A 288,358-nucleotide genomic window follows, 5' to 3' on the forward strand; every position below is an offset into this window, starting at 1 on the left:
ATTTCTTTTCAATTTTGGTGTTAGTTAATTGCTCAGTTTTGAATCAAAAAATGTTTTTGCAATAAAGATTTGCATGCCATGATGTACCGTCTGTGTATTTGGAAAGTTTGATAAATTTAGTTCCGGTGACAAACTTTTTCCCATACCAGACGGTTATTTTTGAATTCTGCCCGACTCCAACACGATCATCGGCCTAGCCCTAGGCCTAGCCTAGGCCTAGCGCCTCGAGCTGGGCGAAGGCGAATTGGCGAAATCAAATTCATGACAGTGACACACCCCGAAATGCCTATTTCACTTTTGCGAGCCTAGTTCATCACTTTCCTTTCTGGCTATGGCCAATTTTCACGACAAAAGAATACGGCGCCAAGAATACTTAAGAAAGCAAATATTGCAAAATACCAGAAGTTAATACAGATTAGATCTAGAGGTAAACAAAATAAATAATCTTACAATTCTCATTCGCGTCGCGTCGCGTCGGTCTGCTGCAGATACGACTGAAATTGCGGAGAGAATTAGAAAAGCATGATTTGGACTACTATGGTATCATGGAGTAAAAAAAAAAGGAAATAAACCCCTGGTGAAGACGCTTTTAAAATCGAGGAGTTACCCCTCGTATTGCCTCATCAAATTGTGTGCCCTCCGGAGGAACTATGTAGGCGCGGATCCGGGATTTCTTAGGGGTAGGGGCGCAAATTTGAAAATAATTTGAAATTTAGTGTGCTGAAATATGAAAATCGTGCCGGCCAATATTTCGTTTTTTTTTTGTTTTTTTTTGCTCCCAAAATTTTGAAAATTGCGTCGGCCGAAAATTCGCTCAAGGGGGGGGGGGGGGGGGGGCATCTCCAAAAAAGTTAAAATTCACGTTAAAAAATGTTTAAATAAACATTTTTCCCAGGGGGGGGGGGCGGGGCCTCCGACCCCCCCCCCCTGGATCCGCCACTGTTCAACTATGTACGTGATTTTCTATACTCAGGCAGTGGCAGATCCATGGTGGGGGTATTGGGGGGGGGGGGCCAGGCCAAGGCCCCATCCCAGGCAAAACCAAAGTTTTAAAAAAAGATGGTTACGACAATTTTACCTCTAAAAAAAGACAAAAAAAGACAGGCCCCCACCCCTTGAAAAAAAAGAAGTAAAAATAATGGTATTTAACATTTTTTTTGTTTGTTTTGCTCAAGAGGGGGGGGGGGGGGGGGTTGAGTAAATTTTCCTGGATTGAGAGTGGATTTAACTTGAAGGAGAACAGGCTGTCCCTAAGGACTCCATTTTTAATGGTGGTGAGGGGGGGGGGGGACGATAATGAGGGCCGCGAGCCACAATTCAATATGATATTCACACCAAAAGGTGTACAAATTTGTGCGCGCTCGCTTGCAACTTACCCGTGGTATGAAGTTGAAGAGTTGAACATTTGGGCAAATAGAGGCGTCAGCCCCCCCCCCCCCCCCCCGCCATCGCCAACAGCCAACATGTACCCGGACGCCTATGCATGCATGACACCTCTGATTTCCACTGGGTAAGGGATGAGATTTTCAAACGTTTCGGTTCCTTTCACCCTTTTGAATGAAATCCTATAGGCCCACGCAGTAGCGTACGCAGGATTTTTTTCAAGGGGGGGGGGGGGGGGGGGGGGGGGGGGGGGAGAGGACAAATATATATTTTTTGGGGTCCTAAAATTTGAAAATTTGCCGGGGGGGGGGGTTCCTCCAACCCCCCCCCCCCCCCCCCCCCCCCCCCCCCCCCCCCCCCCCTGCGTACGCGCCTGGGCCCACGGTTATCTAGACTCACCAAACTGAGAAATAGCTTTTGGGGGAGGAGATCATGCAGGCCCTACTTTCAAAGTCTGAAAGAAATCATAAAACATTTAACGAACGTTATACCAGGCAAATCTTCATAGACCCATGTTGGATTATGCCTAATTCCAACAACTTTTGGTTACAGATATCGGATGCAACCCTATGCATAAGCACCTCTCCCCTGAGCTCTCTCTCTCTCTCTCATCATCATCATCATCATCATGATACGAGGAGAGGTAGATCCTCAGTAATCCTCGGTCACTTCTTCAGGGTTGGTTATGTTCTAGAGCTAGGTTAACTCATTGCACATGCGCAGGTTTAGGACGGTTTTGATCATATCAAATTAACTTAATTCAAATCGCTCAGACCACCAGTGCTTATCCAGTCTCATCTTGAAGATATCAATGGAGTTTGAGTCAATTATTTCTTGAGGGAGACTAGTAGTTGGACACCACTCTGTTGCTAAAAAATCATTTCCTTATGTTTAGACGAGACCTTTCCTTGAAAATCTTTAGAGAGTGTCCTCGGCCCGGGTTCGAGTATTCAGTGATAAGGTGAAGAAGTGACTTGGGTCCAGCTTTACTAAGCCCTTTAGTATTTTGAAGACTGTAATAGCTCTTTCTCTCTCTCTCTTGGCATTCGATTTATTACAGAAAATAACTCACATTTCCCCAAAAATACTTACACACCCTCGGCGCTACGCCATTGTTTGTGGCTAAAAATGATGTGACAAATTAAATTTACACTTATATCAGTCTTTTAAGGATACCGTGGATGTTTTCGTTAAATTACGCAGATAGCTAGTTGGCTGTAAACTTCAGTTTCATCTATTACGCAATATTAACATTGACTTTTGTCTGCAGTACTAGTAGTAGACCGAAAGCTTCAGTCTCTATAATCGTCGGTTGTTCCACTGAGACTACGTCTGGCTCCACTAGACCTCCGGTTATAGAGACTGAACGACTGCCTATGCCAGCCTGTGTTGAACTTATTCCGCTAGATTTTAGCCGCTAGGCCCCTCCCACAAACTTGCCACGGCCGTATTGTTATGCCCCCAAAATCCCCCAAAATGTCATTTTACCTCGTTCATTTCCAATTTTAAATTAGGCCTAGGCTATAATACATCGGTTCCACTTACTAACTTGATTGATATAATCCGTTTAATGGTCCCTTTTAAGGAAATTATCGGTCAAAATCGACATCCTGAAGATTGGAGACAAGCCAATGTCACGGCAGTCTTCAAAAAAGGCGATAGAAGCAAGCCATCTAACTATCGGCCGGTATCCCTAACTTGTATAGTATGCAAGATGCTAGAACACATCCTCTCAAGTACCATCCGAGGTCATCTTGATCTGCACAACATCCTGACTGACTGCCAGCACGGCTTTAGGAAACATCATAGCTGTGAAACTCAGCTGTTGGCAACCTTGGAGGATCTCAACAGTGGCATCGATGAGAAGAAACAACTCGACTGCTTGATTCTTGACTTCTCGAAAGCCTTCGATGTTGTAGCCCACAGGAGGCTACTGTACAAACTGGATCATTATGGCATCCAGGGATCTACTCACAACTGGATCCAGAACTGGCTAACCAATCGTACACAGGCTGTTGTGGTAGATGGCGAGAGATCATCCGACGTGTCTGTGGACTCCGGTGTTCCCCAGGGTACCGTGTTAGGCCCACTCCTCTTCATACTGTACATTAATGACATCGCTACTAATATCTCGTCCTCCATCAGACTGTTCGCAGATGACTGCCTCATCTACAGAGAAATCCAGTCTGAACAGGATGCTGCACTTCTTCAAGAGGATCTTGACACCCTATCAAAATGGTCCCTTGATTGGCAGATGAGATTCAACCCTGCAAAGTGCTCCCTACTCCGTATCACCAAGAAACGTCGCAGTATTGAGACAACATACAGCATGAGAGGGGCTGATCTGCAGCAAGTTGACAATCACCCATACCTTGGCGTGGAATTCTCTTCCAAGATGGACTGGGGTGTACATATCAACAATGTCACAAGCAAAGCCCGGAAATCGCTCAACTTCCTTCAACGGAATCTTTACAAGTGTCCTGAGAAGATCAAGCAGCAGGCTTATACTTCCCTGGTACGGCCAATCTTGGAGTATTCGTGTACAGCATGGGATCCCTACTTCCAGAAGCACATTTCAGCCCTTGAATCAGTGCAAAGGAAAGCTGCCCGTTTTGTGAAAGGGAACTATCAGCGTACAGCTAGCGTCAGCCAGATGCTGCAGGAGCTGAAGTGGCCTTCACTTCAAGATAGGAGGACAGTTGCACGTCTTACCATGCTGTTCAAGATCAACTCTCATGAACTCCCGATTACCATCCCAGAGAAGTTTATTCCAGTCGCCAACAACCCCAAAAGACCAGTCACCCGTAGTCAAAGACCAAGCCAGTACATCAACTACTCTGCCAGGACCGAAGCATACAAGAACAGCTTCTATCCACGTACCATTCAGCAATGGAATCGACTACCAGCCACCATCATCAAAGAGTCAACATCGGCTAAGTCCTTCAATACCAAAGTTTGGAGCTACATGCAGAATGACCACTCAGCCCAGCTGTGCACAGGCGGGATAGAGCGTCGATGTGGCTCTACTTCATCTATAAATTAGATGATGTCTACAACCCACTCTATTTTATGAGCACCTTATTATTTTTGTTTTTGAACTTTGCATCAGTTGTGATGTTTGTTGACAGTTTGCGATGCCACGGAAATCTGGACGTATATACCAATTGGTCCTGTCCAGTACCACCTTAGATGTAGATCCATGTTGAAAATCTTGCAAGCCGTGTTAAACTCTCGCTGCCGTCAATCTCATCCCTTCTAGTCTACGCCGAAGGCAAAATGATTATGAAGGAAAAACTGTGATAACGCCATTACGAACGTGTAGATGGCGCACAGTCTTTCCTTCATAATCATTTTGCCTTCGGCGTAGACTAGAAGGGATGAGATTGACGGCAGCGAGAGTTTAACACGGCTTGCAAGATTTTCAACATGGATGTCGATTTTGACCGATAATTTCCTTAAAAGGGACCATTAAACGGATTATATCAATCAAGTTAGTAAGTGGAACCGATGTATTATAGCCTAGGCCTAATTTAAAATTGGAAATGAACGAGGTAAAATGACATTTTGGGGGATTTTGGGGGCATAACAATACGGCCGTGGCAAGTTTGTGGGAGGGGCCTAGCGGCTAAAATCTAGCGGAATAAGTTCAACACAGGCTGGCATAGGCAGTCGTTCAGTGTACCTCGTTCAGTCTCTATAACCGGAGGTCTAGTGGAGCCAGACGTAGTCTCAGTGGAACAACCGACGATTATAGAGACTGAAGCTTTCGGTCTATACTAGTAGTAGAGACCGCGGTGAGGCAGAATCCTCGAAAAACCAGCAAAATTTGATGAGCAGTGACCGAGTTCACAATTGAATAATCAAAATGGTAACTATAACTCCCTGACTGTATTTAAAGTTTGCTGATGAAATTATGGCCGAAATTATTAGATTACGCGTTTTGGCTTAAATGTTGTGAATTGTGCAGAGTTGAGCTTGAAAAGTGGCCGTGTATAATTCTGCACCGTGATGCTCGCTAGCTACTGCCAGGCCGGTTGGCGCGGCCGGTTTGGGCTGGGCAGATATCAGATCAGGGTCCCGTGCCTAGAAACCGTCATAAGTCTAACTTCTTGACTATCCCATTGAAACGTGTGTTATAGAATTAACACGCATTTCAATGGGATAGTCAAGAAGTTAGACTTATGACGGTTTCTAGGAACGGGTCCCTGAGTCGTATAATTTGGCAATGATGGTCTGGCTGGCTGGTAGATGATCCTCTCTCACCAGTCCAGGCCAGATGAAAATCTGAAATAGGATATTGATATTACTTAACCTTAACCAAAGCTTCAAAGACAAAGCTAACACAAAAAAAGATCATCATCTGACTATTGGACAACTACACTTCAGTGGCAATGCCATTCATCGAAACCAATCCAGTAAATCAATGAAATGCTGGAGGTAAAGTTTGATGGCGATCTTTGCTCAAGTTTAATTTCTTACAATTGTCCTGTCTTTATATTTCCAGAAGGATGAAGGACCACAGACAATGCTGCATGAGTTCTATTCTCTGCAGGAGGAGAGAGTCAAAGTCTACAAATTATTAGATGAGTAAGTGAAGAAGAGAGTGAAGAGTTGATTGGCAACTAGTCTACCATTACTCAAGCAATGCTTAAAGTGACTCAGTAACATTGTCTCAGATTCTGTAACAACACCCTGGATTTAACTCATGCTGCAGTCATAATTATAATCATTTAGGTCAGTCAGGAACCCCATGACTTTTACAAGCCGATCGCCTGTCTGATTATCAAGATAGTTATGATTGGAAATCAAAATTAAATTTTCCATTTTCCTAATGGTTTTTATAACACCACATTCTATTGGGGGAAATGAGTATTGTAAAACCGGTCACTCAAAGATTTTTACTTTTTTTGAGGCACTTCATGATCATTTTGAAGCACAATTTTGTTAGGGCTTCAATATTACACCATCACACAGACACTGATTACACGTAGGGCCATGCATCTCAGATTTAACGTTGTTAAACAATGCCTTTAACCACTGAAATCGAAAAGACAATTACATTTACAGTATGCGCCTCACTTGAATATCATTAACTTGTATGTCTCTCTGTTTAATGTTTTATTATCATTTCTTTGATGTTTTTCCAATTACAAGATACAAGATATTTTATTTGGTCTTTGCAAACAAGTTACATAGAAAATTGTTTTCCACTGGCGTTACAGTCATACAGTCATAATTGTTTGTTTGCATTGGTCTCCAGGTAGAAATACTTTGCTTCTTTAAATCAGATGGAATTAAGAATCTGCATGTTTCTTAATGAATAATTCTTGGTAGTATGTTATCAGTTACATTTTGTTTTAATGTCAACATTTCTATTATTATTGTATTTGGGTACACATTCAACAAAATTGTTATATTTTGTATTATGTTTGTAATCAATAATCACTAAAATGTAATTTGATAATTTGATTAGTATGTTGCAGATAAAAATAAATTCAATTCAATGATAATTATACTTCAAATGTTTGCAATGTAATGTAACCGTTTGTTACATTTGTAAATGTTTATTTGAATTTTGAAATGTACATTACTGTAAAACATCGTGTATATTTTGACAAGGAATTTCCAAGCTTTATGAATGGTATTGAATAATTGTGGAAATTAGTTGATTCAGTTGCAAGAAATCTTGAATTTGCCAAGCAAAGCAATAGCAGATTATGTCTTCTGGTATTAAATTGTAATTATTCTATATCCTTGCCTTAATTCCCAACAGAGGGCATAAAGCATACTTGAATACATCACCAGACTATGACTTTGAAGCATACCGTCAGGTAGTACATGACAGAACAGAGGATTTCAAGCGTATCTCCCAGAGAATCATCAGCATTGAGGCGGAGTTTCGAGAAGAGTACCAGAAAGTTGCCGTTGCTGATTGCTTGAAGAAGATACAGGAAGCAGAACAGGACAAACTTGAAAAGGTTTGGGGAATATTTCGTGTTTTTCACTTTAAAAACCCAACCCCTCATTTGACCATGGATAGACAAACTAACTCTTCCTGGTCAGCTTTTTGAGACTGAAAACAGGATTTACTCTCCATTGGCTTACATCTTTACCAAGAACATGATATGTCTAGCTCTGGTAATCTAAGCTTGACCTGAATTCTTAAATGGCTAGATCAATTAGATAAGTTGATGACATTACCTAAATGAGTCTTTAGTCTGTTAACCGTTAATTAATTATTAATCAATTGAATTATTTTATCTCAGATTGACTAATGCATTGCACTATTATTGTCAATTGTATTACTTTATGTGTGTGTTTCCATTATTATAATTATTATTGTTTTTTTTAGACTGCAGCCTTTCAACTGACAAAACAGAAATTGCAGGATGAGCCTGGTTGTGACGAGTTCAAGAGGGAGGTTTCTGATCTGAAAAACGGGTAAGTTACATCGCCAGATCTGAAAGGGTTTGTGCAAATGGTTCTGCCCCCCTCCCCGACCTCTCTCTCTTTGAATGAAGAATAATTATGTTGTTCTTGCTACGTATAGATCTCTTACTGTCACGTTTCCGTTATTTGATTAAAAGTGTTTCCAGCAATTTGATTTCAGTTTCATATGTTATGGATTGTGGTGGTTTTATATATATATATATATATATATATATATCTCCAATACCAATCAAGTTCATACACTTGGCGTGTAAACTGAAATAAATATAGATGGATAGGAATGTTAGGTAGGCTCCTTCTTGTTCTCCTGCTCCCTTCTCTTTATCCTCCATCTCCTTTTCATTCTTTTTTCCCACCTCCTTCTTCTATTTCTCTTTTCCAAAGAAGGCTTTTGGACAGATACTTTTCACTCCTTGGTGATCTGTATTCCTACAAAACCTCTATGTACTATTAAAATAAATTTTGCTATGTACAGTTTCATAATTTTATTTATATTTTATAATGCATCAAAGTTAAAGAATGTTAAGTATTTAGCTTTCGTTTGATCCGTCTAACTTCTGGGTGTGCTGAGAATTTTATCCTTTTCATAATTTTTTATTTCATTTGTCAGATTGGCACAGGTAATGGAGAAGATAACGGATGCAATGGAAGATATGAAGTATGAAACTGAAGGCTTATGACAGCATCTCCTAGACAATGAACAGTCAAATCTACTACAGTAACGACCTCTGCAGGAAAGACTGATCAGATTCCTTTGAGAAGTGATTCAGGGGGTCATCCTGCTTCTCTGGTGCAGGGTCTAGGCCAGGGGGTTCCCCCATTTGCTTCTCTTCAACTAATATGTAAATCCAATATTGGATTGAAGTTTCATCAAAACTAACTTTGAGTTGAACAAAAGAAGTTGGACCGTGGTCTAAGTCTTCTCGTTGTTTAAAAATGACTGGTTCCTATACTAGCACCGGTTCAAATTGATAGAATACGATTATGGACCATTCAGATCATCAGGAGAACAGGGCTTTTGCAGGTGCAAACGGAGTTGGTGTTCCAGTATCGTTTCCACCTCGATGGGGACAGGGGTTGTTCAAATCTGTTGCAATTTCTTCTTTTAGTTCGAGCCTGCAGAAATAAAACAATGTCAGTTTTCTGATTTCTGGAGGTTAAAGGGATAGTTGAGTTCTGTTTTCAGAGTGCAAATGCCTTCAAAGTGCATGGTTATTGCTCTTATTCTTATCTATGACATTTCTAGTGCCCTTTTAGGACCTTAAATTGCTATGAAGGTAATTTTAGACCCCAAAATGTGTGAAATTTATCCAATACGATCATACCAACTCAGCTCCACTTAAAAAAAAAAATATGGTGACCATTAATTAATTAAAAATAACAATACATGGGCCGGCTGGTTGTGCGTAATATAACCGACACGAAAAAGCCAACAGAAAAGCCAACATCGGCATTGGCTGAAACGTAACGTAAAAGGCGCCATTTCGTTTTTTCAACGGCTTTCAAATTATTGAATATTTGTGGTGGTAAACAAGTATTAGATATCATTATATTTATGGATATTTCAGCCGTCCCTGAACCGATTTTGATCAAAGAAAGATGATTTTGTCATTTAAATTGTATGTTCTTTCAAATTTGACACTCAGTTTTTCATTATCTCACAACAAAATTATTTTGTGTAGCGCCCTATGCAACAGAACTCAACTATCCCTTTAAAGGGGAAATCTAATGTACCCCGATTTCAAGTTGGTTTTAATAAAAGCAGAAAACTAGTGAAAGTTTGAGCAATATCCGATTCAAAATCATTTATTGTTCAATAAAATGAAGCTTGTAAAAAAATCGATCCAATGACAATTCATTTTCTTCGAGATGTGAATCACACTCGGATGTGCAGTGGGCATAATTTGAGTGTTTAGAAAGGGGGAAATTCAGGTAGATTGAGCAGGACCTCTTGAGATAGACGCGTTTTGTTTTCCATTGGGATTTGTTTGACACTCCTATCGCAATCCATAAAGTACTTCAACTGTTTTACCTTTTGTATGAGAATGTGCATATATTCTGTACAAAATAATTTGTTTATGTTATTGTTATGTGTATTTGTTGTGGGAGCAGGGGGGTGTTTCACAAAGATCCTAAGTTGAACTTATCTCTAAGTTGGACTTAACAATTATGGAAAGCCGTTAGCATCTTTGAAAATATTTTGTTAAAGTTATTTTAAAGGCATGACAATGTTGATTCAAATCATTCATATTTTCTATTATCATGCAAGGTTTCATTTTCTTGATGTGGAATTTATGAAAAGTCTAAAATACTTGAGTTTTTGCCTTTGAATATATTTTATTTAAGGCGACAAATGGCTCTCCATAATTTATAAGTCCAACTTAGAGTTAAGTTTGACTTAAAATCTTTGTGAAACACCCCCAGGACTCCCAACTTCTATGGACCAAAGTCTCGAACTACAAACCTAACCCTTGCCCTTAATCGAACTTAAAGGTAAAGACCAGTTATGGTCATGCGATTGCATTGTGAAAGAAACGTTGTGGAATCGATCAGAAAAGGTTAATCATCTAGCATCTAGCATCTAGCATCTGCAAGGTTCTGGAATCATCAAAATGATAAGAAATTTGGCCCATTCTTCGTAAAGTTACAAGCACTATACACAGAAAGATGTATATGGGACTACCCTATATCTCTCACAGACCATGAGAGAAACAAATTCACCAAATATATGAATTAGTAGGTGGTTTCCCGGCATATTTTTTATCATCATGTATTAGTCAAAACATATTCTTTCACATGATTGGTAATGAGAGCTTCCATTTCATTTTTTGAAATTGGGGCGTTTCCAATACTGGTCTTTACCTTTAAAATAAATCCCAAACCTAATCTTTGGTGTGATTTTGTTGTCAGCTAGCTCACCGTATTAAGTCTATTCTGATGGAAAGATGGTACATGTACAGAAAACCGTGTATTCATGTGTAACTAAAGAAGGAGGAATCCACTCGGCATGATATTGTAAGCTGAAAGTAGGACATGAATTTCTTCAAATAATAATTTAGGCAGCGTTGTTTAGGCCATGTTTAAAAAAATTTCTGGCCACAAAGATCTACACGACATACAAGTACAAAAGGAAAAGAGAAAGAGAAAAGTTGTGTTTACAATGTACAGTGTACAACTGTTTTGTACTTTTTATTGTACTGTTACTCACCAAAAAATGACTTAAATGCATGCTACATGTACATGTTTTTAGAAAAAATGTCTATTATACAATTTGATGAATAAATCATGAATCTTAGATCCATATGCATATTTATCGTCTTTTTTATGTAAATCAGAGCAAACTTATTTCTCCCCGCATCTCATAGTCATTTGATAAATTACACTGCGACTGTCCCATTGGTTAGTAAAGAAAAATACCTTCAAAGCTCCCTTAGCAATGGTCGTATCCAAGATGAATCGAATTTGAAAGCATGCTTTTTGATGCATTAACAAGTCCTTTTAAAAAGAACATAGCTTCTCATGTGCAAGGTATGAAAAATTGTAATAAATAATCATTTTTAATATTCAATAATCTAGTTGTCATCACCAATTGTGCATTTCCCCCCTCTGCATCGGGTTATTCATTAGCCATTATCTTTACAGAAAGTAGAAGCTCCAATGAACTTTCTCAATACAAACATTGGCCAGCTTCAGAAAGATTAAATAGACCAGCCTAAAATCAGAAACTTGACCATGCAAGGGATTTTCACACACTTCAAGAACGGTTCAGATTCGCAAGTCTCTTGCGAGTTTCTTTAAGTGAAAGTGGCCATCCTTAATTTGCAAAAGTTTCTGGTTTTATGGTAATGTAATCAAATAACATTCATACCCATACAGGACTGAATGCATGCCATGGAATCAACAATACACACAGTATTAATTATTAAAAATGCTCCTGATTTTCACCACCAATTCTGTTTAAAGATTTTGAATCATGTATACAATTCAAATTTGTAAACTTGTTAAACTAGTACTTATTGAAGCTGCGATTAGTCTCAATTTGCATCAATCCTTGCCAACATCGGAAGGAAATTAACTCAATTGCAGAGTTAAGACAAATATGTGTGCAACGCTTTCTACCAAGCACAACCAAGTGGGTATGAATTTGAGATGCCATCAAGACAGTTAGTGTGCAAGCCATACTGCTATGTTGATACGAAGCAATTAAACGTTCAATTACATTAATAAATTGCATACAAAATTCTCAATGATCTCCTGCAAGTACAAGCTAGCTTCTTGTCGCAATGTTCCAACACAGTCTGTTTACACATAACTTTTGATGTATGAGCAATGTTTAGAGGATGTATGAGCAATGTTTAGAGTAAATATCTTGCACAAATCTGGTAGGCAAATCATAACCATCCTCAATGAACACAAAAAAGGAAGTTATTTACATTGGATAAATGATGAAAGTGATCACTGGCTGGAGAGTTTGGTTTGAGAAGAACCCCTGGTACCAAAAGAATTGGGAGAAAAAAAAGTCAACCTCCAAATATGTATATAGTAGGAGACGAGCCTGTAGGTCCCGTGACCAGACTCGGGGAACAAAGGTTTGAAAGTGTTTTTGTGTTCCCTGATGAATACCGAACAATTTTGACTTGGGCTGCCCCCTTGAAAATCCCAGGCATTTTCGTGAGGGGTCAACAAAGGTTACACAGGGATAGAAATTAAAATAGTTCCAATCGTATCAATATGCATATCAAATTACTCGTCTGGTCATGAGGATTCCAAAAATGTATAGTTTGCTATACCTCCGACCTTAAATAAGGGCGCTATGGTCAAAAACGTTGAAAGGTCAACACACTTTTGAATGGTGGTCAAATTCACCAACACAGTAAACCTTATCAAGTTGCATATCAAATTACTCGTCTGGTCATAAGGATTCCAAAAATGTATAGTTTGTTATACCTCCGACCTTAAATGAGGGCGCTATGGTCAAACCTTTGTTCCAAGAGATTGGTCACGGGACCTACAGGCTGGTCTTCTACTAATATCCCATTACACTCTAACATCTTGACAATCACATGTAAAGAAAACATAGTGATATCATGCAATCATCTAATACCTACTCTCAAGTACAAAATATAATTAAAATAGAGGTGCCTCTTGAGGAAATTCTTAAAAAATTAAATACAAAAAGAGACATTTTCAGTTTAATACAAAAAATTTTGCACACCCTTTTTTGCTTTCTGCACCATTCTGAAGGAACCTAAAGCTACGGTCACAAAGGTTTGTGCGATCGATGCACTCGTACGAATCTCTGTTTTCCATGATCTTACCGAATTTCTTTTGTCTGAAAATTGTTTGTACGAAGTTCGTAGCAGTTCGTAATGGCATTTGTGACCGAGGCTTTAAAAGGCAACCATCAAACTTGAATAAATTTAAACCCAAGGGCCTATATTTAACCAATTTGCCAATAGGCCTGGCGCTGGGCCTCAGTCACGTTTAAAATCATTTGCAACATTCAGCTTTTGATCAAGTATAACCGCAGCAATGAAATCAATTATACATGTAGTCGAATGTGGACTACAGAATTTCAACTACTAATTCCCATCAGTGAACTATGACCAACGAACTGCCCAGGACAGTGGAATTTCATGGGGGGGATGGTGATGGGTTTGCTTCAATGATAATTTTTCATAAGCTCCAAAAGAAGAGACCAATTTAACAAGTTCATAAAAACAGGTATTGGTGCTGATCTGGCAATAAAATTGCCTCACAAACTTATTTTTTGAGCAATGAACTACCTCCAGTCCTTAACACCAAGACATTACACATACATGTAAATGGGAAAATTAGAATACAAACTAAATACCAAGGATTGGATGTAACATATTAAATACAATGTATTCTTAACTACAACTGAAACTAAACAAATCTTTGCATTGGAATTTATGGATTGTAATGCCAACTTCTTGAATTATTCACGATTTCAAGAACGTTATGAATCCACCTGATATTGCAAATGATACTAGATATAGGGGTTCGCACCAACCAATTGAAGACATGGCCTGTGAGGAGTGTTTCTTTTGAAATACATTCTTTGTAGTGGAGCGAATCCGAGGTATTTTCTCTCGTGAACAATTAAATTATATGCGTTAATGTATCCGATAACTGTATGAAGTTGATAACACTATCATGGCTTGTATCGGCCCAATATGAGAAAACTTATACTTCTCATTTTAATTATTAATGTTTTATATTCCATGAACTTCTAGGGAAAAAATACCATGTACTTGCGAAGAACATGAACAAAATCTTGTATTGAGAGAAAAATATTCCATGGACGGAAATTCCATGGAGGCCGTCTACATAGAAAGAATGACGAGGTATCTCTCCCTCGACTAAGGGGGTCAAAAAAGAGCTCAAAACTTTGCTCCTCTTGATAAATGGGATGAAAACAAATGTCAGTTCTGTGCCTGACAGAAGTCCAAACTGGCCCAGGCTCTGGGCAACAGTAAGAAAGTCCGGTAATAGATCAAATTCTTGAGAATGTTTCCACGCTTGGCTGGTCTCACCGCAAAGCTGGTCTTGTTAAGAGTAGTCCCGTGTTTTAGGGACTCTCTTAGGACTCCTGCTTGGACAGGGCATCAAAGTCTCCAACCAATTCTAAGGGTTAAAAAAAAGATGAAAATGGAAATCAAATTTGAATATATTTTTTTAAAACAAGATTTTGCAGGATTCTAAAAATATCATGCAAGATATTGTCACAGTGTAATGTACCGGCATGTACACAAAGCTGATTGATGCAAAGACTGGATTGTTTCACAACAATTTCACGACTCATTGAATATTCCAGTTGGTAAAGAAACATTCACACCAAAAATGTACGCTAACTTTTGTTGAAGACCTTTAACTCTCAAGATAAAGAAATAAGTTTTACAAGTTTTACAAGTCTCTCCACTCCCCTGCATTCATCTTACTAAGAACAGAACCAAGTCTTGTCATTACAGCACAAAATTGCACATTTGTAATACAAAACAAAACACAGAAACATTTAAAAATTCCAGTGGGTGTAAAGAAGCAAAATAGATTATTTTTTAAGAACTTACCCGGTACATCCTCTTCCTCCTCATCAATAGTGTCTGGTTTAACTACGGTTCCCTTGCCTCCTGTCTCTTCTACGGGCATGCTATCTGGCATTTTACTTCCAAAAGTTGTACCATCCATGCCCTGTAAGGTAAGCATGTATAAAACAACAGAGATATTACTAATTTGAGCATATTTAGAGAGATTAGTCACAAAAACAAAAAAATTGTCAAATTACATTACAGGAGGAGTCCTCTTTTCTTTGACTGCATATTGCTGTATCATCATTCTTCCACACATCCTCATAAGTGGAAATCGATGCAAAATAACAAACACCGTGAATACATAGAATCTTCATATTACGGGCCAAATGCTTTTGGAGCTGCACCTTAGAACAAACCTTGCCAAAGTCTGATTTGCTTCAAACTGAGCTTTCCATAACCGACCAGGACTTTGCAAAATGATACTTTTGTAAGTGGTTCATAGTAAGGACATTGCGAAAATCAAGGGGTTATATTTCACTCTTCTGCTCACATCTCAAAGAGCAATTCTTGGACACTGTTTGTTAGTTTTTGTTATTGCTGACACAATACCTACCCTCGGACCCCGCCCAGGCCCGCCCACTCCGTGAACGGAGGGACACCATGCATGTTCCCAAAATGTCCGGTAAAGGGGTAATTTTCACGCACCAAAGTCTGGCTCGTAGTACACAAAAATCCAGCCCGTATTGACTTTACACACCGGACTTAGGGGGGTGTTTACAAAAGGAGGGAACATGCATATGCGTACCCCAAATAACACTGAGTGGGGGGCCGGGCCTCAGACCAATCAGTGCAAGAAATGAGAGCAAAGTTGGTACTTCCTCAACTTACCAATTGGTTGATGATGCTAGGGAGCATCTCTGCTAGCTGCTTGTTCTCAGCATGCCCACTGATTGCAAACGTGTTGGCTGCTAATGATGCCTGAACTTTAGGGTTGTTGAAGTGAATCACAGTACCATCATCTTTGATCATATTTACCTGTTGGTATAAAATAAGAACATTTTCTTGATGTTACAGATGCAATATACCGTAAATCTCTGTGTATAAGACGCACTTTTTTTCCGTCGGAAAAAATCAAAAGTCAGGGGGTGCGCCGTATACACAGGTACAGGATATTTCGAGTTCTCAAAATGCTACTTTTTAATGGTTTCCGAAAAATCTCTGTGTCTCAACATGAATTACATAATGCAAATAAAGAATATGATCTACTTAAGTTAAACTACGTAAATATATGGATATATTTTTTTTGAGGGGGGAGGGGGGGGGGGGGCATCTATTCTATTTACAACCAACCCCATCCATCAGCAAAGTGAGAGAAAACATGAAAAAAAAACTAAAATTCACTGGATCTATGGAATGTCTCCATCATGGCCAATTACATATATCAGGGGTGATAGTGAGCACTTAAAAAAAAATAGGTTTTTTGTTTTCCCCTCAACCACGCCCCCTTGAGTAAAAACAAAAAAAAGAGGATTCGCGGGAAAAATGGCATCTAACAACATTCCCCCCTTTCGAGTAAGAAAATTGGGGAAAAAATAGGGCAAAATAGGGCAAAATAGGGAAGAATAGAGAAAATAAGAGGGAAATCGGAAAAATCAGGATAAAATAGGGAAGAAAAAACAAATTGGAAAAAAATTGAGGAAAAATAAAAACAAGGGAAATGCTCTCAGTGGTCTCGCCTGCATAACGCAATTCAATATGATAACCAGAACGTCAATGACGTAGCGCTCATCCGCATCTTGCAACAGCATATATCGTAAATTTTATGTGGTACACTTTTGAACTGGTCAAAAATAAAAATTTGATGCCCTGGAAGGGACATAATTTCATTTTATTTGCATTAAGTACCATAAATAATCAATGGACCAAAATCTCACAATTCTGTGTAGAAGTTAAGTGTTCCAAATTTAGCTCTACCAGATAAGGCAAACCAAATCAAAATCAGTCAAGAAATGAGGGAAAAGAAGCAATTTTTGTTATTTTTGGAATAAATTTGCATAAATTACCATAATTAATTAATGGAGAACAATTTCAAAATTCTGTGGAGAAGTTTAGTGTACCAAAGTTAGCTCTACCATATAAAGCAAACCAAATCAAAATCGGTCGAGAAATGAAGGAGAAGAAGCTTTTTTTGTGATTTCGAATAAATTTGCATAAATTAGCATAGATAATGAATTTCATGATTCTGAGTAGAAATTTTAAATCCCCCTCCTAGCCCTATCATATGAAACAATCAGAATCAAAATTGGTTGAAAAATAACGAAGAAGCATTTTGAAAATCTTGATGTTGACGCCACAACAAAGTCTAAGTTTGTTGACCTTAAATGACCTTTGACCTTAACTTAGTGACCTGAAATTCTACTCACATGATTGGGGAGACTTGATAACCCTAAAGTCCAAGTTTCATTGACTAAGAACTTATACTTTCAAAATTATATCAAAAATTCAAAAACTAAACCTTAGGTTAAGTTTTTGATGTTGACGCCGCTGCCGCCGCCGCCATCACCGGAAAAGCGGCGCATATGTCTCGCTTTATGCTACGAAGGCGAGACAAAAATCGGGAAACCGATTTAAATCAGGTTTTCATCAGGTCTGATATATCCAAGGAACACGTTTCAAACTACAAATAAAATGTCAAACAGTTTGCATACCAAGTCACAGAATTACTTCTCATGAAGAGAAAAAAAAAACTTTGCAGAGTACGTTCTTCCTAAAAGATAAATCACTTGCTCATCTTTTAATTATGAAGTCGGAAAAGAAGACACCGCTTACCTCTTCAATACCTGGTATATTATTTACAGCTAATTTTTTTAACGATGTCTGTAATTTCTTGTCGTCTGTGGTTGCGGTTTTGTGGAGGACCTTCCTTTTTCTCCTGATAGTACCTTTACCACCTATTCTGACCTGCTTCTGGAGCTTTTGTAACTTATCGGGATTCATCTTGGCTAATGTGATGAGGTGCTAACAGCTGACTCCTATTATCTGACCTGTACAATACATTGGAGGACAGAAATATGAAAATCCTGGTAATAATTTGGAGGAATACAAATAATATTTAGCGGGATAACAGTAACAGTAATTACAAATCACTCAGAAAACAAGTACATGTATAAGTTGGTACATGTGCATATAATGGGGAGGGAGGGGGAAGGGGGGGGGGAGGGGGGAGGGAGGGGGAGGGGTGGTGGGTATAATTATGACACTGTCTCAGGATTGAAGCCATCTTCAGAAAATATTTATTTAACCAGGTAAACTCTGGATTTAAAAAAAATTTCACCATGGTTTTGATAGAAATGGTGTTCTCTTTCAGTTTCCCTCTCACTTTGACTGTAGCTATCAGGCTCAAACCAAATTAAGATTGACACAAAAATTGTCTTCTATCATATCTATATTTTAATGTCCATTTCGTAAAAATCTGTATTTAAAAAGACACCTTTTTTGTTTATATTTTCTAGTGGCATTTTTTGTTAATCACTATCAAAAAGTTCTTTGACTGAAGTTAGATCCCATATTTCTAAGATCTACCTCTTTCGAATGAGAAGGATTTTAGTGACTCAGGTTTTATCGTCGTCGGTCTTGTCACTCACTTGTGTGGGCGTCATATTCCTTCTGCTACAACAATTATTGCAAACCGCTGCACATTTACAATACAATACAATTGCATACTGTAATAACGAAGGTGTGCTGGTCCGAGAATAAGGATCGTCTTCATTTAAACGCGGACTGATGCGTCTTAAAAAAAAATGATCGTCTGCATTTTCGCAGGCGTTTCAAACATTTTTGATTGGCACATTGGCGATGCAAAAAATGGATTTCGCAATGATTTTCTTGATGCATTTTACATTGTTTTTGTACAGAGATCTTCACATTTTGAGCAATAAATCCTTGGAAGTTGGGAAGACTGACAACCCATGAAAGTAGAAGGAGAAATAGGGTTATTTTCCCCCGGGGAATCCATTTTTGGCATCGCCAGCGGGCGGTTATGCAAAGCTACCAAGTATCACGCATTATGCGTGACATCACGCATTTCGAGGGCCTGAAAATGCTCTTATGCACGACGCGCGCGCTAGATTTTGAAAAACGCTATACCTCATACGTGTGTTATACCCTCGCACGCCAAATCATGAAAATGTCACGCATTGCCGATCTTTGAACTTGGCGTCTCTGGGTTATGTAACCCGAAACCTGCAGAGCGCCGATAAAAAAAGACGTCTGCAAAAATGCAGACAATCCTTAAATAATTGGAGGACGCATTTTGTCCACGTTTATGAGGACCAGCGCCCCTAATAGTAATGGCAAGTGTGCGTGAAGTTATGGTTGCTGTGACCTGTGAGAAAGTGCATTTTAAAATGTCTTCGTTTAGACTATTCAAGGAAAAACAACTTTAATCATGGCCAAGGCATAATCTGAACTAGACCTATTCAATTGATCATGGAGATTAATTTGATTTTTAGATATATCTCCATGCCGGAGTTACGGGTAAAAATGGATACGAAAGTACACTAGCCAGAATCATGGGCATCCGCTATCATGCGCATGCTGATATGGCATGGCGCGACGGCGCGGCACGACTACCAAGTACCATAACTGATATTGGCCCTGCTATCTACGCACTGAGAACATGCCGGGAGCTACGGCGGACCACCACGGTCACAAACCCACTCGAGTGTAGCTTCACGTGCACACAAATGCACACTTATTCACATACACACCCAGGTAAAGTAGTAAGTTTCAGTACTTTAGATTTGCTCAATTAAAACTTTGAAATAACGTAGAAGTTGCACTCAAGATAAATATTAAAATATGATAATGTTAGTGTTAGCAAAATAACAACAAAGATTGAAAACTAGACATTAACAAAAATATACCACTTACCGGTATGTGACCACGAGGCTTCGTGCAAATCCAAAATGGTAGAATGTGACGTCACGAGACTTTAACTATTTATCAATCTAAATTCTACATCTTTACAAATAATTTACTTAAATACTTACAGTTAAAAATAAAATTTGAAGTAAATTAATATTTTTGCATATTAAATATATTTATTTAATAAAATTTGTACGTTATTGAATTAAAAAAGAAATAAAATTCTTCCTTTGAATTTAAGGTTCTAGAAAGAGTCTATGAATATTTATCAGATGAATATTCATATAATATTCAGACTTTGTGATATTCCTTCCCGGAAGTAGAAATTCATATAGTAAAGAGAAAGTCATTTAATTACTTCTACAGCTCAGTAAAATATCACTGAGCAGTGAAAATTCCCAATGAAAATCTTTTTTTCAACATAGCTGACAGTTTTCCGTCACATTGTAGGAGTATAAGTGTTCATGGGTGACTTGAAAGCTGTAAGTTTTCTTAATGGAAGAGCTGGCGCGCCACAAATACAAAGTAACGCGCGAAATATATAAGCAGCTGATCCCGAGATCCCGTCTGTCAAAATCACCAACTACGCGACTCGCCCGAATAGCAGAATCCAGACAGAATCGTTCCCTTCCATCGAGTTAATATTACCGCTTTTCTCTGCATCTATATTTAGATATTATATCGGAATAACTTCATCATTCTTCCTTAGCAATTGGTATTAATGAGATATTTTGTTTTTCTTAAATCAACAAAAAGATAGTTGGGTATCCAGGCGCGTACGCAGGGGGTTAGGGGTTGGGGGTTGGGGTTAAACCCCCCCTTTAACTTTTTTATGTGTGTGTTTTGTGGGAACCCCCCCCTTTTTTATATAAAAAAAAAAAAAAATGGGTGCCCTAAAAAATCAGACCTTACCCCCCCCCCCCCCCCCCAACGAAACGAAATATGGATCGGCCAAATTTTCAGATTTTGGGACACACAAATAAAAAAATGTTACTGGCTGAGTTGTTGCGTAATTTTCAGAGTGATTTTCAAATTTTAAAACCCCTCCCCCCCCCCCCGAAAAAATCCTGCGCACTTGTCGGGGGGTATCCATAAATAGCCCTGTCTCTTTAACAACAAAAAATTGATAAAAATAGTAGATGGGATCGAGCGAAGTATTTTTTCCCAATGCATCATGCATGTTATATTCTTGCCGGAATTTGGCTGATTCTCCGAGCCCTCGATGGGGGTGGGAGCAAGAGCAAGCTTTCCCATCATTGTTTAACAGATTTTTTCCAGGAATTTTGCAAGTTCTGGTCAGGATCTTCATGGGCCACCTTTTTCAAAAGTTGGGTCTGCAGCCGCTGGCAAATATGAGACATTATGTCATTAATAAGTTAATTTAGTCATCAAAACCACACTATTATGAGTGGAGGGTCAAGCCGGTCTGCTCCCCCCCCCCCCCCCACCACGCACACACACTCAATGTGGGCTCTGTGGAACTAGAAGCCGAAGAAATCAATCTCACTATTGAGGTACGAGTTTTTGATCTTTTGCAGAGTTATCTGGGGGCGAATCCTTTGTTATACATCTAGACGATTCAAACGTGTACAATTAGTGTGCATAACATTCAAATTTTCTCGTGATACGTGAGGCTTCATTGAATTTATTCTTGCATTGATACCTCTCCTCTCCATTTAAGCCGGGGTTACCATTGACATTGTACTGAATACTGAGGTCGGAATGTTATCTCTTTTCACAATTTTTTGATTAGAAGTAAATAGAAAAGGAACACTCTACTCGATATTGAGGATTAAAACGGGGTGAGACACTAGACACAGGGTCAGAGACCGGCTTCAGCTTCAGCTTCCCTCATTCAATTCATGAATTGGATTGAGTTTTATTTCAGCTGAACTTCACTGTCCTCATTGATTCAGCTCAGAATCGTCGTTGACTTCCACAAGTGCGAGTGAAAGCATCAAGAGTCATTACACGTACGATTTTAGGCTTTAAAATACATCCAAGTCTCATTTAGACAGGTTCATCCTGCTCATTTCATTCACACGCAGCCTTTAGTTTACGAAAACATGTTCGGAACGGAAGAAGACAAACCCGGATCGAGTTCAGCCGCCGACATGGCAGATTTAGAAGAAGACAGCGGGTAAGCAATTTTGATTTCTTGCTCCAAGTCTCTATAATCTAGTCAATTGATGAGGAAGCACTAAACTTTCTTAACACCAGCAGTGAAAAATAAGCAGGTTTACACTTTACAGCCCAGGATTAGGAAAGTGAAAACGATGTTGATTAAAAAAAAAGAATAAAATTAAGAACTGATTGGTTGCTTCTTCTTCTTCTTCTTCTTCTTCTTCTTCTTCTTCTTCTTTTTCTGGGATACTCCTCAACGTTCCGTAAGGAACCAAGCGAGGAGGATGAGGGGGTGCGCACTGTGCTTGTTTAGTTCTTATTGCTTGCTGTCTCGGCTCATGTCCATTTCTTTTTGTTGATTACAATTTATACAAAGTCTAAACTTTGACAACTAGACTACACACACTAATGCTCCAGGTCCAGGACAAAAAAAAAAAGGGATGCCTTTGAAAGTTTGATGGTAACTTTGAAATATATTTCAAGTGAGATTTCTCTCAACAAAAAATTTTGTTAATAATCCAGTGACTTTAGTTTTGCTCTTTGACACTTTTTCTCTTTTATTACAGGCCAGAAGAAGACGTTGATGCCGAAGCTTTGGAATTGATGGGTCAGGGCAAGAGGAATCTAGTGGTCGGTGACCCTCCAGCTGCAGTCCAGTGTTTTCAAGAAGCCTGTGAATTGCTGTACGATCACATTTTCAGTAGACTTTTTTTTTTTACTACCGACAGGTCCTTGTCCCTTGACAAATTCTGAATAATGTCTAAAGTTGAACAATCTTCCATAGAACATATAGGCCTATATTAAATTAATGTCATTAAAATAAGACTTTTCGGAAAAAGAAGGAAAATTGAGAAATGAGTAGATTGACCTAAATACAGATTAATTTTGGTCTAATATGAAAATGTAGGAGAAGTAAATTGATTTAATTGAATCCCCTAGATAAACATGCATTTATTATGACAGGTCTTTAAAAAAAACTTATTTGGAATATCCCAAAATCAAGAAATTTATGAAAGTGAAGTTCACCAGTTTTATAAGCACCATGATGATTGCAGTAGATCACTAATCAGGTACATTCAACATTGTACCCTTACAACCTTGTACATTGCAGAGCCTCCAAATATGGTGAGACTGCTGAGGAGTGTGGTGATGCTTACTACCAGTACGGATGCTCGCTTCTTGAGCTGGCTAGCATGGAGAATGGTGTCCTTGGCAACGCCCTGCAGGGGGTCCCGGACGAGTCCGCAGACTCCGCTGACTCGGACGACGAAGAGGGAGAACAGAAACCCAGTGGAAGCAATGTGGAAAGTGCAGACAAGTTAGAAGGTAAAGTTAACCCTTTAACATGGAACTTCTGCGAGAGAGGGAAACTCCCAATTCGGGGCTATAAAGATGGATGTGATTTTTCTAAGGGGATGAGTTAAAGTGGGTGCCACCATCAGCTTTTTTGTGAAGTAGCCAACGGTTTATTTAAACGAATATGGAACTGATTTTGTCATTTTACCTAAAGGAAAAGCTGTGATCAAACTATAAAGATAAGAATAAAGAAAAACGTGAGAGAAAGAAAGTCAACACATTTATCTGAGTCAAGGATGTGTAGAATTAATGGGAGGTTGGTTTTTTAGAATTCCCTGGTAATTGATGGTTGTGATTATTAGCTGTATCAGGTAATTGAATTTCTTTTGTCAAGATAAAATAGCTTTGTGTTGCCAGTACCAAATTGTCTACTGTGAAAGATTGCAAAGCATTAACTATCAGTTGCTTACAATGCTTTTTGGGTGTGTCATTAACTTGGATGTGACATTAACAGTAAAAACCCTGTAGTTTCTTTGAACATTTGGGACAAGCATTCATTTGCTCCCTCTTTCTTATTCAGATTGAACCAATCAAGATCCTTTGTATGAGGCTTACTAATACTATTGCAGTGAACATAAGCTTGAGAATGTAATCACATGTTTGGCATACTTTTGTGTGAATTGAATGCCGGAATACAACATAGCCATGTGTTCTTTAATAACAATGAGATTGTGTGACCCGTATCCTTTCTTTGAAGTGATACTAGAGTCTTGCCAACTAACTATGGGAATGTATGCTTAGGCTTCTTGTTGTTATTTTCTTCCGTGGAACATTCCTTTTGATTGTTGGAATGCATTGCAACAATCTTTTATCTAATATCTAGGTCTAGTCACATTGTTTTCTGAGCATGATGAATGAATTGTTCTTTTTCCAAGACTTAAGTTCTGAATGTAATTTATTGATGTTTTCTCCTGTAGAACATACCATTAGTAATACTTCTGATTTACTCATTGTTTTGTAGAAATCCGATATTACTTTTTATTTTGTATATTTGCATGTGGGTCAAATCTCTTCTTTCCTCAGTTTTTTTTTTCTCCACTCCTAGAGAGTTTGTATTGGCAAGATAACATTATTTCTGTATACATGTACTGAATTCATTGATCATTACCATAGCTCAAAGTTGATCATAGACTACCATACTTGCATATAGACCTACGGGCAGCATAAGTGATTGCATTGAGCAAAGAGTAAGACACAATTGCTCAATTGTCAGTTATCCATGATGTTGACACTGGATTTTGCAATACCATCAAACTCAGATTTCTGCATATAGCCACATGTTATTATTTAATCTGCTTTTATATGAGAAGGTTTGATTTAATATCAACTAAAATATTATGAGAACTGCCTTGAGCACAAGATTGTAGAGGCTCTTTTCACTATAACAACTTCTCTGTTTTGTCCTTCCAAATTTACTATTCTCTCTCTCTTTCAGCCAAAGAGAGAGAAGAGGTGGCCCAGCAAGTAAAGGATGCCCTTGAGGCTAACTGCGAAAGTGAAGAATCCGAAAAGGAAGATAAGGGAAAAGAAGGGGAAGGGGGAGAAGATGAGGAAGAAGATGAGAAAGAAGATGAGAAGATGGAGGAGGGTGGGGATAATAAAGATGCAGAAGCTGCAAAGAAGGGAGAAGATGAAAAGAAGGATGTGAAGAAAGAAGAGATAAAGGAAGAGGAGAAGAAAGATGAAGAGAAGGTGGTTGAAGAAAAGGATGCAAAGAAGGAAAAAGAAAAATCTAATGAAAAGGAGGCCGACAAGAAAGACACTGAGAAAGTAGATAAAGATGATACTGTGAAGACTGATAAGAAAGAAGAGGAAGGCAAAACTGAAAAGAAAGGTATCAATGCACTTTTATTAGATAATGAAATATCGATGTGCCAAATTTCTGTAATGCACCTATATTTTTAACCTCAAGAGCAATGCAATTAATTCATGAAATCTATTGATCCTTGTCACAATTGTATTTTATATGTTTGATGTCTGTTTTTAATTGTGTAAGCTGTGAACTTGTGAATTGACTTAATTTGCATGAAATTGTCTGCCTGTGAAGTATAGTGTAGGGTCACACTCGAAAATCATAGCTTGACCTTGACCCATCGACCCCTTGCTACCATACAGTTTCCAAATTTGTTGCTACTTTGCATAATTTAGACCCCAAAGAATGAGTTATGTAATATTTCACCATGATAAACAAGTTAACAAAATTAATTTAATCAAGTTTAAAAAAGAATTCTTTGAATCTTCTGTCGAGAATGCTTGTGAAAAATAAATTAAATGAAATAGGTTAGGGATAGGGAATTAATTAATTAGCAATACAATAGTGATTCAGAAGAATGCAGATTCCACATTATTGTTACTATGTCAAGCAAACTATGTGACTATGAGCAACCTTCAAAGATTATGTGTGTGAATCTGTGAATTGCTTGTGGACATTGAGATATCCTTCTAGCTTATAATTCACATACTTATCTTATCTGGTGATTTTGTGTTATTATTTGAGCGTTTGTAATAATTTTTTTGTTCAACACTAGTGACTACCCAACAGTGATGTGTTACAGTACAGTTAAGAAGTTACTTGTTATAATTTCATTTTATATTTTGTTCAATTTCTCAAATGTGCATGTTTGTACATATATATATTTTTCTGGTTGTATTTTTGTTGTCATGACATACCCCACCACCTGCCTGAAAAAGTTCTGCTTTTTGCTCTTGTTGATATGATCAATATTGATTGAAGTTTATTTGTTTAAACTGTTCTCATTTAATTGCCAGTGTTTCAAATGTTGTTTTTTTCTTCATAATTCTTAAAGAATAACAATTACTCATTACTAACTACGGTAGTGTATGTACAAACTAACACACTTTCATTTGAAATATGATATTAAATTTAAATTTACATGGGTGTTGTGAAGATTAATTTATATAGGATTGATGCCAATCATGCCATGCATCTACATGTACTATCCTCTTTGCTCTATGCACTACCCCACCCCCTGAAAAATGAGGGAATAACCAAAATCATATTGATTGAGCAGCATGAAGTCACATTAGGTTTTTTCAGTATGACACTGAAGATGGTGTGGGTTTTTCACACCCCCTCCTGTGTTCAAAGTCATCCATGAATTTGTATGTTAGTATTTTTACCCCCAAAATATAGATATTAGTAATCAGTGATAATATGGTCTCAAACTAAATGAAATGTAATTTTTTTTTAATTGCTGCTTTGTTTTCAAATATTGCAATTTATGAACCAGTTGTTTTTTGTGAAGTCTGTGCCATGTTGATGTTTAATTTCCTCTTTAATATTTGACTACCTTTATAGCTCTTTTTCGTTGATCTGTTTGACATCCATACTTTTATTTTTGTAGAATTTAGGTGGTTAAAAATATGCTACCATTAAGTGTTTGAATTTAAATAGTTTGATTTTTTAAAGAATATTGTTTAATAGAACAGACATTGTGTTATTTTTCATTATACATCGATAACTACAAAATGGCATTTCAAAGATTGTAGCAAGCCATGCTCTCAAAGCTACTTCTTCACTTGGGGTAATGGTTGAATTTATAAGTTTTTAGAGCTTGTCAGAGCTTTCCACTGCTTATGTGCTTACCATTTTATGTATTTCATGCATTGCCTGTTAGGACAGATTTTAACTACATACATATAAGTATTTTCTAATGGAATTGACTATTTTTATTACTCATTGTACAGACGACGATGATGATGATGATGATGAAGCTGGGCCGTCCGCAGAAGGTGACCAGGTGAGTATTTTCTGCTTTCTGTATTTTTATCCCTTCAGTAAATCTGTGGAATCATATAGAAACTCAATGCAGGTTACCTCAATGTACATGTACAGTACTATAAGGCCATTAGCTGCTTCTGGTGGACCCCTAGTTCTCATAATGTGTTTTTGTCTAATTGCATTGTATTGTTTTCTATTGATACTCTGTTGTGTAAATATTTTTATGTATGTTTTCTTTTATTGAGAGTGAAAATAAAGACTGAACTGAGATAGAGACTAAACAAAATTTGAAACTACTACACTCTTTCATGTCTAACATAAATAATATCAATGTGACAATATGCTTCTTCTTCATCTAGTAATCTTCAAAGGGCTATGCAGCCTACTATCAGGGAGATGAGAGTTTAATCTCCCTGCTATTATGAAGATAATTGCAATAGTAAAGTTTGTCACAGTTACACTTATATGCAAGGACTGCATTATCACCTTGCATAACACATCCATTTAATACTGCTTCTCGTAGAGCAAAGGTATTTTATAAATGAAAGTTTTTCCCCCAACAGTTGGAAATTATGTTTTCATTTTTGAATATTATTCTTTGTTCGTTTGTTTTCTAGAAAGAAGATGGGGATGACATCTCAAACTTCCAGCTGGCCTGGGAGATGTTGGAGCTTTCCAGAGTAATCATCAGCAAGTAGGTTCTTTCTATCTTTAGAAATTAAACAACTGGATCTTTCTATTCATTACCTCTTTTGTATTACATTCCAAGTAGAGCATATTTTTGTGTGAAATTTGAGTCTATCACAGGGAATGTGAATTTTCTAAAAAAAATTAAGAATCTGAACTGTATCCATCTTTAAGTAAAATCTGTGCAAAATATGAATATACCTAGGTGTTTTACAAAAGCAATCCAGATCAAGCCCCTTGTCGCCATTGGTGACTGAATTATATTGAACTTAATTTTTTGTTGTTGTAGGGGCCCTATTTATAAGCAATTTGCTTCTTTGTGGTCCCGATCATATATTTGTTTTGTATTTTGTATGTTTTATGTATTTCATTTTCTATTGTATGTTTTGCTTTTATATGCATATATATGGTCAATAAATTCAATTCAATTCAATTGGTAGAGAATTCATGTTTTTTTAAACATTTTTGAGCAAACGGACATTTGCAGTGTAGAAGTGTCTTTATCCATATTTTATTTTAAACATGGTATACTATTACCCAGTGCACCTAGACATGATACATTAAGGAGAAATTAAATTGTAGTTTTTGTTTGATTATCTCCAGGAAAGAGGATGAGGAGAGTCAGATGAAAGTATCTCAGATCCATCTCAAGCTAGGAGAGCTAGGACTAGAAACGGAACAGTACACACAGAGTATTGTAGACTTCAAGGCTTGCCTCGAGATCCAGAAGAAGTACCTGGACCCAGAGAGCAGACTCATCGCAGGAACGTATCCTTTGAAACATGACTTTAGATTCTTTTTAAATGTTTCTAAGGATTTTATATACCTCATACATAGATTGACATTCACTGATTGGTCAAAACCATATCACATGACAAGGAGCATTTCGATCTATCATGCGTCAGAGGGTTTGATAGTACTAGAACTCCTAACCCCTCTGTGACTTTTGCACACGCACAGCGTACAAGATTTCAAATGCGTGCTCAAGCCATGCAATTTGCGCTGGGCCGCACTAACTGCATTACCTTACAGCAGTACCTGTTAACATATACAGTATAGATTGGATTTCCGTATGTTGGATTTCTTTTAGCGTTGGATATTTGAAACTGTTTTGAGCTTCAAAATACTGTAAATATATTACTGTAATGAGCATATAGACTCTTGACATTAGATTTATTTTCTAGACCTATTCGTGAATCAATCACCTCAGGGATGATAGAAGGGCCGGTATGCCACCTTGGGAGTGATAATTCCCACCATCTTCCTCATGAGCAGTCAATATTTGTATACTAGTGATCGGATCCTCCGTGGAAGAGCATTCCAAAGAGATGGCGCAGCAGAAATAAACCTTTTCTCCAAGAGTAGACATAGTTCTTTGGACTGTTAACTGTTTAGTACCAGAAGAGTGGAGATGTCTGCCTGGGACATATTCCGTGATGAGATTTCGCAAGTACTGTGGAGCCAGACCATACATTACTTCCATGTGTGGAGTAAGATTTTGAGCTCTATTCTTTTGGATAATGGCAGCCAGTGAAGACTTTTCAGAACTGGGGAAATGTGGGAAAAGCGAGATGTTCCACTGAGCATGTATATAGCATGTATTCGCTTCCAAATAGAGCTTTCCTTGTGCAAATGAAGAGCTTCCTAAAATGATTTTTGTAGTCTCCTCCTTGTGACTACCTAAACTATGGCTTAAAATGTGGGTATTGTGTTCCTTATCAATATTCTGATAGTTCCCACGTCCAGAAGTGGAGCACCGGAAAAAATGGCGCCCAAAACAAAAGATGTAAAAAACAAGCATTCCTTCTTAAAAGGACTGCATCCGGTGCAAGTGATTTTCACTAATACAGGTGGTAATTGGTTTTAATCAGTGAATGTGATACCGCTGTGGTCGTCTAACTTCATATTTATTGTACAAAATATCTATAGGGAAGATGTAATATTACACAAAACACTGTATAGTTGATAAAATTTGCATGAAAATGACATTTTAAGCCAAAATACGTAAGTTTGACATTTTTCTGCAACAAAGCCTGTATAAACTAAAATCCCAGTCTGTTGTTTTATGTGAAATAAATCTATATGTTATATTATGAATGCCTTGGCTATCGAAAGAGTAGTATAAATAATACATTTCACAAGGGACTTATATATACGCCTGTCAGACCTTTCAAATTGCTAGGGTGATTATTATGTATTGCCTAGGTTGTTAGTTTTGCTATGAATAAAAGGTGAACATTTTCATCTCTATCCATAACATAAATATCTCTCAGCAATAAAATGAATGAATATTGAATGAATAAATAAATAGATGAATGGATGAATTTAACATGTAGCATTATGTAGAAGATGTGTGGGGGAGGGGGATAGTGCCAAATTTAGAGAAGGACAGGATTACTTTTGTTTTCAATCCACAACCTTTACGTATATGCCTATAGTTGTTCTCGGTATTGTCAACAAAATAAAGACAAGCTTTCAACCCTATTTGGTTGTTGAAGTGGCAAAAACGTGAAGATGATGCCCCCGACCCCATCAGCCTCTTTTGCGGCTACATTCATTGCAAAAACTGACTTGCCATGGAAGTGAATCGATGACTTCGTTTTCAAGATCGTTTCGGAAAGTTTTGTCTTTGAAGTTGGACTATATTATTAAATGCATAATACTGCATAATTTAGAACACATAGAAAAAAGAAAAAACACAACATTTTGAAGTCTTGAACAAAATAATGATCATTAACAGGAAACCACATTTGCGTCACATGTAGGCCTACCCTAAAATTGTAATTATGAAGATTACGATGATGTCGGCAATGATGATAATTATAATGACGATAATGCTAGATGACCAATATTGTGCCTAAAAATATAGGCCAATTTATTTTGTAATCAAGATTAAGAAATGTCGAGAATATAGTTTGCAGTTTAAAACTAAAATGAAGTGCTATTACTTTCTTTTCCAAAGAGTTCACTTTAATAGTGGCTATTGTTTTCCCAGATCAGAAAGAGGTGAATAACAGTGAACTGGCATTATTAGTAGGCCTACAGAGGCAAAAGAAGAAATAAAGAAAGAAATATTAACTATCAAAAGAACATGTAGATCGAATTCTACTGGGAAGCAATTTATTTGGCCTAACGTGTACCCGAGATGTTTCCCTTTTCTATACTTTTGATGCGCGCCCAGTATAGGGCGGAATTAGGGCAGGTCTAGGCGGAAATAGGCAAGGAAAATGCCTCACGCAGACGGCGCACTGCGGACAAACGCTTAAGATTTCAGGCTTAAGAATGGCATGGTTGGATTCGCTATAATTTCGGCTACAAATTGATATACATTAGCGCCTGTATAATTCATTTTCAGAGAAGTTAGCTGAGAAAAACTGCGTATCGGGCGGATACTGGGCAGGGTACGGTACTATTGGTAAGCTTACTACAGCAGTATCGACCAGTGCATCAGGTCCAACTTCGCGTAAAAAGGCTCTCGCTATATCAGCCTGATACCCCACTAAATCTTTCCAAATATTCACACTGCTTACAAATGTGTTTCACCGTGTGGTCGTGAAAGGTTTGAGATCTTCGGAAACACTAGAGCAATGAGCAAAACATCTATTTTTTGACGAATTTCGATAAGATTTTGCATCGACAGACATGATTACGGCAAACAAAGCGCCTGTATGTACACGTGACTCGCAAAAACGCAGTACCAAAGCCGGTTAATACAACTTTTCTGATTGGCGGACTAGCGATAATCTGTCATTTTGTCGATCTGATGGGCCAATCAGATGAGTTTATAATCTTAGCAACGTAAGTGGATTAATTACGCGATTTGATTGGACGATTTTATTGCAATAATATTAACCCTTTTTCATCAAATTATTAAATAATGCCCCAATTCCCAGTGTGGGAAAAAACAAATTTATTTCCTAAAAATATAATGCTTATTACTTAGATAAGTTTCAGGTAGTCACAACATGCGGAGTACAAGACAAGCGTTAAAATCGGCTCGCCCTATGGTCTATGGCTTGGCTGAAGTATAACAGCAATCGGAACAAATCTGAGTGTAACAGTTTTTTTATTTTGTTTTATCAAACTCCAGATAATGTAATAATATTCCACTAATGCTTATCCGAGGTAGTAAAAAGCAACAAATTTGGGATGGCTTCCATCCGCAGAGATGCTCTCGTACAAATACCATGAATTCAAAAAGTTGTTACTAAGGGCTTTTGGCAGAATAACGCTTGAATTGTAATCATAAACTTGTCTTGTTTCAAATTTAACAAACAAATATTCCTTGACCAAGTGTGACAGACATTACAACCTGGGCCTTGCTTGCACCTTTGACCAGAAGTTTGATGAATCTATTGAGGTGAGCTAATTTCTTTTTTATTATTCCAATAAAGATTTTAAAGATTAAGATTAGTTATGGTCATGCGATTGCATTGTAAAAGAAACGTTGTGGAATCGATCTTAAAAGGTTGATCATCTAGCATATTAGTATTGGTGTGTACTGCAAGGTTCTGGAGTCATCAAAATGATAAGAAATTTGGCCCAGTCTTGGTAAAGTTACAAGCACTGTACACAGAATGATGTATATGGGACTATGCGACACGTGCACAATATCTATCAGGTCCAAATCGATATAATAATTTACCAAATATATCAATTGGTGATGCTGCCGGCAAAATTTGTGTTCAATGGGTACCGGTAGGAAGGAATTTATTAAATGCTGTGTGCACCAAATTGGGTAGCTTAGCAGAGCTGGGGTAATACTGGAGCGCCTTGAGCACCTTGCATGGTTGATATATTTGCTATAAAAATATCCAATATTGTTATTAGCGCTATAATTCAAACGTGACTTATCTTTATTATTAGATTGGGGGGGGGGGATTAGTAACCCTCCAAAGATTGTTGTGCTAAATTTCTTTCCTCTTCACTTCCTTTTTTTTTGTACAGCATTACCGAGAATCCAAACAGCTCATTGAAAAGAGACTAGCTAGCCTGGAAAAGAAAGTTTCTGAAACAGAAGGGAAAGGAAAAGGTATGAATATCTAATTATGTTTTTTCTTTGTACCCCTTTTATGATACTGATTCTGCAAATAATTATCATAAATCCAAACTTGAAGCAAGGAGGGAAAAAAGGAGAAGAAAAAGCAGTGGTAGTGAGGTCAAGGTCAAAGATCAAGGTCAAGGTCAAGCATGCTTACTGTACTAATGTTTGGTTTCAGAGTGAGGAAAAGAAAGATAGAAGTATCATTTTAGTTGTCTTTTTAACTTTCTCACAAACATCATTACAAAAAGAGGGGAAACTTTTGATTTGTATCCTTGTGAAATCCTACAGTTTATTTGGAAAGACATTTTGTATTTGATTAGAATTGCTATTGACTCAAGCATTCATGCTTATGATAGTTGGCCTCTGCATTTTCTTGATTATTTGACCTCCATACTTTCATGTTTTCAATTATATATATATATATATATATATGCATTTTTGTGTGTGTGTATTGCAGTTGTCACTCTTTATGTAAAACAAGTATATTATATATAATTATTGTTATTTGAATTTTTTGTATTTGATTATTCAATAAATGCAGAAACATCTGCTTAAAAAAAAGGAGCGAAATACTTACATTCATTTATTCTATTTTCACAGAAAAAGCTGATGAGAAAGACCCCATAGTCTGTGCCCAGAAGGAGATTGATGACCTCACAGATCTTCTTCCAGACATTGTTAGCAAAGTAAGTCATTCATACAAGAAATTCTGTAATTATAAAAGATATGATGATACTTAGGTTCCTATTGCTTTACGCGACTGCTCTTCATGTTGGTGTGTGTGTTTGTATTGGGTCTTTACGGATGTGTATCAATCAGATATGATTATTTACGTCTGGGGACCGACCTTTAAACGTCACCTTCCGAAAGATGTGACTCAGTTTCGAACCTGCATCCTCTGCTGAATCAGTTTGTAACTTCCATTGTTAGCTGGATTATAGGCGCACCCCACAACGCCTAGTTGGTTATCATTCCTTATTCTTTTAAAATCAAATGTAGATGTTGTAGACAGGAAATGCAAAGGTTGTGGGTTCAATCCCTGACACGGCACTAATGTCCGTTGTCAAGACACCAATCTACTTTTGCCACTCCATACCCAGGAGAGAAATGGGGACCTGGTAGGATGACGAAAGCCTTTGTGTTAGTCATTGCCATATGCCCTTATGGTGACCATATGGTAGGAATACTCCCCAGGAAGTGGAGATGGTGCACACTGTGCATGAATGAATCCGATAACCTGCGTGATAATAATATCTGTAAAGTGTTTAGAGACAGTATTCCATATTAAGGGCTATATAAAATCAGATTTATTATTATTATTATTATTTTTGTTAATAGCTCGAGGATGCCAAGGAGATGAAGCTTCAGGCCGTACCATCAGACGGAGCAGGACCTAGCTCATCGTCGTCATCCTCTGCCTTCGCCCCATCATCATCTGGTTTCGATTCACCGTCTTCTGCCTTTGCCCCATCATCATCAACAGAACCAATCCAGCAGGTAGGTTCAGGCCTGATAATTACCCGATTTCAATCTGTTTCCCAATTATTTTTTTTCCCCTTTTTTTTTTAAAAACGTTTTTCTTTTGCCAATTTTTTTTTTCTTCCCGATTTTACCACCATTTTCCTGATTTTTCAGATTTTCCCCTTATATTCCACAAAATGTTTCCACATTTTAAGGGGAAAAAACACCTACCTCTGTAGGTTACATGATGAAGACCATTTTCTATGGGTAGTGGAGTGTGTTGGAAGGGTTTTAGGGCACCCTAAGCAAATTCTGAACTTCGATACTTCAAACACTATATCTAACCCTAAGCTAAAACCCAATAGTAAAAAAAAAACTCGGATTCTAGTTTATCTCTCATGTAATTAACCTATAGCAAATGTCGCAGGAACAAATGCCATGTCACTGAACAAAGATTTGTTCCTTTTGTGTAGGCCATTACGATTCTTAAATTTTTTAAAGATTGTCATCCCATAGTGATGAAAATATTATTTCAGATTAAACAGACCTCCAATTTCAAGTTCTGATATTTTAATTTCCTATTGGAAAGCTTGTAGAAGTAATTTTGATGCAACCTAAACAAAAATTCATATGCAAGTCCTGTTTCCAAGCTTCTTAGGGCAACTGGGCTGAAGCCAGGGTGATTGAAGCACGGTACTTTTGTACAAAGTCCCCTTGGATTAATATGTCCTGGGGGGTGAAGATTGACTTTAAGTTGGACTTAACTATGACAGGCCATTCATGCCACTGGTTGCTCTCACTATTCGTCTCTCAATTATGATCTTTAGAAAATATTTTTTCCTTCAATAATGAACTATCAAAAAATGAAAAATACTGTAGATTTTTGGCCATGATCTGTACGTCCCTTGAGAAACTAATGCCAGGAATGGTTAGATAAACTAGTGGCATTAACAGCCTGCCATATATTAGTCCCAACCTAAATTCAATCTTAGTCTTTGTGAAACACCCCCTGGATATTTAAACGTGTTGTGCTCTGCTGGATGGGTCATGAAGGAGTTTGAATTCCTGCCATGGCAGTCTTGTGTCCTTTGGCAAGACATCAATTTTTATTTTTCACGCATGAGGTGAATGTGCACCCGTTATTGAATTTTTGTTATGCATTAGTGCTGGAGGTAATTATAAAATATGATACTTTGTATTAAGTGCAGTAGTTTCACTAGTAATGCAAGTATTATGATAAATTTTAAAGCTACGTAATTTCTATCCTTTCAGATCGCAGTCAAGAAAGCCGACGGTGCACAAGTCTTGGACATCTCACATCTGGTCAGGAAAAAGGTTAGTATACATATAGATGGACAACCCTAATGACTGGGCAGAAATTTGTGATCCTTAGAAGGGATAATCATAGTCATAAACATAGCTGCCAAGCATTCCTATTTTGGAGGAATGATTCCTATTTTTTTGGCCCTCAAGCGATTGTTTTGAACCCTAGATTCCTCTTTTAAAAAATAATATTCTGTGTGAAAAGTATACAAAATACAAAATTTGATATATTGCGAATTTTTGCTGAAAGGTTGGCAGGTATGGATAAATCGTTGAACCATTTAACAATAGGATACCAGACATACGGGTCAAATGCATAGGAAGAGTGGGGAAATAGTTTGATATAGCTAGCCTGAATATGGGCATTACATATCAAGGTGCAAAATGGAAAAACTGAGCTGGGCAGCCAATACCTAACACACAGATTCAAGCCTTTTATTAACCGGGCGCCGGGCGATTTTTACCCTACGGTCCCTGACTTTTGGCGCCCGGTAAGACGGGGAAAATGAGTACCGGGCGCCGGTCATTTTTTATTTCTGGCGCCCGGTCTGGGAGAATTAACATTTTCTGTTTCATAAACTTCCACATGTCTAGCACTAAATGTTCACAAATGTGACAAAAACTTACTTGATACAAGTTAAACGTGGACTGAATGAACCCTAACAAATCATTATAATGAGAATCCTAATTAAAATCGCCCAGAAACAATTGCAGCACGAATACGAGCGGCCGCTATTTCCTACTCCTAGCGGAGAACGGAGCACACAATACAGGGGATGTACACCACTCAAAGACGAGCGCATTTCCCCAGCCCAGGCCATGCATACACACACAAATGACATCAGTGCTGTACTGCAGTACACACACAGTGTCAGTACAAGAAAGTCTCGATGTAACTTCCAAAAATCCATCCCAAAAGCCAAATTTTGCTGTCAAAAATGCGGAATCGGAGCCATATTTCCAAAGCTCACGGGGATTAAGCCCAGTTTTAAGAAACAGTTTCATCAAAATAGCGCTAAAAATCAAGAAATCAGCGATTTTATTACCAGTTTTTTTACCTATCGCATGCCCCTCGAATGTAATGGTATCTTCAAAAAGGCAAATGAAAATCAAAACACCGGATCTGCTGATGCATTGACTTTATGTACAAAGTTGATTGCAACTCCAGACTTGCCTTGATTCAGCGGCCCTCGTACTCATTGACTAAAATAATAAAATAATGGACTTTTCTGATAAAATAGGTAAATATATTTAACAAATCTTTTTTTTAAATTTTCGAATTATTGTTATTATTATTATTATTATTATTTTTTTTTTTTTTTTTTTTTTTTTTTTTTTTTTAAGTGACAGGTCGGCCGTTCTCAATGATTGAATGCGTTTTTATCCAAAGAAACATGAATGCAATAGCATTTTATAGGGAAAATAACAAAAACGTAAAACAGGCATAATCTTTTTTTTCACCTAAAATATGTTTTTTCAAGCTGAATAATATGTTTTTTTGAAAGCGACAGGTTGGAAGCTCTGCATTGTCATTATAGATCTGGTTTTTCTTAAATATTTTTGTATAGAAATAATTTAATTCCCCCCTTCCCAACATTTTTAACATTTAACGGCATGAAAATAGTATTAAACATGAACTACAACAACTACAAATGACAGATTTATCTAAGGTATGAGTGATTTAATATTAGAGTGCTCAAAATTTAAACTAGAAATTCAACTACCGTATGTATAAATAAAAGGTAACGTTTAACAAATAATTTAAAAGAATACGGTACATATTTTCATCAATTTTGGAAACGGCTCCTGGTCCTGGAAAACGGCTCCCGGTTCCCCAAAAAAAATAAGGACCGGGAGCCGCTTTTTCAGATATTTGGCTCCCGGTCTGCTTTGACTTAATAAAAGGCTTGCACAGATTGTTCAAGGAATTTGTTCAGGGAGCAATTTACCTATGTTTTAGTCAAGAGAGTGTTCAAAGGGCACAGGTGTTGGGCATAGATCTGAACAAAGCAGTCAAGGCTAGAAGTCGTTGTAGAGTGTACCTCACCATATACTTCTATATAATCTTTTTAACTACAGTCAAACCTGCTTTAGTGACCACCTGTCTACAAAGACCATCTGTCTACCGGGACCACATTTTTTGTTTCCCTTGAAAATTGTTTCTCATTGAAACATGTACTAAAGGAACCTGTCTACAAAGACCTTTTTTGTGTTTCCCTTGGGTGGTTGCTATAGACAGGTTTGACTGTATTTGTTTATGCATGCTCTAAAGATTTGTGTCATATATTCATATTATGATGTGTTAATTGCTTTTGGCATGTTGTTTGCGTATTTTTGGCATTGCTTTGTTTGAAACGAGTTTGGCTGAGCTAGAGTTATGTTTCTGTTTAGTTCTGAACCAGAATGTGCATGATAGCCTTGTTTTGAGCTTGAGTGCAAGAAATGGCCTGTTCCTTCTATCCATAATTCATTGTGTTATCCCATCTATATAATCATTATATTATTCAGTTCATTCATGATATCAATATTCTAAACCATTCATTCTTCCCATTTAGTTAATCTATCATATCATTTATGTTATTTATTTACAACTAATTGGTTCATCTATCATTTGCATCATTAATTCTGACGACTGATAGTCAACCTGTCCTACCACCCATCCTCTCCAACCAGCGCTATAGTACTCCTTAGAACTATAAGCTTATATAGATAACACACTCAAGAAAGAAAGATTACAGAGTCAGGACTCCCCAATCCTCCCCCCCCCCCTCTCTCACATGGTGCACCCACAAGCCTACTGTGTATCATTAATCTAGTTAGTCTATCCATACCATCTGAAACACTTCTGGTAATATAATTTTTGTGATTTTTTTTTTTTTTAAACTGCCACTTATATGATTTATGCTAATCATTTTGCTATTCATTTATTTAATCCATCCTTACTCTTCTTACTAATGCATGGTATGTTATGTGTTTGTTCCGCTATCTTGTCTCGTTCTTTGTTATGTTAATCCACGATAAACCTGACAGAATTGTCCCAAACCACCACCATCACAGAGAAAACCAGAAGAGTCCGATGCCGCCGCAGCCGATTCCAAGAGAAGTCGCCAGGAGGAAAACGGTGAGAAGCCTGCTGTCAATGGCTCTGGAGATTCCAAGGTTGTCAATGGCAACGGTCACATGGCCAACGGCGTGATGAATGGGGATACGAACGGAGACAGCAAGCACTCGCCAGAGAAACCATCGGTGAGTATTAGCAATGGAAAATAAGGGATGACTGGCTAACTAACATGACTTACAATGGATGGGACTACAATATTGAAAGATTGAATACTGGATAATAAGCAGCTCTGTAAATTTTTGTGTGATGCTGTTCATTGAACTACCAGTATTGTTATACTAAATTTCCCCATTATGGAAGTAACTCATATAGAGACTAGTTCATCTCTGTATGTTCCATTAGAATCCTTAAGTGACCAAGGATTTTTTTTCCTTTTTTTTTTTGTTGATTTGGCTGTTGGGTCAGTGGGTAAGAAAGTTCAACCTTTAGACACTTAGTCAGGTCAAATCTATGCTCAGACTGTCTACCCCCTCCCCCTCCCTCCCCACTTCATGACATACATGATGTACATCATTGTTAATTCATCCAAATAAAAAACAAAAACAAACATGAATTTACTATTTCCCTTGTAATGACTGTAATGTCTTTAAATTTTCCTTAATTTTATGATAATTTCTATCGGCCAAATCTCCAAATCTTATACATTTTTGTCAATTTTCTCCAGGAGATCAAAACCAAGAAGTTAGTATCAGATGGAGCAGCCCCTGCTGCTATGGAAACAGCTTGAGGATGTGGGAAGACCAAGAGATTTCCTGTCATGAGTTGAACATCAAACATTCCTCAATTTTTTTTTGTTTCAGAGAAAAACTTAAACAACAATCATGAATACATGACTTAATTTTCTTAATGCATGGGCAGCGGATTTTGTTTTTACGCACAGCGTAAAATCTTCAATATTTGATGCTAAGTTTAATGTTTCAAATACAGAATCAATGTGATTATTGGTTTGATATCAGTTACAGAAAAAAGGCGCAAGTTATCAATTCTTCTCTGATTAATCTTGAATTTTGTAAGAAGGATAGGAAGGAGAATCCTTTAATATTTTGAAAGAAGTAAAATGTATCGGAGAGCGGAAGTAGTCTACACACACAAAGAGTGTGTACAATGAAATTGTTTCTGTTGCACAGTTCTAATGCTGGAAGTGGCAAAGAACTAAATTAGCCGAGTGGAGAAACCATTTATTTTTTTTGCTTTTGGGACATGCATACTACTCTTTTCTTGACATATCTTTAATTTGCAAAGCCACATTTTGTAGCTGCAGATAGTAGGTTAAGAGAAGAAGAAAACAAATCCTGTAAATTATTTTGTACATTTTGTATAGTTTTATGTTCTTGTATACGTCTTTGTTCATTGCGTTTCCATATCTATAAATATGCCAAGTCACTGAAAGCAGCATTTTCACCTTTACATTTAAAAAAAATGATAATGCATAAAATTGAGGCACATTTCAAATGTCAAGTTTAAATGTTTTGAAATAGGTACACAAGATCTTGTATACAAAAGAAAATTTTGAACTAATTTAGTCTGATTGGTTGACAGATTTTAGGCATTTGAAGATTAATGCCATAAAATGCTTTACAAAAACAAAGAATGAAAAAAATTATCAATAATATTTTGCTAAATGATGTTTGTGGCATCTATTCATTTTCAAGTGGAAAAATTATGTATTCAGGAGAAATGTTTCATGATGATTTTGTCACAGTGACATGTGATTTTTGTTGTGCAAGCCAAGGAGGCTAGAAAATATGTCTTGATGCGGTCTTTGTGAATGTCATTTTCTATGTTGGAAATAAAATGATAATGTACAGCAAATTTTTCCCATTCTTTTTGTTTGTTAAATTCCTCCTTTGTGTGTAAGTTTTCATACTGTCTGTGATTTGAAAAATTTTGCAGCGTAGTTTAATCTATGGATGTGGTGCTGGCTGCGACCATTTCTTGAGAGAAGTGCATTGTGGGTGAGAACTCGTTGAATAGTTTTTAATTCTAGGTGGTGATGTGAAGTTATTGTAGGAAGGGTAGCAAGACATAGTGGCGTTAAAAGGCACATCTGGAATGTAAAAATTGTGGTATTGGTGACTCGGATCTTATGTTTGAAGTTGGTAAATCTGAATGACAGTTTTTGTAATTTAGTCTGGTCATTGTTGTAGAGGTATTTTACCAGCACTCTTCTTTAAAGACATGGTTACATTTCTATACCATCAAACAATAATTTTAACAATTATAGTATTATGGTAAACATTTTGCATGCCACAACATTTCAATCAGCTACCTTTAAAAGTCGAGTGGTATTTTGAGTGTTGATGAGCTGCTCAGGGTTGGTAAAAGTTGGTAAATTCAATAAATGAATGGGAACAAGTAAAGACTGAAAAGGTAAAGAGGGCAGATGTTTGTTGATGTTGAATGAGAAAATGATAGCTAGTTACAAGATCTTTCTTATAAACCCTTATTTCACGCTCTTCCGTCCTTTCACACCCCACCCCACACCTGTGGTCACTTTCTCCTCGTCTTATCTCCCATTTCTTACCCTTGCCTCGATCTCACTCCCTTTATTCCATTCTCTCTCCCTCCCCCTTCTCTTCCTCTTCTTCTCTTCCTCTCTCTCTCTAATAAAATAAGATCCATTTGTTTCATCTCGAACAATTTTTCTCCACAATCATGACTCGTCTTTCATCCTTCCAACCCTTGTCCTTTTTCTTTCTTTCTCTCTCTTTAATTCCCCCTCTCTCTCTCTCTCTCTACCTACCTACCTATATGTCCCTCCCCTTCTGTCCCTTTATTTCTCTTCTACTACTAACAAATTACGCCTAACTTGTACAATTTGGACTTTGACTATGTTCAGAGGGAACAAATTTCATGTCATGATTAAAAAAATGACACATGTACAGCTTTATATAATGAATAAGTTTATATGAATAAATTTAATACAAATGCTGCTCGTCAAATATAGTTGAATCCAATTCATATTTACCATCAGTATGGAAAATATAAGAAGACGTATTTATTTTTTGTAGTTTCATGTACAACAGATACAGAACTAGCACAAAATGAAATAAAAACTTGTTTATTCCTATATTTTGCTTCAAATAAAATCGGAATTTCTTATCTTCAACATTAAACTTTGAAAATAAATCACAGTCAAGTTTGTAGCTCTACATTCTCATCATTCAGAAGTGGAATGTAATACATTTGTATATCATCAATGTAAATATTACCAAGGAGACCAGCACCAGACCCCCCCCCCCCCCCAAAAAAAAAAGTATATTACCCCAAATGATTTAAGGCGAAGTCCAGCCTGACATTAAATTTGTTTTAAATAAAAGAAGAAAAATGAGAGAACAGATCAGTAAAAGTTTGAGTGAAATCCGATTTGAATAATAAGAGAGTTATGAATTTTTGTAATGGTATTCTATGAAATACAAATTGGCAACAATGGGACAAACCTTGCGAGGCCCTCTCAAAAATGCTCTGTACAGAAAATTTGTAAACTTTCATTTTCTTAGTTATTGATGATGGAATATATTTGTTTTAATACAGGGGTTGTATAAATGTACAGAAGACATATTTGCAATAATTATACGTAGGGGGCATGTATGACTTAACCTTACTTTAGGGAAAAAAGATTTTTCTAAACTTTTTTAAATACGGAGCGAATTGGAAGGATCTCACAAGATATGTCACAATATGTGTTTGATTGATCAAAATTATGATCTAAGACAATAGACTATTATTTGCTATCCCAAACTGACATCACAACAGTATTTTCTTCAGGCTTAACTCCTGAATATTAAGTAAAAAAAAACTTGGGCTAGAGTCTACAGGAAATCATGTTACACTGAAAAAAAAATCATATCCAATGGTTTAATCAATAGAAGTTAACCTGGTAAATTGTGAAGATGTAAAATATGATTTTGGTGAACATATCTTTGATTGACCCTAGCCAAAATACCTAAAACAAACTGGTTGTCCTTTCACACACAAAAAACATGTTAAAACACATGAATACTGTAAGACTCATTATTCAGTGTTTATAACTACATGGTCCAGCTCCTTCAGGTTAGGCCCAAACGTATATTTTAATAGCTTGGATAAAAAAAAAATTCAGGCTAGAGGTAGTAATACTATAATGGGTCCATTTATATAGCACAGCTACTTCATTGTATATGAATATACTCTACTGCGCATCATATATATCATTACCCTGGTTGTAGCTGAGCTGCCATAATAAGGCGCTAAAGCATTCAAGGAATTCTTTCCTATTGGGTACCCATTTACTTCACCTGGGTGTAGAGTGGCAAATGTCGATTAATGTCTTGCCAAAGGACATTGGTGCTGCGGCAGGACTCAAACTGCGAACTATGTGATCCACAGTCCGGTGATGTATATATCCACTAGAGTAGACCACGACACTTCTACTTTGTAGGTAATTCCTGTCTGGTCACCCATCTATATCCTCAACTCGCCATCAACTTAATAATCATATCCATCTTGTCCTTATGCAGCGTGGAAGTCTTGGTGAAGGAACTCTTGGCCACAGCTAAAGGATAGTCCTTCCCGCTCAGGTAAAGCTTATTGGTCAAATGACCGATGCCGTGTCGCTCCATGCAAGACTCTGCCTGGTCCAGCTGTCCTACCCGACTGGTAAGCTGTCCACCTTGCTTCTGTCTAGTTGTTGAATTTTGCAGTTGAATGGCGCCCTCTGGTGTATCTGTTGACCCGAATCTTGCGATGAAGGCTGCCGTAGCAAAGCCAGTCATGAAGGCATCAAACCCGGCCCGATGACTCCCGCTTTTCTTTGGTACAATACCCTTTGGCTCTGTCCTCTTAGGCCCATCGGCACCGTTTGGTAGAGGACCCGACTCAGTTGCACCTTCAGTATCATTTGCCTCGGTAAAATCAGAAGGTTTATCACCATCCACCACTGGAACACTTTCTTCACTAACTGCTTCGTTTCCTTCAGGTGCAGCGCCACCTCCGTTCATGTTCCCCTCTTTTTGCTTTTCTTCTCCCTCTCCCTCTCTCTCTTTCATCTTTTTTTTATCAGTCTCTCCATCCACGACATCCACTTCTTGGTTTCTGTTCTTGCGATTTCTCCTTCTCCTCTTACGCTTACGCTTGTCCTCGACGATGATCTCTTCAGCGTCTAGGATTGCGTTAGGGTCATGCGACTTTGGACAGTGGATTCCTTTGCCACAGCATCCATGGGCCTGATTGATCATATAAGAATGAAACAAGATACATGAAGTATAATCTGAACTGTTAATAGAACAGTGTACAGGTTTAAACAATGAGAAAGTTTTCCCATTTGGTGATATTTTAAAGATATAATTTGACATAATTACAAATCTCAGATCTGATCTTGAAAAAAGAGAGAAAACTTTGAGAAACTGTTCAGTAAATTTGAGAAAAGATATAACAGTGATTACACTTTTCAAGTAATACAGCATTCAATGGGAGACCCTTTGGCAACTTTGCCAAGATTTCCATAATGATCATAATTTTTTTAAACTTATTACTTTTATGAAAAGAAGGAGACAGAAAAGGTTTGAACGATTCTGAAGCCACATGTCATACAACAGTGAACCTCTATTCAATGCCCATAATGTCCTTATCAAATGACAAAACTTAGACCATTTTGGTCTGGATTTTCTGCCCTGCTCAGTGCTCAAAATCTGCTTTGCACTTAACCTTGATACAACAGATACTAATACTGACAATCAACCACATACCGCATAAATTTCACAAATCTCTGTAGACTTGTTTCCAGGAGTTCCTCCGTTTTGCCTCTCTTCAAAGTCAGGAGGGAGCAGGTAGCTCTGGTATTCTACAGCATTCATCTCAGGAGAGTACTGGCAGAAGACTACTGATGCATGGTGGAGCCCTTTAGTCTTTCTTATGGCATTGTCTCTTTGACTGAAATAAGAAGATGCAAAGAAATTAATCTACTCTGTACAAATGTCAAAAAAAATTGGACAGGGCATATAAAAAGCACTCTCAAGGATTTCATCTTAAATTTCAATCACTAGTTTATAAAGTCTTTAACATTACCTCCCTAAGTCTCAGCTTGATGATTATCAAGTTATCAATTAAATCAATATTCTTTTTTTTTTTTTTTTTTTTGAAAAGGGGAGGGAGGGGAGGAGCTATTGATCACGATTGGAGGGATTGCATATGAAGCAAAAATGTGATGTATTCTATAAAATTGTTTATAAATCATGTGAAAATAACAACGATATTATCACACTAGCAAATAAAAAGGCCCTACGATATCAAGACTATAAATTCCTAGATCTTGATCCAATCGATCCATAGCAAGCAGGTTTGGGCCAAGTCTTACAAAGAGTTGCGATTGATCCAAATCAATCACAAGTTTGCAGTCTCCTATCTCTTATATACATAGTTGCGATTAGATGCTTTATGGTTTATAAATTGGATAGATTGGTATTGATGCCTAGTACCAAACAGCAATGCTTTTCCTGAAAGTTAAACCCTGGCATTGTGCTACTATATTGTTTTACCAAAGTGTATTGCTCACTAATATCTAAGGGATCATACCTTTTCCTAAAGACATATTCCAGGTAAGACGAAGGCATCCTAGCTTCATACTCTGCCACATACTTGGTGTCTATGATCCCGCCAGAGTACATCTCGTAAAGATCTGCAATGAACTGGGCACTAGAGGGCGGAAGGTCTGTATAAAAATTCTGGTACAGGAACACAAGGTCTACGAGACCATTGTGGAGGGTCAGTGGCTTCTTTGAAGCCAATATGTTGTTAAAAAGAAGTCGCAGTGTAGGCCATGATTTGTCCTCTTTCTGGTAATCATATATGAAAGAAAGCGAGAGAAAGAGAAAAAAGGTTTGATATCATCACTTTTTTATTTCAAGGAAACTACATTACATCTCAACAGTGTACAGCAAGAAAACTTGTAATGAAAAGCCTCATATCAATGGGTAAGCTTTTTACAGCACCCTCGTATCACCTACTATTTTTAATTTTAATTGATAAGATAATATTGTAAAGGTTATCATTTAAAAGGCACACCTCTAATCCCTATCCCGTACCTCTCTACCTGAAAAGAGTATAATACAACAAAAGATCTGTCTCTCTCTCTCTCTAAGTGCCATATCGATTGACTTTGGCGATCATGCTGTTCCACAACCCTCGGTTCCTAGCCTTCTCTATTAGCACCACTCCCAGATCTTTCACTCCTCTCTCTTCCAACAATTTCTGCAGAAGATCATCCCAAGAAATAAGTCAAATCCATGGAGATGACTTACCCTGTCTGGTCCCCTGCAGTATGGCACACCGCAGGAATACTGCTTGTTGAAGTCAAAGCCATGTCCCACCAAGAACTGCAGAGCTCCTGGTTCTACCATATAGTCCTCGTTACACAGGGTCAGGATGTTGAAGGTCTGGGCCAGGAACTTCTGACTGGTAGGGCCTGGCCCTGGTGTCTCCCCTGCTGGACCGGTGTGGTGGTCCTCCTCCTCCTGGATCTTGAAACAGGATAGTCCTAGAGAAAGGATGGACCTAGTCTTGGCAACCTCGGCAATGGACTTGTATCTATCCTCAATGGATCTGTGGAAAGGAAACAGCAAACAAAACATTCAAATAGTAGTTACACAATTTTTTATAAAAAACATAACATTAACAAAAAAAGATAGAATCATCATGACAAGAATATTAGGCAATACTAGACCTCTAAATGAATTTACTTTTAATGCAAATTTAAGAAGCTATCTAATTGAAATTCCTTACTTGACAAAATTGCAGAAATGGTTTGAGATAAAGATAACAATCATTGTGTAATTGTAATAATTTCTTAATGATTTGCCCCTCATCGAATATTGCTATAAAACTCAACTGACAAAAAAAGAAACAAGAAATAGGTCTACGAGTATGAAATATAGACTATGTTGTTCATGAAACCAAGCAAACCAATCTTCGCATATTTAATACAGGTTGCAATTTGATTAATGAATTATGAATATATTCTACAACCTCAAACCCCATCAATCATCATCAAAAATAATGTATTACGGAAATATAAACGTGTCTTTATTATTATTATTAATTTAATAAATGAATTCATTAAACTGAAAAGGAACACGAACTTAAACAGGTGGGATCAAGCAAATAAATAATCATACTTTGCCATAAGTTTTCGCCTATTTCCTAGACCACTGAGCTCTGTGTCAATAGCAATATATGATGCCGTCTGGATCGCTAAATTGATGGCTGGCCAGAAATCTTTGAAATTCTCCCGATGAACATCGATAATGGGTACATTTAATGACATCTTGATGTGAATTCGGATCGCATGCCCAGTTAACTTTACTTGCCAACGTTACTTTTAGAAACGCAACCAGATTCAAGGGTAGACCTTCTTCATGTCAATTGAGATACAAAAAAGAATATAAATCAAAATCAAAATCGACGTATCATATATCAATAAGGTAGTTATTATTAATTATATTACACATGAAACAGGCTTAAAGTCAAATGAATAGAGAGAAGAAACAAAGAATTGTTGTAAATTCTCAATAGCCATAACAATGGGACCCTCTTGATAAAATGGAATCTGCCGGGATTTTCCCTTTCAACAAAGCGCGCGTCGACTCGAATGTTGTTTCATAACGAAAAATATCTCGCAGGAGTTACACGTTGGACAGGTGCATGCACATGCACTGACTTTTTGAGGAGACCTTAATCGAGTATTATGTTGCTTGGACTGGTGTGAGACCAGGAGACAGAATTTGGAAATACCTGAGGATTCATCACCCATCAACAATAGCAACCTTCAGGTTACATCCCCGACTTCTTTCCATGATGAAGAAGGCATCGAAAAACAACAATAATATAATTGGTAGGTTTTCTAGATTTGCATTGCATGATGCTGAATATTATATACACTGAGCTGAGCTATTTAAATTTTAGTACTCGACAGTATTAAATTCTAAATCGCTCAGCTCAGCTCAGCTCAGCTCAGCTCAGTATATACTGGAAAATTAAATATTTTTTTTCTCTTTCATCATTTTTCCATTCAGATACACAAATACGGGGTGCTATACACAGCTTCTCACAGACTGAAATTGAGTCATTGCGGAGGAAGTTATTACAGTGGTATGATGTTAACAAGAGGGATCTACCATGGAGAAATGTAAGTTATTAATAAATTTATACGCCACACCTGAAATGCCAAATAGTAGGACAGATCAATCCATCGTGGATTGTACTTTTTGAGAAGGAGGAGGAGAAGAAGAAGATCTCAAGCAGAAGGAGCTGAAGAAGAAAATATCAAGAAAAAGAAGAACAAGAAGAAGGAGGAGGAGGAGAAGAAGAACAGGAAGAGTAAGGAGGAAGGAGGAAAAAGAAAAGAAGAAAAAGGAGGAGGAGGAGGAGGAGGAATGATTATAATTTTGATTACCAGTAGAACTGGCTGTAGTCGATCTAAATGTAGTTATTTCACATCCTAAACTGCAAACTGATAGACATGTTTGTCAAATCATTCTATATTTCACATTACATTAATTATTTTATTATTTTTGTTTTCTTTCATTTCAGATAAAAGGAGAAGATACAAATCATAAAGCCTACGCTGTCTGGGTTTCAGAGATTATGTGTCAACAAACACAGGTTGCCACGGTTATAGATTATTACAACAAATGGATGAAAGTAAGTACATTTTTCTCTCCCCCCTCCCCCCTCCCACCTCCTGAAATAATTATGAAAGACATTGAATTAAATGATACTTGTAAATTGTGATAGTGTATTGGTCTATGTAGGCCTACAGATCTAGACTGTTTGTCGATGAAGATTGAACATATATACTTTCTTAATTCATAGATGATATATGGATGAATCTGTGGTCTTCTTAAAATAATTGTCTGTTCAAGGAATGGAATGAAAAGAGTGAAATATCATAGAAAATACATATATAAATAGCAATGCATCCTATGATCAAGATACATGATATTCCAAATGATGCCATTTCTATTGAATTCACTTTTTTTTCTTCAGAAATGGCCAACTCTTGAATCTCTTTCAAAAGCATCTCTAGAGGTGAGACCAGTTTTATTACAAACAGTTTAACATGGGTAAAGAAAGGGCATAGCCGGGACTCAAACCAAATTTTTTGCGAGTATATTTGTGTTGAAATGGTATTATTGTTGTCACTAATAGTGATATTTTATGTAGTCTATGTTTAGATGATAACCTGATAATATTTGCAATAATTGTCACTATCCAGCACAAAAGATGATTGATAAGTCTGGACAAATAAAAGACAAAAGAATAATGTAAGATTGACTGGGGCCTTTGGCATGCAGTGTCATGTTAACAGTATTAAGTGCTTTAGTGCTTGCTGTATGAACGCAGATAATACCACTGGGGTGGAGAGTTGTATACATTTCTAGTTTGATAGAATATTCAACTGGGTGTTTTGTTTTTGTTGTGTACTGACTTACTGCAAACAACTTTTTTATTTGTTATTATTATTTCTTTATTGCAACCAAAACTTCAGGTTGGATTTCAAATAAAAATAAAAATACAAACAGATACATATAACAATGGTAGAAATAATGTACAAAAAGTCAAAGAAACTGTCAAGTCTCATACTTAACTATATGAATAACCATGTGCTACAATCAAATTAATACAAATCATAAAGTAAATTTAAGTAATCTCATGAGTACAATATTTCATAATGAGTGTATACAGCATCAGAATTACTTAGGGTATGTGTGTCTATAAATAAAGCAGTATATTATGAAATTGATGATAATAAACTTGGATATAATATGTGTTTGGACTTTGGACATGTATTTTGATTGATAGGAAGTACGAGAGGTCTGGGCAGGTCTTGGGTATTACTCTAGAGGGCAGCGTCTCTTTGAGGGAGCCTGTAAGGTTCAGAATGAACTAGACGGTCAGATTCCAGGAACAGCAGAACAACTGCGGAAGGAGCTACCAGGTGTCGGCCGTTACACTGCAGGTGCGATAGCTTCAATATCCTTCAGCGAGGTTTGTGAACAGACTCTTTTCCACATTTGTTAAAGTCTTTATAAATTGTTAATGTATTTATGCTAGTGGACGATGAACTTTTTGCTACTGTTCCTGAATGAAATGTTTTTTTTATGCAAGTGGAAAGAAAATAAATAAAGCTTGAATCTTGAATCTTGAAACATACAAAGTCAAAATGTGCCTTATCTAAAGATGTGAACATTAAAACTGCCATTTGTTCCCTGTTAAAATGTAGATCTAATGTTTATGAGCCAGTGGACTGCATCAGATCTATGTATCAAGTTGTTGTTTGTTATATTGACACAATGCTAGAAATTACTTATTACCAGCCAACATAATTTACTTGACTGATCTCTGAGAAGTGTCTAACTTTTGTTTTTAAGCGGCCCAAAAATTTTGGAGAGGTGTGCAGTGCTTTGTAACTGCAAGGAAATGGCGCTATATCAAATATCGTTTGGATTGGATTGGAGATGTTGCAATTAATAGTTTGGAAAAATACATTTCATTCTATGACTATTCTCTACTTTTCCTACAAAATGGAATACATGTTTATATTTTATCACAGAGCTAAGACAGCATGCTTTTGTCAAATTCATGTAGGCACTTTGTGTCATAAACTACAATTCACATCACAATGAAAGTAATGAAAAATGAATAGCAAGTCGAAGCACTAGTAAATTTCATAATTAATGATGTGACTCTAACATAAGCAGACAATCTGTCTTTCTGATTTCTCACAAGGCTACTGGCGTTGTTGATGGCAATGTGATCCGAGTTCTCTCTCGATTGAGGATGATTGGGGCTGATTCAACCACTCAGAATGTCATGACAGCAATATGGTAATGCTGTAATGGTGATTTGTATAAATCTGTAATATGGATGCATATTTCAATATTGATCTGCATATTGTAAACCTAGTCCTTCAGTTTATCAAAATATTGAAAATACATACACTTGTGTTGTTTTTTGTTTTTCTATGTACTATGGTTATTGATAACTAATGTTTTAATGAGACAGCCCCTCCTGTTGACTAACTTGACATTTATCAAAGATGTTGCAGTTTGCGTCTTGTATCTAAATTACCTTTTGATTACCGTAGTACTCTTTAAGAAATGCCAATTTTTAGATTTGACTAGGACCTTCACATATTGATGGTAAATAGAGCTATCATCAAGCTTTAATATACCCTCTCTTTAAACATCTAGTAAGCTCTTGATGTTAGTGACTATCGATAGTTTGAAGTTAATAAATAATACTGATGATATTAACAGGCACATTACTTAAGGTGATAAAATTATCTTTGATATTATGATATGTTTCGTATAGTCACTGTTAGATTCTAATTCCAATTCCCCGCCTCCACCCAGGGACCTTGCCAATACCATCGTCGATCCAGACCGACCCGGAGACTTCAACCAGTCCATGATGGAGCTAGGAGCAACAGTCTGCCACCCTAAGAGCCCCCAGTGTCCCTCCTGTCCCGTCCAATCCCACTGCAGGGCTATACAGCAGATGGACCAGCTGACCAGAGACTTGGCCACCAAACTGACCAAGAGCAATGGTCAGTCCTTACCAGAAGAGAAGGGTGTCGTAGATATTGAATGTGGTAAGGAAATGAGAGATCTGTATCCTCTTCTTTTTATCATTTTATTTTTATATTACAGTGCTTGCTGAACAGCCCTCTATTTCAGAAACTAGATTTAAATTGCAAAATTACCGAATGAAATCTACTGTATTAAACAAGTTTAATTTTATAATCTGCAAATTTAATTTTTGGATGGGTTTCAAGTGAATTTGGTCAATGATGTACGTTGTTTCAAAATTGCATTGGTAGTGGTGTTGTGGCCTACACAACCTATATAACTGGTATAATATCATTTCTGGAAAATACATTTATCTGTTTGAATGTACATGGTGTATTATTTTTAGTTTTCTTCTTCTTTTTCCCTTCAGATAATTGTGTATATAGCTGCTGATGGTTGTTCATTTTTGGAATATATGCATTTTTATGAATGTACATGATGTATTATTTCTAGTTTTCTTTTTTTTTCCCCCACATTATTGTATACATAGCTGCTGATGGTTGTTCACTATGCATGGATGGACCACTGGATGCTAATTTAGGTGTGATGAATTACCCTAGGAAACCAAAGAAAAAGCCATTGAAACAGCAAGTTGTAAGTTTGTTGTCAGTTATATGCATTTGCTTCATATTTTATCTAGGCAATGAAGTTTATCCTTAACACATATACAGAGCTACCAAGTATCACGCATTTCGAGGGTCTGAAAATGCTCTTACGCACGACGCGCATGCTAGATTTTGAAAAAACACTATACCTTATACATGTGTTATACCCTCGCACGCGCGCTCGCGTGCCGAATCATGAAAATGTCACGCATTGCCGTTCTTTGAACTTGGCGTCTCTGCATACAGCAGTTGCACAGATAGTTCCAAGTAATATTAACAGTGTATGTTGAAAATTTAATTTGCCCCAAAGTTTGAGGACTGTATGAAATGACATGTGTGTCAGATTACTTAAACGTTTATTATTATGCTTACTTTTCTATATGTGTGTGTGTGTCTCTTGCTCTCTCGATAATAATAATAATAGTCACATTTGTATAGCGCTTAATACAATGTTTCTAAGCGCTTTTAATACATTGTAATTATAACTACCCCGGTCATTGCATTCAATTGCTAATGATAGTGCGTACGCTCACTCCCTTAGGAGTATTCCGGCCACGCGCCATTTTACAAGCACACACATGCAAATGCAAGCACCCTGCCAGGTACCCATTTAACACCTGGGTGGAGAGTGGCAAATGTTGATTAATGTCTTGCCAAAGGACTCTATATAGTGCCGTGGTGGGACTCGAACCGTGGACCTTGTGATCCACAGTCCGGTGACATATCAACTTAACCACGACACCTCAAATTACTCTGTTTTTTTCTCTCAAAACTTGATCTTTGCTGTGATGTATAAGCGCTCTTCATTTGTTTCAATTAATTCTCCTCTATGTGATTGGTTAACAATGCTGAAACTAAAAAGTGGACTAAAATCCTTGTAATTTCATTTTGCATTTATTTGATTGTTACAGATTGCTGTATGCATTGTGGAGAGAGAGACTAACGATGAAGAGGAATATCTCATAGTACAACGACCAGACACAGGTACTTTTTCTTTTTCACCTCACTCCATTTTCCTGTTTTCTATCCATCTCCATAAACATTAATATTTTCTCTTTCTATGTACTAGTACTTTATCTATCAATATTTTTGTGAATCCAGATCACACTAGGTGCTGACCCTGTCTGACTATCATGCAACTATTCAGTTAACTGTAATACTTAGAACCAAGCAGCATGGTGGTGAAATACATCTGGTATTCCATCGTAGGACTTGACAAGTCATAAGTTATCGTCTGTGCAAAACTTGTTGTGTGCACCTTTAGTTAATGGAGACAGATGTGCAAACACCAATAAGAGAAGTGTTAGATCAGTCCAACTTCAGATTGTAATCATTAACATGATTTTTCCTTATCCTAAAATATAACATAGTGTAACGATCCACTCCGCGGTCGTGACGTAACAAAGAGGCCTAACTTAAATGATTGTTGTTTTCAAGCGCGTCATCATACACCGACGCACAATGTTTACGTTAATAATTTGCATACGAGCGCTTGACATTTGAATCCATTATTGAGATGCTTTAAGATGTTAAACTGTAATTGTTTATCAATATATTACATGAATTTGGAAGGAAAGTTGTTTAGACAATGTGACTTGTTAATATTTACTGCAAATGATATGTCATTCAGAGTGTTGTATTTAAATAATGGTAAAATAAGAGACTTACTTAGATATTTTGCTCTGAACTAGCACAGTCTTTATGTTAAGTCCATTTTCGCTGCGCGCGTACTTTCCAAGATCGCTTAGCGCATCGATTTCCCCCACGTCCGCATTATGCCTTTATAACCCGTAACATTTCTAAAACGCGGAGAGTTGGAATTGGACGCTCGTCGGAATCAGAACTATTTAGTCTCTCCCTGGAAATCCCCCCCCCCCCCACCTAAGGACTTGTCTTGGAATTGGGCGCTCGTCGGAACTGGTACCACACATAAGATCTCTCTCCCTCCCTGGAATATAAAGGTACACAAGGAAGTCTACGCTGGAATTAAGATGCTGGAATTAATGAACCACTATTATTAAGATGCAGGAATATTCTAAGTCCACCTCTCCCCCTATGATGCTATGGAATTAAACTAAGACGGAAAACTCCCAAGTCCCATAAAATCCCAATGAATCATTGTCCTTCACTTTATTACATGTAGGCCCTATTCGAATATAATAACGACAATCGTATAAATTTATTAAGTATAACTATAAGCACAAGGTATTTGTGACAGTGGTGATATAAAGATGTAAATATTTGAAGTACATGCATTAATAAAAGCTGACCATTTTCTTTTGTCTTGAAACTGAAATTATGAGTCTATAAACACTTTGTCTTTCTTCTTGACTGGTGCTCCCTCATAGTCGTATATTTCGACGAAACGAACGTAAATAAGTATTGTAGCTTCCCCCGTCTTTCCTCAAATAAAAGATAAGATCTAATTACTCTAACCGCTTGGACATTATAAATAATGTCGGCTGACGAATATCCTGACAGATATAAAGAATCAGTTTCCCCAGCTGGGAATGAGAATAATCCCGACGTAGAGGTCGAGGTTGGAGACGGAGGCGGGGGCGGCCGCCACAATAGTTTTCAGAACATTGCTCTAGCTCTAATTGATTGCATTTTGTTTTCTTTTTCTATTGTAAACAATTATCAATTACTAACCATTATTTCTTAACAAAAAATGATGGGTTCTGTGCAGGTCTCCTGGCTGGAATGTGGGAGTTTCCAAGTATTGAGATTGCAGAAGAAACCTCTCGGCAGAAGAGCAGAAACAAGATTGATTCCTACCTTAAGGACACCTTGAATATGACCTTGAAGACTGTCAAGGACAGGAAACACATTATTCAGGTATGCCATGATCAGAGGGGTGTTCGCAAAGATCCTAAGTCGATCTTAACGCCAAGTTGGACTTTGAAACTATTTTGTAAAAGGCATAAAATGTTGATTCAAATCATTTATATTTTCTATTATCAAGGAGATTTCATGTTCTTGATGTGGAATTTATGAAAAGGCTAAAATACTTAAAAGTTTTGCTTTTGACTTTATTTTATTTTAAGGCTACAAATGGCTCTCCATAATGTTTAAGTCCAACTTAGAGTTAAGTTTTACTTAAGATCTTTGTGAAACACCCCTTGTGTAATAAACATTTTAGGATTGATTTTCCATTCACTTTTGGTTTGGATCCACACTCCATTATTTTTCTCACCTTTTTTTGGTCTTAATTCGTCTATAAATATTCTTAAAATAGACATCATTGTTGAAACATACCATATCCCTATTTATAATTCCCTATTTCAACTTAAAATGGCATTCTTATTCTTTGACTATGTCAAAATTATGCTTAAAATAAAATTGCAACTAGCTTTGGATACAGGGATAGTATTTAAGTAACCATAGCTATGTCCATTCTAAAAATAACATCAAACATGTGTTTGAACACCTTGTTCAAAAGGATTTGGTATAACCATTCTTAAAATACAGCTTTCATGATGTAATTTAAGCAGCCATCCTGTTAAAAGATGATAAGACACACACCCTCACTTTATGATCTTCAGCATTTCATCCCCAAATTGTCCCATCAGTGGCTGTAACAAGTTAAAACAACTGTTATAAGCTACTGAAATCGTGGAATTTGATTGTCTAAGAGCAAATTTGTCATAGAAATTTAACGTTTGTTATCGATAACAAGTTCTATGAAACGGGGCCCAGGTTACACCGCTGGAGATAACCACACATAGCCTTTGATCGCATGCCCCATGATCTTCTCCTCAATAAATTAGCTAAGAAATATAACATTCAAAGTAATGTTTGGGAATGGGTTAGTTCTTTTGTTTGTGGGAGGGAACAAACTGTCCAGTTCCGAGGATCACGGTCTGATTGGTCAATAGTGACCTCGGGAATACCTCAGGGAAGTGTATTAGGACCACGGCTATTCAATTTGTTTGTTAATGATATCACCCATGTAGTCCAATCGAAATGTGTGCTTTTTGCTGACGACACGCTTCTGTACCGCATAATTAGAAATGAGACTGATATGCAAATGCTCCAAGCAGACATTACTCATGTCATAAACTGGTGCAGCATTAACAAAATGCAACTTAATGCTAAGAAAACCAAAGTTCTCAGAATTGCCCCTCGTAAGAGAAATGTCGAAAAGACAAAGTACACCATTGATGATAACACCCAGGCCCAGGTTACACCGCTGGAGATAACCACACATAGCTGCATTACTATCCTGGCTGTATTACTATCCTGGCTGTGTATTAAAAGCTGTGCTATTGATTCTCAATATTTCAAACACCACTGTACACAACTCAACTGATTTCACTCAAAATCAGTACTTCAGTGACAATTGATGACACCTAAATAGCAGTAAAATACAATTTTTCAACTTACCGATGTTAGAAAGAATAATTCAAAAGTTCAAATTGTAAGTCTACTGTCATACTTGCCGATCAGCCACATCGGCATGATTGTGTGCATTTGTGTATAATGAGTGTATTGACTATCCAGTGCTAGAGGTCAATACGCATTAGCTTTGCTGGAGTGGAGATAACCATTTCCCTTTCCTCTCTCCCATTCTTAGTTTGTTCACATGTTCTCCCACATCCACCAAACCTATGAGCTAGAAACGATGAAGGTGGAGGAAGAGGACGAGGAGGAAGAGGAGGAGGAGGAGAAGGAGAAGGAGGAGGAGGAGGATGTATCTGAGAAGTCTCAAAAATCAGAAGACGTTCCCCATCATCAGTGGGTTTCACGAAGTGCTTTCGAGGGTCAGGCAGTGTCTGCTGGTATGAGGAAAGCTTTTGATGCGTATAATGGCAAGACAATTAAAAAGGTAACGATATATCTTGAAGGTACAAATCTAATTGTTAAAGTTCAAGTTGACATTTGTTCCATTCATTTATATAAAAAACAAATTTTTCCTTAAAAATACTGATTTATAAACCATAAAATTCTGAAATTCTGTCATATGAAGGTATTAGATTTGGCTTTATACCATCCATGTCATAGTCTAGCAAGATTACCAAGCCAAGCAAATATTGTGAAATATATTTAATTATCACAGCCATTATATAAAATGGTTATCATTATTTCAAAGACCAAAATTTATCAGTTTTATTCTATTTTCTAATCCTCTATACTTTGTACGATTTCTTTCTTCTTTGTCTTTTTTTATCAACAGAAGTCTGGAAAGAAATCTAAGAAATCGGAAATTGAAGATGGGAATGCCCCCAAGCAAAGGAAACTAGACACTTATTTTACAAAGAAAGAAGAAAAGACATCAAGGTATTTTAAGAAAGAAAAAGAAGACTCTTGACTTTTCCCTTATGGCAGTCCAAAAAATCTTCTCAAGGTCAACCCTATTAGTCAGAGGCATGGGTGGGGGGGGGGGGGGGGGCAGGGGAAGGCTAGACCGAAAGCTTCAGTCTCTGATATTGACGGTGTTCCGCTGAGACTACATCTGGCTCCGGCCTCCTCGATAAAGAGACTGAAGTACCTGGTACGGGGTAGTCAGTGGAAGGAATGGGTTAGTTCGGCTGGACCAAGAGGAATCAGGGGCTACAATTTTTTCTCACTCTTTACGTCTTCATATATCCACTTTGGCTGCAATATTACACTCTATGTTATTGTGAAAAATAGCAAAAAATGAAATATTCAGTTTGACCTAATTAGATAGCTTGCTCATTTAGCTCCTAAATTAATTTTTAACTCGAAAAAATTGCTGTCCACATGAATTGTTGTCCATCTAGATTTTAGTACAATAAATATTCCAAAAAAAAAGTTTTCGGACATCAAATAGCTACGTACAAGAACAGCCTGGCTGACCTATTGATAATTTAATATTCATCAACCTAATATTGAAGGAATGATCTGATTGGCAATCGGCTTTGTTTTGGTACATTGACCCGGGAATATATCAACCGGGTCATGTCATAGATTACAGTTTGAATACATTGAACGGTACAACTCACTAGTTCTGAAATGAAACTGGATAGTTGGCAAGTTGACCATGAGATGGCGCTGTGCAATAAATAGTATGCTAGGGCAGAAAGTTCACCAGTTCAGTATCACTTCAATTGATGTAAATAAAATTTTAACAGATAGGTAATGTTATAGCTGCACTAGGAAGACAATCAATTTCCAACCATTTTAATCAATTTTATATGTACATTGTGTAACATTTACATTCGTGTGTGAGTTAAGCCACTCTAAAGTGTCCGGATGGCCGGGAGCCCCAAAAGTTTGATGGCAATATTTCACTTAAATTGTATCATAATGTGAAAAAAGATGTCATTTAAGACACATTTCTGCAAGGATTTTCAAAACTAGTGTGTTTGAAGTCAAAAATTGATGACAGAATACAAAATTTAAGTTTTCTGCGTACATCAGAACCCAAATTATGTATTCTTTCATCAATATTTGTCTTCAAACACTTTTTTTCAGGGGAAATCTTTGCAGAAGTGACATGATCCTCTTCCACACTATGATACAATTTAAGTGAAATTTTGCCATCAAATGTTTTACGAATCTGGGGCTCCCAACATTTTAGAGGGGCTTCAAGTGGATAAAATTGTTAACCAAGTTATATGTTGTTTTGTTGTTATATTTTTTGTATTTTGTTGTATTTCGTTGTATTTTGTTGTACTTTTGTTGTTGTATTTATTGTATTGTTGTTTTATTAATTGTAGTTTTGTTGCATTTTTGTTGTACTTGTTGTATTTTGTTGTATTTTTGTTGTATTTGTTGTATTTCTGTTGTATTTTTAAAAACCATGATTCGTTTACCTGGGCATCACACTGCAAATTATTAGACTACTTACTACTAACTCATTGTTATAGGGAGTAGTAGTTCGATGGCACCTTATATGTATCTCCTTGGATGGATATATGACAGTTTCTTTTAACTCAAATTTTTATTGTTGTTATTAATTGTAAAGAAAATGTGATACTTAAAAGTGTTATTGCCTACACAGTATTTTTCCTATCGTGTATATTATTCATTTGTCTCTGCCAAACAGACTGAGGATACAATTATTTTTAATGTAATAATGAATGTAATTTAATTTCCTCATGCGGGCCTAGTTTTATTTAAGTACAAGGTTATTAAGTATGAATCATGATTCCATGATGTATATGTTTTACCCTAAGGCCTAACAAAAAAGATGTTGTATTGTCCTTTGCGACCGACCCAAAAAACTTGAAATCCACAGTTGGCTTTTAAAAAAAGGTTTTGTTTTTTGACCGTTTTTTTTAGAAAAAAATTGTATTACCGGTAAAGCATTCAAAACTGAAAAATATTAGCCCAAAGAGGGGGAAAAAAGAAGAAAAAAAAGTTAGAAAAAAAAAAAGATTTCCGACCGACCGACCCATGTTTTAGCACCTAAAGGGCAACACAACATCTTTTTTTTTTGTTCGGCCTAGTGGTGCTTGTTGAAACTTTTTTGAATTCATGTTAAAAGAATGATTTTTTTTGTTTTTTTTATATTTATTTTTGTATAGATGTAAATAAAGTTTAAGCAAGAAGACACTGGAAGAAGATATAAGAGCATCTGGCACCATCCAGATGGATGCTAAAGACCGGAAGACTTGAAGAAGGGCCAAAAACAAAATGAAATGTCCAACTCAAAAAAAGTGTGGGAAAAGCAGATGCTGAACAATTTATGATGATGGTGGTGGTGATGATGGTGATGATGATGATGATGATGATGATGATGATGGAGATGTTGATGATGATGATGATGATGATGATGATGATGGTGCTGGTGGTGGTGATGATGATGGTGGTGGTGGTGGTGATGATGATGATGATGATGGTGATGATGATGATGATGATAGTGATGGTGATGATGATGGTGGTGGTGGTGATGACGACGATGATGATGATGACGACGATGATGATGATGATGATGGTGATGATGATGATGATGAATTGGCGATGATGATGATTATGATGATGGTGGTGATGACGATGAAGACGATGATGATGGTGATGGTGATGAGTACAATGTCCCTGTTCTTCATCAGGACTTGTAGGAAGCACACAGACAGATGTACATACATGTAGTTGAAAAAGTTGTAACTCAAATATTACGTGCAAAAGTTGTGTGTGAATGTAATTCAGCCATTATACTTAGAGATTAAAGAATAGCCTGTATTTTCCTGTTATTACTAAGACTTGTAGCATTTGTGTTATGAATTGTAAGAATTTTGGACTGTTGTATCATGTATGTGCTATGAAATCAACATCTTTTCATTCATGAATAAATTATTAACAAGTGAATAGAGATTTGCTGTATTGGGGGGGGGGGGGGGGGGGGGGAGATTATGTGAGAACATGGTTGAAAATAATTTCTTTCATTTTATTCAGAAATGAATTGTGATAATGTAATTAACATTTGAAGTGTGAGAATGTTTTGGGGGCACATGCTTGGACAATATTTTTTAGGTACTGATCATTGAAATCCAATCATGAACTTTATTCTTGATTAAGAAAATCTTCACCGATTGGCATCTTCCCAATATTACAGATTTCAGTCATTCAGTCATACAGACATTGATATGATAACAAGGATCTATTTGACCTGTCCAAAATTCCTCATCACTTTCACTCAGGAAAGGTAGAAATGTCAACTTAACCCTTTGCCTACAGGAACAGGGTAGTCCCTGTGTAAAGTCAATGGGAATGCAAGAATTCAGCATTCAACAAGTTAATACCGTGTATTTCAAATGTATTTGCATTTGTGTACCAAAGTACAAATGTATTTGTATTTTTTATTTCAACATTTGTAGAAAATATTGTCACTCAGGTTATCTGCACATTTCTATATACATGTATTTTTCTTAACCATTTTTTTAAATGAAAATAAATATGCAACAATCACGATGAAACAAATTAAACATTATTTGATTGTGTACTCCTTTCCCTTGTTCTTTAGATTGTAGATACATTGAGTCAAAGTGTAGGCCCCCGTGGAGCTGTGTAAGCTATTAAAGAAATGTAGATCGTGCTTTGTCTGACAAGGCTTTGTCAATAGACCATTTTCGTAACAGTAACCAAATTTAATACATGTTGTTGAGGTAGAGGCTACTAGAGGGTAAACCATATCTGGCAAAAACTTATGTATGCCGTTTGCATTCTGACTATTGAAATTCAATTACATGTATTTGTATCAGATTAATTAAATAATTTGTGGCAAGGCACTTCACAAAGTCATATGCATTAGATTTGGTTATATAATGAAAATGGTATATTGCCATGATTGACGTGATCCATTGTGCAATCAAAGTTTATGATACTTTCATGTACTACATCTCACCTCTATCTCCTTTCTCTCAATTCTCTCTCTTTTCGTATTTCTCTCGCTCCCTCTATCTCTCTCTCTCTCTCTCTTTCTCTCTACACACACACACGTACACACATCCCTCTCTCTTTTTCCCCTCTCTCTCTCTCTCTCTCTCTCAATTAAATGGAAAGTACAATTTGAAAGCGAATGTCTGTCTCAAACACTCTACTAGTATTATACTTCATATGATTACATAGAGTATAAAAGACGCAGAAAGTTGAAAGTCGTGTGTGTGTGTTGAGGGGGGGGGGGGACTGGGACATAACGGGCTCGGCATAAATTTATAGTAGAAAGAAACGGTTTAACACAATCATCTATTTGCATGCTGTTTGTTCTTAGTCTATATTTTGAAGAACATGGGAAATACTTTTACTTTCTTGATTATTTGATCAACTTACGGACGTGACGTAGTCAATCCTTCGTTCAAACATCTTTTACATCATGTGTATTTTGAGACCTATAGTTGTCTGTATATTTGCTTTTATTATCACTGAGCTTAAAAACAAGTCCTTTAGATCATGTTATAAAAGTACCGGATTGGAATGAGCATCATGCAAGAGACATATGATGAAGATGAAAGAGAGAGAGGGGGAGAGAGATACTTTTACGTTCTTGATAATTTTCGATCGACTTACTTGAAAAGATGAATCCAGGGGGGTGCGGACGTCAATCCTTCGTTCAAACAACTTTTACATCATGTCTATTTTGAGACCTATAGTTGTCTGTATATTTGCTTTATCATGATCACAGCTTGAAAACAAGATCTAGGGGGTGTTTCGGCGGTTTACCCCCCCCCCCCCCCCCCCCCCCCCTGGGCGGCCAAGTGAAAACAAAAAAGTAAAACAGTAAAACGGCGCGATTTTTGGAAAATCCTGGATCCGCCACTGGGTCAACCCCCCCCCCCCCCGGCAAAAAGCTAGATCCGCCCCTGATTAAGATGAAAGAGAAGGAGAGAGAAAATTGAGGGAGATACTTTTACTTTCTTGATAATTTGATCGACTTACTTTAATTCGGGAAAGAATGAAATCAGGAGCGCGCGGACGTGACGTAGTAAATCCTTCGTTCAAATTACAACTTTTACATCATGTGTATTTTGAGACCTGCCTGTCTGTATATTTGCTTTAATTGTTATCACTGAACTTAAAAACAAGTCCTTTAGAATCTTGTGATAAAAGTATTGGATTTGATGATGAAGATGAAAGAGAGAGAGTGAGGGAGAGAGATACTTTTACTTTCTTGATAATTTGATCGACTTACTTTAATTCCGGAAAGATGAAACCAACGGCGCGCAGACGTGACGTATATTAGTCAATCCTTCGTTTTAACAACTTTTGCATCATGTGTATTTAGAGACCTGCCTGTCTTTTTGCTTTTATTATCAATTAAGTCCTTTAGATCATGTGACAAAATTATCGGATTGGAATGAGCATGCAAGAGACACAATATGACGAAGATGAAAGAGAGAGAGATGGGGAGGGAGAGAGAGAAGGTGGAGGAGGAGGATAGAGGGGAGAGGACGTACAAGGATCACGGAGTAGAGAGGAAAGAGTCCCGAACTCAGAGGGGAAGAAGAAAGAGAGAGAGAGAGAGAGAGAGAGAGAGAGAGCCATGGAAGGATGGGCAAGAATAAGGAGAGAGGGGTGATGAGATCGATATAGGGGAATGGAGGAGGGAAACGAAAGTGAAGATTGAGAGCAAGAGAGGGAGAGAGAGGTGGGAATTGAGGAGGGATCGAGAAGAAAGTGAGGTTGGAGGGGAAGAGGAAGAGAGAGAGAGAGAGAGAGAGAGAGAGAGAGAGAGAGAGAGAGAGAGAGAGAGAGAGAGAGAGAGAGAGAGAGAGAGAGAGAGAGAAGAGCTGGTTGTTTGTGTTAGTAAACTTCATCGCGTTGCCCATAGTTACATCGTGAATTGGCACTCTACAGTTTTGTCAATTTTGCATGGCCTCAAAACAGCAGTTACCATTACGTAGTCTCAAATTCTTTTGGTACACTAAAAACCAAGTTGTTTTAAGAAAGCTAAAGCACTTCGATTTGCAACGTGTGTTCATTTTGGAACGCCATAAAGAATGAAAATCAAAACATTTGTTATCTCTGCAAGCGGTTTACAAGATATTTATCAATCCTTTACCATATAGATCCAGAACCAGATATAATTATTTACAGTCATCATCATGTTTACAGTCATCATCATGTAAATCGTATAGGTCATTTATAAAGTTTATATATATCTATTTTAAAAAAATTCACGTCAGTACAATTCCGCTACAAATACCTTTTGTTTTTTATTCTTGTACTTGTTGTTTCAGTGTGATGTAAAATGGTTTAATAACGTCAAATCATTCAAACACTCAGCGTGCACGTATACCATTATGAAGATAACAAATATACTTACAATTTTCTAAAATCAAAATGACGACTAATCGCCTACTGCCAAAATTCATGGTGAAGAAACGTTATCATAAATGGCATCATTCAAACACTATATTTTAATGAAAAGTGTTCCAGTCATATCAGATAAATAGAAGGGAAGTGTAGAATTGTCCTTGTGTAGAGGCATCATATAGGAAACATTTTTTACGGGAATGGCCGGGGTTCAGACTAAAAAGATCGGTATATCACGCAAAACAAATTATGAAAAAATAATTTTACTTTTGTTTGTCTTACTGCCCACAGTGAGGATTTTGATTGCTTTATAATAGGACTACCGAATGACAGTCAGGGGCGGTGGAGCGTATTGCAAAGTTTGGGGGGGGGGGGTAGGCCGGGTAGCAAAAAAAAAGGGCACTTTTTGGAGAAAACAAAAAAAGTGCGTAAGGCGCTAAGGTTGTTTGTTTAAAACAGCACGAAACGATAGTACCCCTAATTAAAAGAGTGCATTTCCACTCCTCTGTATTCTAAGCATCATGATAAAGAGAGTGAATTCCTTATCATTATTGAATATTTTGGATAGATTAGTCAAATTTGTTATTTATTGTCAGCCATCACACATTTTTGAAAACACATAGCAGGTCACATGGCATAGTGCCTCATTAACATGTCGCAGAAGGGTGATCATCGTAAGTTTTGAAAACTATGTGTAGGCCTATGTGGCATAAAATACCATTCGTACCCTCCCGGGATCTGATCCTTTGCTTATAAAATGGTTACCGACCTTTGTAGCTCGGTAAATCTTGTAACACTGAACAGAAGAAGAATCAAAAGATTCATTTTGTTACTATGGATCACCAATGTTGATCTGTGCAGGGGGTGAGACAAACTAGTCTCATCACCCTGATCTAGCTCGGTGTCATGCACAGCTCATTCATTAACGATGAATAAAATACTTTTTCTAGTCATCTATCTCTCTTTCTCTATGATCTCTTTCTAATCATTCTCTCTCTCTTTCTCTCTCTCCCTCTCTCTCTCTCTCTCTTTCTCTTTCTGTTTCCCTTTCCATTTTGCTCTCAATGATATAGTTTGGTCCTATACCTAACCTTAGTGTACAACGTGATAAATATATTATTTCGAAGATGATATTCTCTGCATCGAAATAAAGAGCAAGGGTGGCCTAGCTCTCTAAGTATTTCTGCTCACCTTGTGACTGTGTTATAGTTATTTTCGGTTTTATTATCATTATTCTTAATATTATCATTATTATCCTTATTATTATTATTATAATTATTATTATTATTATTATTATTATTATTATTATTATTATTATTATTATTATTATTATTATTATTATTATTATAATTGTTATTATTATTATTATCATTATCATTGTTGTGATAATTATTATTATTATTATTGTTGTTATTATTGTTAATTGTAGTTTAATAGTCCGAATGAGAACGACATACATAAGTTTTTGCCAGATATGGGTTAGTCGTAGCGAAATTTTTGGGATAAGAAAAAAATAAAAAAATATGTCCTCTTACCCAAAAATCGTGGTTCTAGATAGGGTGAAAGGGAGTAATGCCCAGTAATGGAGAAATAAAGAAAAGGGGGAGGGGGACAGACCCTGGAGAGAGAGAGAGAGAGAGAGAGAGAGAGAGAGAGAGAGAGAGAGAGAGAGGGGGAGGGAGAGAGAGCAACTGAAAAGCAGAAACAGAGAGCGGTTCTGCTCGGGGCCATTCCAGTAGGCAGACATGGCATAAGAGCATGGAAATATAAATGAGAAGAGTGTTCCAAGCTCCACTTCATCGACGGCCCTCGAGACCGACAGTCTACCAGATTGGCAGCCCATGAGACCGGCAGAGCTAATAAATATAAGGGGAAGGTAGAAATGTGTCAGTCTCGTTGCCTGTCGGTCTATAGAAATATTTTAAATGTAGCAAACTCTTGGGAAATGCACAAAGATGTGCCCTTCCAGGCTTCCACGCCACCACATTTCGATGCTTCTGTTATAAATTTTAAAGACAAGGGCTCCGTTGCATAATACTTGATGGTATCTTTGCCATCCAAATGGTAACTACCATGGAAACCTTGATTTTGATTGGCTGTTGAGCCCTGTTACCATGGTAGTTGCCGTTGATGGCAAAGTTACCATCAATGGTAAGTTTAATGCAAAGGGGCCCAGATGTAGTATCAAACTTTTTAACATTCAGCCATAAAGTATATAAAATTAATTAATTTTGTTCAGAATGTAAGAATTTAATTCGTTTATTTGACCAGTCATTGTTGGTATACACATAAAAGGTTGTCTATATTATCTCGTATATTTTGTTGCCGGGGCTACATAATGAATGTGACATCACAAACCTTTTCTGGAATGCTAAATCTTTTTTCTTACGTCATAGCGGAAAGAAAGAAGACTTAAAAAAACCCATAGAATTGGCCCCCCTTAAAGACGTTGTTACGCTTGTAGACATACTGCAAACAAATCTATAATTCTTTTTATTGAAAAGACCGTCACGTTATTTGCTCGAGACAAACTATGCTCATCACGACATGAACGAGTGATACACCTCTTTCATGACATCATAGTACCCCTGAGATCATGCCACGCCCATACATCTTCGGAATACCCCATGGATGTAGCCTTTCATCTAAGCTTGGGTACTTTTATTTCCGACCTATAAATGAACACGGTTTTATTTATAGTCTGAATCAAAGAGTGAGAAGAGTTCTTTAAAACAAGAGAGATGTGAGATGATGGTTAAGATTAAGATGTTAAGAGAGATCAGTAAAATATTGAGCAGACAAGATGATAGTATTTCGAGGAAGGGTTCGTTTAGATGTATTTAGGTATTACAAGTTATATTTCTGTAGTGAAAATGCATATTGTATTTATCAGGCGTTACAAGGTCAGGCAAGGTATCCAACCATGCCAGTTTGTATTCTGTTAATGAAACTGGTGAATGAAATGATTCATAATTTTTTATTAGCATTATTAAAGAAGTCATTTCCCAAAATCAGCCTTAGACAGTCAACCGGTTCACTGTCATATTCATATTTTTAATGCACAGTTTTTGCCCGAGGCTTGCCTGGCGTTGCAACAAATAATGTATGCATACTGGTTTCCAATAAATGTAGTTCATTTATTCATTGATAACAGGTAATGGAATACCTCGTAATTAGGTCCCCACGAAAGAAACATCCATGAAATAGTTCATTTTTGGAACAGTTTGAGCGCTGCGATAATTCAATCACCCTCGCTGTATTCATTCAAACGTAAACTCAAACTTCCTCTTGGAATCATACGCATAAGGCACATTATCGTTATTTTTTTAATTTATCTATGTCTGTTTTCTTTCTTTTTTCACCTGTATGAATTGTGTATAAATAATATATGTCCCGGATTCGTCTCTCTTCATTGCGTTGGAATTGTTGATACAATCATTAGTATATGGGAACCTATATTATACAAGCATTGATTTTTAATAGGATCCTCATATTTCACGTTACATATTATAATTTACTGCCATCATTGTTTTTTTGTCATTATGCTTTATCTTGCTGACTATTGATAATTATGGAGACTGTTATTTTGTGGAATGTGAAACAATACAAATTAAAAAAATATATATATTACCGGTCTATTACAAGCCTTTTCCATCACCCTTTGAAATTTGTGAACATTACAAAATAATGACGTAATCCGGACATTATTTTTCTTTGAGATCCAGAACGATATGGTATTGGATTTGAGCTAGACAATTGAAATTGACCTTGAGTTGATTTTTAAAAGTCTTTGCGAGTCGTGTTTAGAATAAGACGTCTTCGCCTTGACATCAGACTAACTCTCGAGACAAGATTCACTCTACCGTGAAGAAGTTTGCTGAGAAGTTCATTACATAACCCTAAGAAAATTCGTTTCACGCATCATCCCACTCTTGACTGTCTCTTCGTCAATTCGTGGCAGTCTGTGGCAGTCTCCCCGTGCCGGTCGATCATCCACTGGAACCGGTCTTCTTCAAGTTCTTCTCCAATCCCGTTTTGAGCGTTCTCCATCTCATTGCGTCCTTGATCCGTGGTCATTGACGATGTCGACCAAGACCATGACTACCCTCGATGTCTCGTACATTTTGAACGGGAGACAACCAGGGATGGGACAGTCCTCATCCATGGCATCCCGAGGAATCACTCGTCAAAGTAAGTTAACTATAGTTAACGCTAGCAGTCGTTTTGCTTCATCATTCATTCCTATTACATTACCCCTTATTCCAATTAAATTTAACATTCTCCAACTTACAATCTGAAAATTTGATTAGGATACGAGTTATAAATTTTAGTTGGTGCAAACGCTAGCAGTCGTTTTGCTTCATAATTCATTCCTTACATTATTTTGTTTAATTTACCCCTCCAGGAAGAAAAAGAAGTAGAAATTTGACACTTTTGATCGTTGATAAAAAAAATTGCTTCAATCTTAGGTTTCCAAACTGTAGAGTTGAAGGATGTTATATTTATTTGAAGTAAGATCTTAAAACAATGCTCTGAATATCTAATTAGATTTTCCCTTTTTGGTTTTGGACGATAATTAATGTCACATGAATATAATTACTACTTAATTCTTATATGGCATGCATCCACAGTACTGCAATTCTTGTAAGAAGTTTTCTTTCCAAGAAAGAATTCCAAAACACTGTTTAGGACTACTTTTTGGTGTAACCGTGAAACCTTTCTTCTTAAAGTTTTGTTTATGAATAGATATATGAATAATATTTAAATTGTTCTTGTATTCTCACATATTTTCTTTCTTCTTTCCAAGAAAGAATTCCAAGAAAGAATTCCAAAACACTTTTCTTAAGGACTACTTTTTGGTGTAACCGTAAAACGTTTCTTCTTATAGTTTTGTTAATGAATAAATACATGAATAATAAATTGTTCTTGTATTCTGTCATATTTTGTTTCTTCTTTCCAAGAAAGAATTCCAAGAAAGAATTCCAAAAAACTTTTCTTAAGGACTACTTGTTGGTGTAACCGTAAAACTTTTCTTCTTTAAGTTTTGTTTATGAATAAATACATGAATAATAAATTGTTCTTGTATTCTTTCATATTGTGTTTCTTGCTATATTACATGTTCTATATTCAGTCAATCAAATCTCTTGTAATTTGCCATGTTAATGTTTTCGTTAGCGCTTTGCAGCTGCTCTGTGAAAAGGCGCTATACAAATGTTTCGTATTGTTATTATTATCATTATTATTGTTCAATTTTGTTGGGCATTATTGATTCATTGACGATGTTGATGATGATGATGATGATGATGATGACGTATAGAAAGTGATCGAATATAATGACGGGCTTCCCGAAGGTTCTTGCGTATCCGAGGCCTTTTCGTATAATATATCCTTCGCATATTATGTCCATGATTTAAACAAGAAATAATCACAGAGATATTTTATTATTGTTATTTTACATACCCTCTTTTTACTTCCGCAAGAATCGACAGAATGTTTAAATGGACGCTAATATTACTTTTTGAATATTTCTATCATTTATAATAACACGAAATAATGTGCACTTGCGTTGCCCATCGCCTATTAAGGGAGTTTACAGATAGCACATGGTACAAACGCCCCCAAATATCCACAGATCTTTTACACATAAAGAATTTCCACTTTGAGCATCTTAGAATAATAACTGCCAAAGTCCTAGATGTGCTTCATGAATACCTTTTGTTTGCCCTCTTGAAAAGAATACTTCCACCTGCGTATCTTAGAATGTACCGTTGGTGCATAAATGAATAATGCTACATAACTTTCATGAGCGCATAACCAGTGTGCATCTCTGTGGGTTTTACCTTTTTGGTATTATAAATTGAAACGTCCCATCGAACATTACAATGGATGACGCACGGTATATGTTACGTAATCCGAAATGAATTTCTATGGATGCACAACGGGTGTTTTCCCCTGGAGTTAATGCAATTGAGATTAGAATATTCCTTTTTTTTGGTGGACAGTTGCTAAAATCGATTTTGATTGATCATTATTGATTTACCAATAGAAGCCATTGGTTTCTAACAAATATAGACCGGTTTACTAGTATATTCAAATTCATAGACAAAATGGCCCGCAAAACTTGTGGACACCTATGTGCTCTATACGTAGATAATATTTTGCCCCAAAACGATCACCTTTGGTTTTAACAAACATTGTCCATGTTGGATTTGTAATTGCCTGAAACTTGGTATTATAATAACTGATGTTTTGTTGAGTTTTTTAAAATATTGTTTACAATGAACGATTTTGGCCTTAGCTAGGTACGAATCTTCTTCTTCTTCTTCTTGGTTTCCTCCAGGTTTGGAGAACTGCGGAGTGTATCCTTTCGCAGATCGAGTAAATAGATAATAGACAGACAATACAAAACTGGGTATAATATCAAAGATCACAAGATGTGCAGATGACAACTTATGCAGGAGCTGCTTTGTTCACAACAGAATGTTTCAAGTGCATATCTAAGATGAATGTTAGGGATGCAGCATGGTAATCCAGGGCCTGGGCAGTTATGGGTGGGTCATCGGTTGACTCCAAGGAGGATGAGATTTGTGGTGACGACGGCCACGAGATGAGGAGGAACTAATTGTAATAGGTGTTGAGTGAAAGTTGATAGGCTCATGATGAAGTTTTCCCTTTCATCATTATATAGGGGATATGCCCCTATTAGATGATTGACTGTTTCATCCGCAGTCAGGCAGGGACATGCTGGACTCTGTGAGCCATTTGACAAGGTAGCCAATCGTTGGTTGGTTCGGTACATGCCGCAAAGTAATTGGCATTTGATGGGATGGCTTGTCTAAGGTGTGGAAACGGGGTTTTCCTGGGAAGTAGGTGTGGTGTCTCTGAAGGGTGTAGGCTGGCCATAATGTTGAGAGTCGATTTGGTGGATGTAGCAGATGCTGTCTTTTCATGTCTATGCTCTGTGACGGTGGATTTGACCGTCTTCTTCCAGGAGAAATACGGGATCGGCGAGTTCAGAAGCTCCTGTTTGGGAGTTCGGGAGTTATGATATCACACATCGGATCTGATTAGACCATTTTCGTTATGTTTCCAAATTCAGTGCATAATTTTGTATACGTCATTTTGAAGTGCCCAAATTTCATTCACCTGTTACGAATAAAATATGTACCTCATTAGTCAGAAATTAAATTGCATACATAACTTTTTGCTAGGTAGGGCAAAAACATTATAGCTTGCCCTACCTAACATCACGTAATAAATGCAATTAATATTCTGACTATTGAAATGAAATTAATATTCGTTACAGGTGAATGAAATCATTTGTTACGAAGCACCTAACAAAGATTTGTGCATCATATTAAAGTGAATTCGGTTACATTACGAAAATGGCCTATTGCAAATGAACGGTTCCCCACAGCCGCAGGTTCTTCCAACTTTCATTATTTCGTAACGTTCTTATTAATGGCTGGTTTATCTCAAAACGATTTTATTTCCTCCCCCCCCCCCCCATTAAATGTTATAAAAAAGAAAAAAGAAGAAGAAAAAAGAAAGGGAGAAGAAGAAAGACAAAAAGGATTAAGGAGAAAAAGAAGAAAAGGAAATAGGACAGCTAGAAGAGAAATGGACTTAATTCACTCCTATTGGTTGGTTTCTCAGATGTCCACGTGATAGCCAATGTGCCGCCTCAAAACGTGCATGCACGTAGAGTGTGATATATACAGATCGAAGTTTTTTTTTGTTTTCAAAGTTTGCGGAAAGGATCAGCCCAAATTGACGTCATATCCGACCCTGCACCACCAGAGTGTACAACCGGTGTGCGCATATGCTCACAATAACCAGACTTCACTAGAGTGTCCATTATATTGTGCTTGATTCTATTTTAAGCGATGATGATGATGACGATGGTGGTGATGAATTGGAGCTGCATTAACTGCACCCTTGAACAGTTAAAAGACGGCGAACCATTACATAATAATAGCCCACGGCGCTAGTTTGTCGTTCCATTGTGGTAGAATGAGTCTGCAAAATTAAGTCGTGTTCCACTTTCTCCTGTTAAACATTTCGATTAACATGATTGCCCCATGTTTGGTCACAAGTCGTGCAGTTTCCATTCGAAGTGATTTTAATTTGATTACGGGAAGCAGTACGGAGCGTTTTAATATATATATTCAGTAATGTAATACAAATAAAGAAATTCTCTAAACACAAATTGGAGGAATACTGATGTAAATAAACCTGTTTGGTTATTGAAATACTTCCAATTATAATACTCTACTATTTCGATCCTGACGACGGATAGTAAACCTTTTCGAAACGTCGAACCACGTATAGCAGTACTACCCATCCTCTCCAACCGGCGCTATAGTTCTCCCTAGAAATTACTATAAGTTAAGAAAGATTACATATAGTCCTTTCCCGGTCTCCCCAATCCCCTCCTTCTTCACATCGAAATTGGTAGCGATATACTTCTTTGTTGCTTGCAGCGAGGATGATGAAACCGCAAGCCTACTGTATATTTCGATCCTGTTTTGAACTAACAACATCATACATCATATTAATCGTACAGATATACCGACTTGTAAGTTGACTTAATTTCCCCTCTCCTCTTTACCGAAAGACACACCATTCAGGATGCATTATTATATGGTTTCTAGTTTCTACATTACCTGCGCTCTGTTCACTCCCACCTGGTAGAGTGTGGGAAGGGGGTTGGCTAGGACAAAAATGTAAGACGTTAAACAAACATTTCTAACTGCATCTCTTTTGTAAATTATAGTGTCGAAGAGATCGCGCTAGATCGCTAACGTATATAAAGAATGTTTGCGCAAGGTGTTTTGTTTTCCTTTAAGTTTTACATTTCTAGTTAAGCCAGGGTCACCGCAGCTATGTACATTGCGAAGTTGCTTAGTCATCATGGTTTCAACTTTAATTTGATATTATCATCTTACAATCTTAGACAATCAACCAACATTAGGGAATATTCTTTAATAAGAGCGTCAGCACTGAGTATGATGAGCATAGATAGAGCCGCACTTTAATCGAAATGTCAAAAGATTTGTCCTTAAATGTATAGGGGCCGTGTACCTACAGGAAAGGCCAATTAAGACATCTTAAATTATGATCATGAACAGAAGTATTGCCAGCTGTATCTGCATTACATTAATACATTGACGTCTTATACCATGAACCTACTACACGCCAATTTTAGTTTTCGACCGTGGATCAAACCAGATCTACCTGCAGTAGGTCCATGCACATGCTTAATTCGACTGCCCCCGGGTCTTCTTTCAGGTAAAGTCCCCCCCCCCCGGCTTCAAGCGTTCGAAAAGCAAATTCTTTACGACTTCCCCACGTTACTGCCCCCCATGTCCATTAGATTCATTTCCCAGAAGGTATGATCACATCTATTTGATAGGTTGACTTAAAGGGCCCATGACATCGAAATACAAGTGTATTCATGTTGGTGTGCAGTCCTGCATACATCTCATATTTTGAAATGTAAACTTCTGAATTTGTTTCATAGATTTTAATATTTTTGAAATATTTGTTTTTCAAACTTGCTAAGCTCCACCTCAAAAACCTCCAGATCTCATTCCCCTTGTGACATCATCTGTCAGTCATCAATGAGCTAACTTGAGAAAGTGGTATATATGTATCTTTGTCGAAGTCCGACCTGCTACAATACATAATAGCAACATACAATTTGCTATGTCAGACATGCTGTAGCATCACCAAGAAGACAAAGGCAATGATGATGTATTGTACATGAAGCATGCAACTCTATTATGAACGTGTGCTAAGCTGGGGCAAATTACATATTGTCCATTCTAGAATATTAGTTTTGTCTGACATATCTGACATAGCAACTTATAACATGTTGCTATTGTTTGTGGTATTGTAACAGGTGGTCAACTTTGGCAAAGTAACATGCCACTTTCTCAAGTTAGCTCATTGATGACTGACAGATGATGTCACAAGTAGAATGAGATCTGGAGGTTTTTGGGGTGGAGCTTAGCAAGTTTGAAAAGTAAATATTTCAAAAAATATTTAAAAATCTATCAAACAAAGTATATCAGAATATGAGATGTATGCAGGACTGTACACCAACAGGAATACACTTGTATTTCGATTTGTCATGGGCCCTGTGACTGCAAACAGTTGGATGCAAAGAATCCTTTGTGGCGATGAATCGTCTTTAAAAAAAAAAGTCTGTAAACGAAAGCTGCCAAGGCCCCGGGACAAAAGTTGGCCCGGTTTCCTATTATTGTACCCTTTGTGAGGGGGGCAATGGAGGTACATCTAGACATTACGTAACCCTTTAGGAGTTTACGTGGGAATATATCTTTGCTTTTAATTACCTTATCTCGCGATGAGACAAAATACGGATAAGCCCAATGTATTACCAATAAGTTACCAACTATAAAGGCCCATTATTTAATTGTATCATGGGATTATGAACACAGATTGGCATAAATTATCGATCAGCTTGATAGATTTATCATATTGATGTATACTGAAATGTTAAAATCTTATTTAACGTATAACAATCATACACCACTGGTTTACATTTTTTCTTCTCAAATGAACATTCCATATACCCTTTATGGCAATGAATGTGCAATTATATTTGGCCAACATAATTTAGTAATATCGAGGCGTGCTCGACTCATCAATAATGAATATCCCATTCTACAGTCAAGTGGCCACCTCTCTATAAAGACCACCTGTATATAGTATCCACGTATCTTGTCTCCCTCCAGAAAGAAAGATGTGTTGTAGAAACTGTCTTGGGAGGTCACCCCTTGGATAACCTTAATATACAGGTTTGAATGTACATTACTAATATCGAACATGATCGCAAAGATTTGTGAAAAATCAACCTACCGCAATTTCAATACCCTTTTATATTTTACCATAATAATCACATTTGGAATAGTTATGTAATATGCCATTGTAATATTCGCACATCAATAAGGGATGGACATGGATATTGAAATTGTCTCAGATTGATATTCAAAAGTCTTTTTGAAGGTTGCAATGAAAACCCGTATATTAATAGTTATATTGACTGACCATTCGTACGTCAACCAATTTACACCATTTTCGCTGTGATTAATTTTTTCGTATCTCAAATTTCCCTTTCAGATTTGATGAAATGGCGACTGTCCGAAAAGAACAAAGTTCAGTTGTTTGGAGTGACATGTCTTGGGATCTTCACCTATCTAGCATGGCAGCTCTTGTTTGGAATCACACCAACATATCTATTATACTTCTGCCGAGGTAAGACTTTGATTGTTATATAAAATCCCATTAAATTAAACATTATACACTGTTGGTCATAATGGTTGAATAATTAGTTTTACCCCAATTTATGGAATGATTTTGACAATAAATTACTCCTAATAGATCTAGATAATAGTATACATTCTCAGATTTTATTGAATAATAATTTGTGAGTGTTTGTTTTGCGTGACTGCTAAAGCACGTGTGTGCTACTATGCTAATCAACTAGGGGACCTACGTCCTTAAGTCATAACGGACAGTAATGAAGATTAATGCCTCACAAAAGGGCTCTAATCTAGCACATCATGTTTTGATCATTGGAGCTCGCACAGTAACGAGGCCACTGCTTAAGCTACAGTCCCATATACGTCCCGGACCGTCCCGGACCATCCCGGACCCCATCCGGGGTGATCCGGGATTCGGTCCGTGTTGACACCGTGTTGGCACCGGGGTGGTCCTGGATGGTCCTGGATGGTCCTGGATGGTCCTGGGCGGTCCGGGAGTCGACCCCGGATGTTTTTGACGGTCAAAAACTGCCGGGGTGGTCCGGGACGGTCCGGGACAATAGTTTGATCCGGGGTGATCCGTGTAGCCACCGTGCTGGGTCCGGGGTCATCCGTAGTGGCGCCGGGGCGGTCCGTGTTGATCCGTGGCAGTCCGGGAGTGAGTTATTGACCGCCCAGGACCATCCAGGACCATCCAGGACCACCCCGGTGCCAACACGGTGTCAACACGGACCGAATCCCGGATCACCCCGGATGGGGTCCGGGATGGTCCGGGACGGTCCGGGACGTATATGGGACTGTAGCTTTTAAAGCATCACACTTTTTTGAACAAAACATCCCGGACCATCCCGGATCACCCCAGACCATGGTCCGGGATGGTCCGGAGTGGTCCGTGCTCGTCCGTGCTGGTCCGGCTTTATATGGGACTGGGGCTTTAGCCACTGCTTAGCCACTTAGCTAGAATACGGGGCCGCCCCACAAATACAAAATAACAAAGAAAATGCAATAAATTATCAATAATTCATTGTCAAAATCATTCCATAAATTGGGGTAAAAATAATTATTCCACCTTTATGACCAACAGTGTATAGTATACTATTATGGAGTTGGGGGGGGGGGGGGGAGGGGCGAGGGAGGCAAACATGCAGTGTCTTTATTATGAAGGATAAATTGTGTATGATCTCAAATAAATTCATGTTTTTTTTTATTATCTTGAATATTGATGGGAAAGGGTACAATGGCTCCAACCCAATACTCCACAGGAGAACATGATCAATTTGATAATTCATGACAATTTTTGGAGGGTGTAAAAACCTTAGGAAAAATCCCTTCTAAGTTCCCAAAGTTTCATATTATGGCATCAGCAAGTAGAAGGATGATTTATTGAGAAATATATAGTAGCCATTGGTTCCGACCTCTGTTCCATACTGATAACATTGTGTTGCTGTAATTTTCTCGGTCGCAATTGCTCTTTGTGGACCTTGCATGTCATCTTATGGCATCTCCAGCCCTACTCTATTTTGTTGTTATTGACATTATTTTGACGTATTTTCACACTAACAGTTTCAGTCCTGATCGGTGCGGCTCTCGGAGTAGCCATTTCAACTCACATCTCACTCTATCTGGCGCCACACTGCACTCCCGCACACATCATGATCATCCAGTACATCTTCTTCCAGATACAAACTCTCATCGGGACCTACTTCCTTAGGAAACTGGGACGCGACAGCGCTAGATGTCAGCAAAGCCAGGAGAACTTCCTCATGAACCAGTTGAGGATTCGATCCCATTCTCAGTACGGGAGGGACTTCGACTTCGGAACAATCAAATCAGTGGCAGAGTTCAGAGAGAGGCATCCTTTGACAAGATACTCGCATTACGCCAAGTACATGGACCGGGTTGCTGCAGGGGAATCCGACATTGTCATACCTGGTTTCCCATCAAGGTTAGGTATTACTTCCGGTACGACTGGAAAACCTAAACTGATAGCCATTTCAAAGGAAAGGAACGTTGCTTTTCTCTTCAAGATCATGCCCATGGTCTTTCATTTCGTTAAAGTGCAATATACGCCAGCGTTGACACCGTTACAGAAGAAATGCTTGCTCTATGTCCATACTGACCCTCTAAAATCTCCCGGAGGACTTTCTATCTGCCCAACATCTATGCTTTCCCTTCCTGACATTCTTCATCGGATTCAGTTCAGTACTCCACCGGCAGGGATGCGACTGACGAACGAACGATGCGCGCTCTACATCCATGCCCTCTTTGGACTCAGGGACCGTTGCCTTGGTAACCTCGGCACCATATTTTGCTCCACAATGTTCACGTTCTTCCAGCTACTCGAAAACGATTGGCCCAGCCTGGTCAATGACCTCAGACACGGACAAATTGCCAAGCACATTCAATTGGTGGACGGTGTCCGAGCTGCGTTAGAAGCAGAGCTCCAGCCCGAGCCGGAGAGGGCGGATGAGGTGGAGAAGGAGTTCTTGAAAGGTTTCGATTGTATTGCCCGTCGCCTTTGGCCACATCTTCAAGCGATATTTGCTGTCTCATCTGGAGCAATGGTAGTCTATGCTCGAAGACTCAAAGACAAGTACACCAAAGGTAAGATTGATTCACTAACTTTCCATTGTCTTCAAAGCATAAAATCGTGTACAAATAATGTTTATGTAAATGTTATCGTTTCAATATCGCCAAGAGCGTCACCAGAATAATATTTGCAATGATCAATGGAAATACTCAAACAAAATAGGAACACGGTTTTAATGATAATGATGGGGGAACTGAACCGAAGCCCTGGTTTAGCCATGGCGTTTGTCATCTTCATCGTCATTGGCAACGATTTTCAATCTTCGCGTTATCAAGATTAACGTTTTCTTTTATTGTGTGCCTTTTTTGTTGTTGTTGCAAACTTTGCATGTAGAATCATTTTGAGGAATAACGAATATTTTTAGTTTATATCAGTCATGATTAATGCGATTCTCGGTCTCAATTCTTAAGTTCAAGTTTAGCTGTCACTTATATACTGAAAAGTTTGACAAGCTTATACTAACGTTAATGAATATCGTATATACCATGGCTTCCTAAAGTCCGGACCGTTGTTTATTTATATTATATATATATATATATATATATTTAATATATTTCAACACGTTTCAATCACATTTGTTTTCAAACAGGTCTACCGATTATATCAAGTGTATACAGCTCAACTGAAGGCACAGTGGCTATGCTACATGATGTCAAGGGACTAGACTCGAAATACATCATGCTACCATCGGAAGTATTCTGTGAATTCATCCCCATAGAAAATAGGTAAATCTATCTCTCCATAATTTTATTGTTATTCTCTAAGGCATTTCCCCCTCAATAATGACGTCGATTGTTATATTACGCGTAAAATTTTTCTGTCTTATAACACATAGGTCAGTGAATTTGAAGGGAGTAAAAGAGAGTAGACTTTGCTTGAAAAACCATATTAAAAACATGGAGTCAAATGCCTACCTCTATAACACACCCCTTTCCACAACCGTATGATAAAAGCAGCGTAACAATGACCGTGTATATAGATTCTTGCAACCATCTTTATCAGGAAAAACATTTTCGGAACCTATGTTTGAAGAAAAAAAAAACACCGGTACATCTTCACCTGATGGGCATTGCATAATAGTCTCACTATTTAAACAAAGGAGTACTCAATATTTCGACCCAATGTTTAGATCTCCTCTCCGTTGTGTTGGCTTTTCACTGTGCCCAATTCTTCTTGCGTGTTTGCTGTCAATCAAATACCATTTGTTTGAGACATACAACAGTGTGGTCAAAATCAAACATTGTATTACCATGTTAAGATCTAAAGGTCTTCTAAAAAGAAAACCCATACTCCCCTTATCAGATACAATTGTGTCTGGTGGGTTGATATTACAGATGACTTTGTAACTGATCAACTGATCAAAGCTGACCCAATTTGATAAGATTTAAAATGACCTGATGTTTGTTGTCATAGCGGTTGTTGATGTTTATTTCCCCTAAGTAATAAGCTAACTAAGCGAACAATAACCTCTTTTTTGTTATCCACTTTTTTGTGACCCAAGCTCAAAAGAGGTTATAGAAGGGGTTTGTGGACTCGAGCCCTACCCCCCCCCCCGGAATTCTTGTTTATTAATGAATTCGAGAGAGGCACAAGTAGAAAAACAAGAATACCTAAAACACCCCGCCTCCAGTAAAAAAAAAGAAAATTATTCTTTTAGAACCTCTCCTACCCAAACTCACCCCCTGGCAGGGGCGTCGCCAAAGGGGGGGTGTGGGGGGGGGGGGTGCGACACCCCCCCCCACCTGTCAGGATATTGTCGGTAAAATTGCGCTGCCGTCGGGAAAAAGAGAAAAGGGGGAGGGGAAAAAAGAGAGGGAAAAAAAGAGAGGGAAAAAAAGAGAGGGAAAAAAAGAGAGGGAAAGGGAAAGAAAAGAAAAAAAGAAAAGGAAAAGAAAAGAAAGAAAGGAAAGAAAGGAAAAGAAAGGAAAGAAAAGAGCAGAGCAGAAAGAAAGAGAAAAAAGAAGAAGAGGGAGGAGAGGAAAGAAAGGAAAAGAAAGAAAAGGAAGAAAAGGAAAAAAGAAGAAAAAAGAGTGAGAGGGAAACAAAAGAAACGGGGGATGAAAGAGAGGAGAGAGAGGGGAGGTAAGAGTCTGAGAGAGGAGGAGTGGGAGTAAAAGAGAAAAGGGGGTTGTTAGGTGGAGTCGTCTCGTCGAGGGAGCAAGAAAGACACAGGTAAATATGTTGTTGTGTCGGGTCAGCTGTGTCGGTATTCTTGCTCGATCCTCGTGTACTATATCAATGCAGAAGTTTGAAGTCGGTGAGATGTATATTGTCGGTCGGCCGACAAGTTTTTTTCCCTACGAACTGTGACTTCTTATCCGCTGTGAAGACTTCGAGAGTGACTACAATACTTGTATTTTCTCGAAGTTTCACTTTCCTATAATATCAGCTAAAGAAATCAGAGGCCTAAAATTTTCGGGGAAACTAAATTCAAACAAGGTTTAAGAGTCAACAACGGTACGACGAATCGTCTCCCTTTCTTTATATTGTGATGAAACGCCAAAAATTCCGCGCTTCGCGCGGAAGGGGAAACTTCATTTAGACGAGTCGAAAACGGTACAACGAATCGTCTTCTTTCTCTAATAATTTAAGGAAACATCAAAGCTTCCGCGCTTCGCGCGAGAGGGGGAAACTGAATTCAGACAAAATTAATAGGGCTTATTTAGAGTCGAAAACGGTACAACGAATCGTGTTCTTTCTCTAATAATTTGGGGAAACGTCAAAGCTTTCGCGCTTCGCGCAAGCTGGGGAAACTGAATTCAGATGAATAGGGCTTAATAAGAGTCGAAAACGGTACGATGAATCGTCTTCCTTTCTCTATATTGTGATGAAACGCCAAAAATTCCGCGCTTCGCGCGGAAGGGGAAAACTTCATTTAGACGAGTCGAAAACGGTACAACGAATCGTGTTCTTTCTCTACTAATTTGAGGAAACGTCAAAGCTTTCGCGCTTTGCGCGAGATGGGGAAACTGAATTCAGATGAATAAGATTAATAAGAGTCGAAAACGGTACGATGAATCGTCTTCCTTTCTTTATATTGTGTTGAAACGCCAAAAATTCCGCGCTTCGCGCGGAAGGGGAAACTTCATTTAGACGAGTCGAAAACGGTACAACGAATCGTCTTCTTTCTCTAATAATTTAAGGAAACATCAAAGCTTCCGCGCTTCGCGCGAGAGGGGGAAACTGAATTCAGACAAAATTAATAGGGCTTATTTAGAGTCGAAAACGGTACAACGAATCGTGTTCTTTCTCTAATAATTTGAGGAAACGTCAAAGCTTTCGCGCTTCGCGCAAGCTGGGGAAACTGAATTCAGATGAATAGGGCTTAATAAGAGTCAAAAACGGTACGATGAATCGTCTTCCTTTCTCTATATTGTGATGAAACGCCAAAAATTCCGCGCTTCGCGCGGAAGGGGAAAACTTCATTTAGACGAGTCGAAAACGGTACAACGAATCGTGTTCTTTCTCTAATAATTTGAGGAAACGTCAAAGCTTTCGCGCTTTGCGCGAGATGGGGAAACTGAATTCAGATGAATAGGGCTTAATAAGAGTCGAAAATGGTACGATGAATCGTCTTCCTTTCTCTATATTGTGATGAAACGCCAAAAATTCCGCGCTTCGCGCGGAAGGGGAAAACTTCATTTAGACGAGTCGAGAACGGTACAACGAATCGTCTTCTTTCTCTAATAATTTAAGGAAACGTCAAAGCTTCTGCGCTTCGCGCGAGAGGGGGGAAACTGAATTCAGACAAAATTAATAGGGCTTATTTAGAGTCGAAAACGGTACGACGAATCGTGTTCTTTCTCTAATAATATGAGGAAACGTCAAAACTTCCGCGCTTCGCGCGGGAGGGGGAAGCTTCATTCAGATAAGGATTAAGAGTCGAGAACAGTACTCCGAATTGTCTGCTTTTAATTCTCATAATTTAATGAAACGTCAAAGCTTCCGCGCTTCGCGCGGGTGGGGGAGAAACTGAATTCAGACAAGGATTAAGAGTCGAGAACAGTACACCGAATCGTCTGCTTTTTCTCATAATTTAATGAAACGTCAAAGCTTCCGCGCTTCGCGCGGGTGGGGGAGAAACTGAATTCAGACAAGGATTAAGAGTCGAAAACAGTACACCGAATCGTCTGCTTTTTCTCATAATTTAATGAAACGTCAAAGCTTCCGCGCTTCGCGCGGGTGGGGGAGAAACTGAATTCAGACAAGGATTAAGAGTCGAGAACAGTACACCGAATCGTCTGCTTTTTCTCATAATTTAATGAAACGTCAAAGCTTCCGCGCTTCGCGCGGGTGGGGGAGAAACTGAATTCAGAAAAGGATAAACAGTCGAGAACAGTACAGCAAATCGTCTTCTTTTTTATAATAATTTAATGAAACGTCAAAGCTTCCGCGCTTTGCGCGGGAGGAGGGGAAAACTTCATTCAGCCAAGGATTACCAATCGAAAACGGTACAATTAATCGTCTTCTTTTCCTAATAATTTAAGGAAACGTCTAAGCTTTCGCGCTTCGCGCGGGAGGCCCATCACTCACACCCCCCTAATGAGCGCGCTTTTAAGTGATTCTCTTGCTCACTACCGCCCCTCCCTAAAATAAGATCCTAGCTCCGCGCCTGCATTAAAATATATAGCTATGATGCTGACTAAATTGGAGAAATAATTCGTATATTTATGTCGTCGAGGAAAATGACCATTTTGCGCATATGCAAGTACTATATGTAGTATCTTGAACAACTGCACAATTAGCATTCCATACTTTCTGGTTGTCATTGGTTACTCGTACAAGAACAATGTATAGTGTATTGTAATATGGAAGTTGAACAGAGAATACACACACGTTATCAACCATGTGATTGAAGGCTGTTGTGTCGTTCTTTCGGCTGTCTAAATAAGGACCAAAACATTACATTTGGCGACGAAGATGTGTGATTTCGTCATGAACCTGAACTTTCATGGACACAGTCCCTCGAGTCACTGCGTAAGTTACTTTGAGAACATTTCAACATGAATTTACCCCAGTTTGAGCGTTTTGAGTGCCATGATGATCTCGCGACCGTGGGTGTGAGATGGGGAAAATACGTGAAACGGCTAGAGAACTTTTTCACTGCATTTGCTGTAACAGACGATGCCCAGAAGCGAGCGTTGCTCCTGCACTATTCCGGTCCTGATGTGCAGGAAATCTTTGAAACACTTCCAGACACAGCCACATCTTACTCTGCTGCCATTAAAGCGCTAGAGAAACATTTTGTTCCGTCTGTTAATGTGGAATATGAACGTTATCTGTTTCGTCAGTGTAAACAATTGAACAATGAAACTGTTGCTCAGTATCATCTCCGTTTGCAGAAGTTAGCTTCATCATGTCAATTCTCGGACAAAACTGCGGAAATCAAATCCCAAATCGTGTTTGGGTGTACATCGCAACATTTGAGGAGGTACGCACTTCGTGAAACTGTTACACTCGAAAAACTTCTTCATACTGCCCGCACGCTCGAGCAATCTGATCAGTATGCAGCCGAGATGGAGAGTGCTACATCTCGAGAATCAACTGTCGCTGCTACGCGTCATGACAAGCCCTCAAATCCGAACTCTGTCCAACGCCAATTTCGCACTCGTGGAAAACAGCAAGCGACCAGACAGAAAGTCACATGCAGGAATTGTGGTGGTCGGTTCCCACATCCCGCAGATAAACCCTGTCCGGCAAAAGGGGTTACGTGCCATTCTTGTGGAAAATTGAATCATTTCCAGAAGTACTGTTTATCTAGACCATTAAAGTCCAATTCTATCGCAATTCATACTGAGAACATACAGCAGCATGTCAATGCAGCTGTACTAGCTCTCCGCAGCCTGAGCCTCAGCGTGATCACCAACCTGCTCAGCATAGTAAGGAAGAGCAAGCTGAAACAAAGGACTATGTTTTCAATGTTAATTCTTCTTCAGCCAACGGACCGTTTGTTCAGATTGAGGTCAACGGGATCTCAATTTCAGCTTTAATCGATTCTGGTTCCTCAGTAACGATTGTGAGTCAGAACACGTATCGTTCGATTACACCAAGGCCTCATCTTGACGCGCCCTCCGTTCCTGTGTATGCGTATGGAAGCACAGTCCCGCTTGATGTTGTTGGAACATTCACCGCATATGTCTCGTATAAATCGAAAACAGTGGAAACAAAGATATTTGTTGTCACGCACAGTGGTGATACACTGCTGGGTTGTAGCACTGCCACTGCACTTGGTCTCCTTCATATCACGTACAATCTTCAGCTAGAGCAGTCGTATAAGGATCGTTTCCTTGGTATTGGCAAACTGAAAGATCACCAATGCCATATTCATGTTGATGGATCCGTTCCTCCTGTAGCAGTTCCCTACCGAAGGATTCCCTTCCACATGAGAAAGCGAGTGGAGCAGGAACTTGACAGATTGCAGGAACTTGATATCATAGAACCGGTACATGATACACCTACTCCGTGGGTTTCTCCGATCACTGTTGTCCCGAAGCGTAACAGTGATAACATCCGCATTTGTGTTGACATGCGTCACGTCAACAAAGCTGTGAAGCGCGAACGTCACATCACGCCAACCGTTGATGATCTTGTGTCTGCTTTGAATGGTGCCACAACATTTAGCACTTTGGATCTCAACTCGGGCTACCACCAGCTAGAGCTTGATGAAGAGTCTCGTCCGTACACAGTGTTCTCAACTCATGTCGGACTTTTTCGGTACAAACGACTCAACTTCGGGCTCGCATCTGCATCTGAGATCTTTCAGCACACCATTCAAGCTGTTCTTCAAGACCTACCGGGTGTCTTGAATATAAGTGATGATATTCTTGTGTTCGCGAACAACAAAGCGGACCATGACATTCGCCTCAAAGCTGTACTCGAACGCCTTCGTGAGGTGAACCTGACCTTGAACAAGGACAAATGTGTCTTTGCTGCTGACTGTGTCACATATTTTGGTCACGTTTTCTCATCCAACGGCATTAGCGCTGATCCGAGAAAGATCGAAGCTATCCGAGCGGTACCTGAACCTCGCACCGTGTCCGAAGTCCGCAGTTTCTTAGGCATGGTTAATTACTGTGCCAGGTTCATCCCTGGTCTGGCCTCGATTTCAGCACCTCTTCGCCATCTCACTAAGTCGGATAGTGAATGGGAATGGGGTCTTGCCCAAGCCGACGCCTTCGCTCAGATCAAGCAAAGAGTTTCGCAACAATGCACCATGGCATACTTCAATACGGCCAGCACCACTGAACTTATCGTTGATGCCAGTCCTCATGGTCTGGGAGCACTTCTTGTTCAGCATAACAAGGAGAACACGGTTCCTGTCGCGTTGGCAAGCAGAGCCCTCACAGACGTTGAATCTCGATATTCGCAAACAGAGCGTGAAGCCCTAGCCATCACATGGGCTATTGTCCATTTTCATGTGTATTTGTATGGTGGATCGTTTGTAGTCACAACTGACCATAAGCCGCTAGTATCGCTCTTCAACAACTGTCATGCTAAGCCACCGCTCCGTCTTGAAAGATGGATCCTGAAGCTGCAAGCGTATGACTACACCGTCCAGTATCGTCCTGGTCAGCATAACCCCGCTGACTACCTCTCGCGACATCCTCAGCTATCGGTGATGAGCGTATCCGATGATCAATCCATGGCGGAAGCTCATGTTAGTTTTGTGGCATATCATGCAGTTCCGAAGTCAGTATCAATGTCCGAAATCGCTGAAGCCACAAAACAGGACCCAGTCCTACAGCACGTCATTCGCACCATCAAGAACAACAACTGGCATGACCTTCTTGCGACCTCTACTGAACACCAATCAGAACTCCAGAGCTTGTTCATTATTCGAGAGGAATTGACAGTGGATGACAATTCTCTTCTCCTCCGCGGACATCGCATAGTAGTCCCGCAGTCTCTTCGTAAACGCATCATTGATATTGCACATGAGGGACATCAAGGCATCACAAAGACAAAGAGTCTTATCCGTGAAAAAGTGTGGTTTCCCTCTATTGACAAGATGACAGAGAAAATTGTTCGTGATTGTATCACATGCCAGTCTAACACAATCGAGCATGTCAAAGAGCCTCTGCGCATGTCCCCTCTACCCCAAAAAGCGTGGTCAGAACTTAGCATTGATTTCGCTGATCTCCCGTCAGGTGACCACCTGCTTGTTGTTATGGATGACTATTCTTGTTTCCCCGAGGTTGAAATTGTCTCATCTACTTCAGCTCAGCAAGTCATCCCCAAGCTAGACCGAATTTTCTCAAGTTTCGGCGTTCCTGATATCGTCCGTACGGATAATGGGCCTCCATTCAACAGTCGTGAATTCGCTGACTTTGCCGACTACCTGGGTTTCAAGCACAGAAGGGTAACCCCCAGGTGGCCCCAAGCGAACGGTGAAGTTGAAAGATTTATGAGAACACTGAAGAAAGCCTATCGCTCTGCCATCGCTCAAAACAAATCGTGGAAGCAAGAGCTCTACAGATTTCTTCGCAATTACCGCGCCACGCCGCATACCACGACTGGTGTCCCCCCTGCCACACTCCTGTTTGGCAGACCTGTCCGTACTCGCCTCCCTGAGCCTATAGTTCCCGTCTCCGACATTCAAGAACGAAATTCGGATAATCAACTCCGCTCTCGCGATCGTGGCAAGAAAGCGAAAATGAAAGCGTACGCGGATAGTCACGGTACAACACGCGAGAAGGATATCGATGTAGGAGACACAGTTCTTGTCCGCCGTGATGGTATAGTGTGCAAACATCAGTCCCCGTACCTTTCCACACCATACAAAGTAGTTAGGAAGAAAGGTTCACGAATCACTGTACGTCATGGTAATCACTACATCACGCGAAACGCATCACGTTTCAAGCGTTACACTGGTCCTATTCCCTGTGACCAATCTGCTAACAATGATCAAATTGAAATTGACCTTAGTGATGATAATGCACAAGGACAACAACTTGTTGTGCAACCGCGACGTAATCCTAGACGCAATCGACGACAACCAGCACGGTTGCGCGATTATGTTTAGTTCACAGTCTATTCATTACTCATAAACTAGTCAAAGACAAAGAAAACTGGAGAAATGCACAATATGACTAAATGATGAGACATTGACTCTTAATCTTGCATTTCTTTAAAAAAAAAATTAAAAAAAAAAAAAAACTTTTGATGACAAACTTTTTATTCAGGTTACTGTATGCATTTATGTGTATTTAAACAAATTATTGTTCTAACCTGTCACAATGGAAGTTTGCATAATGTTCATGTGAGTTTGCATTTCTGATCAAGATTCGATCTCAAGGGTGGATTTCATATTATCTTTTTATTCTTTGCTGTTAGTTTAATTATTGCATGTAACTTGATTAATGGCTCAGAGTGTCGTAACTATTGGTTTGAAATTATTTTCCGTGTATAACAGATTTGCATTTACTCAGTATGCTTTGTAAACACTTATAGCTTAATTGTTAAAAAAGAAAAAAAAAAAAACCAATCAAACAAACAAACACAAACTAGAGCCTCCAGAAATCTGGTTCAGTTTTATAAATATCGCTCTTCAATATTACGGAGTTGGAAGTAATTTATAAGGTTTTATAAAGAGCGAATTCCAATTGAATCAGTTTAATTTTCTACGTTCATGCAAAGAAAATATTTTGTACACTTGGCTATTTTTTCAAAAGGGAAAGAAGAAAGGAAAATGTAAAAAGGTGTTATTTGTTGCCATTATATTGTGTTTATGAATGAATATCAGTTTTGCACAGTTTGAAGGTTTGTACATGTGTATTTGCTGATTGCTATGTTTTATAATCTATTATATTTGATATTTGAGTTCATATTGTTCGATGCTATTGCCTCATGCCTACAATGTATGACAGAACAGTTAATTGCATTTTTTATGCTTTATTATACTGAAACATACTTGAGTGCTAAGAACAAGATTTTTATGCTAGCAAACAGTTATTGACATCTGCAGGTCATAGGTAATTTTGATCTGTTGATATGAAAATATATCACTACATAATCAGCTTATTTCAACCATGAATACTTCCTAAAAGCCTAATTTACAACTTTTAGAGTTCACATTTTATTAGATGGTATATGGCTATATGCATAAGCTCTGCATGATCTCACAAAGTGAATTATTTCTTGTTTGAAGTGTATATCTGTAATACTGGCTATCCGTAGCAAGTTTTGTCTTATGCAAGTTAGTTATTTAACCATTACATGTGTACATGAGTTCTATACATGGCTTTGTGCAAATTAGCTGAGTTTGGTTAATGTTCAAGTTTGGTTTTATACTCTAAATGAGTTACAACTTGTTTTGATGTTTTTTCCAAAGTTTGTTCTTACATGGTCTAAAACACATTGATGAATGATTGTTACAGTTTGATGATGTCAAACAAGCCATAGAAATAACAACAGCTACACTGTGATTGACTTATCTCATTATAGAAAGGTTTTAATCCAGGTAGGGAGGATTGTAGTATCTTGAACAACTGCACAATTAGCATTCCATACTTTCTGGTTGTCATTGGTTACTCGTACAAGAACAATGTATAGTGTATTGTAATATGACCTGTACAGAAGTTGAACAGAGAATACACACACGTTATCAACCATGTGATTGAAGGCTGTTGTGTCGTTCTTTCGGCTGTCTAAATAAGGACCAAAACATTACACTATAGATAGTCCATAGGCCCCAGGTTTATAGGGTTGAATTTGTAGATATTGGACATTTAATTTTGTCGGTAATTGGTGGCTGGTTTTGTCGGTAATCGTTGGCCTCTACACCCCCCCACTGAAAAAGGTCTAGCGACGCCCCTGCCCCCTGGTCATTTCCCCGTAGACCCAAATTGCTCAATTTGCAAAGATATCATATTGAAAATAACTAACATTTTATCCCAAAACATCAATTCAAAGGATTTTCGTTGTTTTTAATTATTCTATTTAGTTTTTATGTCTGTTCCTGCTTCTTAATGGTGAACTTAATTCAATTTAATTATATTCAATTTTCTTTTCAGGGCAGCCGTCCCCTTTCACATAATAATGTTGTACATATTAAATACTTGCATGTTTTATGCCATTCTTTAGATTGTCCAATGCATTAAGTTTGCGTGACCTACCTTCGTATTGTGCGTTTGAAATAAATTGAAAAAGACATTCCAATGTCAAATGTCTTAATCGTAAGGGGCACTGAAACGATGTTGTATGGTGGAGGGGCACCAGTCAGTCTAACTCAAAAAACGACAAACGCATTTACATGGCTATACTGATTAGGGAAGGGTACGAGAAGTCGTCCAGGAGTCTACTTTTCTCGTCACTTTAAATTCCCCGTATTCTCTCCTTTTTCACTTTTCCCCTCATTTTTTCACCACTCGACAGGGGGGGGGGGGGGGGGGGGGAGCACGTTCCCCCGTGTCCCCTTAAGCTACGCCACTATTCTTAACATTTCAAAATAAAACAAGTTTCCTCTAATTCCTATACAGTCACGAAGACCAGCCACAAACCTTGTTAGCCGAGGAGGTGGAAGCCGGACAGTGCTACGAACTCGCCCTCACAACCGTCGACGCGCTCTACCGATATCGAATGGGCGACGTCGTGAAGATCGCTGGCTTCCACAATAAGACGCCGCTGTTCGAGTTCCAATACAGGTTGGTAGTGTTGTAGAAACAAACAGACACCAAAAGTCCGAGGATTTGTTTAATAAAACTTTCTTATTACCAACAAGCGCTTAATTATATACCACGTTCACGATTAACAAATTATGTTTACATCCAATCAAACACAGGATTTCAGAAGCTGGACCTAAGCTGAGTGGGGTTTAAGACGTGGGGTAGGGGTATTCTTGAATCTCTGTCACAAAAATCATGGAATCATGGCGCAACAAAGGGGTGTCGCTAGAAATTTAAGGATTTCCTGATTTCTGTCGGCTTTAATTTAAACGCTTGTTTTAAATACAATCACCTTTTAACTAAAAGCCTCGAGTCTTCACTCCCAATCCAAAGCGATCTTGCGACGTCCCTTGTATTGATGCTGGTTTTGAAGATCTCATACACTGCAGTATATACTTTTACTTTGGGCTGTTGTGGGAGTCCGATATGACTACCATCCTAAAAGCAGTATGTGAAAATTACTACTAATTACCAATAATTGCCGTCTAATCAATGATTTACATGAAAAGGTTGTGATGATAAATAATGAAACTTGGAACATAATACGGCATCGCAAAACTATTTTATATCCTATTTTGATATTTAGGACGGGAGAGGTATTGAATGTGAGATCAGAAAAGACACCGGAAGCCTCGGTAGCCGACGCCATCACGGCTACCATGGAGGAATGGAAAGGATTGACGCTCAGCCTGGTGGATTTCACGGCTACAGAAAGCCCTCTCTACGAAGAAGCAATGGGTAGGTTTTTCGTTTGTTTGCCAATTTGAGGTTTGAATCTCAGAAGGTATATAGTTAATGATTTAGTGAGTTGCTCAAGTGTTCAGAGTTTGCATGCACTTGAAATACTAATCTGTCGCAACTATCATCTAAAAAATAAACAATGTTGAACTGTGCCTGTTTATATACCTACAATTACAAATATATTTGTTTAGTTCCCAATTCTTGTTATAACAATTGACTCAAATCGAGAACCGTATGAGCTACTAGTTTATCACTTAACTATAAAAATGAATATAGAAACACACTATTCCTCCACAACACTTTTTTTCTTCTTCGATTTCCGTAATACTTATTACTATTTCGACATCTTCTTTAGATCTCTACTCAGCTGTATAAAGTGCACTAATCTCCCACAAATTCATGTTCAGTCAAATTCATAAAGAATTGCCTAAAACGGTATTCAGTTCTATATGTCTCTCATAATCATCAAGATTCAATTTGGTATATCTATTTCATCATATTTTACATTGAACTTGTGATCATCAGATATCAAAGACTGGAGCCCTTGTGGATACTACTTGATTTTCATTGAACTCGTAGAGCCATTCGCGATGTTCGGGAAAGACCTCAAACAAAGAGAAAAGGTAAGCGATTTTGCGCCCTAAATATATTCGCTTTAAAGGCCCACGGTGCTACTTGTAGCTACTTGCTCCCTCTATATAGAAAACAATGCCTAATCGGTGACCACTGATCCCCCATGATCCTCTTTTTATTATGTTATTTGAGAGCTGAGTTGATGAGATAGCCACCTGTCAGTGACCTTCCTGGGCGGTCTAATCCCTCCTGGCCAAACTAGTTATGTTCATATTTTGTGAACTGACAATCAAAGATAAGCAAGATCCCAGTAGGCCCCTACTGTAGAAAACTAGAAATCGAACATTTTTTTTTTTGGGGGGGGGGGGAGGGGAGGAGGCATGCAAGTCATAAATTTATCTATGAAATGTAGTACACGAACATGAATATATTCATGAGGAAAAAAAGGACGAGTAGATGAACGTTACGATGGTGACGAAAGAACGCAGTGCCGGTGGTGTCTGTGGAAATGGTAAAGGTTTCTTAAGGGTTAAGGAAGGTCTCAAACAAACGAACTACGTGTATAATCAGTGGCAGGAGTTCGATATTGTAGAAGTCTGTCTCTATAGGAATTATGCATTTCGATTTGATGATGATTAAGCAATTCCATGATTTATAGCTGGAGGAAAAAATATAATGAACAAGCTACATAAAACTAGTTTGTAATTTCCTTATTCTTTCGGAGTATCATATTATCATCTTGTTGTGGGCCTTTAATAACTCTTTTTCTCAACAAACACGATCGCAAACATCGCCTCAATGTTAATTTAAATACCCTTTGAATATTCCATATAGACATGCTCGGGTTTATTACGTAATGCATCACTGTATAGGGGCAGACCGAAAGTTCCCACCTTTTTAGTTGGCTAATGAGACGGCTAGTGCAGATTTTTCGAGAGTCTGCGATCGTGTCAACGTTATCCTGCAGAGTTATGAACATTATCATTCATCCATTTCTTTTCTCGTGATTTTCTCGCATCCGCAGTTCGCGGCCGCCTTGGAAGCCAACCTCTGTCTCAAGGCCCATCGCTACAACCACTACCGTAACATCAACGCTATCGCTCCCCTACGACTCGTCTTCCTGGAGTCGGGCGCCATCGACGAGCTCCGTCATTACATCCTGGATCATTCATCGGCTACGAGTCAACAGCTCAAGCTCCCGCACAAACTGCGCAAGACAGAGTGGATCCGTTTGTTATGTAATCGCGAACTTTAACCATGGATATGAGAAATAGTTTATCTGCAGGGCCAGGGCCAGGGGCGGACTGAGCTGAGCTGGGACTGACATTTGATCCTTAATTCCGGTCCACTTGAGTATAAGCTTTTGATCAGCCGGCAGTCAAGCCCAAATATCGAGCCTTCTGTGGGGATAGCTCCCCTAGCTCCCTAAGGCCAGTCCCCCCTGCCTATTTTATCAAAATATTTTTTAAAGGTTACATTCAATCATCGACTGACTAAAAAATTGTAAATAATAATGATAATAATAATCTGTGTTTATATAGCGCTCAACACAGAATACCTTCTCTAAACAAGGCACCGTGACGTAAATGGCGAATGTACAGATCTACACAGTGTAACGAACTTTTCTCCTCTCATCAATGATGGGCAAACTTTCATCACGTGATTTACTTTTGACCAATCGTAGAGCAAGATTCTTAGTACGTGGAATATAATCTCTCTACTGAATAAGTGCCTTACATTTTGGTGCTAGCTCTGCACAAATTTGACGCCAGGCAATATTACATTTCCGAAGAGCTGATCGATATGTCTTCCATTAATTTATTTCCTAACCATCAAAAAGAGTAAATATAACATCATAGTACATGTATTTGATTTTTTAGAAGTTACAACTCTTTCCACATTAATATAAAGTAAATTTCACATTTATGGAAATATATTGGCATGTGTCAAGTATATCATTCATTTCTAAAATTAATATTATTACATTAACACAGATATTTAATAAATGAATATCTGTTTTTTTAATAAATAAAATAGGGGGTTGTTTTTTTAACGTAACCAAAGATAGGAATCAATCCTTCAATATAGGAACATTTGGCAGGTATGATACAGTAATCATGTCAAAGTGAAATTTCCATTTGAAAGTATGAATTATTATTATTAAGTGATTGATTCTGTTTTTGTTGCTTTTGTTAGAAGGTGCACTTCAGTTCGATTACATCAAATTTTTTTTCATAAGATTGCCATAATGAAAGTAACTAATTAATATGTTTGGGGTCAGAAAGAGGAAGGCATTAACTCATCTCACCCATAGTTAACACCCTTCTGGCACTAAAGTGATATGACCATACTTTTGATAAAAAAGTAGTATTCAACAGTTCACCTTGATATCATCAAATACTTCAACACAGCTGTTTATTTGTTATATTTCTTTCTGTAAAATATTCTTTCTCTACTGCATGCTACCCTGTATTATGTGAAACATTATTATATTTGCATGTCATTAGGATTGAGAAGAATATATTTGTTCTTCCCATGAATCAAATATAGTGTCTGACAAAATGTGTATCTAATATCCATATTAAAATCAGATTATGGAAAATGTAATTATCTGTTAAAAAGAAATGATTAAGTGTCATGATTGCCATCTAAAGAAAAATCTCATATTTTATCAACTACAACGATTTTTGTCAACATTAAATGCATGTTTTAACCTATATATATATGTCTATTTATGTACTGGTGTCTTTTTCTATGTCTAGCTGTAACTATCTTTTTATTATTAATCTATATCATGATTTTTAGTAATTATGTTACGTAAGATAAGCAAACTCAATTACACAATAGTATATAAAAGAAAAATAAAGAAAACTAGAAAACAATTTTCTCTCTCTATGAGCTTTATTAATTATGTCGTCATTATGAGTATGTATGATATGTATTTTAAACAACAATTTTATAACATTTCCATCATGTTAAAAAACCTCTAATATTCATGGTAACAAAATGACATGGGATTTCTAAATGGCACTCATGACAATTTGAGTAAAAAGAAAAAAAAGAAAGACAAAAAAAAACACCATTCATTCCTTATGAAAATCGCCAGTCAAACATTTGGGGAAACGGTTTTGGAAGTCTGAAAAAGTTAGTCTTTTACACAGATGTATTTAGTTTTCCTTTAGGTCACAACACTAGTGAAATAAAAGGTTGACAGATTTGCGAATTCGCAGAGAAAAAGTTATCATCAACATGCCTTCTTTAAAAAGGCCCCCACATACAGAAAATACTTCAACTTTTCTTCTTGGTATTTTTAACATTCCTCTTACAGTAGATCATTTAATATTGATCACTAGTGCAAAATTTCACTTTATTTGGTCCTTTAGTTGATATTAATATTTCCTTTCTTTGTAATCCTTAGCAGAAAAAAGTAATGCAACTAATTCACAATGTATTCAACATATTTCTTATATGTTCTCTGTAGTAGACAAGATTATGATACTGCATATTATGAGAGAGAAAAAAAAATAAGAATGATAGCACTGAATATTTGTTTAATTTAGGGAAAAAAAGGGAACTGGAGATTGGTACAGTACATTACTTAGATATTTACGTCACAGAAGTGTTATTATGATCAGTCACACAAAGTCAGATTTTAGCAATTGTCATACAGGAACAGCCCTCAAACTTTCTTTTATATTTTGAGAAATGTTACTCCAAAAAGATTAGTACCCTCATTTAATTTTCGATAAATCGAGTAAATATACATGTAAACACCTCATCTGAACGTTAAAATGTTGCCAAGATCATTGAGTAATAAAACTGTTCCACAAATTTGGAATAAAAAAGTATGATTCCAAGGAATCCCAGTTTAATATCAGGATTTCATTCATAATCTAACATTTGGACATATATTGGCAATAAAATACATGTAGTCTGATTATCAAAAGCACAAGAAGCAATCTGGGCAATCAACGAAAAAAATAAGAATGATAGCACTGAATATTTTACTACCACGACCATCATCATCATCATCATTTGATTTGGGCGCTGCTCTGTGGCGACCGTCACTGGTTATTTTGTTTGTCTTATATTTGTGTAAATTTGTCAATTTTGTGGATCATCTTCTTGTAATTTGTGGCTGTCTGAAAGCACAATGGCGTTTGCACATTCAAGGATAATCATAGTTGTTTTCATTGCGGTTCTGGTGATATCTGTGGAAATACGACCAGGACAAGCAATCGAGACCCGACCACACCCTACCAGTCTTGTGTACTCACGGGATGAGCTGCTAAAGTTACGGGACACTTCAGCGGAAACTCGACCGACCGGCTTTGACGACTTCCCGAAGGAATGTAAACCACGGAAGAGAGGTAGGAAAGGGGGTGTCAGGTCACGTATCAGAAGAAGGGGCAACAAACCACCACTTCCTACAATCATCCTTGGTAATGTTCGCTCCTTACCGAATAAAATGACTGAACTCGAAACCTTATCTAAATACATGCACGAATACAGAGAGGCTTGTTTGATGTGTTTTACCGAAACCTGGCTTAATGAAAATGTACCAGACAGTGCTGTTGAATTGCCTAACTTTTCGTTAATAAGAAGTGATAGAACGACTGCATCGGGAAAATCACGAGGTGGGGGACTGTGTATGTATGTCAATAAGAGATGGTGCACAAACTGGTCAATTAAACATTCAGTGTGTCAGCCAGATATTGAATTACTAGCCGTCGGTCTTCGGCCATTTTACCTTCCCAGAGAATTTCCGCAAATTTTTGTAATCACTACATACATACATCCAAGAGCAGACGTGGCCGTTGCTAGTGACGCTATTGCTGAGAAAGTAAACAATCTTCAGGCATTGTCACCAGACGCGCCAATCTTTATCGCAGGTGACTTCAATCAATGTCGACTAGATAACGTTATGCCTAATTTCGAACAATATATTAACATTCCTTCCAGAAACGACGCTTTTCTTGATCTTTGTTATGGAAACATCCCTCATGCATACACAAGTAAAGCATGTCATCAACTCGGGAATTCCGATCATCTGAATTTTCACCTTGTACCTACCTACAGACAGAAACTAAAGAAAGCGTCCCCAGTTTCTAGGCAACGATACGACTGGTCGGATGACGCATCAGAACGACTGCGAGCTTGTTTAGATTGCACTGACTGGGATGTCCTATTCAATTCCACGGACACGCTTGATGAGGCAACGGAGGTGATCAGCGCATACATCAACTTTTGTGTGGACTTGAACATTCCGCGTAAAACGTCGAAGGTTTTTCAGAATAATAAACCATGGGTTTCAAAAGAACTGAGGGACTTGTTGAAAGCAAAAAACCGGGCACTTGTTGCCGGTGATAATTCAGAAGTAAGAAATCTACAGAAACAAATTAAACGACAGGTTATAGCATCAAAACAGTTGTATAAACGCATACACTCAGTAATAAATCCAACAGGCTAAACCTACTATAGAAGCAGTGACCGGGAATTACAGGCCAACGCCTTCTACCCGTACTTGATGATGATGATAAAGAGAAGATTGAAAGAGGCTTTCAGGAAAACAATCCTAAAGCTGCATGGAAGACCTTACAAGATGTTACAGGTTATAAAAGGAAGTCATCTGTTAATGAGTCTGTAGTGAATCAAACATTTGTTGATAGCCTAAATGATTTTTATTGTCGATTTGACCATAGTGATTTTGCAACGAAGAATGTTGAAACCATGCAAAACCTTAGAGAGAGCCTCACCCGGGATTTTGAAGTAATTACGGTATCTGAACACGAAGTTAGAATGGTGCTAGGTGATGTTAATGTGAATAAAACCCCGGGCCCTGATCGTATTTGCAATAAGCTATTAAAAACGTGCAAGGATCAATTGGCCAGTGTTTTTCAAAAGCTTTTCCAGCTTTCTATCGATCGAGGAACAATTCCTAAATTGTGGAAAATGTCAACTGTTGTACCACTTCCTAAAGTGAAAAACCCATCAGAAATGAATGACTATCGTCCTATAGCTCTAACATGTAGTATTATGAAATGTCTTGAGAAAATTGTACTGAAACGTTTGCTGAATCAAGTCTCCCCCTTCTTAGATCCCATGCAATTTGCTTACAGGAAAAATAGGGGCGTAGAAGATGCAGTTTTGATACTCTTGCACAAACTGTATTCCCACTTAGACACAATGAAAACGTACACGAGATCAGTTTTCATAGATTTCTCTAGCGCATTTAATACCTTGATACCACACCTGCTTACTAGGAAGTTGAGTAATTTAAATGTACACCCACAACTTATAATGACAATACAAGACTTTCTGTTGTGTAGATGTCAGCAGGTGAAAATAGGAAAGCTAATCTCATGTGTTCGTTCTATCAGTACTGGTGTACCTCAGGGATGCGTACTATCCCCGGTGCTCTTTTCCATTTACACCAATGATTTCGTGAGCACTGACGACAATTGTTCTATGATTAAATATGCCGATGATACGGTGATTACAGGGTATATTTCAGATGATAATACTGAACGTTATTTTTCATTGATCAAACAGTTTGTTGAATGGTGTGACAGGCACCACTTACAACTAAATGTAGCAAAAACGAAGGAGATCGTAATAGATTTTCGTAAGAGAACTGTAGTGGATCATGCACCCCTTTGTATTCACGATTCCGTAGTCGAGCAGGTTAGCGAGTACAAATATCTTGGCACTACTATATCATGTAAATTGGATTGGTCAAAAAATGTCAACATTATCCAGAAGAAAGCAAATCAAAGGCTTTATTTCCTTAGACAACTTAAGAAACTCCACATAGATAATACACTTCTTGTTCTGTTCTATAAATCAATCATTCAGTCTATCTTGACATTCAATCTCATTTGTTACTTTCGTAATGGAACACGTGCTAGCAAAAGGAAAACAGAAAGAATAAGGAAAATTGCTCAGCGCATCACCGGTTTGGAATTGCCCAGTTTAGAAAGTATATATGTTGATCGTACATTGCTGAAGATTACTCGTATTATGAAAGACCCGTCACATCCTTTGTTCCATAATTATAATTTCAACCGTTCAGGAATTCGCCTCTGCGTTCCCCGCACTAGGCGGGAACGCTTTAGACGCTCATTTGTACCAGATTCAACTCACATGTTCAACAGTATGGTAAAACGAGGGCAATCAATGTAGACACTGTACCCTTTTTATTTTATTGCTTTCCTCCATTCCTATACAAGTAGTCAGATCTTATTTTTAGATGAAACGCCATTGATGTTATGTTGTTATTATGTTTCATAATCTGTTTAATTTTGTACATTTCCTTGTAACACACAATTGTACCAGTGAACAATGAATTTCCATATTATGGACAATAAATCAATTCAATTCAATTCAATTCAATTCAATTCTATCGCTTCATCTCTAGTTCAGAACATAACTAGATTTCGGGTTTAGAGTAGGACCGAAGGCGTGGGATGAGATCCTAGAAGTATTTTTGAAGCGGTTCTCCCAAAGTCTTCTCAAGCTCAGAGACCACATCCTGGCAATGCTGTTCTACTTCCTCCGACTCATCTGTAAAAAAAAAAAGATAGATAGAAAAGATCGCATCAATTACCAGGAAATACCAAGGTGGGTTTGTACTGCTACAAAAAGTCCCCCATACCACTGTTTTTCATTATCTAACTGTCCTTTTCCCATTCTTAAAGATAAAGTTGAGTTCTGGTCATGCGATTGCATTGTGAAAGAAACGGTGTGAAATCGACCAGAAAAGGTTGATCATCAAGCATATAAGTATTGGTGTGTACTGCAAGGTTCTGGAATTATCAAAATGATAACAAATTTGGCCCAGTCTTGGTGAAGTTACAAGCACTGTACACAGAAAGATGTGTATGGGACTACATGAACATGTGGCATAAAAATCTGTCCCGATTATTATGCTGTTACATGCCATATTTAGAATATTGAGGCATTTGAAGAGCCTTGCTTTTCAGAGAACATTTGTTATCTGATGTTCTTCCACACTTGCATAATGCAATGATAATGCTCACAAATTATTTTTCACCTCTTCCCAGAACTCAACGTATCTATCTATCCTCAATCTATCCTTTCTTTTATAATATTTGTTAATAAATTTATTGCTGTAATCAATATTTCTACTTCACTTACCCTCCATGAGTTCAGCTAAGAATGGAATAGTTTCAGGAAGTAGAGATAGGTAGTCTTCACCCAGCTGAGAATGAACGGCCTGCAGGACTGTGAGGGCAGCATAGCGAACCTGTAAAAGGGATAACATTCTTCAAAGTCATCAATGATTCAATGCAGAGTACAACATTCAGGATAACAAAATTCTCTAATTTTACAATGATTTTTTTTCTCTTCTTCTGATGGATCATTTAATGAGGCATTTCACACACAAAAGAGCTATTTTATCCAATCTTCATGTAAAGCTGATTGTACACAAGACAAAATATACCAGACTAGCTAATTTCTTTTTATAACAATGAAATTCCTTTAATTTTCCATGAACTGAACTAAAATGGACTTTCCAAGCCTTCCCAGATTTCAAAGACAGTTGGAAACCTATCATAATGATGATACAGCCAAACCTGCTTTAGTGACCACCTATCTACAAATACCTCCTGTCTACAACAAGCACTTTTTTTGTTTCCCTTGAAAATGGTTTCTCATTGAAACATGCACTAAAGGAACCCGTCTACAAAGACCACTTTTTGTGTTTCCCTTGGGCGGTCACTGTAGACAGGTTTGACTGTACATGTAGATGGTTGAGAAGCCTCAACGATGGATGCCACCCACCTTTGGAGAGGAGTTTCTGGTCTTGAGAAGGATCTGGTAGTTGAGTGGTTGCCAAGTGGAGGGGTCTTTAGCAGCAACCATGAACTGAACGATGCACGGTGTCAGGTGACTTGTGATGCGGGCCTCGTATATATCATCCCCTCCTTGTGTATTCTCAATCTACAGAATAAAATAGTTGCATGAAATGTGAAAGCAGGGGGGGGGGGGTGTTTCACAAAGATCCCAAGTCGAACTCAACTGTAAATTGTACTTAAACATTTACGCCTCTCTGATCATTATGTAACCTACACAGAGAGAAATATACCTGTACAATGTATATTTATTCATATGTCAAAAGAAATCATCTCCTTCTACTTCATATGCAAATTTTTTGTTTACTGCATGACGCAAACTGAACCTTATCTTCAATACTGATAAGGCTACTCTGGGTAAATAAGACCACATTTAATCATCATTTATTATTTTTTTCATCAAACACACAGAAACAGTTTAATACCTAAATTTTTCATATCCTTACTAAGTTTTGTAATGTATTAAGTATGTGAAAAATTGATTTGTTTCAATTTTTGTTTCTTGAGAATGTGATGTATTAAAGCTTACATCTAAAGTATTTCAACCAGTCCACCTTTTACTCTTGAGTTCAGAAAAACACAACAAGCATCGAATTTACAAGGGGTACAAATAATTTAGTTTTTTACTGTAATTGTGTAAATACCTGATCAACAAGAGGCTGCATAAGCTTCTCAAATCTCTCCTTGCTCACAAAGTCTCCCTTGTCATAATGAAAGCACTTGTGCAGACAATCCAGTGCATACCCCAGCAGACTGGCTGACTTCTCTTTACTCTGGGTGTCCTCCTCAAAGAATGGCTTGTCTGAAAGGAGGAAAAGTGTGGAAGAAAAAGGAATATTCAGGGAACATCCTCTTCGAAGAACACTAAGTCATTATAAGAAATACCTCATCAATTTACTTTGGAGCCAATAAAAAAAAAAACACACACCATCTGACATCCGAAAAGACATTTTCCTTATTTGAGGAGTATAAAGAATATATTAAGGAGGGGGAGGGGGGGGGGGGTATCAATTGAGTATTTCCAAGCAACACTTAATACAAATTGTTCTTTTCAAATAATTCCTTTCCGTTTTTTAAAACATGTATCAGTAACTGTGTCTATAAAATTAAGCAAAGTTGGCTATATTCACAGGACTTTACCTCTTTTCTTTTAAATATTTACATTGAAATACCTTGTATTTCAGAAATCATGATTCCTTTTAATAAAAATAAGCAGCTAATAAAACTTCAAAGATATTTGCGCAATGTTGTCTCTTCTAAATATCTATACCTTAAAGACCGTCAATACTACTGGGCCAGAAGGGATTAGACCACATAGCGAGGTCACTGAGTGGCTATCTCATTAACTCAGCTCTCAACTAACATAAGAAAAAGAGGATCATGGGGGACCAACAGGCACCGATTGACGAAGTTTTCTATATAGAGGGAGCAAGTACCTACAAGTAGGACAGTGGGGCTTTAAACCATACCTACATACTGAATATATTCCATGTAACTCTTTGTAAGACGGGGCGTCTTACAAAGAGTTACGATCGATCCAAATCAATCGTAAGTCTTCCTATCAATCGCAAGTTTGCAGTCCCCTATCTCTTATGTACATAGTTTCGCAAATAAGCTCTTTGTATAAAGCCGGGCCCAGGATTACAGAATTTCTGAGTTCTCCCTTGGAACAAACCTGTTTTAATGACGTTGTTTGCATTCAGGATCCCTGCAATGTTAGCTACAAGGTGACCTGCGAAGAGACAGAAGAGACTCTTAAGCTTCTCAGCGATGCCATCGGAGAGACGGTAGAAGGTCAGCTGTCTGTCAGGGTTGCTGCCTCGCGTAGCCCATTCGTATACCTGCAGAAATAAGAGTAAATGTAGAAGTACTGGTAATGACTAAATTCCAATTCAACACAATTTTAGTCTACCAACCGATCAGATTTTCTTATCTTGAACATTTCTGACAATTAAAAATGCCTCTGAAGTCGTAGCAGCCTGCTGATGCCCCCTGGAAATAATTTCCTCTTACTGAAGTTTTGCCATTTTCCTTTAAAGGACTACTTCGTTTTTTTGACCTGCTTTAAAATGGGTAGTCAGACATAACCAGACATATCCATATATGATGATGAAAGTTATTCTTGATGTACTGTGTAGCAAATGGAAACCTGGTAGGAAGAAGTTTCTTGAATGATCTGAGAGATGTAATGGTGGGACAGTATGATTGCACCATGCGGTTATTAGCAGAATGCAAGAAGCAAATATTATTATCAATAATACTGTTATTTGTGAACATCCCAAAAACACAAATATAAAATTATACGAAAAATGATGTTTTTTTTTCTTCTTTCTATTCTCACCTTGAGAAACATAGGTCTGAATGTAGCCTCTGAGAGTTTCATCACCATGGTATTGACGGCATCAATCACATGCCCTTCAATGGCCGATACCTCGTCCAGAGTACTCTGAAATAAATAAGATAAATCAGATGAACAACAGATTGTGAGTTGATAGAAATCTTTAAAAAATAAATCATGATTTGGTAAACCTGGGTCAGAAAGAACTTGCAAGGAAGAGAAGAATAACGATCGAGTGACCACTGATGTAAGCTGACCTTATCCACTTCTGATCCTGCCTCAATATCTTGGTCCGACCATCAACATGCAACATGTATAGATCTGGGGTCGGTTTCATAAAGCTTTTTGATTTATAACAAATGCTAAATTTCTATGACAAATTTGCTCTCAGCCAATCAGATGCCATGACTTCAGTAGCTTATAACAGTAGCTTGCAACGTGTCATTGATATCAAGTTTTATGAACCAGGGCCTTGTTCATTCTGGGAAATTAAAGCCATCTCAGCAGCAACCAATAGGGATAGAAGTGTTTTGTTTTCAAACAGACTTGCTTGTAGTCCCTCGCAACTGAACAACCCTACAGCGACCAGGCATTTAGAAATATGGCACCAGTTATGAGGAACAGACTTCTCAGTGACATTAGAACTATCAATTGTCTTACTTTAGTTCAAAGGTGAATCAAGCAGTTACTAGGAAACTTAATAATACATGTCTGATCTTTTTTCTGTGTTTTTTGTTAAGATAACACTGAAGTACTGTTATCATATTAAATTGTAGCACCTTGAATGATATTATATCAGAAATTGCACGACAGAAATTCTTGTTATATGTTATTATGATGTTTAACTATCCCTTTCAGTGAAAGTACTGTAACAAGTAAGGCTGATCTTTCAAAAGTAATACAGTTTTAACAACACCAGGTTCAATCACATGAGCCTTTGTCGGCAGTGTGACTCGGTTAAGGATCAGAAGATAAGGCTCAAGAGCACCTCTGGCAATACTTACCTCTGTGTGGCTTGACCGATAGTCCAGTGCTTGTAGGAAGAGACTGACCATAGCATGATGGTGGCTCAAGAGATCCTCCTTGGGTAGCTGGTCAAGATGGTCACTTAAGATGGACATCAGAGGACCGATGCTGGTCTGAAATCAATCAAAAGCAACAATTTTAATTTTTTTAAGAGGCGATTTAAAACTCAAATGTGGTGGTGGTGATGGTGGTGGTTATTTTACCTGGCTACTAAGAAAGCATAAATGCTTGTAAGTAAGCAACCAGACGGCCGACGGCTTTAGGTCCTGTCTGAGGGACCTGGTAATGAGGATTAATGCCTTACCAAAGGGCACTAGTGCATCGACTTGGTTTCAAACCCGGGTCACTGGATTACGAGACCACTGCTCTACCAACTGAGCTATCGCGCCAACCTTAAGTTGTTGATGTGTAAATATGTGTAGGCTTACAGTCTGTTGATATTCTTGTAATATAGGATGTGTTTACAGTTTGATCGCACCAAGCCATACCATATCAAAGAATAATTGGTACTACCATTAGAAACAGAGTATTGTGGAAATTTAGCCCTCAATAATCTCAAATATTCCGGGGAATGAAATGTTAGCTTCTTAAGTGACAAACTGCTTGAAATCATGTTGAATATTTACCCATGATCTTCAAGCGCCTCAGGTATTTTGTGTAAAAGATACGGTGCTTCATACACACCAAGTATTAATACATGTAGGACTGGAACTCTACGTTTTCTTTGACTTTTATTATAAGAACCAATCACATCAGGTTTAAACATTCATACAAGAATTCACCAGACTTACACCTATATTTCAAAATTAATCATTTATGATTGCACCTGTATGCAAGGCTCAATACCAATGAGGAGACTGGCCTTCTAGTGCAGTGCAGCTCTTATCTTACCACATCCCATCAAGAGACGTGATAGCTCAGTGGTAGAGCAGTGGTCCCGTAACCACAAAGTCCTGGGTTCGAAATTAAGTAGAAGCGCTAGTGCCCTTTGGTAAGACATTAATGCTCATTAATCAGGACTTAAAAACATCGGTCCCCTGGTTGCTTATTTACAATCGTGCACAGAATTTATTAGCTGTCAGGTTAAACAAACAAAAAGTAATATAAGATGATGACGAGGATCCTCATCAAATGATTAGTTGAAAGCTTACACGTGACCAGGCATTTATTTTGCCCAATGCGTAATTTGGATAATGACCAGTCATTAGTAAAATCATGTTATAAAACATCATTTTATTTAAAAAAAAAACATAATCTTATAAAACAAATAATACACATAATTTTGTTCGGGCATTGGTAAAATTACCCACACTCGGTGCCTTCAAAACAGTTCAAACACCCTCGGGCGTGCTAGACTGATATAAAGGTACCTTATGTGGGTAATTCTTACTAATGCCCTCCCTGCTGTGTATTATTTATATATTAATGAACCACGAGTGCTTCATCCAATCATGTCTCCCTTATAAGGAAGTCACTTCAGTCCTACCTTGCTAGTTGACACATTGGTCTTGTAGCATTCACTGACGGCAGGAATGAGAACCCTAGGGGGCAGTGCTGAGGAGAGCTGGTGACGACATGCCTTGAGACGGAGCGTGAGCTGAGACTTCTCTTCATCCTGACGGTAACCAGACAGACGACACACCTGGGAAAAAAATAGGGATTGAAAAAGGGAATGACAGCTTTCATTACATGTGAATAATTGGGGTAACCCGAGGACAATTCTATGCTAGGTTCTTATTGCCTTCCACAGGATCAATCTTTATCATGGTTGGCCCCAATACAAAGTCTGCTGTGAAAATTGTTGAGTGTATTTCTCACACAAAATAAATCACAACACTATTTGTGTAGCTTCAACAGTAAAAAAGAACTTTATTAATGAAAAGTGGCAGAGAAAACCTAAAATAAAAAGTATGAGCCTCAGTTTGTGACTCGCCGGAATGCTACGTAGTTAGTGTAAGGTATGTAACTGTGGCACTAATGGGCAACGTATGCATCTTCTTCACTCAACATCATGATTAAACAGAAGTTTAGATTAGATTATTTCAACCCCAGTACAAAGCACCGTGCCTTAGTATATTATACAATTTCATACAAAGGGTTTACAAGACATAATAAACACAACATATAATCTATCATCTCACAAATTACATCATCAAAACACACTATGATTAGGAGCTGCAAAAGAGCTTTACACTCATTCATTACCTGTTGGAGCAATTGACCAAGGTAAGGACTGAGGAAGTGAGGGAGGGTCTCCAAGATCTTCTGAATGGCTGTCACTGTGCTCAGGAGATGAAGGTCAGAACTGAACAAGAGAAATAATAAAATCTAAATTTATTTCTGAATCTAACTTACACCCAATTGCAGCGATCCACACTAACATAATTTGCTTGGTGGTACAGTGCGTAATATAAGGCATCCCTGTGCACAACGCCCCTTGTCTACTTTGTGAAGGCCCTGTCTAATGATCCAAAACGCAATCAGTTGTCTATATGGTGACAGTTTTGAACACAAACATACTTCAATTGCTACATATATATATATATTTCAGAACAGTATGATATGAGGTCCTTTTGTGCAGATAGCAGTAGCTAACCATTTATGTAATTACAAAGTCATTAACTTCAGCTTGATATGAAAAGCTAAAAAGCAACTTTAAAAAATATATACAAAATATTAATTTAGTAATTTTGTGATTGATGTTGATCTGCCACAACTCTTCAAGATATTAAACATGATTTGAATTTGGTATAACAAAAATTTGCCACAAGTAACATATACTTATGACTTGGTGCCCAAGTGGTTATAAGAAAGGCAAATTATTGTATAGTTATGTTTTGATGAGGGACATGTCATGAATCAATAACTGAGAAGGTATTCTGCAGTCAAACAAACCTTGTGACATGGGTCTTGCTTGCCAAGGTATCAAGTAGAGGTGGCATGAATCGACTCAGGTACGGGATAGCATGGGCCTTGAGACTACTCACTGCTTCAGCTAGGCAGAGCAAACCACTTGCTATCACCTGTCATAAAGAAGATGGGGGGGGGGGGGGGATGAAAATCATTTTCATAGATTATCAATGTCTGTAAAGCTAAACATTTTGGCAAAAAAGATATTTACATAAGAAGGAATAGGGTATAATTTTTCACTTCCTTCAAAAACCGATGTTAGAGATTACAGATTCATATTCATATTTGATTGTGTTATGAAGAACTTATTCCACATCCATGATGTAATTCTGTAAGCTACATTGATTTTAATTTTTCCACAGGCAAGAGAAGATCATTCTTTCATCTTCAAATGATAGCTGCTTCAAATCATACGAGGATAACTTGGTTGGGTTATGAAAATAAGTGTTATACCAAAAGCAAATCATATTGAGCTAGTAACAAAGAACTGCTACATTGAACAAGCTACCACATTTCTTATTTGCTGTCTGAAGACTGTATTTGTACATTTCAACAGGAATGAAATAAATGGATGAAACCATCTCACAAAATGACTGATGCATTTCTACCTGGTTATTGCCATGCGTTTCCATGATGATGCCAAGAGCAACATCCATCACCTTGGTGAACTCCTTACGATGTTCACTGCCAAACAGCTTGCAGAGTAACTTCAGACTGTAGAGGGCGGTCTGCCGATTAATGTCGAGCTCATCTGCTTCGGCCTGGTTCTCCCGGGATGATTTGGCTATGGCCACCAGGGTATCCAGCATACCAAGGAGCATAGCAGTCTGTTGGGATGAACAACATATACAATTCACACAGGAAAAAAAAAAAAAAAATTCGGACAAAAGAGGTCAGATACTGGATAATACTTCATTATGACATATACATTTAATGCCTTGATATAAAGTAAAGAAGCCATGGTAATTATTATAATCAGCACTTCTTTATTCTTAGGATTAATGATGCTTGATAAATCTATCCAATATGTACAGTTAAACTACATTACTCATTCCTCATATCAAATTTTGTCAATTTTTTTTTTTCTTTTTCTTCCCAATTTACGTTTCTTGAGGATGTGTCATATTAGCAAACATCTAAAAGTATTAAACAAAAGGCCTTGATTCAACCAGTCCACCTTTCATTAAAAAAACATCAAATTTACAAGGGGCATGAATTTAACCATATTACTTATAGTTTTATATCTCTCATATAAAAAGTAAGTAATAAAAGTGAGTTATTGTAACAAATAATGGATGGTACAATACAACTTAAAAATATAGTATGAAAATATTAATGGTATAATAACGCAAATAACGATATTAGTGGTTGAAATTGAATACCTCTTCCTCTTCAAAGCCATCCTTGTTTTGGATGAGCTTGTTATTGAGCAGCTCCATGGCTTTCCTCCTGACGGTAGGGAGACGGTTGCCTATGAGACCAGACACCACCCCAATGAACACCTTGGCAGGTAGCAGGTAGTTGACCTGGTTATACAAACATTAAAAATAGTTAATTCTATGATCAATATTGATGTGATCTATTACAAGAAGTAAGACAAACGGCAACAGTAGAACTATACACATGTATATATCTACATCACATCATCATACAATTCTATAACAGACACACAGTTGCGAAAAAAAGGTTTTTGAAGATTATCCAAATCATTTTTTTTTTAAATCAAGACTTTGGAATGATCTATCATCTGCAGAGTATATGAGACAGCACTCTTATGGCTTTAGACAGAGGATATCCCCTTTTCTCTTTTCACAATTAAACTGTATCCCATAACCATACCCGCCAACCTTCATAGCAAAAGATATGAATGTCTTAAGGCAAAATTAGGAATACAGTCTATTTTTTATACTTTTCACACACAATATTTCAGAAAAGAGAGGAATCTAGGGTTCAAATAATAGCTTAAAGGCCCCAAAATAGGAATGGTGTGCAGCTATGCATAACTGATCCCCTCCAAACACACATGTTGTCTGCTGAGAGCTAGAAGGGTGTTACATCTTTAAACTCAATTCCTTTCTGGCTCTTGGCATACCGTATTTGCCGGCGTAAAGGCCGCACCGCCGTATAGGCCGCACCCCCAACTTTGACATTTCGTAGAGGAAAAAAAAAAACTACAAAAAAAAAACTACAAAAAAAAAAAAAAAAAACGGACCAAACAAAATGATTGTAATTTTCTTGTAGAACACTCTTTTTTTTTTACAAACTATACCAAATTCATCAATATTCTTATAAATCAACAAGAAGTTAACCTCAAAAATGATCATAATTTAGCAGATCTTCATCGACTTTTAAGCTAGTACTGTATCGTACGCAGATTTGGTATCCTACAATACCCCTTCCTCGATGTGCGGTGTAATCCGAAATAGCATTTTTCGACCTGCGCAGTTGCGTTGCGCGGCAGCTAGCTCCGTAAGTAACGGCCTGTCCCTTTGTTTACTTTTTGACGATGCAATGGTATGGACTTAAATCTAGATCTATCGGCAGATTTTATTAGAAAAATAAGTTTTTCGTCTTCATGTCAACTATGCAACATAAACTTGTCGGTAAGTTGTGTGGAGTTATTCTAGAATTGTCCTGTACCGTTGTCTAGTCATGCTACCGTTCCTATAGTCCCATACGTGCAAATGGACGTGATGTTTTGACCGCTGAATTTTGTTGTTGTTGCGTATACGCTGCACCCCGACTTTTTGATTTTCTCTCACCCGAAAATTCTGCGGCCTTTACGCCGGAAAATACGGTACATGTTCAATTTTGCAATTTCTTTTGTTATGATAATTAACCTTTCCATATCAAACTCTTTGATACATTGTAAAGATGATGCCCTGTTCTTGATGCACCAAAATATGTATGTATGTATCATATGTATGATTGTAATCCATGTCAAATTCAGTCATATTCACACAACTGCGCCAGGAGTGAAATTTTTGACAGACATGGCGCATTATAAACGTTCACTCTTATTATTATTATATGGCTTTGATTATGGACGTTTCTCGATAAAACCTCTCAACAACAACCATTACAACAACAAAAAATTAGAATGGACTGACAAATGTCAAATGTACCTTGTCTAGGACATCATAGGCCTTGTGCAGGAGTGCCCTCCAGAACTTGGCTGTGTTTGGATCAGCGTTGTCCTGGATACAGTGAGCTACATGGGTGATGTAACACAATGTCTGCTCCAGAAGCCTGTTGGGAACATGAACAGAGATCCGACCTTGGTGATGACAGGTGTCAAATGCAGTATCTAAGACTGCTGTTCCTAAAAATCCTGGTTAATCTCCAAATGGCTGCGTTATGTTTTTGTTTTTCTTTGCTTGTAGTGTGTTTTCTTGACTACATCATTTTATACCCCAGTTATAAAATGTTAATTACTGGTCATAAGACCGATGTTCCTAAAACACATGGTTAATCTCCAAAGGGCTGTGATATGTTTTTGTTTTTCGTTGGTTGTAGTGTATTATCTTGACAACTTCGTTTTATACCACAGATATAAAATTTTAATCATTGGTCATAAGACTGCTGTTCCTAGAACTCCATGGTCGTGATATGTTTTTGTTTTTTGTTGCTTGTAGTGTGTTTTCTTGTCTTCACAGCCTTTGGTCTGGTGTATCATGTTATACCACAGTTGTAACATTTCAATCATTGGTTACTACGCACCACCAAAACTTGCCTAGCTTCGTATAGCCTAAGCAGACCTTTTTCTAATATGTTATGAACACAATGCATTCATTAGTGACATTAAAACAGTAGTTCAAAAATCATTTGTGATATTGAAACTTGACAGGCTTAGTCATTAAAAGTGGTTGTATATGTAAGCAAAGTTTCATAACTTTCTTTGACTTAACATCACATATAAATATAGACAAAATACATGACCTCTCTACTCACTTCTGATAAAGGGCTTGCATTGAAGCAGATTTCTCCTCAGAGAGATTGACAAGCTGTAAACATACAAAAAGTAAAACTTGATTTTCTTATAAATAAATCAAATCAATAAATAAATAAGTGAATCATAGTGAGTAATAATTAAGCAGGCAAAGAAATGAAATATGTGCCTGTCATAAACATATAAACTCTATATGCAATAACCGTTAGGAATACAATCCAAAATTATAATAGCAAGAAAGCCATTTATATTTGTTAGCACTTTAATTTTTTTTTCCACCAAAAAAAATCAACTTTTATATTTATAGCTTCAGCAGGTGGATTTGGAAAGATATTGAGAGGAAATAATAAATGTATAATTTCATGGCGGTATGTGGAACATGGTCCTGCGACAATTGCTCCACTGCATTAAATCTCCCACACCAAATAAACTCATAAATGATTTCAACCCTGGATCCAATACTTTACCTAACCCTAAAGTAAAATCAAATTGTGACCCTCTCCCTAACCCTATAGTCTCCCTCCTCCTTTATCTCTGTCCCTTCTCTTACTATGCCATTCATTCTATCTTTCTTCCTTCCTCTCCTAATTTGTATGCCAGGGGTGATAAGACCTCACTACAAGGTCACTGACAGGTGGTTATCTCATCAAATCAGCTCTCAATTAACATACGAAAAAGGGGACCATGGGGGATCAACAGGTACCACTTAGGCATTGTTGGCTATATAGAGGGCGCAAGTATATATAAGTAGTACAGTGGAGGTTTAAATGTTAATAATAAAGTTACCTGAGCAATGAATGGATCACTGGTAAGGAGCTGGGACAAGAACCCTACGGAAGTGAACTTGAAATGTCTCAGCTGCCTAGGACTGTGAGACTCTTGATCAAAGATGAGGTCTTGTGTCTTGCCCTTTGACCCTGGAGTCAATCCTGCTGAACGTGATGACCGGGAATAATGAGATGGCGTCTTGGCGACACCTAGATGGAAAAAGAGTTGAGGCATAGACTTTAAGTCTGTAGCTTTTCATTTTATTTTAAATAAGAAATTTTTTTAAAGTCAATTTCTCTGTGTTTTTTTGTTAGTGTGAGCCTAATGGATACCCACTATGTTTACAGAAATCATCAACATTATCACTGTCTAAACATAATGATCCATTGTTCAACAAATTGTTCTTGTCGCACTTATATTTTGGACAATTATCATCAGCACAGCTGTAAAATCTCTGTGCAAAATGAATATCTGCACCAAAGTCTCAGCTGCGAACATCTTTATCAAAAATACTTTATCACCACCAACAGCATTCTCGCCCTCATCATTGCCATGATGAACAACTATCACCCTCTAAATATAAACACATAAACCTTTACCCAATAGCCATCCTTTCCCCTTTATTCTTCTGTACAAGATTACCTTCTTTCTTCCCTTTGAGCGTTGCTAGGTATCCCAGCATCTTCGTAAGACTGATCACTTGGGTATCAGGATCAAAATGATGACAGAGCGTCAACCAGAACTCAAGATTCCTGCCAGGACCCTGAATTGAGACGAGAATAGGTGAAAAATGCACTTTGAATGTCAAACCTATAAATATTGTAAATATATATATATTTACAGTACTGGACCCTGTCTTACAAAGAGTTACAATTGATCCAAATCAATCGCAAGTCCTCCAATCAATCGCAAGTTTGCAGTCTCCTATATCTTTTGTACATAGTTACGATTGATAGCAATCGTAAATAAGTTGCGATTAATATCAACTCTTTGTAAGACAGGGCCCTGATCTATCAAAAAGAAAGGGGCTTATATGTTCGATTTTAGAATCTAAATGACGATAAGCTTCATCACACCTTTGAGTAAACCCTGTTCAAATTTTAGACAGTCATCATCACTGAACCTTGAATATTCTGGTTTGAACAAATTTGAAAAACAATTCTTCAATGGCCTGAACACTGTAGGTTTCATACTTCCTTGTTCCTTCTTTATCTATCATTATGTGAAATATGAGGTGAGCTAAAAAAAATTCTGTGATTCTAATGAAGCCACCTTGAAAGAATCCCAAAGACAAAGAAGCACCATTTGTTTGACATTGACCAGGGCCCGTTTCATAAAACTGGTATCAATTCCAAATGCTAAACTTGCTCTCGGCCAATCAAATGCAACAATTTCAGTAGCTTACATCAGTTATCGTAACTTGTTTTTGATAACAAGTTTTATGAAAGAGGGCCCAGCAGTCTTTGTATTTCAGGGGAGATCTGCTGGTTTCACATAGGCAGCAAGAAAAGAATCGATAAGCAGAAAGAAATAGAAATTTAAACGAACATTTCAGGAAAACTGGCATGCCAAACCAGACTGTGAATAAACATCTCAATCATACCTTAGTCTCTGTCTCCTCGGGGAGCATGGCCGTAGCTCCTTTGGTCGCATATCCTCCAATCAGCAGCAGGATGACCCTCCAGAGATACTCCATCCCGCCCACAGACTGCACCAGATGGGTAAACAGGGGCAGACGACGGTGCTCCGGGATGTGAGGGAACGCATCCACAAAGGTCTGCATCACCATGGTTACAACATCCTCCAGGTTGCCTGCCAGGGAGGATGGGAGAGACTGGTCCTTGCTTGCCTGTATTAGTTTATGAGAGAATGTGGGATGAAGAAAAACATAGTAAGGTGTTACATGTACATCTCAATGTAATGATTTTGTTTTTATCAATAAGTTTCAATAATTGAGATGCTCTCCTGACATCATTGGTAATTTGGGGCTTCATTGTGTGGTGTGGTGATCACAATGATACATCATAACATTTTAAATTTCCTATGTTAATGGTGATTTCAGCAATATGATCCAATTTGCTCATCAGATTTTGTTTTAATTTTATTGTATCTAGAAAGAAAATCCCTATCTCTTAAATACTAATGTACTCATCCTCACTATCACTATGATATTATCAGTTCAATCATATTCACATGATTGCGATCACCATCTTCACCTCAACATCAATAATACCCTACATTTTCTATTACAGATATCTACCAAAAGTTTGTGGCAAATCTGCACTGGATCATCATCAGAGTTGAGTCTCTTACTCTAATTTTAAGCGATTATAATTTTCTTGATTTATTGTCTCTCACTGTATGGGTTTCCGAAAAGCCCGCTTTCCCATGACCATTTCTGGTCATGCGATTGCATTGTGAAAGAAACTTTGTGGGATCGATCAGAAAAGGTTGATCATCTAGCATATAAGTATTGGTGTGTACTGCAAGAATCTGGAATCAGCAAAATGATAAGAAATTTGGCCCAGTCTTAGTAAAGTTACAAGCAACTGTACACAGAAAGATGTTTATGGGACTATGCGATATCTATCCAGTCCTGATAGATATGATAATTTACCAAATATATCAATTAGTAGGAGGGTTCACGGCAAAATTTGTGTCATCACGTATTAGTCAAAACATATTCTTTCACATGATTGGTAATAAGAGCTTCCATTTCATTTTTTGAGAGGGGGGCATTTCCAAAACTGGTCTATACCTTTAAAATGAGTTGATATCACAAGAAAGATAGTGTGTCTATGCTTACCTTGACCAGAGCAGGTATAACGGTCTGCACTGTCTTGTGGATGATCTGGAAGCTATGACTGTCATCTTGACGCAGTAGGCTCGCTCCCATGAACGTGAAGATTGCCATGATGTTATGCAACACATGCTCCTAAAAAAAAATCAGGAATAGAAATCAAATGAGTTACATATATACTGTTTTGTGTCTCATTAGGTATATATCAGGTAATTAAAATCTCCTCTGAATACACGGTTTATCACTCAATACTGCAATGTTAAAAAAGATGGCCAGTTAAGAAGCAATATGATCATACTGGGTTTCCAATTTAACATATTTGGTGTCTTGTATATTCACTGATTGTAAATACCTCAATGATAGATCAGGGCCATGTTTCATAGAACTTGTAATCAATAATAAATGATAAATTTCTATGACAAATTTTCTCTCATCCAATCAAATGCCAAAATTTCAGCAGCTTGTAACAGTTATTGTAACTTTTTATTTTATGAAACAGGGCCCAATAGTTGTAATATCATCCTATATTCACAATACCACTAGTTGATATGACTTAACCTCTCAGTGAGCAGAACTTTAAATTTCTGAACAATATATCAAACTCAAGTGGAATAGCATGATCTTTATCAAATATACAGTTTTACAAGGTTAACTCTTACAAAGGTAGCCTCTTTAATGCAGATTTTGAGTCCAGCATGTAATGGTTTTTGAGAAAAGGGAAACAATGATGTTAAATAAACTTACAGGGAAGAGTTTGGCAGCAGTAGCCAGTAGAAGCAAAGCATGGTTGTGTGTTTGAGGATTGTCTGAGGTACGAATACACTGCACCACCAACTCAACGCTGAACTGCTCTTCTGTTATAAGCGGCCCTGAAAAATTGCAAAGGATTGAAAAAAGGGGGTATTTCATATTCAATTAAATTAGTACAAGCAGTATGATTACAGGTGAAATTTTCCATGGAATATTAATTTTTTTTTTTTTAAAGTGCAGCCCCAAAACATGTCCACTATTGTTGAAACACAGGATGCATAAAAATGATTAGATCACTGCCTTTATTTTTCCAAATAAGAATTGAGATTATACATCGCACTAATTTGGCCGAAACAGCCACACATGGCAAACAAGTAAAGACTGAGCATGAAATGTACTATACAATCAGAAAATTGCACAAGAGCTAGTAACATCTGGCTCAAGATTAAAATTGTTTCCACGGAGCCAGACAAGCACACAGTAATCTTAGTTTGCATGGCATCGACAGGTCCTGTAGCCCTCAGCAGACAACAAATGTGGAATGTACATTTAAGACTTGTTGATTGATGCCTGAGCTTGTCTTCAAATATACATGAAGACAGCTAAATTATGAAATTGAGGGAAACTAAACAAGCCATAACCAAACAAAAATCAATATTATGTATGATTATTATTTTTTAATTATTTAAACCTACATGTATTTGTGGCTTAAACCCAGTAAATAAGATCGATTAATCGATCTGTTTTGAAAAAAAAGTCAGAACAAATCTTTCTGACTTTTTTTCAGATTATTTCAGACTTGTTTTTCAATACAGATCGATCAATCGATCTTATTTACTGAGTGTTAGCCACAAATATGTTTAAATAATTGAAATTTCTCCCAGGAAGCATTACATTTATAAAAGATTATTATTTTGTCATCACCAAAATGTATCCATATATTGTATCCTATTGATGTTCTTTGTAAACTACTGTATGTCTAAGCCTTTATTTTACATGTGAGTGAAACATATGTCCATATTAAACTTAGTTTGGACAAATAAATACATTTTATGAATTAAATGGTAGTTGCTTTGGTTTGTAATCTTAAAATTTACAATTTCAGACATGAACAAAATACAGTGTAGAGATCATACAGTCAAACCTGCTTTAGTGACCATCTGTCCACAAAGACCGCCTGCCTACAAGGACCACATTTTTTGTTTCCCTTGAAAATAGTTTCTCAATGAAACATGTACTAAAGGAACCTGTCTACAAAGACCACTTTTTGTGTTTCCCTTGGTCGGTCGCTATAGACAGGTTTGACTGTACAGTGAAGAGATCATACCTGCTTCTTCTTCTGCGTCTGTATCGCCCAGATGATCACAGATGTTGAGGATGGTGGTGAGAAGGAGTTGCTTGATGTATTCAGTAGATCCCTGATCAGTGGCGGGTAGCTCAAGGCACCTACAAGCAGCAATGTTAAAAAGAAGAGTATAAATGTAAGAAATGCATGAGAGGTCTTATGCACTTTATTTCCATGACTCTCCATGTCTTTGGAAGATTTGTTGTCATCTTTCCATGACTTTCCAGGGCCCCATTTCACAAGTGACATATGACAGTTTTTGTTATAAGCTAGTGAAATCTTTGCTTCTGATTGGTTATCAGCAGATTTGTCACTGTATTTTGTTATTTGTCATCAGCAGCTACTCTCTCTCTCTCTCTCTCATTCGCAATAATGGCCCCTATAGATAAATTCTGAATGTACAGTCAAACCTGTCTTAGCGGTAAAAGCCACCTGTATGTAGGGGTCACCTCTATTGCTTCTCAAAAGGAAGAAATGTGCGTTGTTGGACCTGTCTAGAAAGGCTACATGTCTGCATAAGCAAGTTTTTCCTGTTTCCCTTGGGTGGTCTTTATAGACAGGTTAGAGGAGGCGCGGTAGCTCAGTTGGTAGAGCAGTCTTATAATCCAGCAACCCGGGTTCGAAACCAAGGCAATGCGCTTGTGCCCTTTTGTAAAGCATTAATCCTCATTACTAGGTCCCTCGGAGAGGACCTAAAGCCGTCGGTCCTCTGGTTGCTTACTACCAAGCATTTATGCTTTCTTAGCAGTCAGGTAAAATAATCACCACTACTACTACTGAATGAATATGCAATAATAACTTACAGGCTGAGGATGGTGAAGAGCGTGGGTACGATAGTATGCCTGCCCTCCATCTTCCCTAGTTTCCTCTGCTGTAGATTCTCCAAGATAGTCATGACCCTCTGCCACACCCGGCCCTCGCTTGTTGCGGCCTGCGACGACGGATCGTCCACATTGGTCGTCTTCTGCTTTTGCCTGAAAATCAAATCAAAGAATGGGGGTTTCGAGAATCATTAACTGTTGACTAATTGCTAACCAGTCTAACCACTTTCATGTGAGAGTTGCAAATCACATCCAAGGATTTGAATGTTGTACCACATGTTAACCCACTACCTACGGGAACCGCAGACCTGCCAACCTGTGGAGTTCAAAAACTGTATTCTTTATTCCCAAAAGTTGTATTTTACTGACAAAAGTTGTATTTTTAAAAATAAACACGGACTCTTACGCGGATGCCTCTTACAGTTCCTACATACAGGAAGAATTTTTGTATGGATCATTGGTTGAATATGCCTGATTTTGTCACGACTGTTGAGTTCGATGAACCAATGAACATCCCCAAATTGCTGATGTGAGATGCTTGTAGGATACTTTACAGGACAGAATGGGCATTTTGCCATTGAAAATGGCACACACACTGATATATATATATATATATATTTTTTTTTTTGAAAATCATATTTTATTAAGGAAAATCGTACTGTCGTATTTGCTTCTAAAAATCATACAAAATATGACTAAATCGTACAGGTTGGCAGGTCTGGAACCGAGTAGTCCCTGTATTAAGCCTATAAGAATTTGAGAATTTAGTAGTCTACGAGTTAAGATTTAAATTAGAGTTAATTTCTTGCTGTTTCAACATTTCATACACAACTTTTATGAACTTCACAATGAAACAGAGAATTAAAATGCTGAATAAAAAATGTTTGTAATATTCAATAATAATTTTGTAAACTAAGTGGAATAGTAGGGGTTGCATAATAGAGTTTAACTTTTTGAATGTGTTTACAAGCTTTTGAAGAATCATACTCTGCATTTATGAATGTTTTCTGTAAAAACTGTCCTACATTTACAAACAAATGGTAACTATGAAATTGACAAATATGAACTATGGGGCAGAAAGATACAGCAAAGTAGGATATAAATTTCATTATACTTGTACCAAAATAAAATGATTGATTTACCTCACTCTTCTGGCATCCTTGACACTCTTCGGTTTCTGACCTGCCGTTATCTGCGTGAGCTCTTTCACAACCTGTGCTGCAGTCAGTGGAAGCTGAATGCCAAACAAAAGTATGCATTTAATTCTTATCACGTGTTTATGTTGCTCAAATTTACTTTGTCTGATTAAACTGAATCAGTATTGCATCATCAGTCTCTTACAAATGAAACAATTTCCTTTTACTACAATACATCTTAAAGCCCCACTGCACTACTTATAGCTACCTGCGCCCTCTAACAAACAAACAATACCTAATCAGTGCCTGTTGGTCCCCCATGATCCTCTTTTTCTTGTGTTGATTGAGAGCTGATTTGATGAGATAACCATCTGTCAGTGACCTTGCAGGGAGGTCTAATCCCCCTGGCCAATCTAGTACAGACAGGCTTTAATACAAGTTTTTCATGTAACACACTCTCTCTCTTAACTTCTAATTCTCTCTTGAATTCTAATTCTTTCTTACTGACCTTCTTAAAAACCTTAGCCAGATGATTAGCTGTAGCTGAATTGTGTGTGTCCACCTGCAGGTCAATCAGTCTGGCCAGTACTGACTGCTGGACATCGGCTGTAGGAAGGGCTGTGAAGAATGCTCCAGTCATCTGCAAAGAAAATGTTGATATTATTCAATGATTTGCAAAAGAGCAATTCTCACTCAAGGTGATTTAGGCAGGCATATTGTCTGACCTTGTACCAAAGGATAATAAGACAATATTAACAACTGATGGAAGATAATTTTGACATGTTATTGCTACAGTACACTGCCCATCTATCCCTGTCAAAGTTCATAATAGTTTAAGATGTTTTAAACAAATGATACAGACCCCCCCCCCCTCAAAAAAAAAAAAACAGAAAAAAGAAATCACATTACATGCAAATGATTTGCAAATGGGTGCAAACAAAATATACACATGCACACAACAAAGGCCCCCTAAAAGTACTCTGTAATCTGTGTGCTGTAATACATCAATTTTTACATGCACTTAGCTGATATCATGTCATGTCTGGATGCGTTTTCAAGAGTAGACTTCAGGGAAACAGGTCTAGCATTAGAAAGGCAACAGAGGAGTCAGTAATTGACCAACACACCTGTTTAAAAGCCATCTCTGATGGAGAAGCCAATCCTCCGCAGACCGGCTTCTCCCGACTCAGCACCTCCAGTAGGAGGTCTAGACTCTTCTGCTCAGACATCAGGTGAGCCGTCTGAGGGGTCAGGTGACTCAGGATACACTGCAAGCTGTGCGTCTGGTCAACACTGAGGGAGCCCTCCTCGACGAAGGCCTGGACTAGGAGGTCTTGGAGAAGGTCCAGAAGCGATGATAGCACAATCTGTAAAGCAGGGAGAAGGGTATTATTATACCGGAAGTCACAACAAATAGTATTGCAGGGAAATCGCGGAGGGGGTTAATTAATAGAAATCCCACCGCTGCCACCATTGTAGCAAAATCATCCCAATCGCTATATATAACTTTTCTCCTGCCACCAGTGTAGCGAAATCATCCCAATCGCTATATATAACTTTTCTCCTGCCACCAGTGTAGCGAAATCATCCCAATCGCTATATATAACTTTTCTCCTGCCACTATTGTAGCGAAAACTATTAATATAGGGAATACAATAAAAACAGGTCTTCTTATTATTTTTATATTTTTGGTGGGGGGGGGGCAGTATTACATGATCAGCATTGATTCAACTACATTTAGAATAAGGAAAAGTAAATCAATGCGGAATAGGTGCTTCCTATCAAAGTAATATACACAACCGCTACAGGTTGATATTCATAAATTCAGAAATAAAGTGAATGGCAACCTCATGGTAATCTTGTACCCTGCACATCTTATACATGATCTTACAACATGCAAAAATATAATCAGATATGTAGTAAACAATCTAACTGTAAAATAAAAATTTCCAAGTAAAATCAGCAACTTACTTCTGAATCTACTAGCTCAATGAGCTCAAGAAGTGATCTCTGTGCATGATGTGGAATGCCCTCTTGCTTCACATAGTCTAGGATCCATTCCAAGCATTGCCTTGCCTGTAAGGCAGAAGCTCCTTTCGCATCAGGTTCTGTTTTCTTCTGCTTTGGGAAAGTGACGTCTGGTACTTTGTTGGCCTTCATGAGGGAGTTCCCAAGAGCCTGAATTCATCAAATTGAAATAATAATAGTCACCACAATACCATCCATTAAATACATGCTCGGCTGACTGAATTTTATGATTGTTTCTAAAGAGAATGGGTATTGCTGCAGTTTCCTTATTTTATGGTCATGAACACTTATGAGAGTCAACATTTGAAACAGTGTACTCTTAGGGAGGCAATATGAGCCTTGCTCATATGAAAATGAAATATTTCATGGATATAATTGCATTTGCAGTTCAGATGCTTGTAACAACAGATATATTGATAGTAAAAAATAAAAGTCAGTTCTTTCTACATTCAAAACAAAATACTGATCAATAAAATGTGGCACTGTGCAATTTTATGTATTACTTAAACAACATTGTTTTCAGTAAGTCTGACCCTCATTAAAAAAATAAATTATTTAAAGTTAAACAACAGCTTAATTCTTTTTCTCCCTTGCACACCTGTTTGATATATCCAGAATCTAGTTCAATAGATTCTGTCTTCTTGCGTAGTCGCTGGATGAGCCAATGGTAGGGGCCGGCACTGTCTCCATGGTAACCATCACTGACAGTCTGCAGGCATCCATTCGTCACAGCTCTCACAGGCTCCAGATGACTGGACAGTGCGATCAGTAGACAAGGTAGAACTGCAAGAAGGTGAGAGGCACACAACAAAAGACGATGAATCAATCTTAATTTGAACACGTACATGTCATGTAATAACGCAATGAAATTGAAAACCTGGGACCCGTCTCACAAAGCCTTTTTTCAATGACAAATGACAAAATCAGTGACAAATCTGCTGATAACCAATCAGAAGCAAGGATTTCACTAGCTTATAACAAAAACTGTCATTTGTCACTGATGACAAGTTTTGTGAAATGGGGCCCTATTCTTCACAACATCCCAGGAATTCAATACAAATTTTCACCATTATTTGTCCACCCTTACGTTACAGTTTATGAATTATGGCAAGCTTCATGAAATGAATGAAACAGCGAGGTCTTCTATATTGTTTGCACATATATAGACAACTACACACAGGTTTGCTAGGAGTAACAAAAACAAAGTAAATGTAGATAGAGAGTGTAGAATATGCTAGATGTTTTGCTTCACTAATAAAATTATAGTCATTTCTATAGCACCGTCTATCTATAAATTCTATTCTGAGGCACATTGATTATTACCCCGGCTTTAGCCTAGCTGCCATTACAGCGCTCTAGCATTTCAAGGAATTAATTCCTGCCAGTACCCATTTACCTCACCAGGTCGAGTGTGGCAAATGAAGATAGGACATTTCACTTTCTTAAGCCCCCTGTAACTCCAAATAACTTTGTTAGGTTAGAAAACAGTAAGGATTGTATTAAGAGACACGTTCCCGTAGTCCCAGCATTAATGACACACTGCTCTTGCAAAAGAGTAGCCTGCTTCTTCTTTTATATCTACAAGTTCACACATGACAGTACAAGAAAAGAAATTTTACTATTAACTTACCAAAACTCTCCTTCCCCAAAAGAGAATGGAGTTCGTCTTCCTCCATGGAGCCAAAGATAGCGGAAGCCATGTTGAGACATCGCACTTGAAACAGCGGAGAAGGCTTGAATCCCATTGGCTGAGAGGGTGTCACATGACCGATCCATCCAATGCTGAGCAGCTTGAGGAAACTTGTGGAATCTTTGAACAGATTCTGTAATGAATCAAATGGAAACCAGTGGAATCACATTGGGATAAAAGGTAATAAAACAACTTGAGATATTAATCAATACACGCATTGTCACTCTTGCCATGTTCCATTTGTATATTTTGCAGATAACTACAATAATAATTTTGTTAACCCTGGAAAGCCTCATCAGCATTAATGCTGTTCTACATCAGGGCCCTTACAAAGGAATCAACAGCTACACTGCACCAAGCTTATGAAAGAAATTTTTTAATTTACAAATATCATTTCCATAGTCAAGTATTTTTTCTGAGAATTGTATTACACAGAATATAATGACAAGAATGACGTATTTTGCAATTATCATTGGATAAAAAATGAAAAAGAATTTAATTTGTATGTCAGTGTGCTAGCATTCCTCCACAAAATGAAAATATTATTCATATAGAGAAATGGTCAATAATTATTAGATAACTATACCTTGATGACACTGTGTATAATACTCCTAAATCCTTGCCTGGTCTTGTCCTTCAGATGACACTCAGATGACCCTCGGGTCAAGAGGTCAACAAGCTGGAGCATAAAGGTCACAAACTGACCTCCGACATGACCTGCCTCTGTTCCAGGGACCCACCATTTTGAATCTGTAAAAAAATAGTTTCATAAGATTCCTAGGTACATATTACATGTTATTTCCTTGCATTCCTAGGTGACTAAATATACTAGTGAGTAGCTCACTCCACATCGAATAAACAAATTCTTGGCTGATATCGGTGACATTATTTAAACAGAGTGCTGGTAAAGCAAAAAGTAAGTTCAATGCCTTGCAAAAGGGCACAAACTCATCAACTTGATTTTGAAATAGTAACAACACAACTGCATTAACAACAAAAAAGATTAAAGTACCTTAAAATACATTCTACCCCTCGATCATAAGGTCTAACAATCTTATCAGCTCATGAAAATATGCTAAATAACAACATTTCCTAGATACTCACCAGGTGTTAGGGATGACACGGATGGTGCAAGAGAGAGCACCATGCTTTCCAGTGCCCATACCATGGTCTGTACCTGGGATGAATGAAGGTATACCGTGCCAGCTACACGGTGCTTTCTCTTCAGTGTTAGCAGGGCTGACAGGTGAGTGTGTAGCTGGGGAGGGAGACCTGTAGATGGAACACCTGTTGCCTGGAGGGGGCCATCTTGCTCTCCTCCATTCTCCCCCTGTGAGTTTTACAAATTGTCAGTGAAGATAAGAATATTAAAAGCCTTTTTCTTTTGTGTATTCATCTCTTGCAAAATGCTGTGATATTTTCTTAATTAGTTCCATGAACTCACATAAAGGAAAAATGAGGAGACATATAACAATTGGTTATAGCTTCCTCCACCTAATCATTCTTCCCCCCCCCCTTCTTTAACAACAATCAATGGCAGAATAACAATAACAAGTCAGATTGATACTTGCAAAATAATTATACAAACACACACACACACCTTTGAGCCATTTTCATTTATCTGTATTTACCTGGTAATAAAAGAACAAGTCGTCTACTTGGAGTAAAAAGGACTTTAAAGCATATATACTTTAACACAGAGTTAATGCCCTTCTGGCTCTGATCTAACAATGTATGAATGAATTATTCAATTATTAGTCAATCCTTCATTTATGAAAATTTACTTCTTTTTAAAATTGTAAATATAAAGTGTTACAAGTAGTAACACCATACGACATACCTGCTCCATCCTGATTAGTTCAATGTTCTTATGACAAGTCTTCAATGTATCTACTTCCAGCACTGCAAGAAGTTTCCTGGCCATGTAGAGCTTGGATTCATTGTCATGAATGTGTTGCAGGGCTCGTAGGAGGACGGTGGTTACAATCAGCCTGTAAGCCTCAGGTTTGGATGTGGCGTCCAGATGAGAGAGCAGAGATGAAACCTGGGCAAAGGCAACAGTTTATTCAATAAGCCAACAGGAAATTGAACCTTCCGTATTCATTTTTTTTGATCAACAAATCAAAGTCTTAACAGTGATAGAAAAACTATATGGACCTGGGGATGTCCAAGAAATTGTATGATGTAAATATTGGCTTATCAAGTATTATTTCAAATAAAAGAAAGTGTAACATACATAGTACATGTGTGCAATAAAAGATGATGGAAGCAAAACACAATTTGCTACATATCCCAAGATATGAAGGTTTGACAACTTACACTATGAGTTCTTTCTTGATGACAAAAGCTTTCATTTTGCTAAGATGTGTTTTGAAAAGGAAATCAATTTTTTATTGGAGAAGATACCGTAAAACTAAAATCTTGTTTGAACACCAGTCTTCCTACTCAAGCATGTCACCAATTGACCTGCAAGGAAACATCTTAATTCATCAATCAAAAATAAATATTTTGACCTCTTAAAAGCCTCTCTGCACTAGTTTGGCCATGAGTAATTAGACCTCCCTGCATGGTCACTGACAGGTGGTTATCTCATCAAATCAGCTCTCAATTAACATAAGAAAAAGGTGATCATGGGGGACCAACGGGTACCGCTTAGGCATTGTTTGCTATATAGAGGGCGCAAGTAGCTACAAGTAGTGCAGTCCCGCTTTAAGAGTGTGGATGCAATCTTGATCCTGTAAAGGCTAAGAGTGGGATGAGACTTTCATGAAAAGACACTCACCATCTTGTCCATATCTTCTTGCTTCATGGCAGCCATGTTCTTGCCCAAAAGATCTAAAATCTTGGTGGTTGTCTGCCTTTCATTCGCTGTTTTTTTGGATGACAAGGCTATGGGATATGGGAATAAGAAAGAACAATCTTATAAAACGGTGCCATTGATTAAATATTGGGATCATATCATACATTACAATCATTTTTTTTTTTTTTTTAAACATTCAGATTATACTATCTCCTATTTGAAAAATAAATCTTACTCCTCTTAAACCATCAAAAGGGAATTTGTTCTTCCAATGGATTTTTCTTGTTTAAATTTCCAGCTTTTAGTGTCTCTTTGGGGTCAATATAATACTTAATCAAAGATACATTCATGTATTCTAACTTCTTAAATGTCTATATGGTGATTATCATTTCTATTCTGCTAAATTCTTTCAAATTTTCTTTCAAAATCCAGAGTAAAATCCGTAGTATGGATACTAATATCAATATCCATTAGCATCAACCACTGTCTGTAATGCAAGACGAATGGCAACAAATCAAAATGATCACAAATTCAAAGCCCCTCTGCACTAGTTTGGCCAGGAGGGATTAGACCTCCCTGAATGGTCACTGACAGGTGGTTATCTCATTAAATCAGCTCTCAATTAACATAAGAAAAAGGGGACCATGGGGGACCAGCTGTCACCGATTAGGCATTGTTTGATATATAGCGATCCCAAGCAGCTATAAATAGTGCAGTGGGGCTTTAACACAAATACAAAGTCTATATTTATCCACAGAAAGAAATAACAATGTGTATAATTGTAACTCACCAGATTTTAAGCCTTTCATTAGTGGATGACTAGTGACCATGTGGGATCTAGCAATTGCAGCTCGAAGCTCCAACTCCAAGCTAGAGTTTGCTTGGGTGGTTAGGAAGATGTGTGGTATCGTCATGGCAACCGCATCATCTACCAGGTGAGGGGCCTTGGAGATGAAGGTTTGGCTGGTGATGATCTTGATTGCTCCTTTGACCATGTTGCCCCTAATAATAAAAATGATGATAAATCCATCTATATAACACTCGTACACACATTAAACAGTTTCCCATCAATTTACAGACATTAATCAAATCAGCTTAAAGCCCGCCTGTACTCGTTTGGCCGGGGGATTAGAGCACCCAGCATGGTCATTGACAGGTTGCTATCTCATCAACTCATCTCTCAATTTACATAAGAAAACTAGATGGAACTTCGACTGCGCGCAATCGAAAATGATGCCTCCGTCATAGAGCAATTTTACAAACCAAAACAGAAGAAATTTTTCGAATTCAAGTTCAATTGTAATCCATTAACAGGTTCTCAGAATATTGTGATTACAAGCTATTTTTGCATACATAATGAGCCCATGACCTTTGACCTTGTGACCCCTACATCTAATCAGTTCATCGGCTCTGCAAGTAACATACATGACCTAAGTTTGGCAGCAATCCATCAATCGGTTCTTCAGATAACGCGATCACAAGCTCGTTTTGCATACATAATGAGCCCTGTGGCCTTTGACCTTTGACATCGTGACCTCAAAATCTAATCAGTTTTTCAGCTTTGCAAGTAACATACATGACCTAAGTTTGGCAGCAATCCATCAATCGGTTCTTCAGATAACGCGATCACGAGCTCGTTTGCATACATAACGAGCCCTGTGACCTTTGACCTTTGACCTCGTGACCCCAAAATCTAATCAGTTCATCGGCTCTACTAGATACATACATGACCAAAGTTTGGCAGGAATCCATCAACCAGTTCTTCAGATAACGCGATCACGAGCTCGTTTTGCATACATAATGAGCCCTGTGACCTTTGACCTTTGACCTCGTAACCCCAAAATCTAATCAGTTCATCGGCTCTACAAGATACATACATGACTAAACTTTGGCAGGAATCCATCAACCAGTTCTTCAGATAACGCGATCACGAGAACGGGACGTACATATGTACAGACGTACGTACGTACGTACGGACGGACAACCCGAAAACATAATGCCTCCGGCTACTTCGTAACGGAGGCATAAAGATGATCATGGGGGACCAACGGGCACTGCTTAGTCATTGTTTTCTACATAGAGGGAGCAAGTAGCTACAAGTAGTACAGTGGGGTTTTAAATTAACAGAAATTCATGATCATCGTTGCGTAGATGAATTTTGAGAACCTGGTTATAAACATCCAATGAAGAAGAAATGTAGAATGAAGAAACAGATATAATGATTTTTCATTTCATTCTCATCTGAAGTCTCTAAAAGAGTCATAAGAAATCAGAGAAAAGACTTGTATCAAGAAATCCAACCTTTTCTTCAAAGAATCCTTATCCTTTGATTGTCTGTATACAAAGCATCACAGAAAGGCATCATTGTACTGCGATAGAGAAGAGAAACATGTTTGGAATCCTACACCTGAGTTGATGTCATATGAATTTTTACTTACCAATCATCACCATGCCTCTTCTTCCTTTTGTTGAGGAGTTTCTGGAGAGCTGCTAACACTGGATCCGCAGGGAGCAACTCACAAAGGCACTGAAATAGAAAGCAATGATAATAATCTATGACTAGGTGTAAAACATGCACTACATACAGCAATGATTCAAAACTTGTATCACAACATTTAAACAAAAATTATATTCAATATTTATATCCTATTTGGTCATTTGTTTGTCACTGGTATATTTTTACAAAGAATGATTTACAAATAAAGTCAAACCTTCAATAACAAGCACCTGTATAATAAGACCACCTGTCTGTATAGACAGCACTTCTAATTTCTCAAGATTGATTTACATTGACAAATATATGAAGGAACCACTTTTCGTTGCTTCTCTTGGGTGGTTTTTAGTTACATATATATACAGGTTTTACTGAGGAAATTAATCACAACAATTATTTATTATTATTTGCTCAAACATTTACAACATAAAAGAATGATAACTAATATACTAGAAGCTGATCTTATTCAAGCAGGATGAGTTAGAAGCAGATCAGATGGGGAGTAAAAGAAGTCTAACAGTGATAAGAGGAGTGCATAAGTACCACAGAGGTAGAGGAAAGAGGAGGATATAAGAAATCAGAGGTAGGGAAAGGAAGAGAGTCACATGGTGCATACCGAAGTTGAAATTGTAAGCCTTTTCTGAAGAGAAGTTTGAAGTTTGAGTTTCTTTCTTACCTCATCAATCTGCAGGACAGCACCTACTACAGAGAGGGAATCATCTTGTAGTCTCTGAAGCAGACTCTCCTGGAAAAATGGCTCTAACTCTCCTCCCTTTGAGAGAGAGAGAGAGAGAGAGAGAGAGAGAGAGAGAGAGGGGGGGGGGGGGGGGGGAGGAATTAAACAAAAACTTGAAAACAGCATATATGACTACATGTTTATTGAATACTGATTATATTAGGCTAATGATTATCTTGAATAGCATTAACATTCAAGTTTATGTGGTTTAATTTTTTATTTTTTTTAACAATATCACAAAATAAAAAAAATATATGGTGAAGAGCCCACTTCAGGGGTATTTACATAATGCCACTGTTCTTGCATGGAGTACTGTAACTATTGACTAATACTAATATCATTGTAAAATATATTTGTAGGCGTACAATGGGTACCCAGAAGAATGAAATTCCTTGCATGCTTGAGCGCCTTTTCATTGTAACTTTTCATGGTAACTTTGCTAAAGATAGGAGAACAGTATTAATACTGATGAGGCTACCCTGGGTAAACAAGACATATTATTATTATTGTCATTTAAAAATTATCATTACATTATCATTAAATATTCATAATGATCCTCAAACTTTCCTCAAATGTATTGCTTAGAATCCTTTATACATGTGGATTGCATATTTTCTAGATGAAGAGTATCCCAAAGATATAGTGTCAGAATACAAAAATCTCACAACAAGAGAACAGTCTCAAAATGAATAACTGGTATCAACCACTTGACTGTGGACCACGTACATGTACGTGGTCTCGCTCTCGCATGCCTGTGAATACCACGTACATGTACATGCTTAGGGCATTGCACTTTCAAGACCGTAGCACTGCACACTGCCTAACCCTAAGTTGTGTAATGAGCACTGCAATGTTATACAGGTCTTGAACAGTAGATGGCGCTCTTTCAAAAAAAAGCTGGCCTTTTCGTATACAGCGTACATTTTTTGAACAGTACAAAAATGCTGTAGCACAGGGGTTATAAACGCGTTTTAAGCCGATAGCATTCAAGTGGTTTAAAGACAGCTACATACCTGTTGAATGAGATTGTGGATGTGATTGACGGCCATTCTTCTCACATCTGGATTGGCATGGTTGAGACTCAATACCAGGCTTGTGTTAGCTTCAGGGAGAAGCTGGCAAGAGATTGAAAATGAAATGTTAAATCATACTGCTTATTGAAATGCTATCAAAATTTAAATCTTTTTTGCTGTGATTTTTTCATAAGGGGACTATCTTTACATTATACCCTCGATTCCATGTTTGACGATTTGCATCTGTGCAGTATTTCTGATTTATATGTGTATATGCTTTTATTGAAATTAAATAAAATAAAATTTGACTTTGAACACTCAAATGAAAAAGACAATAGATCCAAAGTATACTAAACAATAGAGAAAGATAAAAACAAGAGAAATTGAAATATTAAAAATGACTTAAAATTAATTTAAAATTGAGAGGAAATAAAACAGACAGGTAAGAAGAATTCTCAAAATCTCTCCACATAAAAAAAAACCTTTGAAAGCCATCATCAGCAAAACTGAATGCGACATCAAAATCAAATGTATGAACAAACCATACAATAAAAACGACCACCATGATAAAGAGAGCTGAATTTGTGCCCTTTTTCTTTTGAGAATTGCCATTGGTCCTAAAGAATCTGAAAGTCCCATGAATCTAAAACTTTCCCATCTCATACGTATTGCGTGACATCAACGAGAAGAAAAAAACATGAGATATTTTAAAGAGTACATCAGCAAATAAATAAAAAAAGAATTACCTGATGTTTCATGCCTCCTGAATACATAGAGACAAAATCCTGGACATACTGCTGCTTATCTTGATCCTCAACCTCCGCTAGGTAAGACTCAAGAATCAAATCCATTGCTTCAGGAAACCTAGAATTAAAGGCAAAGAAAAAGTAGGATTGAAAAGGTAGTGAACTAAGTTTATGATCACTGATACAAGGTTGAGCAATTTTGAAACAAATTGTATTTATACATGGGTAGATGTGTTGTGGCCTAGTGGATAAGTCACCAAACTGGGAACCACAAGGTACAGGGTTCGAATCCCTGCCAAAATATTATCATGCTGATATTAATTAAAATTTGCCACAATCAACAAGTAAGGTTAATGGGCACCTAGTATTGAAGATGATTCCTTGAAATCCACTGTGTGCTGATGACGGTGGCTGAACCTCAAGCGAAGGCAATAATTTCCATAACTCTTTGGGACTGCAAATGTATGTTATATCATAAGGTGATATACTGTGCACAAGAACAGAATATTATTATGAACACAAACTTTATATTACCTCCTTTCCAAGCTCTGCACTACAGGGGCGATCTTCTCTCTGAGGTCTCTCCTGCGTTCGTCATCGAGGCCATCGGTACATGCAGACACATACCCATGGAGAAGACACCTATTAACCCAATGGGGAAATATAGAAATGTTGAAATAATGATGAAATAAAACAAACGACAAAAATAGATTTTATAGAAGACATTTCTCTGAATGATTTTTATATCTGTTTGACCGTTCCTACTCTGACCCTTTCACACCATCTAACCGCTTTTCCTCTCCCCTCCATCCCTCCCACTTCTCTTCTCTTCTCTTTCCTTTTCTTCCACTTTGCTTTATTATTAATAGTGGCTCTTAACAAATAGGTTCTTAGAATTTTTTTTACTTCAAATGGTCCTGCCCTTGTCAGCCCGAAATCTCATGACAGAGAATAACCCTAATGACTTGCCAAACACAAAGACGTAATTACATCTACAATAGATTTCAAACAAATAATACCAACTACATGTACATGGAAATTTTCATTTCAAAATGCATTTTCATCACCTTGCAGTGTCAACCACAATGTGGCTCTCAACATGGATCTCTCTCAGAATTCCAGTCAGGGAGGCTATCAGATCCAGCTCCTTGCACCCCTCTGGAAATTCAATGTCCTCACTGACTTCTGCATTGATAGCTGCGGTAGTCAGGTGAGGGAGCAGGGCAGCGAGCAGAGGGGTGATGTTGTGTGACTTAGACAGCTGGGCGAGGGAGATCAAGACCTTCGGCAAGGCACAGATCTGGAACATCACTCTGAAAGAGATTACACATTGTGAACGATATATCAGACCAAGCCATTGGACGATGTACAGAAATTTCCTCTTCAATCAACTGAAATTTCAATTACATTGCCAGATTATCTATGTAATATACACATTTTTTTATACTGTTGCATTATTAAAGCCATCCTTTTCCTTTAAAATGTCCTGAAGAAAGATTGGGGCATTTGAAATCGATATACAAATGACAATTATCTTCAGTACAAATCGTTTGCTTTCATGTCTCTCTACACTCATGGTGTACTTAATACTCCTTGAATTAAGGGTTACCTTTAAAAAATAAAAATAAAATTATATTACCAATTTAGTTGCAAATATGTTTACTCTGCATAAAATATAGATATTTATTCCAAATGGTTATTAAAAGATAAATTACATAACATCTCTCCACTTACTTTCCAGGAAGCTGTTTGATGTTCTGAGTCCTACACAACACTGCTAAGCACCCTAACATCTGCTGGATCATCTCAGCATTCACATGCTAAAAGAGAAAAATAAATGTCTAAAATTAACAAAAAGAGAAGTTCTCTGTCTTTTATCACGGTTTGCTTATTCCCATGACTCCACATTACAAACAACTATAAGGGGATTGTTTTGGGCAAGAGTTAAATAATTAATGTTTTCATTTAACCTTGGGGGCCATTGTGTATAAAGTCATGGTAACAAAGCTGCTCTCCTCCCCCGTCTCTCTCTCTCACAAGGTGCAACTGTAAGCCTACTGTATATCTACATCACCATGCAAGCCCGAACTTATCAGCAGCATCTAAAAGCTGACATTTGTATTAAAGCTCACATAGATAAAGGTAGCAGAGTCGGGAGGCGTTATACAAATTAGTTTTCACCCGTATTGGAACAAATGGTTTTAAAAATCTTTCTTTTATTGACGAACAACTGGTACCACAAACAAACCAATTGCGATGCTGCTATCTCATGAAAATTCAAAGTAGTCCAATAGTTGATTTTTATAACAATTGATGGGCAAGTTTCATCAATAAATAGGCTTCAAACTGAGTAGTAAGCTGATACACATATTTGTTGGTTTTGTCTGGAAGATATTTATGCTGAATGAACATCTAACAAAATAAAATGGCCACTTCATGTCTACTCATATCTTGTTCAAATATCAACCTAACAGTGGCAGACTTTATAAAGAGCCTGTTACCCACCTGGCACATGGCTTCCATGAGTGGCTCCAGGAGCGTGTTCTTGAGCATGGCAGACACACCGAGCTGGCAGACGATCATGTAGGTAGCACCATTATAATCCAGGTAGTCCAGCTTCAGACCTCGTAGGAGGAATGGGAGGATGGAGGCCAAGAAGACTTCCTTGATCGCCCCCGGCGACGAGATGGCCGAGACGACGGTGGCAGCATAGAAGGTGAACATGACGCGGAGAGGAGCGTTGGAGGGTGGGTTAGGGGAACCCCCGGGTAGGACAGTCTTCTTGTGAGCCTAAAATGGAAAGAATATACATAGAGTAAATAAAGTGGTGATACCATGTAACACGATGGACAATAAAGATGAACCTTATGAACCTTATATGTAAAAGATGAAGAATTTTTTTTAGTATTGTAATTGTCAAAGGCAATAGCAGTGTGGCACATCCCACAGTGTAGCTTCAAATGGGTATAAAAATGATTAAACAGTCAACCCTTCGACAATCATCCCTAAACCAACGAATGAGGTGATACTCATGGCTGTGTATAATATATACTCCAGAAATAACAGTTTTATACATATATGTGAGTGTAAAAAAGTGAGTATGTTCAAAATCATACATTTTGAGAGTATCATTAGAGGGATATTTACAAAGAACCATTAGAAAACAATGCCAATTATGACATCAATATATCCCTTCATGTGTCAATAACTTTTTTGTGTACATTAATGATGCATGACAAGCAACTGAGAATTATAAACAATGCACTAAGTCAATAATACAGTCTCCTACTGAACAAATAAAGGTATGATTATGTTTAGACTCGTCATTACCTTGATTGCAAGCAGAGGGAGTTCACAGATGAAATGAAGAAATCCTCTGTCAGAGATGCAGTGGGTTACAAGGGAAAGCCTGGACAAACTCACACCAGGTTTCTGAAAAATGGAAAACGAACAAACATAGTAAACATACAATATCAAGCAATACTGAAAAAGTGTTATCCGTCCTATGTACAACAGCCCTCAGTTAAAGTTAATTTGTGAAGCCTACTAGTAAAAATCTTCAGATGTCTTAATTCTGTCAACCAGCATCACCACAAGAAGGGTAGGCAGAAAGCACATCTTATCTTGATATAAGGTTGATACATGGAAACGGTTCATTACGTGGGAACTAGTAACTCGAGGGCAGGTCCAAAGGATATTGGTACTCAAGGCCAGCCAGATTGCTAGGGCTTAAAGGGGGTGTAGCATGGCAAATACTGGTTCACACTATCTTTTGACAATTCTTTTTGACAATTGCACGTAAACAAATGGACTTGATTAATGGTCAGCGTGCGCTAGCATTTAAGATACAGACCGAAGTTCTCCTCACGCTTCGGTTTCGCGAATGTGGCACATACGTTAATACTGAGGTTGAGTCGTCCGTAGTTGTATACCCCATTTGCCCTGAGTCAGGCCATGGGAAAGACACGGAGTCTCGTCATGCTACAACCCCTTTAATCTACTTTATTTAGTTTACACATCACAACAAAAGGCTGTGAAATACTTACCTGAATACGCTCCAACCAATTCCACTTGCTTTTCTTATTCTTGAGGTTGAGAAGCTGAACAGCTCTGACAAAGATTTTGGTCTCATGGTATGGAAGCACACACATCATCAGGTCATCGGTATTGTACTCCTGGATATGAAACCTTTGAGGTTAAAAAAATGGATTGCAAGAGTACTGGATTAACAAAATACAACTAAAAAACATATTTATAAGACTATTGTACATGATGTAGAAGAATTCTGATCCATGTATGTCAATGAGTCAAGAAATGAGAAAACTTCTAACATGCTTTCAAAAGAAGATGGGAAATTTCATAATGTTAATAATTGTTGTCACTTTGTTGCCTACAGTAGACCCTCTACCCCTTCCAAGTGCCCCTTTCTCTCCCCTCCCAATGTCCCTCTCAATCCCCTTTGTCTGTGGTAATTATTCCCTTAACTAGAATCAAGATCATCATCACATTTCACTTAAATTTGTGCATCAAGGTATCTAACACTATCTAAACAATAGGTTAGGGTTATATTTGTTATAGCTGGAAGTAAAATGTCATATTAACATAGTCAAGTCAATTTTATCAGTACACATTAGTTTATTTAAAAAATATGAAGTAACTGCTGCTCAGAACATTATAAACAAGCATAAGAATTTAAACAGACCTGTAAACTAGCCATTCAATAGCCTTCTGCGCTGGTTTCAGGAGGAAGTAGGGGGAGACAGTCAACAAGAATTGCCTGATCTTCTTGTCTAGTTTATCGTTGATCTCCCTATTCTCAATGGAACGTTCCAGTGACTTGGATGCCTCATCGAATAGAAGACTCTCAAGGTCGTGGAATCGAGGATCGATGCCCTGCAACTCTTGCAAACCATTGACACCTTTTCACAAATATTAAAAAGAAAGAGAACAATGACTGATTGAATATATCTCATCATTTAATAGCTACTATCAAAGGCAAGAGCGTAAAATATGGGAAATCTAGCTCAGGTGGCATACATATACTTTCATCTCTTAGTTCAAGACATAAACATCAGACCAACTGTCTAAAGAGACAACATGTTTTGTTACCATTGAGCAGAGTTTCACTTGACACTTGTATTAACGGAACCTGTAGATACTGCTTTTAAAGTCCACTTTTCTTGTCTCCTTTGAGTGCTCTTTAAATAAATGTTTCACTGTATCATGGATCTGTATCTTGATTTTCATAGCTGCTTCACAAAGTCACCAAATAAACAAATAACATGACACTTTTTAATTATCAAGTAGTTTCATGATTAACACTTATTTTAGGAGCTGATTACACAACGAATATATTTGATGCAAGACTTTGTTTTCCAAGAAGGATAGTGAATTAGTTGGTAAATCTGGGAAGGGACTATATTTGTAGTACCAGGAATTCCTCTCGACCGAAAGGTTAACAATACTTATTTCCAGTGTTTCCACCATAGCTGTTTTCTATACTGGATGACACAAACATTATAGCGGATGAAATAATCAAACAATCAAATTTCAATCAATTTTCAATTTCAAGACTAAAATACTTACCGATGGCATAGAATGTATCTTTGTCTAGTCCTCCAGCCTCGGCAGGGTCAAAGAGTAAGGACTTTCTGTCTTTCCTCTGAGCAGCGACAGCAGCCCTTGCCTCAGGTACAGCCAACCTCTGAAGCTGCTGGGCTAAAGATGTCATGACTGCTTGCTAACCTAGGAAAGAGATTTCAAACATGGATGCTATTGTTATAAATAGGGGCTTGAGTACGTCATCAGTAACAGTTGACAATTCCAATGATCAAAGATTTCACGGTTCTGTGCTTTGTTTTTAAAGAGGGCCTAATATTACTTCATACAGTAGCATAGAGTGAGAGGGATTATAAAAACACAAAGTGAGTTTTGAGAGTGAAAAATGGCGTGATTATGTAAGAACTTAAACTTGAACAAAAACTTGCCTGTGGCTTTGTCTGAGAGAGAGAGCGCGTGGGGCCCTCAGCACCTTGCTCTTCGCCTAGCCCAGGGGCGAACAATCAGGTATTCCTTGTAAATAATTGTCTTTATCTCTTTGTTAGTCTGTATGATTTTCTCTCTCCATATTGCCTTCAGCTATAATCTTAAAATACGCTATAAAGTACGCACCAGATCACACAATTTCACCTTGAAAAATAAAAAAGCTCTACACTGTGGGAGGGGGGGACGCCCCCCTCCCTCGCTGGTATTCCATGTTAACAATTTTCTCTCTCCATATTGCCTTTAGCTATAATGATAATATAATCAGGGGTGATAGTGAGCACTAAAAAAAAAATAGGTTTTTTGTTTTCCCCTCAACCACGCCTCCCCTTGAGTAAAAAAAAAAGAGGATTCGCGGGGAAAAAATGGCATCTAACAACATTTCCCCCCTTTCGAATAAGAAAATTGGGGGAAAAATAGGGCAAAATAGGGAAGAATAGAGAAAATAAGAGGGAAATCTGGAAAATCAGGATAAAATAGGGAAGAAAAAAAAAATTGGTAAAAAAAAAAAAAAAAAAAAAAAAATCTGGATTTTTTTTTTTTTTTTTTTTTTTTAAATCGGGAAGAAAAAAAATCGGAAAAAAATCGGGAAAAATAAAAAAAATCGGGAAACCGATTTAAATCGGGTTTTTATCAGGCCTGTATAATCTATGAAGTATGCACCAGATCACACACAATTTCACCTTGAAAAATGAAAAAGCTCTAGGGGTAGGGTGTCTGATCGCGCACCCAATGTTGTGTGCTAAAACCCTTCCCATAGAGATTGTACGCTTCCCTATGTGGTCTACGTGCATTGCGCGACCATCCAAAATTGGTCAATGATTTTATGAAAAAATTTGAAATTCAAACCTTTATAACAAATGATCCTGAAGGTGAAACTCAATAAATGAGGTGTCATATGAAAGAGCAGGTTTTTCTCCATATTCCCCATCGGGGGCCACCCCCAGAATTCTAAAAATATCTTGGTCAAAATAGCGATTGAAATGTTGTTTGCATCCTAGCTCCAAAATTTGCCACTTTCCTGAGCTGCCGCCCCGCGGCTTAAGCAGGGCTAGACGTAAGGATAATATCCAGATGCTTTTTTTTTTGCTAGCCCCAAGGGATCATTTGTTATAACAGTTTGAAAATACCCTCCCACATTTTTGGAATCAGCTAATTAGGGAGGCGTGAGCTCCGCTCAGTCCAAACCATGGTTACATCGCGTAACATGTGCGCTTATAGTGAATGAAAGTATGGATGGCCGTTCCCACTATAAACCCCGGAAGTGAATACACGTTGTAGTCAATGGCAATATCGCGGAGACATCTCCGCGATATTGCCATTGACTATAACGTGCATTCACTTCCGGGTTTTTTGTGCGACGAACGCTAACCATACTAGTCAATGGCACGTGTCGCGGAGACAGCGTAGCTCAAGCTTGCAAGTCGCGCATTGGCTGAGCAACTTGCGTACGATATGCATACGCTTGCATATCGCGCGATACAGCTGTTTGGCTAAATTTAGCAAAACAACATAACTCTGCGTGTACGTCTTTTTCGTCGATTCTGAGCAAAATGCTATGAATATTTCAGCGTTTTGAAGGGGCTGTATCTTTTGATAGAAACATCGGCGAGACTTGAAATTTGAAATGTATTATTCTGATTACATTTTTAATTCAAATATCAAACAAAAATGGTGAAAAACGATCCCAAATTGAAAATTGAAAAATCGTTCAGACACCCTACTAGGGGTCTAGTCTAGAGGAGGGGGGGGGGGGGGCCGGGGGAAGCCACCTCCCACACCCTCCCCCACTCCCTCTCTGCGCTAGGTCGGGCTTGGTCGCTTCGCTCCCTCGCGCTAACGCTTCTCATATAATCTCACTCTCAACAGCTTTCCAATGTTGGCAGCTCTGCCTTTTCCACCTGTTTTATTGATAGTCCACAATGGCCATGTCTAGATTAGAAGTCTACATGACATTGTTTTCAACGTGTGGGACCAGAGAGAGTCGTCAGTTGAAATTAATATACGAAAATGTCAATATACATACGCATTCCTTCATTATATCCAAGACTGTAATAATAATACATGCAGTAGTAACAAAATTACATTTCAAATAGCAAGATTTAAATAAAAACTTACTCTTTATCGGTGAATAAAGATCGAAGATGACAGTACACAGCACAAGCACATGTTCCGCTAAACTCAGCCGTCTAACAATTCATTGTCAATTTTGAAGTGCAATCACATTGCCAAACTAAGAACTTTAAATATTATTCCACTTTATCTGATCAATTTGAACATTTTGAACTTTAAAATATCTTTTGAACAGCAAAAATGTATTTTTTTGATAAAATTATTCATAAAAAGCTTTTAATTAAAAAATACATATATTATCATAGTCGTTCAAGAATGATTGTTAATATTACTTAGCAAATTGTCAACTGAACCTAAAACAATTTGAAATTTTCATTACAAAAAACAAAACTCGGGTAAAACGTTCGATTTTGTCAATCAAATAACGATATCTTCGAATCATATTAATAAAAAGGATCACATTATGGATGAAGATTTAGAGGAAATGCGGGCACTTCGAGGTACACTAATGAATGTTATACTTGTGATGCTATTAAATGATTTTGAATAGTATTTTAGGCATTCAAAGATTAATGTAGGGTCTAGATCTAGTCCCAACCGTTCGAATTCATGTATTGTCATTTTACTATCTACAGTAGATTGAGATTGAGAAATCCCCGGTGGGGTCACTCCCCTGCAAAGAGTGACACGTATGACCGTTACCACCAATGCATATAACCCCCTTTTGCTGTCAATTTCAAGGACATTTTGTGAAATTTAACCCCCTTTTTTACGTCAAAACAAGGACAAAATCGTACTTTGGAATACCCCTATTTATAAGATTGTAAGGACACTTTCGCAAATTTACCCCTATTTTACCATATTTCAAGGACAAGACTCGGCTCCGAGAATTTTTCTTCCCGGTTTTCTCTTTTCCCTTCTCGGTTTTCTCTTTTCCCTTTTCCTGACCCCTATTTATCAATTTCGGGGACACCTGTGCACCCCTATTTTCTTTATTTCGAGGAATATTTTGTCCGCGGACATTGCTTGAAATTGACCCCTTTTTCCGCGATTTTGGTAACGGTCATGCGGTCCGGAAGTCATATTGAGTGACCCCACCGGGGAGAAATCATTAAGAGTAAGACTGGCCAAGAGTCTCCGATCATTAATTGGCCGATGATATTTTAATATTTTAGAGAAGTAATTCTACAGATTCTGGCCAGATTAGTAAAAACTTCCAGATCATTCTAGTCTAAGTTTCTAACCAAAATGAAAATGACTAAAATTTGAAAAGGAAACTAAAAAAAAAATGACAAAAAAAAAAATAATAATAGAGGTCTACTGTTTTTGATAAATATAGTCCCAACTCCAAGCCAGGTTAACACCAGAGCTCGAATTTGAGGCATTTCTTGAGGAAAATGCAATCCTTTTTCTAACCGTGTGTGTAAGTACGTACGGCTACCAAGAACTCTGCGAGAAGTGACGCATGTATGAAGTAGGAGCGCCGTGCGGCCGAGAAGTGGAGGTATGGTATCACAATTTATCTGCTACCCGGCCACACGTAAGTACACACGGTTAGAAGAAAGGTTGCATTGTTCTGAAAAATGCCTAAAATTCGACAAAATGAGCTTGACCTTGGCGTAGAAAGAGGCAGAAGGTGAAGGGCTAATTGGAATTGCCTATTCATTATAATTCCATGAGTTATAATTATAAATGCAATTCATTTATTGTTTATTTTATATCTCTCTCACTCAGCTGCACGTTGGGATCAGCAGAAGATTGCAACAGCAAAGAAGTCTGCCGAAAAGACATCTTCAACTCAATCGGCGACACACTCTCATCCCAGACCAAGCAGCTCTGCAAGCTCAGAAACTTTTCAAGAATCTGAAGATAGTGACATGGCTAAAATGATGGGGTTCTCCGGTTTCGGAAATGGTATCGGTAGCAAACTTTTCTACTTGCATAGCCATAGACAACTGATAATTCTAAATTTGTCTATGTGTTTCGTGGTAGATCTTATTAAGAATGAAGCCTTCGAGGCTTGAATGTTAATTCATTGTACCAACAAATTTACAATAGATGCACCGATTTCTAGGCTATTTAGCATGATATATTTTAGAATTTTAATTGAATAACTACTAATGAGGCATAAATAACTAGTTGAAATAAAAAATGTCATTACAAAAATATACAATTGACAATTTTGAAGAAGAATAAGAGGGCATAAATGCCAAAAAGAGAGAAAAATCAATATTGCAAATGCTAGAAAAAGAAAAGAAAGAAAGAGAGAGAGAGAGAGGAAAGACTGCACAAAAGCTGAAATAGTGAAATTCTGTATTATATGACATTAATGATAGTACAGTGGCTTTTAGTTTTTATAGAATTGTTAAAAGTGTAAACTTCTTTAAGTTTTTTTTAAATATACATTAGATCAAGTATATCGCAGGTGCTTTTCCCTATTTTTTGCCTTGAGCATAGAAACAAATGCCTTTCTAAAGCTCTGATACTAATTGTCGACATGGAGCCATCAAATTATCATTATGTAGCATTTATTTACACTAATGCTCTTTTAAATTTCATTTTCTTGGCAGGTAAAAAAGCAAGAACTTTTGACCTTGACAAAATGTTTGAACAAACTAGAAGAACTGCACAAGAAACGTCAAAGAGAAGTAGCAAGGATGACAGTGGTGATGATGATGATAATACTGATAGTAAAAAAGATGACCCAAGGAAGAAAGCTGGAAACAAGTCAAGGCAAGATGATGATGACGATGACGATGATATGATTGGTGAGTTTGTACTTTGTTAGATTTTTCTATTTCAGCATGTTACATAATACAGGCCTGACAAAGGATTCATAATCTGTACAGAATATCTAAAAGTTCAGTTTGAAACCTACCATCACACTTTTAGCTTTAAATTCATTTCAAAGTTTGATTGTTTAGTTTATTTAACCAGACTATATTTTCATATGTTCAATGATACCAGGCTTGATTTATGATTCATGCTATTTTCTGGTTCCCTTAAGTCTTTAATGTTGTTGTTAATACAAGTGACTTTTTATACCTTTTTTCTTGTGTTGATTGGATTAAAAAAAAAAATCAAGTTCAATGTTGCATTAGAATTTTTATCTTTTGTTTGTATGTTATAACTTTTATCTGTATACCTCTGATTCAGTATAAAACACCAACAAAGATTTCAGTTAATTTTTGTTTTGTTTTTGTTCTTTTGATCGTTGGATATAATTATTACTCCTTTTATCTTATCAATATTCACATTAAACATAGGTCCGCCATTACCACCAGGGTTTAGTCGACCTTCGACCTCAAAGAAAGCATCCGGTGCTGACAGTGATGATGACGATGAGGAGGATTATGAAGATGATGATGAAGACAACTTGGTAATGCCTATTTCTTCATTATTTTGAACTAAAAATAAAATTAAAAAATTCTTCATATACTACTGATATCCAGATGGCCAATATTACATTTCACTTTTCACAGAGATCACCCAGATCAGCGCTGTAGGTAGCAAGTGCCACCCCCAAATTTTATTTCCTAGATTATCTTTGGATGAAGAATAGCTATTTGTTTTGTTCTAAAGTAGTTTTGTTCTATTGTGAAGGATGTTCAAACTGAAGATATTCCAAGTCAAATGCTTCATTGAAACAAAGATTTAAGACTCATGATTGGAATCTTGTAACATCAAGGTTGGCCAACTTAATTTGTATCAACTTCTTCTACTTCCGAGTGCCTGCATTCTTAACATTTATATTTCATTTTGTTTTCAGCCTCCAGAGAAGAAGATTCCTGCTACCCACGAGATAGTCCTGAATCATGGCAATAAATCTGTGAGTATGATTTGTCTCATTGCCATGGCAGTCTTGTTAAATTTTGTAGAATTCTCAATCACATAACATTAACGAAATATAAAGAACTGAAATAACAAAGTTTCGAGTAAGGCACAGGATGTTTTTAGGTTATAGTTCTGAAAAGAAACGTCCTTATTTTTCCATCAGGTAATTCTTAATTTCTAAGTTCTGTTTCTTTTAATAAAAAAAAAATAAATAAAGTTTCTTGCTTAAGATAACTTCCATAGCCTTTGTGAAATTTCTCTCTCAAATAAAATTAGGATAAATTTTCTTTGACACAATTTTGGTCAAGAAGTCAAGTGCTTAAAGGCAGGCCTTACTACTTCAGCTAGAAGGGATTAGACCACCCATCAAGCCAGCGAGGTCACTGTGACAGGTGGCTATCTCATTAACTCGGCTCTTATTTAACATAAGAAAAAGAGGATCATGGGGGAACAACAGGCACCGATTGGGGAAGTTTCTATATAGAGGGAGCAAGTAGCTACAAGTAGGACAGTGTGCCTTTAAACCACTTGACTTGAAGTTTTAAGGTCGTGGCAAGGCATTAATCTACATTTGCCACACCCGACCCAGGTGAGGTAAATGGGTACCTGGCAGGAATGATTTCCTTGAAATGCTAGAGCGCTGTAATGGCAGCTAGGCTAAAGCTGGGTATATGAATGGCTATTATTATTATTATTATTATTATTATTCTCATCCTTTGTTTCCTCTTCTGTGATCCAAATCCAACATTTCCCCTAGCAACAATTGCATCAAGATCCAGGGTTAGGCTGAAGGTTGCCATTACCTCAGGTTTAGGGTCAGGTATAGTTTTAAGTCCTTTGTTGAAATTAACAAAATGTTTAGTTTTGGATATTGACAGTGGAGCGATATTTTCTGAGGCACAAGTTGTAAAATTGCTTCTTCTCTCGAGCAGGTATCGGCTGTAGCTCTGGACCCTTCCGGTTCTAGGCTTGTGACCGGAGGCTATGACTTTGATGTGCGCTTCTGGGACTTCGCAGCGATGGATCCATCACTCAACTCCTTCAGGTCCTTCCAACCATTTGAATGGTACGTCTTCACTCTTGTTATTTAGAAGAACAACTTTATTGCAGATTAAGGACAGCCATTGCAAAAATTTTCACTGCAACATGCTTTTTTTTCTGTACATTTTGAAATGAAATGTCCTTCTAGATTACACAAACATAATAGTCTTGAATCCAAGACATCCCATTTTCGAGACTCTTTCTGTCTTTTTATGTCCGAGCACAGTTTTGACCAGCACAGTATTACATCCTACTGCTCAAGGACTATTGCAAAAAACCCCTCATCTTTCCTTTAGAATTCCAAATGATTTTATGAATTGTAAAGTTCCTTACTAGGGAATATTATTTATTTGGTAACTATCTTTATCTTTTCTCGGCATCCATGTGACTCTTTTCCAAATGTACTCTTGTTTTGTTTTCAATTATTTTCTTATTTTTTGCCAAATAAATAATAATAACGATGATGATGATGATGATGACGACTACGACGATGACGACGACGATGATGATGAAAAGAAATCATAATATGAACTTTTCATGTCTTTTGCTTTCTCTAGCCATCAGATCCGAACACTACAGTACAGCATCACGGGAGACAGAATACTCATGGTGGCGGCCAAACCTCAGGCAAAGGTCGTTGACCGTGATGGTTTTGAGGTCATGGAGTGTGCCAAAGGTGATCAGTATATCGTTGACATGGGCAAGACAAAGGTATGTCACTGTTGGGAATCCATTGAGCTAACAAATACTGTGTTATATGCTCCCCTTGTAGGATAATATTACGTTCTGGAACCTGTTTCACAAAGCCTTTTTTTCAATGACAAATGACAAAAATCAGCGACAAATCTGCTGATAACCAAACAGAAGCAAGGATTTCACTAGCTTATAACAAAAACTGTCATTTGTCACTGATGACAAGTTTTGTGAAACGCCCCCCTGTTATTGATGGATAGTAAAATCTTACAAAATGAAAGAAAATGTCACTGAATATTTGTAAATATGTATTGATGACATCTTCCTATAGTTCTGAATAAATAAAAATTGCTATATCATTTATGAGTAATGAGCAAAAAAGTAGAAAATTTATTTCAAGCACTATAAACACAGTTACTGATAATTTTATTTTTAGCATGTTTTTCATTTATTTGTAAATTTACAGATCAAGAAGAACTTACTTACTGTATGATGATTATTTCAGAATTACTTTAATATTAATCCTGTCATTGATAGTTATATTTCTTTATATGTTTTAGTTCTCGTCGAAGATACATTTTACTTTTTTAAATTATGTATTATAGGGACATACTGCAATGTTGAATGGGGGTGCTTGGAATCCAAAAGTTAAAGAAGAATTTATCACATGTGCAAATGATGGGTAAGTTGACAGTGTGTGTTTTGTTTCATTTTCTTACGTTTGTATTGCATTGTTTCCCTTTTCATGATGTTTTGGTGCTTGGTACCAATATAATTAAAATTTATAATTAAAATTTAAAAAAATAGTTAGTTTCTTGCAAATTTTCTAAAATATATATAAGAAGAGGTCATAATTCTTTGTAAGGACCTCTGATATTGTGTGCCACTTCTTTCTTTGGAATTCTTGGACAGAAGTCAATTGAACTATATGGTTGGGTTTTTTCTTTATTTTAAACCATGAAAAACAATGAAATAATTATTTTTTGCTGTACGTGCAGTATATTGATATATACAATTCATCCATTATGATTCAACATCAATAAAAAAAAAATTACAAGGACTGTAGTAATAGATTTACTAATACTCATTTTCTGAGCTGTGACTGCCATTTTCATTTCTACCTTTTGGATAGGGATGACAAATCATTTACCTGATTTTCAAAGCTCAAACAAATCAAATATCTTGTTTTTATTTTAAATCAGTACTAATTTTATTACGTCTTTCCAAATCCACAGCACAGTGAGAGTATGGGATGTCAACCAGGCATGGAAGCAGCAACTGGTCATCAAGTTCAGAAATCAGGGCGGTCAGAAGACCAATCCGATGTGCTGCGTGTACAGCAGGGATGCTAAGCTCATCTCAGCAGGGTGCCTGGATGGCAGTATACAGCTCTGGGACATGAAGAGGCCATTGGTAAGATGATTGGGGATATATTAAAGAGAAGGTTGAGTTCTGGGAAGAGATGAACAATAATTTGTGAGCGTCCTCATTGTTATTATGCAAGTGTGGAAGAACATCAGATAAAAAAAGGTTCCCTGAAAAGCATGGCTCTTCAAATGCCTTAATATTCTAAATATGGCTGGCATGTTACAGCATTAAAACCGAAACAGATTTTTATGCCACACGTTTGTGTAGTCCCATTTACATATTTCTGTGTACAGTGCTTGTAACTTTACCAACACTGGGCCAAATTTCTTATCATTTTGATGATTCCAGAACCTTGCAGTACATACCAATACTTATATGCTAGATGATCAACTTTTTCTGATCGATTCCACACCGTTTCTTTCACAATGCAATCGCATGCCCAGAACTCAACTTTATCTTTAATACAATTCTATGCAAAGTGACTGTCAGTTTTCTGGTCATTATTATCTACCGATAATTAGTTGGATTACTGATATACAGTGAAACTTGCATATAAAGGCCACTAAAGGGAGACAAAAATATGCAGTCTTTATACTTCGATACAGGTGGTCACTTAAAAGCAGGTTTGACTGTACATGTTCATCATTTAAAAAGTACTGCGCAACGGAGGTGAAAATTTGATAATGTGAATTGCGCTGTCCTCAAAGAGACTAATATCAAGAACTTTCAAAAGTATCATTTTGGCATTCTAACAATTTAGACTGACTTTGTATCATTGATCAAAATGAATTAAATAATACTTTCAAATGATTAAAATCAACTGGAGCTAGCAACAAGAAAGCTTACAAGTCAAAGTTGAACATATTGAATCCAACTTGATTTTGATACAACACCAAATTTCCAAGTGGCATTATGGTGTCCAATGAGTTAATATTGGCTTTGAGTAAAATTGTGACCCTGGGGGTGCTTCACAAAGACTAAGATCAAATTTAAGTTGGACTTAAATATGGCAGGCCGTTTATACCACTGTTTGCTCTCACCATTTATTGGCATTGGTCTCTCAAGGGATGTACAAATCATGGTCACAAATCCACAGAACTTCCTTTTTTTTTATAATTCATTATTGAAGTAAAAAATATTAGCTAAAGATCATAATGGTGAGAGCAAGCAGTGGCATGAATGGCCTGCCATAGTTAAGTCCAACTTGAATTCGATCTTAGTCTTTGTGAAACACCCCCCTGGAATGTTATATGCTTCATTGCAACAAAATCTAGATAATGTAAAACTCAATCTTCGATTCATGTCTGATTTTTTATTTTTTTGCATGATAGGTAAGGCCAACTTTTCATCAAAAGATGGCTCATGGAAAGGGTACAGAGACATCCTGCATCACTTTCTCATATGACAATCAGATTTTTGTTACAAGAGGTGGTAAGTAAGCCCAGTAGATGGCGGACAAATTTCTAAAGAGAAGATATCTTTTATGAAAAGAGGCATACAAAATAGGATTATTAAATTGCATCTGAAGCTAAATTTATGTTGTTCTTTACAATATGATTTATGCTGTTGCCAAATTTTGATCACATCAGATCTATGTAATTAAAAGTTTTTAAAGTTTTTTTTGCAAGACATTAAATGAAATGATGTAATTATGAATTCTCAAATTATTCTGGATGAAAGGCTATTCTGCATTCATGATGACAGATTTAAAGTTGATATTAAATGTCTAATAATGACATAAATTTAGTACCGGTATTAGCTTCAAAATAAGAAAGTTGTGTGTAGGAAAAATTATTTCTTCCACCTTTATTTTTTGTATTGTCTATAGGTGATGACACAATGAAATCCTGGGATCTGAGAAACTTCAAGAGACCGGTCAATGTTGTGACTGGACTGGAAAGCTTCTACCAAGTGTGAGTGATATTAACCTGTTCACTACTGAATTTTAAAGGTCCCATAGGCTTAACACAGGGACCACCAGGTTCCCGTAAGAAAAGGGTTAACTCTTACATTGCCACACATTTTCATGATTTCAGAGATCAAGTACACATCTGTACACTGTTACAGACCTCATGCATGTACATATGTATGTATGTTGATTATGCGTATGAGCAGAATTCTACAGAAAGGGGTGTTCGTTACAGGTATTTTATTATTTTGTTTTGTATTAATACTGTTGCTACTGTTGTGTTGTGAAGTACAGGAAGATATGATTTTCATAATCTGATGTAATTTTTTTTGTAACATCATAATTCTTGAGACAACATAATTCTTTCAGTCCATAACTTGAGTTGGTGTTGATCCTTGTTGTTGTTGAGATCACCTGACTGTCATGAAAGCAACCCAAAGACCATTGGTTTATCTGAGTAACTTTTGTAATAAAAGCTTATTGCCTTTAATACCAAATGGCACAAGCAAACCAACTTGGTCCCAAACATTGGACCTCCTGGTTTTTAAAACTACTGCACTTTCCACTGAAAATGATGCCACCTTGTGTGGAAGTAGCATTTAATCATCAGCAAAGAACGAGAATGGCCTTAGCTCTATGTAAAATAGTATGGGTTAAAGCCTGTGGGTTGTCACTTTCAATATGTCTGCGCACAGCGAACTCGTAGGCCAATCACGAATCACCCCCTCATCTCTCGGAGAGTCTTTTGGTGATGCAAATGTCACATAACGAAGACAGAACGGCATATTAAACATAAAGCCTGGTATTCATAAAACTGAAAGTTAATCCTGGTGATTGACAACACCTGTTATTGTGTAAACACCTGAATGGTGTCAAATTCCCCCATGAAATCGAGAGCCCACCTCTACATGTCTTTAACAGTCATTTGACTCTCAGTGGATTGTATTATAATTTCCTTCTTACAATATGAAATGTAATTTTTGTGCACAGATCTGAATGTTGCTTCAGCCCGGATGATAAGATGATTTTGGCTGGCCAATCAGTGAGGAGAGAACAAGAAGGAAAGCTCATGTTTTACGACAGAAACACCTTCAACAAAATAACTGAATTAGAATGTGGACAAGGGGTATGTATTATATAAAATATATTTTTATTTTCAGTTCCTAATCTTGTGTAGGAAATCAGTTGGTTGTATCGTTGAGTTGGTGAGGTTTGAAAGGTTCATAGGTGGTAATGCTTTTTGAAAGTAAAATGTTACTGAAGGGAAATAGTAATATTCATATATTTAAATACCGGTATTGACTAGACTTCAGGTGAATGTTTGAGTACTATACTTCATGAGTCAATTACAAAGAAAAATGTATTCTATCAAACAAAATGTTATGTTCCTTGAAATGTATTCATAATCCTGTAATTCATATATCACAATGCTAGATATTTCAAAGAACACACTATGTTCACATGTATATTTGAATAACTAGATAATACCATTATTATGCATTTACAGCACTTGGGGGAGTTTCACAAAGATCCTAAGTCGAACTTTACTCTAAGTTGGACTGAACAATTATGGAAAGCTGTTAAAATCTTTAAAATACTTTGTAAAAGTTATTTTAAAGGGCATAAAATGTTGATTCAAATCATTCATATTTTCTATTATCAAGGAGATTTCATGTTCTTGATGCGGAATTCATGAAAGGTCTAAAATACTTTTATTTTTAAGGCTACAAATGGCTATCCATTATGTTTAAGTCCAACTTAGAGTTAAGTTTGACTTAGTTTCTTTGTGAAACACCCATCTGGTGTTTGAGCTATAACAAAAATTTGTGTTCTTCTTTGATGACAGAGTGTAGTGAGATGTCTATGGCATCCTAAGCTGAATCAGATCATTATAGGCTCTGGCAGCGGACTGGCAAAGGTCTTCTATGACCCCAATAGAAGTCACAGGTACACATTTATCTTTCTATCGTGTTTCACATGTATATTAAAGGTATAGACCAGTTTTGGAAACGCCCCCCTCTCAAAAAATGAAATGGAAGCTCTTATTACCAATCATGTGAAAGAATATGTTTTTACTAATACGTGATGATACAAATTTTGCTGGGAAACCGCATACTAATTGATATATTTGGTAAATTATTATATCTATCCAGTCAAACCTGCTTGAAAAACCACCTGTATTGAAAGACCGCCGGTCCATAAATACCACTTTTTTGTTTGCCCTTGAAAATGGTTTCTCATTGAAACTTGTACTAAAAGGACCTGTACATAAAGAATACCTGCCTATAAAGACTGCTTTTCTAGTCTCCCTTGAGCGGTCTTTATATACAGGTTTCACTGTATATCATTCATTTGGTTATAATATTGTTATCTTACAGAGGAGCCAAGCTGTGTATGGTGAAGAAGAGAAGAAACAGAGTGGAACCAGACATAGTCAAAAGTGAACACGTCATTGCTCGTAAGTTTGAATTCAAATACAATTTTTAGAAGAAAAAGGTAGAAAACTTACAGAGGGCCCGTCTTATAAAGAGTCGATTTCGATTGTAACTACGTACATAAGAGTTAGGAGACTGCAAACTTGTGATGATTGGAAGACTTGCGATTGATCCAAATCAAGCTCAACTCTTTATGTTAAAGACGGGGCCCAGGTTACAAGAATAAGGGAGTTTACATATATCCACAGATCTTTTACACATGGAGAAGTTCCACTTTGAGCATCTTAGAATAATAACTGCCAAAGTCCTAGATGTGCTTCATGAATACCTTTTGTTTGCCCTCTTGAAAAGAATACTTCCACCTGCGTATCTTAGAATGTACCGTTGGTGCATAAATGAATAATGTTACATAACTTTCATGAGCGCATATCCAGTATTCATCTCTGTGCATTTTACCTTTTGGGTACAAATGACCTTTATCTGCTCATGCTCAGACTGCAACCGTAAACTGGCTTATTAACCCGACTCTTAGTGTATATTTCTGGATTTGTGTAAATGAAAGGTTACATGACAGTTTTAATTGGCTGTTCTATTATTGAGTGAAATAGCTTTTTGCAGTGCAATAACATAATAATGTAGTGTCCATGTCTTCAAAGTGCGTGTAGACCAACGCCCCTCTTCCAGTGGAGGGAGATATGGGGGGCTGTTAAGATCCCCCGAAACCCTATTCCCAATGCATTGTTTTGCCTCCTAATGAAAATACAGAAGGAATATACTTCTTGGGGAGTGTAGTTGGTGCACATATTGACTCCATTCACCAAGCCAATAGCACCTTCAAAACAACTCATTGTTAAGCACTGTATGATAAATGAGATAATCAGATAAACAAATGTCACATTCCTACAACAAATTTGATTGATAACAGGGACTAGATTAATGCTAAATATATTACTCACTGCGTATCAAAAATAATATCGCGAGTGATATACGTTTGTCTCGCAATGTATGGTCAACAAGGGATCTAAAAGATCATGACGTTTCGTGCGCCGCTGCAACCTTCATCAGGTGATAAAATATATTGTAAGCAAGCATGTTTTACACTCTATGGGTGGACCGGCGGTCAAATAATTTGATCAATAATTAGAACAATAATGGACAAGGCCTATTGGCCGGAGCACACAGGTGCTCAACCAATCAACGGATTATTGCTGTTGATGATATTGTTATTGATACTGTATTACATTTTGTTCTTCTACATCTATACCTTGTAGCTATTATGTCAAGGAGAGGCAGACATCGTAACAAGGAGGAGCCGATGGAGATGATGGCTTACAAGAAACAGATGAAAGACAGACAGGATCCCGTCAAATCAAGGAAACCTGATTTACCTATCAAACAAGGTGGGTCCTTGGAAATGTCCAGTTTTATGTGTCACTATCTACGTTCTGTTTCATTCACCTGTCCTGTAAAACCAGAAACATTTACCAATCTTGCTTATAGTCTGGACATAGTGGCCATGTTTGAATTGATACACTCATGATTTTGGTTGTCTCGAGGAAGAGAATCATAAATCAAATCATGAAGTGATGGAAAGTACATTGTGAATTTTTTGTAGTAGACAAATAGTCTACAGTAACTTGCACTTTAAATACCTCACCGCTTTGTTATAAGAGAAGAGCTTGTTTTATTTATGAGATTGGTCTCTTTTAATTTGTAATAAAATGAAAGCCATTGAAAAATCATATGCTTCAACCGTCTACAATTCATTCTCCCTCTCCCTCTCTCTCTCTCAACCCTCAGGTCAAGGAGGTCGTATTGCGGCTGGAGGTAGCACCCTATCTCGCTACGTTGCCATCCAGATCGCCCTCACTAAGAAGGTTGATCCTAACATCGACGCAAGGGAAGCCATCTTGAGACACGCAAAGGATGCTGAAGAGAAACCTTTGTGGATTGCACCAGCCTATAAACAGTGAGTTATATTGAATAGGGAATTTTTGAAGTGAGCTTCTTACTGGCTGAAAACATGTCATGTGACCCTCAACATTACGTTATATGTGGAAGAGCATGCAATGTCACAATCCTGTTTTAGACGATATAATGCGTAGAAAAGTGAATTCTGATAGACAGCGCACCTCTCTTCCCTGCGTATTGTTAGAATTATTACATTGATATTATTTATATCGCCTACACAGTTTGTTTGTGGAGAACTTGCCATTTTAGTCATGAGATTTCGATATAGCAATTTATTTGTGGCCGTATGTTTTACAGTGTAGTAAATGATATGATTCACTCTGTGACCTGAATACTTTATTGATAAGAAAAAGAGGAATTGCTCCAGAGCAGTATACAGTGTGTAATCGATAGCTTGAAATAGAATCCTTTTGTTCAAATATGCAAGGGATTACATGACCAGGTGCAGAGCTCTTTGTATATACAGCATTTTTTTTCCTTCAAAATAGGAGTGTTCAACAATCAATAAGTACAATGTTTGTTTGATAATTAGGTGATTCATATTAACCATGAAAGACATAATCAAATACTGTGGCTCCTACATTGTTAAATCTAACCCATAATTTTTGTGATCATTTTCCGTATATAATCTTTCATCGGGTTTACATTCTTCAAACATGTTATCCTTGCCAATATCCATGTGATGATATGAATTGCATTAAATACAGCTAAAGCTAGTAATACTAATACAGTCAAACCTGCTTTTGTGACCACCTGTCTACAAAGATCACATTGGGCAGTCGCTTGTATATATTTTTACTTCTCTTTGCCACAGAAGTAGAATATAGGACACGTATTTCAACATGCTTTCAAATTCCTCTTATTTTTTTTCTTCTCAGCACCCAGCCCAACCCCATCTTCCATGAATCAGATGAAGAAGAAGAGGATGATGAGAGACCTAGCTGGGCGAAGAAAGCTAAGATGGACTCAGACTCCAAGAAATAGCCCAACTTTTAAGCATTAGCTAGGCCCAAAAAGCAACAGAGGACTCAAGAAATTTCCCAGCAGAGCCCTCGCCGGGCTAAGAAAGTGAAGATGGACTCCAAAAAATAGCCCAACCGAGTCCTAGCTGGGCCAAACAAGGAAATATAGACTCCTAGAAATAGCATCCCCCAAGTATTGCTTGGCAAAAGATTTAGCTTTTTTTAATAGTCATGAATTGGATATTGCAGTTCAGAATCTGTTGCATGCATGCTTTATAATTGAAATAAATCATGGATAGAGAAAAGTTACTATTTTGCCAGTTCCATTCCTTTATTAAAAACCAGTGGTTTACTACATTTCAATTACCTATATAAGTATGCATTGCTTAACTCAATTTTGACTGTTTGGAGAATAAATATAAATAAAATCATAATTCAAGTTCATGAACATGCATAGTGATTATTGATCACTGTCTTCAAGTTAAAGGTACTATGTCCCATTTGCAGGACCAAAAAATGAAAAGGTTAAATTCCAACGGCATTTGAAAGACAACACTAATTTAGAACTTCGCTAAAAAAAAGGAGGCTTGAAAATGTTTTTAAGTGGGAAAATAACGACTATTAGTTGTCGAATCGACTTAAGAGCTATAGAGCCAGTAAGTAATAGTCTGATTTTTCAGACAATTGTACCGAATGGTCGTACGTTTTATGCTGCGCAAAGATTCAATCAGTTTAATTTTGGCCATTACAAGAAGTGGGTTATTGATGTAGACAAATGCTCATGTACCCTTTACAGCTCATGTTATGTATGTTATTACCAAAGATGAAAAAAAGCTAGTCAGTCACTCAATAGTGTCTGACAGTGAAGTCTAGCAAGTAAACGGATTTCTTTGCATAATTTGAATATTAGGACACTGCTCAAGTTTAAATTTCACAGATAGGACATACCTAACATATTCATAATCCCTGCAAAGTTCTACAGAATTTGATGTTGGCTGCAAAAGGGACATAGTATCTTTGATGTAAGAGGCAAATAATTTTGAAATAGCAGAAAAGCCAAATTCCACTTAGAAATGTCAATGTAGAGGTGTCGTGGTTGAGTGGATATGTCATGTTGATCACAAGGTCTGCGGTTGAGTCTCAAAGTGGCACTAATGTCCTTTGGAAAGACGGTAATCTACATTTGCCACACTCGACCAAGGTGAGGTAAATGGGTACCTGGTAGGACTATTCCTTGACATGCACTGTGCGACGATTACGGCTGCCGGAGCTAAAGCTAGGGTAATAATTTCCAAAGCTATTTGGAAGTGCAGAGAGAGACGTTATATTATGTGATATCCCCTATACAAGAACCAAATATTATTATATTGCTATTTCTCATTCAAGTTGTCACCATTTTCACATGCATAAATATCTCTCTTAAAATTAATAAATGATTTTATATTTGACACTAGAAAAGACAACCTTTTTTCAGACAAGAAACAATGTACATGCATAACAGAGAACATAATTTATTCAAACTTAGAATGATGTCTACCTTGTACAGATTCATATTGGACTTATTGCCACAATGAGGATTCATGGTCATTGTCATATGACATTTTTTTTAAATTAATGTCTCACTTTTTAGCTCTGACTTTGTATTTATGTAAATATCTTGTAATAAATAATTTTATATGAATATGAATGAATTTGCTTTCTGCTGGTGTTATATTTCGTAATATATTAGACTTTATCTTCATCCTATCTTAACCTTTTTCTACAGTTTCTTATGTTCATTTCATTATTTATTCCTGCTCTTTTCTCTACATTCTCTGCCTCCCCTTTCCCATTACACTGCCTGTATAATAGGTCATCAAGTGAATAAAGAATAAGACAGAATTAACAGACTGCTACAAGTACTTCCTCAAATCTCTTTCACTTCAGATCTTTCCCCTCGATAGACCCTTTTCATAATGTAATCAAATTTAATGAATAAAACTTTTAAAGACTGTTTTTCAATAGCCGGAATGCGAATTGCATACCGGTACATTAATTGCTGCTTGGTGGGACAAACATTATGGCTAACAACAATAGCCTGTTCAAATGAACTGATATTAGTGAACAAAGGCAAGAAATATAAGAATTGATGGACTTCTAGCTCTCCATCTATACCAATATGACCAATAACTGAATTAAAAAAACATCTTCCTATTTACATGTACATGCCTAATACCTACAGTTTCACCCCTTTTTTGTGGTCTACCCCCCCCCCCCTCCTCCCTTGCGCCCCACTCCCTTTATCCCTCTTCTCCAACCATCATTATTCACACATTAAAAATTCATGTATGGTATATAATTATACTTCAGTGCACTCCCCCTATCCATGCATACAGAGTGACCATTCAACGTACAGGTTACTAGAAAAACAAAAGGATGGATTGAGTTCAAACAACAGTGCCTAATTCATTTTCATTTTATTTAGCTCTTCTTCAATAATGCTTTAGGGACAATCACTTCATTAGAAGTACTTACATATAATTGCACAAACATTGAGATCTGTAATGACTACACAACATTGACAAACATTTTGACCGATTTCTTTTAACATTGCGTGGTTCAAAACTTCAAATACAGGAATTGTATAACAATTGCAATTTTCATATGGTTTATGCGTATTTGTTTAAGTATACAAAACCCAAAATTTATAAAAATATTTCTAGCATAAATAGGCAACATATACAAACAATTTCTAAAGCCGGCTTTGCTTCGCAATACACAGAGAGATGCTGCATTTCATACAATGCATACATTTTTTATTAATACTTAATACATGTATAGGCACCTCATGAGATATGTGTCACATGTAGAAACAAAGTAGTAATAACTTCAGGAAGGGCAGTAAAATACATGGGCATGTTCAGATATGATTCTATTCAAAATTGAATTATATAATATATATCTTTTTGGATTTATGCTGTTCAAAAGTATTCGTCTCTTACAGTATAATACTTGAAGACAGTGATCAATAATGACTGCCTATGAATTGAGCTAGTGAAGGTTTAAACAGAAGACATTGCAATGCAGTATATTGGGTCTATCATCATATCTACATATGTAATGCAGGTGTCATTTGTAAGACGCACCTTTTGACCCCCGGGGATGGTGCGTCATGGTTGCGTCATGTTCCCCAAAATCGCGACGCACAGTACCGTCATGGCCGCAAAATGTCCGTCACAATACTGACCCATATGTACGTCATAGTAAGTCACTTTACCACGTTGCGTCATTTGGTGTGTCAATGGGACCGTCACTTTCTCCAAGCAGAAGTGTTTCTCAAATGTGCGTCATTGGCTAGTCATTTTCATGAAATGGTGTGTCATATGTTTGACTCAAATGTGCGTCGATGGAATGTAATGGTGTGTCACTTTCTGTGACGGAAGGTGCGTCATGGTATCAAAATGTACGACTCACATCGGTACAATGACGCACCATTCCCGGGGGTCAAGAGGTGCGTCTTACAAATGACAAGTGCATAAGTCTACACAAATTTGATGGAGATAGATGTGGTAGGTTTAATACTGCACTTCTTTCCAAATTCTTAAGAATAACATTTGAGAGCATTAATGATCCTTTTGTACATTAAAAGATAACATTGACTACACTGCATTATGGCGTCTGTCAAACAAATACAGGAAACAAGGCAAGATTTCATAATTTTTATAATCTTCACTTTTTCAAAGAATATGTCAGTCTACGATTAAACCTTTATAACCACTTAGATTTGTTAATGTGTATTTTATCTATATCAAATAATTAGGATATTTTAAGCACCAGCTACATTGAAAGAATAAATCTTTCAATGAAATAAAATGAAACCAAAAAGACTTAAATTAATTGTAAATGCATATAAAGAATTTACATTATGACACTGGCCTATTGTGCCAAGAAATTCGAGAAATCTCCAAGTGGAATAAAACCCTGAACAATTGATACCTCTAACCCACATTATACCACTCTAAGAACCATTACATCACATCACATTAACATTGATCATTTCATAGTGTTTTCTTGCTACATTAAATATAATGCGAAAAGGCTTCAGTTTTTTGGAATGTGTATTTCTTGGACATCAATTGACATGGAATTGAAATTGGTATCTACTTTTTGCCTTCTGACAAATGTTTCCTTGCAAGAGTCACTCACTAATTAAGCAACAAATAATTTACTAAATGCCATTTTGAATAGTAGCTTAAACAGCACATTTAATTTAAAGTAGATAATTTAGTAGTTGTCATACGCTATACGATCTACCTACAACCTATGAACTCTTTTCACCAATTTCTCTAACTTATTGCCAAAGGCTCTAAATGAGAAATTGTTGATGACTCTATCTCTCCCTGCTTTTCCTAGTCTATTCTTTAGGTCTGGCTCCCGCACGAAACGCTCCAGTGCGGGCGCAAAACTAGCTGCAGACGGTTCGCAAAGAAACCCTGTCTGTTTATGAGCGATGGTTTCCAGCGGACCCCCGCTATTCACCGCTATAACCGGACGATACATGTACATGGCTTCTATAGGGACGATACCAAAGTGTTCGTTTGACGGCGTGTAGAGCAGGCAAGTGCAGCTATCAAGGAGAGTGAGCTTCTGAGCATCGCTGAAGGAACGGATAAAGGTCACATGATCAGTTAGCTTAAGTTCGTCAGCACGTTGGACGAGCTCTTCGTAGTGCTCCAGGTTTTCAGTGACACGTCCGTCGTAGCCTCCTGCCATGACGAGGTGGACGTTCTGCCATTCATCCTCCGACAGCCTGGATTTCAATTCACCTGAGGAAAAGAAGAAATACAAAGCTGTCTTTAAAGGTACTATGTCCCTTTTGCAGCCAACCTCAAATTCTGTAGAACTTTGCAGGAGTTATAAATATGTCATGTATGTCCTATCTGTGAAATTTAAACGTTAGCAGTGTCCTCATATTCAAATTATGCAAGGAAACCCTTGTACTTGCTAGACTTCACTTTCAGACACTATTGAATGACTGACTGGCCTTTTTTCTTCTTTGGTAATAACATACATGAAAAGAGTTGTAAAGGGTACATGAGCATTTGTCTACATCAATAACCCACTTCTTGTGATGGCCAAGATTAAACTTATTGAATCTTTGCACAGCATAAAACGTATGACCATTCAGTACAATTGTCTGAAAATCAAGACTGTTACTTTTGGGCTCTATAGCCCTAAAGTCGATTTGACAACTAATAGTTGTTATTTTCCCACTTGAATACATTTTCAAGCCCCACCTTTTTTAGGGAAGTTCTAAATTAGTATTATCTTTCAAATGCAGATGGAATTTAAATTTTTCCTTTTTTTGGCCTGCAAATGGGACATAGTACCTTTACAAGCCTGACTGCACTAGTTTGGCCAGGGGGGGATTAGACCTCCCTGCAAGATCAGTGACAAATGGTTATCTCATCAAATCAGCTCTCAATTAACATAAGAAAAAGGGGATCGTGGGGACCAACAGGCACTGATTAGGCATTGTTAGCTATATACAGGGCGTAAGCAGCTATAAGTAGTGCAGTGGGGCTTTAAAATGGCCCTACTGTTGCTTCCCATACATAAATTCAACTTCGGTTCAACATCTAACGGGTACAAGCAGATAAAGGAAAGCTCCAATTTCAGACCATTGGTTTTGTGTGCTGTATTTTTTATGGGCATAAATAGGAATTGTTGTGCTAACAAGGCCAACAATATTATGGCTGCTATAAGTGTTTACTATTAACAGGGGGTGTTTCACAAAGACTAAGATTGACTTAAAGTTGGACTTAACTATGGCAGGCCGTTCATGCCACTGTTTGTTCTCAGCATCTATTGGCATCGGTCTCTCAAGGGACGTACAAATCATGGCCCAAATCTACAGAATTTACATTTTTTGATAGTACATTTTTGAAGGAAAAAATATTATCTAAAGGTCATAATGGTGAGATCAAATAGTGGCACGAACGATCGTCCTGCCATAGTTAAGTCAAACTTAAAGTCAATCTTAGTCTTTGTGAAACACCCCCTGGACCTTTATCATTTCCATCATGCTAAACAAAAATTGGAAATAAATGAAAAAACTCACTCACCCATAGCTTCTATCGCCAGTACTAGGTTCTTCTTTCTTTCATAGCGATTGATCGACAGGAAGAGTGTCTTGACCCCTACTGGTATGAGGTCACCAGCAGGCTCTACGCTGGCGTTGAAGGCGCTGAAGTTCAGGGATGGGTAGAGGACATCGGGCTGGACATCCTTGAGGATGGTGAAGGTCTGCTTAAAAGTATCCGCTGTAAGGTCAAAATTTGAACAAGTGTATATTGTTTAATTTCCATTGTTGAAGGTTGGTTGCTTTGTTTGTTTTACCCGACTGCTCAGAAAGCATGTATATGCTTGTCAGTAAACAACCAGGGCAGCGTTTCATGAAACCATCATAAGTACAAGTTCACCGACATCCCATTTAAGGGCGTGTTAAACTTAATACACCCATTTCAATGGGATGTCGCTGAACTTGTACTTATGACGGTTTCGTGAGAAGCTGCCCTAGAGATTGACGGCTTTAAGTCCTTTCCAAGGGACTTGGTAATGAGGATCAATGCCTTACCAAAGGGCACTAGCGCATCATCTTGGTTTTGAACCCGGGTCACCAGATTACGAGACCACTGCTCTACCAACTGAGCTATCACGCCTCCTTCAATGTTGCTTAATTTCCATTGTTAAAGGTTGGTTGCTATGTTTGTGTAGCCTGACTGCTATTAATAAAGCATGTGTATGCTTGTAAGTAAGCAACCAGGAGATTGATGGTTGTAAGTCCTCTCCAAGGGACTTGGTAATGAGGATCAATGCCTAACCAAAGAGCACTGGTGCATCAAATTGGTTTCAAGCCCAGGACCTCCCAGCTACGAGACCACTGATTTACTACTGAGCCATCACACCCAAGATTATTTGTGCTGGAGACTATTAGGATTTAGGAAATGTGTGTTTTATCAAATAAGTATCTAATAGGTTAACCTGTACAATGCCATTGAGTTATGAACCATGTAATGATGAATACAAATTATGGTTTTAAACAAGGTTTAACTAATGGTTCTTGATCTCTTTGTTAATCTTGATAAAATTGGTGTTTCATACAACCTTTAATGTTTATAAGCCCCTTTTAAATTTGTCAAATAGAAGCTTCTCTTCATGCAAATACATTTCATAATACCAGTCTGGTAGAATTTAGGCAGTTATAACTGTCTATGGTACCTAGTCATAGGCGCTGTTCAATTGCTGGCTCTCTAATACCCTGTCTATGCAAAACATTGGAAATCCAGTCTTTTCATCAATTTTGGTTTCTACCAATATGAATTTTGCTGGTACTTCTGTTACCAATCAATAACCACTCATGTGAACAGATCCATTATATGATACTCTTTCTCCCTCCCCCTCCCAATATCCAATTATTATTTTGTACCATTCACTGCCCACAAGAAGGCTGTTGTTTTTGACAATACACAGCATTATTGTTGGCAGTCAACAATATTCTTATCCTACCTTTCTCTTTGGTACCTACTACCTTAGTAAAATGTAGAGGCATAAAAGAAGTGTGCGTAATGCAAAATGCATACCCGGTAGACGCTTGTTAATTAAAAGGTATTATATCTCAGTGAAAGTTTAGGTAACGTTAAGACCATCACACAATCAACTAAAGCTTACAGGAAAGCAAGAAAGAAAAAAAAGCCAACCCCCCCCCCCCCCCCCCCCCCCCCCCCCCCCCCGCCCAGAAAATTAATCACAGAGTCTCACAAAACACACATGGAGAGGAAAAAAGAAGATTGAGAAAAGGAGAGAGAAAGAATAGGTACCTTAACAATAGCCTGACAAAAATGCTTTACTTACCTCAACAAGTCTACCGGTAATTGATTTTTTTTTTTTTTTTTTTTTGAGGAAATAGAGACATTTCTGTTCACACATTGGTCTGGTCCTCTTTTAAATGCTATTAAAACAAAAATACTTACCAGTGAAGTTACTGTTGACCACTATGCAATCAGCCATGCCGGTAGTCTTCTCTTCCAGCCAGTCTATAGGAGTTCGGTACAATTTCTTGAGGAAACTCTGCCGCTTCGTCAGCAACAGATCCGGAAAGTGACAATAAAACAGCACCTATTGCAAATATATGATTTTATAAGTTCCTTTTGGATTCATATTCACAATATATATCAACGATCACACAAAACATTGAAGTCTTAATAAAGCAAAAATAAGTAGGCCTAAATAAGTCATAGACCTAATTCATAAGTCTCCTTATGGCTACATGAATACAGTAGCCTACATCTTTTCACTGCTGAGAATTTATTTCAAAGAAAAGAAATACAGAAACATGATGGACAATTGGACATGTAATAAAATATGCAAAAACTACACCAACAACAAAAAAACAATCAAGATATGAAAGCTTTTTGTTGATTTTATATCAAACTCACTTTGGATCTACCCAGCTTCAGGAACGGAATACAGGCAGAAATCTGATCGCAGATGATGACATCATACGGCTCACGGCTGAACAGGAGTAGATAGAGGGCGACATATATCATCCGGATGTAAGCGCAGAGTGCGTAGCAGGATCCAAAAATATTTCTTGGAAGCCAGTCTCCTGCTGTCACGACCTGAAAAGGTAGTTCATGAAAATGAACAGTTATAAATAGTCTTCACTTCTCTTCTCACATTGAAAAAAACAACAATTGGAATGAAAATCTTCTCATTTGTCATGTCAAAAATGAACAGTCAAAAGTCTGAAGTAAGGGATTAGAGATATTAGATATATATTAAACTGAGCCAGACAAACTAAACGAGAAGACACCCAACTACGAGAAGGAAGAAAATGAAATTGAACTGGAAGCCCGACTGCTGAGAACACAGTTCTTCCGGAATCTCAGGTTAAGCTAGGTAAAGGTAACATGACATAATAATGCCATATATTTTAAACGTCAGTGTAAATACTCTTTCAGTTTAAAGTTTCCACGACACATATGATGAGAGCAACCGACCCGCCCCCCCCCCCCCCCCTCCCTCTCTCTCTCTCTCTCTCTTGATCTATCTCTCCTTTTAGTTTTATTACATTTTCACTTACATAAAAATCAGTATCTGGGACTGATTTCCTCAAAATTCATCAAGTCAAATATTGTTCACTTTACATAATTATTCTTATCACACTCTCTTTCAAAATCCAATTAAAAATTAAACTCTTTGATTACCTCAAGAGTGCCATCACTTGTTTCCTTGAAACAATGAGAGGGGTCGTGATGGGCAGTGTAGATCTTCACAGAATGTCGCCGGGTCTGCAGGGCTAGAGCGGCATCAACGACCAAGCGCTCGGCTCCTCCAATGCCCAAATCAGGATGCAAGAAAATCACCCGCACCATTCTCTCTTTTGTACGAAGCTCAAGCGTTTATAGCACTCAGGACTGATAAAATCCCGTAAAGAGAAACTTATTCTTGCATGTAAATGACAAAAATGGTAGAATCTTTCTGTCACAAAATTAGAAAGCAGTATCGGCATGGGGATAAATTGACCTAGATCAGAATATTCAGCTAGCAGTACAGCTAATGCAGTGATGACGTAGGCGCACGTCGCACGCAAGCAGATTATGCAAAGATCAACGTCGAGTGCTAACTCCTTGGTCCGAGTGAGTGTAATATGAATGAATGAATGAATGACACATAATATCAAGTTGCGAGAAATATTATTTGACTATTAAAGGACATTTTTTGGTTTACAAATTAGTATGCACAGCTCTTCCTTGTCATATGTATTACTTTTAGTTTTTGAAGGTTTATTTAAAAGTGATCATTTAATTTTTACAAGCTAATAATTGTAGAGATCAAAAACCCTATTATTTTAACAGTTACACGATTTCTACAAGAAAGAAAGACGCAGGACGTAAAGAAGAAAAATAAAGAGGAAATAAAGCTACAAAGAAAAAAATAGAAGAAAAAAATGTCTCTCTCTCTCTCCCTCTTCTCTTCGCCTCCTCCCCTCTCTCGATCTCTTTCAGGAGCAGTAAGAAGGATTAAGGCACCAATTAAATCATAAATTACATCGTTCAAAATGGATAATGTCAAGCTCACCTGATGAGTTTCATGAAAAAAGTACTTTCCATACAGAAACGACACCTGTAAAGCACATATAATTCTTTATCAAATGTTTTCGTATTTATTCTTCCACATATATTTCATTAAAAATACATTGCATAAGACACATATGTTTATTTAATAAGAAATATTAAAAGTTCTGTCACAGGTGACACACCTATACACCAGAACCAATATATTTTGTTATGTGATAATTTCTGTAAAATATTCTTAAAACTCTTCAGGTTCTAAGTTGTGCAATCCAAAAAAGTCTTCTGGGCTAGCAGATAGCACCCAATTTATGTTTAACTCTTCTCATTAGAACAGCAATGATCAAAGTTTCTCAAACACAAAAACAAGAGTAACTGAACCTTTGTCTAAAATCATAATTCAGCTAAGATATTTAATCCAAGAGTTTCATTTAGCGAAGAATATTTGGTGACTTAATATTAGATAATCACATATAGTATCTCATGAGAAAAAAAAGCTAAAAATAGTCTTCATGTCATTTGTACTTGAACCAAATGTATGGTTAAAATTATTGATTTTTGCTATATTTTTACTTCATGAAAATAAACCTCTGTATCTGTTTCCCTCACAATGCTATACTTCTGATATTTTCTGAATAAAGTCATACATGTACATGTACAGTTTATTCCATTGTAACACCACACCTGCAACATGAGCGTTTAAAGAACAAAAATATCCACAAACCCTTGTTTTGATTCCTTGAAAAACAAATTTCTGGAAGATGATAAAGCATTCACAACAAAAGAAATAAACTCTCTTAAAAACAATTAGTACATGTATAGGTTTAATATAATCATGTATACAAGAATATTATTTGTGCGCTTCAAATGTAGTACAATTACATGTATTTATCACTGGTGTACTTTAGCTTACTGCATGTTGTACATCTATAAGAATACTATCAATGTATTTACAGTCATTGCACAATAATAGCTTTATTGATTAATTTCATAATGACATCATTGTATTTAATGACACCAAACAAGATCAAACAAGTATTTCTGTTAAGAATAATTAGATGTTATTCAGAAATTGAAGTACATACCTGGTATTTACTTTGATGATTTATTAAAAATAAAGAATTAGCAACATTTTTCCAAAGACAATATTCTGGCAATGAGCTTGGGGTAAGAAAATAAAAATCATTTATACTGGCCATAATACAAGCATGCATGTAAATACTGGTAGATTGAAAACAGCACTGCACTTTGAACGACATTAGAAAACAGGTACTGTTTGTACTTCATAGTCCAAGATGCTTCTCGAATTCTTACGCTTACCATACTCAGGAACAAACTTATTCTAACAAAAGATACAAACCGAGTGAGCAAGTGCCATGATTCACTATCTCCAAGCAAGGTGTTAACAATGATTCTTTCAGAGGCTGACAATAATTACCAGGTGGCATATTTTTTTTACTCATCAATTGCTGAAATATCAGTGTGAAAGCCGAGCTAGATTTATGCATTCATCAACTTTAAATTGGAACAATTGAAGCATACGTAAATATGAGCAACAATAAAAAAAAAAAAAAAAAAAAAAAAAAAAAAAAAAAAAAAAAAAAAAAACATTGTGTATGTATTCTCCTTTTTTTTATTTTCTTGGGACTATAAATACACTGTACCCATTACCCTTGAGTAGCACACAGATAGCCAGAAGCAAATCATTTGATTGGATTTCCCCAATTTGAAGGAAATCCAAGATTATCCAAACTGCATATGGGGTAGATTTACTACTTGTTTGACCATATATGTTATTGCATCACATTATTATTCACATTGATCAGGTATTTATACCTCAGTCACATGGTCACACCAACAAGACTTACATGAGACTGGCATTAAGAGTTGATTTAGTGGTGTGACTGAATATCATTGGGAAAATAATACAGGTATCATACATTATTACTTAAGATTGACTTTAAAATGACACGTGTAGAAATTTTGCAGTAATCAATATAATATCAAACCCACTTGTGTAACACCACCATGAGTATTATACATGTAGATACAGAATACATATTGTTCATTAAAGCAGGGATGCCAGTTAGAATTGATCAGAGGAACTGAAAATCACCTAGAATTAGCTATTTTGTACACAAAAAAGCCTTAACTGTGGTCTGAAAATAACTCGCCAGGGCCTGACTTCAGGCTATTGCCTGAAAACTGGCACCCGTGATTAAAGGAAAACATCCTTGCACATGAGGTTCCACACTGTTCAAGTATTGTCAAAAGAACAAACAGGATGCATGTTCCCAACAGATTCTTCTTCCAACCAAGAAACTCACAATGTCATCGTTCCAACAGTCATCATGTCTGACCCTTTTTCATGAACCCTGCATGACCCCACACATCAGCCTCAAGGTCATCTGAGCAGTGAAGGTCAATGGGGCTGGGGTACGTGGCCGTCTACATAGAAATTCCTAGTCGCTTTCGGGAGCTGCACCACCATGCCGTCCAGCTCTTTGCTTAAAATAATTTGACAACCTGTAACGGGTGAGAGGAAGAAATCAAGGACAACTGACATAAGCTATTAAAGTAAGTACGTTTTCAAGGACAAATACATAAGATTACATTCATTGTTCATGATTTGTCCATTTCACAATTTCTACTTTTCAAGGAGTGCTCCATCCTTTGTTTTCCTATCAAATAGTAGAATATACTGAGCTCTTTTTCACATCCACTCTTCGTAACTCTCTCTCTCTCTCTCTCTCTCTCTCCCTCTCTCTCTTTCTCTCTCTCTCTCTCTCCCTCTCTCTCTTCTCTCTCTCTCTCTCTCTCCCTCTCTCTCTTTCTCTCTCTCTCGCTCTCTCGCTCTCTCTTTCTCATCTCAGCATAATCCACTTTTGTATAGAGGTTCAAATGTAAATTACATTATCATACATTATCATACAATCACTTGCCCATTTGACCATGTCCAAGAACTCTTAAAGACAGGCAAGCAAAAATATAACTTGTCTAGGGCATTTTAACATAATTCCTCAAGTCAAACTAGAGGAATTATAATTTGGGTGGTTGGTATTGGGTTGCAACACTCCAGCATCAATCACCACATATCTTTTTAGTTGTGTATTTGATTCAAAATGTGAAGAAATATTCTACTTGACATAAGCAATTATACTACACTTACTTAATCTTGATGTTGACGTCAGAAAAGGGGCAAGGTCCAACATGTCTTCCTCTCTGAAGAAAAAATAAAATATAAAATAACGTCATATTAACTGCATTACTGTTACCAAGAATACCACCTTAGTCATTTTCTGTTCTCAAGTAGCTTGATTAACAAAATATGTTATTTTGGCATTCAAATATATCATAACAGAACTTTATGTACAACACAAACAAATAAAAACTAAGATTCAACATCTTTTGGACTGTGACGAAATATCAATTAAAAGTTAGATGCTGCTTTTAAGTATCGGCTTGATGGTGATGTAGATATACAGTAGGCTTGCGGGTGCATCATTGGTGCACCCTCCAGCCCACTGTATACAATTTACAGTTGTTCAATGTTGGGATATCTAGAAAAACCAACCAACATTCATATATTTACGCTGGATGAAATATTGGTCTAGGGAAATACCTTATACCTTCTATAGGAAATTTGCCATTTTGTCTTATCAGAACTTATTTATCATAGAACAGAAATAGGGTATATATGGTGTATATTAAAAAAAAGGCAATTGACAATTTGTCTAACACACAAAAGTATGCTATACATTAACAAAAATGTTAACAATAAGAACTCATACATGAAACTGACTTATAAAAGAGAAATTATGTGAACTCACTCTTCTGTTGATTCTGGTAGTATATCATAATATGAATCTTGTAGGACAACATGACAGGTACAACATGCAAGAGAAGCCTCACAAGCACCTGTTAGAAAGCAAAAGAAAAAAGACAATTCAACTTATAAACTAGTGAAGTTATTTGCTCCTCATTCTATTTTACTCTTAGTGTTTTTTCCAAAACCTTTTGAAAACTTTACCCCAAAAGGAACTGAGTATACATTTATATTTTGAAATATTTTGGATGCAAAACTTTTCAATCAAACTATTTTTTCTTTAATTATGTACCCCTTAAACCTTACAAACTACGAATTTTTCATATTGCTTCTAGTCTGACACATGACTAACATTTCTCTTCTTCCCTACATGGCAATATTTGTTTGTTTGATGGAAGGGGGGAGGGGCACAATTTTAAATTTCACTACCTACCATTCCCCTGATAAAAGAATGAAGGTATGAAGGTATAATTGAAAAGAGTGATGGTAAAAATAACAAAAACAGAATATCTGATGATCTAGACACAAAATGTACTGATTCCTAGTTCTCACCCCTCCCCTTTTTCTTCCACCTGCCAGTCTCCTTGTTTCCATGTGACTCTCTCGTTCGTACATGACATTTATTAACCCATTAGCAACTAGACATTTTGTAAAAATGGCCTATTACACACTGGAAGATGTCGCAATATAGCTCTCATTTTGACATTGTTCTGAACAATATGAAACATGCGCTATGTTTCTATGCAGAATCCTACTGGAGACATCGTAAGGACTACGCACATATAACATTATCATGGTAGACCCTAGAATGGATACCATTTACAGTGAGTAAAAGGAGGGGCTGTTTTGGGCGGTTTAGTTGCTAAAGGGTTAACACAAGTCCATTATTCTCAGACTTACAAAGGCACTGTATAATGAACTTACCTTCTACTTCAATAGCATGTCTGTGAGCTAGATACATGACATTGTCACCAACTTTTCCTTTCACTTCTATTCTCTCATCATCTCTCGTCACATAGGTGATGGTTACTCTGGAAGGACAACGGGCAACACAAAAGATGATATTAGTCCAAACAACGTCAATATTCATACAAGTGGGAGTTCATCATCATTCAACTATAACATGATTCGAAATTTCTACATTTTTCTTTCATGATATATAAATATATGTATGCCTTTATACAGTTGGATCAAATAATATGCTCCCTGGACTCATACATTCAATATGACTGCATCAGTTAAACCAAACAAAACTTTTAAACAAACTAAATCATGCTGGAAAATCATTTGAGCTCGACTAAAAAATAAAAATAGATTCAAAATGATGTGGAATTTTAAGAATATTGAAAACTGGCATTTATTTGTTATGTTTATCTTCTGCCACCTTTCAAGTTTCAACACCACCAAAGTGATATTTGATATAAGATTTTTCATCATATACATGAACATACTTTTGACAATTCATAAAAGCAAATGTATTGGCCTTCTCCAAAGGCATTCACAGGCTTAAAAATAACTGAACCAGTGAATATTTTTACAAATATTTTGATTGATATGTAACAAATTCAGCTTTCATTTTGTTGAATAAAAAAAAAAAGACAGGCATTTTGGAAGGCCCACTTTTTTTAATTACATTAATATCTACTCTTAATTAAGCATTGATTGCTTAATATCCTTCACTAACTTACACGTCCTCAGGAGACTTTGGCTCTTCATATTCATAATCACCATGCCTTAGTCCACCAGCTGTGCATTGAAAATAAATAAAAAATAAAGCTTTAATCCATATTAAATGACATTCAAAATAAGAAATATTATTCATTTACATTTTTCAAAAGAAATGTTCACAGGCTCAGCCAATATATGAGTTACACTGTAAGTTAAGTTTGCTGGAGTGTCCCTTTCAAATGTCCAAAGTGTCTAACCCAAACTTAAAAGGCATACATTTAATCATATTTCAACTTTTAATACACTCTAGAGATCAAAATCCTCGCTGCTAAACTAACAACAGCAAGTATAAGTTGAGAGTACGAAAATATGCTAATTACTTCCGAATTTGAAAGTTATCTGACACTGCAAGCTTTCACTCCAGCAAAGCATAGAGAGTCAATGCTAATGCATATTGAGCTTTAGCACTGCACTACGTGTTAATAGGCAGCATTGGAATACATGAATAGTCAATACACTCACAACACACAAATGCACACAATCATGCCGATGCTGCTGATCGATAAGTTTGACAGTAGACTCACAATTTGAATTTATAAAATTATTCTTTCTAACGTCAGTGTCAGAAAGTTGTAAAAATTGTATTTGACCGGTACTGCTATTTAGGTGTCATCAATCGTCACTAACTACCTATTTTTAGTGAAATCAAATGAGTTTTGTACAGTAGTAACAGCCACACATAGGAGCATTACTATCCTGGCTGTGACAGCTGTGCTTTTGATTCTCAACATTTCAAACACCACTGTAAAAAACTCATCTCAAAATCAGTACTTTAGTGACAATTGATGACACCTAAATAGCAGTAAAATACACTTTTTTTTTAACTTACTGATGTTAAAAAGAATAATTTAAAAATTCAGATTGTAAGTCTAGTGTCAAACTTTGCTTACAGCTGCATCGACATGATTGTGTACAGTCTAAAGACCCCTATGCAATATTGTGTGGTGTGTGTGTATTATGTGTGTATTTGTGTATGGGTCTAAAAATACCCGCGTCACAGCAAGCATGCAGTGCTAGAGGTCAATACACGCTTTGGCATTGACTCTCTTAGACAGCAATAACCATCTGATTTGGGTCATTTCTTTAATAAAACTGACATTTGTTGTCATTCCCCAATACAGATGGCAACCCAGAGATCTCGTACCGTGGGGATGGCTATGTACATATTTTCGTCCGCGACATTTTCTCCCCGATTTTCTTTATTTAGATCTAATTTTCTGATTTCTAAATCAGATGTAAATTAGGTCGGTATGTCATTTGTCCTAATTACAGTTATCAAAATTTGATAACTTAATATTAAATACGTAATTTACGGACTTACTTATATGAATTATCCAATTTGTATCTCAGATCCGCGAAGCAGTACGTTCATGCATTCGAAATATTACCCGGCGGCCGATATATTTCCGGGTCCACCTACCAAAACATAGCCAAATGGCCAATCAGAGCTCAGAGCACTCGTTTCGTGGGAGTTCGTTGGTCAAGCTGGGCCGACTCGTAGCGTAGCTACGGTAGCTATTGGACGTTCGAAAAGAAAAAATGAATATTCATCAACTAAAACCAAGACGGATAATGTTGACGACGAGACTTTCTCGGATTAATCATTAATTTAGGATCTAAATGAGCAAGCTATCGTAAGTCAAATAAGCTATATATATGTTATTTTTAATTTGTGTTGTAATTGCAGCAGTTATGAGGATGTAAAGAGTGAAAATCTCGTTGCATATCTCATTCATCGCGGTCCGGTCGAACCGAACCATTTGTTCCGTACAGTGCCTCACAGAAAGAGGTCCCCAGACTTCAGTCTCTATAATCGGAGGTCTAGTGGAGCCAGACGTAGTCTCAGTGGAACAACCGACGATTAGAGAGACTGAAGCTTTCGGTCTATGACTCTCTATGCTTTGCTGGAGTGGTAATAGTGGTGTTTGAAATATTGAGCCCCCCCCCCCCCCCCCCCCCCCCCCTGGATCCGCAACTAACGAGTAGATCTAACAACACCTTTCTGGGAAGTTAAGTTCTTGCTCTCAGTTGAGTTTTGTACAGCGGTGTTTGAAATGAAGAGAATCAATAGCACAGCTTTTAATACACAGTCAGCTCGCGCTCGGATGTAGTAATGCAGCTACATGTATGTTAGGTATGTGTGCAAGTCTCGTCCAACCGTACGGCAATTACTATGGCTGGGACAGGGTGAAAATGATCCATCAGGATTGACACGAAAAAATAAAAATACGTACCAATTGCAGCATGAATATGACGTAAGACAACCGTCGAGTGGGTTATTTTCATGTGATTATTACTGCTAATCGAATGAAAATGATTTGTGAATAATTGTTTGGTGCTCAAGGAGCGTACAACAGTGGGTAAAATATTACGAAATCGGCACACAAGTTGCTTCATGGGCAGCGCCATCTTGAATTATGACATAGAGTCTAATCGACAATGTACATTACATGACGTAGAGTCTATGGTAATTACAACAAAATTAAAATATCTCATAGAGATATATACTTAATAAGTGTTAGTAGCAGGCGCGTACGCAGGGGGGGGGGGGGGGGGGGGGGGGGGGGGGGGGGGGGGGGGGGGGGGGGGGGGGGGGGGGGGGGGGGGGGGGGGGGGGGGGGGGGGGGTGGGTTGGGGGGTAAACCCACCCTTTGGTATTTTTATGTTATTTTCAATTGGGGCAAAACGGAACCCTGTTCCATTTTGCCCCGTACCTATATGGTCCATTTTGCCCCAATGACATATTTTTTAATAAAAGTTTGCGTAGAAAATCCTTGAAGCATAGTTGGCATGCAAACAGGCGAGTCTAACGTTGATATCTTTATGATTAATATATACAAATATTTGATTAGAATCGATACCAAAATTACCAAATTTCAGCCATATGAACACCCCCTTATCTTAGATCATGAGGCTGTAATTTTTTGGATGGGACCTTACTCCGATGGGCTTTCATCGAAAGGGTGCGGTGCGGCGCGGCGCGGTGTGGTGTGCTCAACGCACCCATTCGATAAAAGGCCCCCCGCTTTTCTCGAAAGGGTGCGTTGAGAGCGGAGCACCGTTTTAACACACCCTTTCGATAAAAGCGGGGGGTCTTTTCTCGAAAGGGTGCGTCGACTAGTCTTTCGCATCAGTCGTTTAAAATGAGGATCTAGGACAGAAGGTAATAGTTGCCAATTTAAATATATCGAAAATGTATTAAATAAAATGGAATGGTCTTGATTACAGAGTGTTCTCTTTCGTTATTACTATGTTGATGGGGAGACAGAGAGAAGGAAAAAGGGGAAAGGGAAAGGGAAGATAAAAGGAAAGAAAAAAAAGAAGAAGAAAAGAGGGAAACGGGGGGGGGGGGCGAAGGGCTCTTGGCTCCTCCTCACCCCCCTCCCCCCCCCCCCCCGCCAAAAATTAATGAGAGAGAGAGAGAAGGGAAAGGGAAAGAAAATATAAAAGGAAGAAAGAAGAGGAAGAAGGAAAGAGGGAAACGGGGGAAAAGCGAAAGGCTCTTACCTCCCCCCCCCCCCCCCGCCAATAAAATAAATAGGAGAGAGAGAGAGAGAAGGGAAAGGAAAGAAAATATAAAAGGAAAGAAAGAAAAGAAGAAGGAAAGAGGGAAACAGAGGAAGGGCGAAAGGCTCTTACCTACCCCCCCCCCCCCCCCCCCCCCCCGCAAAAATAAATAAGAGAGAGAGAGAGAGAGAGAAGGGAGAGGGAAAAGAAAATATAAAAGGAAAGAAAGAATAGGAAGAAGAAGAAAAGAGGGAAACGGGAGAAGGGCGGAGGACTCTTGCCTCCTCCCCCCCCCCCCGCCAAAAATAAATAAGAGAGAGAGAGAGAGAGAGATTTGAAAGCGAAAGGGAAAGAGAATATAAAAGGAAAGAAGGAAGAGGAAGAAGAAGAAAAGAAGGAAACGGGGGAAGGGCGGAGGACTCTTGCCTCCCCCCCCCCCGCCCAAAAATAAATCAGAGAGAGAGATTAGAAAGCAAAAGGGAAAGAGATGATAAAAGGAAAGAAAGAAGAGGAAAAAGGAAAGAAGAAAAGAGGGACACGGGGGCGAAGGGCTCTTGCCATCCCCCATCCCCCCCCCCCGCCAAAAATAAATACGAAAGAGAGAGAGAGAGAGAGAGAGAGAAGGGAGAGGGAATAAGAAAATATAAAACGAAAGTAAGAAGAGGAACAAGGAAAAAGGGAAACGGGGGAAGGGCGGAGGACTCTTGCCTCCCCCCTCCCGCCAAAAAATAAATCAGAGAGAGAGAGAAGGGAAAGGGAAAGGGAAAGAGAAGATAAAAGGAAAGAAAGAAGAGGGAAAAGAAGAAACGAGGGACACGGGGGCGAAGGGCTCTTGCCCTCCCCCCCCCCCCCGACAAAAAAATAAATAAGAGAGAGAAGGGAAATGGAAAGGGAAAGATAATATAAAAGGAAATAAAGAAGAGGAAGAAGAATAAAAGAGGGAAACGGGGGAAGGGCGGAGGACACTTGCCTCCCCCTACCCCCTCCCCCCCCCCCCGCCAAAAAATAAATAAGAGAGAGAGAGAGAGAGAGAGAGATTTGAAAGCGAAAGGGAAAGAGAATATAAAAGGAAATAAAGAAGAGGAAGAAGAAGAAAAGAGGGAAACGGGGGAAGGGCGGAGGACTCTTGCCTCCCCCCACCCCCGCCAAAACATTAATCAGAGAGAGAGAGATTGGAAAGCGAAAGGGAAAGAGATGATAAAAGGAAAGAAAGGAGAGGAAAAGGGAAAGAAGAAAAGAGGGACACGGGGGCGAAGGGCTCTTGCCATCCCCCCCCCCGCCAAAAATAAATAAGAGAGAGAGATAGAGAAGGGAGAGGGAATAAGAAAATATAAAAGGAAAGAAAGAAGAGGAAGAAGAAGAAAAGAGGGAAACGGGGGAAGGGCTCTTGCCTTCCCCCTCCCCCCCCCCCACCCCCGCCAAAAATTAATAAGAGAGAGAGAGAGAGAGAGAGAGAAGGGAAAGGAAAGAAAATATAAAAGGAAAGAAAGAAGAGGAAAAAAAGAAAAGAGGGACACGGGAGCGAATGGCTCTTGCCCTCCCCCCCCCCCCGCCAAAAAAATAAATAAGAGAGAGAAGGGAAATGGAAAGGGAAAGATAATATAAAAGGAAATAAAGAAGAGGAAGAAGAATAAAAAGAAAAGAGGGAAACGTGGGCGAAGGGCTCTTGCCTCCTCCCCCCCTCCCCCACCAACAAATAAATAAGAGAGAGAGAGAGAGAAGGGAAAGGGAAAGAAAATATAAAAGGAGAGAAAGAAGAGGAATAAGGAAAGAGGGAAACGGGGGAAGGGCGGAGGACTCTTGCCTCCCCCCCCCCCCCCTCCCGCCAAAAAATAATCAGAGAGAGAGAGAGAAGGGAAAGGGAAAGGGAAAGAGAAGACAAAAGGAAAGAAAGAAGAGGGGAAAGAAGAAAAGAGGGACACGGGGGCGAAGGGCTCTTGCCCTCCCCCCCCCCCCCGCCAAAAAAATAAATAAGAGAGAGAAGGGAAATGGAAAGGGAAAGATAATATAAAAGGAAATAAAGAAGAGGAAGAAGAATAAAAAGAAAAGAGGGAAACGTGGGCGAAGGGCTCTTGCCTCCTCCCCCCTCCCCCGCTAACAAATAAATAGGAGAGAGAGAGAGAGAGAGAGAGAGAGAGAGAAGGGAAAGGGAACGAAAATATAAAAGGAAAGAAAGAAGAAGAAGGAAAGATGGAAACGGGGGAAGGGCGAAGGGCTCTTGCCTCCTCCCCCCCCCGCCAAAAAAAAAATAAGAGAGAGAGAGAGAGAGAGAAGGAAAGGGAAAGAGAAGATAAAAGGAAAGAAAGAAGAGGAAGAAGAATTCGTGTCCTGCCAGTGTCACAAATAGATATAAAAATATGCTCATCTGACGATAATTTGATGTATAAAACCCCTCACCTTCTTGGGGCTCCGCTCCTTGGATCCAACACTAATTTGTGTCCTGCCAGTGTCACAAATAGATATAAAAATATGCTCATCTGACCGTTATTTATTGCCCAAAACTCCTGAGCTTCTGGGGGCTCCGCCCCCTGTACCCAACACCAAATTGTGTCCTGCCACTGTCACAAACAAGGTATAAAATTATGCTCATCCGACGTTAATTTTGATGTTTAATACCCCTGAGCTTCTGAGGGCTCCGCCCTGTGACAAAACGTGTAAAAAAACACGTTAATTTTACCGTTTTGGGGAGATAGGCCCCCCCCCCCTCCCTGGCGTTCTAGGGGGGGGGGGGGTGGTACGATTTTTCAAATTTTCGAGGGCCCCAAAAAAGATTAGTGCTCTCTAGTAATTTCGCGACTACTCCGGAACCGCGGCAGATATAAAGTTTTTCTTTCATGACTTTTTTCTTTCGAGTCTTACGCATCTTTTGAAACATTTTTTTTGTTGAAAATTGGACGTATAGTTGCGGAGTCACGTGACCTTTTGTTTTTGCATGTCAGCCCTAAAATCGCTCATTTTTGTGATTTATGTACCAAACATATGGAAATACCATTTATTCTTTTAAAAAAAGAGAAAACATTGGTTATTTGGTCTTGTTTCAAGTTAATGTGTTTGTTTTTGGGTCAAAATAGTTGAAGTGTGCTTAGAAATGAAATAAAACAATGTAATACATAAATACAAATTATCAAAACAAGAGATAACATGGGGATAAACTGGCTCTTCCAACTTTGTTGTCGTATTATTATTCTAACGAATATATGTAGTGAAAAAGAACCCTTGAATATGAATTATATATGATTTATGGGTAAAAATGTGAATTCTCTGATCTTGTTTGCATAAATTACCATAAATATGCAAATGAGTGAATTTTTCAAAAAAATGAAATTACCATAGTTTTGTATACACTTCACTTGACATGCATGCACATTTTCGCGGCGATCGGCTGTAAAACGGCCGAGATCTAAGAGGGGGACCCCCCCCCCCCACCCTCAAGTCTACTCCAATCACATTGAAAAAAAAGTATGACTTAAATCATCTCTCTCATCATTATACCGCTATAGTATTCATGTTTTCAATATTATTTATTGTCCTTCCATTAAACAAGTTCATAGAAAAAATACTTATCTCTCTGCAACATTAAAAAAGAATCTTCATTAATATGTCTTAATTTGTATTGATAGCCTTGTGGTCGCCAACAGTGGCGTAGGTAGGGGCGTCTCCAAAGGGGGGTGTGGGGTGCGACACCCCCCCCCACCTGTCAGGATATTGTCGGTAAAATTGCGCTGCCGTCGGGAAAAAAAAGAAAAGGGGGAGAGGAAAAAAGAGAGGGAAAGGGAAAGAAAAGAAAAAAAAGAAAAAGAAAAGAAAGAAAGAGAAAAACGAAAAAGAGGGAGAATAGGAAAGAAAGGAAAAAAAGAAAAGAAAGGAGGCAAGAGCCCTTTGCCCCCGTTTCCTTCGTTTCTTCTTCTTCCTCTTCTTTCTTTCCTTTTATCTTCTCTTTCCCTTTCCTTCTCTCTCTCTCTCTTATTTATTTTTTGGCAAGGCGGGGGAGGCAAGAGCCCTTCGCCCCCGTTTCCCTCTTTTCTTCTTATTCTTCTTCCTCTTCTTTCTTTCCTTTTATCTTCTCTTTCCCTTTCCCTTCTCTCTCTATCTCTTATTTATTTTTTGGCGGGCGGTGGGGAGGGAGGAGGCAAGAGCCTTTCGCCCTTCCCACGTTTCCCTCTTTCCTTCTTATTCCTCTTCTTTCTTTCCTTTTATATTTTCTTTCCCTTTCCCTTCTCTCTCTCTCTCTCTCTTATTTATTTTTTTGGCGGGGGGGGGGGGGGGGTAAGAGCCCTTCGCCCTTCCAACGTTTCCCTCTTTCCTTCTTATTCCTCTTCTTTCTTTCCTTTTATATTTTCTTTCCCTTTCCCTTCTCTCTCTCTCTCTCTATTATTTATTTTTGGCGGGGGTGGGGGGGGGGGAGGGGAAAGGCAAGAGCCCTTCGCCCTTCCCCCGTTTCCCTCTTTCCTTTTTATTCCTCTTCTTTCTTTCCCTTTCCCTTCTCTCTCTCTTATTTATTTTTTGGCGGGGGGGGGGGGGGGTGGTAAGAGCCTTTCGCCCTTTCCACGTTTCCCTCTTTCCTTCTTCCTCTTCTTTCTTTCCTTTTATATTTCTTTCCCTTTCTCTTTCCCTTCTCTCTCTCTTATTTATTTTTGGCGGGGGTGGGGAGGGAGGAGGCAAGAGCCCTTCGTCCTTCCCCCGTTTCCCTCTTTCCTTCTTAATCCTCTTCTTTCTTTCCCTTTCCCTTCTCTCTCTTATTTATTTTTTTTTTGGCGGGAGGGGGGAGGGCAAGAGCCCTTCGCCCCCGTTTCCCTCTTTTCTTCTTATTCTTTTTCCTCTTCTTTCTTTCCTTTTAGATTTTCTTTCCCTCTCCCTTCTCTCTCTTATTTATTTTTTTTGGCGGGAGGGGGCGGGGGGGGGGGTAGGTAAGAGCCTTTCGCCCTTCCTCCGTTTCCCTCTTTCCTTCTTCTTTTCTTTCTTTCCTTTTATATTTTCTTTCCCTTTCCCTTCTTCTCTCTCTCTCTCTCTCTCTCTCTCTCTCCTATTTATTTTATTGGCGGGGGGGGGGGGGGGGGGGGAGGTAAGAGCCTTTCGCTTTCCCCCGTTTCCCTCTTTCCTTCTTCCTCTTCTTTCTTTCCTTTTATATTTTCTTTCCCTTTCCCTTCTCTCTCTCTCTTATTTATTTTTTGGCGGGGGAGGGGGGTGAGGAGAAGGCAAGAGCCCTGCGCCCCCCCCGTTCCCTCTTTTCTTCTTATTCTTCTTTCTTTCCTTTTATCTTCCCTTTCCCTTTCCCCTTTTTCCTTCTCTCTGTCTCCCCCATCAACATAGTAATAACGAAAGAGACCATGCTCTGTAATCAAGACCATACCATTTTATTTAATACATTTTCGATATACTTAAATTGGCAACTATTACCCTCTGTCCCAGATCCTCATTTTAAACGACTGATGCGAAAGACTAGTCGACGCACCCTTTCGAGAAAAGACCCCCCGCTTTTATCGAAAGGGTGTGTTAAAACGGTGCTCCGCTCTCAACGCACCCTTTCGAGAAAAGCGGGGGGCCTTTTATCGAATGGGTGCGTTGAGCACACCACACCGCGCCGCACCGCACCGCACCCTTTCGATGAAAGCCACTCCGATGTGCCTCGATGTAACCGGATGAAAATTCAGTGCTGAAGTTAGTTTGGCATCTTCTCTTCTTCAAAGAATTTGCACAGCGGGCGACCTTTTTTAACATATGCTAATTTCAAAGTTCCATTTTGCCCCCCCGGGTCCGTTATGCCCCACTTCCCCTACTAGTATAAATATATATATATATATATATATATACTCGTGATACACGCCCCGACCCAAGTATTTGGGGGCGTTTCGAGGTTTAATGAAGGAGTTAAATGGGAAATAAAAGTGATTAAAAATGGGGTTGAAAGTGAGTGGGGGAGGCTAGAGTATTTAAGATAGGGTAGAGCGTAGCATAAATTGGCAGATGCTCACGGGGTGTAGGGGCATTTAATTACGGTTAGATGAGCATATTTTAATACCTAAATGGCGTATGGTCCAAAGGGTGGAGCCCCCGGAAGCGCAGGGGTTTTAGGCATTCAAGTTAAGGTCAGATTAGCATCCCAGATTGAGCCCCCAAGCCCGCCGTTCCACGGGACCTTACATGTAGGCCTCTAAATATTAAATAGGCACATTTCTTGCCTGACTGTAAATTTTGATATTTGTCATTCTCCAACAAACGCATAAAAAGTATAATTTACTAAAAAGTGAGGAAAAAATCCCGGAAAATTAGGCCATTTCAGCAACATCTGTAAATCACTGGTAGCAAATTAGAAAAAAAAAAAAAACACTTTTAAAGTTTATTTTGGTGGGGGGGGGGGGGGGGGGGGGGGTAGCAACTGGCTAAATACTTACACCTATGGTGTCGAGGGGCTCTTTCTTTCTTTTTTTTGTTCGGTAATAAATAAGGTCAGTTTATGTGGGTGTCACTCAGGCGCGAATATACGGCATCCCAGATTGAGCCCCCAAGCCCGTCGTTCCACGGGACCTTACATGTAGGCCTCTAAATATTAAATAGGCACATTTCTTGCCTGACTGTAAATTTTGATATTTGTCATTCTCCAACAAACGCATAAAAAGTATAATTTACTAAAAAGTGAGGAAAAAATCCCGGAAAATTAGGCCATTTCAGCAACATCTGTAAATCACTGGTAGCAAATTAGAAAAAAAAAAAAAACACTTTTAAAGTTTATTTTGGTGGTGGGGGGGGGGGGGGGGGGGGGGTAGCAACTGGCTAAATACTTACACCTATGGTGTCGAGGGGCTCTTTCTTTATTTTTTTTTGTTCGGTAATAAATAAGGTCAGTTTATGTGGGTGTCACTCAGGCGCGAATATACGAGGGCGACGGACCCGCCCCCCCCTCCGCCCCCTCTTTGAAAAAAAAAGGAAAGAAAAGAAAAAGAAAGGAAAGGAAAAAGTAAAGAAAGAAGGGCTAAAAACACGAGTTAGAAGTGGACCCATCAGGGCGCTCACTTATCCGTATCAGGGGAAACATTACACGGGGGCTCGGGGTGAATTAGCCCCCGAAATGCCAAAAAGAGCCCCCGAAAGTCATAAAAGTTGCCCCCGAAATTGTCTAAGTATTTTTTTTCCCTGATCCGTATATAGGACAAAGCCCTGGGGCAGCTAGCCATACTCCGATATTTGGGTCGTTTCCGATCAGAACTAGCCCTAACTATCATTCCAGGATTTTGTTTCAGAACCTGAGACAAAGTTACCCAATCCCTTTGGCCCGAATTCACAAAGGAGGTTTGTCGACAAACCTCCTTTTGTTTCGACAAACCTCTTTTTTTTTTACAAACCAGGTTTGTAAAAAACGCGTCAAAACGCGTCATATGACGTACATAAACCTCGGTTTGTCGAAAAACCTCCTTTTTGAATTCGGACCTTTAAGTTTCAAAAAGTAGACTTCATTGACCTGTACATAGGCTTAGGAACTGGGGGGGGGGGGCTTGGAGGGCACCCCCCCAAAAAAAAATATATATATTGGGGGGCTCAGGTACAACAAATCGTCTTCTTTTCATAATAATTTAATGAAACGTCTAAGCTAGGGAGACCTTTCACCCATCCCCTCCCCCACCTAGGGAGCGCTTTGCGCGCTCTTTAAATGATTCGCTTGCTCAATACCGCCCCTCCCTAAAATAGCTACGCGCCTGCATTAAAATACATAGCTATGATGCTTACTAAGTTGACGAAATAATTTGTATATTTATGTCGTTGACGAAAATGACCATTTGTGCATAACAATTTAGCCGTCGGCCCCGGGTATATAGGGTTAAATTTGTAGAGATTGGGACAATTAATTTTGTCCGTAATTATTGGTGGCTTGTTTTGTCGGTAATCGTTGGCCTCTATACCCCCCCCCCCCCCACACACACACTGAAAAAGGTCTAGCGACGCCCCTGACGACACATCAGGCCTATACTTGCGTTTTGTGAGAGGCTCAAGTATCCGGGCCAGCTATTTATAGTTGAGTAAATTTTGAAGAAAAACAAAACGAGTACACGCTCTCCAATCGTATTGGTTGTTAGGGAATTTCGAATGTCATCAAATATGTTTTTTCCTTTTAACACAATGATTGTTTTGCGACTAAATTCAGGCCCTGACTAAATATAATTCTTTTCGTAAGGCAACAGACAAGTAATTTAGTCATATACCTTATTAACATTTGAAGATTTCCTACACTAATGCTTGGCCGTGCGTAACCCATATTTGAACCTAAGTTGCACCTGAAATTGCAACATGTGCATTATAAGCTCCAAACGCTTTCTTTCATACAAATACACCAACAAAAATCCCCAAAGCTTGAATGCATACTATTTCACAAGATGTAATTAAACAATATGAATGATATTAATGATACACTTACTTGTACATGCAAATGCATGATCATTTTTGCGCTTCTTGCTCCAAGCAAGATAGTTTCGTTCTACATTTAATTTTGTTACTGTTATGAGTTTATATTCATATTTTTGTTATCAAACAGGAATAAATAAATGAATATATAAATACATTTGTACAATGATGATAGAAGAACCAATAAAAAATCGCAACTGATCTTCCCTAATTCCTTTTCTTTTCTTCCCTTTTTTTTTCCTGTCCCTTTCTCTCCTCTTTCCCTTTCGCTTCCCTTCCTCCTCTCTCTCCCTCTCTTTCTCTCTCTTTGCTGAGGGTGGGGGGTGGCGAAGGCCTTTCGCCCCTTATCTCCTTCTGTTCCCCCTTTTCTTCTTCCTCTTCTTCCTTTCCCTTACTCTCCACTTTACCTTCTCTCTCTCTCTCTCTCTCTCTTCATTTTTTGTTGGCGATTAGGAGGTCAAGGCCCTCTGCCCCCCCCTCCTGGATCCGCGCCGGGAAGACCTTGTCATCAGGCGCGGATCCAGGATTTCTTAGGGGGGGGGGGGCCCAAATTTGAAATTATGGGTCCCCGAAAAAATCGCAACGACTCAGCCAGCCGCTGAATAAGCGGGGGGGGGGGGGGGGGGGGGGAGAGGACAATTTTTCGGGGGGGGGGGGGTCCCAAAAAATCGCAACGGCTCAGCCAGCCGCTGAATAAGCGGGAGGGGGGGGGGCATATTTCGAAACGTTGTATCATCCGCTCAATCTGACTTGCGTGCATAGAACAAATAAGCATTTTTCCATGAAAGAGTGAAGTTTTCTAAAATGTGCGTTTCTTTCCAGCATTGGGGCGCCCGGAAATCACTCGGGTAACATTTCATAAAGTATAATATAAAAAGACCATATGCAAATTTTCTGTACTTTTGTCGGAAAAAATACATTTATCCAGCACAATGTCGTCTCTTTTTGCGTTGGAGAAGAGCAAATAGCGAGTTTCAATCACACTTTGGCCGCTCTCGCAAGCTCTCACTCGTTTAACTGTGGTCAAGAGACTTTGGGGCAAGCGGTTAATGAAAATACTAATCGTTAGCTTTCTTCTGGTATCAAACCTGTTTTGATTGATTGTATAATTTTGTCGGAATAAAGGAAACAAAAAGGCTCGACCAATAACTTATCAGGGTCTGAATTGACCTTTTGACCTTGAATTCCCTGATGCAAGCGCACTAATGACGTCATCTTTGCTAAATCGGTGTCTTTTATCGTAAAATGCGACACTTTCACAATGTTCATACATCTTTTTTTTAATTATTAATACGATAAAACATATTTTTTTCTGATATCACTGAAGTTTTGGGTTTTATTTAATGAGTAATTTTAAAATAAGACCCATTTTACTGTTTTAATTTACTGGATCGTACCATTAAATTCGCAGGGTAGAAAGATGCATTTTCCAACCGCGCCAAATTTAATTTACGTTCCGACATTCTGTTAAATGGGTTCGTGTTAAGAATCCACTGCTTTCTGCTCCAACAAACGTCCACATGTGGTGTGGTTTATCAACTAAATTATTCAAATTTATGGATGCTTCCTAGCTTCCCAGGTGTTTGTGTTGCTGTTGAAGCATTTCATTCACCTGCTATCATTCTTTGTAGTCCAATTGCCAGAACGCAAAATTTCATTTTGGTTTTCTAGTTTCATCGGAGTCGTTTATCAACTATATGTATTCAAATTTATGAATGCTTCCTCCCCAGGTGTGTTGTGGTGTTTATGCATTTAATTCACCTGTTATTATTCTTTGTACTCCAATTGTTAGAGTTAGAGTATGTTCTGCACAATAAAAACAATGTGTGTCCGGTGTCCCTATTGTACAACGTAATGTGTTCCCTCATTTTGTAATAGTTAATTTACCCATTCACATAATGGAACTACCTGCCCGATGAAGCCAGTGGCCTGTGACCCCTGAGCACTCAACACCGTGTGGGAGTCAGTTCGTGGTCAGATTCTTTTATGAGACAAATACAAGCAAACGTTTCCATATGGGTAAGAGGACTTTTTTGGGGGAGGGTGGTCCCGAAATAGGGCTTTTACGTTTCATTAAATCATTAGAGAAAGACGACTATTCGTTGTCCCGTTCTCGACTCTTAATCCTCGTCTGAATTCAGTTCCCCCACCTCCTGCGCGAAGCGCGGAAGCTTTGACATTTCATTTAATTATTAGAGAAACAAGACGATTCGTTGTACCGTTCTCAACTCTTAATCATTGTCTAAATTCAGTTCCCCCACCTCCTGCGCGAAGCGCAGAAGCTTTTACGTTTCATTAAAATTATTTAAGAAAGAAGACGATTCGCTGTAACGTTCTCGTCTCTTAATCCTTGTCTCAGTTCAGTCCCCCCCCCTCCTGCGCGAAGGCTTTAACATTTCATTAAATTATTAGAGAAAGAAGACGATCGGTGTACCGTTTTCGACTCTTAATCCTTGTCTAAATTTCAAAAAAATGTTTTTTTTTCTGCTCCTTTTTCATCCTACGTCCTCTTCCTTTTTTATCCTCTCTTTTTTTGGCCGGCTTTTTTTTTTGTGGGGCCGCCCCCACCGCCCCCTCGTCACGCGCCTGCGGTCAGATGAACATATTTTGATACCTTGTCCGCCCCGGAAACTCAGGGGTTTAAGGCAATAAATTACGGTCAGATAAGCATTCAGGGTCCCGCCTTAGAGCCCCTGGTGGGGTCGAGGGTGTGGAAACCCCGAAATCTCAGGGGTTTTAGGCATTTGATTACGGTCAGATGAACATATTTTTTATACCTTATTTGTGACACTGGCAGGACACTTATTGGCGTGAGGTCCAGCGGGCGGAGCCCCCAGAAGCTCAAGGGTTTTAGGCACTAAATTACGGTCAGATGAATATCAAGGGGCCCGCCTTAGGGCGCTTAGTTGGGTCCCGGGGGCAGATCCCCCGTAAGCTCAGGGGTTTTAGGCGTCTAATTGCGGTCAGATGAGCATTTTTGATGTCTTATTTTGTTGTGACACTGGCAGTTAACTATTTTTCTTTCTTGCTCTCTTTCTTTCTATTTCTCTTTAATATTCTTTTTCAAAAAATTCGGGGGGGGGGGGGGGGGGGGAGCTGTAGGCTCGCGATCCCCGCAGTTCCGCGGGCCCTGACATGTAGGCATCTCAAGAGGCATATTTCTTTCCTGACTTTAAATTTAGGAATTTGTCATTTTACAACAAACGCATAAAAAAGTATAATTTACTAAAAAATGAGAAAAAATCTCGCAAAATTATGTCATTTCAGCATTATGTGTAAACCACCGTTATGGAATTAGAAATAAATCACGACTAAATTATATTTCCCACGAGCCCCCCCCCCCCCACCTCCCCCGATCTACACTTTGTTTGCGGAAAATCGCAACTGATCTCCCCTATATACCAGTCTGCTTTCTCTTTGTTTCTTTCCCTTTCTCTCCTCTTTCCCTTTCTCTTCCCTTCCTTGTCTCTCTTTTAGGTTTGCTTGGAGGGGGGGGGGGGGGGGAGGGGGGAGGCAAGGCCCTTTCGGCCCCCACCCTTTCACACATGTTGTTGGCGGATTAACTGCAAATGATTTATTTCCCCTTCTTTTCACCCTTTTTTTCTCTTCCTCTTTTTCGGCCCCTTTTAGCTCTCCTTTTTCCTTTTCCTTCCTTCTCTCTTTTTTTTAGCGGGGGCGGGGGGAGGCAAGGGCCTTTTGCCCCACCCCACCCCTTTGATGTCCTTCTTCCCCCTTTTCTTTTCTTCTTCTTCTTCTTTCTTTTCCTTTCTCTTCTCTTTCCCTTCTTTTCCCTCTCTCTCTCTCTCTCTCTCTTTTTTTTCCCCTTTTTTTTTCCTTTTTTTTTTTTTCTCCTTCTTTTTTTCCCTCCTTTTTTCCCCTTCTTCTTTTTTTCCCCCTTTTTTTCCCCGGGGGGGGGGGGGGGCGGGCCCCCCGCCCCCCCTCCCCCTGTACCGCCACTGAGTGTCATCCCTAGCTGAATCCCAAAGCTGAATATGGGTACCAGTCGTTTCATTCATTAAGTATAATTATACTTGTATTGAATATGTATACGTGTGGACTAGAGTACGGACATTCGGTGCGACAGGCGGAATATTGGTGCGAGACCTCTTCCGCACGGATTGTCCGTCGGACATTTGAGGCGCGCACGGAATGTCCGACACGGATATTCTGCGCGGATAAAATCCGCACCGATCGTCCGCTCTCGATCGATCTCTAATGGGGGGACGATCGGTGCGGGTAACATTCTACGCGGTCACACCGGCTGAGTCGTTGCGATTTTTTTTGGAACCAAACAAAACAAAAAAAGTGTCCTCTTACCCCCCCCCCCCCCCCCCCCCCCCGCTTATTCAGCGGCCGGCTGAGTCGATGCGAAATTTTCGGCCCGATTTAAAAATGTTAAACCCCCCCCCCCCCTTGAAAAAATCCTGCGTACGCGCCTGGTTAGTAATATATATATCTCTATGAAATATCTTTATCTACTGTCGGGTGTAAGGTACACTATGAATATGACGGACAAAGAAAGCGGACAAAATATACAGTTCCTCTGGTAGAAAAAGGAACATCCCTTCACTGCTATTATAGTCCGGCAGCCATCTCGATATACTTTGTTTTAGGGTCTATAGTTTTTTTTACTTCGGATTATAGTTCCTTAGACCATCAATTTGAAGAATTCGATTGCTGACACTCTGTCAGCATTGAGCAATTTGAGATATGTGACGTCATACAAAATGGCCGCCAAAATCCCCTTTTTAACCAAAATTAATGATATAAAAAGTTTTAACAGCATTTTACTACATTAAATGGCAGTCAAATATCTTGATTTTTTTCTAGAATCATCACTAAATAAAAATTGCGATGCTGTATGATCACAAATGATATGCAAATTTGCATAATTCGGAATGGCGCCCTCTATAGACACATTAACTTGCATAGGTCAAAATGATGGCCAAATACCAATTTCTAACATGAGATTTTCATATGTCATGAGTCAGATGCACTGGATACAGTGAGTAAAGATAGTGCTGCACATTTATTTTTATTTTGTAATTTGATACTCGAAGAAAACACGGTTGAATTTTATGCTCTCTGTCCCATAGATATGAGGTGGCATACGGTGATAAATGCCCATTTTCAGTGACAGCGTTAAGAAACTAGATTTGTATTCTAAGCTACTAGATTCTTTTAAATTAACCTAAAAATTACGAACTACCACTACGATACAGGACTATATCCGTTTATAAGTTTGCTTCAAAATCTTGAAATTTGTTTAAAAGCCCTCTAAAGTGTTGGGAACCCTAAAATATTCCATGCGGAAGAGGGTGTCATTTAACACTTAATTCTGCAAAGTAAGGTCGTGACTGTAATGCGTGCTTCCACACGCATGTTTGCAAATGAGTTCTCTTAACATTTTCTACAAACGCTTCAGTAGTTTGAGGTAGTGAGGCAAGGTTTGGGGGTATTTGGAGCTCCTAGTCTTCGGACCCTTGATAGCCACACGTTGATACGAGCCTCTGACATTCAGTTGGTTGTTGACTGTCCATAACATGAAGCAAAGCATTGAGTAGGTTGAGTGATGACATATGACCATGCTGCATCAACATTGCCAACTCAGTCCTAAGGAAGTCGAATCTTCTGCTGCATCACTTTCAGCATTGTACCCTATCCAATGCCAAAGTATGCCCCAAGAGTGTCGCATCCCGTCAACGCATGTCCTGCCAACATCGATGGAATGATATCTCCTAACTTGTCTACATTGGCAGGAACATCAATAACAGTTCGATTTGTAAAGGGGCGTCTCCATGGTCATTGGCGTTTTATAAGTCCGTCATGTAGATAATGATGCAAAAGTAGTACGTAGACGTCTGTGTCATCCACTAGGACCCTAACATACATCTCATTAGCATCAATTCCAATCGCTTGCTGTTCTTTGATGTTGCCTGCTTCATCATAACTATGTTGTGGACAGACCTTTCCTTGGCATGACATCACTGCCTGGAATCACTTCAACAAGAACCTCATCTTGACGGTAAAGGCCTGCTTGTGCTTTTGCCTATTTCTGAGCACCCAATCACCCTGCAGACTCGCGCATATAATTATGATGTCGATCAAGTAGTTTGTTGTCATGAAAAGATAGTGAAGTTAGCAACACTAGAGACACGTTTCAACAACTTCTCTCCCTAGCTTTATTGATCTTTCCAAAGCTTTTGACTGCGTACAACATAAACGCCTATGGAAGATTATGAGCTAGATGGGCTTTCCAGCACATATAATTCAACTCATCCAGTCGCTCTACCAATACCAAGAAGCAACAGTAAGAGCAGAGAATGGCGACACCGAAAGGTTCACTATTGGTCAAGTTGTCCGTCAAGGCTGCAACCTATCACCATAAATTTTCAACATCTATGCTGAATTCATCATAAGGCATTTTATGGTCAAGTTTCTGTTGGTGAACGAACGATCACCAACCTAAGATACGCCGACAATACAACACTCTCTGGTGTATTAATGGGGAAAGGTATGGGGGGGGGGGGGGGTTGGGGACAGTTGAACCCCCAAACAAAATTCAAACTGTTTCTTTTTATATATTCGATACCAGTGATTTACAAATGTTGTTGAAATGTCATGATTTTCCTGGGTTTTTTCTCACTTTTTAGTAAATTATTATTTGTTAAGCGTATGTTGGAAAATGACAAATCCTAAATCCACAGTCAAGCAAAAAAATATGCTTATTTAAAAGCCTACATGTCAGGGTCCGCAGAACAGCGGGGCTCAGGGGACTCGAGCCCCCCTCACTTTTTGTATAAAGTATGTTAAAGAGAACTAGAACTAGAAAGAAAGAAAGAAAGTGACCCGAGGTGAAATGAGGTATCAAAATATGTTCATCTGACAGTTAATAAATGCCTGAAACCCTTGAGCTTCCGGGGGCTGTGCCCCTTGAACACCACGCCAATTTGCGTTCCCCTCTTCTTGATCGTAAATACTTCAACCCCCCCCCACCCCGCTTTAAAAAAAAAGTTCCGCGGGGCCTGCATGTAACATGTATGAGTGGAGGTGATGCAGATTGTTTTTCTGCCCCTCTAAGTGTTTTTGCTCAGTATGCCACTGACAACACTTATAACAAGAACATCAGAAGAACTACTAGAACTCCTTAAAAAAGAGTGAAGGATGCAAGTGAATAATTTGGACCCTACCTCAATGTGAAAAAGACCAAGATCATGATTGGTGGAAATTAATTACATGCAACAGAGCATGGTGGTTGATGGAGAAGAAGTTGATCAAGTGGACAAGTTTATATAATGTTCTTGGGTCAATGAGTGTCAAGGAGGGTGGAAGCTCGGCAATATCTGCCTTTGAAATGTGGTGTTGGAGGAAGCTACTTGGGATATCATGAAGAGATTACAACACCAATGGACACAATTAATGTCCATCATCGGAGATCAACCGCCACTTGCTACCAGGATTGACAAGTACAAGCTACAATAGTTTGGTCACGTTAGCAGAAGATCAGGAGACAACCTTGACAAATTATCATTCAAGGTACCTTTGAAGAAACACGTAACAAAGGAAGACTCAAGCTCAGATGGACTGACGACCTTAGGGAAATCACTAGCCACCCTCTAAATACTAAAGACACTCTACCGGATTGCAGGAGACAGATGCCGATCAAAAGGTCTCATCAAACGGGTCACAAGGGTGAGCCATGATCTATATGACAACGACGACGACGACGAACAGTAAGAGATAGTTTCTTGGAGGGCAGCAGTGACGCGGGACTCAGTTGGAAGACTCTCGACCCGTTATGACCTCTAAATACTCTCGGATCTGTCAAACACCAAGCAAACATCATCAGATTTTCATCCACAGCAGAGCACAACCATCAATGACTGTACAAGGTTGTTCCAGTGTCTCATGCCTGGCTGACATCTCAACTTTTGTCAAATTCTATAAGTCCGTCTTTGACATGGGAGTGCTCGTTTCCAGAATCATCAAAAAGTGCTGTTGGGACTGATGAAAGCTCTTATGACAAAATGTCCTTGACATTGACCTCTCTAGAACTTGTCTGCAGTCCTATTACTCTGGAGTAGATCAACTTTTCATAGACTTTCGTACCCCAACATTGACTTCTTCATGGCTGCCACGGTTTGAACATTCTTGGAAATTGTGACATAGAATCCACCAGGTAATTTCTTTTGAAAATCATGCATCTGTCTAGTATAGATGTCAACTGCTTTATCCACATTCACTGACGTTGGTGCAATGCTGGTCTAAATAAAGCCTATTAATTGAATAATAATGTGTGCCGTAAAACCACTTCTCATCGATTTGTTGAAAAATAAATTCTTTCATAGCCATTTTTTTCTTGACATATGTAGGGTAGGTGTAGGGAATTGGAGACCACCAAGCTTGAACCCATCACTGTCTGTCCGTGTTGGCTCCAATATTGACATAGCGACATATGTGGCCTTCAACAACACTACTGCATATATCCAATTCATTTCGAAGACTACAGTGCGTTCTCTCTACGAGAAAATTGGCAAAATTGACCAAGATAAGCAATTTTGATCGTAAAATTTTGCTCTGATATAAAAACACAATTTTCACTGAATGTTGTGGTGTATGCAGATATTTAGGAGTGGCTCTTAAAAAAAATAGTTTTAAAAGGAAGTTTATGAAATGTGCCAACCATCACAGAAAGCTTATGGCCACTGTGTGTTGTGAATGGGTGTTGCAATTCACATTATGAATAGTGTCTGATCAGAAATGTGTGTAGGTAATGGGGGACACCAGGTCCAAGATGGGGGCCTACTTCTCCCCAGTTGTCCATTTCATGTTGAAAGGCACTATCATGAAACATATTTGGTTGTACGTGTCACCATTCTAATTTGAATGCATTTAATTTTAAGAAGTTGTTTCTATGCTGTGAGTTTGATAAATGTAAAAGTCATATTGCCAGAAATATTCTGGGCCCCATTGTTTTAAAATCGTTTCAAAATTACAGTAAGTTCATTGGCTGCATGTTTATCTTTCAAAAAGTGTTTGAACTAACTATAACAATCCCATTTTCATTCAAATTGTATTTAAAATGTCCTGATTTGTAACTGTCCCTTATTACCTACACATGTAGGTAATGAGAGACCTTTGGTGATGACGTCATTAATCATTGTTATCTTATTAATCAGTTACATCATCACCACAATTTCGTTACCAAATAAAGAGAAAAAATACTAAAGAGAATACAAAAATGTCTGTATGTGTAACATTGTTCATGTTTATGTAAATTATGCAAATGTGCTTAAGGGTCTTCCATTCCCCACACCTACCGTATCTAAATTTGTACCAAACACGATGAAAGATTAATGCAGCACAACTGCAATTGTTTCCCAAAAAGCGTTTAATATGATTTCAACGGGACATAGATTTAAGAAATTGGCATTTGGCTGGCACACATATTTTATTCAAATTAATATGTTTATAGAGGGCGCTATTTCAAAATATGCAAATAAGCTGGTCATCTCTGGCCATGCAACACCACGAAACACATTTTTAGTGATGGTCCTAGAGAGATACAGACATTTGGCTGCCAAAAATTGTAGAAAAAATCCTTATTATATATTTATTATTCATTTTTAAAGGAAACTCATGTACTTTGGCGGCCATTTTGTATGACGTCATATATCTTAAATTGCTCAAGGCTGACAGAGTGTCAGCAATCGGATTCTTGAAATAGAAGGTCTAAGCAATCAAAATCCATTGAAAAAAAAACTATAGACCATAAAACAAGGTTAGACCAATAATCTGGATTTGGCTGCCGAACTATTGGCGTGAAAAATCGACACTGATCTCTACCTATCTGTTTTAAGTTTGCTGGAGGAGGCAATAGGGACTTTTAGATTCGCACGAAGACAATAGGTCTATGCTACGATCGACGTCCTTTTAAAGCACTGCCGTGAATGGAAGTACCACGTATCAGTCCACGCAGATTTAAAAGTCCCTAATGCCCCTTCGCCCCCCCCCCCGTTCTACACCTTGTTGGCGGGATTATTCGCAGGTGTTCTCCCTTCTTTAAACCCTTTTCTTTCCTTCTTCCTCTTTTTTGTTTCTTTTAGCTCTCCTTTTTCCCCTTTTCCTTCCTACCCCCTTTCGGGGTGGGGGGGGGGGGGCGTGGGTGAGGGGGGGGGGGGGGGCAAAGGCCTTTTGGCCGCCCCCAAACTACAACTTGTTGGCGGAAAAATTGTAACTGATATCCCGCTCTTCTCTTTTCTTCGTCCTTTATTTTTTCCTTCCCTTTATCTCCTCTTTTCCTTTTTTCATTCCCTTTCCGTCCTTCTCTTTTATTTTTTTAGCAGGGGAGGGGGGGGGGGAGTTTACAAGTGGGAGGCAAGGCCCTTTCGCCCCCCCCCCCGATCTGCTTCCTTTCCCCTTTTTTTCGTCTTCTTCTTCTTCTTTCTTTCCCTTTCTCTCCTCTTTCCCTTCTTTTCCTTCTCTCTCTCTTTCTCTCTCTTTTTTTTTTTTTTTGCGGGGGGGGGGGGGGGGGGGGGGGGCAAGGCCCCCTCGGCCCCCTGGATCCGCGCCTGCCTTTAAGGGGTAGCTGCGCCTGTCGTCGGATAGCTAAAAGTATTACCAACTAAAAGCACAGTGATAACAACTAAAAGTGAACCAGGTAATCGCAGTGAGCCAAAGTGGTCTCGTGGATAGGCGACCGCCTAGTAAGTGAAAGGTATCAGGTTTGATCCCCAGCTAGTGTATTTTTTTAAGAAAAAGAAACAAAAACGGCCTATGTTGAGGGGGAGCAGTGTAGGAAAAAAATGTAAAGGGAGCCCCTTTGGGTTTTTTTTTTTTTTGGGGGGGGGGGGGGGGTCGTCAGCTAGCTGGCGGTCGTCAGCGTAGCCGGTGGCCGGTAGCGTTAGCCCCAAAGTCATGTCCAATTTTTAAACTACATTCAAGAGTCCCTTTTTGCCAGGTTAAACAAGTTTTTTACATTTTCAGTACTACTTTCTTCCTTTTATTCACTCTCTACACTCCCATGCTATCCTTTTCCAGTCTGTAAGTTACTTTACAACATGAATTCAATGATGGGCAAGGTTTTACTTCTCATATGAAAGCGCCCAAACTTCGCGAGGTGAAACAAAGGGTCTTTCAATTCAAGTCTATTCAAGCCCAATATGGGTAACAACTGGCCTGCATACCCGAGCAGAATCATTTTGTGCTCGACAAAGACACACAGCCTTGGGTAAAGAGGTCCATTCTTATTATTTTTTTTTAGTTATATTCTTTCATTTACAGTATACTATTAAATATCAGAAATATTGGATGCTCTGTTTCAAATACAGTCCAGATTGCCGAGCAATGAATTTTCTCATGCTTCTTGTTCAAAAACCATATCTAACTGGTTTTTAAAACGGTATTTTAATTTCCATTTCCCAGCATTATTTTGAACTGTCTTGAACTGAAGTTGTTTTCCTTTCTTTAAATGAGACTACAGTCCCATTCTATCCTTTTTCTATGGGGATATTCAAAGTGCGTGTCCTCCATGCAGACAAGGAGAAAGGCCTCCTCAGTACCTTTATGGACAATACATCAACATAATGCGGTCATTGTCGCAATGTCAGGACTTACCTCTTATGTAATCCTCGCAATTGACAAAAATATTCCGTCAATGAAGGGAGGGTCGGGTTTTTTTTTCTTCAATTCATTAATTGATGCCATGTCAGAAAGAGCTGAATAATTTGTTACGTAACTATTCAAACATTGCAGGTGCAAGCTATTGAAGACGGAATCTAATAGCTAAGCTTCCCTATTCATTGGTGCCCTGTTATAGAATTCGTAGCATATCCTAAATGGAATAGATCCGTGTTCTGTTCATTATGCTATGTCAGGGCAGTGGCCTATTTTCATATCACTTGAAGTTTAAGTCAGCAGTTTGCAAAATAAATGAAAATAACATAAAACCTCACTATTATATCAGAAATATCAGTAACTGAAAAAAAAACATTTACGGGCAATCTTGACAACATCGGACTGCAAAAGTATGAATAATTATGCATCCCGAAATCGTTAAATCAGTAAATCAACATATTAAAGTCATTAACATGCAAAAAGTGCTATAAGACCCAAAAGCGAACCAGTTAGTAGCAGTGAGGCAAAGTGGTCTTGTGGATAAGACTGATCGCTTCATAACGCGATGTATGTATGTACTCGGGTTCGACTCCCAGCTTTTTCTTTATACCTCATGTTATTTTTTTTAATTTTTTTTTTACCCCATGATATTGACGTTTCCATCTCCTTTTTTAAAGGGGACACCTCCCCCCCTCCCCCCCCCCCACCTCCTCAACAAAGGATAAAATAAAATTTGATACTCTTTCTTTAACAAGCGACTCTCTGAATTAGTTAGAATACCTCTTTTGCTACATCTACAACAATAAATAGTATCAATATGAAAAAATACATGGAGATTACCAGTGTGACACATCAGTCTAGTGGATAGGCAAACGCCTGGCAACTGGAAGGTATCGGGTTCGACTCCCAGCTAGTGTTTTTTTGTATAAATCCATGAAAAAGAAAAACTAATGTTAAACCCATTTTTATCTCACTCAAAGAGTGATAAAATAATTATTGTTGGTAATGTTGATGTATGGGAAAGGGTTCCAAATCTCAATATGTCAATGGATTCCTTAAAAAAACTTGAAAAAAGGGCCTGTGGTGAGGGGGGAGCAGCTGAGTGTAGGAAAAACTGTAAGGGAGCCCCTTTGGGGGTCTTTTTTTTTGGGGGGGGGTCTTCTTTTTTTTTTTGGAGGGGGTAGCTGGCGGTCGTCAGCTAGCTGGCGGTCGTCAGCGTAGCCGGCGGTCGTCAGCGTAGCCGGCGGTCGTCAGCGTAGCCGGTGGCCGGTAGCGTTAGCCCCAAAGTCATGTCCAATTTTTAAACTACATTCAAGAGTCCCTTTTTGCCAGGTTAAACAAGTTTTTTACATTTTCAGTACTACTTTCTTCCTTTTATTCACTCTCTACACTCCCATGCTATCCTTTTCCAGTCTGTAAGTTACTTTACAACATGAATTCAATGATGGGCAAGGTTTTACTTCTCATATGAAAGCGCCCAAACTTCGCGAGGTGAAACAAAGGGTCTTTCAATTCAAGTCTATTCAAGCCCAATATGGGTAACAACTGGCCTGCATACCCGAGCAGAATCATTTTGTGCTCGACAAAGACACACAGCCTTGGGTAAAGAGGTCCATTCTTATTATTGTTTTTAGTTATATTCTTTCATTTACAGTATACTATTAAATATCAGAAATATTGGATGCTCTGTTTCAAATACAGTCCAGATTGCCGAGCAATGAATTTTCTCATGCTTCTTGTTCAAAAACCATATCTAACTGGTTTTTAAAACGGTATCATTTTAATTTCCATTTCCCAGCATTATTTTGAACTGTCTTGAACTGAAGTTGTTTTCCTTTCTTTAAATGAGACTACAGTCCCATTCTATCCTTTTTCTATGGGGATATTCAAAGTGCGTGTCCTCCATGCAGACAAGGAGAAAGACCTCCTCAGTACCTTTATGGACAATACATCAACATAATGCGGTCATTGTCGCAATGTCAGGACTTACCTCTTATGTAATCCTCGCAATTGACAAAAATATTCCGTCAATGAAGGGAGGGTCGGGTTTTTTTTCCTTCAATTCATTAATTGATGCCATGTCAGAAAGAGCTGAATAATTTGTTACGTAACTATTCAAACATTGCAGGTGCAAGCTATTGAAGACGGAATCTAATAGCTAAGCTTCCCTATTCATTGGTGCCCTGTTATAGAATTCGTAGCATATCCTAAATGGAATAGATCCGTGTTCTGTTCATTATGCTATGTCAGGGCAGTGGCCTATTTTCATATCACTTGAAGTTTAAGTCAGCAGTTTGCAAAATAAATGAAAATAACATAAAACCTCACTATTATATCAGAAATATCAGTAACTGAAAAAAAACATTTACGGGCAATCTTGACAACATCGGACTGCAAAAGTATGAATAATTATGCATCCCGAAATCGTTAAATCAGTAAATCAACATATTAAAGTCATTAACATGCAAAAAGTGCTATAAGACCCAAAAGCGAACCAGTTAGTAGCAGTGAGGCAAAGTGGTCTTGTGGATAAGACTGATCGCTTCATAACGCGATGTATGTATGTACTCGGGTTCGACTCCCAGCTTTTTCTTTATACCTCATGTTATTTTTTTTCTTTTTTTTTTACCCCATGATATTGACGTTTCCATCTCCTTTTTTAAAGGGGACACCTCCCCCCTCCCCTCCCCCCACCTCCTCAACAAAGGATAAAATAAAATTTGATACTCTTTCTTTAACAAGCGACTCTCTGAATTAGTTAGAATACCTCTTTTGCTACATCTACAACAATAAATAGTATCAATATGAAAAAATACATGGAGATTACCAGTGTGACACATCAGTCTAGTGGATAGGCAAACGCCTGGCAACTGGAAGGTATCGGGTTCGACTCCCAGCTAGTGTTTTTTTTGTATAAATCCATGAAAAAGAAAAACTAATGTTAAACCCATTTTTATCTCACTCAAAGAGTGATAAAATAATTATTGTTGGTAATGTTGATGTATGGGAAAGGGTTCCAAATCTCAATATGTCAATGGATTCCTTAAAAAAACTTGAAAAAAGGGCCTGTGGTGAGGGGGGAGCAGCTGAGTGTAGGAAAAACTGTAAGGGAGCCCCTTTGGGGGTCTTTTTTTTTGGGGGGGGGGGGGTCTTTTTTTTTTTTTGGAGGGGGTAGCTGGCGGTCGTCAGCTAGCTGGCGGTCGTCAGCGTAGCCGGTGGCCGGTAGCGTTAGCCCCAAAGTCATGTCCAATTTTTAAACTACATTCAAGAGTCCCTTTTTGCCAGGTTAAACAAGTTTTTTACATTTTCAGTACTACTTTCTTCCTTTTATTCACTCTCTACACTCCCATGCTATCCTTTTCCAGTCTGTAAGTTACTTTACAACATGAATTCAATGATGGGCAAGGTTTTACTTCTCATATGAAAGCGCCCAAACTTCGCGAGGTGAAACAAAGGGTCTTTCAATTCAAGTCTATTCAAGCCCAATATGGGTAACAACTAGCCTGCATACCCGAGCAGAATCATTTTGTGCTCGACAAAGACACACAGCCTTGGGTAAAGAGGTCCATTCTTATTATTTTTTTTAGTTATATTCTTTCATTTACAGTATACTATTAAATATCAGAAATATTGGATGCTCTGTTTCAAATACAGTCCAGATTGCCGAGCAATGAATTTTCTCATGCTTCTTGTTCAAAAACCATATCTAACTGGTTTTTAAAACGGTATCATTTTAATTTCCATTTCCCAGCATTATTTTGAACTGTCTTGAACTGAAGTTGTTTTCCTTTCTTTAAATGAGACTACAGTCCCATTCTATCCTTTTTCTATATGGATATTCAAAGTGCGTGTCCTCCATGCAGACAAGGAGAAAGACCTCCTCAGTACCTTTATGGACAATACATCAACATAATGCGGTCATTGTCGCAATGTCAGGACTTACCTCTTATGTAATCCTCGCAATTGACAAAAATATTCCGTCAATGAAGGGAGGGTCGGGTTTTTTTTTCTTCAATTCATTAATTGATGCCATGTCAGAAAGAGCTGAATAATTTGTTACGTAACTATTCAAACATTGCAGGTGCAAGCTATTGAAGACGGAATCTAATAGCTAAGCTTCCCTATTCATTGGTGCCCTGTTATAGAATTCGTAGCATATCCTAAATGGAATAGATCCGTGTTCTGTTCATTATGCTATGTCAGGGCAGTGGCCTATTTTCATATCACTTGAAGTTTAAGTCAGCAGTTTGCAAAATAAATGAAAATAACATAAAACCTCACTATTATATCAGAAATATCAGTAACTGAAAAAAAACATTTACGGGCAATCTTGACAACATCGGACTGCAAAAGTATGAATAATTATGCATCCCGAAATCGTTAAATCAGTAAATCAACATATTAAAGTCATTAACATGCAAAAAGTGCTATAAGACCCAAAAGCGAACCAGTTAGTAGCAGTGAGGCAAAGTGGTCTTGTGGATAAGACTGATCGCTTCATAACGCGATGTATGTATGTACTCGGGTTCGACTCCAGCTTTTTCTTTATACCTCATGTTATTTTTTAAATTTTTTTTTTACCCCATGATATTGACGTTTCCATCTCATTTTTTAAAGGGGACACCTCCCCCCCCCCCCCTCCCCCCCCCCACCTCCTCAACAAAGGATAAAATAAAATTTGATACTCTTTCTTTAACAAGCGACTCTCTGAATTAGTTAGAATACCTCTTTTGCTACATCTACAACAATAAATAGTATCAATATGAAAAAATACATGGAGATTACCAGTGTGACACATCAGTCTAGTGGATAGGCAAACGCCTGGCAACTGGAAGGTATCGGGTTCGACTCCCAGCTAGTGTTTTTTTGTATAAATCCATGAAAAAGAAAAACTAATGTTAAACCCATTTTTATCTCACTCAAAGAGTGATAAAATAATTATTGTTGGTAATGTTGATGTATGGGAAAGGGTTCCAAATCTCAATATGTCAATGGATTCCTTAAAAAAACTTGAAAAAAGGGCCTGTGGTGAGGGGGGAGCAGCTGAGTGTAGGAAAAACTGTAAGGGAGCCCCTTTGGGGGTCTTTTTTTTGGGGGGGGGGTCTTTTTTTTTTTTGGAGGGGGTAGCTGGCGGTCGTCAGCTAGCTGGCAATCGACAGCGTAGCCTGGCGGCGGTAGCGGGTAGCCCCAAAGCCATGTCCATTTAAAAACTGCATTCAAGAGCCTCTTATTGCTAGGTTTACAACGTTGTTTTACATTTGCAATTATAATTTCCTAGTTTTATTCACTCTCTACAGTCCCGTACTATCCCTTTTTCAGTCTGTAAACAACTTTGCAACACGAAAACAATGATGAACAGGGTTTTACTTCTCGTATAAATTTATTAGAAGTGCCCTATGTCATTTTGCACGAAGTGATACAAAGGGCCTTTCAAATTTAAGTCTATTGAAAGCATTCCCCCACCTAGCCTGTATGACCGAGCAGAATCATTTAGTGCTCAACAATAAAAATCCACAGTCTTGGCTAAAGAGGTCCATTATTTGTATGTTTATTTAGTTATTTTATTTAATTGACATTGTACAGTACTATTAAATATCAGGTATATTGGATGCTCTGTTTTAAATACAGTCAAGATTGCCGAGCAATGAATTACATCCTGCTTCTTGTCCTCAAACCATATCTTTCTGGTTTTTAAAACGGTATCATTTGAATTTCCATTTCCAAGCATTATTTTGAGCTGTCCCGAAATTGTTTTCCTTTCTTGAAATCAGACTACAGCCCCAGTCTAAAGTGCTTGTCCTCCCAGACAAGGACAAAGAGCCTCTTCGGTAGGTTTAGGGACAATGCATCAAAATAACGCGGTCATTGTTGCAATGTCAGGAATGCTATTATTACCTCCTCTTTGGTAATCCTCGCATTTGACCAAACAAAAGTCACTCAAAGAAGGGAGGGTCAGGTTTGTTTTCAATTCACTAATATTATTGATGCCATGTCAGAAAGAGCTGAGTAGTTTGTTACGTAACTATTCAAAAATTGCAGGTGCAAGCTATTGAAAACAGAATCGAATAGCCAAGCTTCCCTATTCATTGGTGCCCTGTTATAGAATTCGTAGCATATACTGAATTGAATAGACCCGTGTTCTATTCATTATACTATGTGAGGGCAGTGGCCTCTTGTCATATCACTTTAAGTTTAAGTCAGCAGTTTGCAAATTAAATGAAATAAACATAAAACCTCACTATTATATCAGTAATATCAGTAACTGAAAGAAAAAAAATACGGGCAATCTTGACAACATCGGACTACAAAAATGATGATAATAATGCATCCCGAAAGCGTCAAATCAGTAAATCGGCACATTTTGTAAAGTCATTAGCATGCAGAAAGTGTTAACAACAAAAAGCGAACCAGTTATCACGGTGAGGCAAAATGGTCTTGTGGATAAAAGTGATCACTTCACAATGCAATGTACTCGGTTCGAGTCTCAGTTTCTCCTTTATATAAACCCATGTTATTTTTTTTTCTTCACTCCATAATATTGACTTGTCATCTCTTTTTTAAAGGGGACACCCCCCCCCCCTCAACAAAGAAAAAATAGCATGTAATACTCTTTCTTTAACAAGCGACTCTCTGAATTAGTCAGAAAACATCTTTTGCTACATCTACAACAATTAGTGTAAGTATGAAGAATACATGAAGATTAGCAATGTGACACTTTAGTCTAGTGGGTAGGCAATCGTCTGATAACTGGAAGGTATCGGGTTCGACCCCCAGCTGTTGCGTTTTTTTCTTTTGCTACATCTACAACAATAAGTATAAGTATGAAAAAAAACATGGAGATTAGCAATGTGACACTTTAGTCTAGTGGGTAGGCAATCGCCTGGTAACTGGAAGGTATCGGGTTCGACCCCCAGCTGTTGCGTTTTTTTCTTTTGCTACATCTACAACAATAAGTATAAGTATGAAAAAAAAACATGGAGATTAGCAATGTGACACTTTAGTCTAGTGGGTAGGCAATCGCCTGGTAACTGGAAGGTATCGGGTTCGACACCCAGCTGTTGCTTTTTTTTAATCTTTGAAAAAGAAAAACTGATGTCAAACCCATTTTGATCTCACTCAAAGTCCATATTTATTGCTATTCTCTTAATTGATCTATACAATGAGCTTGCAATTAACTTGTAAGCAAGGTAAAGTATTATATTTACGAAGTACAAGAAGGACAGGAATCCTGTTTTATCTATTTATCAAACATTATTACATTCAATACTTTTTCAGTCCCAATGAGAGAGAGAGAGAGAGAGAGAGAAAGAGAAAGAGAGCCAGAAAGAGACAAGTGAAGAGAACCCAATACACCTCATCAGTGTAATAAAGTCTGATGATCTTAATCTACATACTTACTTCAAATATTTTGCCGGGCAGATATTATTATTTATAAAAACAAACCAATTTTGGAGTTTTATAATAAATATTATTGTTGTTGTTGTTGTTGATGTAAAACAATGAGAAAATAGGGACCTTTTGCGGGGGGGGGGGAGCAATGTAGAAAAAAAACTACAGGGGAGCCTTGGGATTTTTATTTGGGGGGGGGGGGTGGGTATCGGCGCGGATTCAGGATTTCTTAGGGGGGCCCAAACTTGAAATCAATTTGAAATTTAATGTGCTGAAATAAAAAAAAATCGTGCCGGCCGATATTTCACGCAGTGGTAGAGGGGGAAGGGGGAAGAGAGCACTATTTTTTTGTTTGGCCCTCGAAAATTTGAAAAATCACCCCCCCCCCCCCCACATTAATCGCCAGGGGGGTCCCATCTAGACAGCTAGCTGGCAATCGCCAGGGGGGTCCCATCTAGACAGCTAGCTGGCAATCGCCAGGGGGGTCCCATCTAGACAGCTAGCTGGCAATCGACAGCTAGCTGGCAATCGACAGCTAGCTGGCAATCGACAGCTAGCTGGCAATCGACAGCTAGCTGGCAATCGACAGCTAGCTGGCAATCGACAGCTAGCTGGCAATCGACAGCTAGCTGGCAATCGACAGCTAGCTGGCAATCGACAGCTAGCTGGCAATCGACAGCTAGCTGGCAATCGACAGCTAGCTGGCAATCGACAGCTAGCTGGCAATCGACAGCTAGCTGGCAATCGACAGCTAGCTGGCAATCGACAGCTAGCTGGCAATCGACAGCTAGCTGGCAATCGACAGCTAGCTGGCAATCGACAGCTAGCTGGCAATCGACAGCTAGCTGGCAATCGACAGCGTAGCCTGGCGGCGGTAGCGGGTAGCCCCAAAGCCATGTCCATTTAAAAACTGCATTCAAGAGCCTCTTATTGCTAGGTTTACAACGTTGTTTTACATTTGCAATTATAATTTCCTAGTTTTATTCACTCTCTACAGTCCCGTACTATCCCTTTTTCAGTCTGTAAACAACTTTGCAACACGAAAACAATGATGAACAGGGTTTTACTTCTCGTATAAATTTATTAGAAGTGCCCTATGTCATTTTGCACGAAGTGATACAAAGGGCCTTTCAAATTTAAGTCTATTGAAAGCATTCCCCCACCTAGCCTGTATGACCGAGCAGAATCATTTAGTGCTCAACAATAAAAATCCACAGTCTTGGCTAAAGAGGTCCATTATTTGTATGTTTATTTAGTTATTTTATTTAATTGACATTGTACAGTACTATTAAATATCAGGTATATTGGATGCTCTGTTTTAAATACAGTCAAGATTGCCGAGCAATGAATTACATCCTGCTTCTTGTCCTCAAACCATATCTTTCTGGTTTTTAAAACGGTATCATTTGAATTTCCATTTCCAAGCATTATTTTGAGCTGTCCCGAAATTGTTTTCCTTTCTTGAAATCAGACTACAGCCCCAGTCTAAAGTGCTTGTCCTCCCAGACAAGGACAAAGAGCCTCTTCGGTAGGTTTAGGGACAATGCATCAAAATAACGCGGTCATTGTTGCAATGTCAGGAATGCTATTATTACCTCCTCTTTGGTAATCCTCGCATTTGACCAAACAAAAGTCACTCAATGAAGGGAGGGTCAGGTTTGTTTTCAATTCACTAATATTATTGATGCCATGTCAGAAAGAGCTGAGTAGTTTGTTACGTAACTATTCAAAAATTGCAGGTGCAAGCTATTGAAAACAGAATCGAATAGCCAAGCTTCCCTATTCATTGGTGCCCTGTTATAGAATTCGTAGCATATACTGAATTGAATAGACCCGTGTTCTATTCATTATACTATGTGAGGGCAGTGGCCTCTTGTCATATCACTTTAAGTTTAAGTCAGCAGTTTGCAAATTAAATGAAATAAACATAAAACCTCACTATTATATCAGTAATATCAGTAACTGAAAGAAAAAAAATACGGGCAATCTTGACAACATCGGACTACAAAAATGATGATAATAATGCATCCCGAAAGCGTCAAATCAGTAAATCGGCACATTTTGTAAAGTCATTAGCATGCAGAAAGTGTTAACAACAAAAAGCGAACCAGTTATCACGGTGAGGCAAAATGGTCTTGTGGATAAAAGTGATCACTTCACAATGCAATGTACTCGGTTCGAGTCTCAGTTTCTCCTTTATATAAACCCATGTTTTTTTTTTTCTTCACTCCATAATATTGACTTGTCATCTCTTTTTTAAAGGGGACACCCCCCCCCTCAACAAAGAAAAAATAGCATGTAATACTCTTTCTTTAACAAGCGACTCTCTGAATTAGTCAGAAAACATCTTTTGCTACATCTACAACAATTAGTGTAAGTATGAAGAATACATGAAGATTAGCAATGTGACACTTTAGTCTAGTGGGTAGGCAATCGTCTGATAACTGGAAGGTATCGGGTTCGACCCCCAGCTGTTGCGTTTTTTTCTTTTGCTACATCTACAACAATAAGTATAAGTATGAAAAAAAACATGGAGATTAGCAATGTGACACTTTAGTCTAGTGGGTAGGCAATCGCCTGGTAACTGGAAGGTATCGGGTTCGACCCCCAGCTGTTGCGTTTTTTTCTTTTGCTACATCTACAACAATAAGTATAAGTATGAAAAAAAAACATGGAGATTAGCAATGTGACACTTTAGTCTAGTGGGTAGGCAATCGCCTGGTAACTGGAAGGTATCGGGTTCGACACCCAGCTGTTGCTTTTTTTTTAATCTTTGAAAAAGAAAAACTGATGTCAAACCCATTTTGATCTCACTCAAAGTCCATATTTATTGCTATTCTCTTAATTGATCTATACAATGAGCTTGCAATTAACTTGTAAGCAAGGTAAAGTATTATATTTACGAAGTACAAGAAGGACAGGAATCCTGTTTTATCTATTTATCAAACATTATTACATTCAATACTTTTTCAGTCCCAATGAGAGAGAGAGAGAGAGAGAGAAAGAGAAAGAGAGCCAGAAAGAGACAAGTGAAGAGAACCCAATACACCTCATCAGTGTAATAAAGTCTGATGATCTTAATCTACATACTTACTTCAAATATTTTGCCGGGCAGATATTATTATTTATAAAAACAAACCAATTTTGGAGTTTTATAATAAATATTATTGTTGTTGTTGTTGTTGATGTAAAACAATGAGAAAATAGGGACCTTTTGCGGGGGGGGGGGAGCAATGTAGAAAAAAACTACAGGGGAGCCTTGGGATTTTTATTTGGGGGGGGGGGGGTGGGTATCGGCGCGGATTCAGGATTTCTTAGGGGGGCCCAAACTTGAAATCAATTTGAAATTTAATGTGCTGAAATAAAAAAAAATCGTGCCGGCCGATATTTCACGCAGTGGTAGAGGGGGAAGGGGGAAGAGAGCACTATTTTTTTGTTTGGCCCTCGAAAATTTGAAAAATCACCCCCCCCCCCCCCACATTAATCGCCAGGGGGGTCCCATCTAGACAGCTAGCTGGCAATCGACAGCTAGCTGGCAATCGACAGCTAGCTGGCAATCGACAGCTAGCTGGCAATCGACAGCTAGCTGGCAATCGACAGCTAGCTGGCAATCGACAGCTAGCTGGCAATCGACAGCTAGCTGGCAATCGACAGCTAGCTGGCAATCGACAGCTAGCTGGCAATCGACAGCTAGCTGGCAATCGACAGCTAGCTGGCAATCGACAGCTAGCTGGCAATCGACAGCTAGCTGGCAATCGACAGCTAGCTGGCAATCGACAGCTAGCTGGCAATCGACAGCTAGCTGGCAATCGACAGCTAGCTGGCAATCGACAGCTAGCTGGCAATCGACAGCTAGCTGGCAATCGACAGCGTAGCCTGGCGGCGGTAGCGGGTAGCCCCAAAGCCATGTCCATTTAAAAACTGCATTCAAGAGCCTCTTATTGCTAGGTTTACAACGTTGTTTTACATTTGCAATTATAATTTCCTAGTTTTATTCACTCTCTACAGTCCCGTACTATCCCTTTTTCAGTCTGTAAACAACTTTGCAACACGAAAACAATGATGAACAGGGTTTTACTTCTCGTATAAATTTATTAGAAGTGCCCTATGTCATTTTGCACGAAGTGATACAAAGGGCCTTTCAAATTTAAGTCTATTGAAAGCATTCCCCCACCTAGCCTGTATGACCGAGCAGAATCATTTAGTGCTCAACAATAAAAATCCACAGTCTTGGCTAAAGAGGTCCATTATTTGTTTGTTTATTTAGTTATTTTATTTAATTGACATTGTACAGTACTATTAAATATCAGGTATATTGGATGCTCTGTTTTAAATACAGTCAAGATTGCCGAGCAATGAATTACATCCTGCTTCTTGTCCTCAAACCATATCTTTCTGGTTTTTAAAACGGTATCATTTGAATTTCCATTTCCAAGCATTATTTTGAGCTGTCCCGAAATTGTTTTCCTTTCTTGAAATCAGACTACAGCCCCAGTCTAAAGTGCTTGTCCTCCCAGACAAGGACAAAGAGCCTCTTCGGTAGGTTTAGGGACAATGCATCAAAATAACGCGGTCATTGTTGCAATGTCAGGAATGCTATTATTACCTCCTCTTTGGTAATCCTCGCATTTGACCAAACAAAAGTCACTCAATGAAGGGAGGGTCAGGTTTGTTTTCAATTCACTAATATTATTGATGCCATGTCAGAAAGAGCTGAGTAGTTTGTTACGTAACTATTCAAAAATTGCAGGTGCAAGCTATTGAAAACAGAATCGAATAGCCAAGCTTCCCTATTCATTGGTGCCCTGTTATAGAATTCGTAGCATATACTGAATTGAATAGACCCGTGTTCTATTCATTATACTATGTGAGGGCAGTGGCCTCTTGTCATATCACTTTAAGTTTAAGTCAGCAGTTTGCAAATTAAATGAAATAAACATAAAACCTCACTATTATATCAGTAATATCAGTAACTGAAAGAAAAAAAATACGGGCAATCTTGACAACATCGGACTACAAAAATGATGATAATAATGCATCCCGAAAGCGTCAAATCAGTAAATCGGCACATTTTGTAAAGTCATTAGCATGCAGAAAGTGTTAACAACAAAAAGCGAACCAGTTATCACGGTGAGGCAAAATGGTCTTGTGGATAAAAGTGATCACTTCACAATGCAATGTACTCGGTTCGAGTCTCAGTTTCTCCTTTATATAAACCCATGTTATTTTTTTTTCTTCACTCCATAATATTGACTTGTCATCTCTTTTTTAAAGGGGACACCCCCCCCCTCAACAAAGAAAAAATAGCATGTAATACTCTTTCTTTAACAAGCGACTCTCTGAATTAGTCAGAAAACATCTTTTGCTACATCTACAACAATTAGTGTAAGTATGAAGAATACATGAAGATTAGCAATGTGACACTTTAGTCTAGTGGGTAGGCAATCGTCTGATAACTGGAAGGTATCGGGTTCGACCCCCAGCTGTTGCGTTTTTTTCTTTTGCTACATCTACAACAATAAGTATAAGTATGAAAAAAAACATGGAGATTAGCAATGTGACACTTTAGTCTAGTGGGTAGGCAATCGCCTGGTAACTGGAAGGTATCGGGTTCGACCCCCAGCTGTTGCGTTTTTTTCTTTTGCTACATCTACAACAATAAGTATAAGTATGAAAAAAAAACATGGAGATTAGCAATGTGACACTTTAGTCTAGTGGGTAGGCAATCGCCTGGTAACTGGAAGGTATCGGGTTCGACACCCAGCTGTTGCTTTTTTTTTAATCTTTGAAAAAGAAAAACTGATGTCAAACCCATTTTGATCTCACTCAAAGTCCATATTTATTGCTATTCTCTTAATTGATCTATACAATGAGCTTGCAATTAACTTGTAAGCAAGGTAAAGTATTATATTTACGAAGTACAAGAAGGACAGGAATCCTGTTTTATCTATTTATCAAACATTATTACATTCAATACTTTTTCAGTCCCAATGAGAGAGAGAGAGAGAGAGAGAAAGAGAAAGAGAGCCAGAAAGAGACAAGTGAAGAGAACCCAATACACCTCATCAGTGTAATAAAGTCTGATGATCTTAATCTACATACTTACTTCAAATATTTTGCCGGGCAGATATTATTATTTATAAAAACAAACCAATTTTGGAGTTTTATAATAAATATTATTGTTGTTGTTGTTGTTGATGTAAAACAATGAGAAAATAGGGACCTTTTGCGGGGGGGGGGGGGAGCAATGTAGAAAAAAAACTACAGGGGAGCCTTGGGATTTTTATTTGGGGGGGGGGGGGTGGGTATCGGCGCGGATTCAGGATTTCTTAGGGGGGCCCAAACTTGAAATCAATTTGAAATTTAATGTGCTGAAATAAAAAAAAATCGTGCCGGCCGATATTTCACTCAGTGGTAGAGGGGGAAGGGGAAGAGAGCACTATTTTTTTGTTTGGCCCTCGAAAATTTGAAAAATCACCCCCCCCCCCCCACATTAATCGCCAGGGGGGTCCCATCTAGACAGCTAGCTGGCAATCGACAGCTAGCTGGCAATCGACAGCTAGCTGGCAATCGACAGCTAGCTGGCAATCGACAGCTAGCTGGCAATCGACAGCTAGCTGGCAATCGACAGCTAGCTGGCAATCGACAGCTAGCTGGCAATCGACAGCTAGCTGGCAATCGACAGCTAGCTGGCAATCGACAGCTAGCTGGCAATCGACAGCTAGCTGGCAATCGACAGCTAGCTGGCAATCGACAGCTAGCTGGCAATCGACAGCTAGCTGGCAATCGACAGCTAGCTGGCAATCGACAGCTAGCTGGCAATCGACAGCGTAGCCTGGCGGCGGTAGCGGGTAGCCCCAAAGCCATGTCCATTTAAAAACTGCATTCAAGAGCCTCTTATTGCTAGGTTTACAACGTTGTTTTACATTTGCAATTATAATTTCCTAGTTTTATTCACTCTCTACAGTCCCGTACTATCCCTTTTTCAGTCTGTAAACAACTTTGCAACACGAAAACAATGATGAACAGGGTTTTACTTCTCGTATAAATTTATTAGAAGTGCCCTATGTCATTTTGCACGAAGTGATACAAAGGGCCTTTCAAATTTAAGTCTATTGAAAGCATTCCCCCACCTAGCCTGTATGACCGAGCAGAATCATTTAGTGCTCAACAATAAAAATCCACAGTCTTGGCTAAAGAGGTCCATTATTTGTATGTTTATTTAGTTATTTTATTTAATTGACATTGTACAGTACTATTAAATATCAGGTATATTGGATGCTCTGTTTTAAATACAGTCAAGATTGCCGAGCAATGAATTACATCCTGCTTCTTGTCCTCAAACCATATCTTTCTGGTTTTTAAAACGGTATCATTTGAATTTCCATTTCCAAGCATTATTTTGAACTGTCCCGAAATTGTTTTCCTTTCTTGAAATCAGACTACAGCCCCAGTCTAAAGTGCTTGTCCTCCCAGACAAGGACAAAGAGCCTCTTCGGTAGGTTTAGGGACAATGCATCAAAATAACGCGGTCATTGTTGCAATGTCAGGAATGCTATTATTACCTCCTCTTTGGTAATCCTCGCATTTGACCAAACAAAAGTCACTCAATGAAGGGAGGGTCAGGTTTGTTTTCAATTCACTAATATTATTGATGCCATGTCAGAAAGAGCTGAGTAGTTTGTTACGTAACTATTCAAAAATTGCAGGTGCAAGCTATTGAAAACAGAATCGAATAGCCAAGCTTCCCTATTCATTGGTGCCCTGTTATAGAATTCGTAGCATATACTGAATTGAATAGACCCGTGTTCTATTCATTATACTATGTGAGGGCAGTGGCCTCTTGTCATATCACTTTAAGTTTAAGTCAGCAGTTTGCAAATTAAATGAAATAAACATAAAACCTCACTATTATATCAGTAATATCAGTAACTGAAAGAAAAAAAATACGGGCAATCTTGACAACATCGGACTACAAAAATGATGATAATAATGCATCCCGAAAGCGTCAAATCAGTAAATCGGCACATTTTGTAAAGTCATTAGCATGCAGAAAGTGTTAACAACAAAAAGCGAACCAGTTATCACGGTGAGGCAAAATGGTCTTGTGGATAAAAGTGATCACTTCACAATGCAATGTACTCGGTTCGAGTCTCAGTTTCTCCTTTATATAAACCCATGTTGTTTTTTTTTCTTCACTCCATAATATTGACTTGTCATCTCTTTTTTAAAGGGGACACCCCCCCCCTCAACAAAGAAAAAATAGCATGTAATACTCTTTCTTTAACAAGCGACTCTCTGAATTAGTCAGAAAACATCTTTTGCTACATCTACAACAATTAGTGTAAGTATGAAGAATACATGAAGATTAGCAATGTGACACTTTAGTCTAGTGGGTAGGCAATCGTCTGATAACTGGAAGGTATCGGGTTCGACCCCCAGCTGTTGCGTTTTTTTCTTTTGCTACATCTACAACAATAAGTATAAGTATGAAAAAAAAACATGGAGATTAGCAATGTGACACTTTAGTCTAGTGGGTAGGCAATCGCCTGGTAACTGGAAGGTATCGGGTTCGACCCCCAGCTGTTGCGTTTTTTTCTTTTGCTACATCTACAACAATAAGTATAAGTATGAAAAAAAAACATGGAGATTAGCAATGTGACACTTTAGTCTAGTGGGTAGGCAATCGCCTGGTAACTGGAAGGTATCGGGTTCGACACCCAGCTGTTGCTTTTTTTTTAATCTTTGAAAAAGAAAAACTGATGTCAAACCCATTTTGATCTCACTCAAAGTCCATATTTATTGCTATTCTCTTAATTGATCTATACAATGAGCTTGCAATTAACTTGTAAGCAAGGTAAAGTATTATATTTACGAAGTACAAGAAGGACAGGAATCCTGTTTTATCTATTTATCAAACATTATTACATTCAATACTTTTTCAGTCCCAATGAGAGAGAGAGAGAGAGAGAGAAAGAGAAAGAGAGCCAGAAAGAGACAAGTGAAGAGAACCCAATACACCTCATCAGTGTAATAAAGTCTGATGATCTTAATCTACATACTTACTTCAAATATTTTGCCGGGCAGATATTATTATTTATAAAAACAAACCAATTTTGGAGTTTTATAATAAATATTATTGTTGTTGTTGTTGTTGATGTAAAACAATGAGAAAATAGGGACCTTTTGCGGGGGGGGGGGGGAGCAATGTAGAAAAAAAACTACAGGGGAGCCTTGGGATTTTTATTTGGGGGGGGGGGGTGGGTATCGGCGCGGATTCAGGATTTCTTAGGGGGGCCCAAACTTGAAATCAATTTGAAATTTAATGTGCTGAAATAAAAAAAAATCGTGCCGGCCGATATTTCACGCAGTGGTAGAGGGGGAAGGGGGAAGAAGAGAGCACTATTTTTTTGTTTGGCCCTCGAAAATTTGAAAAATCACCCCCCCCCCCACATTAATCGCCAGGGGGGTCCCATCTAGACAGCTAGCTGGCAATCGACAGCTAGCTGGCAATCGACTAGCTGGCAATCGACAGCTAGCTGGCAATCGACAGCTAGCTGGCAATCGACAGCTAGCTGGCAATCGACAGCTAGCTGGCAATCGACAGCTAGCTGGCAATCGACAGCTAGCTGGCAATCGACAGCTAGCTGGCAATCGACAGCTAGCTGGCAATCGACAGCTAGCTGGCAATCGACAGCTAGCTGGCAATCGACAGCTAGCTGGCAATCGACAGCTAGCTGGCAATCGACAGCTAGCTGGCAATCGACAGCTAGCTGGCAATCGACAGCTAGCTGGCAATCGACAGCGTAGCCTGGCGGCGGTAGCGGGTAGCCCCAAAGCCATGTCCATTTAAAAACTGCATTCAAGAGCCTCTTATTGCTAGGTTTACAACGTTGTTTTACATTTGCAATTATAATTTCCTAGTTTTATTCACTCTCTACAGTCCCGTACTATCCCTTTTTCAGTCTGTAAACAACTTTGCAACACGAAAACAATGATGAACAGGGTTTTACTTCTCGTATAAATTTATTAGAAGTGCCCTATGTCATTTTGCACGAAGTGATACAAAGGGCCTTTCAAATTTAAGTCTATTGAAAGCATTCCCCCACCTAGCCTGTATGACCGAGCAGAATCATTTAGTGCTCAACAATAAAAATCCACAGTCTTGGCTAAAGAGGTCCATTATTTGTATGTTTATTTAGTTATTTTATTTAATTGACATTGTACAGTACTATTAAATATCAGGTATATTGGATGCTCTGTTTTAAATACAGTCAAGATTGCCGAGCAATGAATTACATCCTGCTTCTTGTCCTCAAACCATATCTTTCTGGTTTTTAAAACGGTATCATTTGAATTTCCATTTCCAAGCATTATTTTGAGCTGTCCCGAAATTGTTTTCCTTTCTTGAAATCAGACTACAGCCCCAGTCTAAAGTGCTTGTCCTCCCAGACAAGGACAAAGAGCCTCTTCGGTAGGTTTAGGGACAATGCATCAAAATAACGCGGTCATTGTTGCAATGTCAGGAATGCTATTATTACCTCCTCTTTGGTAATCCTCGCATTTGACCAAACAAAAGTCACTCAATGAAGGGAGGGTCAGGTTTGTTTTCAATTCACTAATATTATTGATGCCATGTCAGAAAGAGCTGAGTAGTTTGTTACGTAACTATTCAAAAATTGCAGGTGCAAGCTATTGAAAACAGAATCGAATAGCCAAGCTTCCCTATTCATTGGTGCCCTGTTATAGAATTCGTAGCATATACTGAATTGAATAGACCCGTGTTCTATTCATTATACTATGTGAGGGCAGTGGCCTCTTGTCATATCACTTTAAGTTTAAGTCAGCAGTTTGCAAATTAAATGAAATAAACATAAAACCTCACTATTATATCAGTAATATCAGTAACTGAAAGAAAAAAAATACGGGCAATCTTGACAACATCGGACTACAAAAATGATGATAATAATGCATCCCGAAAGCGTCAAATCAGTAAATCGGCACATTTTGTAAAGTCATTAGCATGCAGAAAGTGTTAACAACAAAAAGCGAACCAGTTATCACGGTGAGGCAAAATGGTCTTGTGGATAAAAGTGATCACTTCACAATGCAATGTACTCGGTTCGAGTCTCAGTTTCTCCTTTATATAAACCCATGTTGTTGTTTTTTCTTCACTCCATAATATTGACTTGTCATCTCTTTTTTAAAGGGGACACCCCCCCCCTCAACAAAGAAAAAATAGCATGTAATACTCTTTCTTTAACAAGCGACTCTCTGAATTAGTCAGAAAACATCTTTTGCTACATCTACAACAATTAGTGTAAGTATGAAGAATACATGAAGATTAGCAATGTGACACTTTAGTCTAGTGGGTAGGCAATCGTCTGATAACTGGAAGGTATCGGGTTCGACCCCCAGCTGTTGCGTTTTTTTCTTTTGCTACATCTACAACAATAAGTATAAGTATGAAAAAAAACATGGAGATTAGCAATGTGACACTTTAGTCTAGTGGGTAGGCAATCGCCTGGTAACTGGAAGGTATCGGGTTCGACCCCCAGCTGTTGCGTTTTTTTCTTTTGCTACATCTACAACAATAAGTATAAGTATGAAAAAAAAACATGGAGATTAGCAATGTGACACTTTAGTCTAGTGGGTAGGCAATCGCCTGGTAACTGGAAGGTATCGGGTTCGACACCCAGCTGTTGCTTTTTTTTTAATCTTTGAAAAAGAAAAACTGATGTCAAACCCATTTTGATCTCACTCAAAGTCCATATTTATTGCTATTCTCTTAATTGATCTATACAATGAGCTTGCAATTAACTTGTAAGCAAGGTAAAGTATTATATTTACGAAGTACAAGAAGGACAGGAATCCTGTTTTATCTATTTATCAAACATTATTACATTCAATACTTTTTCAGTCCCAATGAGAGAGAGAGAGAGAGAGAGAAAGAGAAAGAGAGCCAGAAAGAGACAAGTGAAGAGAACCCAATACACCTCATCAGTGTAATAAAGTCTGATGATCTTAATCTACATACTTACTTCAAATATTTTGCCGGGCAGATATTATTATTTATAAAAACAAACCAATTTTGGAGTTTTATAATAAATATTATTGTTGTTGTTGTTGTTGATGTAAAACAATGAGAAAATAGGGACCTTTTGCGGGGGGGGGGGAGCAATGTAGAAAAAAAACTACAGGGGAGCCTTGGGATTTTTATTTGGGGGGGGGGGGGGGGTGGGTATCGGCGCGGATTCAGGATTTCTTAGGGGGGCCCAAACTTGAAATCAATTTGAAATTTAATGTGCTGAAATAAAAAAAAATCGTGCCGGCCGATATTTCACGCAGTGGTAGAGGGGGAAGGGGAAGAGAGCACTATTTTTTTGTTTGGCCCTCGAAAATTTGAAAAATCACCCCCCCCCCCCCACATTAATCGCCAGGGGGGTCCCATCTAGACAGCTAGCTGGCAATCGACAGCTAGCTGGCAATCGACAGCTAGCTGGCAATCGACAGCTAGCTGGCAATCGACAGCTAGCTGGCAATCGACAGCGTAGCCTGGCGGCGGTAGCGGGTAGCCCCAAAGCCATGTCCATTTAAAAACTGCATTCAAGAGCCTCTTATTGCTAGGTTTACAACGTTGTTTTACATTTGCAATTATAATTTCCTAGTTTTATTCACTCTCTACAGTCCCGTACTATCCCTTTTTCAGTCTGTAAACAACTTTGCAACACGAAAACAATGATGAACAGGGTTTTACTTCTCGTATAAATTTATTAGAAGTGCCCTATGTCATTTTGCACGAAGTGATACAAAGGGCCTTTCAAATTTAAGTCTATTGAAAGCATTCCCCCACCTAGCCTGTATGACCGAGCAGAATCATTTAGTGCTCAACAATAAAAATCCACAGTCTTGGCTAAAGAGGTCCATTATTTGTATGTTTATTTAGTTATTTTATTTAATTGACATTGTACAGTACTATTAAATATCAGGTATATTGGATGCTCTGTTTTAAATACAGTCAAGATTGCCGAGCAATGAATTACATCCTGCTTCTTGTCCTCAAACCATATCTTTCTGGTTTTTAAAACGGTATCATTTGAATTTCCATTTCCAAGCATTATTTTGAGCTGTCCCGAAATTGTTTTCCTTTCTTGAAATCAGACTACAGTCCCAGTCCTAGACAAGGAAACAGAGCCTCTACATAATAGACTTCGTTCGTACGCCATTTGCTTTGAATATTCATTCATAGTATTTCGATAGCATTACGTCATCTTTCATACGCCTGTCCGGCATGCATTTCGAGGAACTTGTACTTTTCTATCGGTAGCGTACATAGAGATACATACTACTAAGCAAAGAGATTCGATCATACACAGTATGTCCTTCGTAGGAGGACTAGAGGGCCAACTAAAATCGTGACCTTTGACATTTCATAGGTTTTGCATTGGATGAATTATTGGGGTTTTGTCCGATTTGAACGACGAGTTTTGGAGGGTCAATGAATATTCATGAGCAATGACGTAAAAAATACGCCAACTACTGTTCGTTGATTGGCCATCGACAAAATGTTTTATGTATTAGGTCATGCATAAAACATTTTTTTCATTCCCAGAATTCCCTACGATTTGAGCACGAAAATGGCGGTTGTATGAACTGCGACTTTCAAGTTATTCAATTACGAACAATGAAACATTTTTCTTTTAAGTGAATTTCTATTATAATAGAAGTTTGTCAAGTACATCTTAGTGAAGCAGAAAATCTTCAGGCGAACATTGACATCGAAGTGATACCCTATGATATCAAGAAAAGTAAGTAGACTAAAGATCCATTTTGTTTGAAGGTCTCTGAAATTATTGTGATGTGTTCGTCATTGCAGTGAGCGGCTCCCCGCATTGTCACAACGTATTACCCGGTTAACCCCCTACCCCATCCTCTTTTCTTTCTTCTGACCAAAGAATACTAACTGATTGAATGAACTCTAATTAAAGTCATCGACGGTAATATTTTTAGAAACAATCAGGATTTTACCGTAGGTTATTTCATTAGAGCGCATCTCATAATTTTAAGTTCAGTTCATAGCTTGATTACCGATAGTAATCGGTCGTAGATGTGGATCTGTTGTAGACTGCGCAAATGGCTCATTGCTAGTCCAAGCCGATGAGATCTCGTCGAGCAGAATGTGATTTTCAATCCGCCGGTGCTAGCCGGCTGAAACACCAAGAAGCGACTGCGTTTCCTGAGCTGGCGCGGCTATGACTTTACAGTGTGTTAGTGTTACAGTAAAGCCTAGATCTAGACTAGTATTCATAGCATATTCTAGCCTGAATTTTCTGTCTCTTTCGTTCGTTAGCCTCTGATTTGGGTAGGGTCGGCTCCTCTCTTTAGCCGACCCTACCCAAATCGGAGGCTAACGAACGAAAGAGACAGAAAAATTCGGGCTATGCAGGCCTAACTTTAGAACTAGCAGTTGCACTGTCTTAAGTAGATCTAGAAGTCTATAGAATTCTAGACCTAAACAGCATTTAACCCCGAATCTAGTATAGATCTAGGCCTAGATCTAGGGCTAGATTCTACTTCTAGTTCTAGGCCTAATGTACTCTAACAAAAAATTCTAAATAGGCCTAGATCTAAATGCCTGATGTAGATTTCCTCTAGATCTAACAAGTTAGGTGGATCAATGTGGAAGTTTAATATGGAGGGGGGGGGGTGCACAATCATTCTGTGCCCCCTTTTTAAGATGTGGCATAGCCATAGGGACGGGTCTAGATCTAGGTCCAGAGCCACCTACTAATAATATTAAAAATAGGCAATTAGATCTAGATCTAGGCCTATAGCTTGTAGCAAAGACTTCCAAAGCCATGGGTCTAGGCTCGTTTTTGATTCACTAGACTAGACTTCTGACTAGTCGTGCACATGTGTCATTATTGTGATCCAGGTCCAGATTCAGCTTAGTTTGAATGTAGATCTAGGCTAGATCTACCAACGACAACAAAAACAAAACAAAAAAGGTGTCTCTCCCCCCCCCCCCCCCCCCCACCTCCCACTTCCCCTGATTTCGCTCTTAGTTATGTCATTGTGCCTTGTTTGAAATAATTAGTTTATTTTCAGGATTTTATGCCACTCCTTAGTTTTATGTTGGTGAGAATTCTGGATCCAACCCTACATATGACATGGATATTTCTTTCTCTAAAGGACATGAACAAAGTTATAAACAGATAACTTATGCATGCATTATGATATTAGCAGGAACCTTACTAAGTTTCTGTTTTCTTTTAATTGTAGATGCTATGGAACAAAGAAGCAGATAATGATCACAGAAGTGCAACAAAGAGCACCATGACCTGATCAACAAATGTATCTAATCAGGAACAGGACACCTAAGACCTAAGTTGAACTTTGGCAAGGTATGTTTGTATGAAGTTCGAAAATATTCAGGCTGTATCTAAGCCCATGCGAACACCACACTCGACTTGGACTATATACAAAGATTTGGGGAACTGTCATCTTGTGTTGCATTATATCTTGTAATTCTCAATTATTCTCTAGCTTTTTATTTAGGTGACAAACTATGGTGTTGCTACCAAGCCTTTTATTAACGGGCGCCGGGCGATTTTTACCCCCGGTCCCTGACTTTTGGCGCCCGGTAAGACGGGGAAAATGAGTACCGGGCGCCGGTCATTTTTTATTTCTGGCGCCCGGTCTGGGAGAATTAACATTCTCTGTTTCATAAACTTCCACATGTCTAGCACTTAATGTTCACAAATGTGACAAAAACTTACTTGATACGAGTAAAATGTGGACTGAATGAACCCTAACAAATCATTTTATAATGAGAATCCTAATTAAAATCGCCCAGAAACAATTGCAGCACGAATACGAGCGGCCGTTCAATCCTACTCCTAGCGCCACTGCTATGGGGGCTATAGCAGCGGCGTGCAGACCGCTAGCTGCGCTGAGATCGAGAGTACGCGAACAACACTCTCACACCGTCTAAAAGTTTGACTGTGCGAACGTGGTTAGCGGCTGGCTGTGAGAACGAGCATATGCATAGTTTCGCTATTGCTTTGTTTGGCGATTCCTGTAGCGCGCACTCATGTACATTGCACACAATACAGGGGATGTACACCACTCAAAGACGAGAGCATTTCCCCAGGCCATGCATACACACACAAATGACATAATCAGTGCACTGCACTACACACACAGTGTCAGTACAACAAAGTCCCGATGTAACTTCCAAAAATCCATCCCAAAAGCCAAATTTTGCTGTCAAAAATGCGGAATCGGAGCCATATTTCCAAAGCTCACGGGGGTTTAGCCCAGTTTTAAGAAACAACTTCACCAAAAAGGGGCTAAAAATCAAGAAATCAGCGATTTTGTTACCAGTTTTTTCGCCTATCGCATGCCCTTCGAATGTGATGGTATCTTCAAAAAGTCAAATGAAAAACGAACACCGGACCTGCAGATGCATTGACTTTATGTACAAAGTTTATTGCAACTCCAGACTTGCCTTGATTCGACCGCAATTAAGCACCAATGGGTGCCGCACCTTGGGCATAGAACATCATCGTGTGTTGCGCCGCAATTCAGCGACCTTCGTACTCATTGACTAAAATTCTGTGATGTTTTAAATAATGGATTTTTCTGATAAAATAGGTAAATATATTTAACAAATATATTTTTTTTAATTTTCTAATTTTTTTCTAATTTTTTTTAATTATTATTTTTGTTATTTTTTTTTAAGTGACAGGTCGGCCGCTCTCAATGATTGAATGCGCTTTTATTCAAAGAAACATAAATGCAATAGCATTGTATAGGGAAAATAACAAAAACGTAAAACAGGCAAAATCTGTTTTTTCACCTAAAATATGAATATGTTTTTTGAAAGTGACAGGTTGGCAGCTCTGCATGAAAAAAATTGTAAAAATAATTTAATTCCCCCCTTCCTAACATTTTCAATTTTTGCATTTAACAGCATGAAAATAGTATTAAACATGAACAACAACAACAACTACAAATGACAGATTTATCCAAGGTATGAGTGATTTAATATTAGAGTGCTCAACATTTAAACTAGAAATTAAACTACCGTATGTATAAATAAAAGGTAACGGTTAACAAATAATTTAAAGGAATACATATTTTCATCAATTTGGAAACGGCTCCTGGTCCTGGAAAACGGCTCCCGGTCCTCTAAAAAATTTAAGGACCGGGAGCCGCTTTTTCAGATATTTGGCTCCCGGTCTGCTTTGACTTAATAAAAGGCTTGGTTGCTACAGTTTATTCTCTCAGCATAGACTATATTATTAAAAGATGTACTCAAAGGTACTTTTCCTAAATATTACATTATATCTAACAAACTTTTGTTCACAAAAGTCTAGCAAATAATAACTTAAAATAAATTGGAAATTACTTTTAAAATAATTGGAAATACATTTAAACCTTTACTCTTCTCTTCAAAAAAGGCCCTATCAGATAGACATAAGTTTATCATTTTTTAATAAAATTAAAATGCAACACCACTTGTAATCTTTAGTATTAGTTCATCTTCGTGAAAGGCTACAACGCCTTTTGAAGATTACCAGAAGAATAAGAAGAAGATATATCGAGGATCATGAAAGTAATCATATCTTCTTTTAAATGCGTGTACATGGAATATAGTTTTTTGATATTTAATCTTAAGTCAAGTTCTGACAAAAATATTAGGGATGCTGTACTGGATATTAAATTGAAGGGGGGGGGGGGGTTATAAAATTATGTAGTTCAATAGTAATACTGTAGTAATATAATTATACACTGTCGCTCATAAAGTTGGAATATTTTTGTTTTACCCTAATTTATGGAATTATTTTAAATATAATTTAAAAATAATAGATCTAGATAATAATATACATTCTCAGATCTTATTTTTAAATTATTTATAAAATAATTCCATAAATTGGGGTAAAAAAAAATATTCCAACTAATAGTAACAATAATGACAATGATCATGATAATAGTAGTAATAATAATGATAATACAGATAGTAGTAAAAACAACAACAATAATGTCCAATGTAAGATAAAGTACTCATAAAACTCAGTATATACCTGTTCTTTACATAATAAAATAGCATGTTGATATTATTGAATATTTTTTTCAAAATCTACAGTAAACTTTTACAACTGAAAAATTTGAATTCAAGAGACAGCCCCCCCCCCCCCCCATCCATTTGCCATCCTTTTGTTGATGTCATGTTGGATTTAAAAAGATCTTTATAGAAACAAAAAAAAAATAAAAAAAAATAAACGAGTTCATAAATGTTAATAAATTAGTTGATACTGCTTAATTCTGTTCTTTTCATTTTCTTATTTTGTGAAATATATGTGATGATGCTGGTGATTATGATGATGTAGGCACTCTGTAATGATAATGCTGTATGACTGAGGTGAGATGGGGTCTGATGCAGTCTTGTGTAGAATTGAGTATGGTGTTCGACCTTTTGATGTTTGTTTATATCTGGTATCAGCGAGATAGATTTAACCATCTTTCCTAATGAGAGAAAGTGGAAATGTAACAAGAGAGTGGGCAAGACTAATGTATAAATACAGTATAAAAAATGGTTTACAATAAAGATGAGGGGGGGGGGGTTAAATAAAGAATAAGTCAATGCCAAAATGATGAAAGCATATAGGTAATTGGGGTGTGGATGGGGGAGGGAGGTTAATAGAGCCTATGGAAATGTCAATATTGGAAGGGGTCCCTGTATTGAAAATGTTACTGTTGGGGGGGGGGGCAAATTTCCCCAAAATCAGTGACGACGAATGCAAAAATTTAAATTTCATTGGGGATGGGGCACAATATGAAGAACATTGAAGTCGAGGTGAGAATGATTCATTATTTGGACACTTAAAATATTAATATATCACTTGTTAAGTCGGCTAAATGATCAGTGCAGTTTTTCTGATTTAAAAACTATTTAAGTTAATAAACAAACAAAAAAAAGGGGGAAAAAAATGAATTGAGGTACAACAGTGAAATGGGGTCATTATTTTTGCCTTTTAACTGAACTGAATTTTTAAAAATGTACTTTCCATCCTGGTGACAGTGAAGTTTGTGGCCCTAACTAAGTCAACCATTTAAAAGTTTATTACCCCCCCCCCTCCCCCCCCCCCAACACACACACCTCCACAACTCTGCATGACCTTTGTTCTACATTTATCCGGCCCAATTATAGCCTTTAGTCAAGGCACTCGTGCTGTATTTCCCTAAACGCGCCTGAATACATAGACTAATCGCGCGACGACTGTGATCTGTGGGACGAGGTGCGTCAGCAGCTCGGCCTTTACTAACCTGAGTGGTTGTTGTAGTTTATTTCTTTTGTTTTGTATTATATTTCCGCTCCCGAATCAGGAGATAATTAGATGCAAAGTATCTTACCCAGAAAACCGGCCAAACCGCCCCTTCCAATCCGACGCACCAATCAGAGTAGACGATTCGAGAAAACTTCATGCATATTCATTATCAACATGTATAATCATAAATACATTTTTGAGCGGTTACAGAACGACGAAGGAGATCTCTTATCAAAGAGCCTTGAATATGCGGTCGAAAGGTTGAAATTATCATCTTTTAAGGAGTTACAATCAAAAGCTATAAAATCAGCAGTGAAAGGGGAAGATGTATTTGTTAATCTTCCAACGGGTTATGGCGAATCTGCGATTTTCAAGCCATTTCACTGTGCAAGGACTTCTTTGTGCGGACGACCACAGTCGCTGCCAGCACACCATCCCCATCGGCGTCTACTCCCGAAGCTGCCCAGAGTTCGGGGGCCGGGAGGTACTACTCACACCGCACTGCACTGTCCATTGAAGTTATCGTTTCACCTCTTATTTCTTTAATGAAGGAATGTGAACCAAACTTGTCACACACAATAAAATGATATATTCAGTATAAGAAATAGCTAGGAAAACTCTTGCACAGGAACCATGCAGAATGTACTGCATAGAATATATCTACCCTTTTTTGCACATCTATTACATTATAGACCTAAGCAGAATTACCAGAATTTGATGTCCTTTTCATTATTTTAATTCACTTGCATGCAGCTAGCTCAGCAGCTAGCCCTGCAAATTCAAAGCTCCATGAACGCATCGTTTTCACACGTACACAGATTCGAGTGTTGTACAATAACAATTCCGACCAGCTGATCGTGCGAACCACTATGCGTAGGTTAAAATGAAAAACAAGGGAACAAAATTTTACTATAAATCTACTAAAGTAGCAAAATAATAAATACCCTAGTCAATAAGTAGAATATTGTTTTTGATAAATTCATATTTTATTCGAAATTGAACTAGATATTATTTTACTTTTTTTAGTACATTTGAATACCGATTCCCCCACAATTTCATGGACGAAGCCATTTTAAACACCGCGCGGTTAAAACAATTAGGATTGGCCACGATCATCACTAGCTGCTGTATATGTAAGACCCTCATGCATATGCACATAATGATGAGCTCCGCAATTTAGCAAAGGCCAAGCCGCTGAAGCGGCTCGGTCCAGCGATCACTGCTGTAAAGCCACACTGCGTTAGTCTATTTTCAGACCCTGCTCGGCAGACAAGCAGCGCGCGAGGCCTTGTCCAAAGGCTAGCCCAATTAAGGATTATGTCGATATAGTAACGCATGCGCATTGTCTTTTTTTCATTGCGATAATATGCTAATAAGTGGAAAAGAGTCATGAATATTCAAAATTTTAATTTAAATATTTTGCGCGCTACGCGCAGTCCAAAATCCCCATTTCGCTGGTGCACTAAAAATTTGTCGTCATAGGCTAATACAGAGCTGCCAAGTCTCCCGGATCCTGCGGGAGACTCCCGGATTTTGACCCAATATCCCGTTTTCCCGACCCCATGCAAAAATCTCCCGGATTTCCAGATTTTAAGTTGTATTATTTTCATAAACGACTGTTTCACAAGACTAGCATGTTGAGTTCGTACGTACGTATACAAACACACGGCAATTCTGTAATATGAATTTTCCTGTTATCCAGTCGTCGAATATAAATTTACCGTGATATCGTACTTTATTTAACAGCGTAATAAATGAGAGTTACGCCGAACGACTGGCGGGCTAATCTAACAAACCATTGGGAACATGTGATAATGTGAGTGGTGTTTGTGTGATAGCAATTCGCCTGCTTGCTCTGCCGGGCGGCTTCCTCGCCGGCCCCCGTAGCGTCCCGGTACGTTGGTGCCGGTTTCCGATCGGTCGCGTCAGAGCAGCCAGAAGTTGCACTGATACAACAAGCAGACTTTGTCTGCTGCGATCGGCCCAAAAAACTGCACATTTCAACATCAGTTTTTGGATTGATTTGGGGACTTTTGCGATGTGATTTTTAAGTGGATTATCATTTGATACCAACATGGCAGTGTTACTGCAGAGTGGATTTTGAAGCCGACTTTTTTTTCTGATCTCCTTTGCCGTTGGGAACGCATCGATATAACTTGCATCTTCTGAAGGCGTAAGTCAACTTTGTCCAAAACAAGGCTGTATTTTGCTCTCTGTTTGAGTATTAAAATATCATCCAGGACAATGTCGAAGTCGAAATATTATCAGAAATATAAAGATGACTACCACTTGGAATGGCCTTGTGTTGGGAAATCTACGAAAGGCGAATACTACGCATTTTGTACAGTTTGCGGCGCAGATATCTCCATCAAGAGTGGGGGAAGATATGATGTATTTCGCCACATCACATCTGACAAACACAAGCAAACCGCGAAAGCAAGGGGCAATACAAAAGGAATACAGAGCTTTTTCAGGTTAGTATGAACAGTTCTTAGATTTGTAAAATCGAGAAATAGTCTACCCCTCTATACCATAGACCTGAGTTCATTTCGTCAGTAGTTGGGGACCTCATTAATCTCCCTAAAACTTAGACTTACTCATAAACACGTGTGCGGGACTTGAAGGGTGGATTTTCTCACGATTTTATGTTTTTATTTGAAATACTAATCTGCACGTTGACTGTTTTATGCCAGTATCATGAACTTTAATAGTTTGTTAGGTTACACACATTGCAAGACAATAGCATCATTTTTATGAATTGCTTCGATCCTTAGTTTTGAAAATTCGAATTTGACCGTTAAATCGTATTTAGCGCCCTCTCTCGGTAACAATGATGTTTTGTTAATTATCTGGCATATGCAAGGTTATTTAAAAGATTTGACCACAGAATGATAAAAAGAATAAATTCTGAAATTTTCATCCAATTCTGTGCATGGGAAGGTGTTCAGTATGGTAAGAGAGATTGCCAGAAGTCAGATAAAGATCTAATGATTGGAAAAGATGCCAAGGAATACCTGGAGAGTACAACAAGCCCAGAAGATGATTCTCCCCTTCGTCTTACAGATGCTGATTTGACATACTTCTACTTGTCGGTGAGGAAGTATTATGAATCAGCATGTGACTATGCCTTGAAAACCTGGCCACTAGATGTTAAGTTCCTTAAGGAGGCTGAAGTGATTGATGTCAGTTCCAGAAGAGATGTGTCATTTTCATCTGTGCAATACTTTGTTGAAAAGTACCCTTGCATTTTGAACAGACAATCAGAGAATGGAGACCTGGACAAGCTTGAGCTGGAATTTGCACAATACCAGGTTGAAGACTTTTCAGGGGAACCAGAGATCCTGAACAAAAACTTGAGAATAGACAAGAAATGGTCTGCAATTTCAAAGATGGAGGATGGCAATGGCTCAAAGAAATACACACTTCTGAGCAAAGTGATGAAATCTTTGCTTGTGATACCACATTCCAATGCTTCATGTGAAAGAGTTTTTAGCATTGTTAGGAAGAACAAAACTGATTTCAGGGGATCAATGAATTTGAAAACACTTCAAGCACTCCTAACAGAGAAAATTGCCAACACAGATGTCCCATGCTACCAAAGGGAGTATAGCAAGGACCTCCTTAGCAAACTCAAGCAAGCAACCTACCAGTCACTTCAAGGAAAACCCTCAAGCACACCCCAGTCCTTGCCTTCCACAAGTACATCCCCCATTTCACAATAGAGGTAACAGGAGTTCATAGTCTGAAATATGATGTGAAGTTCATATGTTATCAATTGTATGCAAATAAAATGTGCCATATCAAAGCCTTCCATTTTGAGAAATCATTGAAAAAATGTGTTCTAAAAGGGTTTCAAAGAGGCTTAAAACCAAGAGCTTTTGGGGGCCTGCCCCCTGCCCCCCCCCCCCCCCCCCACCAGGGGCACTAAAAGGCCATTCTTGGTTCCCGCCAACAATGAAGTCGTTCGATGCTGCTCTCTCAGAAATCTCCCTGATTACCCAAATCAAATGTTGGCAGCTCTGCTAATACATGAAAAGTGGAAGCAGTGTGCACCCTCCAAAATCTCCCCATGGCTAGACGGATGCAGAAGCGGAGTTGAACTAATATACTAATACCCTTTTCACATCTACCAAATATTGCTTAACCCCGGGAAATAGGTGGGGCTAAGGGGGCTCTTAGCCCCACCAATTCCTTCCTTAGCCCCACCAATTACCCGGGGTAATTTTAGCCGGCTTTCTGTTCACATTACGTTTTGCCAAAGTGGGCTAACCCCACAAATAGTACGGGACTATCTGGCCCTGCAAAATAGCAGGGTTAGCCGGGCAATTGCGGGGTTAGCCGGGCAATTGTGGTGCTAAGCTGCGTAGTGTGAATCCGAACCGGGCTAAGGAGAAGCGGGGCTAAGCAACAGCCAATCACAGACAGCGTGGTCGTGTGGTCGTGAATTTGCATTTATCGCGCGCTATGCATGCAGTTCACGTTACGCATGCATGCTCTCTGTATTGACGTTTAGTCTTTTACGAGGCAGAGGTCATTATGAAAAAATCTTTATTATAAAATTGATTTAAAAAAATAGTGAAAGAACATGTAGCTCATAATTTTTTATTGCATTTATCATTATCAGTCATATTTACGTAGGTAAATTTATCAAGTGAATTGGATGAAAAATGGGTAATTGATTTGTATCGGTAAAATAATAAAGATAAAAACGCTTTGCGCAAGGCTGGATAACACAACACGAGCGAGCTAAAATTATTACGTACCGTACTGTATATTGTTGGTCTTTTGGCGCTAGTGTAGCAAGGTATCCAAAATATAGCCTACTAAAACAGACCTCAAATTTTAGACCCCAAATTTCGTGTTTATCATTATCTCTAGGGTTAGGGTTAGGGTTAGGGTTAGGGTTAGGGTTAGGGTTCTAGGGTTCTAGGGTTAGGGTTAGGGTTAGGGTTAGGGTTAGGGTTAGGGTTAGGGTTAGGGTTAGGGTAATGATGACCACAAAATTTGGGGTCTGAAATTTGGGGTCTGTTTTAGTAGGCTATATTTTGGATACCTTGCTACACTAGCGCCGGTCTTTTTACCACAAGCAAAGAGTTCGTTGACCGATATTGATTATAGTTCGGAATTGAATTTATATTTATATTGAATTTAGCGCGCGGGTTTTTCCCCTTCATTTAGTCGAAAGGCGCATGCGCGGTAGCAAAAGCATTAATATTCATGAGCTATCGAATAGTCCGGGGCTAAGGCGAACGTAGTGTGAATCGCGTGAAATTTCTTAACCCCGGCTAAGCACATAGTCCGGGGTTAAGAAAATAGATGTGAACAGCAAAAAAAATAGTATGGGGTTAAGGATAGTATGGGGTTAAGGATAGTCCGGGGTTAAGAAAAATAGATGTGAAAAGGGTATAAGTATATATCTCTATGGTAGCGTATGAACATGAATAAACATGATTATATGACGTCATGATACGTCATCTGCATTGCTCAACTTGCGCTGTGCACTGCACTGCGGTTCAGTAGCTTTGTAGCAGTCCTATGTATTTACTGAAATATGTTTCCTTGTCTAGAAGTTTAGTCATTGTTCTTAATCCAGCATTGCACAAGCCTATATATCCAAAAGATAATATGGAACTGTCAATGACTTCATAATTTGAATTTATAGAATTATTGATAGATATGACTATTGATATGTAACCCGTGGCATAGTGGCAGGGGAAACCACTTTTAAATTATTATGCCAGGGTTCAGGTAATAATAATTATCAAAGAATTGACTGGCTTTACTCACATAGACCACCACACATTCTCACGTCTTATTTTGAGGTAAGTAGACTTTTAAATAATGGTCGATAGGAAGTATAATTATATTTACTTAATACATGGTCCTTTAAAAAATATATAAGTATAACATTCATCATCATCAACAACAAATCAAACAGCAAAATATCAATCTCATTTTAAATCTACTCACGGTACCGCTACTTAAATCAAGCGAGGGGGTGCGCGCGAGAGCTCTCTAAAAGTTCAACAACGAACTGGATCCGATTCGAAGTGCGATCGTGGTTGTCGTCCTCTGGATGTCCAGTTGCAACTCCCTAGCTACGTCCAGATGATTAGGCAATCACCACGAACACCGTCACTGCAACTTGTTGAATCAATGAAGTTCTGTCATTGACTTATGAAGTTTCGTTCAGCATTCTGTGGCCGTCAACACCCCTTTATATCGACTAGCGAAGAACGATGCTTTGTAGTTTTATTCTGATTTAGAGTCTTAGTGTTGCTCAGTAATCACAATGTTCCCATTCTGATTCCGCTTCGGAATCTGAGTTCTTAGTTCTGGGCTCTGTCACTATTCTCGGTATTGATTCTCAATCTGACTGATATAGTTCTTCTCAATTCTTCTAAAAGTCTGAGTTCTACATTTCGATTCTCAACCCGACTCTAACAATTATTCTTGTCAACTCTTCTCCGTCGATTATTCTTCGCCGATCATTCTTCTGAGGAGCTCTCCTCCTTACACGCACTTATACCACATTTACAATACATGGACCAGTGTAGGACTTTCCTAAAATGTTATTGGACAACAGCAGTGGCGTACCTGGGGTACTCCGTCAGGGGGGGGGGGGGGGCAAGCGACCGAAACAAACAAAAAAGGCGATGCTAATTTTCACTTCTGGCGAGCGAGCGAGCAAAAAAAAAATCTTTAAGTAACGTTTGGTATATAAACTGGTATTGTTGCAAGTTGGGGGTGGGAACATTCACTTGTTAGCGACGTTAATTTCATTTCTTTGCAAACGAGTGTAGCGAGCAAGAAAAAATCACTTCTTTTTTAATAATTGCCACTTAAACTTGGTTCAATTGTCCCATGCAGTGCGCGGGAACAATATTGTGTTTAGGGTGATTTTATACCCATTTTAGCTAGCGAGCGAAAATACATCTTTCTCTCAATGAATTGCTATATAAAATTTGTTTCATTGTTGCAGGTAGGGGGCGGGCACAATCATGTTTAAGGCAATGTCAATCTCATTTTGGCGGGCAGGCAACCCCCTACATTTCTCTTTTTAATGATATTGTAGCAGGTTAGTGGTGGGCACATAATTCCACGAGCTAGCGAGCGTAGCGAGCGAAAAAAAAAATCACTTCTCTTTTATAGGGAAAATATGGTACATAAAACTTGGGTTCATTGTTCCATGATAGGGACGTGATTATTAAAAGCGGTGTTATTTCTATTTTTGCGAGCGAGCGTAGCGAGCAAGCAAAAAAAATCACTTCTCTTTTATAGGGAAAATATGGTATTTAAACTTGGGTTCATTGTTCCATGTCAGGGACGTGATTATTAAAAGCGGTGTTATTTCTATTTTGGCGAGCGAGCAAAATTTTTGTAATGATAATTGGTTCATAAATTTCAGATTTTTTTGTGTTTTTTTGTTTTGTTTTGCAGGGCAGGGCTTACACAACCATGTCTAAGGTGATGTTAATTCCGTTTTGGCGAGCACGAGCACACCAAAACTTCTTTGAATAACGTTTGGTACATAATTATTAACTAGTTGTTGCAGGTTGGGGCGGACACGTTAGCGGTGGCAACTCCATTTTGGCGAGCGAGCATAGCGAGCAAGCAAAACAAAAAAATTCTCTTTTAATAGAAATTAATAAATAAAGTTGTTTTTATTGGGGCAGGTCAGGATGGATGCAATCGCGTTTAACGCGATTCAATTCCTTTTTGGCGAGAGGGCGAAAAAACTCTTCCATTTTTAATGATATTGTTGCAGGTCAAGGGTGGGCACAATTGTTTCCAAAGCAATGTCTATTCATTTTATTTGCGAGCGAGTGTAGCGAGCTAGAAAAATGAATTAGTCTCTTTTAGCAACATTTACATATACAGTGCGTCCCAGAAAAAAACGAAACCGAGAAGTATCGATGTTCTATCATAACTTAATCTCAACTATAATTAATGAATGATACATATTTGGAAAGCTTAGAGTCTCCTCTTTCATGTGATGCTACTCAGATGATGCATATTTCACGCATGAGTGATTAAAAGCAATTTGAAGGAAGGAAACCAACATATTGCTCCGATTGTCTCATTTTCGCTCGCGTGAACATTGCCAGCACACACCACTGACCTCTACCTCCTACACGGATCATCGCACATTCCCATTCACTATACGTTACGTACTAAAAGGCTGTATTGTCTGACCGTTCATGAATATTCATGTTTTGCTAAACTCGGCAAAATGTTTGCTTTTACTAAATGGAAAAATTACGGTGGGGGGTTGGATGAAATGGACAAAACGAAATAGGCAGAAGTGATCTATGATAATTCATGCTTTTTATGTTTCGTGTGCTCGACCTATAATCTTCAAATCGCTTGGTAAACTGAGTCCAAAGTTAGACTTGTTTCACATGTGTTTTATAGGCAATGACGAGCTTGCAACCTATTTTGAAAAATTACGGTGGGTGAACTTTCAAAAGTCAATTAGACATGAGGGCTCCAATGAAAGAGCTAGTGATAACGTACGTCGGGGTGGATGTGCTTTTCGTTTAAACAAAAAATGAATTTTTAACGATTTTTTTAAAAAAACGTCCATAGGCTAACATGTTAGGCTGCTGAATCTGACCATGCTCTGACGATAGGGGGCGTTGTGAAATGAGACTAAACGGAGCCATATGAAAGACATTTGGCGGGCGGTATCTAGATTTCGAGAAAAAATTCACATTTCTAGAAAGTTGAGTTTCTGCCCTTTTATATGACACCTCAATCAGGAAAAATGAGCGAGGAATGACAAAGTTCTGTTTGTTTAAAGTAGTGCTTGCATTTCCATAATTTTATTAAACGAATTCGTTTTCACTGGCTGCCTGCCGTATCAATAAACGAAATTAACAAAAGACTTAACTCCGTTTCATTGACAATCAGCCGTAGACGAGAGTCTTCATGCATGGCTGATTGTCAACGAAACGGAGTTAAGTCTTTTGTCAAATCTGCTTTTTGCTACGGCAAGCACCCAGTGAAAACGAATTCGTTTGTTAAAATTATGAACATGTAAGGGCTATTTTAAACAAACAGAACTTTGTTATTCCTCGCTCATTTTTCCTGATTGAGGTGTCATATGAAAGGGCAGAAACTCAACTTTCTAGAAATGTGAATTTTTCTTCGAAATTCAGATACCGCCCGCCAAATGTCTTTTTGGTTTCCTTCCTTCAAATTGCTTTTAATCACTCATGCGTGAAATATGCATCATCGGAGTAGCATCAACTGAAAGAGGAGACTCTAAGCTTTCCAAATATGTATCATTCATTCATTATGGTTGTGATTAAGTTATGATAAAACATCGATACTTCTCGGTTTCGCTTTTTCTGGGACGCACTGTATTGTGTGTTATTGTTGCCATGGTTGCAGGTCGGGGCAGGCACAATTGTATTCTAGGCAATACTAATCCTTTTCTTTTTTCAGGGGGACGAGCAAGTGAAAACATTTAATACAAAATAGGCTAGCAAGCAGTTCGCGCCAGCGAAGAGTTTCGAATTTGTTATATCACTTATATTTTCCTATTTTCATTTGTTTTAATTTTTCAGGGCCGTATGCGGAATATTTTTCTGGTGGGGGAGGGGGAAAGATGCGTTAAAAGTTTTCGAAGAATCTCAAAAGCAAAAGGAGTGAAGGGAGTTCGAGCGACCGAACTGGTCAAGAGGGTACTTTTGCATTTTCAAAAGTAGAATTGAAGGATTTGGTATAGGCCTACACTACATTTTCAGGAAAAAAACTGTACGATTTCAAAATATCTGGGGTCAACTGCCCCCCCCCCCCTGGTGCGTACGACCATGGTCTTTTTTAAAAAAATTTCCCCATTTTTATTCGTTTCCTTTTCTTTTCCCTTTTTCTTTCTTTTCTCTTCTTCTTCCTTTTTTCTTTCCTTTTTTTCCTTTTTTCTCTTTCTTTCCTTTTTTCTTCCCTTTTCCTTTTTTCTTTTTCTTTCCTTTCCTTTCTTTTCTTTTCTTTCCCCTTTTTCTTTTTTCCCCCCTGGAGCCCGTCGGGGGGGGGGGGGGGGCACTCTGCCCCCTGCCCCCCATAGGTACGCCAGTGGGCAACAGTTTGAGAAAGTGGGAAGGGTCATACAATATTAAATTCCCATTGGTCAACAGGTCCACTTCCTTTCATGTTCCCCCCGAACTTGAATTCAGGGAAATCCTACCAGTCCTACAGTATAGCCCGAAACATGACTCATAACTTTGATGGATTAGGCCATTTGACCAGTCTGTATTCCTGGCCGAAACCAAAACAATAATAAAATGGTCAAGGGTGTATTCCTCTTTTGTTATGTACATAACAAAAGAGGAATACAGCCATATAATGATACTGAGAATCATGACGCCTACTACTTTGAAAACATTGAGAATGGCTGTGTAGAAAGACATATTGCCCCCAGGGGTAACATAAACTCACCCTTGACCATACGAAATTTGAAAGGAAATGGACATGAGAAAAGCACCTAACTAGGAATAACAAGCACGTACTACGTGCAAAACGAATGCGATTTTCTGACGAAGATAAGAAGAATATTTATGGGGCAGAATGTGAACGAAAACAAGGCAATGACGAAGGTCGTCATTGCAATAACATGCAGCCTTTTCACACACAGCTAAAATTCATCGTATCTAGAGATGATTAGTATAAACGTGTTTAACTCAACAGTTTTAAACATGTTTATAGAAAATTTTCCCTGTGTGAACATCGTTTATACGATGTTGGGATAGATAATAATTTTACCCCCCCCCCCCCACCCTGAAAATGATCTCCCCCTAAAAATTACCCAACTTATTATCGGGGTTGACTTCCCATTTAATGAACAGGGGGTATTGTTCTTGGTTGTCCCGGGGGGGGGGGGGGGGGTCAATGTCCTATATAGGGGTTAAGTTTCAGAGATGGGGGTAATCGTCATCGGGGGTAATTTTCTGGGCGTAGTTTGAATCGTCGAGGGGTAATTGTCATTTGGGTAATTATCCTTGGGAGTAGTTTTCTGGGGTGTAATTGTCCTTATCATGATAGGCGAATAAGGTGGGAGGCCGGGATTAAAGCCCCCCCCCCCCCCTCCCCCCGAAGAATGTTGCAATGATGTTTGGCCGTTCGTTCGAGCAACCGACAATTTCGGGTAACGATGTGGTCTATTGATTTGTAATTTAATGTAGGCCTACTAGTCATGAAGTTAAATTTTGTGACAAAATTAGATATGATTGATATTAAGAAATGCTTGAAGTTCGGTTCTCCGACAGTGATCCCAATGACAAAAAATAGGTCCGGCTTTTAAAAAAGTTGCCAGGGTTGGTATAGATTTGCAAAAAGTTTGTATTCATGTTGTGTCGCCTTTTAATCCAGCGTCGTGGCTTTGTAGCGAAAAGAGTGCTTGTTTATAATACGATACAGGATGTTTCTTCGATTACACCCCTCCTTTTCCCCATTTTTCTTTTAGTCTCCCTCTTCAATTTTATATCCTTCTTTCTTAATACTTCTATGCTTTAGGCTATAATTATTTTTCAATTTTTTTTCAATTGTTTGTGTGTTATCTAATTTTACCAACATGACCAACATGAATCATGACATTTTCGCTGCCATAAATTTCCCTCAGTTGACTGTGAATAAAATAAATATAGGGGTAGAAACCAGTGGCGTACCTGGGGTACTCCGTCAGGGGGGGCAAGCGACCGAAACAAACAAAAAAGGCGATGCTAATTTTCACTTCTGGCGAGCGAGCGAGCAAAAAAAAAATCTTTAAGTAACGTTTGGTATATAAACTGGTATTGTTGCAAGTTGGGGGTGGGAACATTCACTTGTTAGCGACGTTAATTTCATTTCTTTGCAAACGAGTGTAGCGAGCAAGAAAAAAATCACTTCTTTTTTAATAATTGCCACTTAAACTTGGTTCAATTGTCCCATGCAGGGCGCGGGAACAATATTGTGTTTAGGGTGATTTTATACCTATTTTAGCTAGCGAGCGAAAATACATCTTTCTCTCAATGAATTGCTATATATAAAATTTGTTTCATTGTTGCAGGTAGGGGGCGGGCACAATCGTGTTTAAGGCAATGTCAATCCCATTTTGGCGGGCAGGCAACCCCCTACATTTCTCTTTTTAATGATATTGTAGCAGGTTAGTGGTGGGCACATAATTCCACGAGCTAGCGAGCGTAGCGAGCGAAAAAAAAAATCACTTTTCTTTTATAGGGAAAATATGGTACATAAAACTTGGGTTCATTGTTCCATGTCAGGGACGTGATTATTAAAAGCGGTGTTAATTCTATTTTGGCGAGCGAGCGTAGCGAGCGAGCAAAATTTTTGTAATGATAATTGGTTCATAAATTTCAGATTTTTTTGTTGCAGGGCAGGGCTTACACAATCATGTCTAAGGTGATGTTAATTCCGTTTTGGCGAGCACGAGCACACCAAAACTTCTTTGAATAACGTTTCGTACATAATTATTAACTGGTTGTTGCAGGTTGGGGCGGGCACGTTAGCGGTGTCAATTCCATTTTGGCGAGCGAGCATAGCGAGCAAGCAAAAAAAATAAATTCTCTTTTAATAGAAATTAATAAATAAACTTGTTTTTATTGGTGCAGGTCAGGATGGACGCAATCGCGTTTAACGCGATTCAATTCCTTTTTGGCGAGAGGGCGAAAAAAATCTTCCATTTTTAATGATATTGTTGCAGGTCAAGGGTGGGCACAATTGTTTCCAAAGCAATGTCTGTTCATTTTATTCGCGAGCGAGTGTAGCGAGCGAGAAAAATGAATTAGTCTCTTTTAGTAACATTTGGTACATATATTGTGTGTTATTGTTGCCATGGTTGCAGGTCGGGGCCCGTCGGGGCAGGCACAATTGTATTCTAGGCAATACTAATCCTTTTCTTTTTTCAGGGGGACGAGGAAGTGAAAACATTTAATACAAAATAGGCTAGCAAGCAGTTTGCGCCAGCGAAGAGTTTCAAATTTGTTATATCACTTATATTTTCCTATTTTCATTTGTTTTAATTTTTCAGGGCCGTATGCGGAATATTTTTCTGATGGGGGAAGGGGGAAAGATGCGTTAAAAGTTTTCGAAGAATCTCAAAAGCAAAAGGAGTAAAGGGAGTTCGAGCGACCGAACTGGTCATGAGGGTACTTTTGCATTTTCAAAAGTAGAATTGAAGGATTTGGTATAGGCCTACACTACATTTTCAGGAAAAAAAACTGTACGATTTCAAAATATCTGGGGTCAACTGCCCCCCCCCTGGTGCTTACGGCCATGTTCTTTATTTTTTTTCCCATTTTTATTCCTTTCCTTTTCTTTTCCCTTTTTCTTCCTTTTCTCTTCTTCTTCCTTTTTCCTTTCCTTTTTTTCCTTTTTTCTCTTTCTTTCCTTTTTTCTTTCCTTTTCCTTTTTCTTTTTCTTTCCTTTCCCTTTCTTTTCTTTTCTTTCCCCTTTTTCTTTTTTTTCCCCTGGAGCCCGTCAGGGGGGGCACTCTGCCCCCCCTGCCCCCCCCCCATAGGTACGCCAGTAGTAGAAACTAAAATCCCAGTCTGTTGTTTCATGTGAAATAAACCTATATGAATGGCTATCGAAAGAGTAGTATAAATAATACATTAAGGGCATTCGCCTGTCAGGCCTTTCAAATTGCTAAGGTGATTCTTACGTTGTTAGTTTTGCGAAAGTTTTATGGCGAATAAAAGGTGAACATTTTTCATCTCTATCCATAACATAAATATCTCTCGGCAATAAAAAGAATGAATATTGAATAAATAAATAGATGAATGGATGAATTTAACATGTAGCATTATGTAGAAAATGTGGGGGGGTGGGGGCAGTGGCGGATCCCGGGGGGCCCGGGCCCCCCCCCCCCCTTGAGAAAAAAATCATGTAAAATCACGTGATTTTTACCTTTTTGGGGGGTTGGGCCCCCCCCCCCCTGGCGCTCAAGGGGGGGGGGGGTGCAAATTGAAATTTTTTTGAGGATCAAAAAAAAAAAATGTGCTCACTACCCCCCCCCCCCCCCCCTCCCCCCCCCCCCCCCCAGGAAGTGAATCGACGACTTCGTTTTTAAGATCATTTCGGAAAGTTTTATCTTTCAAGTTGAACTATTATTATTGAATGCATAAAATACTGCATAATTTAGAACAACTAGAAAACAAAAAACACAACAACTTGAAGTCTTGAACAAATAATCAAACAGGAAACCACATTTGCGTCACATAGGCCTACCCTAAAATTGTAATGATGATGATTAAGACGATGTCGGCGATGATGATAATTCCTATGACGAAAATGCTATGCTTTTCCAACCAATATCCTAAAAATATACGCTAATTTATTTTTTAATCAAGATTTGAGAGATGTCGAGAATAATTTGCAGTTTAAAAAAAAAATTAAAAAAATGAAGTGCCATTACTCTCTTTCCAAAGTGTTTACTTTAATAGTGGTAGTTTTTTTTGGACAAAATGTTGTTATTGTGGATTTTTTTTCTTCCCCTCTCCCGATTAGCGATAGAACACTGAAGATTTGACTGAACACATTATTAAAACATCATAGACAAGTCGCAGGATTTTCCAAAGGCAGTAAAAAATTGTTTTTCCAGATCAGAAACTGATAAATAACAGTGCACTTGCATTAGGCCTACAGAGGCAAGGGAAGAAATAAAGAAAGAAATATCAATTATCAAAATAACATGTAGATCGAATTCTACTGGGAAGCAATTTGATTTCAAGGCCTAACGTGTACCCGAGATGTTTCCTTTTTCTATACTTTTGATGCGCGCCCACCATCGGGCGGAATTAGGGCGGGTCTAGGCGGAATTAGGCAAGGAAAATGCCTCACGCAGACGGCGCGCTACGGACAATCGCTTATGATTTTGGGCGTAAGAATGGCATAGCTAGATTTGCTAGAATTTCGGCAACAAATTGGTATACATTAGCGCCTGTATAATTCATTTTCAGAGAAGTTATCTGAGAAAAACTGCCCATCGGGCGGAAACCGGGCAGGGTACGGTACGTCCCTCTATATATATATACGACAGGTGCAGCAGCAAATTCATTCCGCAGTCGGTAAACGTGGATTTAAGTCTAACCCCTCAAAACACAACAGAGGACAATTCAATTTTACATCGTTTTCAACATTAGCAGAGACTGCAAAAGTGATGGCCAATCTTCAGCGAGTTTTTGTTGTCGGAGTGGGCATGACGAAGGTAAATATAAGCTTTATTTTTCGTACATTTATCAAGCGTTTTTGCACGTAGTCCCGCGTGATGAAATTTCTGTTTTCATCAATTTCACTAGTTTAATTACTTATATTTAATAACTTGTTCTTATGTTCCATGAAAATTATAATAAATTCAATAGCTTATATTGAAGAAATTGTGAAAAAACGACAGCTAAATCTAGATCTACTATAGCTAGGGAGGCCAATAGCAATACCAGGGCGTAAGGCTTCTTCTAAGTTCTAGACTCTACTTCTAGATCTACATGATGTGAGTGCATGATACTATAGTCTAGTTGTCACGTACATTTGTATAGCTAGAGAAAGAGCGAGAGAGAGAAATATCCAGGTACGTATGTGATATGCATGCATGTACTATGTAGTATCATTCTAGGGATTAAATAATGTGTTGCGCTGTAGCTGGATTTTGGAGGTCGTTCTTTTTTATTGTCATGATTGTACAGTAGATCTCTGACTGAAAATGAAATCATAAGGAATACTCATGAGGAAATCAAGTTATTGGAATACAAATCTAAGGTAAATATTAATGACTTAGATCTACCGGGTAGTTCTTTCCTACCAATTTGCATATGTACATCATTTTTCAACCTTTGGCTCGTAGTAGTCATGGTAGTCATGTGGAGGGATGTTGATTTTATTCTCTTAGACTAGTCCCTGCTGATGCGCCGCTAAATGTTTTCTCACGAATTGGCCCCCTTCCCTAGCCATTGACTTGATCCGCCCCTTTGTAGAACATTTATTGCTGCATAAAATCAATGTTCATGAAAGTTCAAATTACTTTCTGTAGGTCTTCATCTGTCTACAGGGACCACCATCATAGTGTGATATGAATATTGTAATGTGTTATTGTTCCTTAAATCTATGAAGCTGTGAACACCTCAGCTCAGTTGTGCTTGTTGAGGAAATATTCAAATACAGTCAAACCTGTCTATAGCGACCAGCCGACCACCCAAGGGAAACACAAAAAATGGCCTTTGTAGACAGGTGGTCTTTGTAGACAGGTTCCTTTAGTACATGATTCAATGAGAAACCATTTTCATGGGAAACAAAAAATGTGGCCTTTGTAGACAGGTGGTCTTTGTAGACAGGTGGTCACTAAAGCAGGTTTGACTGTATTACTTGTAGGGAATAGGAAAATAGCAAATTCTAGATGTATGGCCAGAAGGTAAGCAAAGGCTAGTTTAAACAAAATTTATTTCCCCCTTTTTTTAAAATAGGTATAATCTGTAATAATTTCATAATTTGCAAAAGTAACTCAGATAATCAGACTTCTCATGTACATGTATGTCAGAGTCAGATTATATGATTTGTGTAAATGTGACTTTTGGGGGCATTTTGTAATCACTTTTCTCAATTTTCTCTTCTCTTTGAAGTTCTTCAAGCCTGGCAAAGCCGATGGAGACTTCCATGACCTAGCCAAGCAAGCTGGCCAGGCAGCCCTCAAGGATGCTGGACTCCCCTTTGATGCAGTGGAACAGGCCGTCTGTGGATATGTCTATGGGGATACGACATGCGGACAGAGGGCTGTGTATGAGATCGGTATGACAGGCATTCCTATCTATAATGTGAGTATTCTTAGACTCCCTTTGTATTTCATCTCTTATTCCAAGTTCTTAAATCGTCACCGACAAGGCCTGTGTTACATCTACTTACACACCTGGGGGGTGTTTCACAAAGATCCAAAGTTAAACTTATCTCTAATTTGGACTTAACAATTATGGAAAGCCGTTAGCATCTTTAAAATATTTTATAAAAGTTGTTTTAAAAGGCATAAAATGTTGATTCAAACCATTCATATTTTATATTATCAAGGAGATATCGTGTTCTTGATGAGGAATTTATGAAAAGTCTCAAATACTTCAAGTTTTGCTTTTGAATATATATTTGTTTAAGGCTACAAATGGCTCTCCATAATTTTTAAGTCTAACTTAGAGCTCAGTTAGACTTAGAATCTTTGTGAAACACCCCCTGGAATAGTTACCTGTCCATGAACATGGTGTGATCACTTCCACAAGGTCCTTTGTAAGTCATTCACCAATCTAGTTGGTCTGTTCTTGTAAAGGCGTGTGGGAATAATAACTGAATGCGATACCTCAGCTACAACGTCAAACTAATTCTGACCTATCAATTTTTGTTTGTCATTCAGTGTAATGCAATATATTGTTTTACAGGTCTTTTATTGGTCTGGGGTCAGTTTATCAAAACTTTGATTAGTCTATGTTCTTGGACATCCCATATATAAATGCGAGTGATGTTTCAATTGGATGTCCGAGAAAGTTAGACTTATGACCGTTTTGAGAAACAGCCCCCCCCCCCCCCCCCCCCACAAGGTGCCAGTCTTGTTCGGTGTGCCTGTGGTATAACAGGATTGTAATTGTAATTGTAATTCTACATGATGCACAGATACATGTACATGTTTTTCCAACGATGAAGGAACAACATGTTTACAATTTTTGCATAATTTTGTCGGTATGTTAATTGATCATTTGGTTATGTTTCTGTCAGGTTAACAATGCATGCTCTACAGGTTCCACTGCGCTGTTCCTGGCCAAGCAGCTGTTAGAGGGTGGAAGAGCAAACTGCGTCATGGCACTGGGTTTTGAGAAGATGCAGAGGGGTTCTTTAACTTTACAGGTACTTCAAAAGCTCTAAAATCCTTGCATACCAACCCTTAGTATACTAGGGCAGTGTTTCAGGAAACCTCCATAAGTACAATTTTGCTGACAACCCAATGAAATGCCTTTATTAGATTTTAAACTCCTGTATTCAATTCATTTCCATGGTAGGTGTACTTGTACTTATGACGGTTTCGTGAAACGGTTCCCAGGATTCAAATCGATCTTAGACGTTATAAAAAGATTATTAATATCTTTAACCTTACTTTAGTCATGTGGTATTATTAAAATGTTGGTATTACTTTGATAGGTAGCGCAACAAAACGTAGTGATACGGAAAGACGTGCATAGAAAGCAAAGGACACGATTATCCAAAATCATAAGTTTATCACAGAGAACCAAATGAATATAGAGCTGGTTAAAACATCTACTGCCTTGATTATGCTTAATATGATCTAACTCTAAGTCTTCATTCAGAAATGTCAAATAAGACATTGTTTATTCACTGACATCACTAACTTCTACATTTTATTGTGTTCCGGAAGCATGTAATCTGTACCTGCCACAACTTTTTTTTTAAGAAACCACTGTAGCCACATTAATCACCATCTCTTTAATGCATGACTTTCATCATGAAACAAAAATTGTCCCTAATCATGGCCCTAACCATGATTCATGACCTATTTCTTGATGTTATCCTTGGATTTAAGTATTTCTTTCCTCCTGGTTCTTTTTTAAATTTGTAGTATGAAGACCGTGCTAATCCCATGCAGAAGTTTGTTGAAGTGATGTCAGAGCTTCATGAGATTACTCCATCACCAATGGCTGCTCAGTTATTTGGCAATGCAGGGAGAGAGCACATGCAGAAATTTGGTAAATATAACCCTTATCCTTCCCATGATTACTGTACACAAAAATAATGATAATAATGATAATAATAATAATACTAACAATTAATAAATAAATATGTAGAAAGAAAAAAAAATATAAATAAATAGATCATTAGATAAATAAATAAATGAATAAATGAATTAATAAATGAATAAATAATTAAATAAAACAATAAATAAAACATTAGATAAATGAATGAATAAATAAATAAATAAAATAAATAAATTTGAATAAATAAATGAATGAGTAAATGAATAAATAAATAAATAAATGAATGAAGAATTAATAAAAGAAGAGAAGGAAGCAAAAAAGTAGGTAATTTTCAGCCAGAAATGTTTTTATATTGACTTTCTAGTCAGAATCTGATTTCTTGTGCATATTTTGAAAACGATGTCAAACTTGTTTGCATTATATTTCTTAACCTATTTGCCACAAGTGCTTGCTGATCGGCAACTAAAAACAAATATTATATCAACTGATGTATTTCTTTTTTTGTAATCTGTTATGTATGACCTGTGTGACAAAAACACTACAAAGTTATCTTGTTTGAAAGCCTTTACCTGAATTATCTTAGTTTGATAGTGGGTCCAATGTCCAATCAGATATTGTTTACATATCTTGCTTCTGAAAAGATATAGTGCTTTAAAAAAATGTATGACCCTTTTACAGGAATGTTGAAAACCTTCTTCTTGATGTAATCTCATAGTGGAGAGTAAAAACTTCTAACTTTTAGGGATTACACAATAAAAATGAATATCATTCAAAGTGTGTAACCAGGCAAATTAGTCTTTACAACAGCCTCTTAACAATAATTGCAATTCTTTGAAATGAAATTAATTCAATATACCTTGTTATTGCTGTTATCATTGTTTGAAACTTGCAAATCTTCTTTTAAAAGAGCATTACAGTAATAAGATAAAACTGTTATGTAGATTTGAGGTAAGGTAGAGGTGTGGTGGTGAAGTGGATATGTCACCGGACTGTGGATCACATTGTTCACAGTTCGAACCCCGCTGCGGCACTAATTTCTTGAATGCTTTGCAGGGTAACAAAAATACTTTATAGGCACCTTGAGCACCCCCAGGAATGGATATGTGCGCAATATGAATTTATCCATTATTATTATTATTATTATTATGATGTTAATTTCCTCTTACACTATTAACAGGAAGCACGCCAGAACACTTGGCCAAGATCGCATACAAGAACCACAAGCATTCAACCAACAACCCGTAAGTCGCATATATCAAGTGGTCCAGCAAGTGCTCTGGCAATAATTACTCCAGGCTTTATTTTATCAAAAAGTTAGGATTATAAAAAAGTATTCCGCTTTTATATAGCGCTTTATACATCTACTGTGTTTTTGAGCGCATTACAGATGTATACAGGATATACAGGATACCATACATGCCAACTGTTCAGATTAAAGAGGAACATTCCTCTTTTTGGGAGAAGATAATTATCATTTTAATGCAGGTGTTCCTCCTCCTGTACAAATTTGTCTGTAGTATTGAATAGGAGAGTTAGGATTGTTCCTCTTTTTTTTTTAAATAGCATAATTTGTACAGATTTCTGATTTTCAAATGTTGGCATGTATTGGATACGTGTCAGGGTTGCAGTATGGTTTTAGCTTTGGTTTAAAGGTTAGGTATAGTTTTTTTGGGGTGCAGGCTTGAAGTATTGCATTCAGTTTAGTGTGGAGATTTGACCGCAGACTGATTGTTGCAGGAGCATGTGTTGTATAGTGACAATCGCCTCGCCGACACTCACTTCACCACCAGTATCCTATGCTTAGCAAAGTCTAGCAAACACTGAGCTGAAATGATCTTTACAGATATATGAAAGTTATGTTAATCAAATGTTCCTGCTTTTAGTCTAATATGTATATGACTCATACTTTCATAGGACTCTAATCAATCCGAGAGCTTTGTGCAATGTTTGAAAAGGTGGAGTTATGTTTGTCAGTTGTAGTAAATTCATAATTTGAATAAGATGTAAAAATTTAAATAGAAACTGTATTCCAAAACCTATTGATTTTAACACAGCTAATCATATCCATTCATATTATCCTTATCTGCTGTTCAAGTGTTTCTTCTTTGTCATATGTCTGTAAAATGATTCAATTTTTTTTCTTTCCAGTAATTCCCAATTCCAGAAGGAGTACTCCATGGATGAGATCAAAAATTCTCCAAAGGTCTATGAACCACTCACAAGATTGGAGTGCTGGTAAGAAATGTGCAATTTTGTGCGCATCCCATTTTTCCCGTCAATCTTTTTTTCTTCATTTTTCATTTTTCATTTTTTTTTTTTTTTTTTTTTTTTTTGGGGGGGGGGGGGGGTTGGGGGTAGGGGGGCACCTGTTAAATTTTCATCTCCATACTAATCTGTATGTATCTGTGCATTAACATAACAAGATTTGTAAGTGGCAAACCCAAGTTTGAAGATATTTTCAGTCAGAGTCTGAAGGGACCAAGGGTATCGTGGGTTAGATGTGTTTTAAAATTGTACTTTGCATTTGATGTAGATGCTGGGTATCCTATACTCAATGGAAGTTCATTGTATGTGTACTTGTGAAAAAACTTGATTTTGCACAAATATTGAGAAATATATAATATCTATACATTTTGGGAGGGCATGGCAGGGAAATCATTGTAACGTACTTCTTAAAGTGCCATGATTATGAACTCCTTGGATTATGGGCATCAACAATGTGCATGTATTATATACAACACTTTAACAAGCCATATCTGAACATGCCTCAAGTGCAATTTATATAATTCTTTGAAACTTTTAATAACAAACTATCTTAATTCTAACAAGCATAGCTTTCACCATAGGCCCCTCCATATTTCACTCTTCTCTTTTATTTCAGATTTTTTAATCTATGGCATTCAAACAATTGATATGGAGGTATTAACTTTATGTTTTGTCTATGGTAACAGAATCCATGTTCATTTTGTACCATTTACTTTGTGAAATCATTGCAAATGTTTGATTTATGTCGAATATGAAACTATAAAATGAAAGTATGAAACAGAACTGAAACTGAAACTTTTTGTTTTGTCAGCCCTACTTCAGATGGAGCTGCAGCGGCCATCTTGTGCACCGAAGACTATGTGATCCAACATGGTCTGCAGGGTCAAGCGGTTGAGATCATGGGCATGACCATGGCTACCGATAAACCAAACACGTTTGAAGACAAGAGCTCCATGAAACTGGTAAGCCTAAATGATTAACCCATTTCCTACTAGAACCAGGGGCCTCCTGTATTATGCCTATGGCAATGAATAAATTCAGTAGTCACAGGATTAATTTGGAATCCAACTCATTGTGTTTTTTTTTAACCTATTGACTTCTGAATTCTCTTGTTCTCATGTAGGTTTAATACATGGATCACTTGGTTTCATTAGGGAATGTGTATCATGTTTTGTTTGGAAATATATCTTCATGAATTATAATGGTCCATTTATTTACTTTTGTTGATTGTCTGTCTGTGTGTGTGTGGTTTTTTTATATATTTTTTTTTATAGGGAATGATAGTTCTATAAACGTTGATTTCTAGTATGTCATAGTTATTACTTGATAGATAATGTACATATCAAATATAATTGAAAATCTGGTTTAAGAGACGAAAGTTATAGATTTCTATCCTTTAACACGGACTCCAGTCCCATCTTGATCTCAGCAGTTTTACAAATTTACTGATATTATTCGTAAAATATTGTGTAAATGATGGGGTAGGGAAAGACAAAATTGATTCAAATATGTCCTGCTCTTTAAGGAATGGCTACATAAATGTCAAGAGAAACATATGATGGTTGCATTGCTCCATGAGATGCCATTCTAAGTTAAGATTCTAGTGGAAAGGCATTTCCAGTACATAACTAGACAGTCCCTTGTGCATGATAATATCCCAGGGAGGTCATTGGATTGATTTAGATATGGATTGGAAGATTTATGACACTGTGCTGTAGGGAATTTCCCCTCTGGTACATTCACTACCAGTAGCTGGTAGTAGAAATCACAGAAGATGCATTTGGAATTTTCATTGGTTTAAAGGTGTCGGTGACGATTTCAACTTAAAAGTGTGAATTAATCTTCTTCATATTGCTTGTTTCTTAAAATGTTCTAGTTTTGGTGGGTGAAATGTCAACTTATTGACTACTGAATTCATTGGCCCAAATTCAAAAAGGAGGTTTGAATTTAACTCATGGTTTAAACTTCATTTACATAACCCATGGTCTAAAATTAGCGCAAAATACTTGTACTTATGACTGTTTCGTGAAACGATGCCCTGATTCCCATAGGCAATGGGTTGTGGTGAATTAGCTGGGTATTTTGTTGTTGTTTGTTTCTTTTGTGTCTTTTGTTGATGTTTTTGTCTGTTTGTTTGGCATTGACATGTAAACAAGGATGGCTGCCAGTCATTCCAGATGCAAGTTGTGTGTGAGAAATTTACCCTGTCTTTGTTTTTCATGGTAATCGTGCTGTCCATGCTGACTCATAGGACTATTCTTCATCATGCTAGGTTCTAAAATACAAAATAATATTCCGTTCTTGTATAACACATTGTGATATAACGCCCCTATGGGCTTCCAAAGAACTTTTGGAAACTATTACCTTAGCTTCAGCTCCGGCAGCCGTTATCAGCCTTTGAGAGTAGAAGGTGACAATTGTATGGAAGAGGGAGGGGAGAAATGAGGCGGAAGAAGAAAGGAGGGAGAGATTCATGAGGATAAACTTGATCTCAATAGGGCATTTATGTAATGTTACCAAATGTATGCATATTCCTTTGTGAAGCGCTTCGATATGGATTATTTCATTCACCTGTAACAAATAAATGTGTCTCATTAGTTTGAATTTAAATTTAAAGCCCCAGTACATTTATAGTTGTTGTAGTGTTGAACGAACATGTCTTGCCCTATAGCTAACAACATGTAATACAATGCACTTGCATTGTGACTATTGAAATACAATTATTCATAACAGGTGAATGAAATAATTTGTATGGAGGCACTTGAGTATAAATTGGGTTACACTATGTAAATGCATATTACCGACTGCCACATTGTTTTACTTAGGTTGGATATGACATGACAAAGCGTGCTGCAGAAACACTGTTCAGCAAGGCAGGAGCTAGTGTGGCAGATGTTGATGTGGTGGAACTACACGATTGTTTCGCAGCCAATGAACTCATCACATACGAAGCCCTGGGACTCTGCCCTGAAGGTAAGTACATGAAGGATAGTGATCCAATTGGTGGTCTTTTGATCGGTCTTATATTTGCTATTTACACCCATACACCCCCCAAAGAAAAAAGAAAAATAAATAAATTAATTAATTAAAAAAAAAAAAAAAAAAATATATATATAATAATAATGTATAATCCACAAAAGTATAGCAAATAATTAGGGTTTGCCTTTAGGGTATGTAGGCAGGGCCCAATTTCACAAAAACTTTCATCAGTGACACATGAGAGTTTTCATTATATGCTAGTGAAATCCTTGCTTCTGATTGGTTATCAGCAGATTTGTCACTGATTATTGTCATTTGTCATTGAAAAAGGACTTTGTGAAACAGGTCCCTGGTCTTTCTGTTTGAGGTTCTCCATGTTTTTGATGTCAGCAAAATCATTAACTCAAAGGACTTTAAAGTGCCCATAAACATTGGTCAAGGTCATACGTACAGGAGATCAGGGTAAATTATTTAAATGACGACTAAAATAAAGGAAGTGTAATGTTCAAGGGCAATGCACCTAAACATAATGGTATTATCTTAGAAAACATTTAGAGGATACTGACTGTTAAGTTCGCACGTACAAGTAAAAATGTTAAGAATGGTATGTCCCAAGATCTAAAACACAAATGAGGGAAGGAGTGTGTTTGCTTACTGTGAAACCATCCAATTTGTCTTGTATTTTCAGGTAAAGCTGGAGAGTTCATTGACAGTGGTGATAACACGTATGGAGGCAAGTTTGTGGTCAACCCAAGTGGAGGTCTCATCTCTAAGGGACATCCCCTAGGAGCTACAGGTGGGTCTAAGAGATAATTTTTATGATATTCCGGCTTTTTTTCTCTCTCTCTCTCTTTCTTTGTTTTTGTCTTAGATGAGCCGATATAAGCTAATTTTAAATTCTGTCAATTTATTTCTTCAAGAAAAAGTATTAATGAACTATGAAGGAAATGGTGTAATTTTGAGATACGAGTGTGTCGTAGCTGGTTTCGTAGAGGTGAGGTCTAAGGTGCCGTCTTAGAGGTGTCGTAGTTGAAAGGTATTCAAGCACTTGACTTGAGTTTGATCCCTGACACAGCACTAATGTCCTTCAGCAAGGCATTCATCTACATTTTCCATGACGAAAGCCTTTTTGTAAGTAATTGACATTAATATGCCCTCACAGTGACCATATGGTAAGAATTATCCCAAGAGAGTGGAAATGGTGAACATTATGTGTGAATTAATCTGATGACCGGCGTAATAATATTTGTAGAGCGCTCAGTGCTTAGAGACGGTATTTCGTATAAACCACTCTGTAAATCCAGATTATTATTATCATTAATAATAGGCATTTATGTAGCGCCGTCTATCTAGACAATTCTATTCCAAGGCACACAAAAAAACTAGAAAGAATGAGAGAGTTTGGATAATTGTCATAGTGCCATATACAGGTATTTTTTCAAAAGATGAGATTTCAACTTGGATTTAAAGGTCTCTAAGGAAGTTATGATTCTCAAATTAATAGTAAATTATTCCAAAGGTTCCCTGGTATAGACTTTATACAGAGTGGTTCCTACCCCCTGTCCACCCACCTCTTGAAGTTGGTATCTTTGTGCTTGAGCTTTGGACCCGAGGTTAATCATTAACCAAGCTTTGATTGATCTTGGTATCAGTTGATAAGAATAGAATTGGCAAGCTTATCATGTAGAGTATACAGTCTGTTGGATCCCATACTTGGTGTCCAGGTTTTATATTAGGGTTGGTTTCTTCCCCAGCCCCTGCTCTCTCTTTTCCAACCAAGTTCAAGTTCAAGTTCGTTTATTTATTTCATTTCCATAAAAAACACAGCAAATGCAAATAAACATACAAGTATATATACATACAAGGAATGGTCAATTATTACAATAGTTTAAAATGAAATTGGAGAACATAGGAAAGGCCCATGGTGGCTTTGTATAAAATGTTCCCCGAATATTATAATTTATATTATTTATATTATTGAGCATATATGAGTTCGAGATATCACAAAATACAGCGATAAACACAAAATACAGCGATAAACACAAAATACAGCAATAAATACAATATAAAGACAAAAAACTACAAACATATGTATGAAATAATCTAAAATTGGAGGCGGGGGGGGGGGGGGGCAAAAAGGTTTGGAAGGTAAATTTAACGGTACTCAGAATAAAAGGTCTGTTTCATTTTTGTTTTAAATATTGAACTGTTTTTATAAAAGCGGAGGACTTGAGGAAGAGTGTTCCATATGTTTGGCAAAGTATTTCTTACTGATTTTTTAGAAAATGAACTTTTTACTTTCCATAAATGAAACGTGTTACAAAGCCGAGTATTGTGAGTATGAATTTGGTTATTGATCGAAAATATGGAGGATATTCTTTTTGGAAGTATATTTTGAAAAAAATAAAAACCAATTAGTGCAGTATGGTATTTGAACAAATCAAAAACATTTAGGGTTTTTAAACGAAGAAATAACGGAGCAGAGTGGGCATAATAATCACTACCTGTACAAATACGTAGAGCCTTCTTTTGTAATTTGAAGAGGGTATTAATTTTTCCATGACACGAATTTCCCCAAATACTTATACAATATGTAAGATAAGGTAATATAAGTGAGTTGTACAAAGTGAATAAAATGGGAAATGGTACATGAAATTTTAATTTATATAAAACACCAATAGATTTTGATACCTTGCTTATAACATTATCGATGTGGGAATCCCAACGAAGGTTGTTATCTACGGATACTCCAAGGAAATTTACAACATTTAATTTTGATATAGATGTAGTATCAATACTTAAAGTTACCTTATCTAGTACATTGGAAACATTTTTACTCTTATTGTGAAATATACAAAAGTTTGTTTTAGAAAGATTTACTATCAATTTATTAGCTTTGAACCAAGTTGAAACCTTGTCTAATTCTTTGTTGACCTCGTGCTCTACATTATTTAAATCAGGTTGTGAAAAAATAAGAGTTGTGTCATCTGCATACATAATATACTGCATGATATGAGAAGATTGAATTAAGTCATTAATATATATCAAAAAAAGCAAAGAGCCAAGTATAGATCCCTGAGGAACTCCGTGTGTTATGTCTGCAAAATCAGAAGCATTATTATTATACATAGTAAATTGACGTCGATTGCATAAATAACTTTTAAAAAAATTAAGAGGGTTTCCACGTACACCATAAAAGTTCAATTTGGACAAGAGAATTGAATGATCAACTATATCAAACGCTTTTGATAAATCCATAAATATTCCAATACAAAAATTATTTTTTTCCATTGCTAAAGTCACTTTATCCTGCAAATCAATTAAAGCATGGGTTGTGGAATGATTACGTCGAAATCCAAATTGACAATCAGTAAGTATATTATGTTTAGAAAGAAAACTATACAATCGATTATAAACACATTTTTCTAGTAATTTAGATATACAAGGTAACAAAGATATTGGTCGATAATTTTTTAATGAATGACGGTCGTCTTTTTTAAAAACGGGAATAATCTTAGCAATTTTAAGTTTGCTTGGAAACGTACCAGTTGACAGTGATATATTAAAAATGTAGACCAATGGTTTTACAATAGCATGAATGATTTGTTTGAGTACATTGCAACCTATGTTATCATATCCACAAGATTTTGTATTTCTTAATGATTTACACACTTCAATCGATTCATTTTGTGATATAGGTTTAAAAAATATTGAAGAAGAAGTTGGGACATGTAGGTAATCTGTGTGAGAAATGGTATTAACTTGAGCAAGGCGATTATTTGCATCAAACCCAGAACATGAGGAAATAAAATAGGAATTAAATTCATCTGCAATAGATTGATCATTTTCAACCATTTTACCATCCTGCATAATATATGTGGGTAATTTGGGTTTTGATTTATTTAAAAGGGTATTGATAGTTTTCCATGTATCTTTAATATCATTTTTCGAATTTTCAAATTTTAAACAAAAGTAATATTTTTTTGCCTTTCTTAACAGATTATTCACTTTATTCCTGTAAGATTTGAATTTATTTTCATTTACAAAAGACCTATTATGTATAAATTTTTTGTAAAGTTTATTTTTCTTTTGAATACACCGTATCAAACTTTTATTTATCCAAGGCTTTCTGATTTTCAATCGTTTAGACTTATTTGGTACCAAAGGTAAACATTTGTTGTATGCAGTGGTTATCACCGATATAAATGTATCGTACATCTGTTCTATATCCTGAAGGTTGTTTAAAAAAGTCCAATCTATTCTATACAATTCACCTAATAATGCTGCAATATTTTCGTTTGAGATTTTCCGAGTATAAGTTAGAATCGTTTTCCTATGTCTTTCATAATTATATTGAAAAGGGAGAATACAGGTAAATGATCTGTTACATCAGTACAAATTGTTCCGCTCGTACATTTGGATTCAGTAAGGTTGGTAATTATATTGTCGATTAATGTTGCAGAGTTAACTGTAATACGAGTGGGAGTTGTAATCAACTTTAATAAACCAAATGAGCAGTTTAAATTTACAAATGTATTTGCACTTTTATTGTTCGTTAAATTTGAAAGATCTATGTTAAAATCGCCTGCAATTATTAAACTGCGACGGGATACACGAAGTAGTAGTTCATTATAAAATTTGAAAAAAACATCAAGATCTGAATTTGGCTTTCTATAAATGACTCCAACTGTGTATTTTAAAGTAGGTCCTAGTGTAATGTCAACAAATAAATATTCACAAGTTGAATTATCATAGGTGTTAAAGATATCATCCCGAACGGTGCATGTTATATCATCTTTTACAAACAGTGCAACACCTCCTCCTCTACTAACACAACCAGCCCTATCCGAATGTATGAAAGTATAACCGTGTAAATGAAATGGAGTAACTGGTTTACCACAAATCCATGTTTCGGAAAGGGCAATTATTGAGAATTTATTTGACAATGTATCAAGAAGATTTGTAATGCTATCAAAATTTCTATTAAGACTACGGGCATTCATATGAATTAAACTGAAATTATATTCATTTTTTACAAAAGAAGAGTTAAATTCACTGGGTGTATAACATGAACAAGTATTACCGTGTTCAAATATGCATATATCTGGATCCAAATCGTTTAACGGATTACCCATGTATTGTAAAGGCAACCAATGAAACACATCTTATATATATAACTGAAAAAGAAATCCCAGGATGCTTACAGCAAGCACATGAGAATATATACACCATATTTGGTTCAAAAAGTCTCAATCTAGAAAAATAATCATTGTTAAAACCTTCAAACTTTTTTCTTTCCACCTCCTTTGAAATAGTACTAGGAGAATTAATATACTGAGAATACATTTTGAATTCAGACAGAACAAATAACATAAAACAATATCAGTATTACATAAATATATAGATATACAAATAGTAGAAATCAAAATCTAAAACAAACATGAATATATATACACAAAGTACAAGTTTTATGTAGTGTAATACGAAATAAGTTGGATGTCCAACCCTTCCCCTTCCCCCTCCCCTCCTCCTGTTTTCTCCTCTCCTCCTGTTTTCTCCTCACCCCCTCCTGTTTCCTCCTCACCCCCTCCTGTTTCCTCCTCACCCCGTTCTTCTCCTCCCCACCCCACTCCCTCTCTGCATTGTGTATATTGTCGGCCGGCTGGCAGAAGGGCCTTATTCTATAATAATAGGTCTGGACTTTCTCGTACAAGTAAGTCTTTGCTGTAGGGACAGTTTCCAAATTTTCACCCCTTTTTTTCTTCCTCTAGAAGAATAATTAGCAAGATATTTATAGGAACCAGTGGGAATATATCATTAGATTATCATCTGAACTGACAGGAAGTCTTTGTCCATGTCTATTTTGAACATCAAATTGCTAACTCTTGGATATGTTAATAGTAATCTTTGATTGCAAACAATCACTGCTTGCAGCAGATATGAGATCCAGGGTTAAAGGTTGCATTGATTAATTTTAACCCAATTGATCGAGATAAGGGGTACTACCCCTGGGTGCCTGTATGATAGGGCAGCATGATAAATACATGTATACAGGTAGACCTACTTGTGCTGTGCATGCCCTAACCTGTTACATATACCATCTATTGGTGAGTGCGATATTGTGTCCTTACCTTAAATTTTATTAACTGATCGCTGCATTATTGATATGTAAGGTTAATCATTTTATTGTTGCCCTTTTTCATGTATCACTGGCATCTTCATTTAGTATGTTTTTAGAGGTTTATTTGGTATTCTATTTCTAACCACCTAGTTTTACACATAAATTGACTGTGTGCACATATGTACTATGGCCTAAGGTAACAGATAATTATTTGTACAACAGGTGATTCGCATCATTTTGTTTCTTGTTTTATATATCCACTGCCTTTTAAAAAATTGTGAACACCCTGTTTCTCTATGTCCCTCTCTCCTCCTTGTTTTCTTTTTCTTGATTCTCTACATTTCTTCTGTATATCTCTCTGTACTATATTTTACTTTGTACATTGTACATTGTTTTTACTCTATTTTGTCTCTCTCCATATGCCCCACTCTTTTTCTTTCTCTTCCCCCCTCTCTCTCTTTCTCTAACATACGATCTCTCTCTCTCTCTCTCTCTCCTCTCTGTCACACATACTCTCTCTCTCTGTCTCTCTGTCATACATTCTCTCTCTCTCTCTCTCTCTCTGTGTCACACATACTCCCTCTTTCTCTCTCCCTCTCTCTCTCTGATTCTCTCTGACTCTCTGACTCTCTCTCTCTCTTTCTCCCCCCTTCAGGTCTAGCCCAGTGTGCTGAGCTTTGTTGGCAGCTTCGAGGCAAGGCAGACAAGAGACAGGTAGAGGGAGCCAAACTAGCCTTGCAGCATAACATCGGACTCGGAGGGGCAGCAGTGTGTGCATTGTACAGGATGGGTTTCCCAGAGCAAGGCAGACCAAGGTATGTTCAAAAATATTAAATCTAATATGTGGGACTGAAAGAAGAAAAATAAGATTCAACTACATTAAAGTACCTTGGAGAGGTGGTAGTGTGTGAATTGTACAGAATGGGTTTCCCAGAGCAAGACAGACCAAGGTAGGTTCACAAACTTTAAATTGTATATGTGGGACTGCAATAAGAAAAATAAGATTCAACTACATTAAAGTACCTTGGAGAGGTGGTTGTGTGTGAATTGTACAGAATGGGTTTCCCAGAGCAAGACAGACCAAGGTAGGTTCACAAACTTTGAATTGTACATGTGGGACTGAAATAAGAAACTACGATTCAACTACATTGATCTAACTTGGAGAAGTGGTAGTGTGTAAATTATGCAGAATAGGTTTCCTAGCGCAAGACAGACCAAAGTTATTATTTAAACAAGGAAGGAAAAAATTGGGACACTTTGATTGCATAACATCTGTAGTATCTTTCATCCTTTAAATTTCTAAGGTTTTGCAAAGCACAGTGTAGTGTACCATTTATTTCATGATCACAAATAAAACAAAATGTCTGGAGAAAGTCTGGCAAATTATCAATTAAAGGATGTCTTGTATCTTTTTGTTTAAATGAAGTTTCGGTCATTGAAGAAATGACGAAATCTTGTAACTTTCTCAATTTTTTTACAATGACAACAAGAAAGTGATAATTTTAGAATAAGAACATGTCTTTGTGATAGTGTCTGTATTAAAGGTGGATAGACAATTCTCTTATCCTCTTATTTTTATATTATATTTTAATTGTAATTATCGATTTTATACTTTTTTTTGGTATTTATTACTTGTGCAGGTATAACCTTCAGGCCAACCTAACAGCAGCAGAGGTGTTCAAATGTGAAGCTGTCTTCAAAGAAATTGAGAATGCTCTCAAAGTTGTAAGCTTTTATTATTGCTATCACTTTCTCCACCACGATGACTATCATCGATGTCATGGGCACTATGCCCATGAGCATTACTATCACTATCACCACCACCACCACCATCACCAGTATTGCTGCCTCCACCAACACTACTACAACCACCACCACCACCATAATCATTACTAAGACTTCAGCCATTACTACCGCCACCGCCATCCAACCATCATCATTGTCATCGGTCATCATCACCACCTCCACAATCAGATGGCTAACACTGCAGCCATCTGCATCACCACTGCCACCACAGTACTCATTTCAACCAGTTCCATTACCAGTCCCTCTAAATACCATCACCATCATCACTGTCAAAAAATGTCATCGACCATAGGCAGCTAATAATATTCTCCAAAGCCATTTATAATATTCTTGAGAGTAAATATTCATTTTCATTTAAACCATTGTTTTCTTAAAGTGACTCAGGAACAGTGTTGAAGGTTGATGAACAAACTGTAATTTTTATATAAAATGTTACTTATTATATTCCTTTTACTGCACTTACCCTCTAACAGGCAAAAGAATCCTGAGAAAATTCTCAAACTACAAAGATAATTTATGTTTTTTCTTTGAAGGCGTCACTGTGCAACACCTTCTAACAGTGATGAACAGTAAATTCTCACAACCATTTTTGAATTTTCCCAACCGTTTTTCCTTGAAAATAAGACATAAGACAGGCTTTTAAAAATCTGTCAACACTTAAATGTCTGGAATGGTATATAAAGCCAATTCATTGCTTTGTGACGATTTACATTCACCTAAAATGTATTTAAACTGTACTAATATAGTTGGGAGAATTAAGGAATCAATCAGATCACTTTCTCCCAATTTTTATCATTGATAATGGTCCATTTCACTCCAACTTTTAGATTATCTTTAATTGTACATCTAGCATTGAAGTTACTTACCTTAGCACCATTTTCTCTCATCTGGACAATGTTACCAAGTCCCTTTAATCGAATCATGCCTGTATGGATTCCAGTATGTATATGATTTTAAGCATACCATTTTAATTGAATTCCACATATTCCTAAATTGTACAGTCAAACCTGCTTTAGTGACCACCTGTCCACAAAGATCACCTGTCTACAAAGACCCGTTTCCCTTGAAAATGGTTTCTCATTGAAACATGTACTATAGGCATCTGTCTACAAAGACCACCTGCCTATGAAGACCACTTTTCTTGTCTCCCTTTGGTGGTCTTTATAGACAGGTTTCACTGTACATAGATATAGATGTTTCCTGCAATTCCTTGATGCAATGTTCCTTCTTAATCCTGTTTCAGGATGGAAAGAAGATGGTAGATAAGATCAAAGGTATCTATGGTTTCGAGGTATCTGGAGGACCAGGAGGAAACAAAGCCAAATGGATCGTAGACGTCAAGAATGGAAACGGTTCCGTGGAGAAGGTGGAGAAGGACTCTAAAAGTAAGTCCAATCACGAATCGGTCTCATTCCATTTCCAGCAAAACAAAGAACTAAGTTAAACTTGAAAAGCAGAAAGTTTGGCAACTTTGAAATGTTCACAAGGTTCATGAGCTGTTCAGAATTCAGGGTTGGGCGGTAAATACCGGTGGCGGTAATTACCGGCGGTAAATACTGTCCGGTAAATAAGATGCGCGTCCGGTGAATATGTAAAAAACGGGAAATATAATTTTAATTCTCTATTTATTAATAATTTTACTTGTTTTTAGCCTCATAACTGAAAATATTGTTCTGAAATAATTAGCAGCACAATACTCATAGTAGGAACACACAAACAGATTTATAAAATCCTCACTGCATACAAAATTGTACACACCCAAACAAATGGCATTTTGTGCATATGCTAATTAATAGGTATTCATGAATATGGTAATTAGCAACTGGGAACCAAAACCTTCATACAAGTTACTTTTATTGTAAAGTTTAAGATATTTGAATAAAATCACTGAAAATTTGAACAAATTCAGGCAAGGAATAAGGAAGTTAAAGCTTTTTGAAATGACTAGTCACTAGAGGGCAATATTCAATTTGATGACATCATTTGTAGACAACTCTCCATGCCTTTTGTACATCAAATTTCATGTTTTTCCTTCTTTCTTGTGATTGAGATAATAGAATGTAAAATGATATTCTACTTCACATGTTATGAAATCCGATCAAAAACACAAATAAATCTCAATCTCAATCACAAGAAAGAAGGAAAAATATGAAATTTGATGTACAAAAGGCATGGAGAGTTGTCCAGAAATGATGTCATCAAATTGAATATCGCCCTCTAGTGACTAGTTATTTTAAAAAGCTTGAACTTCCTTATTCCATACCCGATTTTGTTCAATTTTTCACTGATTTTATTCAAATATCTTAAACTTTACAATAAAAGTAATTAGTATGAAGGTTTTGGTTCCCTTTAATGAAGAACATCATATCTAGACTAGGTGCATATTTGGTATCTTTTTTCCAGCATTACATAATTACATAGACAAACACACAAACAAACACACACACACACAAATAGCAACCATACTCACCACCATTGTTATTATGTTCAAAATTGGACAATCCTTATGAACAAGTGAGTGGAAAAATATATTTCCCGGTATTTCCCAGTAAAAAGTGGTAAATACCGGTAAAAAGCGGTAAATACCAGTAAATAACGCTTATTTCCCGGCGTCTGGGAAATAAGCCTCCGAAGCGGGAAATATGCCACCCCTGTCAGAATTGCAACAATTTCGTGCAATGAAAATTGAATTTCCAATACAATTTGAATTTCTGCAATTCACGAAAATCTCTTGAAGTGCCAATAGCTCTTGTCACAAATCGTGAAAGTTTTGTGCCACAAAAGTTTGGGTTTTACATGAAATATATTCATGCAGATATCATCAGTTTCCCTCTGTACCCATCTTTCCCCAACTGTTAATTTTGTCTCTCTATTTTCATTTTTTCTCCATTTAATTTTTTTTCTCCGTTTAATTTCTTTACCAGTTTTTCTTAACCTTGACAATTTTTTTGGGGGGGGAGTAAGATGTCACACATTTCAGTTATCAGAAATTAATCCTCTTAACAGGGAATAGAATTTCTTCTAAGTTGGCTGGTTACAGTTTTTCTTACACTAATTGTTTTTATGGTAAACCTTACATTGAAACAGGGAAAGCAGACTGCACATTTAAGATCGCGGATGCCGACTTGGTGGACCTGATGATGGGGAAACTTAACCCTCAGAATGTGAGTATCTCCTTAAAGTGACTTGGTAATATTGCCTCAGATTATGAAGCAAAATCCTGGATGTAGCTCATGCTGCAATCATAATTATAAACCTTTAGGTCAGTCAGGAATCCCATGACTTTTACAAGCAGATCGCCTGTCTGATTATCAAGATATTTATGATTGGAAATCGAAATTTCACTTTTGTTTTCCTAACAATTTTTTATAACACTACAGTCTATTGGGGAAAATGAGTATGGTAAAACCGGTCACTCAAAGTTTTTACTTTTTAAGGCACTTCATGATCATTTTAAAGCGCAATTTTTGTAGGGCTTCAATATTACACCATATCAAAGACACTGATAATCCGTAAGGCTATGCATCTCAGATTTAATATTGTTAAACGATGCCTTTAATCATTTTCACCCTGTTGGTTACTCAGTCTAATAATTGTCCTGAGACCCATTTCACGGAGCCTTTTTTCAATGACAAATGACAAAAATCAGTGACAAGTCTGCTGATAACCAAACAAAATCAAGGCTTAAAACAAAAAAAACTGTCATTTGTCATGGATGACAAGTTTTTTGAAAAAGGGCCCAGTTCAACCTATACTTTAAAACAAGTGGAATAATAATGAAATTGTCTCAAGTCTACTAAGGATAAAGGAAAATTATTTGAAAGAATATTTGAAATGCTTCTACCCATCCTGAAATTGTTACAGACCAGTATTCAAGTCATTATTGGTATACAAAAATTTTTTTTTTTTAATTGACTCTAGGTTTAAATTCATAAGGATCCGGGCATGATGCCCAAGAAATGCTGTTAGATGCTATGGTGGAAATGTTTTTTGTTTTTTATGCCTCCGCTACAAAGTAGCCGGAGGCATTATGTTTTCTGGTTGTCCGTCCGTCCATTTGTACGTACGTCCCGTTCTCGTGATCGCGTTATCTCAAGAACAGATCAGTGGATTACCGCCAAACTTAAATCATGCATGTATCTTGCAGAGCCAATGAACTGAATAGATTTTGGGGTCACGAGGTCAAAGTTCAAAGGTCACACAGCTCATTATGTATGCAAAATAATTGTGATCGCGTTATCTCAAGAACCGATGGATGGATTACCGCCAAACTTGAATCATGCATGTATCTTGCAGAGCTAATGAAGTGATTAGATTTTGGGGTCACGAGGTCAAACGTCACAGGGCTCATTAGTATGCACAAATAGCTTGTGATCACATTATCATGAGAACCAAAAGACAGATTACTATCAAACTCAAGACATGTATATGTATCTTGCAGAGCCAATGAACTGATTAGATTTGAGGGTCATCAGGTCTAAGGTCATGGGCTCATTAAGGATGCCTATAAATAGCTTGTGAATGCATTATTAAAGATGACAGATGGGTTATAATCAAACTTGAATTTTCAAAGTTTCTGTTTTGGTTTGTAAAATTGCTCCATGGCGGAGGCATCATTTTCGACTGCGCGCAGTTGAAGTTCCATCTAGTTTGTTGTTATTTTTTTGTTTTTGTATTCATGTATTTTATTGATTTACATAATCAGAGCTAAAAAAACAAATCATACTCAAATTACAAATGGGAATACAATGTAAGATTTCAAGAAAAAAAGTGATTGAAGCACTCCTTATAACAGAACCCTTTAGGCTCAAATTCACAAAGGAGGTTTGTGGACAAACCTAGGTTTGTTTCGACGCGTTTTTACAAACCTTGGTCTGTAAAAACGCGTTAAAACGCGTCATATGACGCACATTAACCTAGGTTTGTCGACAAACCTCCTTTGTGAATTCAGGCCTTAGAGTTTAAAAGATTTGCCATGAACAAAGAAATCTAATTGATTATGGGGGTCATCTGTTCATGAACCACTCTCTTTTTTATTGATTTAACTCACTCAGGCCTTCTTCTCTGGGAAACTCAAGATCACTGGTAACATGGGACTGGCCATGAAGCTCCAGCAGCTCAAACCAGCTGCACCCAAGGCTAAATTATAGAGATCAGGGTTCAAGACCCCCGTAAGAATACCATTCCTTCCATCACAAGTTCAGATGTCCATCGAGTCACATGATACTGATCTTTTATTTGTATTGTAATTTGGAGACTTACTTAGCATACATCCTTCCATCACGGAATGTCCCTTGAGGGATATGATATCTTTCCTTGAAATTTGGAAATATATTTGAATATAGAATCATCTAAACAGTGTCATTCATCGGTGTCTCATGTGAGATGGAAATTAAAGAATCAGTTCAAGACATTGTGAGAAAATTGATAATTTCATCAATTAGATGTCCATTGAGTCACGGGACACCTTCTTATATTAAACTTGCAACAAAAATACACCAAAATAGAGAATATGGTACATGCACATCCTGCAGTAGATATTCCAGTGCTGTAGTCATGATTGTTGTCTCATGTGTGATGAACATTTAGAAGGATGTTTCTATGTACAGAGAGATATGCAAACTCACTGATATCAATGTAAGCTAACTGTACCCATGCTTCTTTTTGTTATTTGATTGAATTTACGATTACCAATGTGGTACATGTAATTTGCCAGAGTGTACAAAGCTGTCTGAATCATGAAATTAGGTGACATTATGCAGTATGTATGTGCAATAATGGTACTTTTTGTAGTGTAAAATGCCACTACATATGAATGATCATTGTTACACCTTTGCTCGGAATCGACCCTCATCCCTCTGAATGAAAGGTTTATGGACGTGTATGCTGGAGTGAAAACTCTTCACTGCAGGTGGCATGTATATAATCAAAATAATAATAGAGAGAGTGCTTCCATTAACACTTTGGTGGATTTCTTCGCCCCTCTGCATCACTAGTTTGCCATACTTGCAATTTTGCACAAACACCATGCAACGATTAAACAAAGGATGGTTTGCATAACACAATGGCTTTGCAAAATTACCCATTTCCGGTCTTGATGATCTTCATGACAACCCGTTAAGCACAGGTACATATTCATTTTTGGAAATGGTAAAATAAACTGAAGCCTTTGGTATGATGTATCCAATGGTATATACAATGTGGCACCGAGAGATTATTTATGTGGCTTCTAATGAGTAAATCAAATTACCACAAACATTTTCCTTTGTTGGTTTCAAAGTGGTGTACGGTAATATATTAAGCAAAAGAAGAGGTGAAGAGATGATGAAAATTGAACAATATGAAAAATTCTTTTGCAATATTAAACTTTTTTCTGTGGTTTTTAATGTTTCAGAATATTCCTCTAGTTGCAATCATTTTGAATGTTGTCTCATGTAAGATATAACGTCATTTCACCTGGTGAAGTGTCTATTTGGGATGCATGTACTGATCGCAAAATGTTTCATAACTCTGCTTGGTTAACTTTTTAACATCAGGTGAGATATGTATATTTGCATCACCATCATGATCAAAATAAATTTGTGTATGAACTATTGGGATGTATCTAAGTTGTGGAATATAATTGATTTACATGTTGATGAAGGAGCTATTCCTTGGAAAATATGTATTATTATACTATGTGATACTCTTTTTCAAAATAGAATGAAATTTTAAAAGTACTTCAAACATATATGTTAATGCAGAAATTTGGTTATGATAACACATGGTGTTAATAATGACAATTTTTAAAGAGAACTTACAAGACGAAAAACAACTTTCCTGATCCACACAGAGTTGATATTATTCATCACAATTCATTATAATTGCATATTTTATCATGAAAACCTATTATTTCATCATACTATATGCACTTTGTGCTATTATCTATTAATTTATGTAACATATTCATGTTGAATGTCTATTGAAATAATGTGCTTTGTATAACCATTTGTGGTACAGACCGATTTTGTACTGAGCAATGAATAAAAAATGAAAGAAATGTATCTATTACGTACATGGATATTGCAGTCTGTCAAATTCTTACTGCGTTTTTGTGACCAAAACATAACAATGGTGTGTAAAGAGAGGGAGACAGTGAAAGAGACAAGAGAGAGAGAGAGAGAAAGAGAGAGAGAGATAGAGAGAGAGAGAAAGAGAGAGGGGGGAGGATGGGGGTGTTAGAGAGAGAGGGTTGGGGTGTGTTAGAGAGAGAGTTTTATATTGGCCTGTAACAAAACAAAAAAAAACCTTCACGTTTTTGGCGTGCCGTTTTAGGTTACGAAACAAAACGGCAAAAAAAGATAGAAGGTAACCAACCCTTGACCATCCTTTTCATTCTTCCCTTTCCCCAGCCGTTTGGCCCGGAGAGAGAGAGAGAGGGAGAAATTCTCCATGTGCCCCCCCCCCCCCCCCCCCGATCCCCCACTGAGAATGAAAGATTAATTTTTAATGTATTTCTAGAATTACGTCATGTTGTTAATTAAGATTAAGTCGCTTTTTTGTGGGTTTAGATATAACATTTGAGATCGAACTAATTGAAAATAGGCACCTAGGCGTGTTTATTTTTTTTAAGACGGAGAATTTGTGGAAATGAATGAGGAGATGTTGCAAAAACTAGAAAGATTGAAATGTTTGAGAATCAATTTAATCTTCATATACAAAATGTAGTTCTCCCTCTGTTGGCTTAAGAAGCTGATGATCGTTGAATCGGAGTCCTCACAAATAGTTTGTTTGAGAAATGCGTTGAGCATCGACATTGCCCTTACATGATCAGCGCCTGTACATTTAATTGGATTTCGCACGTGATTGTTTTACATAATTGTCAAAGAGAGATAGAGTGAGAATGTAGAGGGATAGTGAAGTGGAGGAGAGAAGGAGAGAAAGAAAGAAAGAGAGAGAGAGAGACAGAGAAAGATAGGGGAGGGGTAAAAGGAGCGGGAGAGGAAGGGGGCAGAAAGAGATTATATATATATATATATAGAGAGAGAGAGAGAGAGAGAGAGAGAGACAGAGAGAGACAGACAGACAGAGACAGAGAAGGGGAGGGGAGACCAAGGTCAAAGATGGGAATATTTATATGTGTAATCTTTATGAGCAATTACAGTTTACCATTAATATTAATATTACCAACGCCTGTTAATGATTTCATTGGCTCTATGCCATACACATATAGTTTATGAATATAATATCAGGTTCATATCGAAACAAGGTGCCATATGTTTTCTTTTCCCAACCTTATCGGAGAATGAACTATTTTTGTTTTTTCCCTCCAGAGATTAGAATTAAGATATCTTTATTGATGTACGTCGGTTCAAACTTCAGTCAAGGGAAAACATTACATGTAGTCGAGTAATTACCTTTACGTCAAGCATCTATTTTTATTGTATCTATTTTACTTAGGGCCTATTTATGGTATTTAACTAACGACATAATGACATTACACTGGTTATATATCTAGTTCAGTGTGACCAATTTCATCATGTGCATGTAATCTTTGACAGACAGATAAATACATGTTAAGAAAAATAAGTAATTCATCCGATATTTGTTCGTTCTGGCTTCTTAATGTCTTCTTAATTAAAGACTCGTATAGTTATGACGCGGTTTTCCTTATGATGATTTAAAGTTTTGACGTTGCTTCCTCCCTGTTTCTTGTTTCCCCCTTTCTTTCCCTCTTGCGCCATTCGGCAGTCTACTTTCAAACCTCGGCCTTAAACGTTCCTATTCAATTTTACATACAACTTAATTGCCACTACTCCAGTCCAAGGAGTAACTCCTTGTCCAGTCTTTTCCTTATCTACTGCATATACAGAAATTGCCAATCATACCAGCGCCCGTGACAATGCCAATAAGATATTGGACTCTACAAAATTCCCCATTGAAATGGCCTAGATTAGATGGGGTGAAGGGGAACATGGTCCGTGCCCCCCCCCCCCACACACACACACACACTCCCATATCACTGGTTATACTATTCCATACACGTTTTCTTATCATTTGAACCACTTTGATACAGATTAACATGAACGAACGACCACAACCACTTCCACCTCCTAATTGTTGTAACATAATACCTTGAACAGGATCATAAAGACTTTCAAGAAATCAAATCAATATCCCATTGTTTTGACTTTAGAAAACGTGTACGGATTATGTAATATGTAACTGTTATAATCTTATCTTTCATGGGTTGTGTATTGATTTTGTTTTGAATATTTTTTTTGGAATTGAATTGAATTGATTTATTGTCCATAAAAATGGAATTTCGTTGTTCACTGGGACAGGTGTGTTACAAACAATGTACACAATTATACAGATTTTAAAACATAACAACAACATAACATCAATGGCGTTACATCCCACAATACGATGTTTTACGATGAAAGTATATGTTTTATTGGATTTATCTCACACCATCTTAGTTGAAGGCTCTTGCAAACACTTCCAAACACACTTAATTATCAGTGATAAGTACATCATTTAATTTGAAGAGTCAGTCATGTAAATAGCAAAGATATATTTCAGATACACCGCACTTCTAATGGGTAGACACTTGCTCTTTCGAGCACTTGCAAACAAACCCATTTTGATTAAAAAACATAATAATATAGAAAAATATATCTGTTATCATTTAAAAACATGATGATTAATGGATATTATCTTGTTGCATAGATATGTAAGTGGTACATGTTCAAAGGCAATTGAACTATTGATCTTTGACGGCCTACTTTCTGATTCTTTGAGAAGGTTGCTGTGTTTATTCAATCTTAGGATCATGAAACTAAATATTTCAAGCGACATGGTTTGCCTGAGTCGATACAATTATGAGTTTGACTGTGCAAAAGTTGCTGTAACTAATCAAAATGTTATTGTCAGTATACAGTAACTGAATAAGCACCAAAGGACAAGGTACGTTTTAAAATATTTTGTGGATTGGAAGAACAAGGTCTGATACAAATAAGAGATTTTTTTGAAATGCTTTGAATTCTAATTATTTCTATATTATGATTATGATTAAATAGTAGTTTGTTTTATATTTTTTAAAAGGAGACATTCATTTTTCACTCAGGAAAAGATTTTTTTTTTTAAACAGAAAACATCATGCAAATAGGGAAGTAAATTGCGATAATATGTACATGCAGTCTCGTCCATGATTACCTGTTTTTTCATTGTTTTATAACTTGTATTTTTTGAGTACCGACTCATAATTGAGACTCGACCAAGGTCTAAGTGCATTATGACTATTGGCCGTGTCAATATTACAAAACGAATATCACCCGAGAGTTTTTCCAACACGTTATTCATACAAATGTGATATGGGGGAAATGGGGGAGGGAGTGGTTGTTGATGCCCCATCTACTATGTCCTTTGTCTGGGGGGGGGGAGAATTTCGCACTAAATTTGCCTACAATCAGTCGAAAGTCTTCCAACATGCAAGCGAAACAATGCAAAAAGTCATCATTTTGTTCGATATGTAGACAAAACGAAAATTAACAAATTTGCCGACAGGTGAATCTTGAACCTTACATACCCCCGGCTTTGATAAGGTATAGCTGTCCAGTTTGCAATTATTCATTTTGTCCCGCAGGGATTGACCTTTAAATTTAAATGTTTGCTTTTATTCCAGTTTTATTTGTTTTATGATAGCTGCTCTTCCTGGCACCAATAAACCGTCCGATTATGGGCGACGAAACAAGCAATATTATGTGTATGGGATGGGAGTTTTTACATCACAATTCAATACTAGTTGATGACTGGGTATTATAGGTAATGCTGTAACGCCAGTTTAGTTTTCATAAGTTTACTGTTAATGAAGTATATAGTCCTGTGTTCTATATAATGTTGCATACTTCATCTCTCTCCTCCAGATCATACATCGTGCATTTTGTTTTCTTTCAGTTTAGTCATGTAAATAAATCTAAAGCAGAAACTAGTCGGTATCAACTCAAAGTTGCCCAGCATGTGACAAAAATTTCCAAATCCACTGTGAAAATACACCTGATATTGTTTTTGTTTGTTTTCGGCTCCTTTTGTTACACTTTGCACTCATCACTGTAAAAAAAAAAAAGAAGGACAACCACTCTGTCCACCATCACTATCTCATGATCAAGATCAATCAATGCAGCCATACTCACATCACCATCATCATCAACTTAAACATCATCAATTCATCATTATCATCATCGTCATCTTCTTCTTCATCTACTTCTTCTTTTTCGTTTTCTTTTTCTTCTTCTTCTTTTTCTTCATCATCATTACCATCATCACCACCAACATCATCATCATTATCATCATCATCATCATGAATGATCAAATCCAGCGCTGCATTCTTCATATAATTATGGAGCTAGGACCTGACGCATCGTACTCTTTTTTCACATAATTATTTATTTACTTTTGTATACACATTTTTACAAGGAATATTACATGAAAGAATGTAGCTCCCGATGAATGAAGACACCACGTGACTCTTACGACAAAACATGTATTTTTGTGCGAAATCGGAGCTCATAAATTCTTTAAAACTACATATTAAAGCTGAACAAAAAAAAAGACTCTTGGAATTTCAGTATTTTTTATGCGAAAAAACTGTGAAAAGAATATCTCTCTAGACTGCCAGCAAGCAACTAAAATTCTAAATTAGTTTGTTTTTAAAAGCCGAGATAATCGGAACTCATTGAAATCGAACGCGATACAACTAAACTATCCAGTAAGCGTAATGAAAATGTTTTGGTCCAAAATTGGTACGATTCTTCTCAGTTACACCGAGACATTCAAGTTGACCGACAGCACACGAGACCGGCAGCCCATGAGACAGACCAGTGGCATACGCAGGATTTTTTTTCAAGGGGATTGTTTTAAAATTTGAAAATTGCGGGGGGGGGGGGGGGGTAAAAGCAAAAAAAAAATGTTGTCCCGGAAATTGCCAAATTATTTCGTTCAGTGGCTTGGGGGGGGGGGGGGACACTTTTTTGCCCCCTCCGTTTGCGTACAGCCTGAGACTGACAATGTCGGTCCTTTTGGTCCAAAAGGTCGACACTTTCGGTCCGAGGGCCGTCGGTTAACTGGGTTTTTTACATGTGGCGTTTTACCTTATCATGTTACGTTCTAAATGTTGGATAAATGATATTTTAATACTTGCATTAAACTGTACTTAAGAAGAAAGAAAAGTTTATAGAATTTCGATGGGGGTACATACTGCAACATAAGTGATAATATAAGTATATACATGAGAATAGTACTATTCAACATATTTACAGAATATATATATATATATATATATATATTGTGCCGTTCTTCACAAAAAGTTGATGTCCTATGACTGGACAAAATCCATTAAAAAATGATAAGCTGTGAAGCTGAGTTGATACTGCAAAACTTTTGTTTTGTTTCTTTGCTTTCCTTGATCCAGCTCCTTACAACCATTTTCTTTTACTTTTACATTCAATATCTATGTAATCTTCATTTCCTAAACACACATACCACACCTTGGAGTTAATTCAAGTTCTTAATAATACAACAAATATTGAATCCGTGACTGGGCAAGATTTCCATTATACCATTTCCATTGTTATCTGAAAAAGTAACCAATTTGATCATGTAATGTAAAGTTTAATTAAATAAGCCGAAACTAGACTCCCAACCTTAAATTTCATCGTCTGCTGTGAGCAAATTTGGGCGTTCATATTATAACGTTCAAAAGAATAAACATTAATAGAAATGATGACACTTTTCACTGCGATCATCATATCACATTCAAACAAGCTTTTATGATTATATGCACAACCAGAACGAATTCACTGATAATACAATAACATATTTTATTTACTTGAAGCTCATTAATACAAGGGGGTCTACTCGCCCTCGTGGGTGTATTATGCCTATTTTTCTCTCCCATCGTGCAGAAGTCACTGTAACGTAACAATGGTGACCCTTGGACAGGGTTTTATACGGTCAATTTTTGTCGATGTCATCTTATCTAATATAGTAGTCGCATTTTCAAGATGATCGTCAAACGCAGAGTAAATAGGATTTCGTTTTTATGTTTGTTGATATAATACAGTGCAATATAAAAGTCCTAGTTTGGGGGTGTTACGGGCAAGTGACATAAGACACAATAGTTGAAGTTCAAGTGAAGATTAATACTATTCGTGAACTGTAAAAATTGCAACACCTCAAATACCGCTTATGTAAATTAAACAACCCAGTTATCTAAAGAAACGAATAAATCGTTACCAATGCACCGTTTTCTGAAAATGTCGTTCTCTCCTTGTTATCAGTTAATTTACGTCCCCATTCTGATCGATATTTTGCTATTTTCTCTTCACCTAATCAGTAATACTGTTTTGATTTGAATATCTGGAAGAAACATTGTTAAGAACACACAAACAGTTGCACAAAATAACATGCACGACTTTGTGTTTCGACTGTAACGACTTCTCAATCAAAGAGAGATTAGAGAATATTTGACAACCCTTATTTATCTGTTTCTGGCGTACAAAGAGTTAATGCGAAATTGCCTCAAGCTATAAAGCTGATATAAAACAAAATGGATCTAAATTCTGGTCATCAGATTAAAACCCTCACAAACATTGTGCACAATCTCCTCACTGGTAACGTCATCTATATTCCTACAATTTGGTCACCGTAAAAGCATATAAAAAGTCTAACATAGCTTTTGCATCCTCACATGTCCCAATATCCTTAAAAGGGGAGTGGAAGATGTAAATTATTATATTTAACTAAACGACGACAATTATAATAATGATACATGTACATTCGTTTATTTATAGCGCTCTTACAGATAATAAACGATATACAGTGCTTTACAGACAAAATGACAGAGTTCAAGTTAATGTGAAAATGACAGAATTTGATGATTATCACTGAACAGGAGACATTTCATGCTAAATATATCAATCTCTTTGACAGTTTGTTCTCTATGATACACAATGCATTCCTTACGAGCTGGGATTAATTAATATTTCGTCCCAAAACCACTAGATATCCATATTTCGAAATGTAAATCGTTGTTGTGGGCATTGCAGAATATATCAATCTTTATTTTTGCAGAACACATAAGGCTAAGCAAATGAATATTCAGCCTCGTATAATAATGAGATATCATTGGTACGCATATCATGTGAGATAATGGCAGGATGTTGTCTTTCACTCAAGATAACAGAACTCCTTAAAGCTTTAAAACTGATATTGGCTCCTCAGAATTTTGTGTCAACTAAATGGAAATGATGTTTTGGTATTGAATCATCATAACATTAAAACTTCGACAAGATATTGCAGATAGACAACTCTGAGGGGAGAACAAAAGCAATGTGAAAAGAAGAAACCCACAGTGAATGAGAAAGGGAGATAGACAGAGAGAGAGAGAGAGAACAAAATAGAAAGGTGAGAGAGAGAGAGAGAGAGAGAGAGAGAGAGAGAGAGAAAGAGAGGGAGAGGGAGAGAGAGAGTAAGAGAGCGAGAGAGCGAGAGAGGGGGAGAGGGAGAGAGAGAGTAAGAGAGAAGTAAAAACGAGAGTGACACACAGTAGAGAAAGAGAGAGAGAGAGAGAGAGAGAGAGAGGGAGAGACGTTTTGAATCATTTAGGGGGAAAGATATGTGTAGAAATGGATTTTCAAAAAAGTGAACTTTTATCTATGAGTAAGCTAAATAACAGCCTTTCAGTTCCCATAGTTCTAATTGCTAATTGTAACCGATGAGAGAGAAAGGAAAGAAAAGCACCAAATCTCCACATGAGCCAATATGTGTACTGTTTGCATTGGGTGTGCATTGCATCTTTTGAGCAATCATATTGAGTAATATATCAATACTCGAGGTAAAAAAATAATATCCAATTTCCAGTCCCTATCCTTTTCCATGTTCTGTTCCATTTCCGAACAAAATGTGCGCGAACGTTCCATTGTTAAATTAGGCATTTTTTTTTTTTACACAAATATGAAAATATGACCAACGTTGTGTCCGATTTTATGCGAAGCCCCTTCTTAATAAAGTTGATCAACAACAGCAGAAAAAGGTGGCTGTTACTTGAACAGATTTAAAGCGGAGTGTTGTCTTCATCGTGGTGTGCATATGTGCCATTGGTGTACGCATGTAGGTCGCTGTCTTTCCTGTCTGCCATTTTCTTTCCGTTAAATGTGACTTCGCCGTTTTCGAGAGCATCGATCGCGTCTGATTTTGCGAGGTCTTTCTTGGACAGCTTGGCGACGATTGCGGCACCGAATGAGTCGCCCTCCACGTTGACCATCGTTCGGAATCGGTCACTAGGATGTGAGAGATGATGAAATTGCGAATGAACGAACATCTATTTCCCAAATTTTTCGAATACATAAAGAGACACTTGCTATACAGGTGGCAATCAAACTAGCTGTTTGCCCTTATCCATGTATACAATAGGGACTTTTAGATTTGTGTGGATTGATACGTGTGACGTCCATTCAATGCAGTACATTAAAAGGACGTCGATCGTAGCAATTCACATTGTCTTCGTGCAAATCTAAAAGTCCCTAATATAGAACATAAAATGACATCAATCGGCAATAACAATGATAGATTGGCTGAAAGGTGTTCAGGCAACTGTTACTCTGCGTTCAATTTCTACCACTAACCAAATTCCTACGTATGGTCCTACTATGGCCCACAAAATACATCTACCCAATCGCATCACAAGCCCTATTATACTCCAAATCTTTGGTGACATGAATCCAGGAGCATTTTGTCGCCGGAGAAAATGTCCTTTATTATCGTCAGTCACCGAGGAAAAGCTAGCTAGGGTCATCCTCATGACCATCGATAGGGTGTAGGCAAAGATTGTTGATATGGAATATTGTTGGTGGCGGAAATAAAATATGACCACAGTCAATAATAACGCAACAACAGGCTAGTCACAATTAAAAGTGAATAAACCTGTGTTACTTTGTGTTCTGTTTCTTTTAAAATCCCCGGTGACGAGATTTTCATGAGATACCTTGTTTCATTTTAAATCAAAACAACACTATTAATGACTATACTTACAGGATAAAATCAACTGCAAGGATGAGGGCGACGTCGTCTGTAGGTAGGCCGACTGCGGTAAGGACGATAACGAGGGTCACGAGACCAGCCTGGGGGATACCGGCTGCTCCGATACTCGCGAAGGTCGCCGTTAGACTGAAGTAAATAAAATGAAATCAATAATTAATTCCAGTTTTGTAAACATTTAAGAAAATTTGCTGACGGCATTACAAAGGCGGAATCAGAATTGTTAGAAGGATGGGAAGGGTGAAATGTTTGGATATATCGCAAAAGTCGTCGATCCCTTCATCTCCTTGGAAGCGTAATTTCATGAATGTGTGGGAACTATACGAAACTTTTTTTTTTCAATCATAGGGCGGCGGCAGGTGCTAGTTTCCATCAGAGCCATCTATACACAGAGTTTGGCAAACCCGGTTCGAGTTGGACACATTATGGCGACTACTGCTTTGTTGGGCAACCACAAAACAAAAGAATATACGCCATGTTGTGACCCAGTGAAACCAAGTTGGCCAAACTCTGTGTATAGATGGCTCTGTTTTCCATAGTACGTAATGTGGATCCACCTATGTAATATGAGATTACAAATGATAACATTTAAATATGACACCCTATAGTTGGATTATTTATACAGACATGTTTTAAGTAAAGAGGTTTCACTGTTTTTAGCCAGCAAGAGTTAGAAATTTCAACAACAACAACAACGATGACTATCCTCGTAAATTAATTAGCAATATTATTTGTGAATCAATATCTTACCTCATTGTCACAATCATGACAATATCGTTAAAACTGAGTTGGAAGTTTTAGAATGGAGGTATCATGATTTTGCCAGCGGGAGTTAGAACTTTCATGAACAATAACGACGACGACAACGTCATCAACGAAAATATCAAGAAACCGTTACGTTCCTATACTCGTAAATTAATTAGCAAAATTAAGCCTTGTGAAAATAATTGATTGGCCTAACAAATGACTTTGTGCTTACCTGATTGTCACTAAATCGGCAAAACTGAGCGGGATGTCGTTAACTTGGGCGATAAAGATGGCAGCTACTGCCTCGTAGAGAGCGGTACCGTCCATGTTAATGGTAGCACCGACCGGGAGAACGAACCGTACAACACGGGGATCGACACCTAGACCTTCCTCTAAGCATCGGGTAGTCACTGGTAGGGTTGCCGAACTGTGGAAGATTTTTTTTAAAGTGTCATATCATTGCCCATTGTACACGATGCGTCACTATACGATTGCATTATTACCTACTCTGATGAAGATTTTAAAGACAATTATTAAGTGCATGTCAGAGACTATAAATCATTGTTTGTGATGTACATTTTAATTCCGTGATTGTAAATACAATCCGATTTGGAAGAAGGATGCCACTTATTGAAAGCCATTTGCAAGTATGCATTATTTTGAGAAAAAAAGATGTAGCTTATGTGCAACACGTTGTCGAATCAATACTTTGCCTAACATTCCTTGCAAAAATGATGTCTTCTCAGTAGAACCGAAATCAGATTAACCTTCATAAGCACTTAATCCGTAACCCAAGTTGTTCCTGTACTGAGCCTATATGAATAACTCAAAATGGGAGTCGACGAGTCTGCAGTCATAGAGTTTTTACAGTTTTAACTAAAGATTCAATCATTAAAGGACAAGTTTTTTGTCACAAAGTATACTACCTCCACTCCCCACAACATAGAGGAAAATTGGGTACCTAATGTCCTTTGGCAAGACATTGTTCTACATTTGCCACACTCAACCCAGGTGAGGTAAATGGGTACCTGGTAGGATTATTCCTTGAAATGCACTGTGCGCTGATAACGGCTGCCGGAGCTAAAGCTAGGGTAATAATTTCCAAAGCTCTCATTGGAAGCGCGTAGAGATGTTATTTCATGAAGTATTATGCGCTATACAAGAACTGAACTATTATTATTATTATTTTTACCTCGAAGAAGTTCCGAGAGCTGTAAAGAGAGCCTGGGTGACGCCTGCCAAGTACTTGTAAGGATTCTTCCTGACGACGACCACGTAGAGGAGAGGGAGGATGATGATCCCGTGGATGGCTAAACCAGAGAGGACAGTGGCCATGTAAAGACCGAGCTGGGTGAAGATCACGCTCCAGTCTTCGACGCCCACCATGCTACCGGTGATGAGGAAGAGGATACCAATGGGAGCGTACCTGCGAGGGGTGGCATAATAAAGCAAAAATGTACTTCATGAGAATAGAAGTTCCTTTTTGGAGTGAGGGTAGGTAAGGATGTGCATAAAGGGAAACAAAAAGCTAGGGATATACTGTAATTATAAAGAGAGAACGAAAGAGAAAGTGAGAGAGATCAAGAAAGGGGATTGTTAAAATTTTTTTTTTGAAAAACACCATTAAGTGGAAAATGGTACACTCTGAAAAGAAGGGACAGTAGAAAGTTTGGCTCCACTGATTGCCTGGCTTATACTTATAATTACGATCAATAGTAATAACGATCTCCCTATGAAACAATTGTCATAAATGTTACTTTACTAGTATTAAAATAAATGAAAATTTAAGATTTAAAATAAAAGTGAGTTACAATCAGCAATTACTGTTTAGGGTTACAGAGACATGCCAGAAAGTAATAAGGAAAGTGAATGTGAAGTATAATGTTATCATTTGGGGAGTAAGAGAGGTGATAGTAAATTGATAAGAGCTGAAAAGACAGGAAAAAAATGTTTTACAGATGACTGGATGATTTCTCTTACCACATGATGATCATGACGAGTTTCATGATGGCCTCATTAGTAGCAGAAAAGAAGCTGATCACCACTTTTCCATCGTCACCCAACCGACCAACGATGATACCGAAGGCAATGGAGAAGACGACAAGCCCTAGGATATTCATGCTGTAGACGTAGGTCCCTTCCCAAACCGTCTCAATCACTTCAGTGGTGTTACCCCTGTACCAGATTGTGTAATCCGTACTCTCTTGCAGGACATCAGCCATGGAGTTCACGACCCCATTCATCTGCGTGATGATCTGATTAAGCTGTAGAAGAGAGTCCATCTTGAGCGTACGTGGTGTGTAGAGGACCATGGAAAGGTGGTTGAGGGCGCCTGTCATATCATGTAGGAGTGTGCTGATCTGGTTGAGGAAGTCCAGAGTGTACACTTCTTCGGTCATGTCCATCAGGTACACCAGGTTGGTGGACAGCTTCTGCATGGACTGGGAGACGTGGGATAGGTCGAGACGATCGCTGCTTTGCAGATCTTGCATTGTCGCCAGGACAAGATTGATCAAATTGACGTTCATGATATGAACCTGCCTGGTGAGCTGTACATCGTCCGGTTGGAACATCGTAATAAGATTAACCAACTCAACCACTTCTGCGTTTGATGTATGGATAAGGGAACTCATATGAAGCGGTTCTACCATGTACACCACGTCGTTCATTGAATATATGATCAAATGAAGAGCTTGTGACGTGGCGTTTAGTGTGGGCACGTCGACCATATCTAGGGTCTTGAGGCTTGATAATAACTCAGTTTCTGTTTCACCCGCTGCCCATAGTACCATTCCAGTCATGTTACCCAAATGCGTCATATACATTTCATCCAGCTCTCCCGTTGATGGAAGATCATCCACAACGGCTCTCAGATCATCAATGTAGGTTGAGAACTCTCCAAGGAGATTGCTCACCGGAATCAGGTTCGATCCAGGATTACTGCCACCGGCTCCTTGAACTGATTCCATTAAGTATGTATAGGTCATGTCCATGTCCTGAAGAAACATATCCATGTCATCACTGACGGTTTTGGCGTCGAGGGCCATCATTCTGAAGTCCATGGTCTTCTGACCAATGGTCTGGAGGGTTCCGTTGATGAAGCCCATGGATTGGTGAATGGTCAGGCCGGACATCAGGGTCAGGTTAAGGAAGTCACCCGTGGTCAAAGAAGGAACCGGCACCACTGTCTTGATGCCTGCCGTTTTGAACTGAAAATAGAATACACAGAAGTACTTATATTACCTATAGACCTAAAGCTGTATCAACAGAATCGCAAAGAAATCCAAACAAAAACCAATCTAAAGCAATTTCAATTGCCTCGTGCATAATTCATAGAAACTTGCGAACTTCACAGGATTGTGTAATCTTCATAAATTATGATTTTTCTCTGGGCAATATACATCATATAGTGGAGTATTGAAATTGACATTCATTTTGATTTCTAGAAAGCCTTTGCGATCGCGTTTCTAATTTCTGCAGGATGACGACACAGCACACGAAATACATCCAATCAAACATGTAAGGACTTCTGCAGACACACAATCAAAACATTCTACACGAACGGTCATCCACGCACAAGCTCTAACAATCTTATGCCATCCGATTAACGAGTCAAAGACGACACCAATCAGTTATTCATTCGTTCAATCAATCCCTTCATCAATCAATAATTTTATCCATCCATCAATCAACCAATCAATCAATCAATCAACCTATCAACCTACAAGAAGGACATTTCTTGAATCACTCCATTTTCAAGTGGACTTCAACAAAATTTACCCCTGAATTGATGACCCATAATATTTTCAAGTAACGTTAATCTCACGGAAAATTCTAAATGGGGTAGCTGAAACTAATTCGTATTCAAACGGAACGACTACCAAAATAACATGTCACATGCAAGGAGAAAACAATTGTTTATAATTATGTAGATATAAATTTATGGATTTGGATAGTCAATGAAATGATAAAAGTGATTTATAATATAGATATTGTATTCTTTAATCATGTTTATGGATGAATCGTACGGATATAAATTGAAAACGTAATTCAATCATAATCGACACCGACCGATTACAGATAATCATTTAAAGTTTTGGAAATTTTTGTTCATTCTTATCCTTGACTTTACAATTTGTCAGTTATACGCTAATGTGACATGTCATTATAATATTGAATCCATTTGAAGACGTAAAATCATGTATATTCAACATTCGTTTTGGTAGAACCTATCTGCAAAGAGAAATCTAACTACATGCTATAGCCAAAATGCAAAATTCCTGTGTTTAAAAAAGCAAGAGCTGTCCAGTCTCGTCTTGCCAGACTTCGGAAAGCCGGGGTGGTCCCGTCGCACCGTTTTAGCTCCGGGATGGCGCGAAAAAAAGTTAAGAAGATTCCATAATTACCGTTCTGAAGCAAGCTTCGACAATGTTCTCTGGAAACATATTTCTGTAATTGAAAGAAATGTCGGTATCAGGAGGTTAGTGAAAAATGTGAAAGGAATAATTTTGTTGACGAGTTTGGAATCTCATCAAATCGGGACTTTATCAGCACCGTACCAACTTTCCTGCCTGTGAAAGAAAAGAAACTTTCATCTAGAATTTTCACTGAAAGCTTATAATTCCAAACGACGCATAGACATTAACATTAACACGATCGCAGCTATACTTTCAAAAATTGACCTCAGGTAATTTTAATATAGCCTTGTGCGTCATCTATTGAAATGAAGGAACATGGCAATGACGTGTGACGTAATTCGAACATTAGTTATATGGGACATACAATAGGGTATTGAAATATTCCCTGAGTTGATTTTTCGATAATATAGTTGCGATCGTGTCAAATTCTAGTCGCATATCATCGTCAAAGCATCTACAATCTAGATAAAAGTAAAACATGATAACAGATTGTACTTTTTTCTTTGTTTCATCTTTTTAAAAGCTCAGTTTCTCTTTGAAGTTGCTTCATCAATTATTACTGAATGCTACAAATGTTCTCAGACATTACACGTTAACACACACGCACACAAACGCACCCCATACACACCATCCATTGCCCACACCCACACACATGCAAAATTCAATTAATGCACATATCAATTCATCAATTGTTGAAACATGATACATCGCTATCAGAATCTCGACAAACGCCTTATCAAAGCTTCAACGCCCTTCTTTCATATTCATCGCCTGCAACATCTTTGTTCTCAGGAAAATGGAAGCATATGGATAAATCTATAACAAGTAGTTTCGACATTTCCCCCTTTACAAATCAAATAAATCATTGTCAAATTCGAGCGAAATCTTCGCAAGGCGATCATTCATTCTTATACATTTCAGTATTTACATTATGTTTTAGACCATCTCGGGCGAACATTATACATTATTTACATTATCTTCTAAAGCATCTCGGATGGAAAGGGAATGCTCATGTGTCTCCTCGCAAACAAAATGATCTAATATTGGTGCGGTATGAGAAAAGTGCGAATTTGGGTCATGTACATGTATGAATAAGAGCTATATTTCTGGCGTCTTGTATACATTTATATCACGTGATGAGACGAATGGCGGGAAAATATAGTAAAAGTGGCAGCTGTGTTTACATGCGCGTGCGGTATCTGACGAATTGACGTAAATGAGCATGTAATTTAATCATCACCAGATAGTACTGTTCATATTAAATAGATAAGTAGGATAAAAGTTGGATTATCAGCGTAAGGTTTTAGTATTACAGGATGTGCCCATATTTGTTTTGTTTTTCTTCAGGTAGGACGAATTTAGGCAATATTTGGTATTGACTAACAATTATTTTAATATCAATCGTTGTTTCTTTGACTATCGCTCGTATGAGATAAAGGGATACCTGTTTAAGTATCATAATCCATAATTGTTTTCATGCAGAGGAGAACAGATTTTCCTGAGGGGACTTTGCAATGTTGTGTTTTTTTCACCGAAGAACTTTTAGCCAATGGATTATATCATGAGTAGAGAAAAGCGTGACCCTTCAATTACAAGTTTAAAACACCCTACTTTAATGAACAAAGTCATATTTTTAGCCCATGAATCATCGCTTTTATGATCTTTTGTTGTTGGCTGGCATTTGTTTGACTTGAAGAACCATTTCTCGAATCAAATCTATCTATATTTATATGAAATCTTGCTTGCGTGACGATAGAAACTAATTTGTGTTTGAATTGCCAAGGATGCAAAATACACACATCTCTATTTGTCATTGAATCAATGAATGACATTTGTTTGCCGTCGAGGATGGTATGATTACCAAATCAATACAAAACTAGTTCACATGAGATTATTCAACCTTTAGCCATACAAAATTATTGTTTTCTTTATTATTAATATAATGCCTCCAACATAACATAATTTTAAATTTATGAAACATAACACACCAGACTTCAAATCTCAATTTTATAATACGAATTAAGAAAGGAGTCTATCATGAAGCGCTCTTCGTTTATGAAGATTTTTTATCCAAAAATTACAGATTTTAGTAAAGTTTACATTGTGTAAGCATTTCAGGTAAATGACAGGGGGAGATAGAAGGAATTAAACAAATATAAGAAAACTAAACAATGACAACTGGTAACAACTGGTACACTGTATGAAAACAGCGTCATGCGTAATGTGACCACACCCTTTCCAATGCATTACGTTATCATTGTTGTAATAAGGGGTGGAGTTTCAATGATCGAATCAGCAAAGAAGAAAAAACTTATTGGGCACTATAATTGCTAAAATATTGCCATGAAAGGTAATAATAATAGTGATAATGATACTCATTTCTTGTATGATATAAATATTCATCAATATCTCCATGCGTTTCCAAAGAGCTTTGGATTATTACCCAGGCTCAGCTTAGCTGCCCAAATGAAGGCGATTAAGCTTTAATGGATTGGTGCCTATTGGTACCCATTTACATCACCTTGGCTGAGTGTGGCAAATGTAGATTAATGTCCTGGCAAAGGACGAATATGCTGTGGCAGATATTCGAACACAGTATATGGGATCAAAAGTCTGGTGACTTATCTTCTAAACCACAACACCTCTATAATAACAATTATAATTTTGTTAATTTAGTACATTTCAAGTTGATCAATAAGGTGTGATTTCAATTTAAAACAAATATTCTTTTGGGGGAATTTACAGAGAATGACGGAACAACATTGCATGGAAATAAATCAAATACTAATTTAGTTGTACACAAGGGGGTAAACTTGCTACCAAATTTTTCTTCCTACACCATGCAGTCCATTTAGTACACATGTGTTGTTTTGTTTTAAAACAAAATGGCGGATGTTGGATTTTGTAGGAATGCTGTCTTGTTAATGATTAGCTCAAAATACCATTTAGAGCCGGAGTCTCGTGCTGCTCTGCGTTTGAGCTGTTTGTTTTTGGTATTGTGACGTTGTATAGATGTGGTATAGGTCAGGGTTTTATTATTTCTAAACATTGCATAGTGCTGTGTACGACTCCCCTAAAAGGTGACGTCGAAGAAAAATCAGACAGTGATCTTTTATTATCATTAAACAGTTATATTTTATGACAAGCTGAACAAAAACAATGACATTTATCTACTACTAGTACAACAACAACAACAACAACTACTACTACTACTACTACTACTACTACTACTACTACTACTACTACTACTACTGCAGATGTTACCTGCTACTATTACTACTACTACTACTACTACTACTACTACTACTACTACTACTACTACTACTACTACTACTAATACTACTACTACTAGTAGTAGTACACTACTACTACTACTACTACTACTACTACTACTAATACTACTACTACTACTAATACTACTACTACTACTACTACTACTACTACTACTACTACTACTACTACTACTACTACTACTACTACTACTAATACTACTACTACTACTAGTAGTACTACTACTACTACTGTAGATGTTACCTGCTACCACTACTACTACTACTACTACTACTACTACTACTACTACTACTACTAATACTACTACTACTAGTAGTAGTACACTACTACTACTACTACTACTACTACTACTACTACTACTACTACTATAACTACTCGGACTTCTACTACTACTACTACTACTACTACTACTACTACTACTATTACTACTACTACTACTACTACTACTATACTACTTCTACTACAATGTACTTTATTTCTACTACTGTTTATTTTTAACATTGGTTATCATCATCGTCGTCATCATCATAATTTTTATCATTAATATTTGTATTAATATTATCATTATTGTTATTATTATCATTATTATTACTGGTGTTGCTGTTGTTTTTTATTACTATTATTGTGATTATTATACCATCATTGTAACGAATTTAACATAATTATTATAGTCATAATCATAACATGTACAAGGATATAATGATGATCAGAATGGTCTCAGTGATGAGAACTGATGATGTTGATAATAAACAAATGGCATTGATATAGCAAATAGCAAAACTATTTTCTTTTCCAAAGTTTGAGACATAAACTCTTGGGAGCTGCGTCAGCCATTTTGATCTCTCACTTGTCTTTTCAAACAAACCATTAACTGCTTAATAAAATTTTATTGTATGTTAATGTGCAAGGTCTTATCAACGTATTCAGTCATAAATATTCTACGCCTTTGTTAAACGTGACAAAGCGAAATAATACGAGTTGAAGTGTCATTCGCAGTTCCATAATGTTTCAAACAGATTGGATGAGAAACCGATAACATTATTTTATTTTGAAATATCAACCTTTACCTTTAAAATTGGCTCTTGTAAATTGTGAAAATAAATGAAAGAATTTCGAAACGACAGAAAATCAAAACATGTTGATGAAGAAAAGAAGAAGAAAAAATGCTGAATATAAGAATGGTTCCTTTTAATAGTATACTGGCTATGATCTGTTCTTTTTCGTGTTGAAATTATAAATAAAACTCTTTAAATCGGGTTTCTGCTATTGTACATCTAGAGAAAATTTATTTATTTGGGCTCCTTATTTCCATCCGTTAATATATTTAAGACATCGAGGCCTACTTGGCCTGTTAAAAATATTGTGTGACAACGCTATTCATTGATATGTACTTTCAGGTATGGCCCTTCACATCCTTTTATATCAGCCCCATGTATAGCATGCAGTTTACTTATGCAGTGGCGAATGTAAGGATGGGGAGGGGTCCAAGATGCGAGCGTCCCTCTAATTCTGGCCAGCCCTACTCATAGCATGAAAGTACAAGTCTTTGTCGACGCCCCTTTCTACTTCAAAATCCTTTATCTGCGACTGCAATGGCACACTTCTTTACAGATACTCAAGATTTTCAAGGTAAAAATGATGAACTCTCGTAGAGGGTTGAAACCGAGAGCCTTTAATGCAATCCGTTTTAGACCCTCTTTACATTCGAATCAATTTCAGTTGATCCTAGCCGTCCCATAGGGACGAATATGAAATATGAGTCAATACATTAGTTTATGAAATTTCGTTCAGGAGAAAAGTACACTACTTCTGTTTATTGGAACCATCAACCTGGGAGCATATTACTTTCCACATTCTAGTTTGTGAAAAAGGATTATGCCTAAGTGTTGAAATGAATTAATTTATCACATGTTGAAAAATTGAGCAAACTAATTGATCAAAGCTAATAAAAATGAACTACACGAAATAGTTTTTTGGGGGGCAGGGCGGGGGTTTTCCCCTGTCTATCAATTATTAAACGAATAATGTTTGTTTTATGTAACGTTTATAAAATGTATATTCGTAGGGACAACTTATTTATGTAATTGATATGTTAATTACATAGTTTAGTTCGCGTCAATTCATTTATTCAATGACTCAACCTCGAAAAAAGGTTTTTCGTAAATTTTCAAGCAAAAATATCATCAGTTTATTTCATTGTACATTTCATTTCGTATCCGAGAACAATCTCGCAAGGTGTCAGGAATTTCACTTTACAATTCATGTGATATCAGAAAAGACATACAAGAGAATGATAGCAAGTTGTCAAGTATAGCACCTTTGATGTCATGCCACGTAACAAGTCGAGATTAAGTTGTTTACAATTTATGATTACGCTTATTGCAAGTCAGAGTTCGCTCGCTCGCCTCGTGTTATGGGATGGTTACTCAATGTTTTGATTGGGCGTCGCTCGTCGGTTCTAAAAACCTACGTCATTTCTGAACCCGAAAATTGCCGCCTCCCATCCTTATTTTTTTCTCAAACGTATCAAATTGATTGATTGATAATTCTTTTTATTTTAATTACTAATTAGGCACGTTTTGGGTATGCAACGTTGATTATAGATTTATCCATATCGACACCATCCGCCTTTTCATCTGTCCTCTAATTTGTTTTCAATACCATTTCCATCATCTTCCCTAACGTCATCATCATCATCATCATCATCATCATCATCATCATCATCGTCATCATCACTACAGTCATTATCATCACCACCACCACCACCATCCTCATCATCATCACATGATTACGTCATCACAACCAAAACACATAAACTGCAAAACCATCATCTTTAACAACAAGATGAACGCCCACTCACAAACTTCGAACAATACAATAATAGTAATCGTACAACCGATAATTACTATTCAACGCTCTAGAGCACTACTTTTGACACTTATTTCGATAACATACTATAAGACTTTTCCACGAGATGTGATATTGTTGTGTTAAACATAACTACATAAGTTTTAAAGAATTAGGGAACGCCTGTGATAAGGGGTAAATAGGCACGTCACAAGCCATATTAACATGATTAAGCTGAATGTAGTCACTGATCGTGACGATGCAAAACAAAAAAACTACCACGAAACAAAATTCAATCCTTAAAATTATAACTGTAAATTTGTATGAAATGAATATCATTCCACACAATCATCATGAAGTGTGACTGTATTAATTAAATGTGGTTGGAAAAAATACTTTTATTGGTGTTTATAAGAAGGCTTTTTAGAATGGAAACCAAAGAGAAATCATGGAAGAATTGGACTTACAAGATGAGATCCATGAAGGCATAGGCTGTATTAACCTCTTCTTCCGTGCCATCGGGATCCTTCTCAGTTCCTCCTCGACTACCAGGCTGGATGGTGACCACCAGTATGATTCCGAGAATGACTGCGATCAGCGTGGTCAAAAAGTAGTAGGCCACCGCCCTGAGCCCCAGCTTTCCCGACATCGCCGAGTCGAGCGACGCCAGGCTGTTGATAAGACTGGAGACGATGAGGGGTACGATCATCATCTTCAGCATGTTCATGAAGAGGTTCCCGGGGAAGGTCAGGTAGTTGATCTGGTCTTGAGTGAAGTCATAGAAGAGCCCCAGAACGTACCCGAGCACGAAGCCCATGATGACGGAGGAGATCAGAAGGATAAGGAGGACGTTCTCCGAGTTCACCCATGATGGACATCGACGTTTTCCGCTATTGCTGTCCTCATCTGTATCACGAAATTCCGTCATCGTACCGTTCTCAAGGGCGACATCGTTGGCGTCGTGAACCACGTCTCCGTTTGTTGCATGGACCACGTCTCCGTTCATTCTCGTATTGTATATATTCCCGATAGCTTGCGCGACTTGTTTCAGAGTAGATGTGGGGTTGGCAAAGTTTTCTGCTGTTGTGTTGACAACCTCATCCATCGCCCCGCTGATAAAATATTGACGCTGCGATGGCGAATTCTACCAAATCCAGCAATCTGTTCTCATCTCATGGGTGTTTGCAAATGCTGATACGAAGGCGCAAAGGTTGTGTTTGTTTATCCTAATTGCATCATATAATACGGAACTGACTAGCACAGGAAATTTTCCAGAGGCGATTGTAGAGAATGATTAGCGAACCCTTGAGTGGAAAATGTCCCTCCACCTTGAACCCCTGACGGTCAGGTGTGCAAATTTTGGCGGGTTCAAAGTGCGCCAAAAGTGCGCCAACGAGCAAGGACAAGAGATGGGGAAATAAATGATGTATTCAGGATTGTGTTTGCTTCTCAACAGTGATTTCAATTACATAGCATGTGTATTAAACTCAGTAATTAAATGCATTATATCAACCAGTATTCATAGTAGTTTTAAAACCTTTAGAGCAAGAAGATTATTCAAAAGGTTTGATATGGAATCATCAATATTAGTGATTTAAAGTATCCTTGATTAAAAAATATATTTTGTTTTGATTGAGCTTCTTTACTCTCCTTCCATGGTACATATAGTTAGAATGCTAAATTTAAAGTTGTATTACTTTTATTTCTTAGCAAATATGAAAAGAAATACATATTCAACATGGGTTTAAATTGTATGAATTTGATTTCGTAGTCAATTTTTAATTAAGTGTCAAAAGCTACTTCAGGTAGGTAAAGCATGCTGTTTATGTATTAATGTTAAAGCCCATCTATACTAGTTTGGCATGGCGGGATAAGGCCTTCCTGCAAGGTCACTGGCAGGTGGTTATCTCATCAAATCAGCTCTCAAGTAACATAAGAAAAGGGGCATCATGAGGATCAACGGGTGCCGCTTAGGCCTTGTTGGCAGTATCTATAGCTAAAAGTAGTGCAGTGGGGCTTTAAGTTTCCTTTAATTATATTCACTGAATCCAATGACCGGGGTAATAGTATTTTTGTAAAACGCTTAGAGACATTTGTATTAAGCGCTATATAAAAGCTAAATTTTATTATTATTATTCTTTGGAAAATTCATTCACAAAAATGGTATTAATATTCGCCTTATTTATATTCACTTTTGTCATGGAATGCATGATGCAAACTTGTTTTTATGATAATAGAAACACAAAGTCATGCCTAAAGAAACTGTGTAATATTCATTTTAGATAGATAAATACAGGACTCTCTTGTGACGTGGTTTCATGTATACCCTTCTGAAAATATCTACCAACACTTCTTGTCAGGACTACACACACACTCAAGAAAGAAAGATTACCGACAGTCCTTTTCAGGACTCCCCAATCCCCCCTCTCTCTTACATGGTGCACCCGTAAGCCTACTGCATATCTACATCACCATGCAAGCCAATACTTATAATCAGCATCCAAATATCATCTTGTCTGAAGAACACAACACCAACAAATTAACGAATAAAATGATAAATAACTCTTGCGAAATTCATTTGAAATAGTAGCTCCTAGTATTTCTTAGTTTTCGAAAACTATATGGGATAAAATCAAACTAACTAAACCTTGTTAATAACCACGCAAGCACATTAAATACAAGCATCATCAAGTCCGGATTACGGGGCGATTAATGTATGGTTCTTTCGTCATCCCCGATAGCAACATCATGAACTGATTATAAATCAGATATCATATTCATTTTACACGCAGATTAGTTCCACGGCCATCCAGCTGACGCTTTATAATTAATTACAAATTTTGATTTTTGTTGCTGTTTGTTGTTGTTGTTTTTGTTGTTTGTAAGTCATGATGCTCGTTATCAAAATGATGCCCATCGTCGTCTGTTAGGGGCCTAAAGGGTGTTAGTTCTGTGTAAAATGATAACGAGGTTTAAGAAGACCTTATCCGATAACGTACAAATACAGGTATCCAATATATTGTTCGTTTCCCACTTACTGTTGTTGATCGTAAAGGCATGTTTTGGGGGAGGGGAGAAGGGGGGGGGGGTTGGGTTGGGGGTTTCTTTGAGGAAAGGCGGAGAAACACAATATTTGAGTAATTCGTCAACCTTTAATACCATATTGTGTAGATATTTCAAGTTCCCGTGATTCAGTACTTTAACCTAGTCATAGGAGAAACTTAGAGCTGGAAATGGTTTAGGGGTGTGTTCGGGGCCGGTTGTTTGACCAAGAAATTTTCCCGCGCTAACATGATTATATACGATGTATCTTTTATTTTGACTGAGGAGCTGATGGCATGGAGAGAAAGAGGGAGAGAGAGAGAGAGAGAGGGAGAGAGAACTGATTATTTTGACTGTATATGGAAGAGTTTTAATGTGCCATTATATTGGTCGTTTTGGGCATATTCTAAGGAAGATGAATAAGGGAAAACGCCATCATTCCATGTGGACTATTTCCTGTTTGTGTTCCGAATTTAAATTTAGTCAGAATCGGCAATTTTTAGGAGGAGAACATGTCACTGTATTTACCCATTCGTTGAAAGATTATTCAAATATTCAGGTAGAACGAAAATAGAATCAAAACTCCTATACATTTCGTGAGTAAATGTTGACCCATCTCCCAGGTGAAAAGGCTTCTGGATAATTGTAAAGGTACATGCTCGTCCAGTATAGGTGTGCAAGCACGGATGAACCTGCGTCCTACATTTCTAAAGTGATTGTTTGAGTTGAAAAATGATGTGCTTTATTGATAAAGATGAGCTTGCAAAACTTTTTTCTTTTGACTAGTGTGTCTCTAGCTAGAAAAAAAAAATGAGAAAGATAACTTTATAGAATCATGAAGTATGTGCAAAATGTATGATTCGTTGATGTAAATCGCATAGATCTTATACAAATTAGCGACTCGACGCCGCCTCCTCACTTTCCCCCACATTTTTTGTTCGTTACATTTCAGATTTTTCATTTTTTGGACACACCTATGTAAAAAAAAATTCCTTTACATTGCGAAAAGTTACAGCAATAATTATTTCGCACATTTTTCCTTGAAGATTCAAGCAATGTTTTACATTCTAAGAGCAGAAACGGGACATTTTTGTTAATTTTATGTATAAAAAAGGGGTTTATACATTCTTATTGTTACGTATTAACATGTGATTTTTCTTATCTGCTAGGCTTTCCAGAGGTGTGAGTACATAAACTAGGTTATTTGTATCTAGAAACCAGCGTTCTTTCCCCTTTTCTATCTTTCTAAATATCAAGTCACTCTCTCCCCCTCGTTTCTATTTTATTTTAGTTAAACTAAGGGCTGAAAGTAAATCAAGCTTTAATAATATCCTATCATGTTTATTGAATTTATATCAACAATATTATGTATTAAGCGTGTAACTTATTTTTCTGTTTTATTTGTTTTACATGCTCTATGTTTCATATATTGTATTCGAAAAGGGTATTAATGATAATGTATCAACATTTAAATGTCACTGTAATGTACATGAATTTTATTTTGGAAAGAGAAAGATGAAACAAATGGTATAGAAATCAATAAATCAAATCAAATCAAATCATATTAGCACGGAAAAAATTACACTCTTAATCATGCTCATGGCGTTAATACGTTTCCTAAAATGAATAACAGAGTGAAAAATACAAAAGAAAGGTTCCAATGTGCACATATAAATCCAAAAAGTATTGATTTCATGGGATACCTTTCTCCTGTATCCCTGTGTAAAGAGAGGAAAATCTAGATTGGAGCATATAGGTTCATGATTGGAGTCTTTATTACAACACGAAAGCCACCGTACTATTTACATTAGTTCAATTTGGATCGATTCGATTGTATAATTGTGGATTTCTTGTTTTACCGGCTATAGTCCATTATTATCTTTTTATCGTCATCATAAACAACAGCATCAACAACACCATCATCACTATTACCAACATCATCAACTGCTGCTGCGACAACCCGGCGTCCATCAACGAAAACGCTACTACTAATACCATTTCTATGAACAACAACGAAATCATCATCATCATCATATTATTAAATATCAATGATTTTCTTTCCAAGGGAAGCCATATCAGGAACAGAGCTTCTCGAGAGCCCTGCAATACTACCCAAGCAATTGCCAAGTACTCGTTTACACCTGGGTGGCGAGATGCAAAATGGGGACCAATGCCTTGTCAAAGGACATAAGTGCCTGGCTGGGATTCGAACCCTCAACCCTTGGATCGAGTGTCAAGTGAATGAACCACTACACCATGCCAACTCCACAATAACACCATCATCAACAACAATTTAAAAAATGATAACAACAACAGCTGCAGCAATGAGAGAAAATAGTTTTTTTGTTTCCATAAACAATTATTATAGTAGTATTACTTTAATGCAATTCCTTTACACGTAACATATACATAAAACACCCCTGATGAAATGAACACACAATATGGATAATAACACCGTGATTAATTAATATATATTGTGATTATATTTTATTTAAAAAATACAATTTAAAAAGTATCTGAACAACGAGTTTAAATGGAAGACCATGATATCATGCATCTTGTGAGAATTTTGCCTGCCGAGAAACGATAAAACAGATTTGTATCAGAAATTAATTGACATGATGTACATAAATTGACTTGAAGTAAATTGGCGTACATTAATGGGAATCTTTGTTGAATATATACATTGCCAAAAGTAAATCATTGTTAATGTTCAAGTACAACGTACATTTAGACAAACACCAATCTACTATGATATTTATTTAATACGACAGGTCGTTCAATTGGCTGGTTTATCGTGCTTACTGCTACTTGGCATGCTAACGAAGAGGGCGACATGAACGAAAGGTTTGACTCACTTACATATCATGGTACCGATTGCTTTTTAAAAAAATACTTTGTGACGGATAGTGTTTCATTTTTTTCTTCATCCATTTTCTGAAGTAATAATTGCAGGTTTCAAAAGAGTGACAAAACACTATAAAGTTCGGAATAGGCAGTAGTTCTGGTGAAGTGCAGCAAAGTGTAGTGTGTAATTAAGTTCTATGCAAGCCAATCAAATAGTTGAAATTTTCAGGGTGAATTCTTTTTAAATAGAATGAACCAGGGGTATATATTAACGATAAAGTAAGAAAGTAAGACGAAAACCCACAGAAGTAAGGAAACATGGGCTAATACACGAATGGGCATCAGGGTTAGTTAACAAGTATCGTTTTATATAAAAACGTTTAGACAAAATAGCAAATAAAATGTATCATATATCTGAAACAGGACGATAGAATATTCATCATCTTTGCGTTCATCACACAACTGTTCCCCAATTTCTAGTAAAAGTAAGAGCCACTATTCAATTCAATTCAATTCGTTTATGTACGTCAACTTTTTAAAGAAAATAAGAAAATAGCTAAATATATACATATACTCTCATATAAAACGTTATATTATAATACACAGACAGTAATACATCGGATGAAAGACAACGCGATTACACACAGGATTTCTAGTGGGTATACACTGAGGCATTGAAATTGCTCTTGGCTTGATTACCCGAAAGTCTTTGCGATCGTGTTTGAAAGGAGAACAATGTATACTAATATAATACGTAGAAGAAACCCACAATCCCATTATTTTATAAGTTACAACAAAAAGTAACTAAAGATAAAGATAGTTGATTACAACGAAATAAAGTGAGCCTTATTTTACGTTCCTTCACCACCAATACAAGTATTCTAATTCCACTGATTATGCAAAATTCTGAGTACAACCATGATTTATGTATATTTCGTAGATCAAATTCGTAACGTAATCCGATAATTTACAAAAACATCCTGATTTCATTTTGAGCCATGTATAAAAGGTGAATACAATGATTTAAAATTCTTTTGTGCGTAATTAGATTGTAATTTTTAATCTTGTACATGTATATTGTATTATACTTTATTATAATAATCATACATCGTTATTATGATTAGTAAACGAAAACTGATAGAAAAAGTGATAGAAAAAATAAAGATTAAAATACAAAGACATCGACAATTCCTGTTGTGGTCACATGTAAAGGCCTGTATCATCTGACACACACTAGTACTTATGGGACTGGGACTTATTCCATTTATATTAAATCCTAATTTACCAAAATACATATAACATGAAGACGTAACAGAAAAATTGTATTTACAAAGTTTGCGTCTCGTATGACCAACTGTTTGAAAAATGATAGTGGTAATTCTTTTGCTCGACTGGATTTCACATTCCTCCAGTTCCAAATGTTTTTTGATATAATTGTGAACTTATTTTATCACTTTATTTCATCTTACTATATTCTTACGTAAGATTTATAAAATATATATTCATTTATTCAAGGAAGACGGTGAGCTGATTTTGAAGGATTACAAAACAAATTTGTTTCATTTATCTTTATCATTATCATCATCATCATTATCATTGTTATTATTACTATTCCTATCATTGTTTTTTTTTTTTTTGGGGGCGGGGGGGCGGGGGTTAGGGGTAGATTGCCAGAAGTTTAAATCAAGTTTGCTTTTGTTTAGGGTAAAATCTCTGATTTCGTTTTCATCAACTAAAATAGTGACTTATTCTGAATCCGGATACGAAGACCGATAACGATGTCGCTTTACAAGCGTGTATCATCCCCAGAGATGTTACCGTCCATCTGGTCGAAGGGGACCTTCTTCTCGTCTTTGTAACCGTTGGTCAGCGCCTTCTCCTGGTCAATGCGGTCGAAGTCCTGTTTGGTGAAATGGTATATGATGCCACAACCGAACGAGTCGCCCTCTACGTTTACGGTGGTACGAACTCGGTCCCTGGGAAAAGGTCAAAAAACGTCATGATGACATCCCTCGAATCGTTAATTTTCACCAATAGATAGATTTGATGTATTCAATTTGTTAAACAGCGCGTTGAATCATAAGAATAGAAAATGGATTGCAAGAGCTCATAATAATGTTGGTATGTGAAACACTAATGTGAAAACCCAAACAGAAACACATAACAGTAAATCTCTTATCTAGAACCTTCGAGAAAATGTCAAATTGATTTCTATGTTTCTGTTGCTTTCGTTGTTTCAACTACTTGGTCTCATATTTCATGAACCTTCCTAAATTCTATAATCGAAATAAACAAATTAGTAAGTTAAAACTATCCTTGATACTATGGATTTTACAATGACCAAGGCTTTATAATTTGTATGCCTCATCTAAAGAAATTCTGAGGAGAGTGAGACTGTGTACTCCGACGTTTCTAGATGAAGGCATCAATGAAAGGAACAGTGCCCTTCTTATAACTTTTCATCCTCGCCAAACAGGGATCATTTTTATTTTGAATTACGAAACTTACAAGAACCAATCAATGACGAGGATGAGAGTGATGTCATCGGCTGGCAGACCCACAGCGTTGAGTACAATCACCAAGGTTACCAGACCAGCTTGTGGCACGCCTGCTGCTCCAACACTAGCCAGTGTAGCTGTGATGCTGGGAGGTAAAAAATAAACGGAGAGAAACTCATGATGAAGGGGTTCGAATCGTTACATATTTAAAGGGCACTTGAACATGGCATTGATACCCAATCTACCTGTGGATGTTGACATTCTAAGTGTGAAAAGGGTTATAATTTGGTTCTTCGGTCAACTAAAGGCCCGGTCACACAGCCTTTCGCGTCTGTATCGCGGGTAAAATTTCGCGATTTTTTTTTTGCCCGCGGTTGCCCGTGGTGGAAAATGTGCAAAATTGGCTTACCCGCGGTTTACCCGTGGTATGCCCGCGGAACAGACGCCGGCGACTGTTCCGCGTCCTTATCGCGGGTGAAGCGCGGCGGTACCGCGGCCTACCACGCTTACACGCGGTACACACGCTAATGCACGTGATAACAACGCGGTACAGACGCGGAACAAACGTGCTATGACCGTGCTCCACCCGCGATTACCCGCTAAAATTTCACGTCCAATTCCGCGTGTAACCACGTCTTAACCGCGGCCGTAGCACGTCCTAGCACGATCGTTCCGCGTCTGTACCGCGTCTTTACCGCGTGTGTACCACGTGTACCCACGTGTACCGCCCGCGATTACCCGCGGTCTAAATTTTTGGGCAGCCCAAAACTTTTTCGCGCGGCCAACCGCGTGTGAATTTCTTACCGCGTGTAACGACGGGTAAAGTACGGCTGTATCGCGTCTTTATCGCGACCTCAAAGCGTCCAACAGCGTCTGCTTCACGGGCAGAAATTTTTGGCCGTGATTCGGCCGCGATACGCCCGTGGAGGGCTGTGTGACCGGGCCTTAAGGAAGAGATTAAACGAAGCTAGATAGGTTTAACTTTGGCACAGAAAGATTTTTTAAACCCTGAAATCAATTTTTTAAAAAACATCCAAAGAGATTTTTATGATTGGTAGCTCTTGTAACTGTCGTGTATGTGAGTACAGTTTTCTAAAACAAATCACAACTAAAACGTGAAAAGTCGTGGTATTTTTTGTTTTTACTCGAGCAAAGAATAATTTGCCTTGTTGTACCTGATGACGATGACGTCGACGGCGTCGAGGTCGAAGTCATTGACCTGGGCGATGAAGATAGCGGCCACGGCTTCGTAGAGGGCAGTACCATCCATGTTAATGGTTGCACCGATAGGCAGAACGAAGCGAGTTACTCGTTTGTCAATCTTGTTATTAGTCTCAAGACTGTTGATGGTTATCGGTAGAGTGGCCGAGCTGAAATGAAAACAGATAAAGAAAGGTTATGAACAAGAATACCATTGGTGGGTTTCATCACGTTTAGATATAGGCCTACATGTATACCAAAAAGCCTTTTTTTGCAAAAAAAATCAAAGACCAGTTGTCGATTACTAATATTAAAGATTATCTGTACTATTGTATAGGAGGGATCAGACTACTCTGCAAGATCACTGGACAGGTAGTTATATCATCAACTCAGCTCCCAATTAACATAAGAAAAAGAGGATCATGGTAACCGATTAGGCATTGTTTTCTTTATAGAGGGAACAAGTGGCTACAAGTAGGACAGTGTGGCTTTAAGATATTACAAAAGGCAACCAGTGATAAGCAACGCCCATGAGAAAGAAATATCAATACAGAGAGCAGGCACCTTGCCAACTTACAGAAGAAGACAACAAGTAAAAGACGGAATCTTACTCCTACTGACCCTTCATAATGACTTCTCGTGAATATTAGGGGGGGGGATACATTTTTACGAAATGTCCTGTAACCGACTACCCGAACCGACGCGAAGATCCGGCGGAACGAAGTAAGCCCAATGAAATATTGTGAAGAGCATGCTACTATTCAAGGACGTTCTATTATTGCCATGTTGAACAGAATGTAGTTTAAGGGTAAATGGGACAACCACAAAGCACCGTTATGTTTCGTCGACTTTGTGACGTCACGCTTCGACGAAACTCAATTATTATTTCTTAAGGAACCCGCTGGGCATGATAGCACTCTGACAATAAACACAAAGTTCATTTTGATGAATGACAAGATTAACATAGAATACCAGCCACTTTGAGGAAGAGTTTAAGACAATATTCATAAAGTACTTTGAACTTGATATGATAGACACGTGTTCAAGGCCACATTGCTTGTGACATGAACCATGTTTGTGTAACTTGCACTATTAGTAGGTGTTGACATCATGGTTATAAATATGGTATCAATATTTAAAAAATGCATGTCATTGTTACTACAGCATATTTTGCCTTAGTTACCCGTTTTCTGATTCGATTTGATTTGATTTGATGTGATTGATTTATTTTTCCACTCTATTTCCACTTTATTTATCAAAAATTAAAATTATATATATATATATATAAACCATAGAGTATTGCAATAGAACAAATGAATTATACAAATAACGAATACTGATAATCATCAACGAAAAAAACTAAGCTTACAGAGTACATTTAAGTTCGAGAATAAGACAACAAATGTCTGTGCTAACCATCCCAAGAACTCCGTTTTCTTGGTTGCTACGCAAGCTGCGTTAAACAGTCTAAAACAGACGCAAACACTTCTATTTCGATTATCATTTCATTCCATTTTATACTTTCTCAGAATATCCATGTCAGTTTTCATTTACCTGCATACATGAATTGGTTGACAAATTACTCCACACGACAGGAATGTCTTAATGTATATGAATCTATGTCACATTAATGCACGTGATTACGTGCATTATGTTTGAAAAGATGATAATTTTTATTATAGAAATTAATAAATCAATTATCCAATCAATTATGATTACCAGGGGGTGTTTCACAAAGTCTTTTTTCAAAGATAAATGACAAAGTCAGTGACAAATCTGCTGATAACCAATCAGAAGCAAGGATTTCACTAGCTTATAACAAAATCTGTCATTTGTCACTGATGCAAGTTTTGTGAACACCCCCCCCCCCCCCTGAAGTCAATACAGTCAAACCTGCTTTAGTGACTATCTGTCTTCAAAGACCACCTGTTTCCCTTGAAAATTGTTTCTTACTGAAACATGTACTAAAGTAACCTGTCTACAAAGACCAGTTTTTGTGTTTCCCTTGGGCGGTCGCTGTAGACAGGTTTGACTGTATTATCGTTAGAGTGAAAGCCCTGGGGGATTACCTTGAGGCGGTGGCGAAAGCCGTCACCATGGCAGGGGCCACGCCCTTGATGAAGACGAAGGGGTTGGAGCGGGTGAAGACGAGGTAGAGGAGGGGTAGGATGATGAACCCGTGGATGAGGAGGCCTAAGATGACGGTGGCCGAGTACATCCCGATCTGCTCGAACACCAGGGCCCAATCGTCCATGCTGAGGATCTTCCCCAAGACCAGGAAGAACACACCCACAGGGGATAGCCTAGCGAAAGAAGAGAGAGAGAGAGAGAGCAAAAAACATATTCCAAGAATGATTATTAAAGAGAAGGTTACGTTCTGGGAACAGGTGAAAAATAATTTGTAAGCGTTATCATTGTATTATGCAAGTGTAGAAGAACATCAGATAAAAAAATGTTTCCCGAAAAGCATGGCTCTTCAAATGCCTTAATATTCTAAATATGGCATGAAACATCATAAACATTGGGACGGATTTGTATGCCCCATTTTCGTGTAGTCCCATATACACCTTT

At 37.8% G+C, this 288,358-nt stretch overlaps 13 protein-coding genes across 15 annotated transcripts in view; 6 read left to right on the plus strand and 7 right to left on the minus strand.

Annotated features, from left to right (window-relative positions):
* Positions 1-5,161: 5,161 nt before the first annotated feature.
* LOC100893341 (required for excision 1-B domain-containing protein) lies at positions 5,162-9,082 on the plus strand. Its single transcript, XM_030996287.1, has 5 exons — positions 5,162-5,251; positions 5,888-5,970; positions 7,157-7,361; positions 7,736-7,824; positions 8,444-9,082. The coding sequence occupies exons 1-5, from the start codon at positions 5,249-5,251 to the stop codon at positions 8,511-8,513; spliced, it is 450 nt and encodes a 149-aa protein (XP_030852147.1). The 5' UTR covers positions 5,162-5,248; the 3' UTR covers positions 8,514-9,082.
* Positions 9,083-13,243: 4,161 nt separating this feature from the next.
* Positions 13,244-19,916, minus strand: LOC586588 (transcription factor BTF3 homolog 4). Its single transcript, XM_786364.4, has 5 exons — positions 19,818-19,916; positions 17,715-17,929; positions 15,774-15,920; positions 14,925-15,045; positions 13,244-14,481 (listed from the first exon to the last, which is right to left on the minus strand). Exons 2-5 carry the CDS (start codon positions 17,880-17,882, stop codon positions 14,438-14,440), a joined length of 480 nt encoding a protein of 159 aa, XP_791457.2. The 5' UTR covers positions 17,883-17,929; positions 19,818-19,916; the 3' UTR covers positions 13,244-14,437.
* A 1,521-nt stretch (positions 19,917-21,437) lies between these two features.
* Positions 21,438-40,481, plus strand: LOC373260 (nuclear histone binding protein). 3 transcript variants are annotated; one of them, XM_030995959.1, is made up of 14 exons: positions 21,438-21,951; positions 22,502-22,618; positions 23,047-23,261; positions 24,727-25,125; positions 27,000-27,052; positions 27,651-27,727; positions 28,324-28,488; positions 32,023-32,080; positions 32,668-32,752; positions 33,365-33,450; positions 34,103-34,261; positions 35,498-35,560; positions 38,579-38,794; positions 39,334-40,481. In XM_030995959.1, the coding sequence occupies exons 1-14, from the start codon at positions 21,878-21,880 to the stop codon at positions 39,394-39,396; spliced, it is 1,830 nt and encodes a 609-aa protein (XP_030851819.1). In that variant the 5' UTR covers positions 21,438-21,877; the 3' UTR covers positions 39,397-40,481. The 3 variants fall into 3 exon arrangements, with proteins under 3 accessions (XP_030851819.1, XP_030851820.1, XP_030851821.1); XM_030995960.1 differs by having other exon boundaries at positions 21,439-21,951; positions 38,606-38,794; XM_030995961.1 differs by lacking the exon at positions 24,727-25,125 and having other exon boundaries at positions 21,441-21,951.
* A 2,454-nt stretch (positions 40,482-42,935) lies between these two features.
* On the minus strand, positions 42,936-47,027 carry LOC586519 (target of EGR1 protein 1). The gene is made up of 5 exons (XM_786297.5): positions 46,820-47,027; positions 45,947-46,247; positions 45,222-45,481; positions 44,396-44,579; positions 42,936-43,873 (listed from the first exon to the last, which is right to left on the minus strand). Exons 1-5 carry the CDS (start codon positions 46,966-46,968, stop codon positions 43,121-43,123), a joined length of 1,647 nt encoding a protein of 548 aa, XP_791390.3. The 5' UTR covers positions 46,969-47,027; the 3' UTR covers positions 42,936-43,120.
* Positions 47,002-59,614, plus strand: LOC115928716 (adenine DNA glycosylase-like). The gene is made up of 13 exons (XM_030996546.1): positions 47,002-47,535; positions 47,717-47,829; positions 48,234-48,344; positions 48,690-48,731; positions 49,506-49,691; positions 50,433-50,530; positions 51,059-51,297; positions 51,765-51,868; positions 52,791-52,863; positions 54,569-54,717; positions 56,456-56,707; positions 57,056-57,159; positions 59,373-59,614. The coding sequence occupies exons 1-13, from the start codon at positions 47,496-47,498 to the stop codon at positions 59,380-59,382; spliced, it is 1,521 nt and encodes a 506-aa protein (XP_030852406.1). The 5' UTR covers positions 47,002-47,495; the 3' UTR covers positions 59,383-59,614.
* A 7,902-nt stretch (positions 59,615-67,516) lies between these two features.
* Positions 67,517-93,334, plus strand: LOC587760 (jasmonoyl--L-amino acid synthetase GH3.5). The gene is made up of 8 exons (XM_030995678.1): positions 67,517-67,788; positions 74,743-74,877; positions 76,449-77,489; positions 78,065-78,200; positions 88,953-89,117; positions 89,725-89,876; positions 90,405-90,502; positions 91,477-93,334. The coding sequence occupies exons 1-8, from the start codon at positions 67,680-67,682 to the stop codon at positions 91,705-91,707; spliced, it is 2,067 nt and encodes a 688-aa protein (XP_030851538.1). The 5' UTR covers positions 67,517-67,679; the 3' UTR covers positions 91,708-93,334.
* A 4,522-nt stretch (positions 93,335-97,856) lies between these two features.
* LOC589888 (HEAT repeat-containing protein 1) lies at positions 97,857-136,897 on the minus strand. The gene is made up of 45 exons (XM_030996728.1): positions 136,839-136,897; positions 134,265-134,423; positions 133,381-133,597; positions 132,725-132,866; positions 132,009-132,110; positions 131,184-131,468; positions 130,413-130,498; positions 129,746-129,991; positions 129,213-129,320; positions 128,679-128,796; positions 127,933-128,034; positions 126,860-126,955; positions 126,128-126,216; positions 124,480-124,691; positions 123,672-123,778; positions 122,730-122,933; positions 121,994-122,219; positions 121,476-121,639; positions 120,830-121,022; positions 119,798-119,982; positions 119,143-119,349; positions 118,299-118,538; positions 117,680-117,811; positions 117,178-117,269; positions 116,018-116,188; positions 115,197-115,315; positions 113,864-113,988; positions 113,126-113,254; positions 111,923-112,168; positions 110,962-111,082; positions 110,338-110,528; positions 109,554-109,606; positions 108,728-108,851; positions 106,985-107,128; positions 106,211-106,429; positions 105,588-105,715; positions 104,898-104,997; positions 104,179-104,334; positions 102,671-102,805; positions 101,670-101,774; positions 101,004-101,169; positions 99,973-100,130; positions 99,258-99,416; positions 98,610-98,718; positions 97,857-98,015 (listed from the first exon to the last, which is right to left on the minus strand). Exons 2-45 carry the CDS (start codon positions 134,407-134,409, stop codon positions 97,927-97,929), a joined length of 6,645 nt encoding a protein of 2,214 aa, XP_030852588.1. The 5' UTR covers positions 134,410-134,423; positions 136,839-136,897; the 3' UTR covers positions 97,857-97,926.
* A 263-nt stretch (positions 136,898-137,160) lies between these two features.
* Positions 137,161-151,587, plus strand: LOC115917971 (WD repeat-containing protein 70-like). The gene is made up of 17 exons (XM_011682571.2): positions 137,161-137,293; positions 138,528-138,707; positions 139,364-139,561; positions 140,060-140,172; positions 140,563-140,622; positions 141,560-141,693; positions 142,226-142,379; positions 142,967-143,043; positions 143,597-143,774; positions 145,061-145,160; positions 145,558-145,642; positions 146,629-146,764; positions 147,485-147,585; positions 148,017-148,096; positions 149,345-149,473; positions 149,874-150,042; positions 150,923-151,587. The coding sequence occupies exons 1-17, from the start codon at positions 137,257-137,259 to the stop codon at positions 151,026-151,028; spliced, it is 2,037 nt and encodes a 678-aa protein (XP_011680873.1). The 5' UTR covers positions 137,161-137,256; the 3' UTR covers positions 151,029-151,587.
* A 1,856-nt stretch (positions 151,588-153,443) lies between these two features.
* Positions 153,444-160,589, minus strand: LOC115928701 (alpha-1,3/1,6-mannosyltransferase ALG2-like). Its single transcript, XM_030996486.1, has 5 exons — positions 160,255-160,589; positions 159,484-159,666; positions 159,019-159,163; positions 157,111-157,308; positions 153,444-155,811 (listed from the first exon to the last, which is right to left on the minus strand). Exons 1-5 carry the CDS (start codon positions 160,420-160,422, stop codon positions 155,300-155,302), a joined length of 1,206 nt encoding a protein of 401 aa, XP_030852346.1. The 5' UTR covers positions 160,423-160,589; the 3' UTR covers positions 153,444-155,299.
* Positions 160,590-162,713: 2,124 nt separating this feature from the next.
* On the minus strand, positions 162,714-169,111 carry LOC115919006 (adrenodoxin-like protein 1, mitochondrial). The gene is made up of 6 exons (XM_030996757.1): positions 168,910-169,111; positions 166,636-166,693; positions 165,872-165,978; positions 164,952-165,039; positions 164,291-164,343; positions 162,714-163,647 (listed from the first exon to the last, which is right to left on the minus strand). Exons 1-6 carry the CDS (start codon positions 169,082-169,084, stop codon positions 163,544-163,546), a joined length of 585 nt encoding a protein of 194 aa, XP_030852617.1. The 5' UTR covers positions 169,085-169,111; the 3' UTR covers positions 162,714-163,543.
* Positions 169,112-231,795: 62,684 nt separating this feature from the next.
* On the plus strand, positions 231,796-255,860 carry LOC576367 (non-specific lipid-transfer protein). The gene is given in 16 exon segments (XM_030996159.1): positions 231,796-232,120; positions 233,526-233,717; positions 234,658-234,786; positions 235,514-235,640; positions 236,827-236,890; positions 237,798-237,884; positions 238,726-238,876; positions 240,740-240,802; positions 240,804-240,837; positions 240,840-240,887; positions 241,582-241,689; positions 247,670-247,829; positions 248,655-248,739; positions 250,064-250,205; positions 251,908-251,984; positions 253,875-255,860. Coding segments are annotated over 16 exon segments (1,611 nt in total). The 5' UTR covers positions 231,796-232,072; the 3' UTR covers positions 253,971-255,860.
* Positions 255,861-263,383: 7,523 nt separating this feature from the next.
* LOC576432 (excitatory amino acid transporter 3) lies at positions 263,384-277,301 on the minus strand. The gene is made up of 7 exons (XM_776740.4): positions 276,668-277,301; positions 270,051-270,093; positions 267,625-268,853; positions 266,837-267,070; positions 265,877-266,071; positions 264,892-265,026; positions 263,384-264,140 (listed from the first exon to the last, which is right to left on the minus strand). Exons 1-7 carry the CDS (start codon positions 277,204-277,206, stop codon positions 263,915-263,917), a joined length of 2,601 nt encoding a protein of 866 aa, XP_781833.4. The 5' UTR covers positions 277,207-277,301; the 3' UTR covers positions 263,384-263,914.
* A 6,560-nt stretch (positions 277,302-283,861) lies between these two features.
* LOC752140 (excitatory amino acid transporter 1-like) overlaps positions 283,862-288,358 on the minus strand; it is a 21,063-nt gene continuing 16,566 nt past the window's right edge. Inside the window, exons 5-8 of the mRNA XM_030996559.1 lie at positions 287,857-288,090; positions 285,763-285,957; positions 284,598-284,732; positions 283,862-284,065 (exon numbers count right to left, since the gene is read on the minus strand). Of these exons, the coding sequence (XP_030852419.1) occupies positions 283,876-284,065; positions 284,598-284,732; positions 285,763-285,957; positions 287,857-288,090 (754 nt within the window). The 3' untranslated portion in view covers positions 283,862-283,875. The remainder of the gene's footprint in view (positions 284,066-284,597; positions 284,733-285,762; positions 285,958-287,856; positions 288,091-288,358) is intronic.

Source organism: Strongylocentrotus purpuratus, unplaced genomic scaffold (assembly GCF_000002235.5).
Source record: "Strongylocentrotus purpuratus isolate Spur 01 unplaced genomic scaffold, Spur_5.0 spur5_scaffold_3, whole genome shotgun sequence".
Classification (NCBI taxonomy): Eukaryota; Metazoa; Echinodermata; class Echinoidea; order Camarodonta; family Strongylocentrotidae; genus Strongylocentrotus; species Strongylocentrotus purpuratus.

Coding starts and splice junctions, on each gene's coding strand:
- LOC100893341 (XM_030996287.1), top strand. Junction 5,971..7,156: donor GTCTACAAATTATTAGATGA/GTAAGTGAAGAA, acceptor AATTCCCAACAG/AGGGCATAAAGCATACTTGA. Junction 7,362..7,735: donor AACAGGACAAACTTGAAAAG/GTTTGGGGAATA, acceptor TGTTTTTTTTAG/ACTGCAGCCTTTCAACTGAC.
- LOC586588 (XM_786364.4), bottom strand. CDS start 17,882: ATGAATCCCGATAAGTTACAAAAGCTCCAGAAGCAGGTCAGAATAGGT. Junction 15,921..17,714: donor ATATACCAGGTATTGAAGAG/GTAAGCGGTGTC, acceptor TTATACCAACAG/GTAAATATGATCAAAGATGA. Junction 15,046..15,773: donor CTAGCATCATCAACCAATTG/GTAAGTTGAGGA, acceptor CTTACCTTACAG/GGCATGGATGGTACAACTTT.
- LOC373260 (XM_030995959.1), top strand. CDS start 21,878: ATGTTCGGAACGGAAGAAGACAAACCCGGATCGAGTTCAGCCGCCGAC. Junction 25,126..26,999: donor AGGCAAAACTGAAAAGAAAG/GTATCAATGCAC, acceptor CTCATTGTACAG/ACGACGATGATGATGATGAT. Junction 35,561..38,578: donor CACATCTGGTCAGGAAAAAG/GTTAGTATACAT, acceptor TAAACCTGACAG/AATTGTCCCAAACCACCACC.
- LOC586519 (XM_786297.5), bottom strand. CDS start 46,968: ATGTCATTAAATGTACCCATTATCGATGTTCATCGGGAGAATTTCAAA. Junction 46,248..46,819: donor AGGCGAAAACTTATGGCAAA/GTATGATTATTT, acceptor TCCTTTCCACAG/ATCCATTGAGGATAGATACA. Junction 44,580..45,221: donor GAATATGTCTTTAGGAAAAG/GTATGATCCCTT, acceptor TTCTTATTTCAG/TCAAAGAGACAATGCCATAA.
- LOC115928716 (XM_030996546.1), top strand. CDS start 47,496: ATGATGAAGAAGGCATCGAAAAACAACAATAATATAATTG. Junction 51,298..51,764: donor TGTCGTAGATATTGAATGTG/GTAAGGAAATGA, acceptor TTGTATACATAG/CTGCTGATGGTTGTTCACTA. Junction 51,869..52,790: donor AGCCATTGAAACAGCAAGTT/GTAAGTTTGTTG, acceptor TGATTGTTACAG/ATTGCTGTATGCATTGTGGA.
- LOC587760 (XM_030995678.1), top strand. CDS start 67,680: ATGTCGACCAAGACCATGACTACCCTCGATGTCTCGTACATTTTGAAC. Junction 77,490..78,064: donor CAAAGACAAGTACACCAAAG/GTAAGATTGATT, acceptor GTTTTCAAACAG/GTCTACCGATTATATCAAGT. Junction 90,503..91,476: donor ACCTCAAACAAAGAGAAAAG/GTAAGCGATTTT, acceptor TCGCATCCGCAG/TTCGCGGCCGCCTTGGAAGC.
- LOC589888 (XM_030996728.1), bottom strand. CDS start 134,409: ATGACATCTTTAGCCCAGCAGCTTCAGAGGTTGGCTGTACCTGAGGCA. Junction 109,607..110,337: donor GTGATCCATTCATTGCTCAG/GTAACTTTATTA, acceptor GTATGTTTACAG/CTTGTCAATCTCTCTGAGGA. Junction 98,016..98,609: donor CTTAGCTGAACTCATGGAGG/GTAAGTGAAGTA, acceptor TTTTTTTTACAG/ATGAGTCGGAGGAAGTAGAA.
- LOC115917971 (XM_011682571.2), top strand. CDS start 137,257: ATGGATGAAGATTTAGAGGAAATGCGGGCACTTCGAG. Junction 140,173..140,562: donor ATGATGATGAAGACAACTTG/GTAATGCCTATT, acceptor TTTTGTTTTCAG/CCTCCAGAGAAGAAGATTCC. Junction 147,586..148,016: donor GACCCCAATAGAAGTCACAG/GTACACATTTAT, acceptor GTTATCTTACAG/AGGAGCCAAGCTGTGTATGG.
- LOC115928701 (XM_030996486.1), bottom strand. CDS start 160,422: ATGGTGCGGGTGATTTTCTTGCATCCTGATTTGGGCATTGGAGGAGCC. Junction 159,164..159,483: donor TGAAGCTGGGTAGATCCAAA/GTGAGTTTGATA, acceptor TATTTGCAATAG/GTGCTGTTTTATTGTCACTT. Junction 155,812..157,110: donor ACTGGCGATAGAAGCTATGG/GTGAGTGAGTTT, acceptor TCTTTTCCTCAG/GTGAATTGAAATCCAGGCTG.
- LOC115919006 (XM_030996757.1), bottom strand. CDS start 169,084: ATGGCGCTGCCCATGAAGCAACTTGTGTGCCGATTTCGTAATATTTTA. Junction 165,979..166,635: donor CCAAAGTCTCCTGAGGACGT/GTAAGTTAGTGA, acceptor TTGTCCTTCCAG/AGTAACCATCACCTATGTGA. Junction 164,344..164,951: donor CTACCAGAATCAACAGAAGA/GTGAGTTCACAT, acceptor TTTTTTCTTCAG/AGAGGAAGACATGTTGGACC.
- LOC576432 (XM_776740.4), bottom strand. CDS start 277,206: ATGAACGGAGACGTGGTCCATGCAACAAACGGAGACGTGGTTCACGAC. Junction 270,094..276,667: donor GCCTTCATGGATCTCATCTT/GTAAGTCCAATT, acceptor TTTCAATTACAG/AAATATGTTTCCAGAGAACA. Junction 264,141..264,891: donor CTTGCAGTTGATTTTATCCT/GTAAGTATAGTC, acceptor CTCACATCCTAG/TGACCGATTCCGAACGATGG.